This window comes from Amblyraja radiata, chromosome 26, assembly GCF_010909765.2.
Source record: "Amblyraja radiata isolate CabotCenter1 chromosome 26, sAmbRad1.1.pri, whole genome shotgun sequence".
NCBI classification, from domain to species: domain Eukaryota; kingdom Metazoa; phylum Chordata; class Chondrichthyes; order Rajiformes; family Rajidae; genus Amblyraja; species Amblyraja radiata.
In genome coordinates, this window is record NC_045981.1 from 12590480 (window position 1) to 12833981 (window position 243502).

A 243502-nucleotide genomic window follows, 5' to 3' on the forward strand; every position below is an offset into this window, starting at 1 on the left:
TGAAAATGAAGAAAGAACTGCAAATGCTGGTTAATACACAAAAGGACACACAACCCCAGAGTAACTCACCAGGTCAGGCAGCACCTCTGGAGAACAAGGATAGGTGATGTTTCATGTGAGCTCTTGGCTGAAGTAGGGTCTCGACCCGAAATCTCACCCATCCATGTTATCCAGATATGTTGCATGACCCGCTGAGTTACTCCAGCATTTTGCCTCCATTTGTGAAAACTTTCCTCATTCGAGGTTTTACTGAAAGGTACTGTTAAAGAAGCTGAATTTATAACAATGAGGAGATGATCAATTAGATGTTTACAATCTGTTTCGCAATCCAATTAGTCTGGCAACTCCCCTGACATCAATCTGAAGAAGGGTCTCGACCCGAAACATCACCCATTTCTTCTCTCCAGTGATGCTGCCTGTCCCGCTGCGTTACTCCAGCATTTTGTGTCTACTGGAGAAAGGGATAGTATGGGATAGCTGAAAATAGGCACAAAAAGCTGGAGTAACTCGGCCGATAGGAATAGGTGACGTTTCGGGTGGACCCTTTTTCAGGAGAAGGGTCTTGACTTGAAAACATCACCTATTCCTTTTCTCCAGAGATGTTGTCTGACCCGCTGAGTTACTCCAGCTTTTTGTGTCTATGTTCAGTTTAAACCAGCATCAGTAATTCCTTCCTACACAGTATGGGATAGCTCTTCCAAAGAGCTAGCACATGCACAAAGGACTGAATGGCCTTCTGAGTATTGTTGCATTCCATGGTAACTTTGCTAGTGAATAGTTACATTGATGTAATGGAAGACCACGTGATTCATCACAGAAAGCTGTTTCACAACCAGATTCTGGGAAATTCAAGGCCTTATATGGATTACTACCAGTTCTCAACCATTGTCAGATTTTTTTCATGCAAATGTACAAATTACAACTAGCTACAAGCAATAAAAATTCATTTTTAGAAGCATAATGAATCCTTGCCAAAGCAACAATTGCCCGTAAAATTTCATGAAGCTATTTGACTAAACCTAGGATTTTAAGAATGAGGGGTAAGCCATTTAGAACGGAGATGAGGAAACACTTTTTCACACAGAGAGTTGTGAGTCTGTGGAATTCTCTGCCTCAGAGGGCCGTGGAGGCCTGTTCTCTGGATACTTTCAAGAGAGAGCTAGATAGGGCTCTTAAAGATAGAGGAGTCAGGGGATATGGGGAGAAGGCAGGAACGGGGTACTGATTGGGGATGATCAGTCATGATCACATTGAATGGCGGTGCTTGCTCGAAGGGCCGAATGGCCTACTCCTGCACCTATTGTCTATTGTCTAGGCTTAGAGTCATAGTCATAGAGTCATCAAGTCATAGGGTGATACAGCGTGGAAACAGGCCCTTCGGCCCAACTTGTCCACACCAGCCAACATGTCCCAACTACACTAGTCCCACCTGCCCGCGTTTGGTCCACATCCCTCCAAACTTGTCCTGTACCTGTCTAACTATTTCCTAAAAGTTGGGATAATCCCAGCCTCAACGACCTCCTCTGGCAGCTCGTTCTTTCAAACACCCACCACAGTTTGTGTGAAAAGGTTATCACTCACATTCCTATTCAATCTTTTCCCCTTCACCTTAAAGTTATGTCCTCTGGTCCTCGATTCACCTACTCTGAGCAAGAGACTGTGCATCAACCCGATCTATTCCTCTCTTGATTTTACACACTATAAGATCAAAGATCACAGAGCTCATATTAAAATAGTAGTTAAATTCACATTTATTTTCATAATTTAGTCTGGTGACTTGACAGCAAAAATGTACACTACTATTACAGACTAGGATACGAAGGAACATTAAACAAATGTGTAGAGCTTTTCACAACTTCAATACTTATCATTGTCAAAGGAAGATATTACTTTTATAGGGCGGCACGGTGGCACAGCGGTAGAGTTGCTGTCTTACAGCGCCAGAGACCGGGTTCGATTCTGACTACGGGTGCTGTCTGTACAGTGTTTGTACATTTTCCCTGTGACCGCGAGAGTTTTCCCCGGGTGCTCCGGTTTCCTCCCACACTCCAAAGACGTACAGGTTGGTAGGTTCGTTTGGCTTTGACAAAAATTGTAAATTGTCCTTAGTGTATGTAGGGTAGTGCTAATGTGCGGTGTGATCGCTGGTCGGCGCGGACTCGGTGGGCCGAAGGGCCTGTTTCCGTGCCGTATCTCTAAACTAAACTAAACTAAGCTAAAAATGCTTATACACACTTTGGAAATACCATTTAACTTCAGCCACACGTATACTATCTCTAATGCCAAGATTAGTCGTCCAGAGCTCCAAACTGCACTAACACTCAGCTGATTTGCCGAATAACCTTCAAGGTCCTTGAGCCTTTACTGAGGGGTGTGTTTTGAAATTTCATGACTAACAGGAAATGCGTGTATCTTGAGCTCTCCCCACCCACTGGTTCGATGTTTTAGTGATAGTAACGTGTTTTGCAAGAAAATGTATCGTTCCCAAGGAGATAGATGTCTCAATCTTTGCGTGTCTCTTTTGAACGTGTCTTCGTCGTATTTGTTTTAAGTTCTGTGATTCAATTAAACAATTCTGGCCAAACCCGAAATTAGTGGGCGCACAGGCATTCAGTAATAGTTTATTTCTGTCCAACTAAAGCACAATTATAGAGAGCACTGAAACTTCTTTACTAACTCTGCTTTCAAATTTGTCCCATAACAGCTACCGCGACTGCAGTATGTTAAGAAATTCACTGCCGGTCACTTCAAGCTGTGGTTTCGAAGAACTCAAAACATAACAATTCAATGTAGCGATAAGCATGTTAATAGGAATTGTAGGTCTGCAGCACTTTGACACTGCTCAGACTATAGGGTTTCAGAGTGTTTCACTGCGGTTTCCTGGCATTTACCATGAATAAACAGCTCTGCTTACAATACATTCGCTTTGCCGCTATGGTAACAAAACATTGAGGGGCGTGCAGAGTACGAAACTACGTCAAAGGATCCTCCCTTCCACTGAATAGTGAATGAAAACAGGGCATTGTGCAGGAAGGAGCTGCAGATGCTGGTTTAAACCGAAGATGGACACAAAATGCAGGACTAACTCAGTGGGACAGGCAGCATCTCTGGAGAGAAGGAATGGGGAAAGTTTCTGGTCGAGACCCTTTTTCAGACTGAAGAAGGCAGCTCCCCTCAACAACAGTACCTAGGTCTGAAGAAGGGTCTCGTCCCGAAACTTCACCCATTCCTTCTCTCCAGAGATGCTGCCTGTCCCACTGTGTAACTCTAGCATTTTGTGTCTATCTTCGAAAACAGGGAACTGATTCTTGTGTGCATCCAAATACTTTACTTGGCTACAGAAGAGCTCTAGCATTTCAATTCAGACAAAGATAACTTGCACATAATTCAATTTTCAGCTGTTAATGGGTAACACATCTGGCGATGGCAGCACGGTGGCACAGCAGTAAAGTTCAGTATGCCAGAGGCCCGGGTTCGATCCTGACTACAGGTACTGTCTGTACGGAGTTTGTATGTTCTCCCCGTGACCTGAGTGGGTTTTCTCCGGGATCTCCGGTTTCCTCCTGAATTCCAAACACGTGCAGGTTTGTAGGGTGACTGGCTTTGTATAATTGTAAATTGTCCCCAGTGTGTGTAGGATATTGTTAGTGTGCAGGGATTGCTGGTCGGCGCGCACTTGCTGGGCCAAAGGACCTGTCTCCGCACTGTATCTCTAAACTAAACTAAACATCTGTATTCAAACCAATGGCTCGTGCTTTCAATTTAACAATTTTTTTAATTTTTCAAGGGTTCAAGAGGAAACATGGTAGGAATCAATATTCCAAACAATGGGTTGTGAGTTGCCCAAGTGAAATGTGAGATGCTGTTCCTCCAATTTGCGTTTAGCCCCATTCTGACAATGGAGGAGGCCATTGACACAGTTTGACACGGTTGAGTTTAGCTTATTGTCACGTGTACCGAGGTACAGTGAAAAGCTTTTGTAGCGTGCTAACCAGCCAGCGGAAAGACAATACATGATTACAATCGAGCCATTTACTGCGTACAGATACCTGATTGAAGAGAATAACCTGAATAACTAATACCTTGGTACATGTGATCTCCTTATCGAGTCCACATCACACGATTAGAAATTGTTCAGTCAGAGCTAAACACAATTCTTGCCATAGAGGGAGTACAGAGAAGGTTCACCAGACTGATTCCTGGGATGGCAGGACATTCATATTAAGAAAGACTGGATAGACTCGGCTTGTACTCACTAGAATTTAGAAGATTGAGGGGGGATCTTATAGAAACTTACAAAATTCTTAAGGGGTTGGACAGGCTAGATGCAGAAAGATTATTCCCGATGTTGGGGAAGTCCAGAACAAGGAGTCACAGTTTAAGGATAAGAGGGAAGTCTTTTAGGACCGAGATGAGAAAATCATTTTTTGCACAGAGAGTGGTGAATCTGTGGAATTCTCTGCCACAGAAGGTAGTTGAGGCCAGTTCATTGACTATATTTAAGAGGGAGTTAGATGTGGCCCTTGTGGCTAAAGGGATCAGGGGGTATGGAGAGAAGGCAGGTACAGGATACTGAGTTGGATGATCAGCCATGATCATATTGAATGGCAGTGCAGGCTCGAAGGGCCGAATGGCCCACTCCTGCACCTATTTTCTATGTTTTCTCGGCATCTGCATACAATGGCGTCTTGCGCTTCTTGTGCTACTTGTGCGTAGTGGTGGAAAGAATGATGGAAACAGGGCCACGACGTGAACGCTCTTTTCTTGACCCCGGTACATGTGATAATAAAGAACCATTGAACCACGGCCACATTTTCATTTCTGTACCTTACTCTCCCAACAATAAATGCAAACCTTCTCTGCCCAGCTCGCTGGCTAGTTTTGATTCGTTTGGTATAGCCCGTGGCTTCTAGGAACCTGAAAATGAATTTATCAATTTTCTCCAACCCAACATCTCCACAGAAGCTACTAATAGTTCAATAGTTACTTCAGTGCCACATATATGTAGATACAGTGAAATACTTTGTTTGCATACACTCAAGTAAAATCATGATTTACATACAGTAAAGACACCAATGACTGTAACATAAATAATTATAATTTCTTCCAAGGCAGTTCATGGAGTCGCCACCTTTCCCGTGCCACCTCCTACCTTTCAGGTATAGAGTTATAAAAAATATTGTTCTTAGTGGCTCAGCGGTAGAGCTGCTGCCTCACAGCACAAGAGACCCGGGTTCGATCCGAACTATGGATGCTGTCTGTTTGAACGTTTAGTTTAGTTTCGTTCTTCCTGTGACCGCCCGGGTTTTCTCCGGGTGCTCCGATTTCAACCCACACTCCAAAGACGTACAGGTTTGCAGATTAATTGGCTTGGGTAAAAATTGTAAATTGCCCCTAATGTGTAGGATAGTGTTAGGGTACAGGGATCGCTGGATAGCGCAGGCTCGACAGGCCTGTTTCCATGCCGTCTCTCTGAACTAAACTAAATTAATCTTTGCCTTCAAGGCCCATTGTCCAGGCGGCAGCACTGGATCAGAGATGCAGGGGTCTGGCGGTGGTGTTGGTCCTTTCCATCGCCGCTTCATGCCACAGCAGGCGTTGAAATCAATGTTCATACCGTTGTGTTGTAAGCTACCCAAGCGGAATATGAGGTGCTGTTCCTCCTGTTTGCGTGAGGCCTCACTCTGGCAATGGAGGAGGCCAAGGACAGAAAGGTCAGTATGTGAATGGAAGCGGGAGTCAATGGGGAATATTGTAATATTATTCATTAATGAACTGTAGCAATGAATGTATGAATTGATTGAACACACACATGCATGTACACTCAAACAGTGTATCAGGATCATCGGTAGACAAAAATGCTGGAGAAACTCAGTGGGTGAGGCAGTATCTATGGAGCGAAGGAATAGGTGACGTTTCGTGTCGAGACCCTTCTTCAGGTCTGAAGAATGGTCTCGACCCCAAACGTCACCTATTCCTTCGCTCCATAGATGCTGCCTCACCCGCTGAGTTTCTCCATTATTTTTGTCTACCTTCGATTTTTCCAGCATCTGCAGTTCTTTCTTAAACATATCAGGATCATTGCACACTTTAAACTTTAGAGATACAGCGCAGAAGCAAGTCCTTCAGCCCACCGATTCCATGCTGACCACCGATCACTCCGTACACTAGCACTATCCTACACACAAAGGACAATTCACAATTAACCTGTACGTCTTTGGAGCGTGCGAGAGAACCGGAGCACCTGGAGAAAACCCACATGATCGCAGGGAGAATGTACAGACTCCGTACCAACAGCATCCATAGTCAGGATCTAACCCATTCTTTGGCACTGTAAGGAAGCAACTCTACTGCTGCGCCACCATGCAACGTACTGATCACAATCTCTGCATTAATTTATAAATGTTAATTGCCGGACACTAAAACCACTGTGATAGAGAACGACTAATGATATGGATTAGGATATAAACCGAGGTCTGTGTGGTGTCAAGGGTTGTGGGGAGAAGGCAGGAGAATGAGGGAAACATAGATCAGCCATGTTTGAATGGTAGAATAGACATGATGGGTCGAATGGCCTAACTCTGCCACTAGAATTAATGAACATATTCATCGAATAATCTCACAGGGCCAATAAGGGTTTTCTTGTATCTTCTTCTAAGGACCATTCACCTTGAAGTGAAGAGAATCGGAATCCTATATCGAAAAGAATGATAACTGAGTGAAGCTATTAAGTTACTTACCTCACTGTGTTGTGCTGAAACTGAGCAGCCCACAGCATTATTTATTATTTTATTTTATCCTCAATATTAATCTCAAAAAGTTGTTCAGTGGAAAACATTGAGTGTGTGTGTGTGAAAAGATACCTCACTGGGCTCCCCAGACCTTCTCAATGGCCATTTGCTGCCGAATTCACAACATCAGAAGAAACTGGCAGCAGCGGTTAGTGCAATTCACATGATGGGAAGCAATAATTTTGTAATAGTATTCGCTGTCAGTTAAAGTCCGTTTGGAATAGAGCCAGGTCAAAGAAAGACCTTGGGTGTGGACACTATACATCCGCCAGCACTACGATTGTGTTCAATACATTGATCACTAGTGAAATATAGAAAGCAAACAAGACTAATCATTTGTCCTTGAATTTATACAGGAATAGCATCGTGTCTTTCTCCGTTACAGGGTTGTATACATGGTCATGCTTTGCACTTGAACAAAATCTTATATCTTCATTCGGATGGAATTAAATGAGTATGTTACTTCTAATGACGTTTTTTTTATTTTGACTTGGCTATAATCTTGTCTAGGAAAATTAATACTTTCAGATAGACTAGAGGTTTTGTCATATCGTATTAAATGTGATGATATATTGTTACAGCACAATGGAATAGGTTAGGTCATGTACACAATCAAACTGCACAAGCACAACTATTTAAATTTTATCAGCGTTCCCAGTCATTCACATTTGTGCAGTGATTACTGGCACAAAAAGCACACATTTCCATCAGGCCATGACTAACTGGCTCTGCGCCCTTACAAGAAGAGGATTACATTGCCAAGGGCTTGAGCAAGTAGGGTATTGATTTGAGTATAGTTATCAATATGGTTCCAATGCTGGGCTCTTTCAGCTGTTCAGGGGTAACTACTAACTGCTTAAGCTCCCTTACTGAATCCATTTGCCGCACAACGTAACCTTATAATGTTCCCACTTGGCAGGGCTATTAACCACTTCCCAGAAGGTTCTACTTAACTCTCTGGACGTTGCTAGTTTTCGAAACTGCTCTGATTGGTAAATGAGCTTATCATAGAGGATTTTAATGGAATCACACGCACTGCTTAGAAGGTCTTAGGACTTGTGGTAATGTGTTTCTGCCATTCCATCGGAGTCTATTAAATATCATCCAGGCAATCAAGAATGGTCAGTTCACTTCCTTGAGAATCGACAAGTTAAATGGAGTTTAAAACCTACAACTTTGACGTGAAGTGTTGAATTATTCACTTGACATCTCTCTGCCTGTTTCCAGCTACCTAGTAAATGGCTCTGGTTCATAGAGAGCACGCCAAACTGTTTACGCAGAAGCCCTGACCACGAGTTAAACATTACAGGAAATAAATGTGTGAAAACAGGCAGGTGACTGATTGCAGTCTGATTCGGAGAATTTTGACCTGCAAGGTGACAATACTTGAAACTGTTCATGCAATTGGCAGCATTAAATTGTGTTAAACAAGTTTCTTGCAGAATTCAGACTCTTGCAGCACGATCTGAATTTTGTTAATCAAGCCTATTAAGGTTCATGCAATAGGATGTTTTACATATTACAATAACAAACTGAAGATTGCAGCACTAAGATCCCACACTGCACTTTCACGACAGCTGGGACTGTGTACTGCCATTTATATTGCAATGAAAAATAAGCAAGCCATGTCAACTTATTATCTGCAACCTGACAGTGCTACCGAGCCTTAGACACTCCCATCATGGATGGAGTTGGTATGATTCGAGCCATAGAGTGATACATTGTGGAAGCAGGTCCTTCAGCCCAACTTGCCCACATCAGCCAACATGTCCCAGCTACACTAGTCCCACCAGCCCACATTTGGTCCATATCCCTCCAAACCTAAATCTATATGAACATTTCCCCGAAAAGACATTAAGGCAGCAACTTTCCACGCGGAGAAGAGCAAATGGTAGCCCTTAATGCAGGGGTAAGGGGTTAAGTTTGGATACATCATCGTGGACACTAATAGAAAGCAGACCTGTCCATTTTAAGTGGCAGGTATTCCAAATGCCAGCCAATGTAGGGTCAGGTGCCAACGCTAGCAACTTGAACCGTTGATGAATACTTGGTCGAGCGGCATCATAAATAGAGCGCACATTTCAGAAATGAAGCATGCAGATTTGTTGTCATTAAAAATAGTGCATTTTATTATAAATTATTGAAATTTATTATAAATAAAAAAAGAGTGCAAATATTTCCTGTTTCTTCAAGCTTAAGATCTCCAGCCGAGAAGGCCAGAGGGTTGTGTGAGAGTTCATGTGGCAAGTTTAGGATTATACAGGAGCATCGTAGTCCTGTAGGAACTGTCTTACAGGCATTGGCAGTTCTTGGACTTTACCGGATACCTCGACGTGTCCATTTACAGTTTTTCTACATAGGTGTTGTAGAGTCGACACGCTGGACGATAGAGGTCGAGAGAGTATCAGCGGAATCTTATCACCTCCTGAGTAAATGAAATAGACCCTCTTCACATTCCCCGAGTCTGTGGACTTTGAAGGCATATAGTGGTGAATCAGTTTTAACACGCAATCAAACTTCGGGACCGCCTGCGTGCTTTTAGGGTCCGTTTGTAGGAAAAAGGAGCAGTTCTCACACTGTATCCTCAAGTTTTTGGTGCCCGATTCCGTCTTAACGCTCAGGGTAAAGAAATGCTTGTTGTCCGAGCTGTCTCTGATGAGGAACGTCCCGACCGACTCCGAGTTCAACAGGATGTTTGCCTCGCCTCCATTCATTGTACTCCAGTAGAATCCGCTCTCTTTAAGTTTCCGAACGGTGTTCACGATGAGGTTGTACTCGCTTTTGGAAGAGAAGGTTTTCAGTCGATAGGATAATCTTTGGGTCGGCACATCCACAGGACGGCTCATCCCGTCAAATTTACTGTGTGTTACCATCGCAGACAAGTCCTGGAATTGGGAGTTCCGGGAGAATTCAAAACAGCTTGTGAAGAAGCATAAAGTGGCTTGTTGGTGTGTTTCCAGAGCCTGGAAGAGGAGGGGAGGAAAAAAAACACATCTGATCAATAATCGATCTACAGAATTATGTTCCCAGCCTTGCAATAGAAAGTGTATCTATTCGCCCCCAAACACCATTTACAAAGGTGAATCTTTTGGTGCTTTTAACAATGACAGAACCCGGCTGAGTGTTTCAGTTGATCATTTCAAAGCAGCGGATGCGGCAACAAATGTATCCACTACCCGCTGGTTCAATTTTGAGCTCTCTTTCGTCACCATTCTTTTATTTGCTCCCAGTTTTTTCTTCCTCTCCGAAGCACATGTTCACAATCCCCGGCATCTCAAGCCTCCACTTCTAACAACGCCTTGCTTTTTAATTCAACCTCGCAGTTTCTCCCCAACTAGTCGAACTCACTGTGTCCAACTTATTCTACAACGGTCCCCCCCCCCCCCCCCCCTTCCAAATATATATATATATATATACACACACACATATCAAGCAAGTTTAGACATCCGTTCGTCTTACCGTTGGCTACAGTTTGTGTCTTTAGGGTCGGTCCACGCTCCAAAACGGTGAGATTAGCTGGACTTGGAGTTTGGACGTTAGCAAGCAGTGCGAAGCAAAAATGTGAAGCCTGGTTCTTTCTGTACAGCCTCCGGGGCCACGGATTGTGAACTGCAGGCGTACAGGAGGCTTCCTGTCTGCTTGGCTCCTTTCAAATCAATGCCCTTTTTAAATGTATCTGGAGAAGTCGATAAAGTTTTGTGTACGTGGGTCGATCGCTTGCTTGCCAGACCTCTGTGTGTGTGTGAGTGTGTGTGTCTGTGTGACGGCGCTGATCGCGATCGCTCTCTCATACGTACACGCAGCTTTGCTCCAGTGAGCTCGCTTTTATATTTGCACACTCTTGCTCCGCCCTCTCCCGTTCCTGGAAATGCATTAGTTCTGGTAACGTCGTGATTCAAAAAAAAAAATCGGGCGAGTTGCCAGAATGGGAAGTGTCTAAAAGTACGTGCCTTTACGGATATTGATTACAGGCTGTTCTCGGAGAGTTTGATTCAGTGTTTTCATTCTCAGAGGGTGCAGGGAAATTATTGCTTTTCCTCCCCCCTCCCCCCTTCCCATTCGCCGTCGATTAGCCCTTGCTGAGAAGGAATGATTCAGATCATGAGCTTCGTGTCCCCACTCACTCTCTGCTACTGGGAATCCTAGCGTACAACGACCCCCCCTTTCCCTCTGCCCACCCCGTTTTAAGAGACAGACACTCCCTCCCTCCCGGCATTAAGACTCGCACCTTTCCCCCTCAGCCCCGCCATTGAAATGCTGCCAAACTCTGCCAAAAGTGAAGCCAGAGAGAAGAAAGATAGACACACCACACTGGAGTAACTCAGCGGGTTAGGCAGCATCTCTGGAGAGGAGGAATAGACGAGACCCTTCTTCAGACTGAGAATCGGGGGGGGGGGGGGGGGGTGGGTGGGGGTTAAAAAAAATATAGGTACAAAGAACCCTAATTAAAAGGTACAAAGAAGTTAGCGGGATCCCGGTTTTTAAAAAATCACACAGTAAACACTGAAAATGTCCCGTAAGACTGCGACCCTGAACTGTAACGCGTGCCGTTCCATCTGCACCGGTTCACATTCTGTTTTAGTTGGGGGTTGGAACATGTATGCAACTATCTGACAAAGCGCCGAGCTCTCTTCTCGATCCCCGCATTGTGCTGGAGATTGGGTAGCGCCATCACTTGGACTGACACCAAACTGCACGCATTCAAACCCAGTGCCGCTCGCCCTTTTGCACAAATTCCCGTATACAGTGGTGTGCGTGCGTGTGGGACGTCGGCTTCACCCTATCCCCCTTTTACTGAAAGGCTTCCATCAATTCAAACCCGTTACCAGAAATAAAAGGGGAGACAAAAACACATTAATTTGCGTTGCCGTCAAGAATATGAGCCGATAAATAGTTTTTGTTTTAGGGAGTCCTTGAAAATTTGAGGCGAGTCCAAAAACTTCAGCTGGCTTCTTCCCGCATTCACTTCATTGGGGTTTGTTGTGAAAAACCCTCGTTTGCCTTCCAAGAAGGAGCCGTTACAGTCTCCATCTCTAACTGGGAACAAAAGGAGTTTCCACTCTCACGTTTCCAAATATGTACTGGGCTTCTGGGAACAGCAATTGAGCAAACACCGAGTGATAAGTGAACATATGATTCATCTCACGTCTCGGGACAGTGAATGGGCTAAATGGAAGTAAGTGGTGGTGGTGGTAAACAGCAGAATCGTTTCCACTTGTCAAAATATGGCCATCTTTTCAAGTCACGGTTTCAGTCTATTTTGTGAAAGGAAGTGATTTTCATTTTTTACTTACTTAGATGAATATATTTTCCCCCAAATTTTTTTTAAATTAATTACCCCAATACCAGTGCAAAAATTCTGATGTCCTTAGTGCAACCAACAGTGCATCATTGTTGAGGTTAGTGTTGTGTGATGTTCAAGGGTCCGATGATTGTTGGGAAGAAGCTATTCTTGAACCTAAGATAGAGGCAAAGCGTTGGAGCAACTCCGTGGGTCAGTATCTCTGGAGAAAAAGGATGGGTGACATTTTGGGTGAGGACTCATTTTCGCCAGAGATGGTGCCTGACCCGATGAGTTACTCCAGCACTCTGTGTCTACCTTTGGTATAAACCAACATCTGCAGTTCTTTGTTCAAAAGGGAACTGCAGATGCTGGAATATCGAAGGTACACAAAATTGCTGGGGAAACTCAGCGGGTGCAGCAGCATCTATGGAGCGAAGGAAATAGTCGAAGGAAGTCTGAAGAAGGGTTTCGGCCCGAAACGTCGCCTATTTCCTTCGCTCCATAGATGCTGCTGCACCCGCTGAGTTTCCCCAGCAATTTTGTGTACCATCTGCAGTTCTTTGTTTCCCGATTGTTTAACCTGGTGGTGACGGATTTCGGACTCCTATACCTTGTTCCTGACGGTAGGAGTGAAATGAGGGAGTGGTTAGGGTGGTGTGTGTCTTTTACACTTATAGAAGTACCCGTGGGTTGATAAATAAAGATGAAAGTGAACACACACACACCACTGTATACGGCATTATACATGCATAATAAACTCCAGATTGAAATGCCCAAAATCTAGAGTTGTTGTAAAATGGATGTATTCATCCAGCTGTGTTTCTACAAAAGATAGACACAAAAAGTTGGAGTAGCTCAGCTGGTCAGACTGCATCTTGGGAGAAAAGAAATAGGTGATTTTTCGGGCCAAGACCCTTCTTTCAGATAGAAAAAGGATCTCTACCCGAAACGTCAACTATTCCTTTTCTCTGGAGATGCTGTCTGACTCGCTGAGTTACTCCAGCTTTTTGTGTCTATCTTCAGTTTAAACCAGCATCTGCAGTTCCTTCCCAAACATGTGCGTCCACAAAGAAAGCAACAAGATGTAAATTCAATTAATCAGTTCATATTTGAGATCAATATGCCTTTTAATTGTAAACATGATCAAATTGGTTTAAAACCAAATGTTATTTACTGTAACTAAAACGTTTCAGAATGGCAGCTCAGTAACTTGCGACTTGTGTCAATGGTGATGTTCCACATTCTTAACCATATAAAATAGAATGTGCAAGGTTGTGTAATTTCAGGCCAAACGTGTTAAATGTTTATTATCCTCACCGTTGACGTATCAAATGCTGAAACTCAACACTGTTAAATCATAAAACAATTTGTAAAATTAGACTATTACCTCAAGTAAAAATTCATGCTATTTTGACTCAATGTATTCCTCAATGCTGCCTCGGCAAGGCCAGCAGCATAATCAAGGACGAGTCACACCTATGGCCACTCCCTCTTCTCCCCTCTCTCGTCAGGCAAAAGGTATAGAAGTAAAAACGCACACCACCAGATTCAGGGACAGTTTCTTCCCAGCTGCTATAGGGCAACTGAATCATCCTTCCACAACCAGGGAGCAGTGCTGAATTACTATCTACCTCATTAGTGACCTTCTGGCTATCCTTGATCGAACTTTGCTGGCTTTACCTTGCATTAAACGTTATTCCCTCATCATGTATCTATACACTGTAAATGGCTTGATTGTAATCATGTACTGTCTTTCTGCTGACTGGTTAGCACGCAACAAAAGCTTTTCACTGTACCTCAATATACGTGACAATAAACTAAGCTGAACTGAATTATTTTCTCAAATATTTCAAACTAAGCAAGTATTTAGAACTTCCAAGCATTTAAGTCAAAATATGATGAAAAGTACTAAATTACATCCGTAAATCTTCTCTGTCTGTATCTGCATCCCCTCAGTCATATTATGGCCATCACAGAAGAAGCTTCCTTTTATTAGTTTAGTTTATTGTCACGTGTACTGAGGTGCAGTGAAAAGCTTTTGTTGCGTGCTAACCAGTCAGTGGAAAGACAATACCTGATTACCTGATTACAATCGAGCTATTCACAGTGTACAGATACGTGATAAAGGGAATAACGTGAATAAAGTGCAAGATAAAGCCACTAAAGCCCAATCAAAGGTAGTCCAAGGGTCTCCAATGAGCTTGATAGCAGTTCAGGACTGCTCTCCAGTTGTTGATAGGATGGTACGGTTGCCTGATAATAGCTGGGAAGAAACTGTCCCTGAATCCGCAGATGTGCGTTGTTATACCCTTTGAACTGCTGTGTTTGTTACGGGTTCTATGGAACTATAAACTGATGGCATTGAAGGCTCTGCACTCAGCTGGCTCCGTTCCTACCTTTCCAACAGATCCCACCATCTCTCTCCACAACCACACCTCTGCTACAGCCGCAGTCACTCAAGGCGTTCCCCAAGGCTCCGTACTCGGCCCCCTCCTCTTCATCATCTACATCCTCCCCCTTGGTCAGATACTCCGCCACTTCAATCTGGACTTCCACTGTTATGCTGATGACACCCAGATTTACCTTGGCACCAAATCCCCCCACAACCCCCCCCTCTCCCATATCAACTCCTGTTTGTCAGCTATAAAAACCTGGATGCAACATAATTTCCTCAAACTCAACAGCGATAAGACAGAATTCCTCCTCATAGGCTCCAAAGCCACACTCAGCAAAATCAATAACCCCACTCTCACCATCGACGGCACCACTGTCTCCCCATCTCCCCAGGCCCGCAACCTTGGCGTGATCTTTGATTCCACCCTCTCCCTTGAGCCTCACATCCGCCATGTCATTAAAACCTCCTTCTTTCATCTCCGCAACATCGCCAAACTCAGACCCTCGCTCACACCGCCTGCTGCTGAAAGACTCATCCATGCCTTCATCTCCTCCCGACTGGACTATTGCAACTCACTTCTCCTTGGCATCAGCTCCACCTACATCAACCGACTCCAACTGGTCCAGAACGCAGCCGCCCGACTCATCACCCACACCAAATCCTGGCATCACATCACTCCAGTCCTCAAAAAACTTCACTGGCTTCCCATCTCCCACCGGATCACCTACAAAATCCTGGTCCTCACCTACAAAGCCCTCCACCATCTGGCCCCCACATATCTCACTGACCTCCTCTCCCCCTACCAACCCTCACGGTCCCTCAGATCCACATCAGCCGGTCTCCTCTCCATCCACAAGTCCAACCTCCGCAGTTTTGGGGACAGAGCCTTCTCCAGGGCAGCTCCCAGGCTCTGGAACTCCCTCCCCCAACTGATCCGCAATTCCGTGTCCCTCCCCATCTTCCAGTCCCGCCTCAAGACCCATCTCTTCACCTCTGCCTATCCTTAGCCCCACGTCCCCGTCCCTTTTCATCTGTGCATTAATTGCCTCATGCTGTGTTTTGTATTGAATTCTGTCTTAACTTTGTGTACTAGTCATGTCTCTACTATTTATTTCATTCCCCTTACATGTTTTTCCTATACATGCTCAATTTTTGTAAGGTGTCCTTGAGACTCTTGAAAGGCGCCCATAAATAAAATTTATTATTATTATTATTATGTCTGCATTCACCAAATAAAGAAATGGTGAGGTGGAATGCTCTATCTTTGCTTACCAGGCTAACACTGAAACATGCAGTGGCCTGTTTTTTTCCTAGTTCCTGCTGGGAAATTATAGGAATCATCATCAGGAAGATATGCATGCAACTCCAAATTGGCCAACTTTATCAAAATTTACCAAAGTTCTATGCTATGGGGAACCAGGGGACTTTTTTAAAATAAAAACAATTTCAAAGAAACAGGCTGGAATATGAAGAAAATGAGAGCGAGTACAGGAGATTGACCAAAGGTATAATATTGACATCATCCGTTTCCACAAAGGTTTTGTAGTCTGACTTGTCCACGTGCCGATATACATGAATCCCTTCACGATCACAGCATTTCAGTGAAGTTTCATGCCATGGGCCAAAGTGGGTTAGGGTGCATGGCCTTTATTAGAAAGAAACCAAGTGCGGAGGGGACATTCAAAAGCGAAGGATCTGTGCCAATTAATTGGCATGGGAGTGTTTCTTTGGTATTAAAGGGAGAATTTATGTAACCATCTGAGCAGTTTGAATAACAATTACAGACAGACCTGAGATATAAGGAACTCCAGATGCTGGTTTTGACATCAATAACCATCGAACCATCTGAAAAAAAAGAAGGGTCCCGACCCGAAAGGTCACTTCTCCATATTATCCATATTATCCATATTTGGCCGCTTTTCGGAGCTCCCGCAACGGCAACTTCTCCCGCTGTAATTGCGGGGTTTAAATTCGGAGCGGGGCCTAACATCGCCCGGCGCGGCTTAAACGGCCACAGGACTTACCATAGTCCGCCGGGGGCTTTAACATCGGAGCCCCAGTTCTCCTCAACACTGCAGTTGGACTGCTGGACCGCAGGAGAAGAACAAAGGGAAGAGATAAGACTTTGCCTTGCATCACAGTGAGGAGATGTTGGAGATCCACTGTGATGGATGTTTGTGTAAACTGTGTTAAGTGTGGGTCTTGGGTTTTTTTGGGGGGGGTTTTGTAATGTAAAACTGTAGAAAATGCAATTTTGTTCAAACCAAGTTGCTTGAATGACAATAAAAGGCATTCTATTCTATATTGCTGCCTGACCCAATGAGTTGCTCTGACACTTTGTGCCCTTTTTTGTAATCCAGCATTCGCAGTTCCTTGTTTCTACACAAAGTTCTGGAGTAGCTCAGCGGGTCAGGCAGCATCTCTGGAAAACATGGATCGGCGACGTTTCAGGTCAGGACATTTCTTCAGACTGACTGTGGTGGGAGAAAGTTGGAAGAGAGGAGGGGGGGGGGGGGGTATGTGGGGGACGGCAGGACAAAGCCTGGTGAGTGACAGGCGAATACAGGTGAGGAGGGTTTATGATAGGCAGATGGTTGGGCAAACGCGAGAGTTGAAGGGACAAGAAGTGTGAGATACGGATAGAAGAGATATGAATTGTGAAGCCAGAAGAAGGAATATAGGTGGAAGGGAAGAAATAGGTGTGGATCCAGGTGGGACATTGGGAGGAGAAAGGGAGGGGGAAGGGAAGGGGTGAAAGGGGGGTGGGGAGGGCGGCAGATCTGATACACATGAGACAGGAGCAAACACCAGGGGGATTTATGTCCAGAACCAGAGACAAAGCAAATTGCTTGGAAGTTTAATAATTGCTGAAGTGCTGTGTAAGAAGGTTGAGAAGACTGTACTTTATGTACTAACACTTCCTATTATATTAATCACGAATAATTCATTTTTAATTTATTTCGTTATATTACTTGAAAAGAAGAATCCTCTGCTCATTGCAAAACTGTAGAGGAAACTGTAGAGAAAGATAAAGTGGGAGCTCTGCCCATTTTATTTGTACTTTAATGCAGGTGCTATCTTAGAAGATAAATTCGGATAATAAATAGTGTGCAATTTAGCCACTTTTGGTGCTTTGCGTTATTTCGGGAAGAAAGCTGTGTTGAAAGGAATGGTATGTTGAAGCAATTGGTTGTTACCTTGCAATCATTTGTTTAATTATAGATAGACATAAGGAAGTTATTATCCTTGACAATAAATCAAAGTGTATACTGTAAGTTATTTTATCTTAAGTAGGGAGTGACTTCTCAGATATAATTAGTGGTTTGTAATGAAAAGCTGATTATAGAACAGAATTTGTCAGTGCAAGCAATAAGCAGGATTACACAATGCATATACTGTGGAAAAGACTTAGTTGCATCTGCAACATTTGATTCAATGCAATGTATCTAATACATGAATATACATGCAAGTCCTTTATCCCTTGGGTTCAAATGGACAATGGATTAAGGCAGATCAACCCAAGATGTAAGATAATTCTCAAAGCCTGGCGATAGGGGTTTGGACTTTAGGCTTTAGAGGAACTGAGTGGAAACATGCCCTTCGGTCCACCCAATCCGTGGTGACCAGCGATCACCCCGTAAAATAGCACTATCCTACACACTATGGACCCAGGTTCAATCCCGACTATGGGTGCTGTCTGTGTGGAGTTTGCACGTTCTCCCTGTGACCACATGGGTTTCCTCCAGGTGCTCCAGTTTCCTCCCACATCCCCAAGACACGTGGGTTTGTAAGTCAATTGCCTCCTGTAAATGGTTCCCAGTGTGTAGGATGCAATGGTGCAATAGCATAGAACCTGTGCATGGGTGATCGATGGTCCCCGTGGATGCGGTGAGCTGAAGGGCCTGTCTCCACCCTGTATCTCTAAACTAATGCTTGAAGGAGAGTGGCTACACCTTTAACTTGGAGAAAGTGAGAGCAGTCAAAAGAGAAGTCGTTGAGGGTGAGTTCCGCCAGGCAGAGGAGAGTGTAGCAGAGGGAAATTGAGAATAGATCTCTGTTGGGAGGAAGAACGAGTCTCGACCCAAAACGTCACCTATCCACGTTCTCCAGGGATGTTGCCTGACCCCCTGAGTTACTCCGGCACTTAGTGCCTTTTTGTATACTAAACAAACTGATTGACCCCAGCTTATATTTATTATAAGATTTACTTTTTCTCGTCCTGTCATTTTTTCTCACTATTTTATTGCATTTATTTAACATTTGTCTCCACAAAGATGAATGTATGGACATAAATTTTAAGATTACTTGTCATTAGTTTACACGCTTGTCAGCTTGACGGGCCATTTATCTTAATTAATACGTCAGTTTAATCTTTTTTTTTAAGCCATATGCCTTTGGACATGCCATTTAAATTGAGAAGCCTGAATCACTGCAATCATCACTCAGCAATGAGGCCCTGAACACCAGGGAAAAAGGTTTGTGCTTCTTTTCCACCTCCAGGGTGTCAATTTCCTTGTATCCAACCCAGCAGGTCTGGATGAAATGTTCCAGATGTCATCTGACCAGCCTGTACGCTTCATCATAATTTCCTCTCATTTGTTTTTAAGTCTTTCAACTTTGATCATTTTTATTCTCTACTGTTCATAAATCGGAATCTCATTCTAATTCGTCCTAGGCTATTTTACATTTACAATTACATTTTTTTGTTTAACTTAATGGATTACTTTGCTCTAGTCTGCATCAGATGTCGTCTGTCAAAATGATGACCGGTACATAATACAGCCCTCGTTGTCACCTTCCCCTCTGCTAACAATGATCCATTCTACATTTTCCTTGATCTTTGTCCCCTTTGATCCCTCGCTTTCACACCTTACCCTCCCATAGAAACATAGAAAACATAGAAACACAGAAAAATAGGTGCAGGAGTAGGCCATTCGGCCCTTCGAACCAGCACTGCCATTCAATATGATCATGGCTGAGCATCCAAAATCAGTACCCCATTCCTGTTTTTTCCCCATATCCCTTGATTCCTTTAGCCCTAAGAACTACTGTAAATCTAACTCTCTCTTGAAAACATCCAATGAATTGGCTTTCGCTGCCATCTGTGGCAGAGAATTCCACAGATTCACAACTCTCTGGGTGAAAAAATGTTTCCCCATCTCAGTCCTAAATGGCTTACCCCTTATTCTTCAACTGTGACCCCTGGTTCTGGACTCCCCCAACATCCAGGACATTTTTCCTGCATCTATCCTGTCCAATCCTTTAAGAATTGTATATGTTGCTATCAGATTCCCTCTCATCCTTCTAAATTCCAGTGAATACAAGCCCAGTTGACTCATTCTTTCATCATATGTCAGTCCCGCCAACCTGGGAATTAACATGGTAAACCTACACGGCACTCCCTCAATCGCAATAATGTCCTTCTTCTTCCATATCTCTATGTCTCTCTTTCTGAAGAAGGGTATTTTAAATGCTGTCAAAGTACCTACCTCAACTACCTCCTTTTGCAGAGAGACACAAAATGCTTGAGTAATTCAGTGGGACAGGCAGCATCTTTAGAGAAAAGGAATAGGTGACATTTCAGGTCGAGACCCTTCATCAGACAATGTTCTGGTAAAAAGTCTTGACCCGAAATATCACCTATCCTTTATCTCCAGACATGCTCTCTGTCCCGCTGAGTTACTCCAGCTCTTTGTGCCTATCTTTGATTCAGCAAGCCCTGCTTTACGGGCACGGTGAATATCAAAGGCTAGGTTATTTCAGAGTGCTTGTCTGGAAAGGAAATCACCTGATATTGCTCCATTGAAAATACTAGAGGGAAATTGGATACGTTCCATTTGAAGGTGTACATTCCAATTTCCCTGAACTTCTGACATACACTATGACTAGGCAATGTGTTTTCTCAAGCTGCAAATCCAGGAAAATTCTGTGAAGTAAACTTATCAGCTGTTTGTTTTTTGCCATCTCACAATATTTAGACAGAGTGAATCATAAGTACCGTATATCAACACCCTCCTTGCAATGTTACCTTTGGCAAGTTACATCTCATCCAGTGGAATCAGTAATGCCCATATTTTACTTCCTGAAAGCAAGGACTGGCTTTTCTTATTTACTAAACTTCATCTGCCATTTATCAGCCCAGTTATTTTTTTTTTGGTTTAGGGGAGCGATTGCTGTTGAATAATCTATCAATGTGGGCGGCACGGTAGAGTTGCAGCCTTACAGCGCCAGAGACCCGGGTTCGATCCTCACTACGGGTGCTGTCTGAACTGAGTTTGTACATTCTCCCCGTGACCGCGTGGGTTTTCTCCAGGTGCTCCGGTTTCCTCCCAAACTCCGAAGACGTACAGGTTTGTAGGTTAATTGGCTGTTGTAAATTGTCCCTATAGTGTAAGATAGGACTAATGTATGGGGTGAATGTTGGTCGGCGTGGACTTGGTGGGCCGATGGCCCTGTTTCCTCGCTGTATCTCTGAACTCAACAAAAACTAATCTTCTGCACACGCATAGAGGTAGTGTACAGGCTCATCGCTGATCAGTGCAGATGCAGTGGGCCGAAAGGCCTGTTTCCATGCTGTATCTCTAAAAAAATGTTAAATCTAAAGATGAACACCATGGCAGTAAGAACAGGTCAGCGGATGGGTATCCTGGTAAATGCCTCATCTTATAATTTCCCAAAGACTTTCCACCAGGAAGGAACAATGGCAGTAAAAGTTCATAAGTTGTTACATTCTAGGAGCAGAATTAGGCCATTTGGCCCATTGAGTCTACACCACCATTCAATCACGGCTGATCTATCTTTCCCTCTCAACCCCATTCTGCCTTCTCCCCATAACCACTAATCAAGAAACGGAACACCAGCACATGCAGGGTTCCCTCAATCTTGCATACAATTCTGACTTAGAAATATATGGCAATTCCTTCTCCATTACTGGGTCTAAATGGTAAAACTTTCCACCCTACTACTTTGTGCGAGTACCATCACCGAAAGGACTGCAGTGGTTCAAGAACATGGCTCTCCATCAACTTATCAAGAGCTATTGGACATGACAGGTACTGGACAAGTGTTTTGGGATTTGGGCCAAACGCAGGCAGGTGGGAGTAGTGTAGATGGGGCATCTTGGTTGGCATGGGCCAGCTGGGCTGAAGGGCCTGTTCCGAGCTGTATGATTTAGTTTATAAGTACAGCGCAGAAACAAGCCCTTCGGCCCACCGAGTCCGCGCCGACCAGCGATCCCCGCACACTTTCACTATCGTACACACACTAGGGACAATTTATCATGGCCAGTTAACCTGCCAACCTGTACGTCTGTGGAGGTGCACCCGGGGGAAACCCACGCGGTCACAGGGAGAACGTGCAAACTCTATACAGACAGCACCTATATTCAGGATCAAACATGGATCTCTGGTGCTGTAAGGCTGCAACTCTGCCACTGTGCCACCCTATTCTACGATTCTACTAAGATAGCCCATAATCCCTACCCTTGCCAATGATGCCGTTACATTATAAAAGCGTGCACAAACTGCTGAGTAAAGACTTGGAAAGGAAGCCAGAATATGTGGTGACCAAATGTAATTTCTGTCATGGTTAAAGAATGCATAAACCGTTATTAATAGTGCAGTAAAAGACGCGGACATGGTAATAATTATCTCACGATATTAAAATTAATTGACCTTTTCATTTCTTGAGTTTCTAGGGAAGAAATAATCTTGGAACATCCTTGGACTTCTGCTGTTGTGGAATCCAAGTGCATAGCAGGCAAATACCACTGGACTGGCATCACCGCAATGCAAGTTGAGCGCTGCATAATATAAGCTTTTCATGATGCTGGGGAAATGTCAGGGCAAGCCAGGAATATGAAAACCACACTGCCCGAGTGAGCAATGCCTAACCTGGAAAAAGTAACAGCATGCAATGATGTCAATTATTTATTTTTGCTGAGGGAAGAGAGTTTCTTTCCAGCTACGTTATCCGTGTCGGAGCTGTGACATAAATACCAAGCTGCTAGTTGCAAAGATGAATTAGTTTAGTATGCTTTAGAGACACAGCGCGAGAACTGGCCCTTTTGCTCAGCGAGCCCGCACCAACCAGCGATCCCCCGCACATTAACACTATCCAACACACACAAGGGACAGCTTACACTGATACCAAGCCAATTAACCTACAAACCCGCATGTCTTTAGAGTGTGGGAGGAAACCGGAGCTCCTGGGGAAAACCCACGCAGGTCACGGGGAGAACGTACAAACTCCGTACAGACAGCACCTGTAGTCAGGATCGAACCTGGGTCTCTGACGCCGTGAGTCAGCAACTCTACCGCTGCGCCACCGTGCCGCCCTGATATTAAAGAACTCTAAACTTTTTTCTCAATCGTCGCTCCGTTTCCTCCCTTAATGCTCTGCTACACATCAGTGTTTACACTGAAGATAGACCCACAATGCTGGAGTAACTCAGCGGGTCAGGCAGCATCTCTGGAGAAAAGGAATAGGTGATGTTTCGGGTCAAGACCCTTCTTCAGACTTCTTTACACTTCTTGTATGAGCCACGGCAGTGAATGAAAGAAACCTATTTTCATTGAGAGGCATCGCTGCAGATTCTGTCTTACCGCATCGAGTTATGTTTCAACAGTGATCATCACCAGAGAGTTTGGTTGATGCCTCTTTTGTTCTAGCTTTCTATACTGTAACTTTTAATTCAAAATTCACGAAGACCATGCCAAAAATTTAGTGCTGCCTTGGTTTAGACACCACGCTACATTACATGGATAGAACGTGCAATTACTTAAAATAATAACCAGTCATTATACAATGCATTTAACATAACAAAATATCCCACGATGCTTCACAGCAGTAATAAAAAGGAACTGCAGATGCTGGTTTACACCAAAGATAGACGCAAAGTGCTGGAGTAACTCAGCAGGTCATCTCTGGAGGACATGGAGTGGTGACGTTTCGGGTCGGGACCTTTCCTCAGTGTTGTCAAACACTGCTGTGATGATTTTTCACTGTGCCACAAACAGAAAGTTTAAAGAACATGACCAATGTTGAGATGATGTTAAAGAACCCAGAATTTATTTCTCAATCATTGCTTTGTTTCCTCTCTTAATGCTTGCTGATGTATAATATATGTGCAGAGAGATCTAGGGAGGGGATTTAAGAACGTAGAACCCCGTCAGTTGGCAGAGAGATTAAATGTAGGAATGACCTAGAGGGTAGAATTGAAGGTGTGTAGTGATCTAGGAGGATTGACTGGTTTGAACAATCTACAAAGACAGAGAAGCAATATCAATTGGAAATCTGGAGTGCAAATGTTAAAATTGGAGCACGTTACAGGAATAATGTTGTCAAGCTTGAAGGGGTTCAGAGAAGATTTATCAGGATGTTGCCAGAACTCAAAGGACTGAGCTATAAGGAGAGGTTGAGCAGGCTATGACTCTATTCCTTGGAGCACAGGAGGATGATAGGTGATCTTATAAAGGTGGACAAAATCATGAGACGAATTAGAGCGGGTAAAGGCACATAGTCTCTTGCCCGAGTAGGGGAATCGAGAACCAGCTGACATAGGTTGAAGATGAGGGGGGAAAGGTTAAATAGGAACCTGAGGGGTAACTCTTTTACGCAAAGGGTGATGGATGTATGGAACAAGCTGCCAGAGGAGGTAGTTGAGGCAGGTACTATCGCAATATTTAGGAACCATTTAGACAGGTACATGAATAGGACAGGTTTGGAGGGACAAACGCTGGCAGGTGGGGCTCGTGGAGATGGGACATGTTGGTCGGTGTGGGCAAGTTGGGGCGTTGGGCCTGTTTCTACGCTGTATCACTATGACATTAATTCTGCAAGACATTGAAAAGACTACAAAAAGCAAGATGTGTAGTTTCTAAAATGCAGAGTACAGTTTGCAACATACAGCTTGTAAACGTGTAGGGAGGTGGGGGGTCAAAGTATACTTTGCAATAAACAGGGTTTAGGAATAATGTGCAGTTTTCAAACATATATGGAGGAGGGTGGGAGCAATATGTATATTGCAATATGCAGGGTTTTAGGACGAATGTGCAGATTGCAAACTAATGCAGAGGTGGGGGTAAAGCGTAATTGCAAATGTGCATTTTCCAAACATGGGGAGGTGGGAGCAAAGTAAGGTTTGCAATATGTAATGTTTAGGAATAACGTGCAGTTTACAAACATTTGAGGAGGAGGAGGGGGTAAACTAGTTTGCAATATGTATGGTTTATGAATCATGTAGTTTTCAAACATGGGGAGGCGGGGGTGAACTGTTGTTTGCAGTAGGCGGAGTTTATGAATAATGAACAGTTTGCAAACACACTGGGAGGAGGGGGCAAAGTATAGTTTGCAATATTCAGGGTTTAGGAAAAATGCGCAGTTTGCAAACTAATGGAGGGATGGGGAAGCTGTAGTTTGCAGCAAGCAACGTTTATGAATAATGCACAATTTGCACACACATGGGGAGGAGGGGGTGAACTGCAGTGTGTAGTTTGCAGTGTGTATGAATAATGTGCAGTTTGCACACACACGGGGAGGCGGAGGTGAAGTGCAGGGTGTAGTTTGCAGCGATATCTTTGGTTTGCAGGATTCGGGGATGTCCCGGGCCGGCCCAGCCCAGGGTTCCTGGCGCTGCGGGTGCGGCGATGGCGGCGGCCGCGGTCCACAGGCTGCTCGTGTCCCGGCTGCAGCGTCTCGCCGCCGGCCTGGCCAGGAGCAGGGCGGCGCTCGGTAAACGGGAGCGGAGGTGAGTGTAGCTGCCGCCGGCCCGAGAGCGGCAGGAGCCGGTTACACTGCCGGAGGAGAGGGCGGGGGTGGGTTAGGCTGCAAGGCCGCTCGCACCGCTGGGCCGGTTGTGGCCTCCTCACCCCCTCAACCCACCTCGTCCTCACCTCACCCCTTCATCCTTCCTCCCTCTACTCTCCTCATCCCCTCCCTCACCCCCCTCTCCCCCTTCTCCTCATCTCCATCCCCTCCCCTCCCCTATCCCCTTCATCCCTCTACTCTCCTCTCCTCTCCCCCCTCTCCTCACCCCTTCCCCCTCATCCCCTCCCTCATCCCCTCCATCCTCATCCCCCTCCCCCACTCATCCTTTACTCTCTCCCCTTCGGCCCCCCCTCTCCTCACCCCCCCTCCCATCTCCCCCTCATCCTTCCTCCCTCTTTTTTTCTTACCCCTTCATCTCCTCTCCCCATCCCTCACTCCCCCCTTTCCTCAACCCCTCCTCACCCTTCCCTCCCCCCTCTCCTCATCCCCTCCCTCATCCCCTCCCTCCTCATCCCCTCCCTCATCCCCTCCATCCTCATCCCCCTCCCCTCTCCCCTCTCCCACTCATCCTTACTTTACTCTCTCCCCTTCGGCCCCCCCCTTTCCTCACCCCCTCCTCACCCTTCCTTCCATCCCCTCGCCTCACCCCTTCTCCCCTCTCCTCACCCCCCTCACTCACCCCCTCTCTCCCCTCCCCTCTTTCTCTATCCTCCCCACCTCCACCACCTCTCAATTTCCTCCTCACCCCCTCCCCTGCACTCCCGGCCTCATTCCCCCCCCCCCCCCCCCTCCCTTCATCCCCAGACCCAATGCCCTTCTCCCCTTGTGTGTTCCCCACTTTCTCCTGGTCCAGTTTCCCCCCTCTTCGGTAAAAACAACTGTAAATTGTCCCCAGCGTGTACGACAATGCTGGTGTAGGGAGAGATTGTTGGTTGGCACGCACTTGGTGGGCCAAATGGCCTGTTTCCACACTGTACCTAAGTCTAAAGTAAAAGGTGTTACATAAAATACCTGGGAGGAGGTAGAGACAAAATGCTGGAGAAACTCAGCGGGTCAAGCAGCATCTATGGAGTGAAGGAATTGGCGACGTTTCGGGTCGGGACCCTTCAGACCCGAAATGGCTCCAATTCCTTCTCTCCCTGCTTCACCCGCTGAGTTTCTCCAGCGTTTCGTGTCGACCTTCGATTTTACCAGCATCTGCAGTTCTTTTGTAAACACCTGGGAGGAGGAACAGGCGGGGAGGTCTGGTCGGGAAGGGAATGTTTTCAGGTGCAGATGAGCCATAATGTTATGTTTGCATTTGCAATGTTGCATAGTTATAAATCATTACAAGACTTAACAGGATCTGAAATGCATTGAGCTTACTGATACTCCCTTTGATTTCCAAAGATGTACATGAATTAAGTGTAATTAGAAGTCTCCTCTCTGCACCAAACCAGTTGTGGACCACATTGCTTTCAAAGGATCTGCAATTCATCATTTGGGCAAAAAGCTTCAGTTTTAAAAACCATGAACAATGTCAAAAATGAGAAATCAATTATTTTTGTTCTCTCATTACCTTGGATGGACCTATTGATTTAGTCTTTAGGCTTAAGAGAAACAGCCCCTTCGGCCCACCGAGTCCGTGCCGTCCAGCAATCCCCATACAGTAACGCTGTCTTACACACTAGGAACAATTTACAATTTTACAGAAGCCAATTTACCCACTAACCTCTATGTCTTTGGAGTGTGGGTGGAAACCGAAACACCTGACGATCACAGGGAGAGCGTACAAACCCTGTACAGGCAGCACACAGAGTCAGGATCGAACATGGGTCTATGGCACTGTAAGGTAGCAACTGTACCGTTTCGCCATCGTGCCATTTAATTGAAAATTTGCTCTGCATGTCATGACCAGTTTCTTCACTTGAACTTAATCAACATGTGCTACCTGGTCTTTGTCAAAATAAAACACGCAGGCTCTTTAACTTTTCATGCTGCCTTTTTTAATACCAGAAACCTCTTTGTACGTAGGTCTTCATATCTCCTGTTGGCTCCATTACTGGCTCAAACCAAGGCACGTGCTGATCTGCCCCCTCCACCTTGTGTTTCCACGCACAATATTCAGCGCTTCCAATGGATTGGAGAATTTGTTCCAGCTTTCCGAATCTCAGGCAGTCAAGTGAATGTTCTAAGTTCCCCGGCAGAATTCTACGATACTTTGAAGGTGAGACGATTTAGTCAAGTAAAGTTGCCCGTAATCTGAACAGTTGATGGTATCTTCTCATGCATTAAGTGCCGTCAGAATCTGAAGGGAAGTTTGTTTTAGTTTAATGCCTGCGAAACGAGTTCCAGACTCAAATGTGAAACTGCAGATAATTTGAGAATAAATTAAAATTGCCACAAAAAAAAAGAAGCTAATTTGTTCAGGAATGTACAGGGCACCTCCCATCCTTGTAGAAGCAAACAACTGCATATTCTGGTTTATAACAAAAATAGACACAAAGTGCTGGAGTAACTTAGCGGGTCAGGCAGCATCTGTGGAGAAAAAAGGTGGGTGACGTTTTGGGTGAGGACCTTTCTTCATGCATGTCATAGTTTGCTCAGTAGGACAGTCATACTCGTTTCAAGTGACCGCCGATGATGAGTTTGCCCCAAGACCCACAGGCTCAAACAAAACTGCTGGTCTACAGAGCTGGGAGGACAAACGCACCAACATCAGCGTTTTGGAGGAAGCCAACATGACCAGCAACACCACCACAATAATGCAGCACCAACTTCGATGGACTGGCAATGTCATCTGCATGTCCAACACAGATCTCACTAAACAGATCCTGTACTCTCAATTGAAGGAAGGTCGGCGAGCTCCCGGCAGGCCAAAGAAACGCTTCAAGGACAACATCAAGAACAGTCTGAGGAAATTCCACATCACATCGAGCAACTGGGAGCACATTGCACTGGACAGGCGCTCCGTGTCGCAGAGACAAGGCGACAGCACCGTAAGGAGAGGGAGAAGGGGGCTCGACGACTACCAACCAACTCCAGTCTCCACTGCCGACGTTGCATCAAGGTGTGTGGATCGCGGATCAGCCTCTAAAGACATCTGCAGACCCACAAGTAGACGACCCTATGGAGAGGAGAGGACAGTCATATTCGTTTCGAATGACCGCCGATGATGAGTTTGCTCAGTGTTCCTATTCTTAGATTCAAGAATGAGGAAACAAAGAAATGCAGATGCCGGTTTATACCAAAAAATAGGCACAAAGTTCCCGATTAACTCAGTCGGTTAGGCAACATCTTTGGAGAAAAAGGATGAGTCCCAACCCGAAACATCACCCATCCTTTTTCTCCAAAGATGCTGCCTGACCCGCTGAGTTACTCCAACATTTTGTGTCTATCAACCACCCACACCTACTGTAGCCAATGTGTGAATATAGCACACACCACACCACAGATTATTTATTGAAATGGCAGCTGATATCTCAGGCCTACTAGCAAGGGCGTTTGCCAGGAATACTCACAAGCCCTGAATGTATTTAAAAAAAAACCATGGCGCTGCAAATCACTAATTAATTATAATATGGTCTGATGAAATCTGTGGATAAAAATAGTTTTTATCATAAAATTAGTAACAGGAACAAACAGTTTGCACTATTCACACAAGTACAGTCCCCCTACACATTTTGCTGTTCCTGGTAATGGCAGCTATCGTCACCATGCAGCCACAGCTACAGTTTGCAGCAATGAATGATCAATCAGTCCAGGAAACTACCAATTCTCAAGAAAACCAAACAATTCATGTTATCCCTTTTGCCGTTCAAAAGCTCTGACATTAGCGTACTTGGATTATCTTCCCCAGCTTAGTTCTTTGCATCACTTCCAAATCCAGGCCAAAATTGGACGAACGTCACCTCCTATTTTGCTTGGGCAGCTTACAACCCAGCGGTATGAATATTTATTTTTCTAGCTTCAAGTATCCTTTGCATCCCCTCTCTCTCTGTCCCTCCCCCACCCTAGTCATAGCACTAGTTGTACTGTCGTCCTGTTGAGTTCCACTGTCTGTATAACTTATTATCACCTATCCCACAGCCAACAATGGACCATTGTGGGCTCCACATTTCCTCGATTATCGTTGCTTATCTTCCATTCATTTGTTCTAAGTACCGTCTATATCTCTCGTTTCCCTCTCCCCTGACTCCCAGTCTGTAGAAGGGTCCCGACCCGTAACGTCGTCTATTTCTTTTGTCCAGAGATGCTGCCAGACCCGCTGAGTGACTCCAGCTTTTTATGTCTGTCTCCAGTCCAAAGACATTCTCCCTATCAATGGCAAAATCTCATCCTGTTGTGCACACAATCAAACAATTGTCTTCCTGTCACCCTGGCTGTCACGTGACAAGTAATATAGCAAAGATGCTTAAATTAACTAGTTTGATGCATGACCCATTACCACACCAGAGGTTTCTAATGTTCATCTCCATGTTCTCCAGAGATGCTGCCAGACCCGGTGAGTTACTTTGTGTCCTTCTCTGTTCTAACCAGCTTACAAGGTTCTTGACATCTTCTGCATCTTTAATTAAAGGGTAGCTCTTTTAAAAAGGAGGTGAGGAGGATCTTCTTTAGTCAGAGGGTAGTTAATCTGTGGAACTCAGTGCCACAGAGTGTTGTGGAGGCCAAGTCAGTGGATATTTTTAAGGCAGAGATAGACAAATTCTTGATTAGAATGGGTGTCAAGGGTTATGGAGAGAAGGCAGGAAAATGGGATTAGGTGGCAGAGATCAGCCATGATTGAATTGTGGAGTAGACTCGATGGGCCGAATGGCCTAATTCTACTTGTGAACTTACTACGCATTGAAGGAAAATAAGAGCCATACAGCTCTGCTTGTTCTCTGGAGATTACATTGTAGTTTGATGTAGATACAGCAAAGGGGCCAAGAGTCGTATGTGTTGCTGCTACCACTAGACAAAGGATTTAGATAGTTTTTTAATATCTCATGTTCATAAATTTCTGAATGTGCTAAGTAGCTGATTGCATTGAAATAATGTTTATTTTTTTATAAGCAGGAACACATCATGACGGCAAAGAAGAGAATAGTTTTGGCTTCCTTGTACCTTGGGACAGGACCATTGGAACAGGAGTTGGTGGGTATCATACTACAGAAGTTAATTATTACTTTATAAATAGACACACAATGCTGGAGTAACTCAGCGGGACAGGCAGCATCTCTGGAGAGAAGGAATGAGTGGCGTTTCGGGTCGGGACCCTTCTTCAGACCTGAAACGTCGCCCATTCCTTGTCTCCAGTGAAGCTGCCTGTCCCGCTGAGTTACGCCAGCATTTTGTGTCTATCTTCGGTTTTAAACCATCATCTGCAGTTCCTTCTTACACAATTATTACTTTGTATTTGTCAGTTACCAGGAAATTCAGGAATGATATGAAAAAGTATTCAATAAAGTACTGGAATGTAATCATCAAAGGCTGCTAAAGATTGAAAATGGATCCACACATCATGTTGCATTTCAACTGCATAGTTAATATACCTCGCTTAGTTTATAAGGATGTTGGTCTTGCTGTCAGTCAGCATTCATGGAGACACAAGGAACTGTAGATGCTGGTTTACTGAAAAAAAGTCACAAAAGTGCATCAAGCAGCATCTCTGGAGAATATGGATATATGACATCATGGTTTAGTTTAGTTTGAAGTTACAGTGTAGAAACAGCTCCTTTGGCCCACCGAGTCTACGCCAATAGTCGATCACCCTTGGGTATGTTATCCCACTTTAGCATCTTACACATTAAGTACAATCTACTGAAGCCAATCAACCTAAAAACCTGCACGTCTTTGGAATGTGGGAGAAAACTGGAGCATCTGGAGAAAACTCACACGGTCGTAAGGAGAACGTACAAACTAAGCGCAGACAGTACCCATAGGCAGGATCGAACTTGGGTCTCTGGCGCTGTGAGGCAGCAGGTCTACTGCTGCGCCACTGTGCCACCCCAGTCTGAAGAAGTGTCCTGACCTGGAACATCATCTATCCATGTTCTTCACAGATGTTGCTTGACCTGCTGAGTTACTCCAGCATTGTGTGTATACTCTAAATGACCACAAAGTGCTAGAATGACCCAGCATGTCATGCTGCATCGTTTGAGAAAAAGGACGTGTGACATTTTGTGTTGTGATCATTCCTTTTTTAACTCAGTTCATCTGTAATTTCAATTGTGCAGATAATGTTGAGCCACTTTGAACCGTTGCAGTCCGGGTAAAGCTACTCCACAATTCCTTTGGGCTCGGTGGTCAAGGGTGTCGACCAAGAGACAGTGTGATATTGTTATTTGGTTTTCCAAAATTGAGAATTGAAGTTTTAGTTTTAACAGTAATGGTGGAATTGAAATTGTGTGTCAAGTAATTGAAAGTTATTCAATGTTTTTAGGTTGATTGTATTGAGGAAACACTGCAAAGATCGCAGGACGAAACCACAATATCAGATCTTAGAGTTGCTGTCCTACTCGACTGCACAAGAGGGTCTAGAGGTCTGTAAACGCTAACTATTGTAACTATTAAATAATTTACCTATTCCTAAAATGTCGAAAATAATTCATTTGAAGCATTAGAGCAGTAAGTTAATTAGTGAAACTTAATTTAGTTTAGTTCAGAGATACAGCGCAGAAAAGGGCCCTTAGGCCCACTGAGTCCACGCCGATCAGTGATCCATGCACACTAATACTATCCTACACACACTGGGGACAATTTACAATTATACTAAGCTAATTAACCTACAAACCTGTACGTCTTTGGAGTGTGGGAGGAAACCGGAGATTCCGGGGAAACCCCACGCAGGTCACAGGGAGAACGTACAGACTCCATACAGACAGCACCCGTAGTCAGGTTCGAACCTGGGTCTCTGGCGCCATAAGGCAGCAACTCTACCGCTGCACCACCCTATTGTAGGAAACTGTCCATTTTATTTTTATTTTGGTGATCAATGTGAAGACAAGTTGTAGATTGTTATGTGTTCATAAATTAATGTGTGATAGGAGCAGAATCAGGCCATTCGGCCCATCGAGTCTAGTCCTCCCTTGGCGGCTGATTCTTGGTCGGTACGGACTCAGTGATCCTCAATTTTCCCTGCTCTGGGCAAGAGACTCTGTACGTCTACCGGAGCTATTCCTCTCATGATTTTATACACCTCTATAAGATCGACCCTCATCCTCCTGCGCTCCAAGGAATAGAATCCCAGCCTAATCAACCTCTCCGTGTAGCCCAGACCCTGGAGTCCTGGCAACGTCCTCGTAAATACTAATAAACCTAGGAATCTTAATTTGGGCTTTTCCCACAAAAGGACAATAGAAACCATTTACATCCTTTCTCCTCACTGCTTTTGGGATGGGACGCAGGCATGCATTAGATACCCGTTTTCATTTGCATGTGGGGAAATAAAAACGAGGTTAAACAAATATCAGGCTTGTCTTATGACATGTATGAAATTTAGCTACAAGACACGATTGACCGGAAAGAAATAAAATTACGAGGGGTTTAGACGGTCAGAACCTTTTCCCCAGGGTGGGAATGTCAAAGACTAGAGGACATAGTTTTAAGGTGAAAGCGGCAAAATTAAAATGATCATTATAAAGTTATAACGTTTTAATACAATTCCAGATTTCAAGTGCGATTGCACATTTACAATTCAAAACATACAATATTTGAGTTTATTTTATTATCCCGTGTACCGAGGTACAGTGAAAAGCTTTTGTTGCGTGCTAACCAGTCAGCAGAAAGGCAACACATGATTACAATCACGCCACCCGTAAGGATACATTTGTATTTCTATGCCAGTGAGATTTTGATCAATTTGCATTTATTCAATTAAAATACATTAATTATTGCTGTTATCGGGCAACTGAATCACCCTACCACAACCAGGGAGCAGTGCTGAACTACTATCTACCTCTTTGGTGACCCTCGGACGATCGGACTCTGCTGGCTTTACCTTGCAGTAAACTTTATTCCCTTATCATGTATCTATACACTGTAAATGGCTCGATTGTAATCATGTTTTGTCTTGCTGCTGACTGGTTAGCATGCAACAAACATTTTTCACTGTATCTCGCTACAGTGGACAATAAACTAAACTATATTTGCTTTGTGTGAAACTTAAAAAAATTGTGATTGGTTGTCATTCTATTTGTGATTATTGTGATATTCCCCAGGCAAAAAGAACTCTCGGACTATGCTGATTCCATTGCTGAAGAAGTTTCCAAATCAAGTGCGTATCTCTCTATATCACACCCCCGATCTCCGCGGTATTCTCAAACTCCTTGTTCCAGAGCGGTTCAATGAGACAATTGGCCTACAACACATCAAAATCTACCTCTTTGACAATAATGTTATTATTAGTGGGTGAGTATAAAATAATTGAGATTAAAATAGATTATTTTATAGTTTAATTCAGTTCAGAGATACTGTGTGGAAACAGGCCCTTTGGCCCACCAAGTCCACACCGACCAGCGATCCCCGCACATTAACACTATCCTACATGCACTAAGGAGCATTTACACCACGCCAATTAACCGACAAACCTGTATGTGTTTGGAGTGTGAGAGGAAACCGGAGCACCCGGAGAAAACCCACGTGGTCACAAGTAGAATGTGCCATCTCCGTGCAGACAGCAGCCGTAGTCAGGATCGAACCCGGGTCCCTGGCGCTATAAGGCAGCAACTCTATCGCTGCGTCACTGTGCCGCCCAAATATGTTGTGTTTGTGAATGTAATTAGTGCTGTACAATGGAACTATACATTGAAGATACCTGAATTTGAGGAGCTGATAGGATATTGCATATACTAAAACCTGCCTTTTGTTTTAAACATTCTAGAGCAAATCTCAGTGACTCCTACTTTACAAATCGCCAGGATCGTTACGTTTTACTCCGTGACTGCCATGAGCTAGCAGATTTCTTTGAGGAGCTGGTCAATGCCGTCAGCGATATCTCACTACAGTTGGAGCAGGACGACACAGCAGAGGTGAAACTAGGGATGGTCCATCCATTTACAGGTAGGGTCAATTAACTTTTCCTACAATTAAACCTATCTTGGAGCCTGTACCCCCCTATGGAATTATCCGTGTTGGTTTATTTTTAGCCTGTTTATCAGGATACAGTGAAAAACTTAGTTTTCTTGCTTTCTAGTCAAATCATACTATAAACACAAAATGCTGGAGTAACTCAGCGGGACAGGCAGCATCTCTGGAGAGAAGGAGTGGATGACGTTTCGGGTCGAGACCCTTCTTCAGACTGAGACTTCAGACTTCAACCCGAAACGTCACCCATTCCTTCTCTCCAGAGATGCTGTCTGTCCCGGAGTTACTGCAGCATTTTGTGTCCATCTTTCGTGTAAACCAGCACCAGCAGTTCCTTCCTCCACAAATACTGTACGTGAGTGCAATTGCGCTGTGCAAAACGAAAAATAACGACTATCACACGCAAAAGGCTGCATACAAATACCATGGATAACATCTTGTTTGATCTATAAACAAAATAAGTTTGTTCAAGTTCACATTTATTGTCACGTGCTCCAATTAAGGTAGTGATAATTGAGTTGCCATACAGCCATACAAGTAAAAAGAACACAATACACAATAGAATTTAATAAAAGAGTAACTTTTCAAATAACTTTATCAGTAAATTAATTCTGAAAGTCCAAACAGAGTTAGAATGAAATGTTTACCCTTATTTAATCGTGTGCATGTACCGGGTGCCAGTAGTGAAACATAATCTTTCCTTGTTTCACACTGACACCCTGTGGTGAAGGCATGTAAATTGAAGACTACTTAATGCCATTTCTTTACTGATTTTCATGTGACACTTGGCAATATTAAATGTTCAAAAGCTATATCTGAGTGGCACTTAAAGTTGAAACATTTTGCAGGACATAAAGGCTGTAAATCCAGTTTTGGAATTCAAATGATGTGCCGCTTCACTAATTTTAGTGCAAGAAATACCTGTGGAATAGGTGACGTTTCGGGTTGTGACCCTTCTTCAGACTCTTCTGAAGAAGCATCTCGACCCTTCTCACAGAGATGCTGTCTGACCCACTGAGTTACTCCAGCTTTTTGTGTCTATCTTCAGTTTAAACCAGCATTTGCAGTTCCTTCCAACACAATTTTTGAGCAAAACAAGTATTGTATTTGAATGTTATATTGTGCCAACACCCTTGAGGCACCATTTCAAGTTTCTTCATATTTCAATATGAATTCATTAGTGTGACAGCAAATCAAATTGTTCTTTAATTTCCTTGCTGATTTTTGGTCAAAATCTAGTTTGTAGATATTTTATTAAAAAATTGCTTTTATGTATAAATTTCTATTGAAATCCTCTTCAGATGTATGTCCTCAGGAGATATTGCCTGACCCGCTAAGTTACTGTAGAACATTATGTTCCTATGCAAGATTCCAGCATCTGCAGTTCCTTATTCTCTTAAATGTATGGAAGTGGATTTGCCACATAAGCGATTTGTGAAAATTATAATCCCTTGGTCATACATTTAATAACTAGTTACTGCAGACCATTTATTGTTAATGATAATGTGACCTTTTTCTGGCAGACTAGAGTCCCCCTAGTCCTCACCTTTCACCCCATCAGCCGTTACATACAGCTCATAAACCGCCACCATTTTCGCCACCTCCAAAGGGATCCCACCACAAGTCACATCTTCCCATTTCCACTACTTTCCGCAGAGACCATTCCCTCCGCAACTCCCTGGTTAACTCATCCCTTCCCACTCAAACCACCCCCTCCCCAGGTACCCTCCCCTGCAACCGCAGGTGATGCAACACCTGTCCCTATACCTCCTCCTTTGACTCTGTCCAGGGACCCCGACACACCTTTCAGGTGGGGCATGGATCACCTCCACTTCCTCCAACCTCATCTGCTGTATCTGTTGTTGACCTGCGTGGGTTTTCTCCAGGAGCTCCAGTTTCCTCCCACTCTCCAAAGACGTACAGGTTTGCAGGCTGATTGGCTTAGTAAAGTTGCAAATTGTCCCTAGTGTGTGTAGGATAGTGCTAGTGTGCGGGGATTGTTGGTCAGCGCAGGCTCGGTGGGCCGAAGGGCCTGTTTCTCTAAACTAAACGGGTCCAGAGGAGCAGCCAAACTGATCTGATGATATCGTTCCATCGCTCTGGGAGTTCTGGCACGAGAAGGAAGCTTTCCCTTGTCTCCCACCAAGGCATGCAAAATATTTCTACAACTTTCGACCATTTTCATATTTCTCATTAAGTATGTAGAAAAACATTTATCTTGGCTTCATGTCCTTTTTTTTTTTTTTTTTACAAATTTGAGCTTATCATTTAATTTTGTATTTCTTCCTAACATTTACTCTAAATCTTTCTCGCAATAGTATATTTATAACAAGGCTGCACAGCGGAGCAGCGGTAGAGTTGCTGCCTCAAAGCGTCAGACCCGGGTTTGATCCTGACTACTGGTGCTGTCTGTACAGACTTTGTACGCTCTCCCTGTGACCGGAGTGGGTTTTCTCCGGGTGCTCTGCTTCCCTCTCACATTCCAAAGATGTATAGGTTTGCAGTTGAATTGGCTTCTGTAAATTGTCCCTAGAGTGTAAGATAGGACTAGTGTACGGGGTGAATGTTGGTCGGCGTGGACTCGGTGGGCCGAAGGCCCTGTTTCCTCCCTGTATCTCTGATCTCAACAAAAACTAATCTTCTGCACACACATTAATCTTGAATCCATTTATTTGAATCCATCCTGAACACATTTGTTTTTTTTTGTAGAAAATAATGATATTAACTATAAATTAAGGATAAGATCCCAGAATTTGTTTTGACTTTTCAACAGAAGATTGGCAAATATACTGACATTCCTTCAAGGTCTTTGGATTGAAATATTTTAACTTTCCAGTAAAAAGTCCAGTAGTGGAATATTAATCACACCGATTACTGGAGTTCAAGGAAGACAGCTCGGCACCACATCAAGGGTAACTTGGAAAGAATAATAAATCCTAAGATTGTCAGCAATTCTAAGCATGAATTTTTAAAGAGGAATACACTTTACAGTCAGAAACACTGCTTATAACAAATAGCAGGCAGCATTGGAGAACAGATTCATACAACTTAGTGTGTCGGAAGGAACTGCAGATGCTGGATTACACTGAAGATAGACACAAAATGCTGTATTAACTTAACGGAACAGGCGACATCCTTGGATAGAAGGAATGGGTGACGTTTCCGGTCGAGACTCTTCTTCAACTTAGTACAGGATACCACCTTTGAGGCTTAGCACTTTTTAAAAACCATTTAATCATGGAATGATTGGAATGTAGTTCATAAGAGTGAAGAGTATTTTATTGTCATATGTCCCGAAACGGAATACTAGACATTTTAACACAATACCGTAGTGGCACCAGACGAGGTGAATAAACAGTTGCTTTATTCAGGTGTTACATGTAAGTTTGGTCCACTAACATAATTGTCATTGCTGCTGTAGCTGAGCGAGGGTGTTGTCTCGAGCTCAGCTACATGTTGACTGCAGATCTCAAGGTGAGATATACTTATGTAGCACGACACTCCCCTTAGCCCCTGACGTCACGTGACAGGCTTCGTAGCTACTGATGAGGGTTCGACCATAAGTGGTCTGTGTATCAGCTGACGCCACAATACTTCATAAGTTCTAGCAGAATTAGGCCATTCGACCCATCAAGTCTACTCCGCCTTTCTATCATGGCTGATCTATCTTTCCCACTCAACCCCATTCTCCTGCCTTCTCCCCATAACCTCTGACACTCTTACTAATATTATTATTAAACAGTTAAATTATTCAAGCATTACTCGGGAGTCAACAAAAAGATTCAAAGGCAATGGATTTGGACAGGCATTTATAGTTCTTCATAACATTTTTTTCCCTTTTTTAATTTTTAATTTGTACCATATCTGTATAATAGTAGAATTATGAATTATTGTTGAATATAATCTCAGATCCTGCAGGAATGCAGCTCCACAAACCGTGGGATATCTTTCATTTATTTGTTATCATCATTGCTTTTTGCATATCTTTCATTTCTTCTATGTACCTTCTATATCTCTCGTTTCCTTCTCTCCTGACTTTCAGTGTGAAGAAGGTTCTCGACCCAAAAAGTCACCTATTCCTTTGTCTAGGACTAGAGGTCATAGCTTCAGAATTAAAGGACGTTCCTTTAGGAAGGAGATGAGAAAGAATTTCTTTAGTCAGAGGGTGGTGAATCTGTGGAATTCTTTGCCACAGAAGGCTTTCAATGGATATTTTTAAGGAAGAGATAGATAGATTCCTGATTAGTGCAGGTGTCAGGGGTTATGGGGTGAAGGCAGGAGAATGGGGTTAGGATGGAGAGATAGATCAGCCATGACTGAATGGCGGAGTCGACGATGGGCCGAATGGCCTAATTCTGCACCTATTGCTTATGGCCTTATGACCTTTTCTCCAGAGATGCTGCCTGACCTGCTGAGTTACCCCAGCGTTTTGTGTCTGTCTTTGGTTTCAATGAGAAATAGGGTTTGGGATCAAGGAAAATAGTGATGTGGATGGATTTCTAGGAACACAAACACCTCCATAACGTCAGGGGCGCCTGTATTCCCAAATTTATTTTCTCCTGGCTCAGTCTTCCAGTGACCAATATAGTTAACTTTTTTTTTCCTTCCTGTTTTCATAGCTGTGGCAGTTTTCCCTGTTTCTTGTTATATTTCACGCAGCTTCACTTGAAATTCTGTTTTTCATTTGTCAATGTCCTTCACTGAATCCCTGACCCTTGGGCACACTGTCCATTGTCTGTTTGCAACATAAGCCTTTCCCTTTGACCTAATACTATATTTACCCTCATGTGCTGGCCTCAATCATTCTGGTTGTCCTCTTCATTTTTTTCTGCCTTATGGTGTATATTATTTCTTAATAAATGTATAAATCAGACAATTTTATTTCCTGTCACATCTTGTCAGTGCAGTTTCCCGAACCACCATGGCCAACTCGTTCTTCATTATATGCCTTGTTAAAATTTAACCGCCTGGTTTTGCAATGTACTTGCTTCTTTACATAGAGCTCTGTTGAGTTAAGGTCATTCTTTACGGCTCCTGAACAACTGGGTTCTTAATTAACCCCTTGTGCTTGAGAGTTAATTAAAGTATGTAGTCTAACCTATAAAATAACCCCATAGATGTTCATTGCTGTGATAGGGTTGCGGTCAGGTTTGTGAAGTGTGTTTCAGCAGCCTGATGGTTGACGGGAAGATAGAAGCTTCCCCCACCCGTATCTTTCAGTCTGAAGGAGGGTTCCGACCCAAAACGTCACCTTTCCATGTATCCAGCGTGGTGAAACTGGCGAGAACTAAGGGGGACCACAAATGGGATACTTTGTAACTCTGATGGTGCCTGTTATGTGGCGACTCTTTGCATACCGTGTGCATGCAAAACACTGTGACGTGGCACTAAATCATCATTCATATCCAGAGATGCTGCCTTAACGCTGAGTTACTCCAGCATTTTGTGTCTAACTTTGGTTTAAACCAGCATCTGAAGTTCCTTCCTACACAAGCTGATCTTGATCCTGGAGGTAACAGTTCTCCCGATAAAAGCCCAGTCAGGGTAGTATAGGTCTTTGATAATATTTGTTGTTGTTTTGCACTGTCTGTAGATTGCTTCGATGGTGGGACGGTTCATACCCGTAGATAGACACAAAATGCTGGAGAGAAGGAATGGGTGATGTTTCGGGTCGAGACCCTTCTTCAGACCCGTGGTGGACCGGGCACTTTTGGCAACCTCCTTTGTTCTTGGGCATTCGAGTTACCAAGCCAGGCGGCGATGCAACCAGTCAGCATACTCTCCACTGTGCATCTGTAGAAGTTAGACTGAGTATTTAGCAATGTGACAAACCTTCTCAAACCTTCCACCTTTTTTTCCAAAAGTTAGATATACTGGAATATTATGAATATTATACTGGGATATTTCACTATGAAGAACAGAGAGTGTTGGATTCACTCGGTGGGTCAGGCAGCATCTCTGATGGATAGGCTTAGGCAACGCTTCAGGCCGGGACCCTCCAGACTGAATGTGAGATCTGCGACTTTTGGTGCCTTATTTTTTAACTTCTCACTAATGCTTATTTTGGGGGCAACATATCAGCAGGGATAGACGATTAGTGAACCAGCAATCAGGAGAACTTCTGGTCAACATCTGATGGACAAAGCTGTGATTAGTTCGCACTGAAAGGGCCAGTGTTGAGGCTTTATCAACTTGCAATAAGAGACAAGAATGGATTGTATCCCAAGTTTCTTGAGAGCATGAAGGGAGATGGGAAAGCAGGTTGTGAGGAAGACAGAGTCTGCAGGGAGATATAGAAAGGTGAAGTCGGGGGTTATGGGCTGAAGGCAGGAGTATGGGGTTAGGAGGGAGAGATAGACCAGCCATGATTGAATGGCAGAGTAGACTTGATGGGCCGAATGGCCTAATTCTCCTATCACTTATGACCTTATGAAGTGTGTGAGGAAAATATTGGTGGGTGAAGTGTAATGTGTAGGTGCAGGCCACTGGAAATGGTTTGGATGGGGCATCTTGGTCAGCAGGGACGAGTTGGGCAGAAGGGAATGTTTCCGTGACTCTACCGTTGAAATTGTTTTTCAGGCAGTCGAAGAGATTTCTGTGCGGCAGCAAACAAGAGGATCATGTCTGTGGTGCACGAGGCAAGACGCAAGCAGCAACTCGCAAACCAACTAATGGGCTTGGCCGAGAGTCCTTCTGGGGAAGAGTCGCCTCTTGATAGAAACGTGAGGCAGGCAGACACGTGGATTTACCCACTGATACAAATGAAGCCTTTCCAAATAGAAATAGATGAGCAAGTGACTGAGGTTTTGATGACCGAAGCTGATGAGGATTCCAGGATATACTTGACTTCAGGTTACTTCAACCTCACTCAAGCCTACATGGATCTGATTTTGGGAACCAGCGCAGACTACCAGATATTGTTAGCCTCACCGGAGGTGAATGGGTTCCTCGGTGCTAAGGGTGTGGCAGGGGCCATTCCCTCAGCCTATGTTTACATTGCCAGGCAGTTTTACAGCAGGGTGTGTCAGGGTGGACTGCAAGATAGAATAATGTTACACGAATACTTCAGGAAAGGGTGGACTTTCCATGCAAAAGGTACGTGGTAGCTTTTTGTGTAAAATTGGTTATGGTTTAAAAGTTGGGTGTGAAAATAAATATTTTCAAAATATCAACATTTTCTTAACTGAAGGGGTATTTCTGATCTGATTGTACGAAGGCAATCCTTATTCTGTTAAAGAGGAACAGATTGGGTAGATGCACAGAGTGGGTGAATCGAGAACCAGAGGACATAAGTTTAAGATGAAGGGGAAAAGATTTAATAGGAATCGGAGGGGTGACCTTTTTACGCAAAGGGTGGTGGGTGTATGGAACAAGCTGCCAGAGGAGGTAGCTGAGACAATAGACAATAGGTGCAGGAGTAGGCCATTCGGCCCTTCGAGTCAGCACCGCCATTCAATGTGACCATGGCTGATCATCCATAATCAGTACCCCATTCCTGCCTTCTCCCCATATCCCCTGACTCTGTATTTTTAAGAGCCCTATCTAGCTCTCTCTTGAAAGCATCCAGAGAACCTGCTTCCACCGCCCTCTGAGGCAGAGAATTCCACAGACTCACCACTCTCTGTGAGAAAAGGTGTTTCCTCGTCTCCGTTCTAAACGGCTTACTCCTTATTCTTAAACTGTGGCCCCTGGTTCTGGACTCCCCCAACATCGGGAACATGTTTCCTGCCTCTAGTGTGTCCAAACCCTTAACAATCTTATATGTTTCAATGAGAACCCCTCTCATCCTTCTAAACTCCAGAGTGTACAAGCCCAGCTGCTCCATTCTCTCAGCATATGACAGTCCCGCCATCCCGGGAATTAACCTTGTAAACCTACCTGCACTCCCTCAATAGCAAGAATGTCCTTCCTCAAATTAGGGGACCAAAACTGCACACAATACTCCAGGTGTGGTCTCACTCGGGCTCTGTACAACTGCAGAAGGACCTCTTTGCTCTTATATTCGATTCCTCTTGTTATAAAGGCCAACATGCCATTCGCTTTCTTCACTGCCGCTGTACCTGCAAGGTAGGGACAGGCTGAGGCAGGGACTATTCCAACATTTAAGAAACTGTTAGACAGGTACTGGATAGGACGGGTTTGGAGGGATATGGGCCGAACGCGGGCAGATGGGACTAGTGTAGCTGGGACATTTTGGCTGGTGTGGGCAAGTTAGGCCAAAGTGCCTGTTCCCACACTGGGTGAGATGAAAAACACTCGTGACCCAATGAGTTACTCCAGCACTTTGTGTTTTGCTCGGGGAGGAGAGGGGTTGTTTCATCAGAAATCCACTTGTCTTTGTTCATTACACGATAAAGCACATTTTATACAACAGTGTGAAACACAAAGTGCTGGAGGAACGTAGTCAACTCAACTCAGTGGAGGTAGTGCTGGTGGACATCTGAAATACCACTTGTCCATCTCTCCACCTCCACCTCCACTGCCTGACCCGCTCTTTTGCTCACTATTCCGGTTTCAGCAACGTCTTGTGGCTCTGGACAACATTGCCGTGTGACATTGATTTTACATAATAGGTTATTTTAGATTCATTTTATCTGATTACTGTATCTGCGACTGCATTAAGACATGGTGGCACAGCGGTAGAGTTGCTGCCTTACAGCGCTGATAGCGCCAGAGACCCGGGTTTGATCCCCACAACGGGTGCTGTCTGTACGGAGTTTGTCCGTTCTCCCCGTGGGTTTTCTCTGAGATCTTCGGTTTACCCCCCACACTCCAAAGATGTACATTGGCTTGATAGAAATGTAAAATTGTTCCTCGTGTGTGTGTTAATGTACGGAGATCGCTGGGCCTGTTTCCTCGATGTATCTCTAAACTAAACAATCTTACTCTGCTGTGAGTCTGTGTAATATGGCTAAAAGACTCGGTGCAAAGCAATTTATCATTTGAAACAGTGTGATTCAACATTAGTTCCAGAATATTTTTCGGTGAAGCATAAAATTGGCAAAACCCTGGAGTGTCTCTCAGATCTAAATCAAACGTGTTTCTGTTTTTGGAAGCTGGTCAGAGGGATCAGCAGAGAGCTGGTGCCCAAGGCTCTGTCTACAAATGTCCAGAATTGATGGGAGAAACCTTCCCTCTGACGATTGTTGCTTTTGACCACGGAGAGCATGAGAGCATTAAGCCGATGCACACTGATCTTCCATCATGATTATTGTCTGAAGATAGACACAAAGAGCTGGAGTAACTCAGCAGGTAATCTCTGGAGAAAGGGAATAGGTGACATCTCGAGTCGAGACCCTTCTTCAGACTGAGAGTCGGAGGGACTTTTGTCTGTTTTCCTCTTTACACTCTACTGCTCCTACAACTTTTTGAGAAGCATCCCAGTTTATCCATGTTTGGATCAGAAATTCACTGGCAAAGAATCTTCGATCCCAAAGTCTTTCCAATTTCTGCTGGTGCAGAGTGATAACTAATAAACGCTCTTACCTGTGAGTCAGTAGTTATGTCCCAATTCAGAAGGTTGAGATTTAGATTAGTTTAGAGATACAGCGCGGAAACCTAATAACATGTATAATCTGATTATTTTGAGGAGAATGAGCTAAGTATGGACAGTCAGCATGACTTTGTCCGTGTAGGTTATGACTTACAAACTTGATTGAGTGTTTTGAGGAGGTGACAAAGGTGATCGAAGGTGAGTGTACGGCGGGGGGACCTTGTCTACATGGCATTTATTAAGACATTTCGTAAATTCTGTGGGTTGATTTCTTGACAACAACAAAATAGGTGGAGTTGCAGACAGTGAGGAAGGCTGTCAAAGTATACAGTGGAATATAGATTTGGTGGAGCAATGGCAGGAAGTTTAATCTGAGCACGTCTGAGATGTTGCACTTTGGGTGGTCGAATGGATGGGGGGAAACGTACACTTAATTTCAAGACCTTTAAAAGCATTAAGATTGAAAGTGGCAGCATAAGTAGATAAACTGGTAAAGAAGGCACATGGTATGGTTGGGGCATTGAGTATCAGAATGAGGAAGTCATGATGTAGCTTTATAGGAATTTAGTTAGGCTACCAATACAGTATTGTGTGCTGTTCTGGTGTCCGATAGATGTGGAGGCTTTGGCGAGGCTGAGAAGAATTCGGCCTGGATTAGAGGCTTTTCGCAAGAAAGAGAGATTGGACAAACATGGATTGTTTTCTCTGGAATGTCTGTGTCTGAGGGGAGACCTGATAGAAGTATATAACATTTTCAGAGGCATAGATGGTGTAGACAGTCAGGACCTTATCCCCAGGGTGGGAATGTCAGACTAGAGGGCAGAGCTTCAAGATGAATGGAGCAATGTTTAAAGGAGATGTGCGGGGCAGGTTTTTTTTTACACAGATGGTGGTGGGTGCCTGGAACTCACTGCCAGGGTGGTGGAGGCAGATACGATGGTGACATTTAAGAGGCTTTTAGATCAGCACATGGATATATAGGGTAGGATGGATGTGGACCATGTGCAGACAGAGGAGATGAGCTTAACGGCACTGCATGAAGCCCAGGCATTCTGGGTTGAATGCTCTTCTACATTCTATGTTTTAGCTGCTTGTGCATTTTCTGCGTACAAATTGGTTGCTATGTTTCTTCAGAAACCATTGGTTGCGAACCCCTGACATTCCACTTCAAAAGTAATCCCTTTATGTATACATCGCCCGTCTCCAGATGGTACAGAATGCAGCTGTACGACTTTTAACTGGCACACGTAAACATGAGCACATTTCGCACATTTTAGCCTCACTCCATTGGTTGCCTATTCAGTTTAGGATCCATTTTAAAATTCTTTTATTTGCTTTTAAATCCCTGAATGGTCTTGCCCCGCCCTATCTATCTGAGCTTCTACACCCTTATACACCCGCCCGCTCTCTCAGGTCAGATAATCAGCTGCTCCTGAGTGGGCCTAAAACTAAGCGGAAGCTCAGAGGGGACCGTGCCTTTGCTGTGTCGGCACCCAAATTATGGAACGATCTGCCTCTCCACATTAAACAGGCTTCTTCTCTGTCTGTTTTTAAATCACTTCTTAAAACCCATCTCTTCTCCGTGGCCTTTGATACCCAGTAAGATGTCGACTTTATTTACTTGATTTAATTTCTTATTTTGATTGCTTTTATTGCGTGGCTATTATTTTTACTCATGTTTTATGTCTTTTAATTTATTGTTGTATTTCATATGTAATTTTTGCGCCTCATGTGAGCTGTTATGTTGTCTGTTTATGATGTCTTGTTTATTCTTCGGTACAGCACTTTGGTCAACATTGGTTGTTTTAAAGTGCTTAACAAATAAAGTTGGATTGGATTGGATTGGATTGTGTGACCACATTTAATTTGGAAAGGCAAGAATCTTATGGTGTACTTTGAAAACAGCTTTACGTGAATCTAAGTAATTTAATACATTCAATGAATTGCACGAAGTTTCTTTTTTTCTCAGTAAACAGTTCTCTTCCTGGCATTAGGGAACGATATTCCAGTAAAAGTGTGTATGACCCAATGTGACCTTGTTTAAAATGCCAGCTGACTTGCATCATGTGCAGGGCAAGGTTTGGGGACCGAGCTTTGGTGTCTATTGATCAGATATCACCAGAACCAGGATGATGGCGCAGCGGTAGAGTTGCTGCCTTACAACGCCAGAGACCCAGGTTCGACCCCAACTACGGGTGCTGTCTGTGCGGAGTTTGTACGTTCTCCCTGTGTCCGCGCGGGTTTCCTCCGGGTGTTCCAGTTTCCTCCCACATCCCAAAGACGTACAGGTTTGTAGGTTAAGTGGCTTGGATAAAATTGTATCATTGTCGCCAGGATAGTGCTAGTGTACAGGGATTGCTGGTCGGCATGGACCCGGTGGGCCGAATGGTCTGTGTCCACGCTGAATCTCTAAAGACCAAAACCGCACTCCTGGGGGAGATAAGTAACTGGAATACAAGTAGGTACAGCCAATGGCATGTTTGGTTGGCAAAGCAGACAGCTCAACTCTTCGTTGTTTCCATGGTCTTCTGACAGAGAATGCTTTGTTGAGAGATCTTCAGAACCAGTGCATGCCAGATGGTTGGCAGGGCTTAAAGAGAATTTGAGTACGAAGGCACTGCAGATGTTGTTTTAAACAAGGGTCCTGACCCGAAATGTCATTGATCCATGATTTCCAGAGAGGCTGCCTGACCCGCTGAGTTATTCCACCATTGTGTCTTTGGTAAGCGGCCGTGGCTGTCGGTGGAGACACAAGGGACTGCAAATGCTGGAATGCGAGCAAAAGCCAAACAAGTGGAGGAACTCTGACCCAGCAGAATATGGGGGTGTGGGGGAAGAAGGGTCAATGTTTCAGCTCAAAACCCTCGGGCGCCGAGAAAAAATAGGGACCACATTGAACACTTTGTAACTTTGTCGCCGCCCTATACGTGGTGACTCTTTGCGCACATTATACGCAAAACAAAGAATTTTACTGTGTCATGTCACATGTGATAAACAGTCAATCAACCTGGACATAGGGAAAGAAAATGGATGGCGATGCCATTTGACCCAACTGGTGGTGTTTTGTGGAGATTTGACACCAATAATTGAGCTATGGTTTTGTAACTAAAGCAAAGCACCATGTTAAAATCTACAAGAAAACCCCATCTCTGCTGTACTGTTTGTGCTGTTGCTTAGTACCAACCGCTTGTAATAAAAACAGAAAAAGCTCCAAACAGAACGTCAGGCTGCCTCTAGGAAAAGTGAAAACTCTTCAGGGTTGTATCAGGACGAAAACCCTTCATGATTTCCACCACTTTTCAAGAGTTTCACCTCCCTCACCCTCATAACCTTCAGCATTTCCTCCGTGGCTAAAGACAGACACAAAAAGCTGGAGTAACTCAGTGGGTCAGGCAGCATCTCTGGAGCGAAGGAATGGCTAGCGTTTTGGGTCTCGAACCATCACCCATTCCTTCTCTCCCAAGGTGCTGCCTGACCCACTGAGCTAATCCAGCATTTTGTGTCTACGGTGTAAACCAGCATCTGCAGTTCCTTGCTACTCATTTCCTCCCTAACTCCCTGGCTATGCGTCGGCAATGGCAGAGGATGCAACACCTGCCCTTTCAGGGACCCAAACAGTCTGCCAGCAGGTCACTCGCACCTCATCTAATGAAGAGTACAGCATTTATTGTTCACAGTGTGGGCTCCAGTGGACTTGGAGCAGCAACATCAGTAATATGACCTCGAAGTGTCTTTGCCAATGCCCACAGCCTCATCTGGGCATTAGAAGAATTCTCCTTTTGTTTTCACATTTCTCAATGGCTTTGACCACCATTTCACAGCCTTTATCGTGCTTCTCTAACCCTCAGGCAGCTTTGCAAGGAGACACTATTGCCCTTGTTGCTCTATCGGAGATGTTTCTGATGTCTTATCAAGTTCTTCCCCACTCTCTCTGCAACTTAAAACTAACTTGTATTCTTACTTTCCTGTTCTGATGAAAGGTCTTGGAACTGAAATGATGATTTGGTTTTTCTTAATACTCTGACTTATTGACGGATTGCTGCAATTTCTGTTTTGTTTTCACAATTCCAGGAAATCGCAGTTCTATTTTTTTTTTTTTTTTGTGACTCTTCATTTAAAAGGCTTTGATATCTTTTAATGCTCAGGAATGCAAGTCCTTCATTGGGGCAATGGACTTTCTGTGCATCCTTAACGGGCATTATTAATTCTTTTTTTAAATTTATAGCAGATGTGTAGTTCTGTTCTAAATTCTGCATTGGCAGACGGCCCCATGAACAGTTTGTCATGTGTGCTTTTGTTTACACAGTATAAGATGTTGCGTTTTTGCAAATCCAGCCTCCACAGAGCGTTTGTGTTTTACTGAAATTCTCAATTTGCTGCTTTTTCATAAATGGAATGCTTTTCGGCTTTGCTTAAGGATACATGAAGGGCCTACAAAGAATGTGTTCAATGTTTGCCTCCTGGCGTGATTTCCGAGAAGCGAGGATGGCTTCCTGTACTTCACTTTCATTGTGCAATGTTTTCTGTACAGATATGCCTTGGGTTGTTTACGATGAAAGGATGATTACGGCCGTGCATTTACTAAATTATTCGACATCTTACTTTGATCTAATGTCATTTGATCCCATTGCCCCCAGTTGGAACACGTTTAGTGGAAGTTAGTTATACTGAAGGCTTTTTCAGTTCAGCTTATTTTTTTTTGTTTAGAATTCTTTGGTATGTGAAATGCTCACCGTCAGTATTTATTGACCTAGTATTTAAAGCATGAACTATTTCCCAGTCTGAAACATTGACTGTCCACTGTCCATTTCCCTCCACAGATGCTGCATTTTCTGCTGAGTTCCTCCAGCAGTTCTTTTTTGCTCAATATTTCAATTCTGCAGTCTTTTGTGTCTAATTTAGTTTACTTTAGAGATGCAGCAGGGAAATAGGCCCTTCAGCCCATCGTGTCTGTGTGGACCAGCGTTCCCCGCACACTAACACTATCCTGCACACTAGGGACAATTTACAATTTACGAAGCCAATTAACTTACAAATCTGTACATCTTTGGAGTGTGGGTGGCACCCGGAGAAAACCCACTCAGTCACGGGGAGAATGTACAAACTCCATAAAGACAGCACCCGTCGTTAGGATCGGACCTGGGTCTCTGGCGCTGTAAGGCAGCAATGCTGTCAGTGTGCCACCCCTTCTGGTGTTGAGTTAAATTATAGTAAAATGAATGAGTGATGGTGCCTCCTTGTCTTTAAATGAAGCTGTCTTTCATTTGTATTCATTTCTTTTACAGGTCTGTGGTATTACTTGTCAGGAAGCAAGTGGCCTTGTCTAACTTTAATTGGCTCTCCTAACTTTGGATATAGATCAGTGCACAGAGACCTGGAGGCTCAGCTAGTAATTGTGACAGAAAATTGCAACCTACAACAGCAGTTACACCAGGTCAGTGGTGAATTTAAAGGGTTTATTTATGTTAGGCTATGTGTTTAAAAACATAATTATTAACATTGAATTTCCCATTTATTTTGTCTGCATTTAGAGTTTATACCAGCTATAATAGTTTAAAATTTCACCAACATTAAAAATGGATAAAAATGAGAAAGTACAATAAGAACAAAAAAAGTTGAAAATACTCAGCAGGTTTGGTAACACAATTGATTGAAAGATACAGCGTGGAAACAGGCCCTTTGATCCACTGCATCCATGCCACCCATCGATCACTCGTTCACACTAGTTCTATGTTATCCCAATTCACATCCACGGACTCTGGGGGTAATTTACAGAGGCCAATTAACCTACAAACCTGCATGCCTTTGGGATGTGAGAGGAAACCGGAGCGCCCGGAGGAAACCTACAGGGTGAACGTGCAAACGCCACACAGACAGCACCCGAGGTCAGGATCAAACCTGGATCTTTGATGCTGTGAGGCAGCAGCTTTACCAGCTGCGCTACTATGCTGCCTTAATATTTTCTGCCTTCTGTCTTAAATTGTAGCATTGTTATTTAAAAATGGACGAATTAATTGTAATTTGACTATTGCTTAGACAGAATTGATCCGAGTTGGTGTCTCATGGATATATTTATGAACATTGCACATCTTTGCTTTCTCTACTCTGACAACATGTACATGTACACCATTAGGAAATAGGGGAAAATCATAAAATGGCAGCGCACCACTGGAACTGTCTACTTTAATTCCATTCCAAATAACTAGTGTGCCTTTGCATATCCTTCAGGTGCTCATACGTGTGACTCACCTGCCTTCAACAACCTTTTGTAGAAAAATAATTCATTTCTTCACATTTTTTATGTGCTGGGAATAATTCTTGTAAACTCCATACTCCTAACATTTTAACCCCAACCTATAATTTCTTTAGATCAATAGAAACAACACAATTTTAATATCCAGAGGTGTGTAGTTTTAACGTGCATAGTGGGTGGATTCTACAGAAAGTGGTGCTAATTGGGAAGTTGGGTGCAACTCACCGATGTTTGCAATTCACACAAGAGAGTAGTGACCTTCTTGGGAGAGGGAGATAGCAGTCTTGACCATACAGCTTATATTAGACCTAAGCTAATATGGCTTTTTCAATAGAAGAGTATACCTAGTGCATTTCGCAGGGCATTAATTGAGGGTCTAAAGACTTAAAGAAACCATGGCAAGTGTTTGTCCTCCTGACTTTTTGTTTGAAATGCTTTATTCAGAGTACCAGTAAGAAACAAAAAAAGCTGCGAAAACTGAAACAAAATCACAAATTGCTGTAAATACTCAGTGGGTAAGCCTACATCTGTGGGAAGAGAAACTGAGTCAATGTTTCAGGTCAGAGACCTGACAAAGCCAGTTTATCCCCATGCTAACCCTGGTTTTTTTCCCCTATCAGAGGCATCTGCTCACTCACTCCCCCTGCAGCTTTACATGCTTCTTTTGACTCCTTTTCAGTTCGACAAATTATCTCCAACCTGAGAAGTCAATTCTGTTTCTTCCAAAGATGGGGGCCTGACCTGCTGATTATTTCCAGCATTTTCTGTCTTAATTTGAGAATTAAGTCTCGAGTGTAAAAGGTCACACAATACTGAGCTAGAAGATGGGGTGTTGTTCAAGCATGTATTGGGATGGTACATGTATGGAAGACCACAGGCACAGGTCAGAGTGGGAGTGTGATGAAGAATGTGTAAGAAAGAACTGCAGAAGCTGGTTTACAATGTAGACACAAAATGCAGGAGTAACTCAGCGGGTCGGTCAGCATCTGTGGAGGAAAGGAATAGGTCACTAATTCCTTTTCTCCAGAGATCCTGCCTGACCCGCTGAGTTACTCCAGCATTTTGTGTCTATGTGCGATGAACAATATCCAACATAAAAATGATGGAGACTAAGGAACTTTTAACAGACAGTTTTCACAAAGATGCCTCTGGAACGTCTTGTACTTTCTGAACCATGGCTTCTTACCCCTTACCTTAGCTGACAAAGCTTTTCACCACATCTCATCCCATTACACCTTCCTTGTTCCTTGCATCAAGTTTTCATTTACTATCTTTCATGTTATAAAGCACAGCAGACTTTGTTACAGAATCACAAATAGTATGGAGAACAGATACTGAGTTAATCAAATGTTTGCTCGAAGACCTGAATTTTAAGGGAGATCTTGAGTAGGATGAGTGATCGAATGTCATAGGGAAGGAATGACGAATTTTGAATGTGAATGGAAAAAATGTAAAGTCTCGGTGAGGTGGGAGCTGATGAGATTGGAAGCGAAGCCCAGGCAGACTTAGCGTAGGATAGGATAAAAATAGTTGAATATTTCTCATGCTGACTTTGACCGTATAGACCTCATAATCTCTCCTTTGGCTGAGATAAAATTTGTTTTAATGGACATAATTTGTTATATTATATGAATGCTGTGACTAAGATATTTGCATCTATATTTTCCAGGAAAAAGAGCATTTGTACCGTTTATCAAGTGAAGTTTTGACTACTACATTTGACCAACCAAATAGACACGTGAAACTTTGGGTGAAACTGGTAACGCCATTAATAAAGAACTTTTTCTAGAAACTAGCGAAGGATACAGCTGTTGTAAGTTCACTACTGCTCAACTTTCACTTTGTATCTTAGTCCATAAAACTATCTCAATGGGGTTAGGTTAGGTAAGGGCGAGGTACAGCGAGACCTGGGTGTCCTTGTACACCGGTTACTGAAAGTTGGCATACAGGTACAGCAGGCAGTGAAGAAAGCTAATGGAATGTTGGCCTTCATAACAAGAGGATTTCAGTATAGGAGTAGAGAGGTTCTGCAGTTGTATAGAGCTCTGGTAAGACCACATTTGGAGTAGTGTGTACAGTTTTGGTCTCCTAATTTGAGGAAGGACATCCTTGTGATTGAGGCAGTGCAGCGTAGGTTCATGAGATTGATCCCTGGGATGGCGGGACTGTCATATGAGGAAAGATTGAAAAGACTAGGTTTGTATTCACTGGAGTTTAGAAGGAAGAGGGGGGATCTTATAGAAACATATAAAATTATAAAAGGACTGGACAAGCTAGATGCAGGAAAAATGTTCCCAATGTTGGGCGAGTCCAGAACCAGGGGCCACACTTAGAATAAAGGGGAGGCCATTTAAGACTGAGGTGTGAAAAAACTTTTTCACCCAGAGAGTTGTGAATTTGTGGAATTCCCTGCCACAGAGGGCAGCGGAGGCCAAATCACTGGATGGATTTAAGAGAGAATTAGATAGAGCTCTAGGGGCTAGTGGAATCAAGGCATATGGGGAGAAGGCATGCACGGGTTATTGATGGAGGACAATCCTCCATGATCACAATGAATGCTGGCTCGAAGGGCCGAATGGCCTCCTCCTGCACCTATTTTCTATGTTTCTATTTCGAAAGGATGTTGGTTGAAAGGTTTAAGTATACCTAAAAGGGCAATTTTTATCAATGCAACCAGGAGAAATTAGATTTTAGAGATTGATTTCAGTCTCCTAATGTCAAAACTCATATGATGCAAGAAATTAGATTCGGAGTAAACCAATAGAAATAAGAAAGGTCTCGACCCGAAACGTCACCCATTCCTTCTCTTTAAAGATGCTCCAGGCCCGCTGAGTTGAGGGCCTGTCCCACTTGCATGCGTCTGGCGCGACCAAACATGGTCGCTTGAAACGTACGGGGCCGGTCCCACTTCCAAGCGCAGAGGCGTATGGAGTTGTGCGGGGCTGGTCCCGACATCGCGCGGGGCTCCGAAAATTCCGCGCGCCAATGGCCTATCTAAGATGGAGGTTTATTTTAGAACTTAAGTTTTTAATATTCTACTGAAGATTAAGCAGTAAGATTGTAAACATGGGAGTGAGTACTCAAAAGCAATTTAATTCCACATTTACCAAGCCTGTCGGCTGAACGGAAATAAATATTTCACGTAAAGGTAGATAAATATATTTTCATGTATTTATTTAACTTCGAGCTGTTAAATCCATTGTTGAAAAAGCTATGAGTAAAGAAATTCTCCCTAATGAGATAAAAGTTTTCTAAACTTCCAAAATCCCTGTTATTCGCCGGAGCGATTTATAATTATGGGAGTCTTGTACGCATAGGGAGACGCAACAAAATCTATGGACTATTTATGATACCAAGTGTACTTTAGAAACACTCTTGTTTGTTTTCTGTGGGGAAGCAGGTCCAATCAGAATGAGTAATATTGGTTAATTATTGTCACATGCACAGAGATACAAATAGATGAATTTTAGAAGTGGAACACAATGTTTAATGATTGATAGATATGTGATTGCCTGCCATGGTTTCTATTCCTTTGTAGAATATGAAGAGGATTCCTGGTTTACATATTGAACACTTCAGAAGAAATTCTTGCAAACATATTGAATGCTGATGATATTATGGAAAGAACAAAAAGCTAATGTTGCAACAACTATTTAAAAGGCATCTAAATCGCCTCAGCTCCTCATAAATTTCTGTTTGTGCATTAGATCCACTGGGATGAAATCAAATTATCACAATTAAATAGTAATTTGCAGCAATTATCATTTATTCAAATAAAGCAGATAATTTTTTTTTAAATCTGTCATAAACGGAATCTTCATTTAAATTTGTAGTAAAACTGCAACACCTGCAAGGATCCATTTTGCTCGTTTCTCTTTTGTTTTTAGATTAAAAGTCCAGACATACGTGGGACCTCGGGTGCGGGTTTTATACACTGGACATTCGTAAATGTTTTTTGTTTCTTGACGATCCACTGGAATGGCTTTGATAAATGCCACTGGCATCGGTGGCGTAAGTTCCTTCAGTCGTGCATCAGTAAGGACTCCACTGTTTTTATCCCAACGTGCACCTTTCGACATATAAATTATTATTAGTGATTTCACTGGAATATCTTTTACTGCAAACTTGTATTTTATTTACTAATTGGCAAACAGAAATAATGGAATCTGAATGAGCCCCTTCCTGATGGAACATCTAAGTAAATTTTGTCAATTATATTTCATTTTAGCATCTTGCTAATTTGGTAAAAGCTAATAAAATCCATCAAAGCTGTTGAATAATTTTCTTTTACATTTGTATTATAACACTTACTAATAGTTTAAAGTTAACTATGCAACATAATTGCCTTACCTTCCATGTACAGCCCATGGATGAAAGATCCTTCTCTGGGAGCACTTGTCATGTCTTCCTTGCTTTTTTTTGTGACTTCCACAGCCAGGCACATTTTATCCAGTGGCCATTCATTTTTTCTAGCCATAGATTGCATTATAGCTGTGAGGAAAGACTGCGGATTGAATAAACCACCAAGCCACACTGCATTAGGTAGAGAAAAATCTGAGCTCCATGCTTCCAATTCCTGAAATAAACACAACCGAGTGAGAAAGTAGCAATAACATATTTTCCTCAAACATTTTAAAACTAGTTTGATAGAATGCTAGAATGTATTTATAAGACAATTCACTAAAACAATATACATCATTTGGTTTAACTGTTCCAATCTTATTTCATTTTGAGTAATGCATGTGTTTTAGAGGCAAAGTATATGGAAACAGGTCCTTCGGCTCAGCTTGCAAACCCAAGATAAACATCAACACTAGTATTACAGGGTGACCAAAACTGAGCACAATACTCCAAATGTTGCCTCAAATGTACAGCTGTAACATAAGATCACAATTTCTATACTAAAACCCTGACTGATGAAAGCCAATGTGCTGAAAGTCTTCTTGACCACCTTATCTACCAGGAACTATGTACCTGTACTCCTGTACCTGTATTGGCCTACAATACTCCCGAGCCCTGCCATTTACTGTGAGGGTGATGCCCTGGTTAAACTTCCCAAAATCCAACACATTAACATTTATCTGCATTAAACTCCATTAACTATTCTTCTGACCACTTGCCCAACTGATCAAGATTCTGCTGTAACATTTGATAACCATCTTCGCCATCTACAATGCCATCCATTTAAGTGTAATCTGCAAATTTACTAATCATGCCTTGTACAATCTCATCCAAATCATTGATATAAAGGATGAGAAAATTAATTCCCAATTTAAAGAATGTACATTGCTGACATCGGTAGCAACAGCTACTTGAAGGGTGAGATGATGAATGCTTCTTATCGAACAAACTTTGATCACTTGGGAGATTGGAGAGAATTTATGCCTGAAGGTTGTATTTTTGCTTCTCATAGAAATGGGCTCATCTTTCAGATGAAATGGTAACATTCCTGGAGTAACCCAAGGAATTGTCAGCTCACTTTAGTACTGAAGCCAAAATCAGTTCCCTTATTTAATTATTTTATAAGAGATCTCTTCACATGATATAAATTAATTACGGATTAGATTCATTTTGGAAATACCTAATGAGGTATTTTAAAAAAAAAATTCCGGTATGGTGCTAGTGAGGAAAACCTGCGATATTAACTTTGAGAAGACTGAAGCATTGGAGTTCCAGTGATAAACACGAAAGAAGAATAAAATATTCAGTTAAATGATTGCATCTCACCCTGATACGAAGGAGGAGATCGGTAAACCATGCAGCTAAGTTCAAAAGTGATGGATAAGCACGATTTGTCCATGTTTCTGCGACTGTGTCAAAGTATAAGGCATTTGAAATATCTTCCATATCAGCTGTGATAGTCAGTTCACCCTGAAAAACAGTGCAGATGGAAATACATTTTAATAACTGGAATCCTAAATGTAAAGTTTTTTTATTTAATGTTTACATGTTTGTAATCTTAATTTGTAACTTTAATGTCAAAATGTTGTATTAAAAATAGACATCAATGGGTAAAATCTGGTCTAGGCATTAGACAGCAATAAGACAACATCACTGTGACTAATGAGAATTTATCACCTACTGCACTGCTCCAACACACATTATGCTATTCAACTTCCCAAAGATGAAGTTCTTATTTCCCAATTCATGGCCTCCAGAATCATCTGCAGAATGAAATGATCATTATAGAGAAATTGTATATTCATATCCTAGAAATCTTATTTTATGAACCATCATCTATTCATGCCCATCAACACAGTACTTTGTAGAGGGTAGTTGTTATGTTATGCAAGATGGTAGAAGTTGTTGGTTTGCAGTAATTGTGAAACTTGGCCATTATTTGACTGTTATCATAGAAGCCTAGGAAACATTTGTCTGCAAAATATATTTTTTAATATTCACAAGTACACTAAAACTTCAATTGAAACTACATTTTCAATCAATAATTATGAATAAATTATGTTTTGAGGTTAATATTCCAGTACTGCATAAATAATGTGCTTCGGAGAACCTGAATATATTGTATGCTGGATGCAATATGCTCGATATGTTGGCTTGGAAAAGGGCATGGTCATTAGATGGCATTGTTGATACTCTGATGCCTGCTCTAATTTATCCAAGTCTCCAAAGCTTACAGGAGGAAGGGAATCGGTGACACTCAGTGGATCATGGACTTGGTGCTGGGTTTGAGATGCTGGGCATCCTAAGCTGGTGCACTGACGGCAATGGCGATTTTTGTTTTCATTATTGCCAGCCTTCATTGAGTATGGCATTAGTATGTTTTAAAGTGTGTTTTTTGTGGGGGGGTGGGGTGAGGGGGAAACCGCTTTGGTCGCCTCCTCCATGGAGAGGCGACTTTTTCCAGGTCGCCTTTCCCGGAGACGCGCCCGGGGCTTCAGCGGCGGGCGCAGCGTGGACTCTCGGCGTGGAGCGGGCGAGCCCTCGCTGGAGGGGAGCGCTCCATTTCGCTGGCCCGCGGCAGCCTGAAGCCCCGGTCTGCACAGTTCCAGCTGGCGCGGCGTCTACAGCCTCGTGGGGGACCCGGGGAGTAGAAGAAGCTTCCACCGTCGGCCCGCGTCCAACTTCTACCGCGGGCCCGGCATGGACTTACCATCACCCCTGGAGGGGGAGCTTCGACTGCCCTCCCTGCAGTCTGCGGTGCTTCTGGCTGCGGCTCGGCGGGGACTTTAAATCTTCGACCGCCGGCCTGCGGCCTACACCATCCTGAAGCCGCGGTCTCCGGTGGGGAAGACCCGACCACGGGGGGAAATAGAGGAGGACTGGCCAATTTTTGTGCCTTCCACCAGTGATGAATGCTGTGGTGGATGTTTGTGTTAAATTTTTATTGTGTATTGTGTGTTCTTTCTCATTGTATCACTGCTGACATATTCATTTCACTTGCACTCTATGTGCAATGTGACGAATAAACCCGTATTGTATTGTATTGTATTGTGATGAAGAGCTGCAATCAAATGACTCCTTTTATGAGTATTATCTTGATTTTGTGGTCTTTGATTTTGTCCTCTTGAGATTACCAGAAGTATTTCCCTGCGATGCTCTAATATTTCACACAGGCAGATTGTTGATCACGTTTGCCTATGGAAAGCTTACTTTACATCCCACTACATATGGAAATTTCCAACTTAGCATTTGGACACAAAAAAAGGTCAGCTATGGTATAAGAAAGATCAGAGCAATTGGATGTTAGTAATCCAGACATTCACATTGAAATAGTATGACAATGAAGAGAAAAACAATTAAAAAAAAATTTTGGTCAAACCTTCAGACCAAGATTTAGTTCTTTCAAAGAACGTTTCAGCTCTGTGGTCAAAATATTTGTTCTTTCACATTCCTGGAAGGCCACTACAATATAAGGCGTCCTATCTTGCACTTTACCCATAATCTCCTGCATGTTAAACGCTTCTGGCAGTTTATCCAGGATTTCATCCAACGTTCCCTTAACCTGAATTTCAACAGCATCAAATTAACACTATTTTAATTTTATGTTTGAGATTTGCTGAGGAAAAAAAAAGCCATGCTACACAAATATAACATAAATACAAATATAATATAAATAAACTGTAGGGAAACTAAACATAGAAACATAGAAATTAGGTGCAGGAGTAGGCCATTCGGCCCTTCGAGCCTGCACCGCCATTCAATATGATCATGGCTGATCATCCAACTCAGTATCCTGTACCTGCCTTCTCTCCATACCCTCTGATCCCCTTAGCCACAAGGGCCACATCTAACTCCCTCTTAAATATAGCCAATGAACTGGCCTCGACTACCCTCTGTGGCAGGGAGTTCCAGAGATTCACCACTCTGTGTGAAAAAAGTTCTTCTCATCTCGGTTTTAAAGGATTTCCCCCTTATCCTTAAGCTGTGACCCCTTGTCCTGGGTACAAGGTACATAGTTTTCTCACTGTTAAATTGATCTTGCCAATACTGCATACACCTTTAGTTGAAACTCAGTTGTTGAAATGATTGAACATTAATTTTAATTAATATTTTTAAAATATAGTTACCATGTTTTAATAGTATTTGAAAGAAATTCTTTAAAAAATACCTTTTCCTCCCTGGTTACTCCAGTGCTGCTATCACCAGCTGATTCTTTAGGTTGTAACTCGAGAACGGTGCGAAACAGCTTTTCAGAGATCACTGTTAGGAATCCTATTTCTGCATTTGGGTGTAAACCGTACAAGTATGGACTCTCAGGAGGCAACACTTCATTCACGTAGTCATGATAGCCCTAATATGAAACAAATAGAAGTTTGTGTCTTTTATCAAAACCAATACATTAATTAGACAGACACAAATTGCTGGAGTCACCCAGTCTGAAGAAGGGTCTCAACCCGAAACGTCACCCATTCCTTCTCTCCAGAGATGCTGTCTATCTCACTGAGTTACTCCAGCATTTTGTGTATATCTTTGGTTTAAACCAGCATCTGCAGTTCCTTCCTATACATTAATTAACCGCCAGTTAACACATTAAAAATGTTAAATAGCTACCTGTTCACTTTCAACATTAATGTAAGGGACTGACTATCGAGAAATGGGTAGATTTTTGAAACGTCTTAAAGAAGATATGTCTTCAATTTAACATTTAAAATAAAAATCATTATTGTCAAGTTTTCCTGGACCTCAAGAAATCCCAAGAGGTAGAAGAATATCAGAAAGCCTTGGTACATAGGTAAATGTCTTTACAACACTAGTGGGTAAAGAGTAGTACGTATGTCTGCCTAACATTTCCATTTTCAGATTTGCCCACAAACAGCTACAATTTCCCACTGACCTACTGCCACCCTCATATTTTCAATTCTCAGTTTTCAATCTCCAACTCCTGTTTTGACCTTGCTCTTTCTGCCCTCTCACTGCCCCCTGACATTCCCTCAAGCTCCACCTCCAAATCTTTCCTACCTCCTCTTCCACAATCCTCCTATCAACACCATAGTCAACCACACTATACTCTAGATAGCGTTGAAAAACATCAACACTATTTTGCTTTGGCATTGACATTGGCCAATAACAGATGCTAATTGAGGATTGTATGGCTCAATAGCATTGTGTGTTTTGGCCAACTGGATGGATTCAACTTGGGATTTGATCAACTTAGATGGAAGGAGACAGGACTGGGATCTAGGGGTGTTGACTTTCAAACCTGCACAGACCGGAAAGCTATATTCACTGTCCATGGACAAGTGAAACCTGCCCCAAAATGACTGGAGAAGGTGGCTCAAAGCTCTGACCTCTACTGATCTCCACTCTTCCCGTTGGTCATCTGTGAGATATTTTCATGTTTATTTGTGCATACAAAGGGTTGTAAATTATAACAAAGGGTTGTAAATTACTCATCAAAGTTTTAATTAATTGACAATAGAGCATCTAATTGCTCATGATTTATCTTATTCCCAATATTTCCTGTAAAACATCTACTCATTATAAAGCATTGAGTTACCAGTCTTGATTTTATGATTTTACACCATGTAATAAAATTACAAAATATGACCAAAAAATCATAATGACCAGCTCCTCGGATGACCCAAAGAAACAGAGCAACACCATTTTTTGATACTTGACAATAATTCATCTTTAAAGAAAAAAATCTTACCTTGTAATCAGTATTGGGCGGGATAGGGAAACCTGGTGCAAGAAAAAATTCGCCATCAAGCATTTCATTTTTTATGAATTCCTCCAGATAGGTACGACATAGTTTACGATCCCAATCATCAGTGATATGGCCTCCATACATTATTTCACCAAAGAGATAGCGCAAGTCATCCCAGGGTACCTAATAATTCAATAAAGTTCACCCCAGTATAAAGAAAATCTAGATATAATTTACATTTTAACTCTTCAAGAGATTGTGTACAAAAAGATAGTGATTAGGATTTAATTCCTCATGTTTATTTTTACTATTGATCAATACTGCAATGACTGGAATTTATTATGAATTTTCACAATCATGTAGTCTTTGTCACCATCTAGAAATTATAACAAAGGGTTGTAAATTACTCATCAAAGTTTTAATTAATTGACAATAGAGCATCTAATTGCTCATGATTTATCTTATTCCCAATATTTCCTGTAAAACATCTACTCATTATAAAGCATTGAGTTACCAGTCTTGTTCTTTTACTTTTGTAATATAGGTTTAACTCTTATCCTGATTAACAGTATTGATGGTGAAATGTCGATAACGAGAATGGGCTTTTTGTTCAGTTTCAATATCATTCGAATGAGCACGAATCTCAGTCATAGTGGCAATCTGCAGTTACATTGAGGGGGAATATTCTGATCATTACATTTGACTTCCATCCAGTTTTCTTTTTGGAAACATTTGTGACAGGGTGTGGTCAAGAGAAAAACTTTTTGTTGAGAGGCTTCAAATGACCAACAGATAAAGTCTTTACATGTGGGGGCAATCTGTTTTGACTGCTCCAACCCTGGCACAATTAGGTAGTTGTTAGATGTGTTATATGCTACATCTTCTCCACCTTAATTCCTCATTTGTGACATGACACAGGATCCAGGCGAGTGGACTGCTGCCGAATTACAGAATGGATATTCCATCAGCAGGAATCCTTAAAATATACTGCGTTAATCAAGAATATGCAGTTATCAGCAAACTAATCATCGACTCCACAGTAAAAAAAAAAAACACAACAGAGGATGTACTTCCTATGGCAGCTGAGGAAGCACAATCTGCCACTGGCAATGATGGTCCAATTCTCTACGGCCATCGTAGAGTCTGTCCTCACCTTCTCCATCATGGTCTGGTTTGGCTCAGCCACCAAGCACGATATCCGGAGGCTGCAGCGAATCGTTCGATCAGCTGAGAAAGTTATTACAAGATACAACATACATTTATTTGTCACATGTACCAGTAGGTACAGTGAAGTGTGTGCTCACCATACAGCCATACAAATAAAATAAAGAACACAACACATGATAGAGCCCAACATAAAACATCCCCACACAGTAGAATCAAAATTTCCCACTGTGAGGGAAGGCACCAAAGTCAGTCATCTTCCTCTGTTGTTCTTGACGTTCACCCGTGGTCGGGGCCTCCCGAGCCCTCCGCAGTAGCTGCTACGGGCGGTCTGCTGCTCAGGCCTGCTCGCCGGGATGATGGAACTCCGACGTCGGAATGGGAGGACAGCCTCAGCGGCTTGGACCTCCAAATCGGCCATTTCCTACCAGAGTCCGTGGCTCCCGAAGTCCACAGGCTGCGCTGGGCGGAGATTCACGCTGGCGGCCCTCGGCAAAGGGCCCCAGGACTCCGCGATGTTGGTCAGCGCATCCCGTGCTGGGAGTTCTATGGACCACAGCTCCGCGATGTTGATGCTGCAGGCCCAACGCTCCGGAGCTCCAAACGGCATAGCTCCATTCCGCGGTGAATCCAGCACTGCGCCGCCGCTGTAGCTCTGGTCCGGTCCCAGGCAGGAAAGGCAGATGGTAGGCCGCGAGGAGGGGGGTGAGGACGTGACTCGGAGAATAGTCGCATCCTCACCAGGAGGTGACTGGGAAAGTTTCCCCCTTCCCCAACCTCCCCCCCCCCACATAAAAAAACTAAAGACCCCTCCAACACAAACTGTTAGGACAAACTAAAATAAAAAAGATAGAAAAAAACAGACAGACTAGGCAGAGGCTGCCTTCAATGCGGCGCCCCTAGTGGTCACCTTCCCTCCATTGACGAACTGTACACAGCAAGGGCCAGGAAGCGAGCGGGCAAGATAATCTCTGATCCCTCTCACTCTGGCCACAGACGCTTTGAATCACTTCCCTCCGGAAGGCGACTCTGGACTGTCAAAGCTGCCACCGCCAGACATAAAAACAGCCTTTTTCCCCACGAGTAGTAGCTCTACTCAATAACCAAAAGTCTGTCGCCTCCTTTTGCTCTGGTATTTTATTTAATTCACATGTTTAATCAATAATGTTTTATTATTAATGTTTTATGTGTCATTCCTAACTGTCACTGTATGTCATGTTGTCCCTTGCAGGCAGAGCAACAAGGCAAATTCTTTGTAGGTGAATACTTTGCCAATAAACGTATTCATTCATTCATTCAAACATGAGATTTTGTTTTTATCAGTGTTGCAAAGTTGTTCAGCATCAGCTCAATCATTCACATAATGCAACCTGTATATCAACAGGGTCTTCAATGATGCAAAGGGGATATCATGGGAATGGGGACTGGGCCAGAATAAGTCAACAAAGAAACTGAACTTACTTATATCAACAAAGCCATTTTTCCTTCATTGCCTGATGTCAGTCAGCAAACATCTGAATAGTCATGGTATTGAAATTTAGCAACAAAAAACTACTTTAGAAAAATTATGAAAATTAAGAAACTAAATCATTTAAACAGCTTTAAGAAATATTTAAACGTCTATATAAACCAGTATTTTTCTTGTAGTTCTTACTCCACTGAAATCAATAGTTTAACTGCACCATTAGTATATCCATGTAAATCTCCCATCACAAGTGGTGGTGGATTGTTACAGCTTCTCACTTCTGTGCTGTACAGTATAAGAATCATTTTCACAGTTACATTTGGAAATATAAGCAGTTACATGGGAAAATATATATACTTGTAATAGAAGGAGTGTTGACCTATAATGACAGATTAAGGTATATACTCTGTTTGAGTCAAGGGTCCAAAAACAGCCTTATGTCAAAATACCAGGTTTATATCAAAACCTTTGGATGTTGTATTGAATTTCACTATTTGTACTTAATGACCAATAGCTTATTCCCATGATTAACATCTATCTCATTCATTGATCAGATAGATTTTCCATGACACAAGGTGAAATTAATTTTTATTTGAAACAAGAAATAAAACTCACAAAAGTATTCATATGTAAACTACTCTATTTGAACTGTTACCTTTGGATTAGCTTCCAAGTAGTTGAACAGTACATAAACAGAAATTGTAAGATCTCCGTTGTTAAAAGGGTAGGATCTATTCCATCCTTGTGCTCCAAATTTACGCCTCTCAGCAACCACAGCATGAAAATAACAGAGCGCAAAGAGGATGCATTTAAATTCAGTTTCTTTGGAACACATCTCCAAGGTGTCCTACATTAACAGAGAAAATAATTAATCAATCTGGACATAAACAAAATAATAAATAACAAAATTAATGTCATGAATTAATGAGAATATTAATTGCCAATATCAATGAATTATGATTGGAGCATATATAAAGATTGCAGCAAAATGCAAAACAATCACAGGTTGTGCAGCTATATTAATTTAGTTAATATAGGCCCTTTTGTACTTCATGATCTTATCCAAAACATGCAGTTTAGACCAACAGGTTACCTTATGAAGAATTGGTGAAGTAAAGGGAATTAGCTGTTCCTTTGATCTACCATAACTTTCTACATTGTATTTATAGTTGGTACATTGACATAAACTGCCTCAGACTCCATAAGACTGCAGTGATTAAGGTGATTAAAACCTGCTTCAGGCTATTTTGAAGCAGGCAAGTTATTTACCGGCCTTAAGAACAGCCTGCATGTGCCGTGAATAACAAATAAAAATAATGAAAATAGTTATTAGATACAATTTAAACACTTAAAATTTAAGAAAAGGTTGAATATATAAGTTTAACCATGTTAAAGCAGTTATTTCAAATGCATTGTAGTGTTGTACATTACCATTTTTATAGATATTTTATTTCTAGAAATACATTTTCAAATGTATTTCATACGGTATCTAAGATGATAGGAGAAGACCGAAAGAAAGCTACTACTTACAATAAAAAAGCCATTCAATAATTGGGACACAGTTAGATTCAGACATTCCCTTTTTGTTCATACCTGATTAAACAAGTCCAACGCTTTGTGCAGGTTGGCATACATGCCAGTTGGGGGTTCGTTGGTGATTTTAATAGAATTCTCCAGTAATCCCTGGGGAATATTATGTGATTCAGGAGTTCCAGCTGGCTCAGCAGTCATATAAACACGATAATCTGCATGACTGCCAATACTATATTGTTCCACTTTCTTATCCAGTATACTCAGCCATTTAGCCACTAGATGAATATTCTAAAAGAGATTTTTATAAATATATCATGAATTTTTCATAATATTATTGTACAAATTAAATGTATAAGGAACTATTCAAGAAACACCTGCCCAAGTAGTGAATACTTTATTCACTACTTGGGCAGGTAACACTGACAATATTTTCCAATATTTTGGCAATCATGGTGCAACTGAAATTCTTTTCATAAAACCAGTGTGCAAGCAAATAAGGCATGGGACTCACCTATTGTGGCTTCACATAATTAAAAGGATGAAAAAGAAAGCTGGCCCATGGAGAGATCTTAGGTTGTGGCTAGAATAGGTAGTGGAATATTGGCAAGGAGGTGAACAGATGGCATCAGAACTCAGTCAACAGTGGCCTTACACCGCAGTGATAAGAATATTGACTTCTCTAACTTCAAGTAACCATTGCTTTCTCTCCATCCTTCCTCCTTCCGAGTTCTCTGACAGGTCTGACTGACCCCCTGATTAAATGTCATATCTGTAAACTCTGTTGTCACCTTCTAGCTAACAATGATCTATTCTACATTTTCCTTGAGCTGCATCCACTTTGATATCTCGTTTTCACACCTTACACTCTGTGTCTCCCTCTCCCGACTCTTGGTCTGAAGAAAGGTCTTGCCCTGAAACGTCACCCATTCCTTCTATCCAAAGATGCCGCCTGTCCCGCTGAGCTACTCCAGCATTTTGTATATATCTTCGGTGTAAACTAGCATCTACAGTTTTTACGAAGGAACTGCAGATGCTGGAAAAGGTGCTGGAGAAACTCAGCGGGTGCAGCAGCATCTATGGAGCGAAGGAAAAGGCAATGTTTCGGGGCAAAACCCTGAAGAAGGGTTTCGGACCGAAACGTTGCCTATTTCCTTCGCTCCATAGATGCTGCTGCACCCGCTGAGTTTCCCCAGCACTTTTGTCTACCTAGCATTTACAGTTCTTTCCTGCAGAGTGGCTTGCATTCAGCTGCTTCTGGTTCCACATCAACATAAAAGTATATATTTGTTATGGGTATTTAGCAATAATTATTTTACATCAGGGTATAACATTTAAACATTTTATATATGTCAATACCTGAAGAATAACCCAATGTCCATTTTCAGCTGCCACATCCAAAGCCTGTTCTGCTACTATCTCTTGTCCTTGCCCCAAGGATACATTATGAAATTTGCCATTGTCAATGGTAAAGCCTAATTTCTTGCCTATGTAAAGAGAAAAGTAACAAAATAAATGATACTACATCAACTGTGAAGGACACATCATATATAGCATCACAATAGTTTAGTATTGAATTTTAGTATTGAAAGTTTAAGGAGGATGAAAACACATCTTAGCAAATTACTTTCACACCAAAAAGATTATCAAAACTTCCACAGCTATGCAAAAGACAGGACCAAAAATAAACATGGGTCCAACAGAATAAGGAGAGATCATAATGCAGAAATTATAAAGGTGGTTTTAACAAATATCTTCACTGCAGAGAACAATGGACAGGAAACAAGCATCTAATGACAATAAGGAACCTAGCTTAGGAGGGAGATTGAATGGCGGAATAGACGATGGGCCAAATGACATAATTCTACTCTTATATCACTTATGACCAAACAATATTATTTAAGAATTAGATCGAAAAGTACTGTGAAATCATAATCATACTTTATTAGCCAAGTATGTTTTGCAACATTCGAGGAATTTGATTTGCCATAGTCATACTAATAAAAAACAGATCATACAAAATATATTTTAACATAAACATCCACCTCAGTGACTCTTCCACATTCCTCACTGTGATGGAAGGTGAAAAAAAGTTCAATATCTTCCCTTCTTTGTTCGCCGGCGGTCGGGGGCCTCGAGCCTTCCGTTGACGGGACGATCTTACTCCTGTAGCCGGCGGTCGGGGCCTCCGCGTCGGGGCGATCAAGCTCCTGCATCGGGGGGATGTCAGCTCCCCGCGCCGGCATTGGGACCCTAGGTCGGGGCTAGTCGAGCCTTCTGCGTCGTTCGGAGCTTCCCGATTCGGTCTCTCCGGAGACTGCGAGCCCTTGATGTTAAAGTCTGCAGGCCGCGGTTGGAGCACCGATCCCAGGCATGTGATTGGCCCCGATGGTAAGTCAACGCCCTAAGCCAGTCCCGATCTAGGCCTCCAGCTCCATGATGTTAGGCCGCAGAGCGACTGGAGATACGATCCGGAAAACAATCGCATCTCCAGCAAGGTAACTGAACATAGTTTTCCCCGACCCCCTCCCCCACATAAAACAAACCAGAGAACATTAACACAAACTTTTAAAACACACTAAAAATAACAAAAAAGAGACATAAGGACAGACAGACTGTTGAAGTGGCTGCCATCGTGGCGCCACCCGGTGAAATATAGACCATTTTGATATTGGTTGCTGGCAAAATGATGGCAATGAACTTTCTTCCTTCAGGTCCATCACGGACATTTCCAAGACCCAGCAGAGTCCTTTGAAACAGATGTTAGCAAATTCTAACATTGCTTCTTTTGAGGATATAACTTTCAGGGAGGAATCTCATGCATATAGCATGTTGGATTTTCAAAAGATATGAGATAAAGTTTTGTATATAAAATGAGAGCACTTGGGATCGTGGGTAACAGATTAGCATGGATAGAGGGCAGGTTGAGAACAAAATGCTGGAGAAAAAGTGATTCAAATGGGTCATTCTGAGGCTGGAAGAATGATAGTGGGATACTGCAGCAATCATTACTTTCCAGTTATCTGTTCAGAATTTCTATTCATGACTGATGAAAAGCCAGAGTGTAATATATCCAATTTTGTTAAGGTCCAAAGCTAAGAACTAAAATAAGCTGTGAGGAGACAGGAAATTGCATAGGAGTTTAGGCAGTTTGGCAAATGAGTGGGCAAGATTGTGGGAAATATGAGGTTATGCATTTTAGTAGAAAGAATAGAAAATAATGACTAAACAATGGGAAACCAGGAAGCGTTGGAGTATAGAGAAATCTTGATATTCTGAATTAGAAAGATCAAAGTAAGCATACAAGAAGCAGATATTTAGGAAGGCAAGCAGTACATTAACATTCATTATCTGGAGATTTAAGTAGAGAAATAATGACACCTCACTGAGATTTGCAGAGTTTTAATGATTGCTCAGGTGAAATTCCATATGCAATATTGATCTCTATTTAAATTTGCTCTATTTGTCTTAGTCAGAGCTGCCAATATTCATCAGATTGATTCCCATAATGAGGGGGTTGTACTATTGAGTAAAACTGAATTATTCTTACTGACTTCATAAGAATCAGAGATTATCTGGAGCATTACATGATTCTGACCGAGCCATGAATGATGCTGAAAGACTTTTTAGCATCCTTTTACCTTGAAATGTAGAATTAGGAAGCAAAGTCTCAGTATTAAGAGCAGGCCTTAGAGCTGTGTAGGAAGGAACTGTAGATGCTGGTTTCAACCGAAGATAGACAAAATCCTGGAGTAACTCAGCGGGACAAGCTGAAAAAGCTACTTTCTTAACTACTAAACCAGGTTCGCTTCTTAATAAACAGACACCACACAAACTGTTTGGTAGACCAGTTCAAAACTTTACTTAACATCGGCCGATGGAAGGGAGCGAGAATTCCAGTCAAGTGATCAATACAGACACTTGACCGTCTTCCGTCCACTTCTCTGAACAACAGAATTACATTGCCTTAAATAGGGTTTTTTTGTCCCCTTAGCACATTTCACAGACATTAGTCATGGTCAGAGGTACAGGAAAAGGTTTCCACAGAATGCATCACATCAAAGGCCTTTTGTTTACATGTTACAAGATAACATTGGCCATTTGGTTTACGACATTTTATCTTTCTACTTCCCTGGTTCCTCTCTCGTCCTTCATAAACATTGGCCATGTGGATAATGCCATTTTATCTTCACAGAGATCACCCTAGCTCTTTCGCTGCTTCCTCGCTGTCATTTGGTCCCTCATAAACATTGGCCATTTGGTTTATGGCATCTTACTTCACAGATATGACTAGCTGTTTCTCTCTTCCTTTCTCGCCTCCTCCCCCATAACATTGGCCACTTTGTTTACGGCATCTTACTTCAAAGAGATCTAGCTCTTCTCTGCTTGTCACTTGGGAGACAATGTTATGGTATTTATTATCTCACACACCGCAACCTAAGGCAAGCCTAATTTGACAATAAATATAAGCTGTAAGCTAGCCCAGAAACCTATTTTAATATTTTCTTATTTTTGTAACTTTATTCGGCTTCATCAAAGCCACATCTCTGAAGAGAGGGAATGGGTGACGTATTCTCGACCCGAAACGTCACCCATTCCCTCTCTCCAGAAATGCTGCCTGTTGAGAATCATGCCTCATTTATATGCTAATGTGCAAAACAAAAGCATTTTGTGTCTATTTTAGGCCTTAAAACTGAGCAGAAGAGTACAGGAGATTGTAAATCATTAGAATTCCCAATCACAGAAGGCTATGAATGTCATTGTCGAGTATATTCAAGGCTGAAATCAGATGATAAGACACTAGATGAAAATCTGCTTATGATCTTATTGAATGATTGAGTAGTCTTGTGTGAGAGTTAATCCTGCTTATGATTTTGAAATTTTGATATTTTCCTTATGGGCTCAAAAGCAATAGGATTGCAAATAGAAATTAATTACATCAAGAAACTGATAATAAATATTTCCCCAATTATGGCAAGGCAGCTGTTCACATGATCAACATTTAAATTGTTAACCAAATTTGCACCATTTCCAATGATGCACATCCAAAATGGTTTGAAATTGGTTGGCAGAATTTAAACAAGTCTTCAGAATTTAAATTGGATGATATAGTGATTGAGTGTTGAGGTACTAAATTAACATCCAAACTGAGTCCTGGGTCTTTCCACAAACACATGAATTAATTGCCCTATCTAGACCACGTACCTAGTGCCTCTACATCCTTCAGCGGATCAACTCCTGGTGAGAGAATGAAGAATATCGGAGTGGAAGGACTACTTTCTTCATATGATTTTGTAAACTCCATGCTCCGACCCTCCACATATCTAGCTCCAAACTTCTCCTCCACATAGCAACTGTAAATATGAAAATACATTGAAGATATGAATATGCCTTTGAAATTATCAAAATAGAAATTTTGCTTAATAAGGCTATCAAAGAAAATTAAGCGAAGCAAAGATAATAGAGGTACCAATCATCCATAATCTAACTGGATTATGCCACCGCCTAATGGTGTTGAATATCTACTGCTATGTAATTATTCCGATGTTGATTTATTCTTACATTCAAGACAATAGTTAAAAATAATAATTTGAAATAACTGAACATCAAATTGATTAAAAATAGTCATATGAACTTTTCAAAGTAACTCTCAGAGAATATCAATGGATAACGTTTAAATTGGCTACTAGTAACCATTTCATGATCTCCCACATAAATAGTTAAGTAAAGTAAAAGATAAGGAAGTGAAAGCAAATTGTTAGGTGAGAGGATTGATTTGATGATAGGTGACTAAGAGTAGGGATGTCTTGAATAGGAAGAAAGCAAGTGGTGGAATTGCATTAGGATCCATTTTACTTCAATTCTTCAATTTATTTTTAATGATTTATATGGTACAGGTGACTAAGGTGTTGATCAGATATGAAGCAATTATAGTTTCCTTGGTCTACTTTTCCACAGTTAATCACACATTAGGTCTGAAGTCTCACCACTTTAGATTTTTCACCAAGGCTTTTATTCTCTGCTAAGAATTCTATTCATTTTAAAAGTATGGGAGCTGCTACCCATTAAATTCCCCATTGTTTTGCACATCAGATTAGCACTCAACATATAAATGAGGCATGGTTCTCAACTATTGTGCCAACTTACAGATGCTCCCAGAAACCTTCCCTATTCTGATGAGATGGAGTACAGGAAGGAGATTGATAACCTTGTGTCCTGGTGTCAAGACAACAACCTTTCTCTCAACATCAGCAAGACAAAGGAGATAGTGATCGAAGCAGTACACATACCCCAGTTTGCACTGATGGTGCCGAAGTAGAGATGGTTGAAAACTTCAAATTCCTCTGAGTCAATATCACCAACAACTTCTCCTTCTCCTTGAAGCAATGACCAAGAAGGCACACCAAAGCCTCTACTTTCTTAGAAGGCTTAGAAAGTTTGCCATGTCCCCTACACACCGTAGAAAGCATTTTATCAGGATGCATCACAGCTTGGAACAGCTCCATTCAGGACTGTAAGAACTTGCAGCGAATTGTGGATCTTCCTTCTATTGATTCCATTTATACCTCACGATGCTTCGGCAAGGCCAGCAGCACAATCAAGGATGAGTCACATCCTGGCCACTCCCTCTTCTCCCCTCTCCCATCAGGCATAGTCCCTCGGACTATCCTTGACCAGACTTTGCTGGCTTTTCCTTGCACTAAACGTTATTTCTCTATCATGTATCTATACACTGTGAATGGATTGTTTGTAATCATGTATTATTATACATATGTAGACGGTACCTAACAGCGTAAGTCATTCTGTCAGGCCTCATGCATCGCATCATGCACAGTTTCTCCATTGCCCCTTTATTTTTCCATTCCTGTGGCAATTTCTCCTTCTCTGGAGCTTCTGACTCCACAATTTTCTTCCAGCGGTTGGCTGAGCCTTCTATATCACTGTCCAGATTCTTAAACTGTGCCATTTCTGCCAATACCTTTAAAGTAAAATTTGTAGAACTATATAGATGAAGAACACATATTCATGAGCCATACAAATATAACTTAATTCTGTCAACAGCAGCATGCATTAATATGTTTTCCCTTCTTCTTGTGTTCAAATTTCTTTAGGAAGGGGCTGGATAACTTCACTATTCTGCTTCACAATATAGGTGGGATCCAAATTGACACCAAGTTTATATCAACAGCAAACTTCGATATAGTACAATTGATCTCATCCTCTGAACTGGAAAATTAGCTGTTTAATCCTGCTCTTGCCTTTGCATCCATTACTTCTGATTACCTTGAATTATCTCAAATACACCTGGACCATTTCCGACACTTCCCTACCATTTCTTGAACTCAATATCTCCATCGCAGGTGATAGACTTCTGACCGACATCCACTATAAACCCACTGACTCCTATGGCTATCTAGACTACTCTTCTTCCCACCCTGCTTCCTGTAAGGACTACATACCCTATTCCCAATTGCTCTGTCTATGCCGCATCTGCTCCCAGGATGAGGTGTTCCACACCAGGGCATCTACTATAGATGAGGCTCGCACCAGGGTCTCTTCCATACTCCGTAACACTGCTCTCACTCCCCATCCCCCCACTCGCAACAAGGACAGAGTTCCCCTAGTCCTCACCTTTCACCCCACTAGCCGTCACATACAACAAATAGTCCTCCGTCAGTTTCGCCACCTCCAACGTGACCCCACCACTCACCACATCTTCCCATCTCCCCCCTTGTCTGCTTTCCGCAAAGACCGCTCCCTCCGTAACTCCCTTGTCAATTCTTCCCTTCCCTCCCGCACCACCCCCTCCCCGGGCACTTTCCCTTGCAACCGCAAGAGATGCTACACTTGTCGCTTTACCTCCCCCCTCGACTCCATTCAAGGGCCCAAGCAGTCGTTCCAGGTGCGACAGAGGTTCACCTGCATCTCCTCCAACCTCATCTATTGCATCCGCTGCTCTAGATGTCAGCTGATCTACATCAGTGAGACCAAGCGTAGGCTTGGCGATCGTTTCGCCGAACACCTCCGCTCGGTCTGCATTAACCAACCTGACCTCCCGGTGGCTCAGCACTTCAACTCCCCCTCCCATTCTGTATCCGGCCTTTCTGTCCTGGGCCTCCTCCATGGCCAGAGCGAGCACCACCGTTAATTGGAGGAACAGCACCTCATATTCCGCTTGGGCAGTCTGCACCCTAGTGGTATAAACATTGAATTCTCCCAATTCCATTAGCCCTTGCTGTCTCCTCCCCTTCCTAGCTCTCCCTCACCCCTTGGGCTCCTCCTCCTTTTTCCTTTCTTCTCCCTGCCCCCCCCCCCCCCCCCCCCAACCTCCATCAGTCTGAAGAAGGTTTTCGGCCCCGAAACGTTGCCTATTTCCTTCGCTCCATAGATGCGGCTGCACCCGCTGAGTTTCTCCATCACTTTTGTCTACCTTGTTATTCATTTTCTTTTGTGCATATTACTGATTACAAATATGCTAAACATTCCTAAAAGATGGGTCAATTTCATACTTTATGCAGAATTTATACATTACAGCTGCTTTGTGTATGTTAGGTCATAGTAACAATCATTTCTAAATCCATTAATAACCAATGGGAAAAATTAGCTAAGACAATTTTAGGAACAGTTATCATTTGTATATCTAGAATGTTCAGCATGTCAGATGTGCATCTAATGGAATTATTAATGTATAATGGCTACTTCTGTGTTTACCAACATAAACTGGCTGTTAAAGATTTGTAGTAAAACAGCAAGTTGTCAACAAATTGGAAATGAAATAGTGTGGGACAGTGAATTGGGAAGTTAACATTTTGTTCACCACTTTAACCAGACTCGATTTTCTGTATTCCACTTATACCTACAAGGGTCACTGACAATGATTGCAGCATCTTTATATTATGCACGATTCTGCTATCACTGGCCTTTTGACAAGCGTGTAACTTGCAGAGGCTTGCAGCACTGGGGCACATCAGCAAGACTCATGGTCAGACACATGGAAAATTGTCCTAGTCCCTCTCATCTCACAACGTCCTTCTTTCACTGTGGCCTTTTATACAGCTGTTCAGTGTTCTGTGGTTAGAAATAATATGGTAACTGTGAGCTTTAGGAAATGTGCAATTTAATTCTCTGTGAATGATTCAGGGTTAAACTGCATCGACAATTTGTCAGTTGGGTTTCTTACAGGTCACCTTTTTATTTTATTTCATTTTTCGTGAGGGCAGCACTTCTTTCCCATCCTAATTGCACTTGAGAAAATGATTGACAGGCAACTCTTGAGCCAATGCAGGCTGCTGGTTAGGGAGCTCCAAAGATTTAGACCCAGTGATGATAAAGGAAAGGTGATATAATTGTCAAGTTATGATTGGGTGCAACCTGGAGAGGAACCTGCAGATGGCAATATTCGCATGCACTTGCTGCCCTTGTCCTTGGTGGTGGAGTTTGTGCGTTTGTAAAGTACTTTTGAAGTAGCCAAAGCAATTAGCTCCAGAGGTCGCTATACCACCTCCCCCGACTCTGTCCAGGGACCCTGACAGTCCTTTCAAGTTAGGCAGAAGTTCACTTGCACCTTCTCCAACTTCATCTCCTGTATCCGTTGTTCAAGATGTGGACTCTTATACATCGGCGAGACCAAACGCAGACTGGGCGATCGTTTTGTGGAACATCTTAGCTCAGCACGCGTGAACCAACCTGATCTCCCGGTTGCTGGACACTTTAATGCTCCTTCCCATTCCTACACAGACCTTTCTGTCCTCAGTCTCCTCCATTGTCAGAGTGAGGTTAAATGCAAATTGGATGAACAGCACCTCATATTTTCCTTGGGCAGCTTACAGTCCAGTGGTATGAATATTGATTTCTCTTACTTCAAGTAGCCCCAGCATTCCATCTCTCTCTCTATCCCTGCCCCACCCAAGTCGCACTAGCTTATCATTTTCACCCTAAAAACAGCTTACAATTGCCCGTTTCCTTTATCATCGTTACTTTTTGTTCTTTATCTCTCCACATCACCATCTATATCTCTTGTTTCCCTTATCCCTAACCAGTCTGAAGAAAGGTCTCGACCTGAAACGTCACCCATTCCTTCTCTCCAGAGATGCTGCCTGTGCCGCTAAGTTGCTCCATCTTTTTGTGTCGATTATATTGATCACGATATCAGAGAGTAACACAACTTAGCATATAGACACATACCAAGATTCCACCCCATCCTTGGTGCGAAAGAAAATCCACAGGACTTGTGGCTCCAACTTTAAATGGGAATCGCAGTAAGAAGTCCAGGTGAAGTGGGTTTATTTCTTTTTTCATTAAATAAACCTATTCAATATAAAGAATGCACTTCAAATGACACCATTTATATTGTTGAACAAAAGCTGAAAAAATTAACATACTTTAACTAAAGAACATATTTTGACTTGATACTTAGCACATCAATATATGTTACTCATTTCCAGTATTTTTTCATTTCTCACTATAGGTAACAACCATCCATGCTTAAAATCTTTCTTTCCACCCCATTTAAAAATAATTTGACATACTGAGATGCTTTCATCATTATACAAACCCAAACTTCCTGCTACCATTGGTTCAAAACAATTTTTTTGCATTTGCCTATTCTTTAACCTTTCTATTCATAGAAAGTGTTTCTGATATTTTCGCTTTTAGTTTTACAGAATCTACAGTTTTTTGCCTCCCAAAATGCTGCATTAGTTATATATAGAGATTATAAGTCATAGGAGCAGAAATAGGCCATTCGGCCCACTGAGTCTATCCCACCATTCAATCAGGGCTGATCGATCTCTCTCTCTCAACCCCATTCTCCTGCCATCTCTCCATAACCATTGATGTCCTTACTTATCAAGAATTTGTCAATGTTCACTTTTAAAAATACCCAATGACGTAGCAATGAATTCCATAGATTCACCACCCCCAGACTAAAGAAATGCACCCTTATCACCTTTCTAAAAGGTATGTCTTTTTATTCTAAATGCTGGATGTTTTAAGGGATACTCTAAAAGAGGAAAGGGAAGTGGAGAGGTTCAGGCAGAAATTTTCAGATCTTAAGACTTTGGGAGCTAAAGACATAGCCAACAACACCAATGAATAAACATGGGGATGATCTAGGGCCTAGATGTGGAGAGAGATGAGAATGTTAAAATTTCTCACCCAGAAATCAATCTACAGTAACATATACAGTGTGATCTGCAATATCCCCACTACAAAAACGTTTACCTGAAAAGCAACTTGAGCTGTAAAAATTAGTTTATCCCTTTCAAATAGGCCTCTGGTGGTATATACAAACACTAAGTAGGTGATTTCCTCTGTGAGGTTGATAACACGTTCTTCAAGTTCATCGGCAGGTGCTGAGCGCGAAATCGCATTTTCAAATACAACATGAAAAGCCTAAATAAGTAAGAATCAATTAGATAGTGTTAATACTAAAATTAAATCTACTGAAATATCAATCAAAATCAAGTACACTGGGAGTTATGATTAATAATCCTCAAAGATCCATCCAGTGATGGTGAAACACAATTAACTTCCATCCAATGTTTGGACTGGAGACAAGATGCCAACATTGCATTGTTTGTTCATTATCATGGTAGCTTGTACGGCTGGCATGGACTTCAAGTTGATCGGCTAAACTATTATTAATTACAACTATGTATTATCATTTCAAGAAAGAGGAAAGACAGTGTGCTAATCAGCATCATGAAAAATGTTTGAGTGATGTGGCTATCATGTAATTGCCAGCATGTGCTATACATGAGATGATATTACGAGATTGTATTTGTAGGGCAATAATCTCACTGATCTGTATGCACAAGAAGAAACTTACTGTATCTTGGTACATGTGATAATAAAGGAACCATTCAACCATTGATACTTGGCAGGTTTACAGAATTGCTGAGTGTGTGAGGATGGGGAGGTAACCCATTTCATCGTTAGGAATGAGACCTGACTGATTGAACTTGTTGCTGGTTGACTGACGGGGTGCCATGGATTGAGCAGCACTTGACACTAGCAGTAAAGTGCTTGTGGTAAAGTTAATTTAATGTGGCACGTAAGAAATTAAAGGTAGCCAGCAGTAATTAAGTGGAGGGGCATTGTGGTTGAGCTAGTGTTGGTCATGGAAGAAAAAATTATTGCCCACACCATTGCAGACCTTAACTAGTCATTTGCCAATATCATGACAAGCATTTACCTTGAGCGAGAACTGGTAAATAGGATTGATCTTATTAAGGTCATCAATAATGAAATATAGCAAAGATGCTCTCAGCGCAGCAGGTCTATAGTTTTCTCTTGCCACATTTATTTTAATCTCTGTGACCTTTGCTTCAGCCACCTGCAAAAAGATCAAACACGAGAACTAATACATTAAAGCAAAAACTCATTTTATTACCCTTTTCATAGAAAAACAGCTAAGTAGAGAGAATAAAGCAGAAAGCCAAACAGAACATAAATCTTAGTAAAGAAAAAGATATTTAAATAAAGGAAGTAAATGTAAAATATACTCCGAGAGTAAGAATATTAATGGTATGAAGATTCTCTGTAGATTTAATGAGTACTATACTAGAGTCAAGGTCATACAGCACAAAAACAGGTTGACCAAGATGGTCCATCTAAGCTAGTCTCATTTGATCCTTATCCCACTAAACCTTTCCTATCTATTTACTTGAACAAGTGTCTTTTAAATGTTGTTACACTACCTGCCTTAACTACCTGCTCCGGCAACTCACTCCATATGCCCACCACTTTATGTGAAAAAAATCCCACTCAGATTCCTATTAAGTATTTCCCCTCTTGTTCTTGATTCCCCTACCCTGGGCAAAAGATTCTGTGCATTCAGCCCATCAATTCCCCTCGTGATTTTAAACACCTCCTGTATCATCCCTCCAGCCTCCTGCACTTCATGGGATACCCCTAAATGTCATACCTTGCCCAATCTCGCCCAATTGCTCAGGCCCTCGAGTTCTGCCAACATCCTCATAAATATTCTTTGCGCCCTTTTCAGCTTAATGGCATCCTTCCTAAAGCAGGATGACCAAAACTGCACACAATACTTCAAATGTAGCCTCACCAACGTCTTGTGATACCACCTACTTTAGTGTCATATGCAAACTTACTAATGCCTTGCACATTCTCAGCCATATTATAAACCAAAAACAACAATGGGCCCCTGAGGTACACCACTAGTCATGGGTCTCTAATCCGAAAAACAACCTTCCACCATCACCTTCTGCTTCCTTCCAAGCTATCCCTGGATGCCTGTGATCTAACCCTGTAGAACAGCCTACCATGCAGAACCTTACGTAAATATAAGTAATGCAAATATTTCCTAAATGAATTTGGCCACATTGGCTGCAGTCCGGCAGTTACTTATTCTTTTTTATCTCTGATTGAAGTAGAATTATATCAATGTATAATTTCAAATGTCCAAATATATATAATTGCAGGAACTATTTATACAATATATTAAAACAATTGAATACCGAAGCTATTATTAAGGAGCTGACCTTTCGTTCTATTTCAGTAGCAGTGTGTTTGGTTGTCTCTAAGTTCTCAACCAGCGCTGTATCACCAAGGAAATTTCCTGAAGCTTCTGATAGTCGAGCAAGAAGAGAGTCTTCTAATTGTTTAAGAACAATCTTGAACTCATTCTGTTGTGTGGTAAGGTTTGCCTGAAATAGTGCAGATAATTATTGCAATCGTCACAACCTTTTGCTTATGACTGCTTTAATAAAATTGCACTCTTGGTGGGGAATTTTGTCTATTAGGAAAGTATATTGGGAATACGTGTAATTTCCAGAATTTTTCTTGAGTTCAAAGAGCATTATGTTCAAAGATTTGGGATAACTTTATCAGGTGGATTAATTAACCGAGTAAATTATCCCATAAAATATTTTGATTAGGTTAGTATGCTTCATTAGAAAACTCGGGCAATATATACTATTATGTAAATTAAATGTATCCTTCAAAAGACATCAATAACAATAGCTCTTTTGGTGGCAACAATTTAATAACACGGAATTATTTTCTGAGAAAAATATGATCACAGTATTAATCAAGACTACTGTTTCACCAAGAATTAAGAACAAAATGTTATTCAATTTCAGAAATTGTGGGCGGCACAGTGGCGTAGGGGTAGAACTACTGCCTTACAGCGGCAGACACCCTGGTTCGATCCTGACTACGGGTGCTTGTCTGTACGGAGTTTGTACGTTCTTCACGGGTTTTCTCTTCAGATCAGTTTCCTCCCACATTCCAAAGACGTACAGGTTTGTACGTCCTTGGTATAAGTGTAAAATTGTCCCTAATGCTTATAGGATAGTGTTAATGTGCGGGGATTGCTGGTCAGCGCAGACTCGATGGGCCGATGGACCTGTTTCCCCATTGTATCTCTAAATTAAACTAAACCAAAATTGTTGTTTCATCAATTCTATAATATTGAAAATAACTCCTATTTGGTAATGCATTCCGCAATAATAACATAAAGTTATACACTATCCGAAAAAACAATGACATGTGGAATGCACTTGTGTGACAACATTTGAAATATGTTTATGAAATATATATTCATACAAATTTGGATTTCTATTTGTTAATTTAAAATGTACCTTCAGTTGTTCCAAGTCAGGACGCTCTTTAGCAACCACCGAAGCTAGTAGCTGATCTTCTAGACCATCTCTTGTTACAAGGAAATTAATCAAAGTGCATTGAGCTTGCATTTCAGGTTTGAAATGAGGATTAAAATACTTGGTGTGGAGTATCATCCTGAATTGGGGATGATATTCAATTTCTTTATCCCCTATGTGGATATACCTAAATGTATAATTAAATAATAATTATTGAAGTCTATATACTGCAGAACAGGCTATGCTTAAATTTACAATGTATTTGTAGCATATGAATCTGTGTCCTGTAGTATACTGTATTTATCCGCACCCATTTTTGAGAAAGGAGCTAGAGATCGTACTAATTATCATTGTCCGAATTGTTTACCCAAGAGAGCAAGTGAAACTGAATCACTGAATATATGCAAGGCCAAAACAGTCAAATATTTGATGATCGGACAATAAAGGGTTATGGAACAGATAGGAAAGTGGGGTCAAGGCCAAGATCAGATCAGCAATGAACTTATCGAATGGAGGAAGCAGACTTGAGGAGTCACACTACCCAATCTTGTGTCTTTATAAACTCTTGTATGCCACTCTGGGGTTCTGGGACTCCCTTGGGAGAATTGTACATGCTGGCAGTTACAAGCAAATCTCTGGCAGTTACAAGTATATCTGCAGTAAACAGAATTACTTTTGTCACATTAATAAGTTAGAGATGGGGATATTCGGTGCCTGGCATTTCTGGCAAACAATTCTTTGCACCACGGCATGGCTATTTAATATGTATATTGGTTGTGTAAGGATGGCAAGAATCTCAGGAGTCTAAATAAGTCAACAGAAAAAGGTATTGCTTGCTTTTTTTATGCTGTTCGGGTAAAGAAGAATTTTTGAAGTCTGATCTCCTTGGCAGTCAGCAGACCGCTGCAAACTTGGATCTGTGATTAGTAAATAAAAGAGACTGCAGATGCTGGAATCTTGAGCAAAAAAACTAATTGCTGGACTCAGCAGGCCAGGCAGCATCTGTGGACGGAAATATACAGACAACATTTTGGATCTGGACTTTTCTTCAGACTAATGGAGTAGAGGGGAGGAAACCTAGCAAAGAGAGGTGAGGGGATAATGCGGTAAATTCTATCAAGTGATAGGTGGATACAGGTGAAGAGTCTTAAGCTTTGTACTTTCTTTTAAATAATTCTTACTTCAGATTCAATTTCTGTTGCATATATTTACTGCTTTTTCTATCTCTTCAAGTCATACTTTCCCTCCTTCACTATCCCGTGTCATTACTCACTCATTTCTTTTTGATTTGTTAAACAATTTGTCACTGTGGCCTTCTCCATTTTTATTCCATGTCCCAGTATTTGCATTATGCCATCAAAAGACTAAATGACAGTTGATCTTACCTTCCCTTTTTTACGGTGTTTCTTCCCAAGAGGGAGTCCAGCACGGGCTCCACAGTCTCGCTTATATTTTCAAGTAGTAAGGTATCACCATTGGATACAGCATTCTCAATGCTGTCAAGATAACTGTATGCATAGGCAGAAATAAATGACATGCTAACTTTATGGAGCATACTCATTGAAAATGCTACAAGTAATAAAATTGAGATAGAACTAGGCTATGAATCAAGTTAAATAATCTTTGCCAAGCAAAGTTCAACTTACTAAGAAAACAGAGTACAGTTAATGTCTAGATAAATGCAATAATTGGGATATAATTATCAATACGTGCAGAGAACATCAGTCTTAGTTACACAACAGAGTGGCTATCAAGCTTGATTGATAGGAAACTTCCCAATGATCTCTGCATTTATTGTTCATAGCACTAGTACTAAATACAATAATAGGCTCTAACTTTGTTAATTAAATGTGTTAAATATTAGGAATTTATTTTTTAAGATATTATTTGATCGGCAATCAGTACACATACCCTTTTTGTCCAAGTCTTATTATTTTCAAATCATCTCCGTACTTTCTTTTAATCCATTTGATACCCTGCAGTTGTGCATCGATAATTAAAGGCCAACGCTCAGTATTACAAAGAATTGTCGCATTTTCTGATGATGTCCGATCACTTGGCAATCCTTGATTATTCCATGCAGCAATGTCAACATCATCAGTCAGAAGAGAAAGTGGATCTAAGTTTTCAGTAATTGGAATTGGCACCTAAAATGATTTCCCAAAAAAGTGGTTGTAGTAAGTACTCTGAAATCTGATTGGAACATGCATTATTCTGTATGTACAGAAATGATCAAGCTCTTGCAGTCTATATTAAACTTTAAGTATTATTATGCATTGCATGAATATATTTAAAGTCTCAAAATAACAGCTTTCACTACTTTAGAATACTTGCTTAATAATTAGACAGTAAGCATTTTTAGTGTAATAATTAGACTGTAAGCATTTTCCAACCTTTCACTTCTGAGGTCTGAGGTTCCCATCTGCTTTCCCAGGGCATCAATTATACCGGTGCCCAAGAAGTGCAAAGTGACGTGCTTAAATGACTATCGACCAGTGGCACTAATGTCTGTGGTGATGAAGTGCTTTGAGAGGCTGATCATGGCGCAAATCAACTCATCCCTCGACACGAACCTGGACCCACTGCAGTTCGCTTACCACCACGACAGATCAAATGTGGATGTGAGCCCACTAGCTCTTCAATCCGCTCTGGACCACTTGGACATCAAAAACTCATATGTCAGGCTGTTATTCATTGACTACAGCTCGGCATTTAAAATCATCATCCCCGCCAAGCTGGTTACCAGGCTCTCAGATCTGCGTCTCTGCGCATCCCTCTGCAATTGGATCCTCTACTTCCTCATTCACAGACCACAGTCTGTCCATATTGGTGGAAATGTGTCATTCTCGATAGCAATCAGCACGGGATCACCTCAAGGCTGCGTGCTCAGCCCCCTGCTGTACTCACTCAATGCTCATGACTGCTTTGCCAGTCATATTGCGAACTCCATAATCAAGTTCGCCAACGACACCACTGTTGTGGGACGTATAATTGATGGGGACGAGTCAGAGCATAGAAGTGAGATCGACCGGTTGACCAAATGGTGCCAGCACAATAACCTGGCTCTCAACACCAGTAAAACCAAGGAACTGATTGTGGATTTCGGAACGGGTAGGATGGGGACCCACAGTCCCGTTTATATCAACGGGTCGATGGTGGAAAGGGTCAAGAACTTCAAATTCCTGTGCGTGCATATTTCCAAAGATCTCTCCTGGTCCCAGAACACTGATGCAATTATAAAGAAAGCACATCAGCGCCTCTACTTCCTGAGAAGATTACGGAGAGTCAGTATGTCAAGGAGGACTCCCTCGAATTTCTACAGGTGCACAGTAGAGAGCATGCATCATGGCTTGGTTCGGCAACTTGAGCGTCCAGGAGCGGAAAAAGCTGCAAAAAGTTGTAAACACTGCCCAGTCCATCATCGGCTCTGACCTCCCTACCATCGAGGGGATCTTTCGCAGTCGCTGCCTCAAAAAGGCTGCCAACATCATCAAGGACCCACACCATCCTGGCCACACATTCATCTCTCCACTGCCATCAGGTAGAAGGTAGAGAAGCCTGAAATCTGCAACATCCAGGTTCAGGAACAGCTGCTTCCCCACAGCCATCAGACTATTAAACATAACTTCAAACAAACTCTGAACTATAACAGCCTATTGTACTTTATCTGTTTATTTATGTAATCTGTTCTGTATTTATGCCTACAATATTCTGTTTTGCTGCAGCAAGCAAGAATGTCATTGTCCTATCTGGGGCACATGACAATAAACTCTCTTGACGTGACTTGACAAAATGGATGCTATGATTGGCTTTAGTGCATTAAAACCAATTCAGATGTCACGAAACAACCAATTATGCCATAAATGTGCTTGGCTTGATTTAGTTATTTACCAGCAGGAAATGGATCAAAAGGTCTCCACCTATGATCCTCACACTTAACTAACAATATAACAACAATTATTAGCATTATGCGCTGCGGACTACTCACCATCGTGGGGCTGGCCGGCCTCGGAACGTGGGGAGCGGTGGTGACTCGCTGCTGCGACTCGACTCCTGGGGCTCGGAGGCTCCAGCAACGCAGCCGCAGGTGCGGTGGACTGGGACATCGGAGCTCACGGGTCCGGGGGGAGAGAGAGACCGCTTCCCGGAGCTCCCGCAACGCGACTTCTCCAGCCCGTGTCGCGGGGTTTGGAACGACCCGGAGCGGGGAAGTACATCACCCGGCACGGCTTCGTGGCCATGGGACATTACAGCGCCCGCCGGGGGCTCCAACTTCGAGACTTCTAGACCGGGAGCGGGGCCGTAAATCGCCCGGCACGGCCTAAAATGGCCGTGGGACTTATCATCGCCCGCCTGGGGCTTGGACATCGGGAGAGACATGGAGAGCAGGGGAGAGAAAAGACTTTTGCCTTCCATCACAGTGGGTTCACTGTGATGGATGTTTGTGTGAACTTAATTGTGTGTATGTCTGTAGGACATTGTTTTTGTTTGTATGGCTGTGGAAACAAAATTTCGTTTGAGTCTCACTGGGGCTCAAATGACAATAAATTTGTATTGTATTGTATTGTATTGTTAACAAATTTTATTGATGGTTTGCTCCCTTTTACAAATACTAAAATGTGACCTGTGCACTTCACAGATGGCTGAAATCAGACCAACAAGAAGCAGGTCAGCATTTAAAAAGAAATCTCTTGAAAGGTAGCATGGAGACGAGGAACAGTGGAGGTGAAGGGAAAATCGTGGAAAACAGGAGGAGATGGATAAAATGGTGATCCTCATGACTATGGAGCAACTCTTTGAAATTGGAGGTTGCCCCAAATTCTTGCAATCAACAGTATTAGGCCCTTAGGTCAAGAGGTTTGTGAACAATACTTACCAGTTATCTTCATAGAGGCTTGCTGACATTATAGTATAAAACATAGAGAACATAGAAAGTAGCGATCAGGAATATGTCCATCGGCCCACAATATTTACGCTGAATCTGATGCCAAGTTAAATGAGTTTCCTTTGTCTGCGTGTTATCCACATCACATTTGAATTTTAGATTTTTTTAAATATAAAAGCAAATGTTCTTCTGAGAGGATAACACTCCTTTCAGTATAACATACTTCTTGTTTTATTGTGAGTTAAGTGTGAGGATCATAGGTCAAGACTTTTTCATACAATTTCTGTCATTTAATAATTAAAACAAGCCAAGCACATTGAGGGTGTTATCACTTCTAGGAAATATGATGTGCAAGTGAAACCTCTGTTGAGAAGAATGGTGACACAAGAGACTGCAAATACCAAAATCCTGAGCAAAAAAAAAACAAGCAGCTGGAGGAGCTCAGCGGGTCAGGCAATATCTAGGGAAGGAAATGGACCGATGACATTTTGAGTCAGAACCCTTCTTCAGATTGATGGAGTAGATGGGAGAAGCCTGTAGAAAGAGTTGAGGGGAGGGTTGGGGATAGAGCTGGCAGGGGATAGGAGGACCCAGATAAGAAGGGGCTGATTGGCAGGTGACTTATTGGAAGCAAGAAGGGTAAGGATTGTAACCAAGGCTGGAAGTTTGAAAATAGGAGTACAAATGATGGAATCTAATAAGAAAGGGAGGTGGGGAGTGAAATATGGTCTCTGTGCATATATTAGTGCAAAAGAAGATGATAATAATTTATCATTTAGTCTTTAACATTCAGGTGTCACTTTTAAGACAATTGAATCTGCACAAATAGAAAACAATATTTAGCTTTGAGTATCCCAGTACTCAAAGGACAATAAGGAAAGTTTTGGTCTCCAAATCTGAGGAAGGACATTATTGCCATAGAGGGAGTGCAGAGAAGGTTCACCAGACTGATTCCTGGGATGTCAGGACTGTCTTATGAAGAAAGACTGGATAGACTTGGTTTATACTCTCTAGAATTTAGGAGATTGAGAGGGGATCTTATAGAAACTTACAAAATTCTTAAGGGGTTGGACAGGCTAGATGCAGGAAGATTGCTCCCGATGTTGGGGAAGTCCAGGACAAGGGGTCACAGCTTAAGGATAAGGGGGAAATCCTTTAAAACCGAGATGAGAAGAACGTTTTTCACACAGAGAGTGGTGAATCTCTGGAACTCTCTGCCACAGAGGGTAGTCGAGGCCAGTTCATTGGCTATATTTAAGAGGGAGTTAGATGTGGCCCTTGTGGCTAAGGGGATCAGAGGGTATGGAGAGAAGGCAGGTACGGGATACTGAGTTGGATGATCAGCCATGATCATATTGAATGGCGGTGCAGGCTCGAAGGGCCGAATGGCCTACTCCTGCACCTAATTTCTATGTTTCTATGTAATATCAACAGCAAAGATCAACAGACATGTCTCTGAATGAATGCCATCAATTCTCAGTTTTTCAAATAATGCAATGTAATTCCATACCTCTAGCTTTTCCAGGAAGGGCATCCAGCAATTATTCAGAAGATCATTCCTATACTTTCTTGTAAAATATCCAACATAAGAAACAAATGCCGTAACAAGGAGCACGTCACCACACAATGTCTTTTCCTGTTCCTTGAACTGTGCAACAGATTCACCCCAGCGGATCTTCTCAGATACCAAACCTCCAACAAGTCTGTAAAAGATAATTTCTTCTTAATACAATCTATGCTATTCTTATTGTCACAATAGGACAATGAGAATGATGAAGTCGACAAATTTTGCTCATACTATTCTAGATCAGAGGTTAATAGTGTGTAAACAAACCTCAAGAAGAGTTTTTTCTATTTTTCTGTCAAAGTAGGCCTAAAAATGTTAAAATGGCAGAGTATCCAGAACTAGTATGCTCATGTAATGTTACTGAAGTCCATATGTACCTGTTTGCAAGTGAAATGGTTCTGTTGGTAGTATCAGCTTCTTCTTGACATTTGAGCTTTTCAGTTGTGGCTTTTTCAAATTCAGCTGTCAAATTTGATAAATTTTCATCAAGTTCCTGAAATTTAAGAATGGTATATAGGGAAAAATTGCAATCTAAAAACTCTTCTCAATTACATTTAATATTGTTTTCTATTAAAACATATTATTTCAACTGGAACAGAATTAGCAAGCACTAAGTACATTCACTCCAATAGCACAAATGTAATTCATAGCCTGGTATGTTTTTAGGATTTTCACTGCTTAATTTGTAATTTTGTCATTTCTATTACACCTGCAAAAATAGAATTAAAGAATACCAATTTCTCTCCTAGGGAGGTTTGGCAACATCAGTACAAAGTGGACTGCAACTTTATGATGCATTGTAGATAGATACTATCATAACTCTAAAAAGTTATGGGATGGTTATAAACTGAGCTGAGACATAGACTAGAGCAGGTTGCAAGAGGGTAATAATGTGAAGGATTTGTAAATGAAAATGAAGATTTTGAAATGAACATATTCGGGGATATGTCAAATGCATGGATTGTTGAACGTTTGCCGTGGAAAATTGTGATATCATCCTCTTATATGAAAAAAATAGAAAGATGGAGTATTTGCTAAATGGTCTTTTTCTTATCGAATCCACACACAAGATTAGAAGTTGTTCAGCCAGAGCTGAAAACACTTCTCGGCATCTGCATACAATGGTGTCTGTCTTGTCGCTTCTTATGCGTGGTGGTGGAAAGATTGGTGGAAACAGGGCCGCGACCCCTGCTAAATGGTGAGAGAATTAAAGGTGTTATTGTCTGAAGAACCTCAGTGTCATTGTACATGAATCAGTGAATTATTATATCAGGCTGAAGCAAGAAGGCAAAAGGCATGCTGGGCTGTATGCCTGAAGAGTTGAGGATAGTAGCCGAGACTCCATCGTGAATATTGTGTACTCGCCTGGTATACATAAAATGATTGAGGGATTCAGCGAAATTTCATCAGATAGGTTTCAGGGAAGGTATGTTTTTATCATATAATACAATATACAATACAATTCAATTTATTGTCATTTGGACCCCTTGAGGTCCAAACGAAATGTCGTTTCTGCAGCCATACATTACAAACAAATAGACCCAAGACACAACATAATTTACATAAACATCCATCACATTGCTGTGATGGAAGGCCAAAAAAACTTATCTCTCCACTGCACTCTCCCCCCCGATGTCAGAGTCAAAGTCAAAGCCCCCGGCGGGCGATGGCGATTGTCCCGCGGCCATTAAAGCCACGCCGGGTGATGCAAGGCCACGCACCGGGTCTTGATGTTAGAGCCCCCGGCGTGCGCTCTCAGTCCCGCGGCCATTCCAAGCCGCGCGGGGCGGTGATGTAGGCCCCGCTCCAGGAGCTCTTCAACCCCGCAACTCGGGCGGGAGAAGTCGCCGTTGTCCCTGAAAAGCGGTCTCCCTCCAGGGACCCGCGGGCTCCCGGTACCGCCGTCCGCCAGACCCGCAGTTGCAGCCTCCGAATCTCTGGGGGTCGGGTCGCAGCAGTGTCCACCACAGCTCCACCCGCTCCGGACTCGGCCAGCTCCGCGACGGTGAGGTGAGTAGTCGGCACCAGAGCCCCCGGTCTTCCTGTTGGAGGCCGCTCCTCATTGCAGGAGAGATTTAAAAGATGAGGTCTATACACATTTGAGTTTGGATAAATGAGAGGTGATCCTTCAAACAGACACAATGCTTAAGGGGATTGACTGAATGAAAATGGTGTTGATGTTTCTGCTCACTGGGTGTCCAGAACCAGGGCTCACAACCTCAAGATAGGGGGCAATCATTCGGGACTCAGATGAGAAGAATCTTTCAGATGCCCAGGAGGGATGACAAGCTTTAGTTGCTGCATATTCAAGAGCTAAATTGATAGATTTTTAAGAGCATCAATGGATATAGGAGATTCAGTTGTAATCTTAGAAACATAGAAACATAGAAAATAGGTGCAGGAGGAGGCCATTCGGCCCATCGAGCCAACACCACCATTCATTGTGATCATGGCTGACCGTCCCCTATCAATAACCCGTGCCTGCCTTCTCCCCATATCCCTTGACTCCACTAGCCTCCAGAGCTCTATCTAACTCTCTCTTAAATCCATCCAGTGACTTGGCCTCCACTGCCCTCTGTGGCAGGGAATTCCATAAATTCACAACTCTTTGGGTGAAAAAGTTTTTTCTCATCTCAGTCTTAAATGACCTCCCCTTTATTCTAAGACCCCTGGCCCTGGACTCGCCCAACATTGGGAACATTGTGCCCACTCTGCCGTTCTTATTGAACGGCAGAGTGGGCACAAGAGTAGAGTGGGCTCAAGGGACTGAGTAGCCTAATATTTCTTCTTCTTAGCTCCTTATGGTACAGAATGCCTTCATACAGGTACCAATTATTTTGAGTTTGGGAAGGGAGAGCAAGACCAGATTGAAAAATCATCCAGGAAATAAACATTAATCTCAGCAATCAATTATATTCTGACAGAACATGATAAATTTAACAGTATTAATTAAATAGAACTTATTGAAGGGATTCTGCTATATTGGAACTATACAATTTTCTCATTGACTATTTAAAAGAACAGAGATTAGATTATTATGGCTGATGTGCATACTCACATTAATCATACGTGTAATACCAGCAAGTTTCTCCTGTGCTGCTGCCAATTCAGCGTTAGCCTGTGCCAGAGCTATTCTTTTAGGTTCCACCTCACAGAATACATCATAAAACCTTACTATGTTTATACACCAGGAACATAAACCAGCAGCAGCTATGGATTTAGTACGAATAAAATCAGCATCAAATATTGGATTTCCAAGAATTGGTCTGTTAAAAGGAAAGTTGTAAATAGTAAAATAAAATAAATGTTTATGTTCAGAAATTAATTATTTGCAATATTTTAATGAAGAATATAACAAATCATTTCTATTATAACTTAAGTAATACATTAATTGCATAAACAAACAGGAATGTATTGAATCTGAAAATGATTTTGGTAAAATACATGTGTGTGCATTCTTATCCTTATCCAATAAGTAATATTAATATCAGACTCTTGAATGGATCTCTCATATGTTCCGGTTGAATATCTAATTCCAGTTCTTCCATTTTTTTATCTGCACTTTCTCTGTGACTGTGATACCATGTTCTGTATTCTGTTTATTTCTTCTTTTGCACCACCTGACATACTCATGTATGGTATGATTTGCCTGGATTTCCCACAAAGTTTTTCAATGTATCTCGATACACGTGACAACAATAAACAATTATTAATAATGCTGGTGGAACACAGCGGGTCAGACGTCATCTGTGGAGGAATGGGTCACGAAAGTTGATTTCTAGACACATTTTTGATGCTCGGCCCACAGCCTAGATGTTTCAAGTTGGGACCAGAAATGTTGGCTAGCCGCTCCCTCCACAGATGCTTCCTGACCCACTGAGTTCCTATAGCATGTTATTTTTTGAACATATAATAGGGGAATGATCACTATTTATAATACACACATATAAAACACAAATACTCTCTTCCATTCAAATGAACACCGATATTATTGGCTAAAATATTAATGTCCTCCCTGCAGAACTATTTTAGCTTACATTTACATGGACATTATCAACATTTTTCATAATTTAAAATAATATATTTTTCAAGAAATCCTTTGATATATTGTGCATAAAATATTTCATGATGATTCCTACATAGATATCATTTTACATTTTGAATTTCTGTATTAAGGAACAGCAATGTTTGTTTGACAGGTAAAAATGAGCATTACTTACAAAACATTAAAAGATTTAATAATTCATTGACATACCGAAAAACCTTCAGAGAAGAATCAGGAATATGTTCCTTGTCATAGTTTATCAGTGAATCCAAAAAATTATCCACTTTACCCATCATAGTTTTGGCAGCTTTCCAGCTCCTGTCTTTTTGGACCTTCCCGCTTGGCGCTAAAAGGACCATAACAGCCCCTGTCACGAGAACCACAGCATCTGGTGGGGAGCCAAAGGATTTCAACTCTGTCAAGTTGTTCTAGCAAATAAAACAAAAATTAAATTAATAGTTTAAAATGAAATAGGTAACATTACTAACCATCCTTTTTGTTAAGTCCTGGTCAACATTAAAAATGGTTTGACAAATAATAAGTAACAGTCATGACACAAAATTGTCAGATAATGATTACTACCAACAATGGAGACCAATCAACTTCCCCATGCAACTAAATGGAATTACCAATGCAAAATCCTTCACCATCAATATCTTAGGGTCGCCAATCAACTAAAACTAAAATGGAATAGTCACATAAATATTGTGGGTCATGTGATGGATGATCAATGTTATGGTAGTTAGTAACTGAAAAAATTGTTTTTTAACATGTTTCCTAGTTCTTAATTTAATTGAGTTTAGAGATACAGCATGGAAATGGGCTCTTCTGCTCACCGAGTCCAACGCAACCATCGATCACCCGTACACTAGTTCAATGTTATCCGTTTCACACCCTACACACTAGGGCCTATTTGCAGAAGCCAATTAACCTACAAATCTGCATGTCTTTGGAATGCAGGAAGAAATCTGAGAACCCGAACCCATGTGGTCACACAGAGAACGTGCAAACTCCGTACAGAGGGCACCCACAGTCTGCATCAATCCCGGGTCTGGTGCTGTATGGCAGCAACTCCAACGCTGCGTCACTGTGGCACTCTATGGAGGCATTTTGATCTGAAATATTAACGCTGTTTCTCTTTCTACAAATGCTGAATGTTTCCAACACTTTCTGTTTTTAAATCTGTTCCCGAGACTTGGAAATATTGCCGTAAACACAGCCCTTGTCCGTAAATCCCATAAATAACTAAAATTATGTATTGACCGTGTGTTTACCCAACTTATAAAATACTTTGAATAATTTATTTTCCTCAGTCATTGTTTTTCTTCTGGGTTTTAATATTATCCAGCAGTTAAACAGACCCTTTGGTCCACATGTCTATGACAATCATTATAACAATCCTGAACTAATCCTAATGTTGTCTCTTACTTCTCCATCAACTCTGCAAAATTGCCACCCACTTACATTGAGGACAATTTACAGTAGCCAATTAAGGTACTAACCAGCACATCTCTGGTATGTGGGAAGAAAATGAAGCACCCTGGGGAAACCAAAGCTGTAAGAAGATGTGACCATGCCACAAACATGACCCGTCATGACTAAATTGGAAAGAAACCCATACTAAAAATATAAGAAATTGCATTTTACTCATGATGTACTCCTTAATATTTGCCAATATTATCTTGTTTCATTATTAGTTATACCTTATTTAGTGTATTCAGTGCTTCATTGGCAGCAACTAAAGCTGGCTCTGCTTTTTCCAAGTCTTCTTCACAAGATTGTTGTTTTTCTTTTACACTCTAAATGTGAATAAAATGCAATATTACAATTTTACAATGGTTAAATTGATAATTATTAATCATAATCATACTTTATTAATTGTCATCATTATGGCAAAACACGCTACCTCATTAATGACTTGTACTTTTTTCTCCTCTTCATCTGCAATTTTTTTATTTTTGGTGACAATGTCTGTTTGTTGACCAACAACCTTAATTAATTTGTCTGCATCTTCATTCTTCTGTTGCAGCTCGATTTCTTGTACAGCAAGTTTGCTTTTTAAATCATCCACCTAAAAGTAGACATTTTTTTGTGTTTCATCCTTTAGTACACTGTACAAGATAAAAATTCTGAGGTTCTGAAATACTAATGGAATGCCTCAGTCCTAGGAGTCAAGGAATTAATTAAGTAGACAGATAAATATATGAAAGAATAGGCAACTCTAAAATTCTGGATACAAATATGCAAACTTTGTTCACAGTGAATTGGAGATTTTCGAGAAACAGTGGGTTTCCATATACTTTTCGAGACACAGATTAAAACAAAAGAGCACCTGGGATCTTTATGACCACTGAGAAAAGATCTAAGGGATCTATCCACAATGGATACAGTAAATCCCATACTGCGTGCAAACCATTGGACATGAGAAAAAAAACAAACACAAGATTTTCTAGAGAAGATAAAGCACAGTGGCTCAGCTAAGGCTTAGAAAAATCATATGAGTTTCAAAAGATCAAAGCATGGAGTCAAGGGCTGTACAGGAATTCCATGATTGTTCTGGATTTCTGGTATGATTTGAGTACATCAATGAAAAATCTATCTTCCTTGACATTAAATGAGTTGGAAGAGTCTCTTTCAAAATCCAGCAATCTGTAGTGTTTCCTTGGCATCTGGAGCAAAAACTGTGCGGCAACAAGTATGCAAAACAATAATTAGTTTTAATTGAAAATGTAACTACAATTTTAATTTATCAAATGTACTGGATAACGTGAATTGTTGGTTTTGCAAACCTGGCTAGCAGTACTTTGAAGTTTTGCCAAACCATTTTCAAGTCGATCCATTTTAGCAATCAAGTCTTTCCTTTTGCTAGACAGTAGGTTTTGATATAGTTTAATTTGTTCCAAAAATGTTTTGGGTGTTGTGTAATTATAGCGCCTTTCAGTAGCTAGATAGATCGCAGATATTTCTTGGACACTTCCATGTACGAATGCCATGAACTGGCTTATAGAGTGCTTTACATCAGCCTGAAATGTAATACAGTAACCACCAATTACATTGTAAGTTTGCAAGTATATATACATTAATACAGCATGCTGAAAATGATGAAACTTGAAGCATCTTCAAAGATAATGAACAATGGCACAATGCAAATAAGCATAAATGACTCACTAGAAAAATCAACAGGTACCTGGGAACTATAGACCAAGCCTAACATCTGTGATAGGAATGTTAGTGAAGAGGATTATGAGGTAGTCCAAGTGGGACCCATTCAGCTCCGTTCCCCTAACGCAATATTTCACCACTCACCCATTGCCCCCAACTGAGCAGGCATGGCTGAGGTTTTTAAAGTTTAAAATGGCAATAACATGTAAACGCATCTCACTCTCCCTCTTCAGTCCCCTTTTCCCCTCCTCCATTATCCTCCCTCTCCCCACCTTCCACCAACCCTCCTCTGCCCTCCTCCCCCTCACCCCCTCCCTCCTCTCCTCTTTATTCCCCCTCCCCTCCTTAATTACCTCGCCATCCCTCTTCTTCACCCTCACTCTTTTTTCCATTCTCCTCCTCCCCTCCCCCCATCCCTCCCTCACCTGTCCTTTCCCCTACCCTCAGTCACTCCCTCCCTCCATAACCCATCTCCTCTCCTACCCCCTCCTCTCCCACTCCTCACCTCCCCATCCCATCCCCCTCTCTCCCTCCTCACCTCCCCACTGCCCTCCTCTCCTTCCATCCCCAATCCCTGCTCCCCCACCCCATCCTCTCCTTCTATCCCCCTCCTCCCCCACCTCACCTGCACTTTCCCCTCCCTCTCCCTACCTACCCATCTCCTCTCCCTCTATCCCCCTGCTCCCCCTATCCCGCCCCGCCCCCCAATGAAAACCGTGATGTTTTAAAAAAAATGAAACTCTCAATGAAAATCGCATTTTTTTCTTTAAAATAACCTAAACACAATGTTAGCTGTTAATGAAAACAAAATTTGATTAAAAGGGATTTTTTTTAAGAATAAAATCAATGTCAAAGAAAATTGCAATTTTTTTAAATGATATTCGGGATCCCATTGTGGTGTCGAAGGCTGATAAGCAGGGCAAGTGGAAAAGTGGTTTTGTAAAGTGTTTTTTGTAAAGTTTAAAATGTGAATAACTAGGAAAATATACCATCAATCTGAACAAAACTTGGTTCATTTACATCGCAGGACAATGGAGAGTAAGGTGGACCAGAAATTGTAGCACTATCAGGTACCATTTAGGCGGAGTTTCGGAGCACACGCACGCACACATACATACAAACAAACAAGATGAGAGTTTTAGTAATATATATATATATATATATATATATATAGATAGATATAGATAAGATATACATTAATTTGAAAAACGGGTTGATTAGGGATAGTCAGCATGGTTTTGTACGTGGGAGGTCATGTCTCACGAATTTGATTGGATTATTTTGAAGAAGTAACCAAGAAGCTGACGAGGGCAAGGGCCGAATCTGTAGTCTATATGGATTTTAAAGCTTTGGATATGGTCTCGCATGGCAGGTTGCTCTAAAAGGTTAGATCATAAGGGATCCAGGGAGACCTAGCTAACTGGATACAGAATTGGCTTCATGGTAGAAAATAGGTGGTGGTGGAAAGTTATTGATTGGAGAGGAGCCCTGTGACTAGTGATGCGCCTTGAATATTGGTTCTGCGCGCATTGTCATTTGTCATCTATCATCTAAATCAACGATTTTGATGAGAATGTATGGCATGATTAGTAAGTTTGCAGATAAAGATTAGATTAGACTTTATTAATCCCCTTATTCAGGGGAAATTCAGATATAAAATAGGTGATATCGAAGATCTTTATCAAGAATTATACCATTTTCTTGATCGGTTGGGCAAGTGGAATGAGGAATGGCTAATGGAATTTTATTCAGATAAGTGTGAGGTGTTGCATTTAGGGAAGCGTAACTAGGACAAGACCTTCACAGTTAACTGTATCACCCTGGTAGTGCTGTAGAGCAGAGTAAACCAGGAGTACAAGTATATAGTTCACTGAAAGTATATCGCAGGTAACTAGGATGGTGAAGGCAGCTTTTGGCACATTGGCCTTCATGACTCAGAGTGCTGAGCATACAAGTTGGGATGTGATGATACAGTTGTATCAGGTGCCGGTGAGGATGCACATGGAATATTGTGTTCAGTTTGGTTACCCTGCTGGAGGAAATATGCCACTAAGCTAGGAAGAATACAGAGAAGATTTACAAGGATGTTGCCAGGACTTGAGGGCCTGAGATTTGGGGGAGGATGAGCAGGTTAGGAATGTGTTCCTTGGAGGGTAGGAGGCAGAGGGATGATCTTATAGAGGTGCATAGAATCATAAGGGGAATGGATAGGATTAATGCAGTTTTTCTCTTAAGACCTTAGCCAAAGCCCTATGAATTGTAGACTTCCCTACTCTGGGGGAAAAAAACGATTATTCAGTGTATCTATCGCACTCATCATTTCTATATAAAATCACTCCTCATCGTTGGATTCATAATAAGTATTTCATATATAAATGAAGATAAAAATATGAATGATTTTTACCTCAATACCCTCAGTGCTGGCAAGGAAACGCCTACTAACAGACATCAAAGCATCTTCTGGCCATTCATGGAACCAGTCTATTGATGTGCAGTTCACCAAAGCAGGGAATTTTCGAGCACGTACCCGCAGAATGGAACCCACGGGTGAGAAACACAGAACAACCTGCAAAATATGTGAAAAGAAAAAACATGTTAAAAAAACAAAAAAATTATATGAATTTTACAATGATAAATTATGTTTTCATTTAACATTCATTTTGAATGCTGCCGCATCTGCTCGCAAGATGAGGTGTTCCATGCTAAGACATCCAAGATGTCCTCATTCTTCAGGGAACGTGGGTTTCCTCCCTTCTGTCATAGATGGGATCCTCACAAGTGACTACCCTGTGTCCTGTAGTTCTGCTCTCGCTCCACCTCCCCCCAGACGTAACAAGGACAGAGTTCCCCTGGTCCTCACCATTCACCCCATTGCCTCCGCATCCTACACGTTATCCTCCAACATTTCCAGCACTTCCTACGGGATCCCACCACTAATCACATCTTCCCATCTCCACCCCTTTCCACCTTCCGCAGAGGCTGCTCCGTCCGCAACACCTTGGTTCACTCATCCCATCCCACCTAAACCACTGCCTCCCAGATACTTTCCACTGTAACTGCAGGAGATGCAACACCTGTCCTTACACCTCCTCCCTTGACTCCATCAGAGGTTCACATGTATCTCCTCTAACCTCATCTAGTGCATCCGGTGTTCCATCGGCAATACCAATCGTACACTCGCCAACCGTTTTGCTGAACACTTATGGTAGGTACACTGAGGCCAATAGGATCTCTCACTTCCCAACCATTTCAACTCACTCCCCTTCCCATTCCCATGCTGAACTTTCTCTCTTGGGCCTCTTCCATTGCCAGAGTGAGGCCACACGCAAATTGGAGGAACAGCACCTCATAATTTGCTTGGGTAGCTTACAACAGCAGTATGAATGTGGAATTCTCTAATTTTAAGTAACTTCTACTAACATTCCCCTCCCCTCCCCCTTCCTCCACCATAGTAATTTAACCAGTTTCACAGTTCACCATATTGTATCCCTCTGGAGATCACACCATCCCTAGCCAACAACGGGCATACCAGGGCACCTCCATGCCAGGGGTCATTTGTTGCCGGTCCTGGTCTTTTCTTGCCTCCAGCTCTTCACCCCCCCATGCACCCCCTACTTTCAGCCTGAAGATGGGTCCCAACCTGAAATATCACCAATTCTTTTTCTCCAGAAATGCTGCCTGACCCGCTGAATTACTCCAGCACTATGTCTATCTTTAATACTTTTGGGATATTTCCTCATGAGAGCAGTTTTCCAATAGCCAAGTTCTCTTCAGATTACAAACTCCTGAAGATTCCACTGGCCATAGACTGGTAACCTGGAAATCATCAAAATCATCTTCTGGACCTGCATTTAATAACCATTTAATAACCATGGCAAATACTGTCAATTTCACTATTATTACCTGTTGTAATAAAATTTAATAATACCCTCCTGTGAATGATGATGATGTAGAACTTAACATTTTTTTTTAACATGAAATCTTCCAATTACTTTAAATCCACTAAACAGAAACACCTCTACTTTCCTTCTCCCCAAACTATAAGCAAATTAGTCTGTTTATTACAGAAAAGTTTAAAAAAGTATGAATTTTGAGAATATGATGAAATGAGTTCTGAACACCCTCATTTATCTGCCAACCCTAATTTTCTCTTTGTGCATTATGTTTTATCTGCGTTTACTGCATTGAACAGGATGAGTAAAATGATTTAAAAAATAACAAAAGCATAACCGTACCTTGAGTTGTCTTCTCACTCTCTCCATGAAAAATTTCCAGCAGTTTTCTTTGGTGTCCTGCAAGCCCATTAATTTAACTTCATTTCTCATGGCACCAATAATATGTTCCAACTCATCATCCTGAAATAATCCTGGAATCTCACCAGATGCTAAAAGGTCATTAATAAGTACAAGGAACATCTCTTCTGCCACCTGGGAATCTGTCATCAGAAATACAGTTCCACGATTTTTTACTCCAGCATTGATATACTGAGTAGCAAGATCTGCCTATTTTAAGAAACAATGAAAGAAAAAATTCAGTTTTAACTGACTAATTTGCATTGATTCACAGTATGAATTGTACACTTTAGCTTGCAAGGATGGATGATCTTTTAATAATAGTTAAAACCTTTACTGGGAGAAACTTAAAGTATATAAGAATGATATATCAAAAAGTATAAGAATATCAGTAATTTCAGCATTTCTTCATTATTTATAGAAAATGACTATAATGTTAAATTGTATTTTATGATGCTGACATCAAAAGAAATGTTGTTCTTTCTACATTTCTCCTAATCTGCATTAGAGTAGGAATGGCACGAACAATATTCTCATGTTCATAAAGTCATGAAAATAAAAGTGATGTAGCTTATTTAGTATAATTACAGCAACTTTTATCCCAACTCAATGTGTGTAAGATTTGAATGGGAATACTTACTTTTTAATTTATCATGTTTTGATTAGAGTGGTCACAATACCTCAGCTTCTTGCCCATGCCACAATTATTTACAACTGAGAATAAAGCCTGGAAGGGTCACTCAATCCCAGAAAAGGGAATAATTTTGGATTTTTGAAGCACAAAGTGGTACTGTGCCACAAAATTAGAGCAGTATCTTGCTGGTTTATGGGTGGAACCCAACTGCATTCTTTGGCTGAAGATTAACTGAAGCTGTAAGTGAAATGGTAGTTTACATTGTATCCTTTATCAAGAAGATAAGCTGTAAGGGCCACCTGGGCGACCTAATCTGCGAGTTTGCTCTCGACTCATACTCGCAGCATGGTCGACACAAGGTCGTAGGAGGTCTTCATAACTCTCCTTCATGCTCGAGAGTGGTCTCCGTGTACTCGAGGCCTCAGCTAAGTCGCGGCGTTTTTTTCAATATGTTAAAAAATGCCCGCGAGTAAAAAAAAGGTCGCCATGGAAAAAATCGATACTTTTTATACTCATGGTCGTAGTAGGTCGGCATGTTAGTCGTAGGTAATCGAGGGTAGTCGTAGATAGTCTTCATCATAGTCGAAAGGAGGTCGAAGGAGGTCGTCTTCACTCGCCACTATTCGATGTCCAATTTTCCTGAAGTTAGTCGTAGCTAGTTGAAGCTGGTCTTCAACATAGTCGAAGGAGGTCGAAGGATGTTTTCTGCATAGTCAAAGGAGGTCTTCAACATGCCATTTTTTCAAACTCTTCTAAACACGCCAATTAGGTCGCCCAAGTGGGACAGCCCCTTTAGAGACACTTAAGTTCTGAATACATCTGGGCAAAATTCATCCTACAACTTGGAATTAATGACACCAGCCAGGTGAATTTAAAGATTATTTAACAACAGTGAGAAGGAAGTGATTATAATTCTCTAAAAAAAATTCTGGATGATAGTAAAATGTATTAACAATACTAAATAATGTTATGGTATTGATTACAATAAAAACTTCAAGCTTTTAAAGGAATATGGCTTAAATAAGTAGCTGGGGGTAAAAATGAACAAATAACATGATGAATAACCAGAATATCTATCGGACACCAACTGGTGAACTGAGTTTATATTGTTAATGGCAGAGCATGCAGCAGTGCCCCCCTGCTGAAAATAGTCTCCGACTATTTGACCTGGTGAAAGGCCTGGATAGAGTGGATGTGGAAAGTCCAGGACCAGAGGCCATAGGCTCAGAATAAAAGGATGTACCTTTGGAAAGGAGATGAGGAGTAATTTCTTTATTCAGAAGGCGGTGAATCTGTGGAATTCATTGCCGCAGTGGACTGTGGAGGGCAGGTCAATGGATTTTTTTTAAGGTGGACATTGAAAGATTTCTAATTAGAAAGGGTGTCCAGGGGTTCTGGGGGAAATGGGGCTGAGAGGGATAGAAAGATCAGCCATGATTGAATGGTGGAGTAGACTTGATGTAATGGCATAATTCTGCTCCTATAACTTATGAACTTATGATTGGCTGGAGGATAGGCAAAATTAAATTCCAAAAGGGATAACAGAATCATAGAGCCATAGAGTCACACAACATGGAAATGTCTGATGAAGGGTGATAAATACGTTTAGCAAGGGCATTTCTAGTATCTTCTATTCTAAGTGAAAGTACTGTTCCTATTGTGACACTAAATGTATGCATCTTCCCTTGCAGCTATCTTATCATCATCCAAGCATTTTTTGTTAACAAATCAAGCTGTGCATTAGAATAGAGTCTTGAATCAAAATGCAACAAATATTTTAACAAATTAAAAACACTTTTGTACCTTAAGGTCAGCAACTGAATACCCTTTCCTAAGTGCGATCTGGAAAACATTTAAACCACTAATATATGCTGCTAAGCGAGACAGGCTTTGCTTTCCACTGCCCCCAACTCCTACAAGCAGGGCATTTCCTCTTGGAAATTCTAAGATACGATTTATCCTACAGACGTGAGCCATTGCGTCTTCAAACAGAACCTTTAGAGATCAAATTTTAACAAAACATGTTATAAAGACGCTGCTCTATAAAGATTGGTACAAATTACCCATTGTAAGCGCAAATATTCTTGAGTTCTTTAATTCTTCAGTGAACATTTCCACAAAACATTCCAAAGATTTTATAATTAAAACATTACATGCAAATAAAAATATCTTTCACATCTATTCTGAACAACCTAGATTTGCTGTATAAAGAAACACTGTGACATCTGTACACCATCATTATTCGCGCAGGAAAGATCAATCAACTTTCCAAACTAGAGGAGTTAAGGGAGCAAGGAACTCTAATTAATATTAATGTGTAGATTAGTGATAACGGGGAACCCTTAAAATGAGGATCTGTAGACATCCAACACCATTAAATGGCTGTGCTCTGCTGACTGAAACTTAGAGGTATTGCTGAGTAGCAAAGAAACATGCTGCTTTGGGGACCACGTCCCTGGCACCATGCAAAAATAAATGTAATTGCTTTCAATGGCAGCTAATTGCCATGTGATGATAGAAGAAGCTAGCATGGCACACTGCATTCACTAGAGTTTTATTGACACTTTAAAGAGGTGGTTATAAATTATTTTTCTGTGGCCAGAAGCAACAAAAATTATTTTCAGACATAAAAGACTGCAGATGCTGCAATTTTGAGCAAAAATAAACTGCATCTGTGGAGGGAAATGGCCAAATGATGTTTTGGGTTGAAATGCATTTTCATGTCCTGCAGCAAGCATCAAAGTGCTTTCCCGTGACCTACAAGAATTATTTGGGTTGCTGTACCCAATATTTGGGGATCTGGAAGGATCAAGTTCATTGCTATCAAGGTTTGGATGAAACCTCAGCTGCAGCTGAGCTGTGGCAGGGCAGAGCAATATTATGGAAGTAAAAATAGTATTTATGACATCGCAAATATGTTTATTTTGGGATCAAACATAATATCAATGTTACAAACAGTCCGGTTCAGTCTCAAACAATTTCCATGGAGGGATGGAATTAATAATGAACATTATGGATGGCTCTTATTTTCCCATTCTTCAGTTAAGGGAATTGTTGCTCTGGGACCCGCAGCCATGCCTCAGTTGATTTATCAGCATTGCTTCATGGTGAATATTATCTGGAAGAAGAACTGAAAAGAACACGAGCACAGGACATATTCTGAGTGAGAGCATCATCCAAAGGATCTTGGATTCTTTATTATTTAAAGTCACTACCACAAAGTACATAGAAAGAGCCCTGAAGGAGACAACTGGCTAACTGGTAAAATAAATGGCACAAGTGAAAAACCTATTTGACAATGTCCTTGCCATTATGGCTGTTATGGATGCATTTATCGCTGATAGTATTAATAAAAGTGACCACGTACAATCTTTATGAAATTTAGTCACATTCAGATGAATCTCTATGGTACCATGTGATACGAATGCCATGCTTAATGGACAGATTTCAAATTAGGCAATAATTAAGAGTTTTGCGTCACCTGCAGCAGAACTGTACTCCTTACAACCTCATTGTCCAACATGTTCCTTAATCTATCACATAATTTATGCAGCAAAGTAACAAAACCAGCAGAACACATCAATGCTTTATGGACTTACCTAAAAGGCTAACAACAACAGTTGTTCCAAGTTCATTCGCATCCTCAACAAATCATTATTAACCTCTCTATCCTTAACAATGAAGGATATTTAACCACTTTGGCCATGTCCTACATGAATGGCCTGATTGTAACTTAGCCAAGTTGATTCATTTTTAGTAATAGTAAAAAATGGCCACGGGAATTTGAAAAGCGAAAGTTCTGTGTATCCATAACATCCCTGGTACAGTGCTCCGAAAATAGTAACACTTGTGCTCAAACTGCCACTTTCTCAAATGCTTATCTTAGCAAAGATGCCCAATTGTACAAAAGCAAAACCAGACGTCCAAATATATGTGTGGCAATTTAGGGATAGTAAGATGGTCTTAACACTGATTTTGGATGATGAAGCATTATTAATGCAAAGAGTCAATGACTGATCCTTGGGGTCACCGAATGTGACAGCGCAACAATGGGGAGAGAAGTCACTGGTGACAATTCTAATTGCAACCGGATGATTGGGAATGCAAACAGCATGTGTTTCCACCTAGATGAGCAGCAATGGAGAGGCATTGAAGAAGATTATGTGGTTAACACTTTTGGATGTTACGGATTGAGAAGGATGGCAAGTTATTTTAATAGGAGCCATTTTAATAATTTGACAATAGTGCACATCTGATTGGAGATTCACGCAAAGAGTTTTGGAAAAGATGTGAGCTGATTTTGCAGGCAATAGTATGGAGTCAAAAGGGAAACTCAAGACAGGGTTTAACATTTTGACTAGCTCAAAAAGGCACCTTGGTGGGACTGGATGTGTTGACCTGTTTCCATGCTGTAAAACTATGACATTCATTTGCAACCACTGTGGAGTTAAGGGCTCTTTTTCCAAGAGATTGGTGATAACTTCAGATCCGAAGGAGAGGATTGTCTCTAAAGATATAGAACCGTTAATAATTTCAGCTAATATTGGGCCCAGAAAGTGAAGTTGAGTATTCAACTTTTAAAGGGACTTGAGTTAGAGGAGCAGCTGTTAAACCCATAAACAAAATGGATTTGGAGAGTGGATCAGTAGGAAAGGAAAGAAACTATATAGTTAAATACAAAACTAAATACAAAATGGAATCATACATTGGCGCCGCATGATGGCAGCCTGTCTTGTCCTTTTCTTCTTTTGTTGTTTTTAGTCTGTTGTTAAATGTATGTTTTAGTGTGTTTTTAGTTTTGTATTATGTGGGGGGTGGGGGAAATTTTTAAAATCTCTTTCCTCGATGGAGATGTGACTTTTTCCCTATCGTATCTTCATCCGCACTGCGGCCTAACATCATGGAGATGGCGGTCCCTTTGCTGGGGATCGACTTTTGGGTGCTCCAACCTCAGGAGCCTGCAGACTTAACATCGTGGAGCTTGCTTTGTCAGGGATCCTTTGTCAGGGATCGACTTCGGGAGCTCCAACCGCAGGAGCTTCGACCGCCCCGATCGCGGGAGCATAGATCGCCTCGATGCGGGAGCTTTGATCGCCGGCTGAGGGAGCTTCGATCGCCCTGACTGTGGATGGTTTGACTGCCCCGGAAGCGGGAGACAAGGAGGAAAGAAGATGATACGTTATTGCCTTCCATCACAGTGTGCTGTGGTGGATGTTTATGTTAATTTTTATGTAGTTGTGTGTTTTGCTGCTTTTTTGGTATGACTGTATGGCAAATCAAATTCCTTGTATGTTCTTACATACTTGGCATAAATTCTTTGCATCTTGTATCATTATTTCAAGGGTTAAGTTTGCATTTTTGGATAATGGAAAGAAGAAACACTGACAAGCTAAATGATGATCGATTGGAAGACAAACTATGAATGTCATCTATTTTCACATTGTTCAAGAACCTGATAAATATCTTTACAAATTAATTATCCTTCCATCACAATGCCAAATGTTCATATAACTTTTAATATTACATGAACAGAAAACAAAATCTGACAATAATATTACATTAAAAAATAGTTATTCTGTCAGTTCAATGCAAACTTTTTAAATCGCTCACCAAATTCATCGCCGCATTGATTTCATTATAGTTGTCCAGAGCATCCACTAATAGTTTATTCAGAGTTGGCCAGTCACCCACAGACAAATACTTAGGTTCTCCAATACCAGTAGCAAAATGACAAAAAATATTCGGAATTTGAAAAAGACTGGACTCTTCCATATCCTGGCCAAAAAATATCAGTTTAAATACGTGTTATTGAAATTGTTCCAACAGTTTAGGTTATTTCTTTGTGAACTACTAAATATAAAATAGAAGCTATTTTTCAAAATATTAAAAGTTACAATCTTATTTAGATAGGCGAAATATGGGAGATGCCATTCCATCTAGTGGATGACTCAAGAAACAGAGGACCCAGATTTAAAATTTTGAGGAAATGATACAGCGGAAAATAAGGGCCTGTCCCACTTGCCAATTTTTTCGGTGAATGCTGGCATAATTGTCTTACGTATCAGGTCACCGAAAAAGTCGAGGCGTGATGGTGTGTGATGACATATTGACGAGCGGTGTTCCCTCAAGTGTCACAATGTTCAAAATCTTTCGTCAACCCTGATACGTCATTAAATGATGCAGGCAGTCGCCGAAAAAAATCGCCAAGTGGGACAGCCCCTTTAAGCAGTAGTCGTTATTCAGACAGTACTTAACAACCTGCTGTCTTTAAGGGTAGTAAAAACAGAATCAATCACTATCTTCAAACTGAAAATAGGCACCTGCGAGAGAATAATATGAAGGGATGCATGGAACTAACAAGAGAATAGGACTAACGGGATTACTCTGCTCGCAGCCAATTTTGATTCAACGTGTCCAGAAGTTCCTTTCTGTGCCTTAACAATTCTATGATTTATGTTCTATCATCCAACATTTAAATAACCATTTAAGATGAACCTCCTACTTGCAATTCCTGATTTATTTCCTTTTAACCTGGGATAATTTTAAGTGAAAACAATTAATTACCGCAAAGCATGATTTACACATGTGCTGCTGATGTTTTGGAAAGTTTTCAATATCATGTGTATCAACTAATTTATCACCATATACTCGAGAAGTTTCATGTAAGAGAAGTCGAACGAAGTCAAGATTAGTTCTTGCACATTCTACTGTTGCAAACAGGAAACCCTGCAATAAAAACGATTAATTAATAAAAATCTGCCGTTTCTGATATTAAGGTTTATTTCATTACAAGATGACAGATCTATTGTTTATCATACAAATCATTTTGAGAATATATGCACATAGACCATTAGCAAGGTGTTAAATGAATATTTATCTGCATTCTCTATTTCCTTCCTGTATTCCTTCTCGTAATTTTTTGTGCTTCAGTTCTCCACAGTGATTAGGAATAGTCAGCATGGTTTTGTGCATGGGAGTTCATGCCACTTGTGTGCCTCCATACATAGTAGGAATCTTTCCCTGTAGAGGGGGTAACTAAAACAAAAGAGCAGGGGCTTAAGGCGAGTGGAAAGTTTAGAGGGGATTAGAGGGGCAAGATTTTCCACACGGAGAGTGGTTGATATCTGGAACGCACGCACAAGAGTAGATACAATACCAACATGTAGCAGGCATCTAGACAGACACTGGAATAGCAAAGCATAGAAGGTAATGGATCTAATGCAGGCAAACAGAATCAGTATAAATATATATGGATATCGTTGGCCCAGGGGCCATTTGTATGATTCTATGTTTCTATTATTAAAGCTGCATCAGGTTTAGAATCTTAATTACATCAAGGAACAGTTTCCAGTGTATTTATTTTGCCTTTGGCATTTGGTAATTTTGGATTAGGTCACATGAAAAAACATAAGTGAAAAACATCTTCTTAAAATTAGCAAAACCTACATCCAGATCAGCAACCATTCCAACAGAGATGATCCTGGGATTCCGATACAATTGATCATCTTGTATTTCAAACTCAATATAAATAGGCATGAAGAAACAATGGTGGTCCAAGGAATTACAGAAGTGAAAATATCTCTATGCGATAATACATTTGGAGATAAAATGTAATACTCCACCTGAAATATATTTGAAAGGTCTCTCAAGTTGAAGATATAATGAAATTTTATGGCAGTTGGCAGGTAAGATGCTGTTATTTTCTGGTGCAAAACTGTCAATAAAAGAGTAAAGCTTACAAAAAGCCTTATATATCAATGACAAACTAAAAATCGAAGCCTACCTTCAAGCAGTGCCAAACAACCCAACTTCTAGTAAATCCACATTAAAAATGTATGCACACTTTAAAAGAAGATTGTTGCAAACAAAATGTTTTAAAATAGGCCAGAAAACCTAGAGTCCGGGTAATTTATAATATATTTAATTACTGGAAAAGAAATAGACAGAGGAAAGCCACAATTTTTTTTGTCGCTATACATGCATTTACCAAGGGCTGCAGTGACCAGCTGTGTATGGAATTTGACCACGAGCGATGGAAAACTCCGATTTACTAAGTGTTGATGGAGGATAGCACTGTAGATGGAGTGAAGTGCATCTTGTCCTGGGAAACTCACAGCAAAAACACAGAAATGGCGCTGAAATAATAAGATATAAAAAAACACAATAATTATCTGGCATCAATATAACAACTAATCTCAGACACTAATATCTTGGGAATGCAAGTCAAGTCAACTTTATTTGTCACATACACATACAAGATGTGCAGTGAAATGAAAGTGGCAATGCCTGCGGATTGTGCAAAAACTACAGAACAGAACAGAATCAGTATTTACATGTTAGAAAATATATATTTTTTAAAAGACACCACAACAGTAAATTAGTACAGTAAATTAATTCCTGGTGAGATAAGAGTTTACAGTCCTGATGGCCGGTGGGAAGAAAATGCGTCTCATCCTCTCTGTTTTCACAGCATGACAGCAGAGGCATTTGCCTGACCGTAGCAGCTGGAACAGTCCGTTGCTGGGATGATAGGGGTCAAGGGGTCACCAGGCAAGTGGGTCAAGTTCAGTTAGACCACTTGATAGGCATGGATGAGTTGGACCGAAGGGCCTGATTCTGTGCTGTTTAGCTCAATTACTATATAGGTTTGATTCTAAGTTTGATTATAACTAAGTTTAATTTTTTCAGGTTAAATAAATACAATTATGATAAAAGTCATTGTAATTAAAACGTGGCATGTTTTGTTTTTCATTACTGTTCGTTATTCACTGTCGTTTTTATCATTTTCAAATGTACCTTTTTTCATGTATCTTAATTACTTTCTTTCTGTAATGTGCACCTTTTAAATTGCATTAAATAAATTATAAAGTGAATGAATTTCACCGTGCCTTTGAAGAATGATAGAAATATTAATCCTACATTTATAAAGCCTTACTAGACTAATTGGGACCCTTTGGGTCCCATGTTCACATGGGAGGGCTTGTCCCCCAACGCAATATTACACCTCTCCACCAATTCCAATATTGGTGGCCAGTGGGGGGGGGAGGGGGGGGGGGGGGGCTTTCTGGAGCACTAGTATGGGTGTTGTTGGCCGAAGGGACTGGTTTCCAGAGGGCTAGTATGGACATTGTGGGCCGAATGGATTCTTGTGCTGGCAGCTCAGTCACTCAGGCCTGGTGGGCTGCCAGCTCAGTCACTCAGGCCTGGTGGGCTGGCAGCTCAGTCACTCAGGGCTGGTGGGCTGGCAGATCAGTCACTCAGGGCTGGTGGGCTGACAGTTCACTCACGGCTATTCCTTGAAATTCCATAACCAAACTCAATTTCACAGCATTTCAGGCAGAGTGCAGGCCACCAAACTAAATTTCACAGCATTTCAGGCAGAGTGCAGGCCACCAAACTCAATTTCATAGCATTTCAGGCAGAGTGTAGGTCACCAAACTCAATTTTGTAGCATTTCAGGCAGAGTGCAGGCCACCAAACTCAATTTCTTAATATTTCAGGCAGAATGCAGGCCACCAAACTCAATTTCTTAATATTTCAGGCAGTGTGCAGGCCACCAAACTCAATTTTGCAGCATTTCAGGCTGAGTGCATGCCACCAAACTCAATTTCGTACCATTTCAGGCAGAGTGCAGGCCACCAAACTCGATTAAAAATAAAAATAAATTATTTTATTTTTATTAGAAGTACAGTAAATTACAATAATACACATCAGATATATCTTATTACATTTGTTGTACCACTTCGTTTTTCGAGCTTTAAAAAAGATAGAAATAAAAGAAGTAAGGAAAGTGAGCAAGAATCGTGAAGGTGCAGGAAAGTGTTGGGAAAAGAAAGCCCCTTAGGGAGGAAGTTAGAGAAGGAAGTAAAGAAAGGAAATAAGACCCTAGAAAGAAAAGAAAAAAAAAGGAAAAACAATCGCTCTATTGTATCACAAAACTCACAAAAAAGGATATACCAACCGTGTTTTAAAAAAATATATATTTTATACCCCCCGTTACCAGATCCTGGCACCATTTATATTTTAAATTACTATTGCACCTTATGCTTGTAATAGTTCCATAAATGCAGACCACGTCTTTTGGAAGTGGTCTGCTTTGCCTGCTAGGAGGAGTCTCAGAGTGCAGGCCACCAAACTCAATTTAGTAGCATTTCAGGCAGAGTGCAGGCCACCAAACTCAATTTAGTAGCATTTCAGGCAGAGTGCAGGCCACCAAACTCGATTTCGTAGCATTTCAGGCAGAGTGCAGGCCACCAAACTCGATTTTGCAGTATTTCAGGCAGAGTGCAGGCAACAAACTCGATTTTGCAGCATTTCAAGCAGTGTGCAGGCCACCAAACTCGATTTTGCAGCATTTCAGGCAGAGTGCAGGCCACCAAACTCGATTTTGCAGCATTTTAAGCAGAGTGCAGGCCACCAAACTCGATTTTGCGGCATTTCAGGCAGAGTGCAAGCCACCAAACTCGATTTTGCGGCATTTCAGGCAGAGTGCAGGCCACCAAACTCGATTTTGCGGCATTTCAGGCAGAGTGCAGGCCACCAAACTCGATTTTGCGGCATTTCAGGCAGAGTGCAGGCCACCAAACTCAATTTAGTGGCATTTCAGGCAGAGTGCAGGCCACCAAACTCAATTTCATGGCATGTCAGGCACAGTGCAGGCCACCACCCTCAATTTCATGGCATTTCAGGCAGAGTGCAGGCCACCAACCTCAATTTGACAGCATTTCAGACAGAGTGCAGGCCTCCACACTCAATTTGACAGCATTTCAGGCAGAGTGCAGGTCACCAAACTCGATTTTGTAGAATTTCAGGCAGAGTGCAGGTCACCAAACTCGATTTCGCAGCATTTCAGGCAGAGTGCAGGCCACCAAACTCGATTTCGCAGCATTTCAGGCAGAGTGCAGGCCACCAAACTCAATTTCGCAGCATTTCAGGCAGAGTGCAGGCCACCAAACAAAATTTCACAGCATTTCAGGCAGAGTGCAGGCCACCAAACTAAATTTCACAGCATTTCAGGCAGAGTGCAGGTCACCAAACTCAATTTCATAGCATTTCAGGCAGTGTGCAGCAAAGATTATAGAGCAGAGCAAGATAGACCACTCCTCCGAAATCCAATGGTCTGACGTGTAGTACGTTACGGAACGTCACGGCCGCCATTTGTCTATGCCAAACGCGACATCTTTGGTAGCGGGGACGGACTCCAGTTATACAATCTGCTCTTACATCAGGTCGCAGGGAAAAGCAAAGATACTAGAGGCTCCTCTAGTATCTTTGGGGGAAGAAGACGTTTCCTCCACTCCTGAGTTGATCCAAGACTGATTCTCGGTGCCCCCGATACCAGATGAAGGCGGCCAGCGGGAGAGCCTCAAGCGTCTGCCCGCGGTCGGCGCACCCGAGGCAGCGGGCAACGCTCCTCTTGTATCTTTGGTGTGATCCGTTCCAAAGATTGATCCGCTCTATCATCTTTGGTGTAATCAGTGTTGTAGGGTGTTATATAGCCAGTGTTTTATATAGCATCGATAACTTCACATATTTAGTTAATATTATTGTAAATTTTATTAATATTATTGTAAATTGCAGCTCAATAAAAATGGCGTCATGTCATACCCATGTCATACTACGCTCTTTTCGCAGAGTGGCGCATCTTGGTCTGCTCTATAATCTTTGGTGTGCAGGCCACCAAATTGCCAAACAACTCATTGCATTGTCATTAGGGACTAACAAATCATTTATTGCAAGTACATTGCAGACTCACAGTTCAGTTGATTCACAGCTTAGAATCACAGTTGTGGACTCTCCCTCGTGATCTTCCAGAGTGACTGACTCATGTCCAGGCATCCGGGGTATTATAGTCCTGCCCCCGTCACCATGGGGCGTTACCTTCATCATGGTGATTGACAGGCGAGAGGACCAATCAGCTGATCTCAAGATTTTTTAAACACTCATAACCTTTTTATTTTTCATCGATCAGAAAAATGCTCAGGGCTGCCTCAGCGGAGGACTTTGAGGAAATGGCCCAAAATCATAGCGATATATGGTAGCGTTTTTTCTAAAATCAATATACAGCGCAGACAGGAAGTGGTCAAGATGAGGCTTTTAGTTATATAGATAGCAGATGTTTTGCTGAAGTGAGTTTCCAAAGAAAGAATTAAAAAGAATTAAAGTATAAAAAGCTAAATTTTGTTGAGTATCAGAAAATGAAATGCTATACCAACCCAGTTGACATGCCCCGCTGAGTTACTCCAGCATTTTGTGTCTACTTTTGGTTTGGTTTGTAAAATGTAAAGGTTCATTAAGTGCTTGACGAGGAAGACAAAAATGCTGGAGAAACTCAGCGGGTGAGGCAGCACCAATGGAGCGAAGGAATAGATGACGTTTCGGGTCGAGACCCTTCTTCAGACTGATTTGGGGGTGGGGGGGCAGGAAGAAGAAAGGAAGAGGCGGAGACAGTGGGCTGTGGGAGAGCTGGGAAGGGGAGGGGAAAGAAGGAGAAAGCAGGGACTACCTAAAATTGGAGAAGTCAATGTTCATACCGCTGGGGTGTAAACTACCCAAGCGAAATAAGAGGTGCTGCTCCTCCAATTTACGGCGGGCCTCACTCTGGCCATGGAGGAAGCCCAGGACAGAAAGGTCGGATTTGGAATGGGAGGGGCAGTTGAAGTGCTGAGCCACCGGGAGATCAGGTTGGTTATTTCGAATCAAGTGGAGGTGTTAGGCGAAGCGATCGCCAAGCCTACGCTTGGTCTCACCGATGTAGAGCAGCTGACAGCTAGAGCAGTGGATGCAATAGATGAGGTCGGAGGAGATGCAGGTGAACCTCTGCCACACCTGGAAAGATTGCTTGGGTCCTTGAATGGAGTCAAGGGGGGAGGTAAAGCGACAAGTGTAGCATTTCCTTCAGTTGCAAGGGAAAGTGCCAGGAGAGGGGGTGGCTTGGGTGGGAAGGGACAAATTGACCAGGGAGTTACGGAGGGAGCGGTCTCTGCGTAAAGCCGACAGGGGAGGAGATGGGAAGATCTGGCCAGTGGTGGGATCCCGATGGAGGTGGCGGAAATGTCGGAGGATTATTTGTTGTGTGTGGCAGCTGGTAGGGTGGAAGGTGAGGACAAGGGGGACTCCGCCCTTGTTACGAGTAAGCGGATGGGGAGTGAGAGCAGAGTTACGGGGTATAGAAGAGACCCAGGTGAGAGCCTCATCTATAGTAGAAGAGGGGAACCCCCGTTCCCTAAAGAATGAGGACATCTCTGATGCCCTGGTTTGGAACACCTCATCCTGGGTACAAAAGCGGCGTAGACGGAGGAATTGGGAGTAGGGGATGGAGTCCTTACAGGAAGCAGGGTGGGAAGAAGTGTAGTCCAGATAGCCATGGGAGTCAGTGGGTTTATAGAAGATGTCGGTCAGAGAAACTTGTTTCCCCCCCCCCACTCCCCCAGAATCACACCTATTTGTCCCTTCCCCCTCCCCATCCTCCTACATGCATCCTGTGGTTTCACAATTTGCAACTCTTCCAACCGTCTGACTCACACCTTCTGCTTTAATCTCTGGCCTTTGTTCCAACCATCTGCCTATCAAAGAACCCCTTGCCTTTGTCAGCGAAACGACACAAAGTGCTGGAGTAACTCAGAAGACTAAACCAGTCTAAAGATGGGTCCCGACGTCACCTATCCATGTTCTCTGGGGATGCTGCCTGACCTGCTAAGTTACTCCAGCACTTGGGTCCTTTTGTGTATTAATCATCAATTGTAATTCTTTGTTTCAACCACATACAATGATGATACCTTACTCAATTATAGCGGACAATCGGCAAAAACGGACACCATTCCCCACCGTCCACCTCTGGTCCATTATATTTAGGTAAACCTGTATTTTACTTTGAGATTGCCTTATTGTGTCAGTCAAAATTATTTTTTTACCTAAATTTAGCTTTACTGATGAATTGCAAGTTGAATACATGATTCAAAATACCAATTTTTTAGCATTCTATCTTTTACGCCTTAAGTCCACAAGACACAAGTCCAGAGGTCTCTAATTCACTGTGTAAGATTTTTTTGTAGAACTCTGAATAATATTGCATCTCTACTCATAAGGAGGAAAGAAGATAAAACTTTATTGCCTTCCATCACAGTGAGGAATGTGGGGAGCCGCTGTGGTGGATGTTTATGTTAAGTTTTATGCAGTTGTGTGTCTTGTTGCTTATTTGGTATGACTGTATGGCAAATCAAATTCCTTGTATGTTTTTACATATTTGGCTAATAAATTAAATGCAAATTAATTACAATTTATTTCCTATTTTCTACAAAGCATTCTAAAAGAAATTAGGAAAATATGGAGGAAATGCAGACTAATTATAATCAACAAAGCATGTCATATTTAAAAGGAAACTGTCTGTAATGAATTACCTGAAGCCGAGAATCAATTGTAAAGCTACCTGCTGTCGGATTCATACAGGCAACATATTGGCAATTATGAATATCTTTCAACGTCAACTTGACCTTATCGTACCTAATGATAAATAGGCACGTTACTTAAGGAAATATTTTATTATTATATGCAAATTTCTATGTTTAAATTTTAAACATTGTTTGTTAATAATTTGGACTATATTCACAATTATTTTGAAGAAGGTTTCATTGATAAAAAGGAACACCTAATTTCTGGATAGGAATCCAGGAGACACAGGCTTGGTCAATTTTAATAACCAAAATTCATTGGCATCCATAGGCTAGCTGCCAAATTCAAAAGTTATTCTGAGGAAACTCATCAGCTTTTAGCATACAAAGACTGTGTTTTCCTTTTTAAACTGCAAGTGGTATGTAAAGCTTTTCACTGTACCTCGGTACACATAACTAAATTAACTAAAGCAAGTTAAAATCCCTTTCAGGTAGAAAAAGGGATCTCCAAATTTATAAATGTCATAAAAGAATTATCACTCAAATATTATGATGTAAGAATAAAACTTCTTTAGTTTAAAAAAACGAAAACTTAAAACTATTGTGATATAAAAAAGCTTCAGATGCAAGACTTTTAATAACGGTGATCTAAATAAGACAGGTACAACAACGATTATCAATTTTTCCGGACCAAGGAGGTCACGTAATAATAATTCAACAATACACCTCTGACCCACTAATTATACCCCTCGGGTCTCTAAGCGAGACACTTAAATAAAACCAACATTAAATGTAAATTAAATATACTGTGAATCTTGCATTTTTTGCAGTTGCCTTCGGAAATTCCATCGAGGGTTGGATGCACATGAGGCCGAGCCGCCACTTTCCGGCTGACCTCCACTGACCAAAGATTTGCCGAATCTGCTGAAAATGCAGGAGGGGTCCACACCATCACGACGGGCCTCCGAGAGGAGTCGAGTGGTACTGGAATAGTCTGCCTAGGCAGTCGGGAAGGCTGTGATAATGGTTTGCAAAGATGGCTATGAGAACAGATCCGCCGGTTCTGGCTGGGCCGGAGTTCCAGAGTCCCGGCCGCATGGGGTAAATTCAACCCGCTGATCAGTTGCGGGGGTTCCAATGAGGTCGAGATCAACCGTCTCACTCGGCCTAGGCACCACTTTTTTTGGGGACCTCTTCGGGAATTTCAAGTGCTCTCTTATAAGAAATGTCGTTGTCCGAATTAAATGAGGTTAATTAAAGAATTAATCAGTGCCAGCAAATTGGTAGTGGACCTGTACTAACATTTGGAGCTTAAAGCATCTAAGCAGTTACAGTACTTACCAATGTCCATGATCCAAGTGTTGTCTGATTAATGTGTGAGGTGCTACAGTTCCATACTTATCCACTTCAGGCATGTTCATATCATCAATAAAGTAGATTAATCTCTTTGTTCCAGCAGGGCCAAAGTTTCTACCTGTTTTCTTTTCCAATTGCTTCTCAAGTACAGCTAAAAGAAAGTCAAACTGAACTGTTCAGTTTATTTATCAAATGATATAAAACGCTAAGAAATTCAAGCTTCTTTAAGAACGATTTTTTTAAATATATAGCTCAAACTATGATGTTTAATGATGTGAGCCTTATTAGAAATAGACTCTATCCAATTAAATATCTGTAGGATCCATCATTTTTTTTCTCAGATCAATCGTTACAAAAAAAAATGCTGATAATGAACAAGATTTTTCCGACGACAACTATGAATAATCCCACGCCATACTTCCTGTGATTTTTTCCACCTTCCCCTCCAGGTGACCCTGCTTTCATAGTGAGTGCGATTTTCAGAAAATATTAAGGCAGATTTCATGCCTCTGTTCCTCAGACTGAAAAAAAAATGATTTGAAATGTAATTACTTACATTTAACCAATGCCCTAATATGCTTACTATTAAAGAATTTATGAAATACCAATTGACTACTAGATCAAGTCAATTAAATGTTTTTAAAGCCTTTTTTTTCTTTTAATCATGAATGATTATTATGAAAACAATTATTTTGAAATAGCAGAAGAAAGATGTGGCCAAATAATGTAGACTGGAAAGTGAAGTAAAAGATGTACAAATAATAATTTTTCAAAAAGGCAAGAGATTCAGATTCAGTTCATGTTGGCTCCAGCTTTTCCTTTAAAAAAAAAAATCTTGTAAATATCAAATGCCATTTTCACTTCAAATCAATAGTTTCAACATCACAGAACATCTAGCATGAACTTAAATATTAACTTGCTCCAGTCTCATTTTTTTCCTCAGTCATAGTTTTTCCATTGGGAGATCAATACCTATTGATTTAACGTATAATCGTTTCAATACCTTGTAACATTGCGGAATTTGTGTAGAAGTTAAAAGGAACAGCCTGAATCACATATTCCTCAACATTAAGCGCATTCAGCTTTTCTCCCATGAGTACAGATTTTCCTGTTCCGGCATTTCCTGCTAACATTACTGGCCGACCCATTTCAATCATTAGATCAATGAAGTAACGAAGGCGAATTGTCTCTGTTGTATGTACGAGGGCAGCCTGTGTCACACAAAGTTACAAATAGGAAATACATTTTAAAAGTGTGCATTTGATGCAACTGATTTTTTAGAAAATAACAAACAACTTCTACTATTTCACTAAAAATAAAATGATTGAGGAACTCAGCAGGTCAGGTAGCATCTGTGGAGAGAAATGGACAGATGACACTTCGGGTCTGAACTTTTCCACAGATGCTGTCTGACCTGCTGAGTTCCCCTAGCACTTCGCTTTTTGCTCAAGATTACAGTATCTGCAGTCTCTTGCATCTCCAGGCTTCTATTATTATTTGCAATCAAACATTCATTCACATAAGATAGACACAAAATGCTGTAGTAACTCAGCGGGACAGGCAGTATCTCTGGTGAGAAGGAATGGGTGACGTTTCAGGTCGAGAGCTTTCTTCATTCACATAAAGTTATGTAATTATGGCATCTATATTCAGAACAGAAAGATGTGAGTACATTAGAAAACGCCAGCTATTATGTTCTACTGTCTGTCACTTATTGTACACTCCCTCCAGTGACTAAATTTCTTTAAATTTTAACATTTAATAAGCCTTTGTTCCCATGCAAAAACATAAGTGGTTCCCTCCTTTTCTTAGTTTTACCTTATTTACAAAGCCCAATATTTTTTATTCGAGTTCTTCAAAGAGTATATATTTTTTAAATAGGTAGTAAAAAAGTCAAGGATAAAACAATTATACATATATGCTTGCAAAAATGCACATGAGCTGTCATGGGCATGTGGAGAGGATCAACTGAGTGGTAGAAATGCAATTGTGCATAAAATATAACAGGACAGTCAAATGACCAGTTGAATTGTGAGGCAGTAACACAAACTTAAAATGGAGCAGGCATTGAGTGACAACAGAAACAACAGAAGCAGCAACAAAAATTCTGGTTGATGGAGGTGACACTGGGGTGGAGCTCCGCATTAAAAGCATTTTCAAAAGAGATTCATTAAAGTTCCATACAGAAAGTTAATTAGCAAGGTTAGAACAGGTGGAATTGAGAGTATTATATTTATGAGATTGAGAACTGGGATTGAGAAAACTGAGAATTGAGGCTGAAAGCAAAGCCTGGGAATAAATTGATTTTTTTCCAGGTTTGCAGGCAATGACCAGTGGCATACTACAGGGATTAGCCCCAGCTTTCACAATGTGGTTGAGGGGACCAAATGTAATTCCTAATCCTCCTGATGATTAAAAACAGGGGTGGGTGATTGCAACCTTCACGTGCTGCACCCTGTTTCAACAAATGCAATCAATCTGGCATGCACAATCAAATAAGAACAAGTTGTCCCACAACTTTAGACTGTGCACGCTATACGCAAGAAGAAGATTGGAAACCAGGTGCAATTCTAAGGATAGAGGAAAATGTAAGGGGGCTTCAAGGACAATGTGCATAACAATGTAATAGCAGGCAGATGAGATACAATATGGAAAGTTTAAGCTTTAATGCTTTGGAACACATCAGAAACATTGAGTATTTGTTAATTATTGAGAGATTGGGATGTGGTAAAGTTCAAACAGGCCTACGTGTAAAGGTTTCTGAAGGTCAAAATATAGGTGCAGCAACTGATTAAAACCTAAATGATGCAGTATTTGTCATAGGTCTAGTTTCAGCTAGAGCAGGTTTGCTATGTGATAAAAGAATGTACTATATTCTCTGGAATTTAGATGAATGTTAGAAAATGTAAATTCTTAAAGATCTGACAGGCTAGATGCAGGAAGATCCCTGAGTGGGAGTGTAGGATCCAGTGGACAGTTTTAGAATAAGGCCATTTGGATCTGAGAGGAGAAACCTCCTCACTGAAAGGGTGGTAAGCCTTTGAAATGTCCTACTTTGGAAAGGAGGGTCAGTTACATTCATTCAAAATACAGATGATCTTTGAGCATTACGGGAATCGAGGGTAATGGAAAACAGTGCCGGATAATGGCAACGAGAGAGCAGAGCAATATTATGGGGCTAACATATTATTTGATTTGCCAACAAAACAAGATAGAATTCAAAAGGCCATATTTTGCTCAGTTACAATATTTAATAAAAAACATATTGCTATCTTAAATTGACATTTATCAGCTATCATAATTACCTCTCTGTATGACTGTACTGCGTCAGAGATGGTATTTCCATTAAAAGCTAAAGCAAAATATGAAGGAAAGCATTAAGAGTTTTAAATAAAAATATGTAATTTTAATTTAATACCTGAAGTGGGGAATCAGAATCCAATTCAAATGGAGGCACTTTTTCTGACCAAGATATAAACCTCTTTGTTTCTGAGTCAATGTAATAGTCAAAGACAGTCCCTTGGGATGGGAACTTGACAGCTTTAAATTCATTCACCCACCATTTGCTGAATTCAGCACGATAATCCACAAGCTGAAATAAATAGTGTATAATTAATAATAATAATAATACATAATTTAATATCTTTCAAAAAACACAGTTTACTAGATCCATTCTTCTTTTATAAATTTTATTGACCAGAAAGGAAAATATATTATCTTTTAATTTTAAATCACATAAGTAATTATTGGAAATAGCAATACATAATTTTTTCGAGGACATCACCAAGTATGTTGCTCAGGTTTGTGTGATCAATGTAATCTACATGAACTTCAAAGATGTCTTTCACAAGGCTCCACATAGCAATCTGCGGCCATAAATGTCATAACCCATTACATCTTCAGTAATTTGAAAGTTGAATCTGAAACTGACCTTGTGATAAGAGGTTTTGGTATAAATATATAAAACATTAGTTAAGCCATAATGCAATTTCAAAGTATTGAATGCAGTTCTGTTTGCAACATTCTAAGAAGGGTGTCATTGCACTGTAGAAAGTGTAAAGAAAATTCACCAGGATGTTACTTGGGATGAAATACTTCAGCTATGAGGAGAGCGTTGATAGGCTAATTCTATCTAGAAAGATCAAGGGAAACTTGCGGTACACAATAATGTAAGGGCACGAAAGGTAATTTGAAACACTTTACGTTCTCAGAGGTGTTATGACCATAGGGCATAGGTATAACGTAACAGTAATGATTATATTGGTACTGTTTCTTGCTTCACCATCTGGAACACTTTCATCAAATTTGCAGATAATTTTCACATGGTCCAAATTTGATCCCCTCCCTTTCCTTCTTCTATCTATTTATTTTTCAGGACAGTGTTTTGATTAGAATCCACTGCATGTCAATGGGTACCACAGCTACCATGATTGAAGTTCCACCCTTGGAGTACAATAACTGCAAGATTTTAACCAGTGCTTTTTTTGTAGACAAAACGGTGCTAGTGTGCATATCAATTAAAAATAAGCTACATTCATCAGCATTATTTTGGCCATCAATTTACCCTCCCCCCCATTTCTGATTGATTTTGTGACCAATCAATCTCTGATTTAATAAACTACAGGCAATACCTAAAATTATAAGATTACAAAATCCATGTGTTAAAAAATTGAAAATCTATTTTTCAACTTTTTTGAGGTGCTGGTATCCTATGCCAGCTTAAGCCATTACAAAAAAACACTGATTTTAACAAAATGGAATATAAGAATCAGTCTGGGCAACAATTAATGCAGAACCTTTAATTATAGCCAAAGTAAAATACACCCAAGTCTTACCTGATCTTGAAACATAGTGCCTCCAAAACCCCAAACACAAGCAAACACAAAATATAGCTCATAGAGTTCCTTGGGAGAATCAGCAGGTGCATTGGCTGGGGTCATAAGGCATTCCATCAAATGAAGAACTGTCTGCACCATAGTAATCTCTGGCAGCGGGGTAATCTTTTTAAATCCTGTTCTCAACTTTTCAAGACAGGTAGGAAAGTATTTATCAAACAATATCAGAAGATTCGCCTTCTCTGACTGTACCTCACGACCTTCAATCCAGCTAGCTACCACACTGGAAAGCAAAAGAAAAATATTAGTTAAATATTTCTGAATCAAGTTAAAATATTGAGTTTGATCTTACATAGACAAGGTCTATGAACATTAGTGTATATGGGCCTAGAGCTAAGTCACACACCTGCTTTGGATAAACTAGCCAGCCCTCTTGTGGCCTTAATAACATGAGCAAATAATTTACGAGGATCATCCTGTCAACATTGGAAGTTGCACTATTTACAAGTCCTTATCTCATTTTAGGTTTCTCAACATTACTGCCAACATTTAGGTTTCAGGCATTGCATGTTCTGTAATGTTTCCCTCTGAAAGAAATGTTGCCTACTGGTGGGAGGAAGATAACAGTTTTTGTCGGATGGCTAATTCGTACATTGGAACCAGCAATGCATAGTGATGCAAGAATCTTGGTGCTCTTGCAGCAGCTATATTGCTCATTTAAAAAGTACATTTGTGGTAGCTGCAATCAGAATGCAATTCTCTACTCATGGCTTGACCGTTTTTTAATTATCTCTTAGATAGATCATCTTCTTATCGAGTCCACATCACAAGGTTAGAAATTGAGCTGAACATACTTCTCGGCATCTGCATATAATGGCGTCTTGCGCTTCTTGTGCTTCTTGTATGTGGTGGTGGAAAGAATGGTGGAAACAGGGCCCCGATGTGAATGCTCTTTCCTTGACCCCTCTTAGATAGATGATTTTCCACCATTCGCACTGTTGTGTAGGCAACAAGTTGAGCAGACCGCACCAACAGTATCTTTCACTAGGCATTACCAAGCTTTACCTGTGACAGGCACATATTGTGCTTGCCCCACACTGCTGTGCATTTAACCCTGCGTGGGAACAAATTGGCCTAATTTTCAATGAAAATTAAATTATTTATTAATTAAATTATTTATTGTCCTTGTTTCACTATTTACAGACTAATTCAGGTTAGAAAAATAAAGAAATATCTTACGGGCTCCATCCTAGATCTGCAGGGTTGATGTAGAGTATTCCTGCTCGAGACACAGTAGCTGGTGTAGCTGTTCTAAGGTGACTTATTTCAAACAGCAACCGCATTGTGGGGTTCAGGGGAATTCGTTCATTGCTAGCAAGAGTTAATACCTTCACATATTACAAAAAAAAGAAACTATTTTAATTTTCCTGAGAAACAGAGAAAACGAATACCTATTAATAATGTAATAGCTTGCTTGCAACAAAAGTAACTCAATGTACAAAAAAATTAATTCCAAAATTGAAAGACTAAACTGTTGCTTTTAGTTTACATCTAAATGGTAACTTTATGTAACTGCCACTCATAACAAAGGTTACTCAATTTTTCTCTGAAGTAATGGGGAAGGAAGAAATCCTTCTAAGTGAAAAGTCAAGGCAAGCAAATAGAATATGAAGATCAGAGAGTTAGTAAGAGTTATATTCGGACGGCAGAATGAATAACAACTTACATGCAGGTTGCCTGGATCACGAGAGAGAGATTTATTACCCAACAGTCCCTGCTTATATTGAACACCAACTCATTAACATATACATGAATATGTATGAATATATTACACTGCTCTCCTTTTTTTAAGTATTAAATCTAAGTACTCAGTTACAATTTTGTTGTTGTGATACTTGATTTAAACCAGTATTTATGAAATTCTAAATGATAAACATAATATATTTATTTTACATATAGAAACATAGAAAATAGGTGCAGGGGTAGGCCATTCGGCCCTTCGAGCCAGCACTGCCATTCATTGTGATCATGGCTGATCGTCCCCTATCAATAACCTGTGCCTGCCTTCTCCCCATACCCCTTGACTCCACTAGCCCCTAGAGCTCTATCTAACTCTCTCTTAAATCCATCCAGTGACTTGGCCTCCACTGCCCTCTGTGGCAGGGAATTCCACAAATTCACAACTCTCTGGGTGAAAAAGTTTTTTCTCACCTCAGTCTTAAATGGCCTCCCCTTTATTCTAAGACTGTGGCCCCTGATTCTGGGCTCGCCCAACATTGGGAACATTTTTCCTGCATCTACACATTTTTGTTTTACTTATACAGAGAGTTACTTAATTTACAAACCTAATCTGACTATTGGTTTACGAATTCTGCCTGATCGTCTAACGATAACAGGTGTAACAGGTTTAGGTGTTGACTCAACTGTAGGCTTGTTTGGCTCTGTTTTAGTGTTTTAGTACCCTGACTTTGACCAGAGGAATCTGTTTCTTTTTCTGTACTAACTGAACTTTGTTTTTCAATCACAGTGGTCTATTCCAACTCAGGTGAAACTCAGGGATTAGGACTTCATGCTTGTTTTAGTTCATCTTTGGCTGGAATCATTTGATCAACATGAACACTTTTGATCCTATCTCCAACTTCAACTAAGTATCTTTTTGTTCCACACACTTCCACTATTTTCCCAACATCCCATTTGTCTCAACTGGACTTGTTGGGAGGACTGAGAACACAAACCTGCTTATCTGGCTTGAAGTACCTCTCCTTTTTGTAGGAGTCAAAATGACGTTTTTGACTTAACTATTTTTGCTCAACTCTCAAGGCCAAATTTGGTTGAACTAGACAGGCGTATTCTTAGCCTTCTCTTCATCAACAGTTCTGCAGGTGAGTAACCTGTTGTTGTGTGTTGTGTGGTTCTGTACTTCAGCAAGAAACTAGCCAAACGATGTTTCATGCTGAGCTTTGAATTATCCTGCAGAACCTGTTTATTGAGAGCATCTTTGACAACTCTAACAGACCTTTCCACTGCCCGGTATGGGGGAACAAGTGTTTTTTACACCATTCCGCTGCATGAACTCTTTGAACTGTTCTGAACGAAAATGAGGCCCGTTATCAGAAATAAGTTCTTCCCGTAAACTATGGCATGCAAAAATTGATCTCAACTCATCTATGGTACACTCAGTAGTAGTGCATGACTCCATATGCTTAACCTCTATCCATTTGGAATGACTGTCTACTTGTACCAGAAAGTGATCATTACCCTTTTCACAAAAATCTACATGAACTCTTTGAAAAGGTCTACTTGGCCATGACCAGGGTTGCCATGGTGTTTTTGGTGGTTTACTCCGGCAATTTTGGCAGACGCTACATTTGCTCTCCAGTGACTCGATGTCACTGTCAATACCAGGCCAATACACAAAACGTCTGGCAATTGACTTCATGCTTGCTATGCCAGGATGTTCAGCATGAAGTTCATTCATAATTTTGTTTCGCAAAGACTCTGGTACAACCACTCTGTAACCCGATTTAATGCATCCCTGCTCACATGATAATTCATGGCGTTGATTATGGAAAGGCTTCAGCTCTGAGTTCAGAACTCAGTTTAATCCACTATTGATTTCAGTCCAACCGTTCAATGTCTGTTCATAGACCCACTTCAGCACAGTATCTTTCTCTGTTTCTGCTGCAATTTCTGTTGCAGTCACTGGAAAGTCTTCATCTACAAGTTGCAGTGTGTAGATTGAGTTCTCACTTCCCACGTCAGAGTTCTCATGGGGCAACCGGGACAACGCATCTGCAACTGCATTGCACGGAGCTTCTGTACTCAACCGTGTAGTCGTACGGGGACAGCGAAATTGCCCAGCGCTGCATCCTTAATGCTGCCATGGAAGGTATAGCTGACTTGGGACCAAGTATCACTAGTAAAGGCTTGTGATCAGTCAGTAGGGTGAATGGTCTGCCGAGGAGAAACTGATGGAATTTCTTGATTCCGAACACGATGCTGAGTGCTTCCTTTTCTATCTGTGCATAATTACGCTCACTCGGTGATAGGGTGCGGGATGCAAAAGCAATATGCTTTTCCTGTCCGTCATTCATTACGTGGGAGATCACTGCACCTACACCATAACTTGAAGCATCACAAGCAAGTTTCATCTCACGTGTCGTATCGTAGTAAAAACGGAGTTTGTAAATTGCCAAGCTTTCCTTGCAAATGTCATATGAACGTTGCTGTTCCTTTCCCCACGTCCATTTCACATCTTTTTGTAGCAGACGATGTAGTGGCTTTAGCACAGTTGCTAAATCTGGAAGGACTTGTGCATAGAACTGCACCATCCCAAGGACTGATCATAGCTCTGACACATTGTTGGGTTTTGGAGCATTCACTATTGCTTCAACTTTCGCCTTCATAGGGCGAAGTCCGTTGGCATCTACTTTGAATCCAAGGTAGACCACCTCTGACTGCGCAAATGCACATTTACTTTGTCGCAGTTTGACATTGTGGCAGTTCAGTCATGTGTGAACTTGCTCAAGGATTTCCAGATGTTCTACCACGCCCTCTGTGAATATCAGTAGGACATCCTGGTTGCACACACAGTGTGGAATGCCTCGTAACATTTTGTCCGTGACAGACGGGAACATTTTCGGGGAGGATTTCACACCATAGGGCAGCTTTGTATGTGAATACAAGCCCTTATATATGTGTTGATAGTCAAGTACTGCTGACTTTCCTTGTTGACATTGAGTTGGGCGTAAGCGTGAGACAAATCCAGTTTAGTGAAGACTCTTGCTCCGCTAAGTTCTGCGTAATTACCTTGCGAGGTTGGTAACGGATATTGTTCGTCATCAATGGCTTGGTTGATTGTGACTTTGTAGTCACCACATATTTGAACAGTTTTGTCGGCCTTGGGTACGGCCACAATTGCCGTTGCCCAGTTACTCTGGTCTGTCTTCACGAGTACTCCATTCCGCTCTAACCTGTCGAGTTCTTCCTCCACTTGTTGCTTTAGTGCATATGGTGCAGGTCTTGGTTGACAATACACAGGTCTCACATCTTGCTTAAGTCAAAGGTACACAAAAAAGCTGGAGAAACTCAGCAGGTGCAGCAGCATCTATGGAGCGAAGGAAATAGGCAATGTTTCGGGCCGAAATCCTTCTTCAGACTGATGGGGGGTGGGGGCGGGTAGAAGAGAGTTAAAAGGAGGAGGAGGAGCCCGAGGGCTGAGTGAGAGATAGGAAGGGGAGGAGACAGCAAGGGCTAACAGAATTGGGAGAATTCAATGTTCATGCCACCAGGATGCAGGCTCCCCAAGCGGAATATGAGGTGCTGTTCCTCCAATTTCCGGTGGTGCTCACTCTGGCCATGGAGGAGGCCCAGGACAGAAAGGTCGGATTCGGAATGGGGGGGGGTGGGAGGAGTTGAAGTGCTGAGCCACCGGGAGGTCAGGTTGGTTATTGCGGACGGAGCGCAGGTGTTCGGCGAAACGATCGCCAAGCCTACGCTTGGTCTCACCGATGTAGATCAGCTGACATCTAGAGCAGCGGATGCAATAGATGAGGTTGGATGAGATGCAGGTGAACCTCTGTCGCACCTGGAACGACTGCTTGGGTCCTTGAATGGAGTCGAGAGGGGAGGTAAAGCAGTTGCAAGGGAAAGTGCCCGGGGAGGGGTTGGTATGGGAGGGAAGGGAAGAATTGACAAGGGAGTTACGGAGGGAGCGGTCTTTGTGGAAGGCAGACAGGGGGGGAGATGGAAAGATGTGGCGAGTGGTGGGGTCACGTTGGAGGTGGCGAAACTGACGGAGGACTACTTGTATGTGACGGCTAGTGGGGTGAAAGGTGAGGTCTAGGGGGACTCTGCCCTAGTTGCGAGTGGGGGGATGGGGCAAGAGAGCAATGTTACGGGGTATGGAAGAGACCCTGGTGCGAGCCTCATCTATGGCAGGGGAGCGGAACCCCCGTTATTTGTGAAGTTGTCGAATTTGTGCAGAGTACCCTGTTATTCCCATGAAATGTCAGCAAAAGTGTTTGCATGTTTGGTTATGATGTTTTCGAGACGCGATTTGAACAAATCGTAGCTGAAAATATTCTTCCAGTCTAACTCTATCCTACTCAGCCAATCCTTTCCAAGGAGGTTGGTTTATTTCTGTAGCTGGCCACTATGATGGGCAGTGTTACTGACTGACCATTATGCTGAGCTTTACAGTTCATTTGTCCACATGTCTCCAAAACTTCGCCCGAGTAGGTTCTCATCTTGACCTTACTTTCAAACAATGGTGTCTGTGGGAACTTTGTTTCGTACAGGTCTCTGCTCATGACCGAACAATCTGTTGCCGTGTCAATACACATATCGATTAACTGTTCATTTATCAATAGTTTAGTTCGAATGTCCTTGCCTTGGCTGGTTGCATAAGTCAAGTCAAGTCAAGTTAAGTCAAGTTAGTTTATTGTCATGTGTCCCTGTATAGGACAATGAAATTCTTGCTTTGCTTAAGCACACAGAAAATAGTAGGCATTTACTACAAAACAGATAAATGTGTCCATATACCATGATATAAATATATACACACATGAATAAATAAACTGATAGTGCAAATAACAGAAAGTGGTTGGTAATAATCAGAGTTTTGTCCGAGCCAGGTTTAATAGCCTGATGGCTGAGGGGAAGTAACTATTCCTGAACCTGGTTGTTGCAGTCTTCAGGCTCCTGTACCTTCTACCTGAAGGTACCAGGGAGATGAGTGTGTGGCCAGGATGGTGTGGGTCTTTGATGATACTGCCAGCCTTTTTGAGGCAGCGACTGCGATAAATCCCCTCGATGGAAGGAAGGTCAGAGCCGATGATGGACTGGGCAGTGTTTACTACTTTTTGTAGTCTTTTCCTTTCCAGGGCGCTCAAATTGCCGAACCAAGCCACGATGCAACCGGTCAGCATGCTCTCGACTGTGCACCTGTAGAAGTTAGAGAGAGTCTTCCTTGACATGGTGAAATGGTGTACAACACAAGTTCATTTCCATCTGGGTTCACCTCCAAGTTGTGAACTCCTCTCTGGTGTTGTCACTTGATTCCCGCAGATTGTTGGTTTCCTGTTTTAAGCTTGGCCCAACATGCTGAGGCGATATGGCCTTTCTTCTGGCAGTTATACCACTTGGCCATTTTGAACCGACTAAATTGGGACGAGTGATTTCCCAACGATAACAACTGGCTGAACTCGGCTCCCCGCCATACTTTGGTTTTGGTTTAGCGGATCTTGGTTTGGCCATAGCCTTGTGACTGTAAACGGTCACTGTTAGCCTTGTGACTGTAAACGGCCACTGTTTACAGTGACTGTAAACGGCCACTGCAGTCCGTGGTGGATGAAACTCGCAAGCATTCTTTGATGCCATCTCCATTGTGGTAGCAATCTTGCATGCTTTCTCGAATGTAAGGTCTGGAGTGTTCATGAGTTTGGACTGAATTCGTTCATCCACTAGACCAGAAACAAATCTGTGGCATAGTGCACATCCGAGAAAGGTTCCAAAGTTACAGTGCAAAGTTACAATTTTCAAGGCAACAATGTACTCATTGATTGTCTCATTCTGCTTCTGGTTTCTAGTGCTGAATTTATAGCTTTCTGCAATTTCCAGAGGCTTTGGGTTGAAGTGCTCCTCCAACTTCTTCATAATGTAATTGAATGGCAAGTCTTTTGCCTTTATGGGCGCAAGGAGATTCACGATTGTGCCGTTCACTTCAGGACCAATCTCCGTGATCAGAATCGCTTTCATGCATTCGCAAATGGCCTTATTTGTTTCAGTCACTATCTCTCCTTCACCACTAATCTCCATTATGTTGTTTGCCGTGAAAAACATATTTGCTCTCTCCATATAGGAGCTGAACGGCTCTCTACTCTTGTCACAAGTGCCAAGGTTTCTGATGTAGCCCGTGGACGCTGCCATCATGTTGTACTCTTTTTTTTTAAAGTCCGTTCAAAAACCACGATTTCCTGTCTGTTCTGGTGTAACAATTCACCTAAAACTTAGCTGTACAAAGGCTATTCAGCTTGAGGAATTCGACAAAAAAAAATAATTTTATACAATCCCAAGGACGGCATCTTGCCACGTAGACACAACATAGAGATAGCCTGACAAACTCTCGACGATTTGACCAGCTGCTGTTTTAAACTACAGTCCCCTGCACAGAAGAATCTGTGGCCTATTGTGTCTAGCTCGCAAACAACTACGACACAACTCAGTATTTACTGTTTAAAATGTTAAACAATACTGCATGTTGCAAAACAGTCCTGGAGAGGGGGACCAAGGAGGTCCTGTTCGGTACTAAAGAGTGAAATTAGGTCGAAAATAACAATGTACGGCAGTAATTAATGATAAAGCTGAAGGACATTTGTTCTAGTAAACAGTCTTGCTAGCTCTCCTCAGTCACCTTGTATATATATCCTGTGACACACATTGCCAATTGCAAGTCTTAAATGTCTTAATTTCTACATTAAGCATCAGTTGGCATCTTGGCTATACATCTGAATGGTTATACAGATGGCATATTTGAGGAAGATGTCACCTCACTAATTGGATTTTCAAAAGAAAACAGGTTATTGGTCAGCATGTTAAGAAGAGAAACCAGATCATTAATCAGCATGTTAGGTACATCAGGAGTCCTAACAGCTGTTCAAGGGTATAGAACAATGGATGATGTTTTACATGGGTAATGGTAGAAAAGACATGAGAGCAACAATGATAGGGGATTCAGTCATTGGGAAAAGGTATTATAGGGGCGTAAAAATATTTCTATAGCACACACAAATCTGGGACAGTAGAGTTATTCTGTCCGAAGAAGGGTCTCAACCCGAAATGTCACCCATTCCTTCCTTCCAGAGTTGATGCCTGTCCCGCTGAGTTACTCCAGCATTTTGTGTCTATATTCAGTTTAAACCAGCATCTGTATTTCCTTCCTGTACATGTGGAGTAAAGGTGGCGGGGTCTGGGAGAGTACAGAGAGGATGTACGTTGGAAACGAATGCACCTCTCAATTTCACTACAACTTGCTTCAACATCATAAAATTCAAGGAGACAAGAACAGCAATACTTTTGAGGTTTTGCTGTGTTAGAAAAGATGCAGGAAACTACTTTAACAGGCAAGTACAAATCTAATTCCCAAAGGAATGCCAGAAGTGATACCAACTATTTTAGCAAACTGTTGAATGGTGGTTGTGTAAAACTTAAATTAAAAACTGAAGGTAATTAAATTAGAGACCGATACAAAGGTTATATCAGGAATGGCAAAAAAACTCCAAAAGCATCTTGTCAACAGAATTACAATAAATGAGTTGGCAGTCCATTATTCATAAATGCTTTCTTACTCAAACAAACTTAGCCAGTCCCAACTAATCATTGAAATGGTGACCGACCTTGTTGTCATCCATCACAGTATTAAGAGATTCAATCCACATTGGATCTATGTCACCATCTAACACAATCCATTTTGGTCCATCATGTGAAACATTGGCCAGATCACGCATAATGGTTGAGAACAGTCCTGAAATGTAAAAACAAAGCATACTGTGTACCTTAAATAGTTTAGTTACTGGTTTCCCTCTACCAGCACATACTTGAAAACTGGTGTTTTTACTGAACATGCAACAGTACAGCACAAGTACAGGCCCTTCCGCCCCACAACGTCTGTGCCGGACATGATGCCAAGATCAATTCTTATCTGCCTGTACATAATTCATATCCCTCTATTATCGCATATCCATTTACCTATCCAAAAGTATTTTAAATGCCGCTATCGTATCTGCCTCAACCACCACCAGCGCATTCCACGTACTCACTAAGTAAAAAAACTTGCCCACACATCTCCTTTAAACTTTGCCCCTCTCAACTTAAAGCGATGGACTCTAGTATTTTGCCAACCTTGGAAAAAAGTACTGACTATTTATCCTATCTACGCCTATCATAATTTTGTCAGGTCTCCCCACAACTTTTGGCATTCTAGAGAAAACAATCTAAGTCTGTCCAACTGTTCCTTGTAGCTAATACCCCTGATCTTGGCAATATTCTGGTAAACCTCTGCACCCTTTCCAAAGACTCCACATCCTTCCTCTAAGGGTGTGACCTGAACTGCATGCAGTACTCCAAAGTAGCTTAATCAAAGTCCTATAAAGCTGCATTAGGCCTTCCTGACATACTCAATACCTTGACCTCTGAATGCAAGCATAACATGTGCCTTTTTTACCACTCTATCTACTTATGTTGGTACTTTCAGAGTTATGGACTTAGACCCTAAGATCCTTCTGTACATTAATGTTGTGAAGGGTCATGCCATTAATTGTATATTTTCCCCTTACATGTGATCCCCCAAAGTGCAACACCTCACACTTGCTCGAATTACGGGCCATTTCTGCAGCTGATTTACATCCTGCTGTATACTTTTGACAGCCTTCCTCACAGTCCGCGACCCCAGCAATCATAGTGTCATCTTCAAACTTACTAACCAACTTGTCTATGCTTATGTCCAAGTCTTTGGACAATCATTTTCTGCATAGCTGTTACATCAGCAAGATTTATTCTGAAATAAACAGAATTATATTGTTTTCAAATTTCAGCAATGTGAACTGATTACCATCTTTCCATTCCCTTGTTGCTGGGTTAATAATCCCAAACAATTCATCACAGGTCACAGCTTTCGGATCAAGATCAATCAAGATAGCTTTTCGTTTCAGGTTCACGTAAGTCGTTTTCAATGATCGCATTACCTTCAAAGTTAAACAAAAAACAGTCAGGCTGAAAATCAGTTAGCAAAATTATTGGCTAGTATTAACGTAGCATGATTATTACTTACCACTTCACTTATCAATCCCTGCTTAAATGTTGCCTGACTAGCATGCAAACATGAATACTTCATTTTCTGAGCAGTGGCATTGAAATTAAAATTTACAATTCTGATTTGATGATACGAATGTCATGCTTGAAATAGCTGTTATACTGTCGTGAGAAATTTATGTTGTTATGTCTTGGAGCTGAGATGGTTGATGTGCAAGAATCATTCCCATCTTTGTTTGTGCAAATTGTGTTCCAAACATACATAAACTTTAGTTTTACCAAGGCTCCCAACTGAAGCACAGACGCTACGCTACCCATTAGATTTCCAAGTGTTGCTTTCAAGTGGTGTTCAACATGAACTGATTCATCTGTTGACAGATGATCAAAGATGGCAGTCAGCAGAAGCATTTTTGCCCATATTTGATATGATCATGTCAGACCTCATAGGGTTTGGAGAAAATGTTAATAACTCCCAGAACTGCTCCATCCTAGATATACAGCACTATGACAATACTCTCATGGGTCTTTCTGAATCCTTGTGGACATGCGGCATCTTCCCAGATGCCAAGAAAGTAAATATGCTGATGTGCTTTCTTGATCACTGTATCAGTGTGAAGAGACCAAGGTTGGTGACAGGTAGGTTATGCGAGAATTGAGAAATAAGAAAATGGCCGTTTCGAATATATTGGGTTTCAACCTGGATGTCCCTGGACATTAATAACTATGTTCAGCCAATAATTAGAAAGAAAATGCTATGATGACCTTTGTTGCAAGAGATTTTGAGTACAAGAGTGGATATTTCGAGTGAAGCTGTATCTGGAATATCATAGAAACATAGAAAATAGGTGCAGGAGTAGGCCATTCGGCCCTTCGAGCCTGCACCGCCATTCAATATGATCATGGCTGATCATCCAACTCAGTATCCTGTACCTGCCTTCTCTCCATACCCCCTGATCCGTTTAGCCACAAGGGCCACATCTAACTCCCTCTTAAATATAGCCAATGAACTGGCCTCAACTACCTTCTGCGGCAGAGAATTCCAAAGATTCACCACTCTCTGTGTGAAAAAAGTTTTCCTCATCTCGGTCCTAAAAGATTTCCCCCTTATCCTTAAACTGTGACCCCTTGTTCTGGACTTCCCCAACATCGGGAACAATCTTCCTGCATCTAGCCTGTCCAACCCCTTAAGAATTTTGTAAGTTTCTATAAGATCCCCCCTCAATCTTCTAAATTCTAGCGAGTACAAACCGAGTCTATCCAGTCTTTCTTCATATGAAAGTCCTGACATCCCAGGAATCATTCTGGTGAACCTTCTCTGTACTCCCTCTATGGCAAGAATGTCTTTCCTCAGATTAGGAGACCAAAACTGTACGCAATACTCCAGGGTGTGGTCTCACCAAGACCCTGTACAACTGCAGTCGAACCTCCCTGCTCCTATACTCAAATCCTTTTGCTATGAATGCTAACATACCATTCGCCTTCTTCACTGCCTGCTGCACCTGCATGCCTACTTTTAATGACTGGTGTACCTTGACACCCAGGTCTCATTGCATCTCCCCCTTTCCTAATCGACCACCATTCAGATAATAATCTACTTTCCTGTTTTTGCCACCAAAGTGGATAACCTCACATTTATCCACATTATACTGCATCTGCCATGCATTTGCCCACTCACCCAGCCTATCCAAGTCATCTTGCAGCCTCCTAGCATCCTCCTCACAGCTAACACTGCCCCCCAGCTTCGTGTCATCCGCAAACTTGGAGATGTTGCATTCAATTCCCTCGTCCAAATCATTAATATATATCGTAAATAGCTGGGGTCCCAGAACTGAGCCTTGCAGTACCCCACTAGTCATTGCCTGCCATTGTGAAAAGGACCCGTTTACTCCTACTCTTTTCTTCCTGTCTGCCAACCAGTTCTCTATCCACATCAATACTGAACCCCCAATACCGTGTGCTTTAAGTTTGTATACTAATCGCTTATGTGGGACCTTGTCGAAAGCCTTCTGAAAGTCCAGATATAACACATCCACTGGTTCTCGCTTATCCACTCTACTAGTTACATCCTCGAAAAATTCTATAAGATTCGTCAGACATGATTTACCCTTCATAAATCCATGCTGACTTTGTCCAATGATTTCACCACTTTCCAAATGTGCTGCTATCCCATCTTTAATAACTGATTCTAGCAGTTTCCCCACTACCGACGTTAGACTAACTGGTCTGTAATTCCCCGTTTTCTCTCTCCCTCCCTTTTTAAAGAGTGGTGTTACATTAGCTACCCTCCAATCCTCAGGAACTACTCCAGAATCTAAAGAGTTTTGAAAAATTATCACTAATGCATCCACTATTTCTGGGGCTACTTCCTTAAGTACTCTGGGATGCAGCCTATCTGGCCCTGGGGATTTATCGGCCTTTAATCCATTCAATTTACCTAACACCACTTCCCGGCTAACCTGGATTTCACTCAGTTCCTCCATCTCATTTGACCCCCGGTCCCCTGCTATTTCCGGCAGATTTTTTATGTTTTCCTTAGTGAAGACAGAACCAAAGTAGTTATTCAATTGGTCTGCCATGTCCTTGTTCCCCATGATCAATTCACCCGCTTCTGACTGACTCATGTAGTGGTCAAGCTTCTCAAACTTAGTCACACTTTCAATAGAGGGAGTGCAACTGAAGAGTTACCAGATTGATTCCTGGGATGGCATGATTGCCGTATGAGGATTAGGTTAACTAGTCCTGTGCTTCTCGAGATTAAAATGATAAGAGCTGATCGCATTGAAATGAATAAAATTCTAAGGGGGATTACAAGAGTTGATGTTTGTTCAGTTTGATTGCCAGGGGCAACAAACTCAATCTTGGCTTGACACAACAATGTTTTCTATACCCATAAGGTGGCAAATCTTTGGAATGATCTATCCAAGAGGGATGTGAAGGCTTGGTTGCATTGAGTACTATGAGTACATTATAGATTGAGAAAGAGGCACACAAGGCCACATATGCCGAAAACTTAAGGTGCTGGAGGATCTCAGTGGGCCAGGCAGCATCTGTACAAGGAAATAGACAAATGACGTTTTCTCAATTTGAGACCTTGCTTTCGTTTGAAGAAGTATTCCAGCACAGAATGCTGTCTGTCTACTTCCTTCCACAGAAGCTGGTTGATCCATTAAGTTCCTCTAACAGCTTGTTTTTTGGGGAATTTAAATTCATATAACCAAATTAAACTTGTTTACTTCAAGGAAGGCAATCTTTCATATGAGGAATCAATTGGATTTGTCAAATACATAAGTTGTGGATCATGGTACATCAAGATGACATTAATGAATGAGAAAAACACTGTCCGTGATCTGAACTATATCAAACTATTATTTACCTGTGATTTTCCACTTCCAGCATTGCCAACTATGAAAACCGAGTGACGTACTTGAAGTATTTCCTCCAGCTGAATTATTTTCAGGACAAAGTTATCTTCTGGTTGTAGATGAAGTTCTAGAACTGACTGCTTAACAATCTATACAAAGTAAGAAAATTTGTCCTATTAAAAAGCAAATTAATCAAACAAGTCAAGTCAAGAGAGTTGAGTGTCGTGTGTCCCAGATAGGACAATGAAATTCTTGCTTGCTGCAGCACAACAGAATATTGTAGGCATAAATACAGATCGGATCATTGTGTCCATATACCATATAATATATATATACACACACACACACACATATAAATAAACAGATAAAGTGCAATAGGCTTAGTTCAGAGTTTGTTTGAAGTTGTGTTTAATAGTCTGATGGCTGTGGGGAAGAGATGTTCCTGAACCTGGATGTTGCAGATTTCAGACTCCTGTATCTTCTATCTGATGGCAGCAGAGAGATGAGTGGGTGGCCAGGATGGTGTGGGTCCTTGATGATGCTGGCAGCCTTTTTGAGGCAGCGCCTGCGATAGATCCCCTTGATGGTACAGAGCCGATGATGGACTGGGCAATGTTTACAACTTTTTGCAGCCTTTTCCTCTCCTGGACGCTCAGGTTGCCGTACCAAACCACGATGCAACCGGTCAGCATGCTCTCTACTGTGCTCCTGGAGAAGTTCGAGAGAGTCCTCCTTGACATACTGACTCTCTGTAATCAGGGCCGGCCTTAGGAGGTGCGGGGCCCAATCGGGAACAATTTTCATAGAAATATAAATAAATAATCATAAATGAGTCACGTGTTGTGAGTAATATGACAGTCAGTTGGCTTTAAAGAAATCTTATACCTCGCATGCGCATATTGTTCTCTCCGTAAAAATAAAAAGAATAAATAAAGTAACAATTCAATTTGCCCAAGGCTTCCAAATCTCCTTCTTTCTGAATTACTGAATGGGTGGGGGGTGGAGGGTGACGGCAGGTGGAAAGATGGTGGGGAAACCGGGAGCACACCGGGACACATGAATCAGTTGTCATCTTATTGAACGACAAAACTAGTTCAAGGGACCAATTGGGGGGAGAGTTCTTTTCACAGCGTGCGGGGAGTCTAGCCAGGGGTAAAGTTGTGGGGAGGGCAGGAGCGTTGAGAAGGAGGGGGTCGGGTTCATGCCGGTAACACACTCACTCACTGCTGCCGCATTGTGGCCGGGGAGGGAAGCAGTTCGCGTGGCTACGAGCAGCCACTATCACCGGAGCAGAACCGACTGCCATCTCAGCGCCTTCTGCCAGCCCGCTCACCTCTGGCATGCTCTCCGTCTGAACAGTGAGGGGACCAGCTCAAGACCTAAGATCATAGAGCGGAGTGGGTCAACGGGTGATGGATAACATCACAGCGGGCAGTGTAGCTTACTCTTGTGTCAGCACGAAGAAGGGAGCAATTGAGGTTGCTCGCCCTGACATATGGAGTAAGCCCCCCAACAGCGCTGTCCTTTTACAGCCGCTTCCCACTTTTCAGATGCTTCCCATCAGCTGCTAGCAATGAGGGATAGACTTGGCTATCCCTCAGTACAGCAACACCGTTCTTGATGTTGCTGTACTGAGGGATAACAAAGTCTATCTTTCTTGGCTAACAACCTAACCTTCGGCCTCCAAGATGCAGGTACATTTTCTAGCAATGTCACAAAATTTTGAGATTTTAAAAATGAAGTAGCAATTTATCCCATCAGATAAAGCATAAAATGAAGTTTAATTTAACACCTAATTCACTTTCATATCTTCAGTATTTAAAAAGTTATGGCCATTTTCATACTCGGAAATTAGCATCTTGTTTTTCCATTGACAACACAAAAGCTGTGATCGAGGACAGTCAAAAGCCCATAACTTTCTTAAAAATTTAGAGGACTGAATGAAATTTTCAGTTATTATAGATTGAAGCAATCTGAAACAAATATAAAACATCTTACTTGGATGACCTGAAATTAAAGCATATAATTAGTTAATTACCTAATTGTAGCTAATTACAAAATTGCCGTTGTGACGGAAATAGTAATAAACACCCAGACTACCTTGAAAATTCAAAAATGTGATATTCTCAAGATCAGAACTTTAATATTATTGTATTATATGCTGTAAGTCCATAACAGACAGGTAAATAAATTAAAATTTCTAGCAATAGACCAGGTCTTTATGGAGATGATCAGTTGCTAGCTGGTACATTGGCATACCATAATCAGTAGCATCATCATACTCCTCAGATTGTAACCAATAAACATCTCTGTACACCTTGTTTTTCCTCAACTTTTCAATTTTGGCATTGTATTCTACAAGTTTTTGCTCTTCAAACCACGCATGACATGCCTTTCTGCCCACTACTTTCTCATTAAGAATGTCCTGTAGATTCTATTTCTTAAGAAAAGGATAATTTAAAAAAATAGTCTAAGTATCCAAATAACAAACGAATCCCATTCACACAAGAATATAACATGATTTTAAAATCTCACTGTCATGAATTTATATGCCAGATCAGTGATGGAAATTGGTTTTAGGAACTAGGGGAACGCTATAAGCCTCCCATGAGAAATTTTATCTAACTCTGAAATTGAAGATAGACAAAAGCTGGAGTAACTCAGCAGGACAGGCAGCGCAGCGACTCTGGAGAGAAGACCCTTCTTCAGACTGAACTGAACTCTCATCGGTGAGAGTACTTGTTATTGTCTGAAGGGTCTCGACCAGAAACGCAACCCTCTCCCCAGAGCCCCTGCCCGTCCTGCTGATCCACCACAGACAGGAAGTTGAAGATAGACCCAGGGGGGTCCACCTTCAACTTCAGAGCCAAACCAAAAACACAGAGTGCTGGAGGAATTCTGCGGGCAAGGCAGCACCCGCGGAGGGAACATATCACTTATCAGGAGCCGCCACGGGCCAGGACGTTTAAAAAAAATAAAAACTCGTAGTAAGCACGTAGAATGAACGTAGCGGGTACGTCGGAGCTGGGGACGTTTCTTAGCGCTAACAATAGGTACACGGGAAACGTGGTAACTCGTGAAGATTTTTCAACATGTTGAAAAATGTCCACGAGTAAAATATATTCTGGATGTAAAAAATTTATACTTTTCAACGTAGTCATACCGTAGTAGCTCGTGAGTTTACCGTAGTAGGACCTGGTGTCCTATATCACTATTGTATGTTCATGATTGAAATAAGAATACTCAGTATATTCATTACCTTTGAATTGTCGTTTTATGTAATCCTCCCATAATTTCTGAGTTCCATTTCACAATTTATTGTAATGTACTGTATCTTTCAAAAAAAGCTGCATCAACTAGGTGTGAAAATTACACTGAATCGAACGATGATTGAAAATGCGTGGGAATCGACTAATCGCGATCCTGCAGCGAAATTTTGTCAAAAGTTGTATTTTATTTCAAAGTGGGAATTTGAAGATAGGGACAGAGATGCTACACAGAGATTTTAAACTCGGGAGAGCTCTTGGGTGAACTCGCACAGTGGGACAGGGCTTGAGGCAGCATCTATGGAGCGAAGGAAATAGCCGGGTCTGAAGAAGAGTTTCGACCCGAAACGTTGCATATTTCCTTCAGTCCATAGATGCTGCCTCACCCGCTGAGTTTCTCCAGCATTTTCGTCTACCGCAAAATGTCAATGATTCCGGGAATGCCGAGAGGGCTAGAGAGAGACGAGATGGGGAGCAGGAGAGAGAGAGGGAGGGAGCGAAAGACAGAGAGGCACAACGTGGGTCAGTAGGTAAATTGAATGACTAACCTGCTGCACACCAAGAAGCTCACCAAGAAGGAGCCCTCAATCATGATGGTGAGTTTTAAGAAATTCTCAATGTGTCATCAATGCATCGATCTACATTCCACAGTAAATGTAATTGTGTTTTGAACAAGTATTAATGACGCCGCGTGAATTGTATTCAAAGGAACGCAGCGTCATTAATACGTGTTCAAAACACAATTACATTTATTGAGGAATGTGGATCGATGCATTGATGACCCATTGTATAACTACTTGTTAACTACTGGCTGTTAACAAGTGCTACAGTAGTAGTTAACAAGTCGTTTGTGTCTGATGTCCATGGAGCGGTTGTTATCCATGTTCGTTTTGTAAAAAAATCTGTATGGCGAATGTTTTTTAAAAATCTTTATTTAACAAAGCGAATTTGTATTTCCGTATGAAATATGGAAAATTAACGCGGGGCTTAAGGCCAGCCCTGTCCGTAGTCTTCTCAGGAAGTAGAGGTGCTGATGTGATTTTGTTATGATTGCATCAGTGTTCTGGGATCAGGAGAGATCTTCGGAAATATGCACGCCCAGGAATTTGAAGTTCTTGACCCTTTCCACCGTCGAGGTATGAGTTGATATAAACGGGACTGTGGGTCCCCATCCTACACCTTCCGAAGTCCACAATGAGTTCCTTGGTTTTGCTGGTGTTGAGAGCGAGGTTATTGTGCTGGCACCATTTGGTCAATCGGTCGATCTCACTTCTATACTCTGACTCGTCCCCATCAGTGATACGTCCCACAACAGTGGTGCCTTCGGCGAACTTGATGATGGAGTTTGCACTATGTCCGGCTACGCAGTCATGAGTATAGAGTGAGTACAGCAGGGGGCTGAGCATGCAGCCTTGAGGTGCTCCTGTGCTGATTGTTATCAAGGATGACACATTTCCACCAATACGGACAGACTGTAGTCTGTGAATGAGGAAGTCGAGGATCCAATTGCAGAGGGATGTGCAGAGACCCAGATTTGAGAGCTTGGTAACCAGCTTGGAGGGGATGATGGTATTAAAAGCCGAGCTGTAGTCAATGAATAACAGCCTGACATATGAGTTTTTGTTGTCCAGGTGGTCCAGAGCGGAGTGGAGAGCCAGTGAGATCGCATCCACCGTTGATCTGTTGTGGCGGTAAGCAAACTGCAGTGGGTCCAGGTTTTTGTCGAGGTACGAGTTGATTTGCGCCATGATCAGCCTCTCAAAGCACTTCATCATCACAGACGTTAGTGCCACTGGTCGATAGTCATTGAGGCACGTCACCTTGCTCTTCTTGATGCCCTTTTAAAGCAGGTGGAAACTCAGGCCTCAGAAGTGAGAGGTTGAAAATGTCCGTAAAAACTCCAGCCAGTTGGTACGCACAGGTTTTTAAAACACACCCGGGTACACCATCAGGTCCAGGCGCTTTCCTAGGGTTCACCCCTCTGAAGGATCTTCTGACATCGGCCTCTGTAACTATGACCGAAATACCATCACGGCGAATGGGGGCTCGGGAAGGCACATCAGTGTTCTCCCTATCAAAGCGTGCGTAAAACGCTTTGAGCTAATCAGGGAGTGATGCTTTGCTGACATTTGAGCTGCCTCCTGATTTCGCCTTGTAGGAGGTGATTGCATTCAAGCCCCGCCACAGTTGCCGAACATCCGTCTCATCCTCCAGCTTGGTGCAGAAGTTCCTTTTGACCTTTTTGATGGCCTTACCAAGGTCATATCTGGACTTCTTATAGACCTCTGTATCTCCTGACCTTAAAAGACCAGGATCTGGTCTTTAGAAGAATGCGAATCTCATGGTTCATCCAAGGCTTCTGGTTAGGAAACACTCGGAAGGTTTTTGTTGGGATACAGTCCTCCGCACATTTCTTTATGGAGTCTGTAACGACTGTGGAGAATTCATTCAGGTCCGTTGCCGAGTCACTGAACATTGCCCAGTCTACAGACGCCAAACAGTCCTGGAGTTGTGTTCAAGAAGGAACTGCAGATGCTGGAAGATCGAAGGTACACAAAAATGCTGGAGAAACTCAGCGGGTGCAGCAGCATCTATGGAGCGAAGGAAATAGGCGACGTTTCGGGCCAAAACCCTTCTTCAGACTGATGGGGGGTGGGGGGGAGAAGGAAGGAAAAAGGGAGGAGGAGGAGCCCGAGGGTGGGGGGATGGGAGGAGACAGCTCGAGGGTTAAAGAAGGGGAGGAGGCAGCAAGGGCTAGCAAAATTGGGAGAATTCAACGTTCATGCCATCGGACGCAAGCAACCCAGGCGGAATATGAGGTGCTGTTCCTCCAATTTCCGGTGTTGCTCACTCTGGCAATGGAGGAGACCCAGGACAGAGAGGTCGGATTGGGAATGGGAGGGGGGGGGGGGGGTCCTGGAGTTGTTCCCACGTAACTACTGTATTGTGAATTTTATAATTACTAGAGGTCTCCGAGTCACTGAGGTATCTCTGAACACTCTCTCGAAGTACTTATCTTGTATATACTGTACAATGCTTGAATAATCAGATTTATCGGTAAAATCACTATCACTCTATGTTCTGAGCTGTGAAGGTGATTAGGCCCCACATGAAAGCCAGATTCAGGATGCATTTCATACAAGTCCATTGAACAATTTAACAATCCCTCCACATTTCTGCATTTATATCATCAACAGCAAATGAAATCCATAAAATTATTTGCAGCAGATGTATCCTGGACTTAAATTTGCCCAAATATTGACAGGAAACATATGTATGCAATATAAAACTATAAACAATGCTTCAAGTAGCATAGAGCAAGTACATTCTATGTATAATGTATATATTATACATTACACTCTACATATGTTTAATTGATTGTATTAAAACAATGACTGCTGGTGTATAATTTGTGTATTTATGTGCATACTATATATGATCGTCAGCATATTGTAAATTATAAATCTGAGCACATGAACTTTAGTATTACCTGTTCAAAGTCTAGATCTCTCTTTCTTGGCACATCTAATGCTGGGAATAGATCTCCTATTAGTCCCATAAAGACAGGTAAATCATCTGTTACAATCTTAGGAATATTGAAATCTCTCAAGGCTCTCATAAGGACCTCATCTTCAGGGCGATTTGGATCTCCTCTTTTCAAAGAACCAGCTACGACCAATACAGACTTGATAGCTCGTAATCCCCAATCATAGTGGTCCTGTAAATGAAACAGCAATAGTACGTATACAGTACCTATTTAAACTTAAAATAAATGTCATGTTTTGATTTGGAAATTTAAAAAAATTTGCTAACCATTATTTTAAAACTCTTTAATCTTTTTGGAATGTGGGAGTTGTTGACTAAGGCAGCTTTTGAAGCCTAGCCCTAATTGCCCTTGAGAAATTGGGGGTAAGCTGCCTACATGATAGTACTTTTAGTGAAGGTACTCAGTACTTGGGTTGTATTTAGACCCAACGATAATGGACTGCCAATAGATTTTTCAAGTCAACGTGGTCTGTTTACTCAGAGTGGAATCCAAAGCCAATGGTGATATATCCAACCTGTTGCCATTGTTCTTCAGGGTGGTGCAGACCAGAGGTTTCATACCATCATATTAAATACAGGCAGCGTACTTTGTAGGTGGCACACATTGTAGTGATAGAGCAAATTTTTGTGAAGGAAATTAATGCTTGTATGGATGGTATGCCACTCAACTAAGCTGCTTTGTCTTGGTTGGTAATGACCATCTTTGCCTGTTATTGGGGCTGACCTTATTCAGGCAAAGTTATTCCACCATGCTCCTGACTTTTGTCTTGTGGATGGAAGAAAGACGTTTTGACCTGAGCAACTGAGTAACTCAAAGATTTGGTCTTTAACCTATTCTTGTGGCTATAGTTTCATGTAAGAGGTCAAGATGATGGCCAATGGTAACTTCCCGTTAGTCGCGGAGGATGATCGTAGTAATACCAATGAATATCTAAGAAAAATGGATAGCCCGTCTCTTCTCAGAGAAAGTCTGGCCAGAAGAGCAGATTTTAGTCAGGGGCGAGAGATGGCCGAAGGAGAAATCGTGGTTCCAGCACTGACTTTTTTTAAATTGTACTCAGGTTTGGTATGATTTGACTAGATAGCACACAAACAAAAATTTTCATTTTATCTCAGTATACTAGACAATAATAAAATACAATGTTTTGACATTACCTGTTTTGAAAGGAGCTCTTTACAGAGTGTGTAAAGTGTAATAAATTTTCTGGCAAGAAGTCTGGCATCAATGAAACCTTCAGCAACCAACATGATTTCACAAATCAGTTCAAAGTCAGGTACAACCATAGCACAGGGTCTAAAAGAAGAAAAATATATAAACCACAGATTTGGAAACTTGAAGACTTGAAGGCCTATTAATCTTTGATAGGCTACAAATTGCTGCATTAAAATGGTGACCCAGAAATTTATTGTTGGTGTCTTTCAGGCCTCTGGTTAGGCAAAATACCAATATGGACTTCAATACAAAAGCAGAATTGCTACAATTTCCAATGTAAATTATGACACTTCACCATTTCAAAAATTGCTTTAAAAAAATGCTCTGCATTCCTGATTAACTTGAATAATACACAAAAATAAACTGGTGTCATAAGAACTCTGTATTTGTGACATTTAACTTTGCCTGTGACTGCAGGGATAAGTCCTCAACAATGACCGACAGCTAAAAAGCTCAAAAATAAAACAACTCGTAAGGAAACCTGTCTCAGAGGCATATGGCAAAGCAAGGTTATATATGGGCATTAACTAACATCAAAGTTTTCCCACATTTGAAAAGTGCATTGACAACTCTAATAAGGCATGTAATGGCTTAATAAGGCATGGTTATCATAGCAAGAGGAATTATAAACATACATTTTAGGAATAGGAGTAAGCCACTCAACCACTCAAGCTTGCCTTGCCAATGAATAAGATCAATGTTGAATTGCTTATACCATTAACGTTGCACTCGGTTATCTGCAAAAACCTTACAGGTTCATGTGTCCTGTATAAAATATTTAATTTAAATGAGAATGTAACAAGAGGATTTCTGTTTTATGGCATTATTTTCCCACAGATACTTCCCTCTCCCTGAAGAAATTTGAAGACAAACCATGAATGTATATTTTCATTATTGCAAAGTTCAAAAGAGTTATGCCCACATTATTGTCAAAGTTGAACTAGCTCTTGAAAGGTAGCATGGCAGAGAATGCTCAGAAAATTGGTTCTCTGCATGAAAGTTTTAACTCATTCTAGAATTGTACAGTAGTTTAGACAAATTAACAATTGGTTATTATATAATTATATAATTTAATTAAAATTACTGGTTATGAGGTGATCCATCCTTCAGATATACAGAGGTGAGCGTTCATTCAGTTCTTAAAAGTAGCAATGTTACAAAATTTTGAGATTTTAAAAATCAAGTCTGTAATTTATCCCATCAGATAAAGCATAAAAATAAGTTTAATTTGACACCTAATTCACTTTCATATCTCAAGTATTTAAAAAGTTATTACCATTTTCATACTGGGAAATGAGCATCTTGTTCCCTATTGATTTTCTATGGACATAACAAAAAAGCTGTGATCGTGAACAGTCAAAACCCATAACTTTCTTAAAAATTAAGAGAACTGAATGAAATTTTCAGTTATCATAGATTGAAGCATTCTGAAACAAATATAAAATAATCTTACTTGGATGACCTGAAATTAAAGCATATAATTAGTTAGTTACCTAATTGTAGCTAATTTCAGACTTCAATTACTAGATCTAAACATCTATCCATTTCTTAATAAATGATTAACATTTTTAAATAGCCTAAATGTCCAAATAATATTCACAAATAATTCACAATAAAACATGATTTTTAAATCTCATTTACATTAATTTATAGGCCAAATGGAAGGAATTTAGTGTTTAATTGCTGTAAATAAATGTCCATTTAAATCAGCTTTCTAGTGGGATCCTGTGAACGCGCTGGTTTAGAACGTTCACATTGCGGTAGATTTGTGCCCCCAAATGCCGAGAAAAATACTGCGGGATATAATGGGCCCAAAATGAGCTACTCGCAATATTAAACTTTGTATAAAGGGATCTTTAGAAGCCCTTTTTAATGTAAAAATATACAGCCTACCTTCTGTGGTTTGCTTTATGAGACCCTGCGGTTGCTGGCGGTCGCGGGTTTAGAGATTGATTTTTAAACTACTATAACTATTATTCAAGGCCTTTAAACCTAATAATAGCTTTTGCGACGGGGTCTTTCAGCGATTTTTCGTTAATAATTAACTAGGCTGAACATTTTCGATTGGAACAGCTTAGAGAAAATCGCGTTTTAAACCCGCCCCCCTCTAAACGGCGCCAAAATCGCGCACACCCGCAGCGACAGATTTTCAGCGACGCTTCAGGTAGGCTTTGCAACATACCTATTAAAAGGCCAGGCACTGCCAAGCAGTTTGTCACTCTGCAATCTAAACTGTGAAAAATATTGACCAGGAAGTGTTTTCTTCTCCCCTGGACATCGGGTTTGGCTTAAAACATACAAATATTCCTCCAACAAATAAACTACCCTACGAAAGTTTGCGAATATCTACCTCAGCCTGTGAAGGTAGATATGTGAACTGAGATCAGAAACAGAAGAAATGGATAATGATGATTGATGACGATCTAATCACAGACTAACAGGAATAAAAGTGAAAGCACAAAGCACATTGATGCAAGACGTATAATGTAGGTATGTTGCAAAGCCTACCTGAAGCGTCTTTGAAAATCTGCCGCTACGGGTGTGCGCGATTTTGGCGCCGTTTAGAGGGGGCGGGTTTAAAACGCGATTTTCTCTAGGCTGTTCAAATCGAAGATGTTCAGCCTAGTTAATTATTAACGAAAAATCGCTGGAAGACCCCGTCGCAAAAGCTATTATTAGGTTTAAAGGCCTTGAATAATAGTTATAGTAGTTTAAAAATCAATCTCTAAACCCGCGACCGCCAGCAACCGCAGGGTCTCATAAAGCAGACAACTGAAGGAAGGTTGTATATTTTTACATTAAAAAGGGCTTCTAAAGATCCCGTTATACAAAGTTTAATATTGCGAGTAGCTCATTTTGGGCCCATTATATCGCGCAGTATTTTTCTGGGCATTTGAGGGCACAAATCTACCGCAATGTGAACGTTCTAAACCAGCGCGTTCCACAGGGACCCACTGGAAAGCTGATTTAAATGGGTATTTATTTACAGCAATTGAACACTGAATTCCTTCCATTTGGCCTATAAATTAATGTAAATGAGATTTAAAAATCATGTTTTATTGTGAATTATTTGTGAATATTATTTGGACATTTAGGCTATTTAAAAATGTTAATCATTTATTAAGAAATGGATAGATGTTTAGATCTAGTAATTGAAGTCTGAAATTAGCTACAATTAGGTAACTAACTAATTATATGCTTTAATTTCAGGTCATCCAAGTAAGATTATTTTATATTTGTTTCAGAATGCTTCAATCTATGATAACTGAAAATTTCATTCAGTTCTCTTAATTTTTAAGAAAGTTATGGGCTTTTGACTGTTCACGATCACAACTTTTTTGTTATGTCCATAGAAAATCAATAGGGAACAAGATGCTCATTTCCGAGTATGAAAATGGCCATAACTTTTTAAATACTTGAGATATGAAAGTGAATTAGGTGTCAAATTAAACTTATTTTTATGCTTTATCTGATGGGATAAATTACAGACTTGATTTTTAAAATCTCAAAATTTTGTAACATTGCTATATAATGTACCTGAAACTTGCTCATCCCACAGATATTGCCTGAACTGCCCAATATTTCCACCATTCTCTATTTATTTAAAATTTACAATATCTGCAGTTTTATTCCCTTTCAAGCAAATAGTTTAAAAAATATATTTAAATGCTTAACTTAAAGATTTCTTATTATGACTGTTTCAAAGGAATTCAATATTTCTGTTCTTGTGAGGTGAAATAGGTTACAGTTGCTTCATTGATGAAACACTGCTTTTAACTTATACCTCATCCTTTCTGGGTCAGTTATGACTGAGACGGTAGCACTCTTACTTCTTGAGTCAGATAGTTGTGGATGTAAGTCCCACTCAAGGAAATTTTGCTGTACAATCTAGGCTGATTATCTATCTTCACAGGCTGAGGTAGAAATTCCCATTCTTTATCATGATTGGTGAAATACGTACTTCTGAAATTACAGTGCCCTCCATAATGTTTGGGACAAAGACCCATCATTTATTTATTTGCCTCTGTACTCCACAATTTGAGATTTGTAATAGAAAAAAAAAATTACGTGGTTAAAGTGCACATTGTCAGAAATTACAGTCGGAATTTATACATAGTCTGCCATTTCAAGGCACCATAATATTTGGGACACAGCAATGTAATGTAAATGAAAGTAGTCATGTTTAATATTTTGTTGCAAATCCTTTGCATGAAATGACGGCTTGAAGTCTGCAATTCATGGACATCACCAGTTGCTGGGTGTCTTCTCTGGTGATGCTCTGCCAGGCCTGTATTGCAGCTTCTTTAGTTTATGCTTGTTTTGGGGGCTAATCCCATTCAGTTTTCTCTTCAGCATATAAAAGGCATGCTCAAATGGGTTCAGATCGGGTGATTGACTTGACCACTCAAGAATTGACCATTTTTTAGCTTTGAAAAACTCCTTTGTTGCTTAGCAGCATGCTTGGGATCATTGTCTTGCTGTAGAATGAACCGCCGACCAATGAGTTTTAGAAGCATATAAAATAGGTGTAGGAGGCAGCCATTTGGCCCTTCGAGCCTGCAACGCCATTCATTGTGATCATGGCTGATCATCCACAATCAGTAACCGGTGCCTGCCTTCTCCTAATATTCCTTGATCCCGCTAGCCCCTAGAGCTCTATCTAACTCATCCAGTGAATTGGCCTCTACTGACTTCTGTGGCAGAGAATTCCGCAAATTCACAACTCTCTAGGTGAATGCTGAGGCGAGAAAAAACGTTTTCACGCAGAGAGTTGTGAATTTGTGGAATTCCCTGCCAGAGGGCAGTGGAGGCCAAATCACTGGATGGATTTAAGAGAGTTAGATAGAGCTCTAGGGGCTAGTGGAATCAAGGGATATGGGGAGAAGGCAGGCACGGGTTATTTGTTTGGAGACGACCAGCCATGATCGCAATGAATGGCGGTGCTGGCTCGAAGGGCAGAATGGCCTCCTCCTGCACCTATTTTCTATGTTTCTAAGTTTCTCTTCTCAATTTTAAATGGCCTTCCCTTTATTCTTAGACTGTGGCCCCTGGTTCTGGACTCCCCCATCACTGGGAACATTTTTCCTGCATCTAGCTTGTCCAGTCCTTTTATAATTGTATACGTTTCGATAAGATACCCTCTCATCCTTCTAAATTCCAGTGAATATAAGCCCACTCTTTCCAATCTTTCCTCATATGACAGTCCCGCCATCCCGGGCATTAACCTCGTGGACCTACGCTGCTGTATAGCAAGGATGTCCTTCCTTAAATTAGGAGACCAAAACTGCACACAATACTCATATGTGGTCTCACCGGGGCCCTGTACAACTGCAGAAGGACCTCTCTACTTCTATACTCAAATCCTCTCATTATGAAGGTCAACATACCATTAGTTTTCTTTATTGCCTGCTGTACCTGCATGTTTACTTTCAGTGACTGGTGTACAAGGACACCCAGGTCTTGTTGCACTTCCCTTTTTCCTAATCGGACACCATTGAGATAATAATCTGCCTTCTTATTCTTGCCCCCAAGGTGGATAACCTCACATTTATCTACATTACACTGCATCTGCCCACTCACTCAACTTGTCCAAGTCACCCTGCAACTCCTAGCATTCTCTTCGCAGTTCACACTGCCACCTAGCTTTTTGTCATTGCAAATTTGCTAGTGTTACTTTTAATCCCATCATCTAAATCTGCGGTGTCAAACCCATTTTAGGTCAGGGGCCGGATTGGGCAAAATGCGACCACGATCATGCACGCACGAATGTCAGTCAGCCAGCCCGAGGCCATGGGGAGCTCAGCGCCGTCATCTTGCCTGTTTGACAGCGGTTGCCGGGGGCAACCGTCCCCTTGGCAACCGCAGGCCAATCACTGAGTGGATGACGGGAGCGCCTCTGCCGGCGTAGCAGGCGGCACAGAAAACAGTGGGAGAGAGAGCGGCGAGAGAGAGCGGCTGCCGTACAGATACATAATAAATGGTCAAGAATATACGTTTTCCCCTCCCAAAACATCCCACGGGCTGGATTGGACCGCCCCACGGGCCTGTAGTTTGACACTGCTGGTCTAAATCATTAATATATATTGTAAATAGTTGCGGCCCTAGCACCGAGTCTTGCGGCACTCCACTCGCCACTGCCTGCAATTCTGACAGGGACCCGTTGATTCCTACTCTTTGTTTCCTGTCTGCCAACCAATTCTCTATCCATGTCATTACCCTACCCCCAATATCATGTGCTCTAATTTTGCCCACTAATCTCCTGTGTGGGACCTTAACAAAGGCTTTCTGAAAGTCCAGATACACTACATCCACTGGCTCTCCTTCATCTATTTTACTTGTCACATCCTCAAGAAATTCCAGAAGATTAATCAAGCAGGGTTTCCCCTTCATAAATCCATGCTGAGTTTTAAATGAAGTACACAAACAGTGATTTTGCTGCATGTTTTTAAAGACATTTCTAGACATAAAATAAAGTTGACAAAATGAGACTACCTGAATAATGCTTTCAAATTTTCTGGCAGCTCTGTACGCCCTGCATAACCTGGATTCATGGTAATAAAAATTCCAACTGAAGGAACGAGAACAATATTTTCGCCCAAAAAGTTAAATGTTTTCTTTTTGTCACGTATTGCGTCTTGAACACATTTTACCTGCAACATTTATAATAGTGTTTAATCATTGCCAATAACTTTCTAAAATTACATCCATTTTCAAATGCCATTCATTTTAAACCTTTGAGAGCTCTTCAGGAATGCTTTTCTTTCCACAAATCAACATGGCTGTCTACCTTTTGTGTGTGCAGTCGAACAGAAATCAACTCTGCTAGATTATCACTGAATTTGAAATTTGGTTTATTTTCACGACAGACTGTTCACAATCCTGAATGAGATAATTTTAATGATCTATTGAAAAGATGAGCATTGCACCATTTCCCAATCCAAAGAGAGTGCTGGATGCCAACTCTACAGCCTTCCCAGGATATTGGAGGCCAAACGTTCCACTTATAATGCAAGACAAAACATTCTAGAAACTCTCTGTAGATAAAACTGATCTAAGGTGATCTAAAGGTCTGACTAAAGCAAACATTGGGCTTGCATCTTTGAAATTTTCCAGTTGCAGATGCAATTAAGAAAACAACTGCTGTCAAAAAACTGTTTAGTTTTCTGTTTAATGTGCAGAATGGAAGAGCAGAAATTCTCCAGACTTCACAGCACTCCTGACTGGCTGCAATTAATCTTCATCCTTTTCAAAAACTTACTTTAATCTTATGCTGATAAGATCTTTCTAAAATAAGTAAACTGTCGTTGACGGCACCACGCGTTGATGCCCAACCTATATAATGCTATTTATGCCTCATTTATAATTTAGCCTCAGGCTTCCCAAGTGGGACAAATTCTCCTTAAGCAGTCCCCATTTCATGATGGCACACAGGTTCAAGAAATATTTATTCCTTTGAATTTAACTGACCAAGTCTTGGTACGTTTAGTCCGTATGTAATATTTTAACATAACTGAAAAGATTTCTACTGAAATAATGAGATCGAGCAAATGGAGAAACGTTACAATTTAGTGCTATCTTTCTTTAGGTCACAATTGAAGATCTTTGCATTACCTGCACTGCAATTACTGATAGAACTTCCACAGAGATCCTGTTGAATTCATCAAAACAGCCCCAGGCTCCACTTTGTGCCAGACCCTTGTAGATATTCCCACAGGACTATTTGGTTAAAAAAAAATCAGCCTTTATAAATGTTAGCCAACTTCATGGAAAAATATAGCAAGTGCTGGAGAACAATTGCAAACTATGAATATCTAAAGTGAAATTAGTTATTTCAAATCTGCATAAAAATTCAATTAAGATCTAATTTAAAATGAAATCAGGTGTCTAAATTAATAATTATTTTCAACTTTTCCCTGTGTTTTGTTCTTGTAAAAGATAACAAAACTAATTGTCAGCCAGAAGCATATCAGTCACATTTTAAAAAAATTTTAAATTTTTAATTTTTTAAAAATATTATTTATTTCAATCTAAGGAAATTAGAATATCTTGATTTTCGTATTTAGTACTAACTGCTTTGAGAAGCTAGTAAATATTTATTTCACGGTACACTTCTCACTGCTGAATTCAAATTAATACTAAACTAGCAACCTGCCATGTTTATCAGAGTGAAGATGATTCAAGAAAATTGCTCCCTAATGCCACCTCAAAGGCAATAAGCGAGTTCGGTATTCTGAAAATTGCAAGGAATCATGGGATTTGTCAAAGGTCATTCACCATAAAGAAAAAGCGAAAGAAGCGCTGGCTGAAGAAACTGTGTATAAATTCTTATCTTTATTCATAATTTATGTGCAAAAATATATTTAATCTGAGGAACGGGGGTGCCGTGTGGTCACATTATAGGGAAATTTATGTATTCCATACTGGAACACAACGATGATAGTTTCTGAGTCGAATTTCACCATTCTGCTAATTTCAAGGCAATGGAATTCTTCAACCTCATCCATGAATACGAATGAGCAATGAAATTCTCGAATCCAGAGAGACTCCCATAAATGGTCCTCAACCCCCAAAGGAACAGTTAGCGGGAGAGCGGGGTGTAACAGTGAGAGAGAGTGAGGGAGCAGATGCGAGTGGGAGACAAGGGAGAGCGCGCACACAGACCCACGCCTCATCCGCAGCCAGGATGGAACCCGGGTCCCTGGTTCACCGCTCACCGACGGGCCAGGGGCCACCAGCCAACCCTCCCGGCGCCGGCGAAAGCCGAGCACCAGCCATCAACGGGGATACACACAAAGCGCTGCAGCAACTCCCCGCATCGGCTGCAAGCCCAGCCCGACACCTCCGGCTGCCCCCGGACAGGGACGGGACACCCGGGAGGGGACTGAGATGGCGCAGCAGCAATTCAACAGTGCCTGCAGCGCCTGAGACCCTGGCCCGACCCTGACCACGGACAAGCACGATCTCGCTCTCTCACCAAAGCATAAAGCAATAAAAATGACAAAATAATCTTAGTTTTTAACAAAGGAACAATAAATACAACTAATTCATAGTTCGAAAGCAGTAATTTCTTGCCTAGAAGAATCAAAGCTGGAAATAACGGACGAAATGAAGGTGTATATGTACACATGTACATATGTAACGCAGCTCCACTGCTTTCCAGCAATGTTTATGCATAGGGATCTTTGACCTGGGCATGCGCTTATTACAGAGGGGTAAAAAACGCTGGCCTTGTCAGTGCCAGCCAGATCCCAAAAAGAAAATAAACTTAAAAAATATGCAGTGGCAGGACAATTAATGGAGTTTATTAAAGAAAGAAATGCACAATTAATAAATTCAAACTGAGTGGGTAAATGAGGACAAGATGGTGGGGCATAATGGTTTCAAAGTTAATTTATTGTCACATAATGTAATAGATATAATGTAATAAAAAGGAACTGCAGATGCTGGTTTATACCAAAGATAAATACAAAATGCTAGAGTAGCTCAGCGGGTCAGACAACATCTTGAGAAAATGGATAGGTGACATTTCAGGTTGGGAAGAAGGTCTGAAGAAGGGTCCGACCCGAAACGTCGCCTATCCATGGTTGTGGGATAATCTGGTTCATTGATGTATTTTATGAAAGGAAATCTGCCACCCTTACCATACTAAATATAATTCAAGGAATAATCTACACTTGGAAATACAAGTAGTCTGCATCATTTTGTTGGGGGGTGGGGAGGGGGGGGGGGGACATAGGGTTACAGTAAAGGCAACAGAAGTTCAGAATGGATCTGAGGAATATTCACTGTGAGGGTGCCTGGAATCTTGTGTGTGATGGAGGCATCGCTTCCTTACCTTGTAATCCATTTGTTCTGAGCAGTTAAAAACATAGACCATGGTTCCAAAAGCTCTCCCCAAATCTTTTGTTGTCTCTGTTTTTCCTGTTCCTGCTGGGCCTGCTGGTGCACCTCCCATAATCAGATGCAGTGACTGTGTTAATGTAATATAGCACCTGAATAAAAACAATAAAAAGCATTCTTATTTTCTATAAACAATAAAATTAATTATTGGTTTCCAAACCCAACCACCAAAAATTGAAGGATTTTGTAATAATACATTGATTATTATTGATATGATGACATATTATTGATATTATTGATTAGTGAATTAAATCTGTTCAAATTAAATTACTTTTAATTGAACAAAAGATGTACAATGAAGAATTACCTGCACTGAATCTGCTCCACAAGTGAAGTGGTACCTTTGTGATGTTATTGAGGCCCTTTCAATTGATTACATGACAGTTAAAATTTTCTCATACACTATTGGTTTGGAGGGATATGGGTCAGTCGCAGGCAAGTAGCGCTAGCTCGGTTAGGCAACTTGCTCGATATATGTTTCCATGTTGTATAACTCTATGACTTTACAAATGTTGTGAGATGGTTTAGTAAATACATAAAATGCAAGCCATTCAACATTTACCATGGAATATGTTCAGTTTCATGCAAACTTGTCCACCAATAAAGAAGTGATAAGAGGTCAAAATACTTTGTATTCACATTCATAAATATTGTTGCTGAAATAACATGACAACCTTGACTATACATCTTCTCACTATGCCTCCGGTAAAGACACCATTCAATTTTCCCCGAGCATCTTTGTCTCCTTCGTACTTATTTCAGTGATGAGACCTTCCATTCTAGTGCCTCTTAAATGTCCACCTTCCTTCCTTAAACATGGCTTCTCCTCTGCCACAATACTTCATTGTATTTTGCCTATTTCCTGCATGTATACTCTCACCTGCTCTTCACTGGATAGAACAAAGGTTTACCTCGGTAATTATCTTCCATCCCAACTTTCCCATTGCATACATTAAGCTTTGCAATTTCCACCAGCTGCAACACAATCCCATCTTCTCTCTCCATTTCGCAGGGACTTCTCACTTCATGACTCCTTGATTCACTCTTTCATCCTCACCCACCATTACCGTTGCATTGGGTCGTACATGAGGTACTCTACTAATAAATTGTGTAAGTGGGGTTTCTACCACTGGCTCTTCTTATATTAATACATATTTAATATTATATTACAGTGCAGGCTATAGATATGGTATAGCCTCATGAAGGTGGCGACACAAGTGGACAGGGTGGTGAAGGTAGCGTTTGACACATTTGCCTTCCTTGATCATGGCTTTGAAGAGTTGGATGTCATGTTACAGCCGTACGGTTATATTTGGAGTACTGTGTACAATTATGGTCACCCTTCTATAGGATGGAAGCCATTAAATTGCAATGGGTGCAAAGAAGATTTACAAGCTGAAAAGTGGTCTGGATCTGGGTTTGAGTTACTGTATAATGAGAGGTGGATAGGCTGGATCTTTTTTTTCCTGGATTGTAGGAGATTGAGGGGTGACTTTGTATGGTTTGGAAGAATATGGGTCAGATACAGGGGGCTCTTTCTATGTTGTATCGGTGTCTTGACTCTATTACCATTTAGTGGGGCCAAGGAAAGAGCGTTCACGTCGCGGCCCTGTTTCAACCAATCTTTCCACCACCACGCACAAGAAGCACAAGAAGCGCAAGACAGACACCATTGTGCAGATGCCGAGAAGTGTGTTCAGCTCTGGCTGAACAACTTCTATTCTTGTGTGTGGACTCGATAAGAAGAAGAAGATTACCATTTAGTATGAATTGCAAATGCACATTATGATTATAAGTTTCTTCCATAAGCTCCGGAGCACCTTGAAGTTTTAGGAAAATTACCTCAGTATGGAAGCATTTTCCTGTATCTTCTGTAAGGTGACAAGAGACAATATTTTACTACTTTCATTTGAATCAATCCATAGGACTACAAACACAACTAAGTTGTGTCTTTCAGCAAACTTGGTTATTGTCCTAGATTACCTTGACTCCTCTAATGTTTCAATTCTTTAACAGTAATCTATGTTTCAGCCGATTACCCCCAAGTAACATCACTATCTTTGTCACTGGGCATCACACAGATTTGAACTGGGCCGCTCCCGCAGAAACATTTTAATATCCCTCGTTCAGAACCACACAACTTTGTTTCACCTTTACACCAATCTATTATGGCTGTATAAACCATAATTTTCTCATAAACCAAATAAGACGAATTGTAGTTTCTCTTTTGGTGACCAGGAAGTCCTGGAACATTTTTTAAGTACCAACTGGTATGCAATCCTCTGCCTGGTTTGCCTGACCCACCACTTTTGATGGACTCCAAAATAATATATACCTGTTACAGCTACTATTTTTTTCCTTTATTAAGTTATTTGTATATTTCGGAAGCAAACAAGAGAAAGTTTTCATACCTATCTGTAAGTGGAGTAATGACCAATCGAGGAGTGTTGCCCAAATACTCGTAGCAATATCTGAATTGAGCATCACAAATATTAGCAAAGCAGTGGTGCTTCTCATCATCCCAGCGATGTCTCAGCTGAGATTGCCAAGCAAATGCTTGGATATTGTCCACCTGCAAAACAATCCCACACCTCACAAAAAATAGTTTTATTGTTCTGTTCTCAATATGTGTCACCTGATTGATGATTAATTTTAGATTTGATAAAGGTATCAACATATCACTCCCATTTTATGTAATTGACTTTGATTATTTGCAAAACGGAACCATTTAAATTACTCAAATACAACTTTTGCTAGCTCTGTTTAACGCAGCTGCAAATCTCATTTTTACCCAGGAAAAGGACACCATGATATGGTAATCTCCAACAATGGTCTTTAACCTATGTCTTAGTCCTATAGTCTTACAAAATAAAAACAAGCTCCTCAACCCAAATCGTCCATGCCGACCAAAATGCCCATTTAAACTAAATGTTATTATAGGTTATGTACTGGTAGAGTTGCTACCTTACAGCGCTTATAGCGCCAGATACTCAGGGTCTATCCTGACTACGGGTGCTGTCTGAACGGAGTTTGTACGTTTTCCCCGTGACCTGCATGGGTTTTCTCAGAGATCTTCGGTTTCCTCCCACACTCCAAAGATATAGAGGTTTTGATGTTAATTGGCTATGTATACGTGTAAATTGTCCCTAGTGTGTGCAGGCTAGTGTTAATGTGTGGGGATCGCTAGTCGGTGCGGACTCAGTGGGCCGAAGGGCCTGTTTCCGCGCTGTATCTCTAAACTAAAACTATAAAACGAAACCCTAAACTTATGCCCTTTAGTTTATAATTCCTCAACCCTTAGAAAAAGACTGCGCGTTCACACTATGCCTCTCATGATTTTATACACCTCCACAGGATTACCACTCACTCGCCCACTCAGGCTCTCAATTCCTGGCAACAACCTTGTAAATCCTTTCTGCATTCTTTCCAGTTTAATGGCTTTTTTCTCCAGCAGGGTGACCACAATTGGTCATAATTCTCCATGTGCGGCATCACCAACAGCATGCAAATGCGACTAGTGTAGATGAGCATCTTGGTCAGCATGGGCAATTTGGAAGAAGGGATTGTTTCTGTACTGTGTGACTATATGACTCTAATGCGTGGGATTTATCCAAGGTCCCCAGCAGCCTTTCGAGTTGAGACAGAGGTTCACATGCACCTCCTCTAATCTCATCTACTGTATTCAGTGCTCCCGATCTGGCCTCTTTCACAACAGTGAGACTAAAAGTAGACTAAGCAATCTCTTCGCCAAACACTTGCACTCGGTCCATCTAAGCCTGCTGGATCTCCAGGTTGCAGGCCATTTTAACTTCCCTTCCCATACCAACCTTTCTATCCTGGGCCTCCTACATCACCAAAGTGAGGCCATACTCAAATTGGAGGAACAGTATCCGTTTGAGTAGCTTACAAACCAACAATATGAATATTGAATTAATCAATTTTAGGTAACAATCCCCCCCACTCCTTCACCTTCCCTGGATGCACATACATTTCTCCCATTATCCTGATCCCTTTACCCTTCCACCAATATCCCTTCCCCAGGCTTTACATTTCACTCCGCTCCTTATCTCACAGCCATTTGTCTTTTCACCTCTGAACTTTGACAACAAACTGTCAATCAAATCCCCCTCCTCCTTACCTATATCCACCCATCACTTGACAGGCATTGCCCCCCTCCTACTTTCCATCTTTCCATGTTTTCCAGAGATGCTGCCTGATCACTGTATTACTCCAGCACTTGGTCATACTCTAAGCTGTTTGTTTTTTGCTGAATATTGCATAATCTGCAGTCTCTTGTGACTCCTAGAAACACCTCCATTAGTTTGACTGTTGAAATCACCATAATCACTGCAAACTGGAATTATGTTATTTTCCATGAACAAGTAATGAATGCAAAAATGGAAAACCAGTATTACCCACCTTTGTTAAAATCATTTTGTTTACAACATCTCGAGCATGCACCTCAACTGTGCAAATTGTCATGATCTTTTGCCTCTCTCCGACTGACAAGATGCCAATCAGTAATGTGATAAGTGCATTCAGTTGACCGATCTGGCATTTACATAAAGATAAATTTAGGATCATTAATGAGGCAAATTGATAATCAAATACATTAGCAAAACTGGTTCAAAGTGTAATAAAAACAGAAAATACAGCAGCTCAGGCATCACCTGTACAAAAAGTACAGTTAATGTTTCGTCAAAGACTTAATCAGAACCATCTGAATCAAGATTTCAATTTTTATCTGCAGATGATGCCTGACCTTTTGAGTGTTTCCGGCATCTTTTTATTACAGATTTCTAGCATCAGTAATTATTTTAATTTTTAAACTTTAATAGACTTTTCCAACGATGCTTGGAATTTTTCAAGTTCCAGTCACAAAAATGATTAAATTATGGATTTTTAAAAATATTAAAATTGCTGAAGTAAAATGAAATATGAATCTTGAAAACATGTTTACAATCAGTTTACTGATAAGCCTAACATAAAAAAAGAATAAATAACTTACATATTTCCTAAAATATTAATAAACATTTAAATGAACTTGCATGATACTGGAAAAAGGTGTAGCTTTACAGATCATCTACAGGTTATTGATGACCTAACTAAATATTCAGGGCACAAATGAGAACAGTTGCATTATTAAAAAGATCGCCTTTCAGATAAAATATTACAACTGACTATTATAACATCTTCTTCCTGCAAGTACTGTGCAAGCAAAAGATTGATTTTGAAGTTTAGTCACCACAGTTGACCGAGCAATATTAGCAGTAACTTTCCACAACCTTATCCTGGAGAAGAAGAAGCAAATTTCTGCTTTTACAAAGCACAGACTTTCAGAATTGTTGTAATGTTGACTTGGTTGATGACATAAAATTCCGTATAAAGTTCTCTGAACCATTGAACTGCATGCTGGGGGATGGAACAGATAGATAACACAGCAGCTGGGCTTGCCATCAATTTGGCAATTACACAGAAAAAGAAAACAAAAGAGAAGGTGCTGTGGTCACCGCACTATCATCATGGAAAGATGATCAATGCTGTAAGGACAGTCAAATTGTTTGCACTAAAAAGTAAAAGATGTGTGCACAGATGCATCCTTTTGGCATATAGAAATACAACAAGAATTAAAATAAGGAAGGGTGCAAGCAATGTTGCACCATTTTATGATAATTCTAAACATGAAGCTTTTTCATGTCAGAGACTGTTCCCAAGATGGAGGGCATTCACAGTGCAGGTTTGTTAGATGTTTACAGTTTTCTTATAACATCCTTCCACAAAATGTGACAAGGAGTTTGAAATGACAACTACAAAAATAATTTCATGATGTGGGTGATATAGTTCCATTGTTTTCTTATAGTCGTTAATATTACAATAGGTTTTGTTATCTCTGATCTTATCAATGGCCTTCAGCCAAAATAACTAACGGAAACTGTGTTTTACAATATTGTCCCTGGAGAAGTGGCTTGCAAGTTTAAGTAAAATAAAAGTTTGACTAATTCTTTCACCATAGTCCAATTTGACTCTCAGATTATCACCTGATTTGCTAAAAAATGTCAGAATTTCAACAATAATGCTAATATATGGAAAATATACTTCATTAGCAAACCTGTTTTTTCAGATAGTCTTTCATGGCATTTTCATAACCTTCTTCCAATTTTCCAAATGTACCGCTAACTTCACCATTCCAAATAATTTGTGTACCAGTCAGAGCAACCTGAAACAAGAATTGTAACAATATGAACATTGGATAACATAGAACACTACACCATAGGAACAGGTCTTTTGGCCCACAATGTCTGTGCTGAACATGCTGCCAAGACCAACCCTTACCTGCCTGTACATAAACCCTATCCCTCCATATCCATGTGCCTATCCAAAAATTTCTAAAATGCCACCATTGTTTCTGTCTCAACTACCACCTCTGGCAGCATAGTCCATGTACTCATCATTCTCTGTGTAAAAGAATTGCCCCACACATCTCCCTTAAGCTTTGCTCCTCTCGCTTTCAAGCTATGCCTCTACTATTTGATATTTCCATCCTGGGAAATACATTCTGACTGTCTACCCTATCTACGCCTCTCATAATTTTATATACTTCCATCAGGTCTTCCCACAAACCTCTGCCGTTCGAGAGAAAACAATCCTAGTCTGTCCAACCTTTCCTTATTGCTAATACCCTCGAATAATGCATCATTCTGGTAAACCTTCTCTGCACCCTTTCTAAATCCTCCACGGCCTTCCTGTAATGTGGCAACCAGAACTGCATGCAATACTCGAAATGCAGCTTAACCAAAATTCTATAAACCCTATCATGACTTGCTTACTCTTATAATCTTCTACAAGTATTTATATCAGTGATAATCTAAGGTTAAGTAAGTCCTGAAGGAAATAGTAGGGAGCAACGTTATGCCCTGCTACTAAGCAAGTATGTAACATTTGAGGCATATAGGTTGAGCAGGTGTATTTGCCAACTTCAAATGATACTTATTGCAATTTAAGTGTACATTTTCTGGCTGGATGAAGGTTTCATTATAAACAAGTATGAGTCTGTACAGTATGTACATTGCGCACTTAGATCTCTAATCGGAATTTTAAAACTAAAATAAAGGATGAATCTCTCATTGCCAGATCTATTAAGTAAGAGTTTATGGCATTGGTTCCAGAAGGCAGGCTGCCATATGTAAAGTAATCATGGCATTTGGATTATTAATACTTCTGAGCTCTTAATTCCCATCTGTTTCCTTTAGTGTTCATCCACCCGTCGTGAATCTTTTCCTTGCAGTTACAATGGTACTGATTCAACTGATAACAAGATTGGCAGTCAGAAAGACTCCAGGAACCACAATGTGGATAGTCTTGCTATCGTTCCTTTAACCCCCACAATTACCTAATTTTAGACACTTGTTTCTAATATTACCTGTGCAGGGTATTCAAATATCCATTGCTCTCTGGGCTTTTCTTCATAAGCCGTTACAGCTTCAGCAATTTCTTGCCGTAATGTGGCACGCATTCTGTCTAACAGCCGATTTAACCAAACTTCAACCTGTCCACAAAACATACAGAAAACATACACTGAGAGCAAATTGAATTGGGGACAAATGTAAATAACTAAATAAATTATATTCCTTTACCAGAGCCTTTCATAACTATCTTATCACAGGGAATTAGGTTAATTTAAACTGTAGTTACCACTGAAATGCGAAGAAATTCAGCAGAAAATTTGTGGAAAATGCACAAGTTAGAACTTTAAAAAGAAACAGATAATGCTAGTAATACTCAGTAGCTCATGTAATATCAGCAGAAAGTGAAGAAAACATAATTCTTCAGGTCTATGGCCTTTCACCCGAGGTAGGAAATATTAGAAAACAAACATTTTAAATTGCAGAGATGGGGAAATGGTGAGATAACAAATGGATTGTCTATGATGGAGAGCAAGGCTTAGTAAACACATCTTTTCCATCTGGAGAAGATTGAAAAAATTAGATGAATAAGAGGAGAGGACAACAAAATAATGCTGGAACTTTGCAACATAAGTTGGTGGAAACCTGAAATAAAAGAGAACTCTGACAGTCCTCAGTAGGTCAAACAACATCTAGAGGGAGAGGGAGAGGGAGAGGGAGAGGGAGAGGGAGAGGGAGAGGGAGAGGGAGAGGGAGAGGGAGAGGGAGAGGGAGAGGGAGAGGGAGAGGGAGAGGGAGAGGGAATGTTAATGATACAGGTGAATCTTCTCCCTTTCCACTTTGTGAATGCAATTCAATCATCACAAAATAATCTGGGATTAGCACAAACTATAAAATGATTGTCATAGAGAAATGTAATACCAATCAACACAGTCCTCATACAATCCTCAGGTGTGGAGATGAATTAGGATTGTTTCAGTAGATCATAAAAGAGATAATCACATTTTTCCACCTTACTAAGTGATCATTACATCATATCAAATGTATTGACACTGACCTGACCAGTGCAATCACATGGTTCATCAAAAGGCATATATTCCTTTTCTTTACTATACATGCCAATTCCAATTTTCATTACATGGTTATCAGCATCCATTTGGAACTTCAGTTTAGACAGACTGTCAAATAATTTTGCCAAATGTATGCTCACCTAGGATATGAAGGAATATTAATGACCATAAAAAAATTATTTTCTCATGAAAATATATTTTGATCATCAATGTGGCAGTATATATATATACTCAGTGATAATAACATTCTAAATATCCTTCATCCCACCCCACCCTAATTGCAAGTATGATTTGGGACTAACAGGTAATTCATATGGTTTTAACTTAAAATGTGGCAAATAATTGAGCTATAAAGTTAGTGAGTGACATTATAAATGCACACGGGAAATGGTAGTTGCAATTGTAATGTTGTATACTATACAGTAATCTATGAGGATTATGATATCTTGCATAGAGCGCAATATGGAAAGTTAAATATCTCACCTCTACGGGATTGTTACCATTAGATAATATATCGAGCAAGTCTGCAGAAGAGACAAAGTAGAATCTTGGAAAAGCCAGTCTCTTTGTCTCAAGATATTCTGCTAAGGCTTTTTCACAAAGTGTCAAACTGGAGTGAAATCACAGAATATAAAAGGATTATATAAAAAAGCAGAAACTCTTCAGTGTTATATCAAATCTAAAACAACAAAACTGCTCATTCGGTTTAATTGGTCAATGTACATTCCACTAGAACCTTTACCCAATGTCCTTCATAAAACTTCCAATCCTTCCTCCCACAATCTGCTTGTTTAGTATAATTTTAATTACCTATGTGATCAATTAGCTCAACTACTTATTATCATGTTTTGGGTAAAGTAATAGCTCCTAAATCCCCACTGGATTTACAAACGAGTCTCTTATATTTATGTTCTGCAGCTTTCATATCCATCAGCAAAAACAGGTTTAAAATGTATTTATGTTCACTTGCACTACATACAAACTATACTAGTGAGCCAAAGTTTGAGCAAATTTTAGGAATGTAATAAAACAAACATCTCCCACAATTTTACTGGCCTGTAAGTTACATTTTTACCAAATCTCCACTTCTACTCATAAGGTACAGTGCATCGACGCTCCTCATCCAACCTGACTGAGCAGGTGCGCCAAGCTTGTAGCGTCATACCCAAGAAGACTTGAGGCTGAAATCGCTGCCAAAGGTGCCTCAACAAAGTACTGAGTAAAGGGTCTGAATACTTATGTAAATGTGATATTTCAGTTATTTCTTTTTAATTACTTTGCAAAAAATTCTAAACACCTGTTTTTGCTTTTTTATCATGGGGCATTGTGTGTAGATTGATGAAAATAATTTAATCTATTTTAGAAATAGGCTGTAACATAACAAAATGTGGAAAAAGTGAAGGGGTCTGAATACTTTCTGAATGCACTGTACCTATCAGTCACTTCTTTTTCTGTTTCAACTTTCTTGCAAATCTTTTACAATTTCTCAATCCTTCCATATCCTATGATTAATATGGAGACCAGAACTGCAAGGTGCTATCTGAACATGACAAAAATGTACACATGTTTAACATTACATCTAGTCTCCATTTATGTTATGATCATTATTGTTTCAGTTTCATAGTGTCTACTTTTCTTTGTTGCCCTGGTTCCAGTGATATTCTTTGCACATGGGTTTAGAAAGAAAACAGGAAGAATGCATTTCATTTTCTCCTCTTTCTAACTCTTCTTTCCAGTTTATTGTGGGATTGTTGAAATTGTGTCTTATTGTTCAATTTATTTTTACTCATTCATAGTTCTTCTTCCACTTCTATTCCATTCATCAAATAGCCATTTAAAGCAATCATTCCCCTTTTTATTCTTTGTCACAATTCTGTCTCTCTTTTAATATTAGTTATGTCATTTTATTCTACTGTTGTCAAGTTGTTGCAAATTCATAGTTATCTCACATCCTCCTCTTTGTCTTTCCTTTCTAAATTCGGCAATATTTTATTGGCGTCAATTTTCTATGTATCCACTTCAGCTGTTCTAACTACAACCTTTATCGCAATCCTATTTTGTTCTGACATTGTTCCCACCCAGTTTAGGATGAACATCCTAGTATGGGTCACAAATCTCTAAATGTAAATCCCATACCAATCATTTAACCACTTATTAATCTTTAAGTTTTATCTATCACTATGCCGATTAATTTCTTGAGTTACATTTGAAACAATTAATAAAACTAGAAAACAAAATGTACTAAGTTGTTCTGTCTAGAAATTATAAAAACAAAAGAAAATGCTTCATTAATACAAAATATGAAAATAAATTCATCACTAACCGTCCCTGTATTTCTTCCAATTTATCATACAAACCAGGTTTATTTGTTGCTTCGACAACATTTGGAGTTTTTATTGCATCTGCCATGATCTCCTGCCGAGTAAAAAATGACAATTATCTATCTAGTAGAAATGTTATCCAAACATTAATTTTAGTACATCACTTCATAAATGCAGAAAACAAGCATTTTTTATTCCACCATCAAAAGTGGCATGGAAATCTGGAGTATTTGCTATGAACTGGGCAGTATAGTAGCACAATTAGTAGATCTATTGCCCTGCAATGCCAGATGCCTGGGTTCAATCCTAATCTCAAGTGCTGTCCACATGAAGCTTGAGGACGTGTGTGCTTCCTCCCACATCCCAAGACATGTGGTTTGGTAGACTAATTAGCCAATGTAAAATTCCCCTAGTGTGTAGATGAGTGGGAGAATCTGGGGAGAACTGATGACAATGTGGAGAGAATAAAAATGGAATTAGCGTAAATGGGTGATTAACAGTAGGCGTGGATTCAGTGAGCCGAAAGGCGTGTATACGCTTGGTGTGTCTGTATGATTTCAACGCTGCGAAGTTGGAAAATATTACATTAATTATCTGCAACATTTTTGATATATGGATTACAAGTAACTATGTGGCCATATGAATAATATATCCTGTCAATTTTAAACATTAAAATTTCATTGTCATCCACAACCCTTAAGAACGTGATTGATGGTTTAATACAACAGGGAGTAGAAAGTAGTGCATTGATTAATGTCTGTGACTACTGACGTATTTGGTAAAATATAGCACTTAAAATGTTTAAGGTCATTGCAATTTTTGCAGCCTTGTATGCAGATTGCAATTGCTTTACTCCTAGCATTAATCTCCACAATTCTTTCCTCCCACTGACTTCTACATGTACTGTATGTCTAAAAGGCTTTCAGGGCCTTCCAGAAAAAGGATACCTCTCCTCTTCAGTAAAAGTCTTCTATGCAATTTTGGAAAACAGCATAATAAATTACATCTAGCAAATGTTAGGCCATTCTTAAACATCTTTGAGGTGAAGTTCAGTTGTAAGTTCACGTCACCTAATGTAGTCACAGTACATTTTTCCGTTAAGAGACATTTGCTGGCTTCAAGTTGTACCAGGCGTTCTGAAAACTAGGCATACAATAAATAGTGGAGTTCGCAGTATTGCATGCATAATGAGAAAACACAAATTTAGCGTGCTACCTGAATTGAAAGCAACACGGGTTAATAATGCTCCATGAAGTCCACAAACAGTTTTGGGAGATGCCAAAACTAGTTTCCAAGCAATGTATGTACAAATTATGGCCCTAAGCAAACACCGATTTTTGGCAATGTTTAAAGCCCTTTGTTTAATTGAAAAATACTTCAAAGTATAGTTAATTATATTTCTGCATTGATTATATCAATACACATATGAAAGATAAACATCTTTTATTAGGTAAGAGAACATATAACTGACAAAATAGAAAATTAAAATTATATAATTTACATAAATAGAAATACATGGGGTTAAGGTGAAGGGGGAAAGATTTAATAGGAATCTGAGGGGTAACACAAAGGGTGGTGGGTGCATGGAACAAGCTGCCAGAGGCAATTGAGGCAGGGACTATTGCAACGTTTAAGAGACAATTAGACAGGTACATGTATAAGCACAGGTTTGGAGAGAGATGGGCCAAACGCAGGCTGGTGGGAATAGTGACAATGTGACATGTTGATCGGTGTGGGCAAGTTGGGCCCAAGGGCCTGTTTCCATGCCGTATGACGCTATAAATTGCAATAAATGAAACATCCAACATTTATGAGGAATTTCTATGTTGACATATGGGTGGCTGTAGGGGAGTGTGGTTTGGAATTTATTGTTAATTTTTGAGTAAATTCTGTCACAAATGTCAGTTACAGCAAATCCTGCATCAAAATGCTTTGTTTGAGTAAATTGATCACATTATATATTTCTCATTTTTGAACATGCTAAGTCTCTGACCCAGGAATGTTAAAGCCACCTTATAATTTCCAAAGTTTATTGAATTTTCATTTGAAAGAAATATTGATTCTTCATTTAGCTCTCTGTTTTTAAATTATTGCATATACTGTATAACCTCCATCTATGCTTCTTTTTTAATTTCTTCACTTCTATGCAATCTGAGGCCGGCTATGATAAGGAAAAGGATGATCAAGGATTTCAACAAAGCATGACTGTTTTTATGTTTTTAGCCATGAGGCCAACTTACTTTAAAATCAACATCAATGACCTCAAAACGCTTGGAATCCTCAGGCAACTGAGTACGGATGTCTTCAGAACCTATAAATATACTCTCAAGGTGCACCCAAGTTCTCTGTACTTCAAACCAAATGGAAATGACAGAGTCTGCAGTGGACAACTTATGCTGCCAGCTGGAGACTTGTTTAAGAAAATATGCAATATATTTAGAAGATATCAGGTTCTGTAATTGAACTTGATTGTCCTCCAATGTCTCGACAAGTTCGTCACTTCCTCTCAACAACATAATTCCTGTCCGGGGGTGAAGGTCATGTTCGAATTCCATAACTGTCCAAATGTTATCCAGTTGAGTCAATACCTGCAAAATAGAAAATATACTTCTTTAAATAATTTACAATTTGATGAAGTGTTCTTTTTTACTTGCAGTTTTGATGTTTAATGTTCCTTCAAATATACACAAATGTTTACTTCACTGTGCACAGTATAATTGAGCAATAAAATGTGAGGGGAATTACGTTCCCTATTTTCCAGTGGGGCTTGTTCCAGGAGAGGGAGAACTAAGATAGATGGAAGATTTTCTATATTCGGATCCCAAAAATACAAATATAAGGGAAGATTCCAGTGTCTCAATGATTTGACTGAAAATGGTGCAGTAACATGGCAATGTTTACATTGTGACTGTTTCATCTTGGTTCCCTTTCACTAGCCTTCAAATAGAGCCTGGGTAACTGAATTACGTTTTTTTTTAATGGAGTATTAAATTACACATATATAATTGATACAGTGTATATCTGCATTCCCACTGTAAAATTTTCATTATAAGGGACATTTCAAAACTTAAGGACATTGGCTCTGAGGTTCTGTGAACGAGTCCAAATCTATCCTTTACAGACTGGCTAGTATGACTATTGATATTTGAAAGTCACATGTGTTCCTGTTTATCTTTTTTTTTAAGTGAACCCATTACCTTCTCCATTCCAGACTCCTTCACAGATTTGTCAACAATATTGCGCACTTCATCTTCAAAGTTGTGCAACTGCAGACTCAATAAGTCTGCAAGAGTTGTTTCATCTGACATTACAAAATTGACCTGTGAGAACAAGAAATGAAAATAAACTATCATTTTCTAATTTCTCCACATATAAAATCAATTTTCTCTTTCTTTCAAAAATGTATTTCCTCCTTTCTTTAAATCATCCAACTGCAAGTACTCTCACTTAAATTACCTTTCCAAACATGCAAGTAAAGATTATGAATGCCAGTGACTATAGGGTTTTGTGACTCATCACAGCCGAACCTCTCAATAGTTTTTCAAAGAGACTCCACATAAGATAGAAATGGAGACCATGAAGGATTTTCCCATTTAGTCGGCTGTGCTAGCAATAAATTAAATTGCATTGTGTTATACCATTCAAGATCATCTTACTCAGGAGAGCTTGGAACGTCTAGTGCAATATAGCTTAACTTCATATTGATAGCAACATTTCCAAAAAAATGGACAGATGATAAGACTTATCCATATGGAAATTGTAAATAGGATTATGAACCTGATGCGACCTCTGCAAATATACTAACTTGTTCTAAATACAAGCTAATTTCTCAGATGACTTTACAATAGTATGGAATTCCTTGAAATAATAGAGAAAATAAGGAATACATAGACAGAGCCTTAACCTGCTTTTAAATTAAAACACATATTTGTTTTCTACGAAAAAAGGAAATGATAATTCATCAAAATAGAACTGGAAAGTCTACCAGAAAAGATTATTTTATCATTGCACATGGATCAATGACTGCCAAGAGCAAAATAGAGAGTCCTGAAACAATCTTTTGTTGCAGTTATAATTGTACTTGAAAAACAGTTAAAAGGGGAGTCCCATTTACAATTTGTCTGGAAAATTAATGGAATGCATGTGAAGGAAATGGCGATGAGTTCCCAAAGCTGAAATAAAATCAGAAAATGCTAGAATTACACAGCAGACAGGACATGTTCTATGGAGAAAAAAATCAAGCTAATGTCTCAGTTTCACGAACTTTCAATCGATGAGAAAAGTTAACAATTAAAAAAATAATAAGATTAAGCGATTAAGCAAGCACCATTAATGGGAAAAATGGATCAAAATACTTCTTAAATGTTTGTGTTAAAATAAAAAGAAGAGATTAAATGACCACAGGAATTATAACACAGAGGAGGAGGACTGACTGAATTATTGCCTTCCACCACAGTGAAGAATGTTGATTCCACTGTGGTGGATGTTCATGTTGTACTCCATTATGTATTGTGTTCTTTTTGATTGTGTGGCTGCATGTTAAGTCAAATTACACTGTACCCTAATTGGTGCATGTGGCAATAAATGTGAACTTGAACTTGAACAGAGAAAGCTGGTGAAAGCAGTGAAAAATCAAAAGAATTATCTCAAGGAAGCATAAAGGGAGAAGCAGAAATATTAGAAACTACAAACAGAAGGTTTTGTGGATGCTGAGGATTTAAATGAAAACAGAAAATGATGGAAATGTTCATCAGCTAAAATGGTTGAACTTGGTGTTTTTCAGAACGATTTAATAGATCTTGTCAGAGCACAAGCTGCGTTCCCCAAGCTTATGTTGAGTTTTATTGAAACAGTGCAAGAGGTCAAAGACAAAATATACATCAGGATAATAATGGGACAGGGATTCACAATGTCAGGCATCTGATAACAAAATTGGATTTGTGAACTAATCAGAGATATTTCAAAAATGCTTTCCAAAATTGCATTTGGTCCATGTCAAATTTTCTAACTTGGGGTTCGGAGCTGTAAACTGCAGCAATAAGAGTTATTAACGTACCTGAAAAATAGATGTGGTAATCAGTGTTAACACAATCATCACAGAATAGAGAAATGGACAGTACAATCAATCCTGACAGACATTTGGAGGTCGCCACATATAGGGATGGTTAATGGCCTGTAACAATCTCTTAGAATGGTACACAGAGAATACTGGTTACCACAAGACTAACCAAAACTGCTCATCTCATTGCTTAATAGAATTTGATTTCAACATATATAATTTTAATGTTATCAAAATTTTAAATGTGCAAACTGTGAGTGCTTTTGCTTTGGCTTGGCAAAGGAACATCGAATTAAACCAAGAAGTGTACCCTTTCATCAATTATCGAATGCATCTCTTGGCACAATACTGGTGAAAGAGGGGGGTGGGGTGGGGGAGGTGGCTGTGATCCTCAGACTGTCCTGTTGAGTGATGAACGTGTCAAGAAATTTGACAAGCATAATGAAAATGAAGCAATAGGGAAATAAAAGCCGTTAAAATAGCAAAGCTTATCAAAAGAGCCACAGATGATGATAGAAAGACAGCATGTGAGAGGCAAAAAGAACAGACAAAATACAAGAAAATCAGATATGTGTTAAATACCACTATTCAGACCATGTTTGCTGTTTTATTCTGTAATGACTTTGCTCAATACTATCTACAGAAACAAACCTGTAATGGCAAATTTGAGACTAACAGGCATGTCTGACTATGTATTCAAATCAAACAAGTTGGTGAAAGGAACTCCTTTAAAAATAAGTGAAAACAAAAAAAAGTAAAGGCATAAAAATGCAGGGATGCCACAACACATTCAATTGATCTAATCAACAGTGGGTTCGGAGTTGAAATTATAAATTGCATGCTTTAAGTAAGAATCAATTGTCTATACTTATGCTAAAGGTTACAAATAGTTCCCCTTTAGTACCTTAGTTGCTTGCATAAGTTGTTGCCAGTGACGATCTCTTATAGCTGGGTTCTGCAATTCACTTACAGCTTTCAGTGAAGTCATAGTATTCTTAATTAAATTGTCTAATCCAGAATAAGCATCCCATGCCCTTATTTCTTTATCCATTGTTCTTATGTCTTTAACAAATTTCTTGCAATCAGAATCCATATTCTCCACACTAATGTTTTTCCATTTGGTCGTCTTCCAATCGTCAAATGTTAAGCTAACCTACAAAGTAGAGACAATTTGTAAAATATTGTAAATGTATTATGTTTTGCAACTAGAAGGATGCTCTAGTGGGGTTCCACAGGATACAATAGTCATTAATGATTCAGATTGAAATGGAGATGGCATGATAAAAAGGCTTGCAGATAATCCAAAATTTGATTGTTTGATCCACAGCAAGGCAGAAAGCTTTTGAATGCAGATAAATATTAATGGAATCATCAATCGTGCACAAAATTGGCAAGTGGAAGTCAATCTGGGAGATAACACATTTTCCATGATTCCACGAAAGGGGATTTCAGAGATATACAAAATCATAATTGGTTGACATAGAATAGAATAAAGCATTTCTCTTTAGTAGGTAATTCAAGTACCAAGGTGCTCAGATTCTTTTTAGTGGGGCAAAAGTTATAAGAAAAGCTAGTTTTTATGCAGTGTGAATATAATCTAGAATTTGCCTGCAAGGGTGTTGGAATGAGAGATTATCAGGATCTTCCAACTGGATTTAGGTAAGCACTTGAAGGGACAATATTTCCAATGCTATAAGAAAATGGCAGAGAAAGATAACATTTTTTTATATTAATTTTCAAGGTCTGGGCATTGCTGGTATGGCTAAGCACATAACACAATGCAGAAGATGGAGATGCGCTCCAACTATAAGATAATGCTTCATAATGTGAAGTTACCTAAACAAGCACTGACCCAGAAACAGAAATTGTACAAGTGCCATACCTTGCCACAACTAACCCTTGATAGAAACATTGACAAATTCTTCCCTTAATTACCTAATTTCAAAATATGAATCCAATCAAAATAAATCAAAATGGTAATAATCAATCCACTGATTAAAATTTCAGATCTTAAGATAAATGATGCACGTCTTACAAGAATAATCATATCCCACAGGTTCTTCAACAAAACAATTTCTTTGCGGCAAGATTTCAGCTGTTTGCAATCAGGAACTGAAACTTCAAATAGAGCAGCTGATTGTGACAGTGTTTGCAATTCATCTTCCATCACAAGAATTTTCTTTTGAGCCTATAAAGAAATATGGAAAAACATGATTTTTTTTAAATGACAACTTTCACTTTTGATACAGTATTTTTAAAACTAGAACAAGGAAATAAATAAGGGGCACAAAACCAAGTATTGTGGCGGCCCTGGTGGTGGGCCACGCACTGTACATAACCTTCGGCTCTGGGGGGGGGGGGTGTCACGTGTCCCGGTGATGAGAGGTAGGGGTCACGTAGTGGTCACGGGTGCCCCTCGGGGTTATATAAGGTGATAATCGCGCGTGCAAGGTGGGAGAGTTAGGAGACTTGTCGTAACAATAAAGAATCTCGTGTTTGGACAAACTTTGCGTCCTGCATCGTTCTTTGACGGACAGCCCCGTGTCCGCTACAGTATGACAGTTAAAGGCCATGGACGCCAACAGAATCAACAAGCTCATCTGGAAGGCTGGCACCGTCTTGGGAGTGGAGTTGGATTCATTGGAGGTGGTCTTGGTGGGGAGGATGCTCCTCAAACTGCATCTTGTCAATACAGCTCACCCCCCACACTGGTCAATCTGTGGAGCACCTTCAGCAGCAGACTGGTTCCACCAAAATGCAGTACAGAACGCCACAGGAGATCCTTTTTCTCTGTGGCTATCAAACTGTACAACTCCTCCCCCTTCTGTCGTGGGGTAGACCGACTCCTCCCTCCGCCCCCCACCCCAAATCTTTGCACATCCCCAATCCTGGATTTTCCACTCGTCACTTTAATTTCATGTTTCATGCATTTTGTTGTGTTTTATGACTGTTGGCAGGCCAATTTCTCTCCTGGGATAAATAAAGTTCTATCGTATCGTAAACAAAGAAGAACGGCACAGGAACAAAATACCTGGAAGAAAACAATTTCAAAGTAAGCTCTAAAAATTGAGATGGGTAAGGAAATGGCTGTGGGAAAATATAACTTCATCAATTACAAATTTATAGAGCTGATTGAGCAAGCATGAATGGATGTGCAGAGAACAGACAGGCAGCCTCAATGGTGAGTTCAATATTTTCTGACAATCTCTCTGCTATTATCGAGGAAGAATCTAATGATGCAGAACAATTTCAAGCCATAAAATAAAATTAGAAATCATTACCTTATCCAAAACCTTATATGGAGTTGGAGTGTCAAACTTGAAAGGTGCCTTTATTTTAAATTTTTGTCTGAAACCATGTTGGTTAATCTGCAGAAAAAATAATATAGGAAGTGAAATCATTTTACAAGTAAATTCTACTCGCATACCATAACAGTAAATGAAGGCTTTAAAGTCAATTCCAAATCATGCAATAAATACCAAAGGTTTCCCCACATTCCTATTAATATTTTAGAATTTCAACAGATAAAATGGGACACAGAACAATTAAGCTAGAGCCAAATCATATTGGACTGAAAGATTCAGTAATGATCAATAACAAGATTAATTTGTCTACACAACAGAAGATAATGATAAAGTAAGACACAAAAACATTTAGCATGGAGACATCTATCTTCCATATAAATAGCTTGAAACTATTTCTTCTGGCAAGGAGTAGATCAAAGAGCACAATATCCAGTTTAGGGCTAGATCATTCAAGGATGATATCGGAAAGATCTTCATCACATAAAGTGGAAAGGACACTGGCACTCACTCCTCCCAAAATTTGTTCAAACCAGGTCAATTGAAAATGTGAAAACTGAAGTGTATCAAGGTTGTGAAAAAAAGGTGGAAAGATATACCAGTAGTTGAGAAGCTGAGATGAAAGCTTATTGAATGCTGGGAAAGGTTTGAGCAGTTAATAATAATAATAATAATAATAAATACTTTATTGATCCCCTCAGGGAAATTCAGATGTCCAGAAGCCCCCAACCAACAAACCCACAGATTCAAAACGAACGCAGACAGAAAATACATAGAATACAATGTGGACACTACCTGAGAGCAATAAATACTTAAAAAGACCAATAATTAACAATTAAAAATTGCAAAATTGCAAAATGCATCCCCCTACAGCCTAGCGGTCCGAATTATAAAATCTAATGGCTGCAGGGGTGAAGGATCTCCTGAACTGCTCCGTTCTACAGGGCAGGGGGAGGAGCCGGTTGTTGTTCCGAGTGCTCTTTTGACTCTCCAGAATTACATGGAGGGGATGCCCGGGGTTTTTCAGGATGACCTGCACCTTGTGCCTCATACGCCTCTCAAGCACATCCATTCCAGAGTCTACTCTCCCCTCCAGCACTGAGCTAGCTCGTTTAACCAGTTTGACCAGCTTCTTGTTGTTTTTTGCACTAATGCTGTTGCCCCAGCAGACAACAGCGTAGAAAATAACACTTGCAACCACAGTGTTGTAAAACATTTGCAGCATATCATTACACACATTGAAGGATTTGAGCCTTCTGAGGAAAAAGAGTCTGCTCTGGCCTTTTTTGTAGAGGGAGTCAGAGTTGACAGACCAGTCCAGTTTGTTATCAAGGTGCACTCCAAGGTATTTATATGTCTGCACCACCTCAATGTCAGTTGAATGGCCTGCTGGTGTTTCACCGAGTTGTATTTGCAAAGTGATGCAAAGATTAAATCATTAGAATCCTCTACATAATATTTATGAAATTATCAATTCATAGTCCACTAAATAGAGAGCAAGGCATAGATAATACACTACATTACCTAGAATCATCCATACCCTAATCGGTTCTTCTGGCTATCATCACTGAAAAAACTAATAGAGCTATCAAACACGTTTTCCTTTTCATAATTGATGTTGACTCTTCCCAATCCTATTATTATTTTTATGTGGTCTGCTACCATTTGTCCACCACTTTTTTTCAGTGTTCCCATGAAGATTAATACAGATATTTTGTTTATCACAGATAAAGTAATCGGATAAAGGAACATCATTTTATCAGCAGTAAACCTTTTCGCTGATGGTGACAAAATTCCTTTCTGGCAAGTCTTACCTCAAATCGTAGACATTTCCTTCTAATGACATTAACTTCATTGGCTTGTAAAGGTGATACAGCATGCTTACAAATAACAGAAATCTTCTTTGTATTGTTCCATTGTTCTGGAAGATCCTAAACATAAGATATATATATATATAAATTTCTACTATCATATCAAATATCATTAATGTCGCATAATTCTCTTTGAAAGTAACTTACAGGTTTAAATGGAAAGCAGAGTTGCAACAAATTAGAGACATAGAATAACAAAGAGTCTTTCAGCTAATTGTATCGCTGCTGGCAAATTCATTTCACTGCACCTTTGTGTGTATGTGACGAATAAAATTGACTTTTGACTTTGACTTTGACTTTGAGTTATAGTGACGAGCAGCATAGAAACCGGCTCTTTGCCTCATAAAGTCCTTGCCAGCAATTGTATTTATCTATGCTGGTTCAATTTACCTACAATTGGTAAGTCTTTTACGCCTTGGTGATAATTTAATTTATCTTAAATATTGTGCCACCACCATTGCCTCAGGCAGGCAGCACATGCCAGAATTATGTAGAATTTACTGTGCATTTTGAACATATTTCACTCAACCTATGTTTTTCATTCATTTTTAAATGGACATGGGTGTTACTAGCAAGGGGGAAATTATTGCATGTTCATAATTGCCCTCGAGAATTTAACGATGAGCAATCTTCTTGAACAGCTGCAGTCCTTCTGATACAGGTATTCTAGTATTTTGGGGTTTGGGGTTCAAGGACTTAAACACAGAAATGATGAAGGAAAAGTGAAGCAATTTCAAGTTAGGTTAGGTGTCTTGGAGGGGAGTAGTTGTGGTCCCATGTGCCTTACTCTCTTATGTTTGTTTCTAGCATCCGCTAGAACCTTCATCAGTCAGAGTACTGCCTTCAGTCAGAGTATTGAATATAGAAGTTGGTGGGTCATGTTACAGTTGTACAAGACATTGGTGAGGCCACACTTAAAGTATTATGTTCAGTTTTGGTCACCTTGTTATAGGAAAGATGTTGTTAAGCAGGAAAGAGTTCAGGAAAGATTTATGAGGACGATGCCAGGACTTGAGGGCCTGAGCTATAAGGATAGATTGAGCCAGTTAGCACTTTATTCCTTGGAGCGCAGGAGAATGAGAGGTAATCTTATTCAGGTGTACAAGATTATGATAGGAATAGGTGGGGGTAAATACAGTTTTTTTTACCCAGAGTAGGGGAATCGAGAACCAGAGGACATGGGTTTACGGTGGGGGAGGGGGAGGGAAGATTTAATAGGAATCTGAGAGCCTTTTTTTTTCCACAAAGGTGTAAAGTCTTTACTAGTTTACTACGGGAAACAATGTTATTAGTCCTAATTTCCTTCCTTATTTTTTCGGCAACACCGCCACTCGTTCTGTTTCAACTCCTCTTTGTTGCATTTGCCATTAATCAACAGTATGGGGTAATTCACAGTAGCCAGTTAACCTAAAAGCATATTTCAATAATGAAATTGTTAGGAATGACTTTGAATTCATTTATGAACATATGACAAAGGTATATTTATACTATTTATGATATTTATAAATCAAAGGTATACTTCTTACATGCAACTGTGTGTGAACTTCTTCCGGCATTTCCACATCATAGGTCTTTAACAGTTCAATTGTTTGCTTCAAAGGTTCAAACATGTTATCAGTGGTCACTTGTCTTTCTTTTACTTTTTTTAGATATCCCATTACTTGTATAAGGGCCTTCAAATCCCCTTCTTTCACTGGTTTTGATAGTTCAGCATTTGTCTCCTTGATAAAAGCCTCCAAAGTATTCAAACTGGAAAACCAAATGCACAGATGTTTGAATTAGATAGTTTTACTAGATTCACTGTTGATACCATAAAATAGTTACTAAATTAAAATGAAAGGGATGTATAAAATAATCTGTCAGTTGCAATTAGTAATTACAGTATCGGTTCTTTTGAATGTCCTTTTGAGTGAATTAATGAAAAATTAGTATGTAAACCGAACATTTTCTAATTATTAAAACATGGAACCAGTGGCCTAATTCATCAAGTGAAAGCAAATAGTAAACAAAATTTCCTGGACTATCCAGGAACAACCAGCTATTTGTAAGAGTAAGAATTCATGTGCAGAAGGTCTCTTTACAGGTTTCCTTCTCCTGAGTACTTGTTTCATGAAGACCATAAATTATAATTCCAAAAATGTTTGGCCTTTGATGTTACAGTGCAACCAAATAATTTAAATATCAAATCTCACTTTTCACAAGGATGTTATCTTTTATTACGAATCAGTATAAATATATTTAACCATATTTTTCCTTCCAATGGTCTTCCTCATCAAATTTGACAGTCTTTAACAAAACTCCCTAGAATAAGATACCACACTGCTTATTGACTGCAGTTATTAAATATCCTTAAGCTATTCGGTGTAAATTCTATGTAATGTGTTGCACATGTGAGGTTAGTGGTGTAGCCTAAAAATGTCTAACAATTTCAATTAACTTTAGGGATTAGTGGGTAGTTAGTCCCCTTACACCTGACCAAATCAATTTGTGGTTTATACAAAATGTTAAGGACTTTTGAAAATCAGCCAGAGACTTTGGAAGAAAGTTAAAGAGAATACATTTTTATGAAGCCTGGTACCTAGTCATAGAAAGCAAAACAGACCAAAGACTAGATGATATAATGTGTATTGTGCATTCAGAAAGTATTCAGACCCCTTCACTTTTTCCACATTTTGTTACGTTACAGCCTTACTCTAAAATGGATTAAATTCATTTTTTTTTATCAACAATCTAGACACAATACCTCATAATAAAAAAGGGGAAACAGGTTTAGACATTTTTGCAATGTAATTAAAAATAAATAACTGAAATATCACATTTACATAAGTATTCATACCCTTTGCTATGACACTCAAAATTGAGCTTCGGTGCATCCTGTTTCCATTGATTATCCTTGAGATGTTTCTACAACTTGATTGGAGTCCAACAGTGGTAAATTAAATTGATTGTACATGATTTCACACCATGAAGATGAAGGAATTGTCCGTAGACCTCCGAGACAGGATTGTGTTGTGACAAAGATCTAGGGAAGGGTATACAACAATTTCTGCAGCATTGCTGGTCCCGAAGAGCACAGTGGCCTCCGTCATTCTTAAATGGAAGAACTTTGAAACCACCAGGACTCTTCATAGAGCTGGCGGCCTGGCCAAATTGAGCAATTGGGAGAGAAGGGCCTTAGTCAGGGAGGTGACCAAGAACCCGATGGTCACGCTGACATAGCTCCAGAGTTCCTCTGTGGAGATGGGAGAAACTTCCAGAAGGACAACTATATCTGCAGCACTCCACAAATCAGGCCTTTATGGTAGAGTGGCCAGACGGAAGCCACTCCTCATTAAAAGGCACATTATAGCCCGCTTGGAGTTTGACAAAAGGCACCTAAACAAGATTCTCTGGTCTGATGAAACCAAGATTGAACACTTTGGCCTTAATGCCAAATGTCACGACTGGAAGATACCAGGCACCGCTCATCACCTGGCCAATACCATACCTACGGTGAAGCATGGTGGTGGCAGCATCATGCTGTGGGGATGTTTTTCAGCGGCAGGAACTGGGAGACTAGTCAGGATCGAGGGAAAGATGAACGGAGCAAAGTACAGAGAGATCCTTGATGAAAACATGCTCCAGTGTTCTGGACCTCAGACTGGGGCAAAGGTTCACCGTCCAACAGGACAATGACCCTAAGCACACAACCAAGACAATGCAGGAGTGGCTTCGTGACAAGTATGTGAATTTTCTTTAGTGGCCCAGCCAGAGCCCGGACTTGAAGCCGATCGAATATCTCTGGAGGGACCTGAAAATAGCTATGCATTGATGCTCTCCATCCAACCTAACAGAGCTTGAAAGGGTCTGGAGATAAGGATGGAAGAAATTACCCAAATGCAGGTGTGCCAAGCTTGTAGCGTCATACCCAAGAAGACTTGAGGCTGTAATCGCTGCCAAAGGTGCCTCAACAAAGTACTGAGTAAATGTGATATACCAGTTATTTATTTTTAATTACTTTGCAAATATTTCTAAACACCTGTTTTCACTTTTTTATTATGGGGTATTGTGTATAGATAGATGATTAAAAAATGAATTTAATCCATTTTAGAATAAGGCTAACGTAACAAAATGTGGAAAAAGTGAAGGGGTCTGAATTCTATCTGAATGCACTGTATGTATGAAGCAAGAATTTGAAGGAAAGATGTCTGTTCAATTAATGGGTTGCACAATGTTATTTATTCTGTTCAAGCAACAGAAATTCTGCAAAATCTCAGAGGAAATTCATATCTTATGCAAGAAATTGAAAGTTCATTCATTTTCTGTGAACAGCAAAATATTGCTCCTGATTTGGCATCAGTCAATATAGAAACTTACAAAATTCTTAAGGGGTTGGACAGGCTAGATGCAGGAAGATTGTTCCCGATGTTGGGGAAGTCCAGGACAAGGGGTCACGGTTTAAGGATAAGGGGGAAATCCTTTAGGACCGAGATGAGAAAAACATTTTTCACACAGAGAGTGGTGAATCTCTGGAACTCTCTGCCACAGAAGGTAGTTGAGGCCAGTTCATTGGCTATATTTAAGAGGGAGTTAGATGTGGCCCTTGTGGCTAAAGGGATCAGGGGGTATGGAGAGAAGGCAGGTACAGGATACTGAGTTGGATGATCAGCCATGATCATATTGAATGGCGGTGCAGGCTTGAAGGGCTGAATGGCCTACTCCTGCACCTATTTTCTATGTTTCTATGTCTCACTGTAAAGCTAAAGGAGGTGATTTGTGTTACATAAAAAATGATGATTGGAAAGTGGATGCAGTTTGGATGGTTAATTATTCCACATTTCTTAGACAGTCTCTTGAAATCTATAACCCCACCAGTTCTGTGTGTTCTGAGATGACCGAGGACGGCAGTATTCAATCAGCAGACTTCCACGGATGGAGCAGGATGTGCCTTTCAGTTGGGATGAATGCAGTTTGTAAAGTAATGTATTCTATTGCATATACTGGGCTTCTTTGTATTCCCAATGGAGGACTTGAGGATCTCAATACCATCTGAAATGCACTACTCCATTTTAGTGGCAATAGGATTGCTAAAAGTCAATGGGATGTTGCATTTTCCCCCTCCCCAAGGCGGTTTCAAGCACATTCTTGATTCTTTTCTCTTGTCCACCAGAACTCAAAATAGTATGAATGTTTCAGAAATCTGAAATACAGCATGTATAAGACATGGCGTTTCCAAGAGAACCACATGAGTGTATTTAGGGATTCAGTGTGGGAATGTTAGCCTGGGCGACAGTCACTTCCTAGAGTATTTATCTTTATACTTGAGTTTAATGTTTCTAAACATTGTGTTTTTATATCCTTGCTTGATTTTTTTACAAATGTAATTTTTATGTTACTTACTTCAATGAAATCTATCTGAATGGTAAATACTTTCAAAAACTATTAAAACTCCTTTTCAGCTTTTCCTACCAATAAAATGAGGAAAGAGCTTTACTAGTTATGAAACATTTCACAGTACAGTGGTTTCATGGTTGGTCTCCTCGGTGCACCACAAGTGTCCCTGGGGTAACTGCTGATGTTTTGGATAGTGAAGGTGAGGATAACTGAATCTCAGATAAATTCTAACATTGGGAGTCCTAAAGGAACAATTTTTGGTAGAAGAAATAGGTCAACAGGTTACAGCCCATTGAATGTTGTTAATGTATCCCCATTTGTTTACGGTGCCTAAAATAGCACAAATTATTTAGACTTAAATAAAATAACATTTAATACCACATACATAAATTAATCGTGTTATTTACATTATTGAACTATCCACAAAGTTAAATTTGACACACAGTATTACCTGTCGGTTACATGGTCAATAAGGTATTGTTTGAATAAAAGACTCCAGCGTTTTATGAGGTTTAGAAGAGCCTGCCTGAAAGGTCTGCAATCAATTTTAAACCAAGGAGCTATTAACTTTACAGTCTCAAATTTTAATACCTCTTCATATAATATTTCGTAGGAGTCAATCTAAAGATAGGGAATAATATGTATTCATAAGTATCTTTCTACATATAGCATACATTCTAAAATATTAATTAAATGCATCGATTAAAAATAATTACTATATTTTAAATCAGTTACAGTCAACAAATTGGATAATTTCTTGGTTTGTTGTAATTTGTACAAATTCATTATTTATCGCTGCTTATCAATCAAAAAAATTCAGATTTATATAAATTATCTGGTACGCTGGAAAAATACATCAATCCTTTTGACCAGGGTTTGTTGTTTAGGCTGAAGAGTGGAGTTAAAGACTGAATGGTCTCGACCCGAAACGTCGCCTATTCCTTCTCTCCATAGATGCTGCCTCACCCACTGAGCTTCTCCAGCATTTTTTGTCTACTTTCTATTATTTCAATGGAAACTTGTTTGAGCGGAGTTGGCACAGTAATCCTATTTCTGTTATTATTTTCCAAATCCAGATACCCAAATTACAAATGTAGAGTTCCAGGCTAAGAGGAAACAAATGGCTTGAGTACTGTGATCAGCTGAGAGCATTGCAAGACATCCAGTGACTTTTAAAAAAAATTTGACATTTATATTGCATTTTAATGGTGACAATCAAGTGGTTTCGTAGTTTTTTTATGCAAACAAATAAGTCATATTGTTTGGATTTTTCAAAGCATTCTTTTCCTGGTCAATAATTTTAACAGCCTGTTGGCCTCCAAAGCAGAGAAAATACACATTGCACTGTTGCACATACAGCGCAAGGTCTAAGGCTAACTTGATTTCCAACTCAATACCATTTATGAAGAGGTTAACTATTTTAATCATTCTGCCTCTTTCCCAATGACGCGTTGATATGCGTTTCGTGGACTTTTATCATAAGAAAGCTGACGTCATCGAGCAAATCAACAGGGCCCTCGGCCCAACTCATCGATGCCAACCAAAGTGTCCATCTATGCTAGTCCCATTTGCCCACGGTGACCCATACCCCTCTAAACATTTCCTATGCATGTAAAAGTCTTTAAATGGTGTTATTGTACCTGCCTCAACTACTTCCTCTGACAGCCCGTTTTTCATCCTGTGTGAAAAAATTTCCCATCAGGTTCCTCTATTTCCCCTCTCATCTTAAACCTATGGCCTTCAGTTCTCGATTCTCCGACCTCCAATTCCAAAGGTTTGTAGATTTATTGGCTTTGTATACATGTAAAAATTGTCCCTAGTGTAGGATAGTGTTAATGTGCGAGGATTGCTGGGCGGTGCGGACTCGGTTGGCCGAAGAGCCTGTTTCCGCACTGTATCTCTAAACTAAACTAAACCGTAGGAAAAATATTGTATATTCATCCTATCTATGCCCTCTTGATTTTATACACCTCTATAAGATCACCCTCTCAGTTTCCTAAATTCCAAGGAATAAAGTCCCAGTCTGTCCAACCTCCCTATATCTTAGTACTCAAGTCCTAGAAATGAGTCGTGAGTGTTATAGGAGGATTAGAAAATATGGAGCAATGGTCTTTGGTATTTGTAACATTTTATCCTTCCATTTCATCTGAGCATGTGTGAAAATGTAGACTCATTATGCATATCATCATTATATTCAATATGTGAAAACACCAAACAAAAAGTTAACATTTCTCTTCAACCATGATCTGGACATGATGTAAAACTGTTGCGAACATTGTAGATTCCACACTTATGTCTATTTAGAAAGGTGTAACATGAAATTACCTGATCTTTAAACTGTTGAAGAGTAGGTGGAGTTGGAGGAACACCTCCTTCACCATAAGACTCTATCTCCTCCTGTGTGAGCACACGCCCATATATTAGAAATTCTTCCAGAAATTCATTACGATCATCCACCCACAAATATGAATAATCGTCGAAAGAGTCCTCGTATTCTTCAGCTTGCTTCATAACATTTATCACCTGAGACATTACTTCTTCTCGCATTTCTGACAAGTCTGTCATCTCTTCCAGATCTATCTACAGTGAAAGAAAATTAATATATTTTGCTATTCTAACAGATGAAATATTAATTGCCCTTATACTATATTAGTATACAAAACCAAAGCAAAGTGATACATGTCAGTAATCGTTGGTAGACAAAAATGCTGGAGAAATACAGCGGGTGAGGCAGCATCTATGGAGCGAAGGAATAGGTGATGTTTCAGGTCGAGACCCTTCTTCAGCCTGTCAGAAATTGTTGTTCAATATGAATCTATTAGTTATAACAAAAGGAAATTTGTACAAAATGTGTACATAGTATTACAATACCCTTGATTTTACTAGACAAAAACTGCTGGGATAAGTGGCAAACAAAAACCTTATGTGAAACCACCATGAGCTCAAGCGATTTTAATTCAAGTTCAAGTTCAAGTGAGTTTATTGTCATGTGTCCCTGTATAGGACAATGAAATTCTTGCTTTGCTTAAGCACACAGAAAATAGTAGGCATTTACAACAAAACAGATAAATGTGTCCATATACCATGATATAAATATATACACACATGAATAAATAAACTGGTAAAGTGCAAATAACAGAAAGTGGTTATTAATAATCAGAGTTTTGTCCGAGCCAGGTTTAATAGCCTGATGGCTGTGGGGAAGTAGCTATTCCTGAACCTGGACGTTGCAGTCTTCAGGCTCCTGTACCTTCTACCTGAAGGTAACAGGGAGATGAGTGTGTGGCCAGGATGGTGTGGGTCTTTGATGATACTGCCAGCCTTTTTGAGGCAGCGACTGCGATAAATCCCCTCGATGGAAGGAAGGTCAGAGCCGATGATGGACTGGGCAGTGTTTACTACTTTTTGTAGTCTTTTCCTCTCCAGGGCGCTCAAATTGCCGAACCAAGCCACGATGCAACCGGTCAGTATGCTCTCGACTGTGCACCTGTAGAAGTTAGAGAGAGTCTTCCTTGACAATCCGACTCTCCGTGATCTTCTCAGGAAGTAGAGGCGCTGATGAGCTTTTTTGATCATTGCGTTAGTGTTCTCGGACCAGGAAAGATCTTCAGAGATGTGCACGCCCAGGAATTTGAAGTTCTTGACCCTTTCAACCATCGACCCGCTGATATAAATGGGGCTGTGGGTCCCCCTCCTACTCCTTCCAAAGTCCACAATCAGTTCCTTGGTTTTGCTGGTGTTGAGGGCCAGGTTATTGCGCTGGCACCATATGGACAGTTGCTCGATCTCTCTTCTGTATTCTGACATCCCCATCAGTGATACGCCCCACAATAGTGGTGTCGTCAGCGAACTTGATGATGGAGTTCGCACTGTGGTTCGCTACGCAGTCATGGGTATAGAGTGAGTACAGCAGGGGGCTGAGCACGCAGCCTTGAGGTGCTCCCGTGCTGATTGTTATCGAGACTGACTAATTTCCACCAATACGAACAGACTGTGGTCTGTGGATGAGGAAGTCGAGGATCCAGTTGCAGAGGGATGCGCAGAGACCCAGTTCTGCGAGTTTGTTAACCAGTTTGGAGGGGATGATTGTGTTAAATGCCGAGCTGTAATCAATGAATAACAGCCTGACATATGAGTTTTTGTTGTCCAAGTGGTCCAGTGCGGAGTGGAGGGCCAGCGAGATCGCATCCACCGTTGATCTGTTGTGGCGGTACGCGAACTGCAGTGGGTCCAGGTTTTTGTCGAGGTAGGAGTTGATTTGCTCCATGATCGACCTCTCAAAGCACTTCATCACCACCGGCGATAGTGCCACTGGTCGATAGTCATTGAGGCACGTCACCTTACTCTTCTTGGGGACCGGTATAATTGATGCCCTTTTAAAGCAGGTGGGGACCTCAGAACTCAGAAGTGAGAGGTTGAAAATGTCCGTAAAAACTCCAGCCAGTTGGTCCGCACAGGTTTTTAGAACACGACCGGGTATACCATCAGGACCAGGTGCTTTTCGGGGGTTCACCCCTCTGAAGGATTTCCTGACATCGGCCTCTGTGACTGAGACTGAAATGCCATCACAGCGAATGGGGGATCGGGAAGGCACATCAGTATTCTCCCTGTCAAAGCGTGCGTAAAACGCATTGAGCTCGTCAGGGAGTGATGTTACACCGACATTCGAGCTGCCTCCTGGTTTTGCCTTGTAGGAGGTGATTGCATTCAGGCCCTGCCACAGCTGCCGAACATCTGTCTCGTCCTCCAGTTTGGAGCAGAAGTCCCTTTTGGTCTTTTTGATGGCCTTACCAAGGTCGTATCTGGTCTTCATGTAGGCCACTGTATCATTGGAGGTGAATGCCCTGTGTCTGGACTTCAGGAGAGTGCGGATCTCAAAGTTCATCCAAGGTTTCTGATTGGGAAACACTCGGAAGGTTTTTGTAGGGATGCAGTCCTCCACACATTTCTTTATGAAGTCTGTAACGACTGTGGCATATTCGTTCAAGTCCGTTGCCAAGTCCTTGAACATTGCCCAGTCTACAGACTCCAAACAGTCCTGGAGTTGTTCTTCTGCCTCCCCCCCACCCCCCCCCCCCCCCCCCCCCCCCCCCGACCAGCTCTGTACTGTCCTCACTTCTGGGGGTGCGCTCTTCAATTGCTGCCTGTAGGCAGGAAGAAGCAGCACCGCGGTGTTCTTCCAATCAATGTTTGTATACTAATTTCTGGTTGGTCACCCAAGGGCATTTAAGAGCAAGATTGCTACCCTTAAATGAGACTACAGTTCCTATTATCTGGATTTAGTGGAACTATGATGTGAAAAGCAGCTAACTTCTTCAATTCCCATCTTTCAAGTCAAGTCAAGAGAGTTTATTGTCATGTGTCCCAGATAGGACAATGAAATTCTTGCTTGCTGCGCACAACAGAATATTGTAAGCAAAAATACAGAACAGTTCAATTCAATATACATATAAATAAGCAGATAAAGTGCAATAGGCCGTTACAGTTCAGAGTCTGTTTGTTGGCGAGTTTAATAGCCTGATGGCTGTGGGGAAGAGCGCTGTTCCTGAACCTGGATGTAACAGATTTCAGGCTCCTGGATCTTCTGCCCAATGGTAGCGGAGAGATGAATGCGTGGTCAGGATGGTGTGGGTCCTTGATGATGTCGGCTGCCTTTTTGAGGCAGCGACTGCGATAGATCCCTTTGATGGTGGGGAGGTCAGAGCCGATGATGGACTGCGCTGTCAAAGCTGCCATAGCCAGACATAAAAACAGCTTTTTCCACAAGTAGTAGCTCTACTCAATAACCAAAAATCTGTAGCCTCCTTTTGCTCTGGTATTTTATATAATTCACATCTTTAATCGATAATGTTTTATTATTAATGTTTTATGTGTCATTCCTAATTGTCACTGTATGTCATGTTGTCACTTGCGGGCGGAGCACCAAGGCAAATTCATTGTACGTGAACACACTTGGCCAATAAGCTTATTCATTCATTCATTCATTCATTCATTCATTCATTCATTCATTCATTCATTCATTCATATTCATTCATTCATTCAAACCGAAGATAGACACAAAAAGCTGGAGTAACTCAGCGGGACAGGCAGCATCTCTGGAGAGAAGGAATGGGTGATGTTTCGACCCATTCCTTCTCTCCAGAGATGCTGCCTGTCCCGCTGAGTTACGCCAAATTTTTGTGTCTTATTTTCTTGTGCCATTTCTCTGCCCAACTTTTCAGCAGATTAATATCATTCTGTAGCCAAGGACTATCCTCGTCACGATCAACAACATTGATTTTCATGTCATTTTTATTTTTGGAGCTTAGGATCAGAGGCGATTCTCCATGAATTCATTGTTTTTGGGCTTGGATAAGCTAGTTCATATTAGGTAGATCACTAAAAAATTAACGTATATACGTACATCATTAATATTTTCAGAAATGTAACTTTTTTACATTACATTAACATCAATAAATAAAATCATCTTTCAGTACTAAGGTTGAAGAACAAGTACAGGATTTTATTTTCTATTTTATGGTCTCACCTGATACTTCTTCCGGAAACTATGTTTTGCCAAACGTGGCACGAGACCTACAAGTTTATAGATATCATTCATCAAATTTTCTATGAGCAAATAGAATTCACTGCCTATTCCCAATGTTGGACGATAATCAATATCAGATTCAGTGAGCTCGAGACGTACTTCAAATAGTGGTGTAATTTGTGCCTAAGGATCAAAAACATCATAAAATAGTCATTATGTTTAAAAAACTGAGAATCAGCGGTTGTTAAGTATATTGGGAGAAATATTATCACTGTTGCTCATGTAGTGAAAACTGTTACATTATTTTATGTTCAACCTGAAAACTTCCTTGAAAATTCTTCACCAACTCATGAAAAGTGGCATATTACCACTTCCTTAATAGATTCCAACATTTTCCTCATAAACAATTATACCAATTGCCTTTTATTTCATTGCTATTTTTCTCCCTCCTTTTTTGAATAATATTACAAAGGAATATTCCATTGTTTGGGGACCTTTCTGGAATTTGGCAACATTCCCAGTCTCTGCATCTTCTTTTAATGCATTCCAAAGGGCTGCTGTAGCCACTTTCACCCCAGTGATCCTATTTTCCATCCACCCTTTTGTCTCAATTTTTCATTAGTTATGGAACATCTTTTGCGTCCTCTGATATGTATACAGATACAAAATATTTACTACCTCTGTCATTTCATAGAGTCATAGAGTGATACAGCTTGGAAACAGGCCCTTTGGCCCAACGTGCCCACACCGGCCACCATGTCCTTGCTACATTAGTCCCACCTGCCTGCATTTGGTCTATATCCTTCCAAACCAGTCCAATCCATGTACCTGTCGAACTGTTTCTTAAACATTGGGGTAGTTCCAGCCTCAACTACCTCCTCTGGCAGCTTGTTTCATACACCCACCACCCGTTGTGTGAAAACGTTGCCCCTCAGATTCCTATTAAATCTTTTCCCTTTCACTTTAAACCTATGTCCTCTGGTCCTCGATTCAGCTACTCTGGGCAAGATACTCTGCGCATCTTCCCGATCTATTCCTCTCATTTTTTTATGCACCTCTAAGATCACCCCTCATCCTCCTGCCCTTCCTATCGCTCAGACTGTCTAGTCCTCTCTAGACCCGGCAACATAATTGTAAATCTTCTCTATACCTTTTCCAGCTTGACAACATCTTTCCTATAGCATGGTGCCCAGAACTGAACACAACACTCTAAATATGGTCCCCTAACGTCTTATACAACTGCAACATGACCTCCCAACTTCTATACTCAAATACTCTTGACTGATGAAGGCCAATATGCCAAAAGCCTTTTTGACCATCTTATCTAACTGCAACTCTACCTTCAAGGAACCATACACCTGTCAGTGTGTCCATACCTCAAAAAATTTTTCCTGAAATAGAATCCCAAATTTCCTGGAATTTGATGGTATTTCCTGAAATTTTCAAAAATGCTTCCTGCGTGCTATTTGTTGTTTTTCTTTCGCAGGCACACGTTAACAACATAGCAATCAAACTTAGACAATGAACACAGTTAGCCTCTAATTTGCCTCAAACTAAACTACGGGGATGTGACGGCTCCCCCCTCTAACCCACCCCCCTCCTTCCTCCTCCCCCTCCCCTCCTCCATCTCTCTCTCCCCTCCCCCTCTCTGCCCTCCTCCTCTCCCTCCCCCCACTCTTTCCTCCTCTCCCCTCTCTATCCCCATCTCTCTCCCCTCCCCTTCTCTTCCCCTCCCCCCTCTCTCTCCCCCCCTCCTCCCTCTCTCCCCCCGCCCTCTCCCTCGCAGCGTTGGAGCGCCCATGGCAGGGGGAGACGGGGGACCGGTCAGAGCGGCGCCTGGTGTTGGGTCACAGCCGTTACCAGGACTGGGCACAGAGTCAATCGTTCTCTCTTTTTCCCCCCCTAATCATCCCGCGGGCCAAATTGGACCCCTTCGCAGGTAGTTTGACACCCCTGATATAAAAACAAGCGTGGACCCGTCGGGTCTGACTCCCCCTCCTCCAACGCAATATTCCATGGCCCCACTCACCTAGACACGAGGTGATGTAGTGAAAATGGTGATCTGATCCTGCACGGGCCCACTGCGCATGCGTGGGAAGCAGCTTCATTTTGCGTCCCTACCGCGTCACCGGCGCCATTTTCAATTGTGACGCGGCTGAAGGGCCTCCCTCAACTGCACAGGCGTGGATGGTCATAAATATACTTTATTTCCCCCAAATCAGCCAGATACGGGAATTTCACAAAATTATTTTAATTCCCTAAAATGACCCGAAGACAACCAGAATTTCCCGGATTTCGGGTAATTTCCTTCAAAGTGGAAACACTGACACCTGTACTCCTAGATCCCTCTGCTCTACAACACTCCCCAGAGGCCTACCATTCACTGTGTAGGTCCTGCCCATGTTAGACCTCCCAAAATGCAACACCTCACATTTCTCTATATTAAATTCCATCAACCATTCCTCGACCCACCTGGCCAATCGATCAAGATCCTGCTACAATCTGCAAAACCACCCATTTTTGTATCAACAGCAAACTTACTAATTTTGCCATGTATGTTCTCATCCAAATCATTGATGTACATGACAAACAATAATGGGCCCAGCACCGAACCCTGAGGCACACCACTAATCACAGGCTTCCAGTCCAAGAAGCAACCTTCCACCTTCCATGAAGCCAGTTTTCTATCCATTCAGCGATCTCTCCTTGGATCCTATATGATATAACCTTCCAGAGCAGTCTACCATGTGGAACATTGTCAAATGCCTTACTGAAATCCATGTATACACATCTACACCTCTGCCCTTATCGACCTTTTCGGTCACGTCTTCAAAAATGAAGATACGACCGCACACGTACAAAACCATGCTGACCACCCTCATCCATCCAAATGCCTCAGAATACCCTCTAGTAACTTTCCAACTACAAGGAACTTTCTTGTTCCCTGTTATTAATTCTCGTATATGAGCTTCAAGAGGAAAAATGTTTACTTTCAAAGGATTAAAATACAATTTTCTCAGATATATGTACAGAGAAAATTGTATTTGTATAGAGGTTTGTAAGTTTGTCTGAATCTATGTGCATGTATGCTGAACATGCTCACACCATTGAATACTTATGTAATTTATGCCACCTCTAAAACCTCACTCATGTCATATTACAAAGGCATTTTTCATTCTCTGGGACCTTTCTGGAAATTGGGAACTTTGAACGACCACATACATTGTATTCTCAGTGTCTGCAGCAATTTCCAATGCAATCCAGAGGACTTCTTCTGCTTTAGCCTCTTTTTTTCTCCAGTAATAATGAGTGTGATCATATCTATATTACTAAAAGTCAGATCTTGACCACTTCCTGTTGTTCTATATATTGATTTTAGAAAAAATGCTGCCACTTACGACTGTGATTTTTGTCCATCTTACTCAGTCCCCCTCCGCTGCGCAGGAAAAGAGGATTTTTTCCATCGATTAAAAATAAAAGAGTTATTAGTGTTTAAAAGATGTTGAGATTCTCTCTCCTGAGGGCTACGCCCCTTCTGTAGGGACTATAAAAACCGGAAGTGTTGAGTGCAAGATGGGGGAAGCAATAGGGTCACGTCTCTCAGTCTGAGCTGTGAATAACACTGAACACATGTCTACTAAACTGTGAGTGGTTTTACTGACCTGTCAGTGCCCTTAATGTGGTTTGAAAATATAGTTTGGAAATGCTAAAGCTGTGTTGCCTTTGGTTTGGAAATTCTAAAGCCGTGTTGCCTTTGGTTTGGAAATGCTAAAGCTGTGTTGCCTTTGGTTTGGAAATGCTAAAGCGGTGTTGCCTTTGGTTTGGAAATGCTACAGCTGTGTTGCCTTTGGTTTGGAAATGCTAAAGCTGTGTTGCCTAAAGTTGCCTTGTTTAATTAAAGTTGCCTTGCCTTCTATATAATTAAAAGTCTAATCTTGACCACTTTCTGTTTGCACTTTATATTGATTTTTTTAAAACGCTACCACGTACGGCTGTGATTTTTGGCCATCTTACTCAGAGCCCCCCTCCGCTCATCAGGTGTCGAGGACTTTTCCCATCGATAAAAAATAAAAGTGATATTAGTGTTTAAAAAATGTTGAGATTCTCTCTTCTGTCAATCACGCCACGAAGGCCATGCCCCTTCTGGTTGGAGGGAGGAAGGGACTATAAAACCCAGAAGTGTGGGCGTGGCTCAGTCTCTGCAAGATGGAGGAGAGAGAGGTCACAACTCGCTGTCTTTAGTGGCCTTGCACCGTGCTTGAAGTGGTAAGAAACTGCACTTGAATTTCGTGGCCTTGCATCCTGCTTGAAATGGAATTTCAAGGAATAGCCGTGTCAACTGTCAGCCCACCTGTGAGTGAGTGAGCTGCCAGCACAACAGGCTTGAGTGACTGAGCCGCCAGCCCAAGAATCCATTCGGCCCACAATGTCCATACTAGCCCTCTGGAAACCAGTCCCTTCAGCTCACAACACACATACTAGCGCTCCAGAAAGCGCCCCCCCCCCCCACTGGCCACGAATATTAGAATTGGTAGAGAGGTGGAATATTATGTTGGGGGACCAGCCCTCCCGTGTGATGCTGGGACCCAACGGGTCCCACTTAGTCTAGTATCTTATACAAGGATTATTATACTATTCAAGGTCATAAGGAATAGGAGTAGAATTAGGCCGAAGGTAGACACAAAATGCTGGAGTAACTTAGCAGGACAGGCAGCATCTCTGTAGAGAAGGAATGGGTGACGTTTTGGGTCGATACTCGTCATCAGACTGATGGGTCTGAATACCCATTCCTTCTCTCTAGAGATGCTGCCTGTCCTGCTGAGTTACTCCAGCATTTTGTGTCTACCTTTGATTTAAACCAGCATCTGCACTTCTTTCCTATACAGTAGAATTAGGCTATTCGGCCCATCAAGTCAACTCCACCATTCAATCATGGCTGATCTATCTCTTCCTCCTAACCCCATTCTCCTGCCTTCTCCCCGTAATCTCTGACACCTGTACTAATCAAGAAAATGCAATCCATATATTTAAACACTGGGTATCACAGTTAAGGTTTGTCGTCTCTTAGTGCTGCTGTTGATCAAGAAGGGAAAAACATTTTAAATGTTACTCAAGATTTTTCTGTTCATGAATTTTCTGTATTGTGTATACAACTATTTTCTTTCATACAGTATATATAAGCTCAAGTACTATGAACCTCAGTTTCCATGTTGCTGAGAAGAAATCGGAGGGACTTCAAAACCACTGCATGGAAGCCTTCGACAACCATCTTATCTACATAATTCACATATTTCTCCCAGCTTGAAGATTTTTCTTCCGTATTGAAAAGAATTCTGTTTTCCTGCAAATAGGGGGAAAATAAAACAAAATGTTGTAGTATATATAAAATTACTTAACGTTGATTTTTCTGTGTGCTGGAAAATGATGGCATAGGGTCTCTGAATGCCTGAATTTAATGACCAAAATATCAAATATTGCATTTGAAAGTGTGCAAATGTGCTATCCGTGTGAAGTCTGCACATTTTCCCTATGACTTCTTGGATTTCCTTTGAATAACTTAATGGGGTTCCTCCCACATCCCAAAAATGTGCAGTCCATTGGCCACTGTAAATTGACTCTTGTTTGTAGGTAAGTGGTCAAATCTGGGGGGAAGTTGATGGGAATTTGTGGAGAATAAGAAAATGGGATCAGTGTAAATGAGTGCCTAATGACAGATTCAATAAACTGTTAGGCCTATTTCAATGCTGTATGATTAATTGACTCTATATACAATTCTATGATACCAGCTTCTCTAAAATCCCAACTGCCACTGACTTAACCCAGAGATCTTTATGAATTAAAATCATTTTCCTTTAGAGCTTGTTGATCATGAGAAGAACATGACATTTTTAATTCTTCCACCTTGCCATAAGTCTTTAGGCATTGTACCACATTGTTTCTGACAACTAAGTGACAGTACAATGAAAACTACAATACACTCAGGTCAGAAGTGAAGAATCTCATCAGACTTCTCAAAATGAGATTCAGTTTCATTCAGCAGTTCAGGGGAACACTGTTTTAGACTTCAAACAGGTGCAATAGCTTTAAACAACTTTCTGCATGCTGCACAATCCAACTAATAAATAAGCTCAGCCCAATCCTGCAAACCTACAACAAAAGGAAGGGCCTCGAACCGAAACTTCACCCAATCCTTCTCTCCAGAGATGCTGCCAATCCCGCTGAGTTACTCCAGCATTTTGTGTCTATCTTCAACAAAAATAAATTATTCTACCAGATAATGGTTGGCAGCAGCAAAAGGATAAGGAAGAGGATTTCAGAGGAAGTTACGCACTTGAAAAATGCTGAACCATTATATCACGCATCTCTTCCCAAGTTAGAATGTGGGTTAACAAGTTTTTGGATGGTACCCGAGTGAGATTGGCCAGGATTGCGTTGGAATAGACAAGTCTAGAGAACACAAGGGCATGAATGACCTGATAGCAGAATGGAGTGCTACAATGCTGCTTTGTGGAAAAAGTCCATCTTAATGATGACTATCTGTGTGCAAAGCACATTTTGAGTTGAGTGATGAGTGCACAGTTATGAATTATTTAAATCAATTTCCGAAAGATGATAGGCAGTGAATAGAAAACAGATTTAGCAAGAAAAATTAAATACCTTCACTCTTCCTATTATTTAATTGAAGGATATTGCTGCCCCTTTAGTACTGAATATCAGACAAACAGTCTGACACTTTAGAGCGGAGGTAATGTTGTAGACACTGGTGATGCAAAGATGGATATCATTGGTATAATTGTGCTAATGTTTCTGATGCTTTCAGACAATTTTACTCTGAACCACCACATTGAGAAGGCGAGGAGAGATTGTTGTGGGCACTAGAGGTAATGGCAAACAACTACACAATCATACTTTTTCCTGACTTTTTAAGAAAGGCGGGAGAGAGAAAAATTATAGACCAGTTAGCTTGACATCGATGGTGAGAAAGATGCTATAAAAGATGAAATAGCAGCACATTTGGATAGCAGTAGCAGGATCAGTCCGAGTCAGCATGGATTTATCATGCTTAACTAATCTTCTGAAATCTTTTGAGGATGTAACTAGGAAAATGGACAAGGGAGATCCAGTGGATGTAGTGTACCTGAACTTTCAGAAAGCATTTGATAAGGTCCCACATAGGAGATTAGTGGGCAAAATTAGAGCACATGGTATTGGGGGTAGGGTGCTGACATGGATAGAAAATTGGTTGGCAGACAGGAAACAAAGAATAGGGATTAACGGGTTCCTTTCAGAATGGCGGGCAGTGACTAGTGGGGTACCGCAAGGCTCAGTGCTGGGACCGCAGCTATTACAAATATACATTAATGATCTAGATGAAGGGATTAAAAGTAACATTAGCAAATTTGCAGATGACACAAAACTGGGTAGCAGTGTGAACTGTGAAGAGGATGCTATGTAGATGCAGGGTGACTTGGACAGGTTGGATGAGGGGGCAGATGCATGACAGGTGCAGTTTAATGTGGATAAATCAAGTCAAGAGTCAAAGAGTTCTGTTGTCATGTGCCCCAGATAGGACAATGAATTTATTGTTGCTGCAGCACAACAGGATATTGTAGGCAGAAATACAGAACAGATCAGTGTGTCTACATACCATAGACCATATATATACACATAAATAAACAGATAAAGTGCAATAGGCTGTTATAGTTCAGAGTTTGTTTGAGGTTGTGTTTAATAGTCTGATGGCTGTGGGGAAGGTGCTGTTCCTGAACCTGGATGTTGCAGATTTCAGGCTCCTGTACATTCTACCTGATGGCAGCGGAGAGATGAGTGTGTGGCCAGGATGGTGTGGGTCCTTGATGATGTTGGCAGCCTTTTTGAGGCAGCGACTGCGATAGATCCCCTCGATGGTAGGGAGGTCAGAGCCGGTGATGGCCTTGGCAGTGTTTATAACTTTTTGCAGCCTTTTCCGCTCCTGGACGCTCAAGTTGCCAAACCAAGCCACGATGCAACCGGTCAGCATGCTCTCTACTGTGCACTTGTAGAAGTTCGAGAGAGTCCTCCTTGACATACCGACTCTCCGTAATCTTCTCAGGAAGTAGAGGCGCTGATGTGCTTTGTGAGGTTATCCACTTTGGTGGCAAAAACAGGAAGAGAGATTATTATCTAAATGATGTCAAGTTGGGAAAAGGGGAAGTACAACGGGATCTGGGGGTCCTTGTTCATCAGTCACTAAAAGTAAGCAAGCAGCTACAGCAGGCAGTGAAGAAAGCAAATTGCATGTTGGCCTTATTAACAAGAGGAGTTGAGTATAGGAGCAAAGAGTCGTTGTACATGGCCCTAGTGAGACCAAATTTGAGGAAGGATATTCTTGCTATTGAGGGATTGCCGCGTAGGTTCACCAGGTTAATTCCCAGGATGGCGGGATTGTCATATGTTGATAGAATGGAGCGGCTGGGATTGTATGCTTTGAAATTTAGAAGGATGAGAGGCAATCTTATTTAAACATATACGATTATTCAGGGATTGGACACACTAGAGGCAGGAAACATGTTCCCGATGTTGGGGGAGTCCAGAACCAGGGGCCACAGTTTAAGAATAAGAAGTAAGCCATTTAGAACGGAGATAAGGAAAAACTTTTTCACACAGAGAGTTGTGAGTCTGTGGAATTCTCTACCTCAGAAGGCGGTGGAGGCCGGTTCTCTGGATGTGTTCAAGAGAGAGTTTGATAGAGCTCTTAAAGATAGAGGAGTCAGGGGATATGGGGATAAGGCAGGAACGGGGTACCGATTGTAGATGACCAGCCATGATCACATTGAATGGCGGTGCAGGCTCGAAGGGCCGAATGGCCTACTCCTGCACCTATTATCTATGGTCATACCATTAGTAGCATGCCTATTTCCAACTCTGCAACCATGCACAATGTTCTTGCTTTAACTAATTCCTTATCCATGTGGTTTTATTTCTAAACTTGATAATTCAAATACATCTGAGCCAGATGAAGTCCTGAGTTTTCTGGAACCAAGACAGTAAATGGTGACAATTTACAATGAGTAATTTAAACAATAAACACTTTCTATTTTACCTCTAATAATCCATGAAGTTTTTCTCCATCTTCACGAACAATACCATATCTTTTGTTTAACAATTGTGGTCGGGCATCAAGATCCAAGTATGAATCTTTTTTATTGCCTCCTCTTTCAAATAAGGGGTTCGCTGACCAGTCCTATATATAATAAAAATAATTATTCTAATTCAACCAATATGATGTAGCTGCCATTCCAAGAATTCCAAGCATTTATATGGTCATCACTATTTGAATTGAATTGTCTTTCTGCTGATTGATTAGCACGCAACAGAAGATATTCACTATATCTCGGTATACTTGATAATAAACTAACTGAACTGAATTGGTTAATTAATTAAGCCAATCAAACTTTAATGCCAAATACAATGCAGAAAATTAGGAAATGTATGAATTTGCCAACTAAAAAGTGAGGTCTTAAGGGAAACCAGAGATACAAGGTTGGTACAATAAAGTGGCTCTGAAATAAAAGTCCAAAACTTACTGAATGGAGTGAGGATGAGGTTCAAATGTCCTTTTGTTTCTACTATGCTCTGCACATCTCCTTTCCCCATCTAACCTTAAAGCTATGCCCTTTAGTCTTTGGCATTTTCATCCTGGGGAAATGGTTCTGACTGTCTATGTGTCTTATAATTGTATATACTTCTGTCAGGTCTTCTTTCTACCTCTCATCTTCCAGATAAAACAATCCAAGTTTATCTAACAATTCCTTATCACTAATACCCTCTTCTAATCCAGGCAGAATTCTAGTAAACATCTTATGCATCCTCTTCAAAGCTTCCACACCCTTCCTGTAATGGGCTGACCAAAACCGCACACAATACTCCAAATGTGGCCTTTACTGCTTCAGGGCGCTATGGATTAGTATTATTCAGGGAGCAAAATACTGTGTCTTGCCATTAACTATATACTTTCCCCTTAATTTGCTCTGATTAAAATCCACTTATCATTTCTCCACCTGTATGTGCAATTGATCTATATCCTGTGTCAGCCTTTGATGGCCATTTTGGTGTTGTCTGTAAACTTATTAACCAATCTATTGACATTTAGGTTTCAGGACAGGTCTCTACAGAACACCACTGATCACAACCTCCAGCTTGAATAACACCCTTCCACCACACTTTCAGTATTCTATGAGTAAAGCAGTTATGAATCCAAACTACCAGGTTACTGTGGATTAATGTATCTTAATCTTTTTGATAAAGCAAATACATATTTTAAGATATTATTGAATATTCTTGCAACCAGTGCAGATGTAGAGTATTCTGTCTCTCATCATCAATATCCACAAAGAAGAGCATTGATGGCCAGAGAGTCATTACACATATATAAAGTGTCCTCCATAATGTTTGGGACAAAGACCCATCATTTATTTATTTGCCTCTGAACTCCAATTTGAAATTTGTAATAGAAAAAAATAAATCACGTGGCTAAAACATTGTCAGATTTTAATAATAGCAATTTTTATACATTTTGTTTAATACATAGTCCCCCCATTTCAGGGCACCATATGTTTGGGACATAGCAATGTTATGTAAATGAAAGTAGTCATGTTTAGTATTTTGTTGCATATCCTTTGCATGCAGTGATTGCTTGAAGTCTGCGATTCATGGATATCACCAGTTGCTGGGTGTCTTCTCCGGGGGTACTCTGCCAGGCCTGTATTGCAGCCATCTTTAGCTCATGCTTGTTTTGGCGCTAGTCCCCTTCAGTTTTCTCTTCAGCATATAAAAGGCATGCTCAATTGGGTTCAGATCGAGTGATTGACTTGGCCACTCAAGAATTGACCATTTCTTAGCGTTGAAAAACTCCTTTGTTGCTTTAGCAATATGTTTGGGATCATACACTTCAGAATTCATTATGCCACTACCATCAGCAGTTGTATCATCAATGAAGATAAGTGAGCCGGTACGTTCAGCAGCCATACATGCCCAGGCCGTAACACCCCCACCACCGTGTTTCACATATGGCCTGGTATGCTTTGGATCTTGGGCAGTTCCTTCTCTCCTCCGTACTTTGCTCCATCACTCTGATATGTTAATCTTCGTCTCGTCTGTCCACAAGACCTTTTTCTAGAACTGTGGTTGCTCTTTTAAGTACTTCTTGGCAAACTGTAACCTGGCCATTCTATTTTTGCAGCTAACCAGTGGTTTGCATCTTGCAGTAGAGCCTCTGTATTTTTGTTCATTAAGTCTTCTGCGGACAGTGGTTATTGACAAATCCACACCTGACTCCTTAAGAGTGTTTCTGATTTGTCGGACAGGTGTTTGGGGATTTTTCTTTATTATAGAGAGAATTCTTCTGTCATCAGATGTGGAGGTCTTCCTTGGCCTGCCAGTCCCTTTGCGATTAATAAGCTCACCAGTGCTCTCCTTCTTCTTAATGATGTTCCAAACAGTTGATTTTGGTTAGCCTAAGGTTTGGCTGATGTCTCTAAGAGTTTTATTCTTGTTTCTCAGTCTCATAATCGCTTCTTTGACTTTCATTGGCACAACTTTGGTCCTCATGTTGATAAACAGCAATAAAAGTTTCCAAAGGTGATGGAAAGTAGGTGCTGAGAGCTCCCTTGTACCTGAATTCAGGAGGCAATTAAACACACCTGAGCAATTACAAACGCCTGTGAAGCCATGTGTCCCAAACATTATCGTGCCCTGAAATGGGAGGGGGAACTATGTATAAACATAGTTCCATGCCTTCATCTCCTCCCGACTGGACTATTGCAACTCACTTCTCCTTGGCATCAGCTCCACCCACATCAACCGACTCCAACTGGTCCAGAACGCAGCCGCCCGACTCATCACCCACACCAAATCCTGGCATCACATCACTCCAGTCCTCAAACAACTTCACTGGCTTCCCATCTCCCACCGGATCACCTACAAAATCCTGATCCTCACCTACAAAGCCCTCCACCATCTGGCCCCCCCATATCTCACTGACCTCCTCTCCCCCTACCAACCCTCACGGTCCCTCAGATCCACATCAGCCGGTCTCCTCTCCATCCACAAGTCCAACCTCCGCAGTTTTGGGGACAGAGCCTTCTCCAGGGCAGCTCCGAGGCTCTGGAACTCCCTCCCCCAACTGATCCGCAATTCCGTGTCCCTCACCATCTTCCAGTCCCGCCTCAAGACCCATCTCTTCGCCTCTGCCTATCCCTTAGCCCCACGCCCCCCTCCCTTTTCATCTGTGCATTAATTGCCTCATATTGTGTTTTGAATTGTATTCTGTCTTTACTTTGTGTACTAGTCATGTCTCTACTATTTATTTCATTCCCCTTACATGTTTTTCCTTGACCTGCTAAATTTTTGTAAGGTGTCCTTGAGACTCTTGAAAGGCGCCCATAAATAAAATTTATTATTATTATTATTATTATTATTATTATAAACACAGCTGTAATTTCTACATGGTGAAACCAAAATGTATAAAAATACCCTTTAATAAAATCTGACAATGTGCACTTTAACCACATATGATTTTTTTTCTATTACAAATCTCAAATTGTGGAGTACCTCAGAGGCAAATAAATAAATTATGAGTCTTTGGCCCAAACATTATGGACGGCACTGTATGTCTCAATTTACCACAATGGGTATTTGAAATCTTAAACATCAGCATCTACATTTTAACCCTGTTTTTTATAGTTCTATTTTATTTTATTTCTGTATATTTTTAATATTGGGTGTATATTTCATAGTCATAAAGTATACATTTTAAATATTTAATATCTTTTGGTGAGAAAACTCCATAACCCCATTTTAATTTACTGAAAAATATTCTATCTCGAAGCGGAGCGGGTTAAGAATGGCAACTAGACTTCATGTGACTTAATCAGAGCTCCTCTCCTAAAATTTACATAAATTATGCTAACAATTTTCAATTTTGATTTGCTGTAGTTGATTTTGCCAAGTATTAAAAACATATAGAAAAAAACTCCTTCAAACTGGACCAAACATAAACACAAATTCCAGTCCTTGTAATCAAAAATCATACTCTTTGCAGATGCTCACCAACATCATGAGGCGCATCATTTCTACATTGTCTTTGCATTTCTGAATTCTGCGCTCAAGGTCATATAATATATTTCTCATCTTTTGAATATATTCCCAAACACCTAACAAGAAACAGATGCACAAATAAATAATTTTCATCACAAGGTTAGAAATATTGATTATAAGATTTTTTGGCACGACAAAACACCAAATGCACATGGGATCCCAACTTTAATTAGGAATTGCTATAATGAGTCAAAATATAATTTCACTCTATACTGGTGCAAAAGCTCATTTGCCAAAGCATTTAAAGTGGTGATAAAGGGGACAGGGACATGGCATAGGGTTTGCATGCTTGCCCTCATTGGGAAGGGTATCGAGTACAAACATTGATACATTATGATGCAGTTGTACAAGTCATTAGTGAGACCACACATGGGGTACTCTGCACAGTTCTGGTCACCAACTATAGGAAGAATGTCATTAAGAGTATGGTGTACAATTTTGGTCGCCCAATTATAGGAAGGATGTCAACAAAATAGAGAGAGTACAGAGGAGATTTACTAGAATGTTGCCTGGGTTTCAACAACTAAGTTACAGATAGGTTGAATAAGTTAGGTCTTTATTCTCTGGAGCGCAGAAGGTTAAGGGGGGACTTGATAGAGGTCTTTAAAATTATGAGAGGGATAGACAGAGTTGATGTGATCAAGCTTTTCCCTTTGAGAATAGGGAAGATTCAAACAAGAGGACATGACTTCAGAATTAAGGGACAGAAGTTTAGGGGTAACATGAGGGGGAACTTCTTTACTCAGAGAGTGGTAGGGATGTGGAATGAGCTTCCAGTGGAAGTGGTGGCGGCAGGTTCGTTGGTATCATTTAAAAATAAATTGGATAGGCATATGGATGAGAAGGGAATGGAGGGTTATGGTATGAGTGCAGGCAGGTGGGACTAAGGGAAAAAAGTTGTTCGGCACGGACTTGTAGGGCCGAGATGGCCTGTTTCCGTGCTGTAATTGTTATATGGTTATATGGTTATGGTTAAGATGGAAAGGCTGCCAAAGAGATTCACCAGGATGTTAACTGAACTTACAAACTTAGGGAGAGGTTGGATGGATTGAGACTTCTTTCTTTGTAGGAGCTGAGGGGTGACATTATTGAACTTTACATGATAGAAACATAGAAAATAGGTGCAGGAGTAGGCCATTCGGCCCTTCGAGCCTGCACTGCCATTCAATATGATCACGGCGAGTACAAGCCGAGTATATACATGGATAAAATGAATGCTTTCAATCACACTAACAATAGTTGGTAACTGGAATGAGCTGCCAGATGGGATAATGGAGAAATAAACTGTTATTTAGGAGGCACCTGGCCAAGTTGTTTTCTTTTTCTACGCTAATGCCTTGGACTCCATCAATTGAGAGCAACTGATGAACATACTGCTCAAATTTGGCAGTCCAAAGAAATTCATCACCATCTTACAGTTGCTCAATTACAAGATTTACACCTCAATACCAACAAATGCATCTACAACAGAACCAATCTCAGTGAAAACTACTATCAAAGAAGATACATCATTGGAACAAAACTACCTCAATCTTTCTCACCCAATGCTGATATTCACCATGAAACTTCCAGTGGAATTAGAATTAATTTTCAGAACTAATGGGATATTGTTTAACCTACAGTGACTACGCTCAATAATTCAGATTCAGATTCAGATTCAGATTCAATTTTAATTGTCATTGTCAGTGTACAGTACAGAGACAACGAAATGCATAATCAGCACCAACCTAAATCTCAGAAGTCTACTTGCAGAACCTGGGCAATGTTTGCAGCTGCCCAGTCTCAGGGGCTGAACTCCAAGTCATTGTCAATTTATTCACCAAAGGAATTCACCATACAAGAAGATGGGTCCCGTTTCCTGTACCACACTGCATCCAATAATAAAGATTCATAGAACAGCAGGCATCCCCACCTTTTCATATTTCAAAGCACTGGTAAAATACCATCAACTCTGTTTCTACAAACATCCTTCAAAATTTGGAAGGTTAAGTGAACCAAGGTCAGCGTCCTTCCGATGCCAACTTCCCCAGCATTACCTTGCTTAAGATCCTGCTTCCTCTCAGTCAGCCATAACATGCAGGCCACACCATCAATATTGCCTTATATCAGGCACTTTATTCCCAGCTCTATCGTGGCATATTATTAGGTGGACAGAGAAAAAGATTCAAAGACGTGTTCAAAGCTATACATTGTAGCGGGTGCGTGAGAGAGCCTGGAATGAAGTCGAGGAGCCAGGCAAATTCTGTAAAGGCTTTAATGAGCGCAGCACACTACTCTCTGCTTCAGTGAGAGACTGAAGACCAGTCTCGCGCCAAAAATCTCTGCTCTTATCTTCACAACTGGGAGCCGTCCTCGGACCTGTCCATGAAGTGCCGAGGGGTATGTACCTGGGAGTGGCCTACTCCCCAGGAACCGCCACAGGACCCCCCCCCCAAGAACCGGAGGCACGAAACAGACGGGGGGATGTATGGGACAACCAGCCCGTGTGCGCACCATGGCTGGCGCAGGAACCGGAGACACACTGCCAGGCGAAGGTGGCGGCGTGGGCGGTTTGGGGAAAGGGCCGGAACGGAGGGCGACCCTGAGGGTGAGGCCGCGCTGGCTGATGTCCACGTGTGCCGGCTTCAGCCGCGCAACGGAAACCGTCTCACGACGACCCCCCATGTCCAAAACGAAAATGGAAGGGCCATACCCGAGGGCCTTGAATGGTCCTTCGTACCGCCGCTGAAGGGGCGTCAGGTGCGCGTCCCGACGCAGGAAAACAAACAGGCAGTCCTGGAGAGCGGAAGGAATGTGCGGCCTGAAGGAACGTGGGTAGACGTCGGCACCGGGGCCAGCTTGCCCACCCGTCTCCCGAAGTCGTTGCAGGGCGGCTGATGGCTGCTCCGCCTGGCGCTGTGCTGATGATATAAACTCACCGGGCACTGCCAGCGGGGCCCCATACACCAATTTATCTGAGGAGGTGGCCAAGTGCTCTTTGGGCGGTGTGTGGACACCCAGCAAAACCCACGGCAAAGCGTCGACCCAGTCCGGGTCCGTGAGCCGAACCTTCATGGCAGCCTTGAGCTGGTGGTGGAAATACTCCACCAGGCCGTTCGCCTGCAGATGATGCGGTGCAGGTTAACCCCGAGAAGGTGAGCTTTGGCCGACTACAGTTCAGATGTGAACCGAGGCCCCCGATCGGACGTAATGTCCAGCGGCACTCCGAATCTGGCAATCCAGTGTGCCGCCAAAGCACGGGCACACGTGGCCGCAGAGGTGTCTGCCAATGGAACCGCTTCCGGCCACCGCATGAAATGGTCGACCATGGTCAGGAGGTGGGTGAAGCCCCGAGAAGGCAGCAGCTGCCCCACGATGTCCACGTGGATATGGTCAAACCGCTGGCGAGGGACGCAAAACTCCTGGAGCGGTGCCCACACATGCCACTGTACCGCGCAGCAGTTTGGCACGGGATGCAGTTGCATGCCCAATGCCCAATCTGTTTGCGCAACCCGTGCCACATGAAACGGGAAGCCACGAAGGCCGTCGTCGCCTTCGTGGAGCACCTCGAACAATCTGCACCGCCAGGCAAAGGGGACGATGGGCTGACCAGTCGAGACGTCGCACAGCAGCCTCGCACTCCCGGGGCCATATGGAATGTCCTCCAACCGCAGGCCCAAAACTGCGGTACGATAGGCAGACGTCTCATCATCCGTCAGCTGGGCAGCAGCCAGGGCTGAGTAGTCAATGCCATCGGACACCTGCAAAAGGCATTGACCGAGGGACGAGACAAGGCGTCGGCTACTCTGTTGTCTTTGCCCTCGATGAAATGAATGTAGGTTGTGTATTGAGAGATGAACGGCAACTGCCGCTGATGGCGAGCGGACCACGGGTCAGAAACCTTGGCTTGTGGTCCGTGTAAGCGGTAAATGTCCGCCCCTCCAAAAAGTAACGGAAGTGGCGCACGCTGAGGTAAAGGGCGAGGAGCTCATGGTCAAAGGCACTGTAGTGCCGCTGCTCGCCGCTGAGGTGCCTGTTGAAAAAGGCCAGAGGCCGCCAATGCCCGTCGATCAGCTGCTCTAGCACTGCTCCAACCGCAACATCGGAAGAGTCGACCGTCAGCCCGATTGGTGCATCCGCCCGTGGGTGCCAGAGCCTCCTTGGCCTGGTGGAACGCCGCCACTGCTTCGTCAGTCCATTCGACCTCCTTTTGTTCGCCCGCCATGACGTGAAACAACGGGCGCACGATCCTGGCTGCGGACGGTATAAAACGGTGGTAGAAGGCCACCATCCTGACAAATTCCTGGAGGCCCTTCACGGTGGCCGGTCGTGGAAACCGGCGCACAGCGTCTATCTTGGCCGGGAGCGGCACTGCACCCTGCGGTGTTACGTGGTGGCCCAGGAAATTAATGGACGTCACCCCGAAACGGCATTTGGCTATTTTGACGGCCAGCCCATTATCGCTGGCATAGCTGGCAGAGATGGATACAATGATCCTGCCGCGAGCAGCTTGCCACCAAGATGTCGTCGAGGTAAACAAACACAAAGTCCAGGCCACGGCACACGCAGTCCATAACCTGCTGAAAGGCCTGCGCAGCGTTCTTGAGCCCGAATGGCATGCTCAAGAACTCGAAAAGGCCGAATGGTGTTATGATGGCCGTCTTGGGCATGTCGTCGGGGTGGACAGGAATTTGATTGTAGCCACGCACCAGGTCGACCTTGGAGAACACCGCAGCCCCGGCCAGGTGCGCTTTGAAATCTTGAATGTGGGGGACCGGGTACCTGTCAGTGATGGTGGCATCATTAAGCTGACGATAGTCTCCGCAAGGGCGCTAGCCACCGTCCGCCTTGGGGACCATATGTAGCGGGGACGCCCACGGGCTGTCTGAGCGGCGCACGATGCCCAGCGACTCCAAAAGGCGGAACTCCTCCCAAGCTAGACAGAGTTTGTCCGGTGGAAGACACCGCGCCCTGGCGTGCAGGGGTGGGCCAGTAGTCGGAATGTGATGCTCCACCCCGTGTTTCGGGGCGGAGGAGCTGAACTGCTGGTCGAGGATTTCAGGGAAGTCGGCCAGTACACGCGAGAATGTTGCATCCACGGACGATCAGGCAGCACGACCGGGTCGCCCATGCGGAGGGAAACAGGCTCCAATGTCACAGAGTGCACCAGACGCTGCCGCTTGACATGCACAAGCAGGGAATGTGCATGTAGGAAGTCCGCGCCCAGCAACGGCTGGGAAACATCAGCAATGGCGAATGGCCATGAAAAACGGCCATCCCCGAAGTTGAGGGAGAGCGTGCGCACCCTATAAGAGCGGTTTGGGCTCCCATTTGCCGCGGTGAGGAGGGGGCCGCGTTTACAGGTGCAGACGTCACCATTAGAAGGGAGCAGCACATTTATCTCCGCCCCGGTGTCGACGAGGAAACGAGCCCCAGTGCGGCGATCCCATGCAAACACGCGATGAATCTTGCCGGCCGCCAAAGCGACCACTGAAGGCCGGTCCATTTGTTTCCCGGGAACGTACCGGGCTGCCGACACTGACGAGCTGCAGCCCCCCAGTGGCGGTGATAGTAGCACCAGCTCCCCCTGCTGGTGTCTGAAGAGACAGGTGGAGGTGCGGGCTGTTCCGACCACCAGCGACCTCTGGTGGCGTCCAAAAGAAATGACGGCAGGTCATACTGGGTGCCGGCGCCCGGGTGCACAATGGTGGCCGGATCCCGCCGTGGAGGACGTTTAGGTGCGGCGGAGACACGGTCAATTGAAGCGCCGACCTGCTGTGCGCTGCCCGGCGTCGTCAGGAGGATCTCCAGTGCATCCAGGGCCTGCTGACGGGCCATCCAAAGTTGATCGGCGCGCTCGCCCACCGACTGCATGTCAGTGAAAGGGTCGCTGGTAAGCTGCAGGCGGATGTCCGACGGGAGCTGCTGCATGTAGGCATATTTAAAAAGAAAACAGGGCTCGTGGTTGCCCATAAGGGCCAGCATATCGCCCAGCAGGGCCGACGGTCACTCAGGCCAGTCATCTGCAAGATTTGGGTCACCCGTTCGTCCTCGCTGAGGCCAAACCTACGTAATAGTAGGGCCTTAAGGGCCTCATACTTATTAGCCGCCGGGAGGGGGGGCGCGGAGAAAAGGCTAAACCCGTCGTGCAAAGGCCTGGTCGCTGATAATGTAATAGTATCTCGTTGCATCTGCCGTCACGCCCTGCAGTGCAAACTGCACCTTGGCCTGGTCAAACCAGATCTCGGGCTCATCGGTCCACAGGGTAGGCAGCTTCAGCGCAACGGCGTGGAGATCGGCGGAGCCGGCAGGGCACAAGGACAGTTGACCGGGTTGTGCATCCTGAAGAACATTTGGGTCCATCGCGACTTGTAACGAAATGTCGAGGGTCACCAAGTGTAGCGGGTGCGTGAGAGAGCCCGGAATGAAGGCGAGGAGTCAGGCAAATTCTGTAAAGGCTTTAATGAGCACAGCACACTACTCTCTGTTTCAATGAGAGACTGAAGACCGGTCTCGTGCCAAAAATCCCTGCTCTTATCTTCACAGCTGGGAGCCACCCCGGACCTGTCCATGAAGTGCCGAGGGGGATGAACCAGGGAGTGGCCTACTCCCCAGTAACTCGCCACAACATCAAATTTCAACAGCTTTCACTGCTGAATTTCTCTCAAATATACATTACAGTTATGATGCTGTATGCATTTTAAATCAATTACATATTAGAGATCCAAACATATTCAATTGAAATACAGAATAAATAGAGACTCAAGGAACTGCAGATACTGGTTTACAAAAAAATGACCAAGTGTTGGAGTTATTCAGCAGGTCGGGCAACATTCCTGGAGAACATGAATAAGTGGCGTTTCGAATCGGCGGCCTTTAAATTATTGTCGTGGGGGTAGGGGGTGGAAGAAAGCTGGGAGATGATAGTCCCAACACAAAAAGTCACCTATCCATGTTCTCCAGAAATAGTGACTGACTCGATTAATTAATTCAGCACTTTGTGTCTTTTTTAAACAATACATGGGCTATGTGACTAGTTTGTTATTAAAATTTGTATTAACCAGAATTATTTTCCTTTGGAACAGTATTTAATATTGCTTCTGGTTGAATGATACTGAGATGTAAAGACATACACCTTACAATGTTAGTAGGAAATATACCTGGATCATTCCAATGCAATTGCATTTCAGCTTTAACCAATTTAAAATCGATATCAGACAATTCATTTCTTATCAATGGATATTCAACATCAAGGATTGTAAGTTTTATCTGAAAGATTAGAATATTATAAATACAGAATTGTTAATGCACGATTTTCTCAGTTAACAAGACTGTAAATACAATCCCACTTTGGTTGTATTCATAAACTGTGCTAAATTCAAAATAGATAATTCACTATTTAAACTGCAATCAATTATAATTTTTGGACAATCTTCAAATATACCATACATCATTGACTTTACAAAAAAACCTTGAAGCAACATAAAATAATTGCCAATTCCTTTCAACAGTGCAAGAATATTTCATTTACATTATCTGAATATTGGCATTTCAATGTAAATCCCCCAAATACTGCATATTTATCAAATAAATAACATTGTTGGGCAAGATTTCACAGCCATATTAGAGAACGTCAAATTAGAGATCTGAATTACTTTGAATTTTTTGAAAAACATTTACATAAAAGCAATATCTGAAATGTACCTTGTTATACCATCCAACTATAAGGTCCAAATTGTCAACAAAATTTCTGAAAGTTTTATTCATTGAGAAGACCTCTGTTCCACTCTCTGGTATGTCTTCCTTCTCCAGAATGTTCATATAGTAGACTTCTCGAAGAACCGCAACCAACTATACAAAATAAATAAAATTATGTTTTTAAAAATCCAAAAGGTATAACTGAGACATTTTATCAATAAAAATATGAAGAATCTGAAATGTTATTGTATAATCAATAATTCATTATCCTTTTATTAAAACATTATTACTGTTTTGTTGATTACAGTCTTATGCCATTATTTAAGCTTCTACTCTAAATAGGAAGAATTGAGGGAAACAGAAATTTGAATTTAAATTGACTTGCTGATTTCTGAGTAAATTTGTATGTCAGCAAGCATAGGGGTGCTGGGTGAATGTGGTTTAATGTATGTTAGGACATAAGTTGCTGAGTTCTAAGATAAAATTCACAGAAAGATGAACAACTGACAGCACAAGGGCATTGCTATAGTTAAAGTATGAGATAGAGAAGGCTTAGATGAGGGATTATAGCATGAAATAGTCAGCAATGTTGGAAGGTGTAGGGTGGATATGGTCTGAGGAGATGGCAGTCTGATGATTCATTGATTTTAATGATGGTACAGATACAAAGTTCATGGCTCTCTTTGGGGGGGGGGGGCAAATGTGATAGCAAGGTAACATATGGTTTGGTTCCATTTTACAACTTGGTGACAAGTGTGGGTTCAATTCTTCAAAATCTAACGGGATAGTTTTTTCATTGGAAATTCTCCCCTTTGTATTCCAACCTACTTTAGATAAAGGTCACAATATTCCATTTAGATTTTTGATTGCTGATTATCCATGTCCTTAATTTCGTATTGTATGCAAGACTTTTACTGTCATTGTCAAAAAATTGTGAAGTTTACCGGTTCAGATAGACAAAAGACCATACAACAGTTTATATAAAATGCAAAATTCCAATGTGTACTTTGGCCTAGTGCAATTTAAAAACATTTTAGACAGACAAAGGACACTTACAGAAATTAATGACAACATGTTCAAAGACATGAGATACTGGAAATACTCAGCAAATAAACTGGTCATGGCATGGTCAGCACTTCCAACTTTTTATTTCAATGGCCACCATTTCATTTTTATAGTAAAAATATGAAATATATTACCATACCTGTCAAAGTGGTTGATGTGATTTTTAAAAAGGCAACTTTAACATTGAAACAATTCATTGACTCAAAAAAAAGTTGTTTCTTGAGATCCATATTCTTTACTTTACCACAAAATACCTTTACATTAGTTTTAATCCTTTCACACAATTGTAGAAAATAGTTTCTAAAGGCTGATTTCTCACCTTTCTGCTAAAGCTCACACTAATAAGGCCCGTTGCTATATTACGAAGAATAAGGGGTTGATTCAAATTAAATTGGCAATCTTCGTCTACTTTTGTAATCCACTCATCGTAAACTTTCCCACTGAAATCCTCAAGTAAGGATTTCATCTCTGCATATTTATTTAAAAGCAGTTTAGCCTCATCATCTGACCTATAACTGTTTGAAAGGAAATGAAATTTAATGCCAAATATGAAATTGAATCTCTAAGGTTACGGCATTAAAGATGTTTAGATGCAATGATAAATGCTACAAATATTTTCTATACAGGTAATAGGATATGGCAAAAACACACAATGGGGCAAGAGGGATACTTTAAAAGAACACACAATGTTGAATAACATAGCATAGAAAGTGGTTGAAGTGATTTTTAAAAAGGCAACTTTAACATTGAAACAATTAATTGACTCCAAAAAAAAGTTATTTATTGAGATCCATTATTCTTTACAGAAAGAGGCTGTCAGCTCGATTTTGCCTGTGACAGCTCTAAGGTTAATCTATTTCATTATTCCCATTCCCCTCTATATTTCCTGCAGCATGATATTTGATTTTACCCTTGAGTAAATCCAATGTTGTTCTGAAAGTTACTACCAAATCTAATTCTACTACCCTTTCAGGCAACACATTTCAGATCACAACTACTTGCTGTATTAAAATGTGTTTCTTCATGTCACCCCTGGATCTTTATGCCATCGTCTTAAATCTAACCCCTCTGGTTAACAAACCTTCTGCCACTGGAAATACTTTCTCATTGCTCAAAACTGTTCACAGCTTTGATAACTATCAAATTCCTTCTTAACCATGACTCTAAACTATACAATCCAGCTTTACCGTTCTTCTCAATTAACTGCCACACTTTATTTCAGGTATTTGAAACAATCTGCTCGAGAAGGCAGTGGAGGCAGATATTATTATACCATTTTAAATGCATTTGGACAGGTACTTAGATAGGAAAAGAGCAGAGGGATACATGCATATTGCGAGCAAGCAGGATTACGTAAATAAGCATCACAAACGACATGACCAAGATTTGTAAACGGACCCATTACAGAGCTATATGATTCTGCAACTGGAGTACTTTATTGAAAAATATAGATGTGTTGTCACTGATTAAAGTACCAATTGTTATTGGCAGGTATATATCTGCCTCTGTGTGCTTTTTCTGAACAACTTACAGCTTTGCTTTTTGAATGCTATATATGGGTGACCCCCATGTTACGGAACTGCACCCTAACAGGATTTACAAATCACAACCCAAAAATTTGAAATACAGGATATTATTCACTCTCATGGAATTTATTGGAAAAAGTAAATAATCACTTGATTTTTTTCAATATGCATCTCTCCTCGCATGATCAGACAACACAGCTTCTCGTTATGGAAAATCATGCTGTGGACTGTTTTTTAAAGCATAACTGTTGAACCATCCCATAAAAAGACATCACCCGTATCTTAAGGACTGTTGTACTTTAATAAAAGTGGTATGAATGAGTAACTTGCAGATCTTGTATTATGTTCCTTTCATTTTACACAATCGATATGATTTCATAAAATGTTCAGGAATTTTCTGAACATGGGCATACAGGATAATGGGGCTGTTAAATAATGGAGCTGTTATAAAATGGGGCTTGTTAAGGCCTTCACAACCCATGTATCCCTTGTAACCCATGTCATCACACGCACATGTTTCGCTTATTCAGAAAATACTGTCTTCAAATTCAGTGAGTGAACTGCAATAAAGAAAGCATAACGAGATAAGTTATCTCAAGGTGAAAATGTAGTCATTTTTCAGCAAGGTAAACAGGGTGCAATTTTTTTTAATGCACTGGTATTATACTAAAGGTGGTGAATCTCATTTTTTAAAGAAAATTCATTCATTTGACCACTATTCTGAGGAAGAAAAAATATTATACGGCCCCCTGTACCTTGTTACCTTATCTCTCCATACAATTCAAGTTAAATATTCACTTTTATCATCATCTAGCATTGTAATTTATCGACTTACGTATGTTCAAAGGATCTAAAATACTTCATTGTGACTTCCATTCTCTCAGTAACTTCCAATGCCCATTTCAGCTCACCAGCAACGAGTGGCATATTTTTGTTAATGTGAGGAAAACCACCCCTTTCTTCAGTTTCATTCAAGTGTGCATCAAATATTAACTTGATATCATCTAAATCTCTGTTGGCCATGTCAACCATGATTGCGTATTTCTCAGACATTTCTTCTTTAATCAGTGGACGCTTGATGAAAAATCCAAACATGTTTAACATCTGAAACAAGAGAAGAATAAGTCAACACTAGGGTTGTTAATTTAACATAATGTGTAATTAACACATTTCAAAAAAAATCTATAATCTAGCATAATGGTTGGAAAAATACTTTAAAATATTAAAGATAATTGCTTTCTATACTGCCTTTGTATTAGGCAACAAGTTGCCTGGCATATGCTGCATTACCAGCATTATTTTTGGATGGTACAGTGTGCTATCATGCTGTTAAAGCACTGCATTCCTGGTGTTCGGAGAGTTGAATCAAGGCTCCTTGCAAGCCGAGGTAATACTTAGCTCTCCCTACAGAAAAACCATAGCCATTCTTAGAGGGTTATGCATTCTGAAATAAAACTATAAAAACTAAACCTGTTTTTTATTTTTTTTTTTTTTTTTTTATTTATTTATAATTTAAAAAATTTTTTTTTATAGAAAGCGAGAAAAAGAGAGGGTAGAAAGTTACAAATAAAAAAGAAAGCAAAAAAAAAATCAATGGAGATAGGTTCGTAGGTTATAAAGTATAGCTTTTCATCTATTCCTGAGTTCAAGTTTCAGCCGGGTCCTCGTGCTGTGCCAATCTATCCCTTCAGATAGTTAATGAATGGAGCCCAAATTTTATGGAAAAGATCTTGTTTGTCCATTAAGACAAGTCTAATTCTTTCTAAGTATAGGGTCTCCGACATTTCCGTAATCCACATTTTAATTGTGGGGGTTGTAGGGCCTTTCCAAAATTTTAATATTAATTTTTTTCCGGTTATTATACTGTAATTGAGGAAGTTTCTTTGGTTTGTTGTGAGTGTTAAGCTTTGTTCTGATATTCCAAGTATTATTAATTTTGTGTCTGGGTCCAGTTTTGTATTAATAACTTCTGAAGTTATTTCAAAAATATCTGTCCAGAAATGTTTAAATTTTAACAGTTTGCAAACGTATGTGTTAAATTAGCCTCTAAATGTAGACATTTATCACAAATAGGAGAGATTTGTGGGAAGATTCTATTTAGTTTTGTTTTAGAGAAGTGTAGTCTATGTAAGACCTTGAATTGTATTAAAGTATGTCTGGCATTTAATGAACATTGATGTATTTGTTGTAAACTTTCGTCCCACATATCTTTCGTGATAGGATGACCTATTTCATTTTCCCATTTGTATCTATATGGTTCGGTCGGTGGTACCTCGTTATTTAGTAGGGTGTTATAAATATAAGCTATTAGTTTTTCAGTATTAGGATGCTTGTTCAGACGGGGTAATGTCATAATCCATAGAGACCTTGGTGAGAGCCTCATCTATAGTCGAAGAGGGGAACCTACGTTTCCTGAAGAATGAGGACATCTCCGATGCCCTGGTCTGGAACACCTCATCCTGGGTGCGGATGCGGCATAGTCAGAGGAATTGGGAGTAAGGGATAGAGTACTTACAGGGAGCAGGGTGGGAAGAAGTGTAGTCAAGATAGCTGTGGGAGTCAGTGGGTTTGTAGTAGATGTCGGTCAGTAATCTGTTACCTGCGATGAAGATGGTGTGGTCAAGAAACAGTAGGGAGATGTTGGAAGTGGTCCAGGTGAATTTGAGTGCCGGATGGAAGTTAGTGGTGAAATGGATGAAGTCAGTGAGTTCTGCATGGGTGCAGGAGATAGCCCCAATGCAGTCATCAATGTAGCGGTGGTAGAGTTCAGGGATGGGGCCACGGTACGCCTCAAACAGGGATTGTGTGACGTACCCTACAAAGAGGCAGGCATAGCTAGGGCCCATGCACGTGCCCTTAGCTACGTCTTGGATTTGTAGGAAATGGGAGGAGTCAAAGGAAAAGCTGTGAAGGATGAGGACCATCTCTGCTATGCGGAGAAGAGTATTATAGACGTAAATTGGTTGGTTCTACGGTCGAGGTAGAAACGGAGGGCTTTAAGACCCTCCTGGTGGGGGATGGAGGTGTAGAGTGACTGGACATCCATAGTGAAAATGAGGGAGTAGGGGCCTGGGAAACGGAAGTCGTGAAGGCGACGAAGAACGTGTGAGGTGTCTTGGACATAGGTTGGGAGTGATTGGACCAAGGGGGATAGGATGGAGTCGAGGTATGTGGAAATAAGTTCGGTGGGACATGAGCAAGCAGAAACAATGGGTCTGCCAGGACAGTAAGGTTTGTGGATTTTGGAGAGAAGATAAAATCAGGCCTTGCGGGGTTGGGGAACGATGAGTTTGGAGGCTTGGGCGGACAGGGAGCCGGACACGATGAAGCCAGTGATGGTGCTTGAGATGATGGCCTGGTGCTTGTCTGTGGGTCATGGTCCACGATAAGTAGGAGTTGTCGCCTGGCCTCAGACTGGTAGAGGTCGGTGTGCCAGACTACCACGGCACCTCCCTTGTCGGCCGGTTTGATTACCCAGTCGCGTTGTTGCAGAGTGAGTGGAGGGTTGTGTGTCCGGGGGGGGGGTTGGGGGGGGAGAGGTTAGACTGAGTAAGGAGAGTGGAAAAGTTTAGGCGGTTGATGTCCTGCCGGCAGTTTGAAATGAACAGGTCTAAAGAAGGTAGATGGCCATGGGGGGGGTCCACGAGGAGGGGGTCCGTTGGAGAGGAGAGAAGGGGTCATCACTAGGATGCGGCGACGGAAGAAGAACTCCACATCGTGGCGGACACGGAAATCATTGAGGTGGGGACGGAGGGGAACAAAGGTGAGACCTCTACTGAGGACAGACCGTTCGGTATCGGAAAGGGAGAGCTCAGAGGGGATGGTTAACATAAGGCAAGGGTGGGATCAGAGGAAGGCAGATGATGTCAGGTGGGGGGGGGTGGTGGTGGGTGGTCAGGGAGGAGGGGGCGTATGAGGCCTATAGTGTGGGTGGGGAGTAGCTGAGGTCACCTGGTTCAAGGGGGAAGGGGGAGACCCAATGGAAACCCCACTGAGGTTCCCTGATTGGGAGGGGGAGCATTAGGAGCCAGCGCAGTTGAACCACATGGTGTGAGATTCTGCAGCGTGGAGACTTCAGGCCCGGTGCTGAGCCTGGGATTCAGGCAAGGCGACGACTGCGGCCTGCTGGTGGGCGGTGGAGTGGCTCGGGGCGGCAGAGTCGCTGGTGGAGGCCCGTGGTAAACTGTCTTCGGAGAGAGGAGGAGAACTTCTTCAAAGTAGACGAAATCTGAGGAGATTTCACAGTGGAGTAGACGAAATGTTTAAGGAGGAACTGCAGATGCTGGAAAAATCGATAACTCCCTGGTCAATTCGTCCCTTCCCACCCAGACCACCCCCTCCCCTGGTACTTTTCCCTGAAACCGCAGAAAATGCTACACCTGTCGCTTTACCTCCCCCCTCGACTCCATCCAAGGACCCAAACAGTCTTTCCAGGTGAGGCAGAGGTTCACCTGCACCTCCTCCAACCTCATCTACTGCATCCGCTGTCGTAGGTGTCACCTTCTCTACATCTGCGAGACCAAGCGTAGGCTCGGCGACAGCTTCGTCGAACACCTCTACTCAGTCCGTACTTTTTTTTTAACATTTCAAATACAATTATACAATACAATACAATTCAATTTTATTGTCATTTGGACCCCTTGAGGTCCAAACAAAATGTCGTTTCTGCAGCCATACATTACAAAACAAAAAGACCCGAGACACAACACAGTTTACACAAACATCCATCACATCGTTGTGATGGAAGGCAAAAAAAACTTATCTCTCTACTGCACTCTCCCCCCCATGTCAGAGTCAGAGTCAAAGTCAAAGCCCCCGGCTGGCGATGGCGATTGTCCCGCGGCCATTAAAGCCATGCCGGGTGATGCAAGGTCGCGCACCGGGTCTTGGTGTTAGAGCCCCCGGCGTGCGCTCGCAGAGTCCCGCGGCCATTCCAAGCCGCGCGGGGCGATGGTGTAAGGCCCCGCCCCAGGTGCTCTTCAACCCCGCAACTCGGGCGGGAGAAGTCGCCGCTGCGGAAGCCCCGAAAAGCGGTCACCCAGCAGGGACCCGCGGGCTCCCGGTGCCGCCGTCCGCCAAACCCGCAGTTGCAGCCTCCGAAACTCCGGAGGTCGGGTGGCAGCAGCGTCCACCACAGCTCCACCCGCTCCGGACTCGGCCAGCCCCGTGACGGTGAGTAGTCGGCAGCTCCGCAGCTGGAACCCCAGGTCGTTCCTGTTGGAGGCCGCTCCACGTTGCAGCCCCAACGACAACGGAGACCCGACAAAGAAAAGGTTGGGTCTCCCGTGCAGGGGAAAGATTTTAAAGTTACCCCCTCCCCCCCCACACACATACCCCAACAAAAAAAATAACAAAAACTACATAAAAACGAGACAAAAAATAATAAAACACAGACGGACTGCAGAGGCCGCTGCTGACGAAAGTCGCGCCGCCCACCGAATAGACTTTAAATAGACTTTATTCGAGAAGTAAATATATACAATACATGATCCTTACAAAACTCCATCTGACATTCTCGGAGGCTATACATACATACAATAGTTTTCCCAAATCACAAATCTATCCCCCCCACCCTTGCCACTCATGTGGCTCACTGGCATGGAATCCCTTCCCTTATTTTGAGGGGTGTCTCCACCACATCCTGCCCGCCATGTCCAGCAGCGGAAGGTCCCTAGACTGTGGTCCTCCACCACCGAGCCTTGGCGTTGGCTGCACCGAGCTTCAATGCGTTCCTCAGCACGTACTCCTGCAGTCTGCAGTTGGCCAGTCAGCAACATTCCCCGATGGTCATTTCGCTCCGCTGGGTGGTCAACAACGCTCGGGCAGACCAAAAAGTGTCGAGTTAATGACCTTCCAGTAGCACTCGATGTCCGTCTCTGAATGCGTCCCTGGGAACAGTCCGTAAATCACAGAGTCCTCTGTGATGGAGCGGTTCGGAATGAACCTTGACAGGGACCCTTGCAGACCTCTCCAGACTCTTTGCGAATCCACACTCTGCAAAGAGATGGGCAACCGTCTCCTCTCCATAGCAGCCATCCCGAGGGCAGCGTGCGCTGGTAGTGAGGTTCCGACAGTGCAGGAAAGATCTGACTGGGAGGGCTCCCCTCACCGCCAGCCAAGCCAGGTCTTGGTGCTTGTTGATGAGTTCTGGCGATGAGGCATTTTGCCAGAAGCTGGGCAGTCTGCTCTGAGAACCACGCCACAGGATCCATGGAGTCATTTCCCTGCAGGACGTTCCATGCTGACCACTGCCCGATGGACTTGTGATCAAAGGTGTTGGTCCGGAAGAACCTTTCCACGAACGACAGTTGGTGTGGCAATGTCCAGCTGACTGGCACATTGCATGGCATCTGCGCCAGGCACATCCTTCGCAACACCGTAGTGACACTTGGTGCCCACGTGCCATGGCTCTACGCTCTGCCTGATTTAGCCACACACGAAGATGTCTGTACTAACCAACTGATCTCCCGGTTGCCCAGCACTTCAACTCCCCCTCCCATTCTGAATCTGACCTTTCTGTCCTGGGCCTCCTCCATTGCCAGATTGAGGCCAAGCGTAAATTGGAGGAACAACACCTCATATTTTGCTTGGGTAGTTTACACCCCAGCGGTATGAAAATCGACTTAACTAATTTCAGGTAGTCATTGCTTTCTCCTTCCTTCCCCTACCCCTTCCCAGCTCTCCCACTAGAGCCTACTGTCTCCGCCTCTTCCTTTCTTTCGCCCCCCCATCAGTCCGAAGAAGGGTCTCGCCTCCTCCTTTTCTCCATAGATGCTGCCTCACCCGCTGAATGCCTCCGGTTTATTTTGGTCTTTTATAAAATCTGAAGAAACTTGCAGGGTGAGAGGGCATCTCGTTAATCTGTTGTAAAAAGTGGGTTGATGTTAATTGAGGTTTGTAGTATAATCTTGGCCACCTTCAAGAAATGGCGATTTGCAAAAGAATTGAAAGTGACACGTGGAAAGAGTTTTTTTTGTTATCAGAGTGAATGATAAAAGTTTGATAGGAACTGCCAGGATATTGGTGGGAAAAGATTCCATCGTAGCATATAAAGGGATGCTAGAAAGGTACAAAAAATGAAATAAGAGCCATGAACATTTGTAGAACATGAGGAAATAGGACAAACTGGTTCGTCCTATACAGACCAGGTATGGACTTGACAAGCTGTATAGCATCCTTAGGCGTTATAACCATTTTGTGATTCTACTGAAGAAAAGCAGTTTTATTTTTTCCTGAAACACAAATACAGACCATAATTGTGTTTACCTTTACAGCAGATGCAATGTTGGAGCAGTCATTAAATCCCTGGGATATTATCATACTCAATCTTCTGTCAAAATCTTCAATTGCGTTTTGAAACACTGCATAATCTTCTTCAAATTTCTGTTTGTAAATGCATTGAAATATAATAATGCTATTATCTTTGGACAAATATCCAGAAAGAAACAATTTTGAAATTTTAATATATGTATAAGACTGGAGTTATTTTCAGAATGAATAGACTGGAACATGCTGGAATACACCTGCTCCCTATAACAGTAAGATTAAACGAGCTTACCAGTTTGAAGTTTGATCTTTATTTTATGAGGAGTAACGTTGAGGGATTATGTGAAGACCCCGCCAGTACGCATGCGTGTCAATTTTCAAGGCAGCGGTGTGAAATCACAGACAACAGTTGTTGAACTGAACATAGTAAGATAAGAGAACCATAATACCAGTTGACCTTTATGATAGAGGGCTGGGAGCGGAGGGCACGTAATCCCTCAACGTTACTTCTCATAAAATAAAGATCAAACTTCAAACTGGTAAGTTCTCGTTTAATCTTACTATTTTACTTCGGAGTCACGTGAGTGATTACGTGAGGATTTTAAAGCTCTGTGATTTCATGTCGTGGAAACGAGTCCAGGCGTCATACACTGCATCAGTAGGCCAATGATGAGTGAACATTAATATTGCATTCAGACATGACATTGATATAGACATATTGATGCTATTAATGAACAATAGTGCAATAGTAACCTCCCTCAACCGGGAGAAAACATACCTAACATAGAGTTGGCAAATACCCCCAATCTGGCAATGAATTTGATCTGAATATTTGGACAGATCAATAATTTGACCATCCTGCAGCCGCTAGGATGTGGTCCATAACCCTGCTGCTGAGGTATAGCGGTCCTGGTGGAGTGAGACTCAAAATGTCAATGTTCACTCCAGTATATGCCAGACCCATTTAATCCTCTGGAGGAGGTTTGTAGTGATTCCTTCTAACGAGGTTTATGTAACTAACAATATAGCTAGTCAGAGTCTATGAGACTCTTAGGGACCTTGACATACTGGTGTAGATGCGTGATTACACGCAACCCAAGGTCCATGGGATATGCAACATCTAGTTTGGTCTATGTCCCTGTCTACTCTGCTAGACTAATCATGAACAAAACATGATTATTATAGCCCACAGATATGATCATCCTATCCAGTGCAGCAATGACTGGACCCGTAGCGCTGTACTCAGCACCATGGCATAACCACTAGTAAGTGAGTTTGACCAAGGACAGGGATGTTGCTGGTGCCCATCGGCGAAGTGACGTAGCACAATGTTAACAACCCATATCTCTGCGTCCCTAGACCTGGGAGGTTTTAAGTTGACGATACCCTTCATAATCTAAATGTTAGAGGGTGAGACTGTACAGAGTGGTTTATGTTCCCCGCAGCCATATGGTGAGGAGGTACTTCAGGCGCAGTAAATGGAATATTAACTTAATGTTATAATCCCATAAAACTGAATTTTAAGATGTCAGTCATCCGTGCCGAGTTAAACGTAAAGAAGCATAAACAATACTTCCCATCTCCTATGAGGAATGCTGCTATTTGATGCTATTCCTGCAATCTGCAGTGAGCTCTCCCAATGCTTTAGGTTTGACAACCCGAGCCGCAGGAACGGTCTCTCAGAGTCTGTAAGTCAATGAATTGATTATATCATGCAGAGGATGGTTTCAACATCACAATTGAACCAGTATCTTTGTGTCCAGAAATAACCATGTAAGGTTTTATGCTCATTCCCCACATCAGCGGGAACCATGGGTAAATAACCCAGGCAGGCACTGTGAAAAAGCCGGAAGCGGGAATTTTGCATGACCCATCCTATGAGGCCAAATGGACCATTCCTCCCTTGTGTAGCGAGAATGCACCTTTCGCCACTGAAATGCCTCGTATTTTTGCAATTGGTAATTGAGCCTGGATGCAAGCATCTCGATCGTTAGTGTTCCATCGATCCACAATGTCATTAAATACCTTGTGATCGCACATTCATTCTGTGTTGTCATTGATTTGCATGATAATACACTAGTGCTAAATGCGGTTAGGTAAAACTATCACCGGATACTTTGATTTGATTGTACCTTAGTGATTAACATATTCCACCACCAAAGTGTATCACCTAGGACTTGTGCATGCAGGTTATACATATTCACACACCCTTTAATGCACAGAATGCACCTGGTGTCCATTTGGCAGTTGATACCATGACTGAACAATTGATAACTCGTGCTAATCCCATCTGCCTCCGTAACTAGAGATGGTATTAGTAAATTCCCCATCTTTGAGCAATAGCATCAGTTTGTGAATGACTGAAGATTTACGGATGAGAGGTTTAGTGGAGCAACGCTGAATACTGTTCGTCCACCATTGTGACTTTGATAGTTTCAGCTGGGAATAGCAGATGTCTAATCTTTTGTCTCAGAGCCGAATCCCAGACAAATAAATGGATTGATTGTATTCTTATAATCAATAGTTTCAGTTGGTATCAGCTTGATTTAAATTTAACTGGACGGGTTAGAACCCCAATTTATCAAATATAGCTATGTGGCTAATAAGGATAATTTAGTAAAATTCAGTATGTTCAATATCATCCAGATTGGCCATAACACTTATTTGTTAGCTCTGTGCAGTCAAAGCACTGATTGTAGTGACTTGGTAAATAATCTGGAAACTGAAGTTAGCCCATTTTGCAACGCTTCTGAGTGTATCATTGCCTCATCCAGTTAAATTTCAATTATCTCCGAACCCTGTGAGCGGAAATGATCACATGGAAGTTATTCAGAAATGTCTATACTGCACTTGCGGTTTGAGGCTGTTGACAATGATCAGTCCACATCTCCCATAATTGTGAGCCTGCCTTGAAAGGCTACTCCAACCATACCTGTTGTGCAGTATAAACTAATCTTATGTTATCCCAAACCAGGGTAAATATTCAAACCAGTGTAAATATTACCAACTTGTATCCGTGACAGGAGACATCATGATGTGGCTCCCTACCTTCACACCGCCGGATGGGGAACTTCCAGGAGTTGCCTCAATCAGCTTCATCCTTCCACATCCGAATGGGAGGACTTATGCAACCCGACCCAGGAGCTGCCTCAACATGTGTGCATGATTTTGCACTTCTGCTCCTGGGAGGGAGAGCAGCTCGAGTACTGGGTTGGCGCATCTTCCAGGAAGGCCAATCTGGGCTGTGGCCTAAAAAGACCTTTGTCCTGGTTGTACGGCCTTCAAGCTTTCACCTTGCTTCAGTGTATCGTGGTTTGCTGGTGGGTGCGTAGGGGTGCTGCCGCTGGAGATGTGAGGTCTTGTGTGATGATGTGGCCTTCATGAGCCCAACGGCCCTTGTCGAGCTTCTTGACTTGTTTCATCAGGTTGCCCAAATGGCAGTATCCCCCTGATAGATGTTCACCTCAGGGACACTGAGCAAAATACAGTTCCCTGGTGTTGGGTATTTGGTAGTTGTTATTCACAGCCTTCTCCTACTGCTGGTTGTGTTGTTCCTGCACCCCGAGCACACTTGTGGTATCTTCAGTCTTCAGAGTCAGCCCAGAAGTGACTCCTTATGCTCCCCTCTGTCGAGGGAGATGCATTATGCAGCCCTCGATAAGGTGCTGCCTTGGGCGTCCTAGGACCCCATGGTGACTATACTCCATATACCGGAGCATGTCACATTGGAGCATCTGCTCCATCAACCGCTCCATGCGGGATATGCGATCACAGTCACTCCCGCCGGCGGTGAGTCTTCACAGCCAGACTCGTCCGAGTCTTCGGCCTGTCCGACTTCTGCTTGGCCTTCCCGCCAGTTTGTGGTGTTGATTCCGACTGTGCAGGTGCCAGGTCGGAGACTGCCGATCAATAGCGATCCAGGTGCAGCCTACCGCTGCTGACTGCCCGCAATTCCGCGGTCCTCCTCAGTCAGTCTGGATGCGGTCCATTCCTGTAACATATTCTCATAAAATAGCACAAAACGACCTTTGAGTTAGGATTTTACCTGCATGTCCCGTTTTAAACCTTCTGCTGCAGGGGCAACGTTCCTTCCGAGCCTGGTCTCCTGGTCGTAGTTGTTGCAGCTAGGGTTCCCTCTGTGGTCCATGTAGAAAGGTTTCCATGTCGGGTATTTCTCCCCCGAGCTTTACCTCCGCAGTCCCTATAGCAGGGCTTCTCCGCGATGTTCTCCAGTCGGGGCTTCCCCCCCCCCCCCCCCGTGCTGGGTATCCCCGCATTAACTGCAGCCGGGATAGCCGGGATTTGCAAAGTCGGGGGGGGGGGGTGTCTGCTCTGGGTGCCACCAGCACCAATACAAAGCCGCTGGTTTACCGCCAGCGGCTCGGAAGGCGCATCCACCGCCGCCCGCTCCCCGCGTTCCGCGGTCTCCCGAGCGACTTGGTCCGTGGGCAGGCATCACCGTGACCGGGATTCCCTGGAAGTTCGTGATTGGGGTTCCCCCTTAGTCCCGACTTTGCCCCGGACTTTTAGCAGGACCTCTAAGTGGAGGTTCCTGCAAGAAGATGAAAAAACCTGAAAAAGTTTTTTAAAAAAAACTTACCTCAGGTCTGTTGCTGGCAGGAGAATCACGTCCATCCTGCCAGTCGTCACGCAATGCAATAGACGATATGACACGCATGCGTACTGGCGGGGTCTTCACGTAGTCACTCTCGTGACTCCGAAGTAAAATTGCTATTCATCCTTGTTTCCCTGGGGTAGGGTCAATTTTGCTGGTCCTCAACATCCTGGAGTCCAGCAGTGTTTAGGTTTAGGTGTATTATTGTCCTACATACCAAGGAATAGTGAAAAGATTTACTTTGCATGTTACCCAATCAGAACAGATATCCAATCGTCAAACTCAAGTACAATAGGTTACACAAAGGGGAAGATGTAGAGTGCAGAATACGCTGTAGCTCCATAGTCCTATGTCCACTATGGGGTTGAAGTGAATGGAAAATATCCTGACTTACGGAAGGACTGTTCTGAAGCCTGAGTGCAGAGAGGAAGAAGCTGTTCCCGAGTCTGATGGTGCTCCATTTCAGGCTTCTGTGTCTGGCAGGAGCAGGAAGAAGGAATGACAAAGGTGGGATAAGTACTTGATTATGTTGTCCGCTTTGCAGAGGCATCATGAAGTGTACGTGGAGTCAATGATGGAGAGTCTGATAAACTGGGCTATCTCCAGAAATATCTGCAATTTCTTCCTGTCTTGGACAGATCTGTTTCCAAACCAAGATGTGATACAAACCAACAGAATGGTTTCTGTGGTGCGCTGCCAGAGGTTTCTGAGAGTCATTGGAGACATGTCAAATTTCTTCAGTCTCCTAAGGAAGTAGAGTGTTTGTGTGCCTGCTTGGCTGACGCTTCACTATGGTTGGTCCATGACAGATCATTGGTAATATTAATGCCAAGCAACATGACGTTCTCAACCATTTCCACTTCGGCACCATTGATGCTGATTGGAGAATGTACTCCATCATGCTTCCTGAAAAGTGATAACTAGCTCCCTCGTCTTGCTGACATTGAGCGAGAGGTTGTTGGCCTGACACCATGGGTTGGCCCTTGGTAGAAAGGATGGGATTGGCTCTTGGTGGAAAGGATTAGAGGTCCTCCCCATAGTATATCTGACAACCTTCAATTGCCATCAAAGTTAGGTCAAACACAGTGCTGGAATAGCTCAGCGGGTCAGGCAGCATCACAGGGGAACATGGACAGGTGACATTTTGTTTCTTCTGTCTGAAGAAAGGTCCTGATCTGAAACATTGCCTGCCCATGTTCTCCTGGGATGCTGCCTGACCCGCTCAGCTACTCCAGCAGTCTATGTCTTCTTTTGCAAACAAGCATCAACAGTTCCTAGTTTCTAAAGTTCGCCTACCGTCAAAGTTTCTACAGTTCGCCTACCGTCACAATAGATCCGCAGAGGATGTGATCTCACTGGCTCTCCACTACACAGTGGACCAGTTGGACAATATAAATACTTGTGTCAGGCTGTTGTTTATAGACTACAGCTCGGCGTTCAACACCATCATCCCCTCCAAACTCGTTACCAAGCTCACAGAACTGGGCTCACAGAACTGGGTCTCTGCGCATCCCTCTGCAATTGTATCCTCGACTTCCTCATCTACAGACCACAGTCTGTTCGAATTGGCAGAAACACCTCATCCTCAGCAATAATCAGTACAGGAGCACCTCAAGGCTGCGTGCTCAGCCCCTGCTCCACTCACTCTATACTCATGACTGTGCAGCCGGACTTAGTGCAAACTCCATTTTCAAGTTCGCCGATGACACCACTGTTGTGGGACGAATTACAGATGGTGACGAGTCAGAGTATAGAAGTGAGATCGACCGACTCACCAAATGGTCCCAGCACAACAACCTGGCTCTCAATATCAGCAAAACCAAAGAACTGATTGTGGACTTTGGAAGAGGAAGGTTGAGGACCCACAATCCTGTTTACATCAATGGGACGATGTTGGAGAGTCAAAAACGTCAAATTCCTGGGCGTTCATATTTCCGACGATCTTTCCTGGACCTAGCACACTGATGCAATTATCAAGAAAGCACATCAGCGCCACTACTTCCTGAGAAGGTTACGGAGATTCGGTATGTCAAAGAGGATTCTCTTGAACTTCTACAGGTGTACAGTAGAGAGCATATTGACTGGTTGCATCATGGTCTGGTTCGGCAACTTAAACGTCCAGGAGGGGGAAAGACTGCAAAATGTTTTGAACATTCCATCACCGGCTCTGACCTCCCCACCATCGAAGGGATTTATCGTAGTCGCTGCCTCAAAAAGGCAGCTAACATCATCAGAGACCCACACCATCCTGGCCAAACACTCATCTCACCACTGCCATCGGGAAGAAGATACAGGAGCTTGAGAACTGGAACGTCCAGGTTCAGGAACAGCTTCTTCCCTACAACCATCAGGCTATTAAACACTAAAACCTCATAAGCTATGAACTACAATAGACTACAATAGATTATTATTATTGTTGCACTGTTATTGTTTGTTTTTTTGAGTTCTGTTATATTATTTATTATGATTACATATTCTGCTGTGCTGTAGCAAATAAGAATTTCATTGTTCTATCTGGGACATATGACAATAAAGGGCCTGTCCCACTTACGCAACTTTTTCGGCGACTGCCGGCATCCGTCATAGGTCCTTACAGGTCGACGAAAAATTTCAACATGTTGAAAATCCAGCAGCGACCAGAACAAGGTACGACTCTTTGGGCGACTACTCACGACCATACAGGCTTCACCTGTCGCCAGGGTATCGCCTGTATGCTCGTGAGTAGTCTCCTAGTCACCCAAAGAGTCGTAGCATCTTTCTGGTCACCGCTAAATTTTCAACATGTTGACAATTTTCGGCGACCTATGATGGGTGCCGCCAGTCGCCGGAAAAGTTGCATGTGGGACAGCCCTTAAAGCACTCTTGACTTAAAGTCAGGACAAAGCTTGGTCAGGCATGAAAGCTGTGAGGGATTTTTAACAATTTTTAAGTGTATGTGCCATTCAGAGGTAATTAAATGGTAATAAAATTGAAGTAATTAACATAAAATTAAAATAATTCATTGTTTAATTTAATACATTTGTGAAACCAGTTAAAAAAAAGAAAAAATATTCATCCACAGGTCTGCAATCCCCATTAGAAACATAGAAAATAGGTGCAGGAGTAGGCCATTCGGCCCTTCGAGCCTGCACCGCCATCCAATATGATCATGGCTGATCATCCAACTCAGTATCCTGTACCTGCCTTCTCTCCATGCCCCCTGATCCGTTTAGCCACAAGGGCCACATCTAACTCCCTCTTAAATATAGCCAATGAACTGGCCTCAACTACCTTCTGCGGGAGAGAATTCCACAGATTCACCACTCTCTGTGTGAAAAAAGTTTTCCTCATCTCGGTCCTAAAAGATTTCCCCTTTATCCTTAAACTGTGACCCCTTGTTCTGGACTTCCCCAACATCGGGAACAATCTTCCTGCATCTAGCCTGTCCAACCCCTTAAGAATTTTGTACGTTTCTATAACATCCCTCCTCAATCTTCTAAATTCTAGCGAGTACAAACCGAGTCTATCCAGTCTTTCTTCATATGAAAGTCCTGACATCCCAGGAATCAGTCTGGTGAACCTTCTCTGTACTCCCTCTATGGCAAGAATGTCTTTCCTCAGATTAGGAGACCAAAACTGTACGCAATACTCCAGGTGTGGTCTCACCAAGACCCTGTACAACTGCAGTAGAACCTCCCTGCTCCTATACTCAAATCCTTTTGCTATGAATGCTAACATACCATTCGCCTTCTTCACTGCCTGCTGCACCTGCATGCCTACTTTTAATGACTGGTGTACCATAACACCCAGGTCTCGTTGCATCTCCCCCTTTCCTAATCGGCCACCATTCAGATAATAATCTACTTTCCTGTTTTTGCCACCAAAGTGGATAACCTCACATTTATCCACATTATACTGCATCTGCCATGCATTTGCCCACTCACCCAGCCTATCCAAGTCACCTTGCAGCCTCCTAGCATCCTCCTCACAGCTAACACTGCCCCCCAGCTTCGTGTCATCCGCAAACTTGGAGATGTTGCATTCAATTCCCTCGTCCAAATCATTAATATATATCGTAAATAGCTGGGGTCCCAGAACTGAGCCTTGCGGTACCCCACTAGTCACTGCCTGCCATTGTGAAAAGGACCCATTTACTCCTACTCTTTGCTTCCTGTCTGCCAGCCAGTTCTCTATCCACATCAATACTGAACCCCCAATACCGTGTGCTTTAAGTTTGTATACTAATCTCTTATGTGGGACCAGATATAACACATCCACTGGTTCTCCCTTATCCACTCTACTAGTTACATCCTCGAAAAATTCTATAAGATTCGTCAGACATGATTTACCCTTCATAAATCCATGCTGACTTTGTCCAATGATTTCACCACTTTCCAAATGTGCTGCTATCCCATCTTTAATAACTGATTCTAGCAGTTTCCCCACTACCGACGTTAGACTAACTGGTCTGTAATTCCCCGTTTTCTCTCTCCCTCCCTTTTTAAAAAGTGGTGTTACATTAGCTACCCTCCAATCCTCAGGAACTACTCCAGAATCTAAAGAGTTTTGAAAAATTATCACTAATGCATCCACTTTCTGGGGCTACTTCCTTAAGTACTCTAGGATGCAGCCTATCTGGCCCTGGGGATTTATCGGCCTTTAATCCATTCAATTTACCTAACACCACTTCCCAGCTAACCTGGATTTCACTCAGTTCCTCCATCTCATTTGACCCCCGGTCCCCTGCTATTTCCGGCAGATTATTTATGTCTTCCTTAGTGAAGACAGAACCAAAGTAGTTATTCAATTGGTCTGCCATGTCCTTGTTCCCCATGATCAATTCACCCGTTTCTGACTGCAAGGGACCTACATTTGTTTTAACTAATCTTTTTCTCTTCACATAGGGTCTCCAATCCTGGTCCAGGTTTTTGCTGGCCCTGTATACAATTGATGAGGAAGACTAGGGACCACTCTTCTACCCATGAGAGTGATAGAGCCTATTAATGGATGCAGTGTCATCTACCGTTCATAAGTACCAAACCTATGTGTTGATAAGCACATGCATGACATTGTGGTGGAGCCATCTTGGGGAACAGCTGCTAACCAGCAGCCGTCCATTTAATTCTTTTTTTTTGGAAGTTTTTAGTAAGTCTTGTTCTTCGTCTGTTGGAGAAATGGACTTCTTAATGTGGGGGGAAGGGGGTAATTATAATTCTAGGTCCCTACCTGGTCGGTGAGGCAGCTTTTTCTCCGGGCTGCCCCGTCGACCCGTCCTCGTGGCCTACCAGCAGGCGTGGAGCGCCGTTTCCTGGCGGGGACCGCCCAGCACCTCGGCTTCGTTGGCGGCACAGCGCTGGGGCGCTATCGCGGAGCGGAGCGGGCGATGCCTTGCCTGGGTCGCCGCGCTGGATCGACGCGCTGGAGCTCCGGTGAGCTGTGACCGCCGAGATCAACACCTCCGGGCTGCGGGTCTGTGGAGCGGAGCGGGCGGCGCCGATTCAAACATCGGGAGCCTGGGAGCTCCAACCCGGTGCGGCCTTGTCGGCTTCGGAAGCCGCGGTCCCCAGCTAGGAAGCGGCCGTTCCAGGTGGCCCAGCCGCAGTGAGGACTCTCCCGACGCCGGGGCAACACCACCCGGCCAGAACGGCCAGGAACATCGGGCCTCCGTAGAGGCAATAGCGGTGGCCTCAATAGGCCTGACTTTGGGTGAACTGGGGATGGGGACTGGACATTGTGCCTTCCCCCACAGTGGTATCCACTGTGGGGGGATGATTTTTTTGTGTGTAAGTAAACATGTTAGTCTGTGTCCAAGATGGCTGTCGGAAGTGAGAGTGGACGCTGACGCGCTTTAGCTGCCGCTGCTCTCTCTTCACATTGTGTTTTTTGATTTTTTGTCTTTGGAGCGATTTCTGTCTTCAATTTGTGTATTGGTGATGTCCTTATTATTCTTTTTACTCCGACTATATGTTTTTTTCTCTTCTGTTAATTTCTGTAAGGTGTCCTTGAGACTTTGAAAGGCGCCCGAAAATAAAATTTATTATTATTATTATTATTATTATCCACAACTTTTGATTATTGCAATGCCTAAGTGCTGACAGCTGCAATTGGAATTACAGTACCGGCAAAACTAAGTAAGGACCAGCCAAATTTCAAATGTATCTCAAAAACCATCTGTTCCAACAAAAGGAGTTAATGTGATATTTCTAGCTCAAGAATTCTATCTTAATAGTTCAGTTCATAAAACTAACACGAGAAATAACTACACATATTCATGCTGTGTTTCACATGTCATTGGAAATTCTAAGGAAATTCCGAGGAGTACAGTCAAATATGAACATCAGGTGAACATTAGAATGGATACCAAATATTTATTTAAATAAGTTTTAATAGTATCAAAAATAGAGGGTAACATAATATGCAGGTAGTACTGAAGAACTTGCAAGTCTAAAAAGTTGCAGCTATGGCAGAACAAAGAAAGAGGAGAATGTACAAAGGCAAGAATTTGAGAATTGTAGATTGACCAGAGAATGTGGTGGCTGGAAGAGGTTGGGAGATAATTATTTTTAAAATTATATTTCTCATTCCTTCATAATGTAGGACAACTCAATTAAATTAAATCCCTATACTTAAAACTGTTTTCAAGTGTAGAAGCCAATTATTTTTTAATATCAATAGCAATATAGAGCACATTTCGATTTTGACACTTACAAAGCACTTTGTCAGTAAACTACTAAAATCTCAAATAGTTTTAAATATTTCATAGAAGTATTGCATCTCTTTATTAGGATTTTTCTTACATGTTCGTCTGCGTTCAAAGAATTGTAATTGCTATCAGCAAAAACTTTAATGACTTCTTGAAATTCCATATAGATTTTTTGTACCATTTGACCAAGGGAATTTCCTCTAACCCCTCCTACTTCAATCTTTTCAAGCTTTAAGAATTCAACAGTGGTAGAAAATATCCCCTGTATAAAGACATAAAACTCAGTATCAGTATATCATAATACTTTCTTCATTCATTTAATGACCTTTGGTAATAAGTCCCTTGAGTCTTTACAGTGGGAACCTACTGAGGCCATGAGCAAGCAGTAGAAGTAGTATATAACATACCCAACTACTTGATCATCGTACCAAAGATCATATGCCCCACCTGTGGAAATATCCGCAAAACCCACATAGCATTCTTCAGCCAGTTCAGAAACTACACAACACATGTTTAAGCAAATTCAATTCAACCTCAAGGAACTGACTAAAAAGAATGGAAAATCTTGTCACAGCCACTCTAACATATTACATGTATCTTTGCTAATTGGTGAGAGTTGTTTATCACAAATACATTTAACTGTGGAATTTGCTATATTTGCTTAATATCCTGTCTTAACTTGCTGGAAGTAGTGAGGGCTATCCAGAGAATGCCATTGTAAAACAAATATATCAGGATCACCCCACATTGTGCCTTGTGTATTTTGCCCAAATGCAGAATGCACAATATAATTTATGTTCGGGTTATGGTTGGGTTTAATGTTGGGCATTCTGTCTTTGGGCAAAATATGCGAAGCACAATGTGAGATAGTCCTGTCACAATTACTCCATTGCAGTGCTATTAAAGCTTTCTGGGATATATTTATTTTATAATGGCATTCACTAAAGACGTGTTTAACTGTATAAACACTTACACAAACCCAACACGTTATACTTATTTGGACAAATGTGTCAACTCTGCAATAAATTAATAACAAGGATTGTTTGACTATCTAATTTTTGTTCAATTAAATTGGAAAAAAAAAATTCTCATTTCATACCATGTCCATTAAAAATAAATTACCAACATTACCGATTTTCTTTTTTTATTTCTTTAGTTTCAATGGTTAATTTCAGTCATTTCTGAATTAGAATTTTAAAAGATAAAAAGCAAGTGTATTGATTCAGTATTTGTCTTGTTCTGGAAGAATGATAAGATTAAGAACATGCCAAAGAAAGAAAAATTGTCATTCACCTGCACATCAATATTCATAGTACTAAACACTAGAAGTGCCCAGGAAAGACTGAATCTTAAAAATAAATAAAGCACAGTACCTCAATGGTCTGTAAGCGGTGCATAAATCTGTCCAACCTCACAAAGACAAGATGTGAAGGGAATTCCCAGTACTTTGGTTCACTGTCCTAAAACAAAAGGACATACATTTCCCCAAATGGATAACAAGATATGAGGCTGTAGGTGTTTCTTGGAAAATAATAACTGATAAAATAACCAGCCATGTACTTCTACAGAACTGAAAAATGCCAGAAATGCCCACCAGGTCATGCAGCAGAATGAACAGCATCAATTTTTCCAGTCCATATGCCAATATCACAATTGGAAAAAAGAAAAAAAGTAAGCATATTTTTTAAAGTTGCATTGGGAGGAGGGATAGAGAGAATTGAGGGATCGTCTGTCAGATGATGGAGACCAAGGTTGTCCACGTAACAACTATTTTTAATGCCAACGGTAAAGAAGGATAGGAAACCAAAGAACTGTGTGAAAACAGGGCAGATTCTCGACGCAGCAGCTACTTACAAATCTGAAACAAAAGAGAGAGCAGAAAATGCTCAGCAGATTAAGTAGCATTTGCAGAGGGAAAGAGTTAATGGAGCCGTGGCCTCAAAATGTCTCAGACCAAGGTTTGATCCTTTTCCTCAGGTACTGTATATGGATTTTGCACTTTTCCTTGTAACTGCATGAAATTCCTCTGGGTGCTCCGATTTACTCCCACATCCCAAAGATGTGCAGGTTGGTAGGTTAATTGGCTACTCTGAATTTCCCCTAATATATAGGTGAGTGGTAGGATCTGGGTAGAGCTGATGGGAATGTGGGGAGATTAAAATAGGATTAACATATAAATGGGTCCTTGGATGTTAGCAAAATCTTAATGGGCTGATGGGTTTGTTTCTGTGCTGTGTATCTCCACTTTAAAGAACTTGGGCAATCATACACAGTTAGATCGGTTCATCTTGACTCTATGATTGAATTAATTACCTTTCATCACAATTGACCAAATTGAAGGATGGTTGTCCAGATGAAAGATTAATACAACTAGCCAGCCATGAAGTAAGGTCAATCCTGAAAAGCTCTGATGTGTGGTCATCCATCTGTATGTCAAAATAGTCCAGCACATTAGCAAAGTCATCCACTCGTAACATTAATTCCGGTTTTCTTTTCCTCCACTGATGCTGTCTAATCTGGTGTGTATATCCAGCACTTTATTCTGTTTCAGATTTGTAGTAACTACTATTCTCTGAACCTGACAGTTCATCTATCTATTTTATCTCCATCAGCACCAAAATAATAGCTTCCTGGGCAACCTTGTTCTCCATTCTAACACAATACATTTTACCAATTCTCCTTCTTTCATTGCAACATTTGTTCCCTTCCTTTTACAATTTCTTATGAAAAGTGGGTAACCTGAAACATAACATTTTACTCTCTTCATCGACCGAGTGAGTACTTCCAGCATTTTAGATTTCAAACAACTGCAGATTTTGCTTCAAATACTTCTGCAAAAGTATTCAATTCAATATTTTAAAATTTCTAGTCTAAAATTGTGTGACTAAACAATACCTTAAAGAACTTGTCCATTCCTACACGGTTATTATCATAGGCTGTATAAACCTTCCGTAGAATAGATGTTGCTATGTTGATTGATGCCAGCACCTCTTCTATTTCTCCCTGCAACCCTTTCATCAACTCATCTGGATTCAAAAATGTACAGGTCTACAAAAACAAAATTTTAGGAAACAAAAACAAAATATTCTCTGATTTAGAAAGCCACAAATGGCATGGTGGTGTAGTGGTAGAGCTACTGCCTACAGCGCCAGAGACCCGGGTTCGATCCTGACTATGGGTGCTTTCTGTACGTAGTTTGTAGTGACCTGCATGGGTTTCCTCCGAGATCTTCGGTTTCCCCCCAAACTCCAAAGACCTACAGGTTTGTAGGTTAATTGGTTTGGTATAAATGTAAAATTGTCCCGAGTGTGTTTAGGGTAGTGTTGGTGTGCGGGGATTGCTGGTCAGTGTGGACTCGGTGGGCCAAAGGGCCAGTTTCCACGCTGTATCTCTAAACTAAACTAAAACTAAACTCAAGATACAGAAGCAGATGTCGGCCACTTAGCCGCTCGTAGCTGATCCATCAATCACACTATCCTGCACTAGCCACATATTCCTTGATTTCCTTAATATCTAAAATCCTATTTTAATAAAGACGTCTAAAAACTCAAGAAAGGATCCCCATGGTTATCCAAGGAACAACTGTGAATGAAGAGGTTGTAATCGCTCTCATTGGGGTGATTAAACGTACAAAATTATGAAGAAAAATGTATGCAACTTTTACTTGAAAAAATCTAATTATAAAAATACATTACGCAACATTTGCATCTCTAATATGCTGAATGATAAGCACGACAGTTGAAACAAATCCATACCATCTCAATGAAGAGGTTGAAAATCTCTTGTAAGATAACTATGATTCTGGCAGGAGTGTTGTAATATCTTGAATTGGCCCACACTAAGCAGACAGTATGCATTATAATATCAACATAGGGAGGCACCTGGAACCAAAGATAAGTAGTAATAGAAGCAAAAAGTGTCATTGCTATATTCACATTAAACACTACTGCTGGCTGCTCCATTAACTTGCAATACATATTATCTCTCAATTATTTACTCAGACTTTACTGTTCAATTCATATTGTGGTGTGAACACTGAGAATTGCCAACCAGGTACTCAAATACATTATCAAACATTTCCGATACTTTACTTGCATTGCAAATGCCACATATATCTACTGATGAAATGTGGGATTTGGATTTTCTGAATTCAAGTACAATATTGAGCAGTTGATGCAAAATGGTTCAACAAGTGAAATCTCTGCATCTTACACTCACACTTACGCTACACAATGACAGCTTCTAAAGCGAAGGTTAAGGATTCAACTGGTAGCCTCACAAATACTTGTCATGCTACTGACCCCAGTCTTTTTAAACACTAATCTTTTTTTGCCACAAAAAAACACCTCCATTAAATCACAAATCTTTTTCCCTACTTTAACCCATCTGATGCTGCTTGAGATTGCATGTGGACTTTCAGCCTACCAAACATATGGTCCTGTATATCCATACTGTAAAATTGGAAGGGTCATCTGTGGGTTTTTTTTAGGATAGGGATAATGACAGAGAGGGGCTATCATCTAAGGCCCCTAAGAGAGAGAGGCAGAAAGAGAGAGAGAGGCAGAAAGAGAGAGAGAGAGGCAGAGGCCGAGAGAAAGAGGTGGAGAGAGAGAGAGGTGGAAAGGCAGAGAGGGAGAGGCAGAGAGGGAGAGGCGGGGGCAGAGGGGCAGAGGGAGAGAGGGAGAGAGGGGCAGAGGGAGAGAGGGGCAGAGGGAGAGAGGGGCAGAGGGAGAGAGGGGCAGAGGGAGAGAGGGAGAGAGGGAGAGAGAGAGGCAGAGAGAGAGAGAGGGCAACACTAAGACACGTTCCGTCCTGCGCTGAGCTTGCTGCGGGCCGGATAAGATATCGTGGCGGTTGGATTGTTTGGAGACCTCTGTTCTACAACAAAACCAATGCTCAGGCTTGTCAGCTTCTGTTGAACTGGGATCTGTGTTAATCATGCCTGCGTCTTTGATGTGCTCAATGTCTCAAATACGCAAGTTACTTTTCTTTCCTACCTTCTTAAATAATGTGACCACATAACACATTTCTGAAGAGAACGTTGATAGTTCCCATTTTTCTTCTTACCTCTTCATAATCTGTTTGTATTACATCATCGACTAAAGACTTCAGGGGTATCAGATGCAAAACAATGTCGCTAGCCTCTTCCAGGCCTACATTTAACAAAGACAATAGTAACAGAAATGCGAGCTAAGCAGTTATCAATTGTGGCCCTGAGGTTCATCAGATGGTCGTGTAATAATGAGAGTATGGCAGATACACAAACGCTAAATTTAAAGGAGCACAGCTAGAATATAAAAGTAGGCAAGACCAGTGTAGAGCATGTGAAGAAAAATAGTTAAGTCTGAAGCTGTATGTAGTCAGATCACTGAGGAGAGTGGCCTGCAAGTATAAGCTCATGGATTGTTGATTAAATAAAGGGGTTAGGGAAATGATCTACTACAGGGTAACAATAGTAAGTAGGGATATGTGTGATCATCAATCAATGAGATGAAGGAATAAAGTTATGTCAAGAATCTGCAATTGTTGCTTGGAAGAATGGGAGTGAGGGCATGGAGAAAAGCCAAATCAAGGGGTTGCAATTACCATTTTGATGAGAATTAATTAAATTGGGGCGGTGGTATTGTCACTTGTGAAATGGCAATAGTTTGAGGAGTATCGAGTGTTTTGGGAGGTGGTTGGGAGAATGACAGTTGAGAGGTGATGGTGGATCAAGGGGCTTGGGCTTGAGGGAATGGAGGGAGTAGAGTGTCCTATATAGCCTCTCCATGTTCTTGTTTCTTATGTTCATATGTGCTATTAGGGTAGGTGAAGCCAATGGAGCAATTTTGTTTCAAAACTCTGCACGAGCCAAAATGAGATATTGACCTCTTCATTCATTCTACCATCATCACTTTTGAAAAAGGAGAGGGAAAGGTCAGCAGGTGGTGGTCCAGAAGGAGTATATTAATTAAGTTATTTAAAGGGCATTTACTTATGTCGTCCCAATGCCCACCTAGGCTCAGAGAGTTCCACTTTAACTTGCATAGACAGTGTCCAAAGGCGAGATGGAAGCCTCTGCCTGTGGACCACGTATGTCACCCATGGGTAACTGAAAATCCAAACATGCATTTACATCATTGGAAAGCTGTGAACACATCAAAGTATGCATTGATACAGATGGGACCCTGTAACATTAATCAAAGTGACAAGACCCCAATCCTTATTCACATTTTTTTCTAGAATTTGGATTGCATAGTATACAGATTTTTAGTCTGCAAGGCTAAGAGAGTAAATTAATCACACAACATGATTTTCCAATACAAAAATAAAGCAGAGAAGAGACCCTACTGCACCTATCAAAGGAACTTTTTGTCCTGGTATTAGACAGGGCATAGAGAATAAACAGTGTAACATTGTAAGTACCTGCTCTGATGTCCTCATAAAGGTTTTTCAAAGCTGGCCAATAACTGCTCTTTGATTTTTCCAGAACTTCTGAAATTTTGCGTACTTTTGGCATCCACAACTGAAATACAGTAACATTTTTTAAATGATAAAGCCTGAATGGTTTGGAATAATATTTATATTCCAGGCACCATAAGCAATACACAAGTTCAGTCAAGAAATAAAAGTGACTACACACAAGTTACTAACATACCATAGAATATTAGTGTTCAAGAAACCACTCCTTGAGAACTCCATCAAGAGACCGTTCACTTTACTCTCACCTTCTCAGCCTTTCCATCATATTTGTGGATGATGCCAGTTGCCTATGGCCATTATTCTTGCACTGCCTGCCTACCTTCAAAATATCCAAATCCAGTCATTATCTCTGTTCTCAGATCCTCGTGCAGGCAGCTAAACATTAGAAGGAAATGGAAAGTTGCAAGACCACCTGTTAATTTTCAGTTTTCTGGCCTGCATCGGAACTGGTCATAACCTGACCTGCTGAGCATATCCTACAACTCTGCTCTGCATTTTGCAGCTATTCATGGTCCTTTGTTTGCATTCTCTATCCCTAACTGCCCTTATTAACCTAATGGTCTGATGAACTCTACAACATATCCCCTGAGCCACCTGGCTTTACTTCATCATAGACATTCCCTTTGTCTTTTCCATCTTTACTGTACCTTCTCTGCAAATTAAAACTGACATTTCTTTCATTCCCAGATCCAAAGGGTCTTCAACCTGAAATGTTAAATCTGTTACTCTTTACATAGATACTGCCTAACCTGCTAGTATCACTATACTTTTCTGCTTGCATTTCAAAATAAACAAAACTTTTTTTACTTGGTTGTATCATTAAACTTCAGTAGCACAATATCTCCTCATGGTTGCCAAGCAGCTCAGTGGAATATCTTCAACACCAGCTACTCAATTGCTTAGTTAGGCCTATTATCAACTAGTCTGCTTGTTTAATAGCCTACAAAGGGGAACAAAAAATAGCTCTTCCCCAAACTGCACGTTCCTATTTACTGACAAGGTTGAATCAGTCATACTGCTGTGATGCACAACTGGAACAAAACAGGTTTCCTGCTGACCTACACTGGCTCACAGGTAAAGCAATTCCTGGGTTATAAAATACCTATGGTTTTCGATATTGAATAAGCATAAGAAATAGATAGAGACATTTCTGGATGCAGAAGGGTAAAATTATAGAAAATAGGAGTAGGCCATTCGGCCCTTTGAGATTGCTCCGACCATTCAATATGATTACGATTAACCATCCAAATTTAATACCTTGTCCAGCTCTCGCCCAATATTCTTTGGTCTCTCAAGCCCGAAGAGAAGTAGCTAATTCACCGTTGAATATATTTCATGATCTGGCTTCAAGTGCTTTTAGTCTAGTTTAGTTTAGAGATACAGTGCGGAAACAGGCCCTTCGGCCCACCCAGTCCGCACCGACCAGCAATCCTTCCACATTAACATTATCCTACACACACTATGGGCAATTTACACATTATACAAGCCAATTAACCTACAAGCTGGTACGTCTTTGTAGTGTGGGAGGAAACGGAAGATCTCGGAGAAAAGCCATGCGGTCACGGAGGAAACGAACAAACTCCGTACAGACAGCACCTGTAATTGGGATCAAACCTGGGTATGCGGCACTGCAAGCGCTGTAAGGCAGCAACTCTACTGCTGCGCCACTGTGCCGATCTGCTTTTAACAATAAATAATTCCATAAGTTCACCATTCTTATTGGAGAAGACATTTTCCTTCATCTCAGTCTTAAATTTTATTTTTAGATTTACCGATACACCATGGAAACTGGCCCTTAGGCCCACAGAATCCACTCCATTGACACCCATTCACACTAGTTCCACATTATCCCACTTTTGCATCCATTCCCTTACACTAGGGGCAATTTACAGACATTGATTACAACCTACGAACCTGCATGTCTTTGGGATGTGGAAGGAAATGGAGCACCTGGGGGAAACCCACATGGATGTTGGTCATGGGGAGAGCATGAACTTGAGGTCAGGATTGAACCCGGGTATCTGGCGCTATGATGCAGCCGCTCTACCAACTGCGCCACTGCACTGCCCAACATCTCAAATTAAAATGGTTTACACCTTGAGGGGAAAGAGTGGCAATATGGTTTTGAGATATATGAGCAGCCATGATCGTATTAACTGATGGTATATATTTTTCTGTATTTCTAGGTTCATGGATTTCTCCCTCCTTGTCTCTGTACCCCCTCCAGCTTTATAATCATCTGAAATGGTGAACCTCCTCCAATTCTTACCTTTTTGTCTGGCATGGACCAAAAGCTCTTGAATTTAGGACTATCCTTAAAATCTACCTCTTTGATCTAGCTAGCTTTTGATCATCTGCCCTAATCTCTAATGTGGTGGCGTATCAAATTTCATTTAATAATCCTTTTGCAAAGCATATTGGAGAATTTTGGTAAGTTAATGGTGCAGAATAAATATGTACATTTTGTAAATATGCAACTCTTCTTACATCCCTGAAATTTGAAGTTCACCATCAATGCTAAACTCTTGATCAAATTATTGAATGTTTCTGGCAAAATGACATTGATTTCCATATGAATTGGCAGGCTGAATTGTGATTGATCCTTTTAACACTTAGATCATAAGAGATAGTAGAATTAGGCCATTCGGCCCATCAAGTCTAATCCGCCATTCAATCATAGCTGATCTATCTTCCTGACCCCATTCTCCTGCCTTCTCCCCATAACCTCTGACACTCGAAATAATCAAGAATCTATCTATCTCTGCCTTAAATATATCCACTGACTTTGCCTCCACAGCCTTCTGAGGCAAAGAAATCCACAGATTCACCACCCTCTGACAAAATAAATTCCTCCTTCTCTCCTTCCTAAAAGAACGTCCTTTAATTCTGAGGCTATGACCTCTAGTCCTAGACTCTCCCATTAGTGGAATCATCCTCTCCACATCCACTCTATCCAAACCTTTCACTATTCTTCATACATTATTTTAATCATGTATAGCACCCTGGAGTTTAGTTTAGTGATACAGCGTGGAAACACGCCCTTCGGCCCACCGAGTCCCCGCCAACCAGCGATCCCCGCATATTAACACTATCCTACACACACTTGGTACAATTCATATTTATACAAAGCCAATCAACCTACAAACTTGTACGTCTTTGGAGTGTGGGAGGAAACCGAAAGATAGAAACATAGAAAATAGGTGCAGGAGGAGGCCATTTGGCCCTTCGAGCCAGCACCGCCATTCATTGTGATCATGGCTGATCATCCACAATCAGTAACCTGTGCCTGCCTTCTCACCATATCCCTTGATTCCGCTAGCCCCTAGAGCTCTATCTAACTCTCTTTTAAATTCATCCAGTGAATTGGCCTCCACTGCCTTCTGTGGCAGAGAATTCCACAAATTCACAACTCTCTGGGTGAAAAAGTTTTTTCTCATCTCAGTTTTAAATGGCCTCCCCTTTATTCTTAGACTGTGGCCCCTGGTTCTGGACTCCCCCAACATTGGGAAAATGTTTCCCGCATCTAGCTTGTCCAGTCCATTTATAATTTTTCTCCGAAGATCTCAGAGAAAACCCACAAGGTTACGGGCAGTACCTACAAACTCCATACAGACAGCACTAGAAGTCGGGATCGAATCCAAGTCCCTGGAGTTAAAAGCACTGTAAGGCAGCAACTCTACCGCTGTGCAACTGTGCCGCCCAAACATCAGTTCACGGAGTTCGTTAACATTTTTGACCAACAGAATTTTCAATTTAGCCTATAATTCTTATTTAAAAATGCTTAATAATTATGAGCACCTGTTCATTTAGGCACTTTAGGTCCTTTAACCGCAGGTCCCAGAAATCAATCTCTTCTCTAGGCAGAGGGTTCAAGCCATCCAACAAAGATTGGGCTGAATCCTTGGTTAAAACATCTTTCACTTGGTGCATCCAGTCAATGACTACAGATTCAATGGCATGCAAAACGGCACTATCCACTTGAACAGGTGAGCTTGAATTAAAAAAATACCATTATTAGAGAGCTTAATATTGTCATATGGCAATTTCAATAAACACCCACATGGTAGTATAATGTAATACTCTAATTTTATGGAGATTGCAAGGATTACTAGTTTCTTAAATACAATTTATTTGCAATAACACACTGTAGATCAAACAGTATTTCTGATTTGATCCATCTGGTTTTGCTGCTGATGACCTGATCCATAATCCATGTCAGACTTCTACACTACCACCACCTAGTGGAATGCGGGCAGCCATGTTGGTTAGGTAGTTCAACTTGCGGTTTCATTTTGATGGTCTCTGTATGTATTCTAATTAAAGTACTTGTTACGATATATAATGACTCTGTATCAATAGTATACACATGGTGTCAGGAGTGGGATCACGTGGGATGTTGCGGAGATTGAGAAGATCCAAAAACACTTTGCACTGTGACAGCTCGCTCAGCCAGCCCATTCAACTGGGGGTACTCTGGACTGCTGGTGATGTGCTTAAAATCCCATTCCTGTGCAAAGTTCAAGAAACGCTGGCTTATGAATTGGCCACCATTGTCAGACATGAGGGTTTGAGGTGCCCCGTGGACCGAAAAATGCCTTGCAAGTTTCTTGACGACCACCGCAGCGGAAGCTGTGGGGAGCAGATCAATTTCAAACCACCTACATAAGGTGGTAAGTGGTTTGAAATTGGTAAGAGTCGACCAGGACCAAGTATTGGTTGCCATGTCAGTCAAAAATGGCAGTAGCCACCATAGAGCATGGCATGTCAGGAACCGGTGCTGCAAAGGGGGCTCTTTCTGTTGATGTGGAGCCATGCTGTTGCACACAGCACAGGACTGCACCCTCTGGCGTATATAGTCTGACATGGCAGGCCAGAAAAACATGCTCTTCGCTCGTTGCACCGTAGCTTCAGAACGAGGATGACCTCTGAATACGACGACCGGCTTCATTTCTGTCGGAGTGAAGCCGGAATCTCTGCCTTGTGGCCCTTTTTGATAACCCCACCTTTAATGGCCAGTTCGTCCCGGACAGAAAAGTAAGGCTGATCGGCAAGCGGAAGCGAATGCTGCTTGCCAGGCCATCCGTGATTGATGACTGAGGCGTGCATCTGCAGGGTGGCATCTTCTGTCGTGTGAACCACCAACGTATCCAGATGTGAAGGATGAGTGAAATAAATAGCCATAATGTCAAAAGTGTCTATTTCTGATGAGTGCTGTGCGCTCGACCTCCTGGGAGCACGGGATAAGGTGTCAGCCAGATGCATGTGCTTACCCTGCTTGTAAGTGAGAGAGATATCATACTTCTGGAGCTACAGCATCATTCTTTGCGGCCACGCCGGAGCAGCATGTATAGGCTTGTTTAAAATGGTAACCAAAGGTTGGTGGTCAGTCTCTAAGGTAACAGCTTGCCAAAAATGTAATCGTTGAATTTAACACATGCAAAGATCACCGCCAGTAATTCCTTCTTGATCTGAGCACACCTCGTCTCCATGTCCGTCATCGTCCTGGAAGCATAAGCAATAGGCTGCTCATCCTGCAGGCTTGCTGCACCGAGGCCGTACTGGGATGTGTCACAGGTCAAGGTAACAGGTCGATTGACATAAGACAATATAGGTGGGCATGACATCTGACGTTTTAGAGTGTCAAAAGCATGTTGCTGCTGTTCGCAGGGGCGGAAATCGCTATCAAAACATGGGGAGGGGGGGCGCATTTTCTTGGCAGGCCGCGCGCGCGCATGCACGCACTCACACCCGCGGCTTCGGAGGCTTCAGCCGTGGGCCCAGTGGATGGTAATTAGCTCAGGATTCTTCCAGTTTCCAGCCCCGCGACGTGGACGCTTCTACTATGGGGCGGTTAGAATGAGTTAACTAGTGCAGATCTGTACCACAGATTTAAAATACACTGGACAACATAATATAGGACAGGACACTTTCAAGCTGTAATATGGAAACCAAGCTATTAATATTTGGTCTAATATTCATTGTCATATTCAAGCTATTAATAAACCGAGCAATATATAAATGATCTGTATTATAGGCAACCTAAAACTTTGTATTCTTGGATGTATTAAACATAATTATATTTACTAAGGAATAGGGAATGCATATCGATGTAGCAGTTAATAGTGACAGTTAACACATCGTTTTCGTCTCCGTCAGATTTTTGCGCATGCCGTTTGGTATCAGTTCAGCCAGTGAGGTTTTTCCGCACGCCATGGAGCAACTGTTTGACGGATACCCTTATGCTACCCTTAAACTCCACTTCTGTCATCTTGGTATCAGTTGATTAGCAAGCAATCACAAACAAATCTCTACCACAATGTAATTGTCCTTCTACATAATTGATCATTGTGACTCTTCATTTGAAGCTTTCTGGACCCTTATTTTTGGATTCCATAACGTTAGCCTGATTTTCTCACATTATTGATACATAGTTTCTGGTCCTAAAAGATGAAAAACAGCTGAGCAAAACACTCTTATCGTTTTAAAACTGGTTACATGTTACCAAAGGTAGACTCAAAATGCTGGAGTAACTCAGCAGGACAGGCAGCATCTCTAGAGAGAAGGAATGGGTGATGTCACCCATTCCTTCTCTCCAGAGATGCTGCCTGTCCCGCTGAGTTACTCCAGCATTTTGTGTCGACCTTTGATTTAAACCAGTATCTGCAGTTCTTTCCTATACATATTACCAAAGATTTGTGAAGGCTAAAGACAGTTTGTAAAAAAAAATAACCAAATGAAATTTAAGCAAAAAGATCTTCAGCATTAAACAGAAAACAAAGGGCATTCTGGTGTGAAAGAAAATAAGCATTAACATTCTTGTGGACAGGTGGGCTGCATGATGAATATCCACTTCTGTCGTCAAATCATTGTAACAATCTTCAAATTAATGTGTGATTCACTTCCACCAAACTACTGTATCAAGCAATAAGTTAACCTTACAGCGTGAAAAGAAATGGCATGGCAAATAAAAAAATATCACACATGTCAATTGCTCAGAGGTAACTGTGGTATTTAATATAAATTGACCCTACCGTCTGGCAACTGGAATTAAGTGCCATCAGATTCAATCAAAAACAGGTTAGGTTCTGATCCTGAACAACAAAACCAACCAAAATGTCAATATAAACATTAGCTATATTGTTTTCAATAATATGTTTCCCTTAAAAATACACAGTAACATTTACTGAGCATGATTTACTGTTATCACATCAATTTGACTTTCCTCAACAATCGATGAGCAAAAAACAAACTGCTACAGGAACTCAGTAGGTCAGACATTAAACATCTGTGGAAGGAAAGGGACAGACAATATTTCGGGCCACGATCCTTCATCAAAATTGTTGAAGGCTCCCGATTCAAAATGTTTTCCCCCCAGATATGCTCCCTAATCTGATGAGTTCTTCCCACAGGTTGTTTTTTGCTTAAGATTCCAGCATCTGCAATCTCTTCTGTCTCCTAAACAACCCATACTTGTCCAAATCATTAATAATTTAGTCTCTAATTGCGAGTATCTTTCCTCACCACCAAATTATAGAACTCTACAGGTTAAAAACATATGTAGAACTATACTATTATGTTAGATGCATGCTTCTTAACAGATTCGAGGAGCATCCAAAGCTGACAAAGAGGTAAAGATCAAACATAGGCAACATGCATCAACAACACCAAAAATCTCTTTAAAACAACAAAAGGAGCATTTTATCTTACGATCCTTTCTTTTGCTGACTGATGCGATGACATAGTGAATATAAAATACATAATATGGTTTATGTGGCTTGGGGTGGGACCTCAATTGGGAAGTTGCCAAGAGGGAAAAGTATAATCAGAGCACATCACTTTGGAAGGATCCTACATCTTTCAACACTCAATCAACATCATAGGAGGAGTGCTTAGACAAGCTCACCTGCTTGTATTGTTTAACCAGAAAACAATGAATATTAGACCAAATATTGTTAGAAAAAAATGTTTACAATTATGAGTAAATAAAATGGAAAATGTGCAATTACCTATCGGAGTCCTCATCTGAATTTTCCAAAGTGTCAGCGCTTTTTGGGAGAGCAAGGAGTGCTTTCCCTTTTAGTTGTCCACCAACGACAAACGCATCATTTTTAAGCTGCTGTGCATGCTTCACTACATCTTCTGACACAACCTGAGGCCATTTAATCATATTATCAGTGTTTGTGAAAAGTGGACAAAACACCTAGAAAGAAAAGAATCATTATGAATTTTGAATGACCTACAATCACAGAAAATACCAAAGCCATAAAATACTGCATCCAAGTGACATCGATATTTTTTGCAGGTGCCCAAATTTAGCAGTTACTGTTGATGGAAACGGCATTTGCTGCTGACCGACTAGAAAGTTCCACATAGGCACCATTGTGCCTTGCTCTTTACTCAATGTCAGTTTCTGTCACACATCAACAATAGAGAAATTCTGGCATTCAATAACAACTTGAGCAAGATATGAACATTCTTTATTTTCAAATGCATCTTGTGATGAAATAGTCAAAGATGATTGTATCAGCGAGGATGCAGGATCCTTCCTTTGGGAGAAGATATAGGAGCTTGAAAGCTGGGACATCCAGATTTTCCCCGTGGCTATCAGACTCACAAAATCAATCATCTCAACCCATCTTTCATGGAGGTGCTACCCCATACTCTTCATTCTCATTCATCCTCATTCGGTTATTCCAATTAATTTCCTTTTTCCACTACCTCAGATTGCACGAAAATCTTCGCACTAATCTGTTGTTTTGCACAGATTTTTGCATTTACTATTTAATCTCCGCACATTAACATTATCTTACACACACTAGGGACAATTTACACAGACACCAAGCCAATTAACTTACAAACCTGTACGTCTTTGGAGTGTGGTAAGAAACCGAAGATCTCAGAGAAAACCCGCGCGGTCACGGGGAGAACGTACAAACTTCGTACAGACGGCACCCATACACAGGATCAAACCCGGGTCTCCGGCGCTGTAAGGCAGTAACTCTACCGCTATGCCACGGAGCCACCCCAATCTAATATTGAACTTTAATACTCTGAATGGCCATCCTCATTTTCAATTTGTCATACATCATTTATTAATTGATATTTTTCACCCTCGCACTCACCTCTTCGATCACTGTTAATAACTGTTCAACAGGAGAATTACTAATATCACCAATTAATAGTTCCTCTTTAATGTTCTCTTTAGTGATACGAATCATCTTTTTTTTCACAAAATAAATTCCCTTCGTTTTTATTAAAGGCGGAAATCCCAAATTTGCAGTTAATTGTCCTTGTGCATTGATATAGATTACCAGAATCATTATATCATCTGTACCAAAAAAGTCCATCACTATTCGCCTGCTGTCTTCTGACGCAGAAAATGTGTCCCATTTATCTTCTTTTATACTAAAAAACAATAAACATAAGCTCTGAATAAACGCCATCCGTGGGTCATCCTCTTGTTTATGAGTTGTTTCTTCCTCTTCTTCCATTGTGCCCCTTCAACCAGTTCTGCCCAATGTCTTCGTGAAATCAGGTGTTTTTTATTTTCCTAAATGGGAAGAATATAAATAAATCCATCTATAACATATCAAAAATATTGTGTAAGAAAGAACTGCAGATGCTGGTTTAAATCAAAGGAAGACACAAAATGCTGGAGTAACTCAGTGGGTGAGGCAGCATCGCTGGAGAGAAGGAATGGGCAACGTTTTGAGTCGAGATCCTTCTTCAGGCTGATGTCAGGGGAGGGGGCGGGACAAAGATAGAATGTAGTCGGAGACAGTAAGACTAGTGGGAGAACTGGGAAGGGGAAGGGGATGGAGAGAGAAAGCAAGGGCTATCAGAAGTTAGAGAAGTCAATGTTCATACCACTGGGGTGTAAACTACCCAAGCAAAATATGAGGTGCTGTTCCTCCAATTTGCGCTGGGCCTCACTCTGACAATGGAGGAGGCCCAGGACAGAAAGATTGGGAATGGGAGGGGGAGTTGAAGTGCTGAGCCACCGGAAGATCAGGTAGGTTAAGACGGATAATCCAGACCCATTCCAAATCTGCATACCCATTTCCAGGTTTATTTGTTGCATGAGTTTCTCTACTAACTTATGTTTTCTATTTTTGCCCAATTAAATGCCCATCGTTATTTTCACCTTTCACGCCATATAATTATTTGCCTAACACAACAGACAGCATCTCTTGAGAAAAGGAATAGGTGACGTCTCGGGTTGATTCCCTTCTTCAGACTGAGTATCTGAAGAAGGGTCTCGACCCAAACGTCACTTTAGGGGAGTCCAGAACCAGGGCCACAGTTTAAGAATAAGGGGTAAGCCATTTAGAACGGAGATGAGGAAACACTTTTTCTCACAGAGAGTTGTGAGTCTGTGGAATTCTCTGCCTCAGAGGGCGGTGGAGGCCGGTTCTCTGGATAGTTTCAAGAGAGGGCTCTTAAAAATAGCGGAGTCAGGGGATATGGGGAGAAGGCAGGAATGGGATACTGATTGGGGATGCTCAGTGTGATCATATTAAATGGCGGTGCTGGCTCGAAGGGCCTAATGGCCTACTGCTGCACCTATTGTCTATTATCTCCAGAGATGCTGTCTGAGCCGCTGAGTTGCGCCAACATTTTGTGTCTATCTTTGGTTTAAACCAGCATCTGCAGTTCCTACCAGCAGACATACTGAAAATGTGTCCATATGAATGTTTATTATGTAATTTCCTTTTGGAAGTTCTTTCCAGCAATGAACTCATTAAAATTCTTTGCATAAATTAGCCTATCCTCAACCTGTTAAATGTTGCTACCACTACTTTAAAATCTTCCCTTAAATTGCCACCATTTTTGATGAAGAAAACATTTTTCATTTATTTTCCAAACCATGCACGATCTTAAAAGTTTTCGCCAAATTTTCATCTAACCAGCTTGGCTATGATAAAGACTATTTGTAGCTTTATCTTTTTCATCGTTATCCACCAACTGAGAGATAAATACTGTATCAAAATTTAGTATAATGTTTACACTGTCTATAACAATGTAGCTGTTATCCTGAATGCTTTTTCAACAACCCTCTCGAGATTTATATACATGAACACATATCCCATCCCATTTAAAGCATTACTGTTTACTGTATATTGCTTCTTTCATTTTTTATTCATGTCAAAATAAATTTTCTTAAACTTACCTTTTCTCTAAAAGATTAACATTTATTTATAACTCTAAATCCCTGGGGAGTTTGTTGAAATTATTGACAGGACTTCCCTTTTGTTATGATCATTCCTGCTATCATATTCTATATTCTTCTTTTGAGGATTTATTTAACTAACTGGAACAATCACCAGGTCTGTGATCAAAGTCTACAAGCATAGTTGAAAAATGAATGGAAGTAAACAAAGATCCACAATATCAGATTTCAATTTTCTAGTGTGAATTGTAAGTTTTAAACAACTGTGTGTACAATGCAGGTTTGTGGTTCCGTGCAAGGAAGTCATCCCCATGTTAAACATCAAACATTGCAGCTTACAAAGATTTTTACTCAGACCTGTATTTCAATTTACCTTATTTTTCAGCTGATCCTTTGTCAATGCAAACCTTTTCAAACTCTGTTAGGGTATTCTTCCTGTTTTCCGATTTAAATACAATCCAAGGTAAATTAAAAACTTGTCTCTGCCTCTTGTGCCATTTTCTTACACAACAGCGAATCATGCTTTTAAAATATGATAAAACATTTCAATTATAAAATCTCTTCACACGTATGAATGTCCCTTGGCCAACTATCACATTCTATTAGGTGTGTAGGAAGGAACTGCAGATGCTGGTTTACACCGAAGATAGACACGAAAGGCTGAAGTAACTCATCTTTGAATAGAAGGAATGGGTGACTTTTTGGGTCGAGACCCTCCTTCAGACTCCTTGCTATCACATTTGTCCCCAAGGAGAGCCATGGTCCGTGTCAGGGGAGAGGGAGTTACAGA

At 41.5% G+C, this 243502-nt stretch overlaps 3 protein-coding genes across 8 annotated transcripts; 1 reads left to right on the top strand and 2 right to left on the bottom strand.

Moving 5' to 3' along the window:
- Window positions 1-8892: 8892 nt before the first annotated feature.
- On the bottom strand, window positions 8893-10619 carry socs3 (suppressor of cytokine signaling 3). Its single transcript, XM_033044268.1, has 2 exons — window positions 10251-10619; window positions 8893-9754 (listed from the first exon to the last, which is right to left on the bottom strand). The coding sequence occupies exon 2, from the start codon at window positions 9662-9664 to the stop codon at window positions 9047-9049; it is 618 nt and encodes a 205-aa protein (XP_032900159.1). The 5' UTR covers window positions 9665-9754; window positions 10251-10619; the 3' UTR covers window positions 8893-9046.
- A 14180-nt stretch (window positions 10620-24799) lies between these two features.
- On the top strand, window positions 24800-54321 carry pgs1 (phosphatidylglycerophosphate synthase 1). 6 transcript variants are annotated; one of them, XM_033044272.1, is made up of 10 exons: window positions 24803-25217; window positions 27251-27443; window positions 30275-30355; window positions 31644-31743; window positions 33421-33610; window positions 34083-34261; window positions 40865-41380; window positions 49064-49212; window positions 51701-51844; window positions 53919-54313. In XM_033044272.1, the coding sequence occupies exons 1-9, from the start codon at window positions 25117-25119 to the stop codon at window positions 51818-51820; spliced, it is 1629 nt and encodes a 542-aa protein (XP_032900163.1). In that variant the 5' UTR covers window positions 24803-25116; the 3' UTR covers window positions 51821-51844; window positions 53919-54313. The 6 variants fall into 6 exon arrangements, with proteins under 6 accessions (XP_032900166.1, XP_032900163.1, XP_032900162.1 ...); XM_033044271.1 differs by having other exon boundaries at window positions 24805-25217; window positions 53570-54321; XM_033044273.1 differs by having other exon boundaries at window positions 24807-25217; window positions 30278-30355; window positions 53570-54321.
- Window positions 53827-241087, bottom strand: dnah17 (dynein axonemal heavy chain 17). Its single transcript, XM_033044269.1, has 80 exons — window positions 240665-241087; window positions 239549-239742; window positions 235341-235533; window positions 231486-231585; window positions 230148-230233; window positions 228836-228961; window positions 227976-228128; window positions 226454-226540; window positions 225175-225342; window positions 213784-213900; window positions 207353-207621; window positions 205311-205506; window positions 203933-204079; window positions 203389-203497; window positions 196202-196305; window positions 192195-192335; window positions 188310-188453; window positions 183113-183295; window positions 178912-179166; window positions 177038-177207; window positions 172740-172962; window positions 171157-171273; window positions 169322-169408; window positions 168076-168228; window positions 166945-167193; window positions 164179-164301; window positions 163222-163569; window positions 160984-161075; window positions 159144-159270; window positions 158648-158800; window positions 157608-157733; window positions 156297-156404; window positions 154607-154738; window positions 152599-152759; window positions 150123-150279; window positions 147899-148003; window positions 146780-146937; window positions 140230-140368; window positions 139019-139246; window positions 132274-132411; window positions 128701-128833; window positions 127487-127614; window positions 119331-119479; window positions 118092-118374; window positions 116675-116848; window positions 114260-114467; window positions 113242-113407; window positions 111910-112012; window positions 105498-105645; window positions 105133-105224; window positions 104075-104236; window positions 103121-103285; window positions 99314-99505; window positions 96820-97086; window positions 94989-95150; window positions 92212-92445; window positions 91329-91493; window positions 91126-91221; window positions 89633-89850; window positions 88436-88643; window positions 85755-85870; window positions 85321-85513; window positions 80837-81072; window positions 80311-80433; window positions 78908-79112; window positions 77807-77971; window positions 76495-76635; window positions 75522-75692; window positions 74484-74606; window positions 71084-71277; window positions 69504-69652; window positions 65658-65785; window positions 64362-64589; window positions 63424-63615; window positions 60143-60322; window positions 58601-58783; window positions 57812-57994; window positions 55759-55902; window positions 54382-54607; window positions 53827-54100 (listed from the first exon to the last, which is right to left on the bottom strand). Exons 1-80 carry the CDS (start codon window positions 241031-241033, stop codon window positions 53853-53855), a joined length of 13416 nt encoding a protein of 4471 aa, XP_032900160.1. The 5' UTR covers window positions 241034-241087; the 3' UTR covers window positions 53827-53852.
- Between the last annotated feature and the right edge of the window lie 2415 nt (window positions 241088-243502).

Bases quoted from the DNA above. Each gene is read 5' to 3' on its own strand.
- pgs1 (XM_033044272.1), top strand. From the start codon at position 25,117: ATGGCGGCGGCCGCGGTCCACAGGCTGCTCGTGTCCCGGCTGCAGCGT. The intron at 34,262-40,864 runs GTAGGGTCAATT...ATTGTTTTTCAG, and splicing joins GATGGTCCATCCATTTACAG to GCAGTCGAAGAGATTTCTGT. The intron at 49,213-51,700 runs GTCAGTGGTGAA...TATATTTTCCAG, and splicing joins TACAACAGCAGTTACACCAG to GAAAAAGAGCATTTGTACCG.
- socs3 (XM_033044268.1), bottom strand. From the start codon at position 9,664: ATGGTAACACACAGTAAATTTGACGGGATGAGCCGTCCTGTGGATGTG.
- dnah17 (XM_033044269.1), bottom strand. From the start codon at position 241,033: ATGGAAGAAGAGGAAGAAACAACTCATAAACAAGAGGATGACCCACGG. The intron at 188,454-192,194 runs GTAAAATAGAAA...CCCTATTTGCAG, and splicing joins AACTTCATGGATTATTAGAG to GAAAACAGAATTCTTTTCAA. The intron at 163,570-164,178 runs GTAATGGGTTCA...TCTATTTTGCAG, and splicing joins AGGAGTCTGGAATGGAGAAG to GTATTGACTCAACTGGATAA.